At 33.8% G+C, this 261,317-nt stretch overlaps 23 protein-coding genes, 1 long non-coding RNA gene and 1 pseudogene across 53 annotated transcripts; 8 read left to right on the forward strand and 17 right to left on the reverse strand.

Moving 5' to 3' along the window:
* The first annotated feature begins 6,650 nt into the window (after window positions 1–6,650).
* LOC141659576 (histone-lysine N-methyltransferase ATX2-like) lies at window positions 6,651–35,570 on the forward strand. 6 transcript variants are annotated; one of them, XM_074466515.1, is made up of 29 exons: window positions 6,651–7,310; window positions 8,400–8,448; window positions 8,558–8,632; window positions 8,722–8,941; window positions 9,653–9,776; window positions 9,877–9,981; window positions 10,112–10,314; window positions 10,771–10,863; window positions 10,960–11,057; window positions 11,345–11,527; window positions 13,014–13,151; window positions 13,496–13,543; window positions 14,850–14,967; window positions 15,043–15,108; window positions 15,186–15,247; window positions 15,521–15,577; window positions 16,337–16,405; window positions 16,516–16,714; window positions 20,028–20,312; window positions 21,594–21,655; window positions 21,743–21,820; window positions 22,443–22,538; window positions 24,205–24,308; window positions 24,396–24,539; window positions 26,059–26,114; window positions 33,399–33,486; window positions 33,611–33,746; window positions 34,787–35,016; window positions 35,429–35,570. In XM_074466515.1, the coding sequence occupies exons 1-25, from the start codon at window positions 6,835–6,837 to the stop codon at window positions 26,060–26,062; spliced, it is 3,156 nt and encodes a 1,051-aa protein (XP_074322616.1). In that variant the 5' UTR covers window positions 6,651–6,834; the 3' UTR covers window positions 26,063–26,114; window positions 33,399–33,486; window positions 33,611–33,746; window positions 34,787–35,016; window positions 35,429–35,570. The 6 variants fall into 6 exon arrangements, with proteins under 6 accessions (XP_074322616.1, XP_074322614.1, XP_074322615.1 ...); XM_074466513.1 differs by having other exon boundaries at window positions 33,399–33,746; XM_074466514.1 differs by lacking the exon at window positions 35,429–35,570 and having other exon boundaries at window positions 33,399–33,746; window positions 34,787–35,018.
* Window positions 35,299–51,322, reverse strand: LOC141659577 (DNA topoisomerase 3-alpha-like). Its single transcript, XM_074466516.1, is given in 26 exon segments — window positions 35,299–35,767; window positions 36,993–37,107; window positions 38,592–38,753; window positions 40,102–40,185; window positions 40,401–40,472; window positions 40,602–40,680; window positions 41,094–41,132; window positions 42,364–42,463; window positions 42,539–42,591; window positions 43,713–43,842; window positions 43,947–43,981; window positions 45,113–45,220; window positions 45,358–45,447; window positions 45,654–45,728; window positions 46,732–46,860; window positions 47,045–47,173; window positions 47,175–47,235; window positions 48,116–48,204; window positions 48,804–48,920; window positions 49,015–49,087; window positions 49,181–49,302; window positions 49,403–49,465; window positions 49,467–49,553; window positions 49,758–49,830; window positions 49,911–50,089; window positions 51,032–51,322. Coding segments are annotated over 26 exon segments (2,826 nt in total). The 5' UTR covers window positions 51,317–51,322; the 3' UTR covers window positions 35,299–35,490.
* Window positions 51,323–59,741: 8,419 nt separating this feature from the next.
* LOC141723336 (uncharacterized) lies at window positions 59,742–61,639 on the reverse strand. 2 transcript variants are annotated; one of them, XM_074525131.1, is made up of 3 exons: window positions 61,526–61,639; window positions 61,348–61,424; window positions 59,742–61,219 (listed from the first exon to the last, which is right to left on the reverse strand). In XM_074525131.1, exons 1-3 carry the CDS (start codon window positions 61,586–61,588, stop codon window positions 59,938–59,940), a joined length of 1,422 nt encoding a protein of 473 aa, XP_074381232.1. In that variant the 5' UTR covers window positions 61,589–61,639; the 3' UTR covers window positions 59,742–59,937. The 2 variants fall into 2 exon arrangements, with proteins under 2 accessions (XP_074381232.1, XP_074381231.1); XM_074525130.1 differs by having other exon boundaries at window positions 59,742–61,225.
* Window positions 61,640–66,016: 4,377 nt separating this feature from the next.
* On the reverse strand, window positions 66,017–66,626 carry LOC141661330 (protein LIGHT-DEPENDENT SHORT HYPOCOTYLS 2-like). Its single transcript, XM_074468314.1, has one exon. The coding sequence runs from the start codon at window positions 66,506–66,508 to the stop codon at window positions 66,017–66,019; it is 492 nt and encodes a 163-aa protein (XP_074324415.1). The 5' UTR covers window positions 66,509–66,626.
* Window positions 66,627–69,340: 2,714 nt separating this feature from the next.
* On the forward strand, window positions 69,341–70,068 carry LOC141659579 (ethylene-responsive transcription factor 1B-like). Its single transcript, XM_074466518.1, has one exon. It carries the CDS (start codon window positions 69,457–69,459, stop codon window positions 70,024–70,026), a length of 570 nt encoding a protein of 189 aa, XP_074322619.1. The 5' UTR covers window positions 69,341–69,456; the 3' UTR covers window positions 70,027–70,068.
* Window positions 70,069–70,154: 86 nt separating this feature from the next.
* On the reverse strand, window positions 70,155–78,703 carry LOC141659578 (inositol phosphorylceramide glucuronosyltransferase 1). Its single transcript, XM_074466517.1, has 10 exons — window positions 78,339–78,703; window positions 77,092–77,212; window positions 76,437–76,622; window positions 75,276–75,439; window positions 73,969–74,076; window positions 73,665–73,802; window positions 73,478–73,585; window positions 72,979–73,264; window positions 72,778–72,898; window positions 70,155–70,459 (listed from the first exon to the last, which is right to left on the reverse strand). The coding sequence occupies exons 1-10, from the start codon at window positions 78,579–78,581 to the stop codon at window positions 70,315–70,317; spliced, it is 1,620 nt and encodes a 539-aa protein (XP_074322618.1). The 5' UTR covers window positions 78,582–78,703; the 3' UTR covers window positions 70,155–70,314.
* A 21,583-nt stretch (window positions 78,704–100,286) lies between these two features.
* On the forward strand, window positions 100,287–113,331 carry LOC141661331 (homeobox-DDT domain protein RLT3). Its single transcript, XM_074468316.1, has 17 exons — window positions 100,287–100,603; window positions 102,706–102,773; window positions 102,940–103,356; window positions 103,538–103,588; window positions 103,677–103,893; window positions 104,071–104,171; window positions 105,078–105,164; window positions 105,308–105,439; window positions 107,885–108,025; window positions 108,164–108,286; window positions 108,401–108,635; window positions 108,670–108,887; window positions 110,061–110,468; window positions 110,562–111,173; window positions 112,223–112,327; window positions 112,474–112,699; window positions 112,832–113,331. The coding sequence occupies exons 1-17, from the start codon at window positions 100,381–100,383 to the stop codon at window positions 112,855–112,857; spliced, it is 3,390 nt and encodes a 1,129-aa protein (XP_074324417.1). The 5' UTR covers window positions 100,287–100,380; the 3' UTR covers window positions 112,858–113,331.
* A 1,201-nt stretch (window positions 113,332–114,532) lies between these two features.
* On the reverse strand, window positions 114,533–118,548 carry LOC141659580 (protein ACCELERATED CELL DEATH 6-like). Of its 5 annotated transcripts, none has more exons than XM_074466524.1 (5): window positions 117,511–118,547; window positions 117,041–117,259; window positions 116,237–116,620; window positions 115,340–115,875; window positions 114,533–115,180 (listed from the first exon to the last, which is right to left on the reverse strand). In XM_074466524.1, the coding sequence occupies exons 1-5, from the start codon at window positions 117,734–117,736 to the stop codon at window positions 114,560–114,562; spliced, it is 1,986 nt and encodes a 661-aa protein (XP_074322625.1). In that variant the 5' UTR covers window positions 117,737–118,547; the 3' UTR covers window positions 114,533–114,559. The 5 variants fall into 5 exon arrangements, with proteins under 5 accessions (XP_074322625.1, XP_074322623.1, XP_074322622.1 ...); XM_074466522.1 differs by having other exon boundaries at window positions 117,041–117,406; XM_074466521.1 differs by having other exon boundaries at window positions 116,237–116,617; window positions 117,041–118,548.
* Window positions 118,549–119,842: 1,294 nt separating this feature from the next.
* LOC141659581 (myosin-11-like) lies at window positions 119,843–135,825 on the reverse strand. The gene is made up of 38 exons (XM_074466525.1): window positions 135,623–135,825; window positions 133,859–133,987; window positions 132,635–132,778; window positions 132,406–132,551; window positions 132,156–132,312; window positions 132,020–132,080; window positions 131,646–131,806; window positions 131,413–131,562; window positions 131,179–131,315; window positions 130,909–131,055; window positions 129,652–129,753; window positions 129,466–129,523; window positions 129,283–129,384; window positions 128,574–128,611; window positions 128,232–128,358; window positions 127,930–128,112; window positions 127,603–127,734; window positions 127,417–127,526; window positions 127,233–127,293; window positions 126,809–126,986; window positions 126,443–126,648; window positions 126,227–126,346; window positions 125,555–125,653; window positions 125,131–125,352; window positions 123,991–124,130; window positions 123,039–123,150; window positions 122,900–122,947; window positions 122,561–122,806; window positions 122,306–122,461; window positions 122,013–122,213; window positions 121,734–121,877; window positions 121,464–121,534; window positions 121,260–121,359; window positions 121,136–121,192; window positions 120,979–121,035; window positions 120,798–120,878; window positions 120,579–120,661; window positions 119,843–120,410 (listed from the first exon to the last, which is right to left on the reverse strand). The coding sequence occupies exons 1-38, from the start codon at window positions 135,623–135,625 to the stop codon at window positions 120,287–120,289; spliced, it is 4,593 nt and encodes a 1,530-aa protein (XP_074322626.1). The 5' UTR covers window positions 135,626–135,825; the 3' UTR covers window positions 119,843–120,286.
* A 1,492-nt stretch (window positions 135,826–137,317) lies between these two features.
* LOC141723337 (uncharacterized) lies at window positions 137,318–138,073 on the reverse strand. The gene has a single exon (XM_074525132.1). It carries the CDS (start codon window positions 137,809–137,811, stop codon window positions 137,545–137,547), a length of 267 nt encoding a protein of 88 aa, XP_074381233.1. The 5' UTR covers window positions 137,812–138,073; the 3' UTR covers window positions 137,318–137,544.
* A 5,999-nt stretch (window positions 138,074–144,072) lies between these two features.
* On the reverse strand, window positions 144,073–144,648 carry LOC141661332 (protein FAR1-RELATED SEQUENCE 5-like). The gene has a single exon (XM_074468317.1). It carries the CDS (start codon window positions 144,646–144,648, stop codon window positions 144,073–144,075), a length of 576 nt encoding a protein of 191 aa, XP_074324418.1.
* Window positions 144,649–149,983: 5,335 nt separating this feature from the next.
* Window positions 149,984–160,837, forward strand: LOC141659583 (uncharacterized). 9 transcript variants are annotated; one of them, XR_012549800.1, is made up of 11 exons: window positions 149,984–150,208; window positions 150,321–152,848; window positions 152,956–153,043; window positions 153,785–154,002; window positions 154,624–154,692; window positions 155,308–155,393; window positions 156,562–156,605; window positions 157,199–157,273; window positions 159,609–159,662; window positions 159,790–159,878; window positions 160,504–160,837. It is a non-coding gene; the product is annotated as an uncharacterized LOC141659583 (long non-coding RNA). The 9 variants fall into 9 exon arrangements; XR_012549801.1 differs by having other exon boundaries at window positions 157,202–157,273; XR_012549795.1 differs by lacking the exon at window positions 156,562–156,605 and adding an exon at window positions 159,942–160,041 and having other exon boundaries at window positions 159,790–159,854.
* Window positions 160,815–167,963, reverse strand: LOC141659582 (uncharacterized). Of its 2 annotated transcripts, none has more exons than XM_074466526.1 (14): window positions 167,529–167,922; window positions 167,138–167,178; window positions 166,681–166,773; window positions 165,846–165,920; window positions 164,804–164,853; window positions 164,313–164,402; window positions 163,714–163,770; window positions 163,227–163,296; window positions 162,900–163,001; window positions 162,755–162,807; window positions 162,313–162,463; window positions 162,120–162,204; window positions 161,915–162,043; window positions 160,815–161,233 (listed from the first exon to the last, which is right to left on the reverse strand). In XM_074466526.1, exons 1-14 carry the CDS (start codon window positions 167,824–167,826, stop codon window positions 161,052–161,054), a joined length of 1,476 nt encoding a protein of 491 aa, XP_074322627.1. In that variant the 5' UTR covers window positions 167,827–167,922; the 3' UTR covers window positions 160,815–161,051. The 2 variants fall into 2 exon arrangements, with proteins under 2 accessions (XP_074322627.1, XP_074322628.1); XM_074466527.1 differs by having other exon boundaries at window positions 161,095–161,233; window positions 161,915–162,035; window positions 167,529–167,963.
* Window positions 167,964–168,356: 393 nt separating this feature from the next.
* LOC141659584 (RCC1 domain-containing protein RUG3, mitochondrial) lies at window positions 168,357–176,051 on the reverse strand. Its single transcript, XM_074466529.1, has 6 exons — window positions 175,497–176,051; window positions 174,292–174,431; window positions 172,889–173,083; window positions 171,302–171,430; window positions 171,038–171,193; window positions 168,357–169,177 (listed from the first exon to the last, which is right to left on the reverse strand). The coding sequence occupies exons 1-6, from the start codon at window positions 175,991–175,993 to the stop codon at window positions 168,987–168,989; spliced, it is 1,308 nt and encodes a 435-aa protein (XP_074322630.1). The 5' UTR covers window positions 175,994–176,051; the 3' UTR covers window positions 168,357–168,986.
* Window positions 176,052–182,077: 6,026 nt separating this feature from the next.
* LOC141659585 (protein transport protein Sec61 subunit beta-like) lies at window positions 182,078–183,798 on the reverse strand. The gene is made up of 2 exons (XM_074466530.1): window positions 183,644–183,798; window positions 182,078–182,511 (listed from the first exon to the last, which is right to left on the reverse strand). The coding sequence occupies exon 2, from the start codon at window positions 182,507–182,509 to the stop codon at window positions 182,255–182,257; it is 255 nt and encodes an 84-aa protein (XP_074322631.1). The 5' UTR covers window positions 182,510–182,511; window positions 183,644–183,798; the 3' UTR covers window positions 182,078–182,254.
* A 1,086-nt stretch (window positions 183,799–184,884) lies between these two features.
* Window positions 184,885–190,492, forward strand: LOC141659586 (putative protein phosphatase 2C 33). Of its 4 annotated transcripts, XR_012549804.1 has the most exons (7): window positions 184,885–185,775; window positions 186,730–187,116; window positions 187,195–187,312; window positions 188,030–188,253; window positions 188,372–188,803; window positions 190,042–190,203; window positions 190,351–190,492. XR_012549804.1 is itself a non-coding variant. In XM_074466532.1 (6 exons), the coding sequence occupies exons 1-6, from the start codon at window positions 185,539–185,541 to the stop codon at window positions 188,576–188,578; spliced, it is 1,086 nt and encodes a 361-aa protein (XP_074322633.1). In that variant the 5' UTR covers window positions 184,886–185,538; the 3' UTR covers window positions 188,579–189,081. The 4 variants fall into 4 exon arrangements, 2 of the variants coding, with proteins under 2 accessions (XP_074322632.1, XP_074322633.1); XR_012549803.1 differs by having other exon boundaries at window positions 190,042–190,478; XM_074466532.1 differs by lacking the exons at window positions 190,042–190,203; window positions 190,351–190,492 and having other exon boundaries at window positions 184,886–185,775; window positions 186,730–186,904; window positions 186,992–187,116; window positions 188,372–189,081.
* Window positions 190,383–191,102, reverse strand: LOC141659588 (alpha-amylase 1-like; annotated as a pseudogene).
* Window positions 191,103–191,312: 210 nt separating this feature from the next.
* On the reverse strand, window positions 191,313–194,756 carry LOC141659587 (thioredoxin F2, chloroplastic-like). The gene is made up of 3 exons (XM_074466533.1): window positions 194,336–194,756; window positions 191,732–191,831; window positions 191,313–191,613 (listed from the first exon to the last, which is right to left on the reverse strand). The coding sequence occupies exons 1-3, from the start codon at window positions 194,656–194,658 to the stop codon at window positions 191,479–191,481; spliced, it is 558 nt and encodes a 185-aa protein (XP_074322634.1). The 5' UTR covers window positions 194,659–194,756; the 3' UTR covers window positions 191,313–191,478.
* A 916-nt stretch (window positions 194,757–195,672) lies between these two features.
* LOC141661333 (leucine-rich repeat receptor protein kinase HPCA1-like) lies at window positions 195,673–199,684 on the forward strand. Its single transcript, XM_074468318.1, has 8 exons — window positions 195,673–195,790; window positions 196,060–196,635; window positions 196,717–196,740; window positions 196,985–197,428; window positions 197,520–197,635; window positions 197,754–198,014; window positions 199,201–199,401; window positions 199,613–199,684. Exons 1-8 carry the CDS (start codon window positions 195,673–195,675, stop codon window positions 199,682–199,684), a joined length of 1,812 nt encoding a protein of 603 aa, XP_074324419.1.
* A 5,817-nt stretch (window positions 199,685–205,501) lies between these two features.
* On the forward strand, window positions 205,502–207,343 carry LOC141661335 (putative receptor-like protein kinase At1g11050). The gene is made up of 5 exons (XM_074468319.1): window positions 205,502–206,093; window positions 206,201–206,224; window positions 206,322–206,765; window positions 206,837–206,952; window positions 207,035–207,343. Exons 1-5 carry the CDS (start codon window positions 205,502–205,504, stop codon window positions 207,341–207,343), a joined length of 1,485 nt encoding a protein of 494 aa, XP_074324420.1.
* Window positions 207,344–209,103: 1,760 nt separating this feature from the next.
* On the reverse strand, window positions 209,104–224,215 carry LOC141659589 (protein DGS1, mitochondrial). 6 transcript variants are annotated; one of them, XR_012549806.1, is made up of 15 exons: window positions 223,943–224,215; window positions 220,441–220,555; window positions 220,137–220,340; window positions 219,712–219,849; window positions 219,360–219,521; window positions 217,017–217,211; window positions 216,352–216,452; window positions 212,888–212,977; window positions 211,667–211,739; window positions 211,556–211,584; window positions 211,324–211,447; window positions 210,291–210,401; window positions 209,891–209,991; window positions 209,359–209,808; window positions 209,104–209,270 (listed from the first exon to the last, which is right to left on the reverse strand). XR_012549806.1 is itself a non-coding variant. In XM_074466534.1 (14 exons), exons 1-14 carry the CDS (start codon window positions 224,161–224,163, stop codon window positions 209,688–209,690), a joined length of 1,785 nt encoding a protein of 594 aa, XP_074322635.1. In that variant the 5' UTR covers window positions 224,164–224,215; the 3' UTR covers window positions 209,104–209,687. The 6 variants fall into 6 exon arrangements, 5 of the variants coding, with proteins under 5 accessions (XP_074322635.1, XP_074322636.1, XP_074322639.1 ...); XM_074466534.1 differs by having other exon boundaries at window positions 209,104–209,808; XM_074466535.1 differs by having other exon boundaries at window positions 209,104–209,808; window positions 222,906–224,085.
* A 13,100-nt stretch (window positions 224,216–237,315) lies between these two features.
* Window positions 237,316–243,132, forward strand: LOC141659591 (chloroplastic group IIB intron splicing facilitator CRS2-B, chloroplastic-like). Of its 2 annotated transcripts, XM_074466541.1 has the most exons (10): window positions 237,316–237,487; window positions 239,446–239,499; window positions 239,624–239,834; window positions 239,927–240,011; window positions 240,109–240,176; window positions 241,510–241,560; window positions 241,667–241,740; window positions 242,257–242,315; window positions 242,420–242,496; window positions 242,815–243,132. In XM_074466541.1, exons 3-10 carry the CDS (start codon window positions 239,628–239,630, stop codon window positions 242,929–242,931), a joined length of 738 nt encoding a protein of 245 aa, XP_074322642.1. In that variant the 5' UTR covers window positions 237,316–237,487; window positions 239,446–239,499; window positions 239,624–239,627; the 3' UTR covers window positions 242,932–243,132. The 2 variants fall into 2 exon arrangements, with proteins under 2 accessions (XP_074322642.1, XP_074322641.1); XM_074466540.1 differs by lacking the exon at window positions 239,446–239,499 and having other exon boundaries at window positions 237,320–237,487.
* A 481-nt stretch (window positions 243,133–243,613) lies between these two features.
* On the reverse strand, window positions 243,614–247,351 carry LOC141659592 (protein LURP-one-related 7). The gene is made up of 3 exons (XM_074466542.1): window positions 246,991–247,351; window positions 245,014–245,226; window positions 243,614–243,888 (listed from the first exon to the last, which is right to left on the reverse strand). The coding sequence occupies exons 1-3, from the start codon at window positions 247,237–247,239 to the stop codon at window positions 243,748–243,750; spliced, it is 603 nt and encodes a 200-aa protein (XP_074322643.1). The 5' UTR covers window positions 247,240–247,351; the 3' UTR covers window positions 243,614–243,747.
* Window positions 247,352–251,229: 3,878 nt separating this feature from the next.
* LOC141659593 (uncharacterized) lies at window positions 251,230–257,265 on the reverse strand. 2 transcript variants are annotated; one of them, XM_074466543.1, is made up of 8 exons: window positions 256,994–257,265; window positions 256,792–256,815; window positions 254,190–254,295; window positions 253,946–254,014; window positions 253,233–253,726; window positions 252,566–252,827; window positions 251,724–251,932; window positions 251,230–251,476 (listed from the first exon to the last, which is right to left on the reverse strand). In XM_074466543.1, exons 1-8 carry the CDS (start codon window positions 256,996–256,998, stop codon window positions 251,410–251,412), a joined length of 1,236 nt encoding a protein of 411 aa, XP_074322644.1. In that variant the 5' UTR covers window positions 256,999–257,265; the 3' UTR covers window positions 251,230–251,409. The 2 variants fall into 2 exon arrangements, with proteins under 2 accessions (XP_074322644.1, XP_074322645.1); XM_074466544.1 differs by lacking the exons at window positions 251,230–251,476; window positions 251,724–251,932 and adding an exon at window positions 252,155–252,430.
* A 549-nt stretch (window positions 257,266–257,814) lies between these two features.
* LOC141661336 (putative germin-like protein 2-1) lies at window positions 257,815–258,657 on the reverse strand. The gene is made up of 2 exons (XM_074468321.1): window positions 258,537–258,657; window positions 257,815–258,416 (listed from the first exon to the last, which is right to left on the reverse strand). The coding sequence occupies exons 1-2, from the start codon at window positions 258,655–258,657 to the stop codon at window positions 257,815–257,817; spliced, it is 723 nt and encodes a 240-aa protein (XP_074324422.1).
* Window positions 258,658–261,317: the final 2,660 nt, after the last annotated feature.

A 261,317-nucleotide genomic window follows, 5' to 3' on the forward strand; every position in this document is an offset into this window, starting at 1 on the left:
ATCCTAACCGTTCCGTTACATATGAAGTTCTTTTAAACGATTCTAAAACAGAAAGAAATTAATAAATGTTAAGTACCTCAGTCCACGTGGAGCTACAACCTGACCCTCCCAGAAACGAGCATCAAACAAGATAGAAGAGGTGCTAATGGGAGCAAGAGTGGGCAATCTCTCCCACGCCCATAACTGCAACAATAGCAGACAACCAGCTACCTCATCAACGTTCTTCTTGCTTGTCTTGCATAACTCCCTATACAAATATGCAAGAACTGCAGCACCCCAAAAATAATCTCCGCATCTATCTAGATCACGAATGAAATGTAGAAACATGGGATGGAAGAGACCTCTCGAATGATCAGTGAAGAGTACACCACCAAATAGATGAACAAGATAACACAAGACCTGAAAGCGAATATCATATGTTGATGCATCCTGCGGTAAACATGTTGGAGCACATGAAGTAATAAAGGACAACCGAACTCTGGATCCATTCATGTCTCTCTTCGGATCGGGATCTCTACCAAAAATCTCAGCAACATAAGAACGCCAACTCATATCAGGGTCAGGGGTGATATCATAAATAACAACATCACCATCAACATGAAGCCCTAAAAGAACACTTACATCCTGTAGAGTAATAGTAACCTCTCCCATAGGCAAGTGAAAGGTATGAGTCTCTGGCCGCCATCTCTCAACAAGAGTTGATATGAGACTCCAATCCAACTGTAAAGATGCCACTCGAGCAACGCCATAGAAACCAGTAAACTGAAGTAATTAAAGGGACCATACGAAGATCTAGCGGTGGAAGATCAACTTCATTATTAGGGTTTTTTCGGTGACACTTCAATATATCACCACCACCTAACCTCCAAATATCTAAAGATCTATGTGTATGCTGAAGATGAAGAAGGCTAGGGTTAACAGGACCCTGATGCACATCCTGCAAACATATAGAAGTACAAGTTAAAAGATAAACAATAAAAAAATATGATGAAAACCTGTCACATAACATATCCAGAACAGCCACGTTAACATTATCATAAATAAAATTATGAAGGCCGATAAGAACAAAGACCTGTTAATTATATTCCTTACCATTATAAAATGTCTTCTTTAATGGCAACTCAAATTGCGGCGAATCATAGTAAATACTATATTTTAAATGAACAGTCAATCTATATCTAGGCAATTTGTATCTCTTTTACCACAAAATTTAGCTATTTTCTTTCAAAGTTCTTTCAATGTGCGAGTTTAACCCAACAAGAGATTTTATATCTAGGCAATTTATCATTCTCGACCCAATTAAACTCCCATGGTTCAAACGACACCTTAATTATTACAAAGTTATTTATAGAAGTACAATCAAGCCTATAAATATCGATAAGTATCTATCATAATTCACAAACATGCTCTTATATCAATATTGCACAAATCAGCCTGATTAGATAAGTATCAATAATTACCACAAGTATCTATAACTGAGGTACACACCGATATACATTTTAATAAATAAAACCATAATAATTACAAATAGGCGAATCAGAATCAACATTTACGAAACAAAAAATCATTTCATCAAGCAGAGCACGCAACTTATTAAACAACTAACATTGAGATTCATATTTAACATCAAACTAACAATCCATATAATACAAATTACAATAATTACAAACAGGCATATTAAATCAGTGTATTCAAAACAAAAGATCAGTTTACGAAAAATACAAACAGGTAGATCAATTAACTTACATCGAGAATCAAACAAATCATCAAACATTGAAGAAAATCAAAAATGGTATAGCTTTGTTGTTTAAAGTCCTCTTTTTACTTTCTACGTTTTTCGAACAAAATTAATTTGAAGTATAAATTTCATATATATTTTATGCAGGGACTCATGCCCACCGGTCAAGAAGTAGCTGTGAAAAATCTGTCACTTAGTTCGAGGCAAGGACTAAGAGAATTTATAAATGAAGTGAATCTATTACTGAAAGTTCAGCACAAGAATCTGGTCATGTTTCTTAGATGCTGTCTTGAAGGGCTTGAAAAGATTCTTGTGTATGGGTATCTTAAGAATAAAAGTCTAGACTATTTCCAGTTTGGTAAAATAGATCTCTCTGAATACATAATCTAAATTTCTGTAGAATCTGATATAATTACTAGTAGGACAGGTTTTGCAGATATTAAATTTGACAACAATTGCATGTTGGTTTTCCAGATAAAAGGAAGTCTTTATCATTGAAATGGATGATAGTAAAGACGCCCAATCTTTGACAATCCAGTCATTACTTATGTTCGATAATCGATCTCCAAAAATCCTGGACTAAAAAATATTTTTCCACTGTACAAGCATCCATTTCTATTTAATCTCAATAATATTCATATCACAGAAGCATCAAAAGTACATTTATATTTAATGTCAATAATATTTATATCATAGAAACATCAAAAGTACATTTCTATCTAAAACTTTAGATGTATATTATGCGAGTGAGCACAGTGATGCCTCTACATTCATGCTAAAGTCTCCAGAGAGCGAAAAATATTGCAAAGCTTTGATCATCACATAAAAACAATAAACTAGACTATATAAACGCAAATCAGAGTATATTTATCATATAATATGGGCTAGTTTCACATTCTTGATAACTTGTAATGCACTAGACTATATAAACGCAAATCAGAGTATATTCATCATTGGGTAATTTCATCAAACAACATGGACGCAATTCTGAAAATTACCTCAATATTCATGATTGATGCAGTAAAGTAACTTAATTTCAAAGCTCTGCTTGCACTGAAGATCGCACTAATCCCTCTCCAATCAACGACTTCAAAATTCACAGAAAATTCCCCAGACAATTTACAGCTATGTCGTGTTTTGTTGTTGTAATGTATCTATTTAATGTTTAACGGGTATTTTTTTTAAATATAAAAGAAACAAAATGGGGAACGATGTCCCGTTTTTGTGTTTTTTAAAAACGAGAGTTTATGTACCGTAATGTTTAACTGGTAGATTTTTTTAAAATATAAAAGAACAAAAACGGGGAACGATGTTCCGTTTAACTTTTTTTAAAAACGGAAGTTTGTGTTCCGTTATGAGATGAAATTTTGGGCCTTTTTTCCAGGAAGTGACATTCTGGGCATTATTTATTCAAATAGTGACATTTTGGTCCTTTGTTCACTTTTATAGGTGGTTGGAGAGGAGTTTTACACCAAAATAGTATAAAAGTGAATAATTAGAGTTAGGTTGGAGATATTCTAATAGTGTCAAAGTTACACCAGATAAATAGTGTGACACCAAATTTTTTGTCAAAAATATATTTTGTATAGTTTTTATACCAAATTTGCTGTAATTCGTAATTTCTAATATGCATTTGCTTTTATTAACAAAAACAAATTTATTCCCACCATATCCCATTTATATCCTATTATATCCAAACACGCTACTTGCTTTTGGAAAAGTAAGAATATCATATCCTTATTTAAATATTTGGGTCATGTTTGTTTCACGATATTTTAATCCCAGAATAATAATCTGGGTTTATTAATCCCACCAAAATTAGTCATATCGAATAAATAATATTTATTTGGAAGGATTAAGTGTAAGACTGGACTATAACCTTTTAAAATTTTATCCTGCGTTTATTTTGAGGAATAATACTTGGTATTGAAATATAGTTTTTTAAATTTTCCGATCCTATATGTTTGTTTCACATGGGATGACAATGAGGTTACTTAAAATCTTTTAAAAATGACTTGTAAGAGAGGATAAAATAATACCTCCTCCCACCAAGTATTGGAGATGATTATAGTCCTATCCTCCTCCAACAAAACAAATAAAACAAATATGAGATAAGATAATTTAAAGGATTATAATCCTTGAATAACCCTTCACTAATTTTTTACAAAACAAATATGAGATTCAAAATTTTAAAGAATTATAATCCTACGCACTACTTAATAACATGAAATAAACGTGGCCTAAGTGTAGGATATAATGTAAATAGATTATGTTAATTTTATAAACAGTGTAATTTTGACACTAAATAATGTCAAACTTACACTGTTTTAGTGTTATGGGTTGGAGATGGTCTTAGCATTTGTTCATGGCAACCCACTATAAAAAATCTTTTTATATTTGTCCCGGACTTCGTAATTTATAATAACTTACTTCGTTTCCCTCTTTCAATTTCATATGCTTCTTTTATTGTCCAGTTCAATTATATACTTTTAAAAAGTTGTCAGAATTAGTAAAATTTAATTATATAAAAAATAACTACATCCGCTAACTTTTTTCTACAATCACTTCATACATTAAGTATTTTTTGGTACCATCACTTTACCCACTTTTTCGTACTTTTTGCACACTAAATTACACTTTTTATTAAACTCTGTACCCAAATCAGCTCGTGGTATACAACAAGGGGAACCATTGGGACCTCTTCATTTTACACTGACTTTACATCCGTTAATTCTTGAAATACGTGACTATATACTCTTTCTTTTCAAGCGTGGTATTTGGATGATGGTACGTGAATCCAATTAAGGTCTCTAAAGCCTTGACTATTATATAATTGGAGGGGCCCGGATCAGGTTTAGAGCTTAATACAGGGAAAACATAAGTTTTTTGGTATGTTTCTAATCCACGTATCTCTCGAGATGGACTTTTTCCTCTTGATATTGGCAGGCCTCGAGTATGGATCAAACATCCTGGTGTGTCTATAAGCATGGACGTGGAGTTTGTAGATGACTTTGCTAAGAAGAAAGCGATAAAGTGTGTGGAGCTAATGGGTGATTTGGAGAAACTTAACGATCCTCAATCTGAGCTTGTATTACTTGGGTTTTGTATGGGATTAAGTAAACTCTGTTATGCTTTACGCACCTGCCCGCCACAATTTTTTGGAGAAGCTCCTGCTCAGTTTGATACCTTATTGAGGAAGACATTTGACAATATTGTAACGTCATAAGGGCCCAGATTTGGTGATATTTAATGAAGGTTGGCGACTGTGCCTATTCGTTCAGGTGGTATGAGTGTGTATACTGTAGGATACGCTAAATATTTTGCATTTGTGGCTTCTTGCATCCAATCTATTGATTTGTAGGATTATATTTTACGAGAATGTGGGACGATTCCAATCGGAGATTAATTTACCTTAACACAAAAATCGCTGCAAATTTTGATATTTGGTGTGTAGATTTGATTAAAGTATCTACTAAAAGGTCTGCCCCCCAAAACCAATACATTGTTTGGTAAAGCTTTACTATAGTGATATTTGCGAGAATCTACCTAATAAAATTATTTTTTCAGAAAGAAAAACTTCAGTTTTTCGGTGTTTGGGAGCCACACATACTTAGGATTTCCCACTAGCCAGGTCCATAAAGAGATTAGGACAACCTATGACGCATATGGAGTATTAGATGATATTGCGGTAAATGCTCATGATTCATTTTTAAACGGAGCTCAGTGTCCCTTATGCACATGTCAAATGGATGTATTTGGACAGCACACTGTTCATTGTTTAAAAATATCCAGAGTTCTAATATCGACATGACTTGGTAAGAGATGTCTATATGATGTATTATTGAGGGCCGATATTCCAGCTTAAAAGGGAAGCACCTACTAACTTTTTTACTCCTCTCGGGCGAAGTTATATCAACTCTAGACCAACTCACGTGTTAGTTTACCATTGGAATGGAGAAAAACATACTTATGTTGATTTAACGGGAGTTTCTCTTTTGAGTATATTTGGGAATACACTGTTTGTAGTTAGTAAGACGGCTACAAAAGCAGTTGAAACAAATGTGCGTAAACATGATCACACATGCAAAGATAATTAACACGTGTTCATACCTTTTACTTCACATCTGATACTGTTGAGTTTTTTACGAGAGTGCATAAGATCATGGATAAAATATCATGACTGCATGCTCGACTGAATATGTCTTTCGTAAGATATAATTTGCTATTCAACGAGACATTACAACGCGGTTTGGTACTCGTCTATCTCGCACACTTGTACATACTTTTTTTATCCCATTAATATTTAAAATTTTACTTCTAAAATCACAAGTAAAAAACGAATTTCAAAATAAAAAAATAAATTTTATAAATATTAAAAATAATTTACCAAAAGAATAATATCTCAAGATATACTAGAAAATTCACCTGGAAAATTACACAACATATTTGACTATTTTTGTCTGTGTTTATATAATCAGCAGCAGTTGATCCCATTCCCTCTCAATTCCCCCTCAAAAGATAAAGCGGATATTTCGTGCAATTTCGATCTCCCTCCAAAACACTCCCCCACTCTCCCGATTCTATAGACACGATTACAAACCCTATGTATATCCTCTTGTATCTATTCTTATTACATTTGTGCAATTAAAAAAACCCTAATTCAATTCTCCCTCTCTCTCTCTCTCTCTCAATTAGATTTGATAGTATATATTTAGCGCTCTCTCTCTCTCTCTCTCTCCTTCTCTCTCTCTCTCTCGTAATTAGATTTGATATATATATATATATTTAACTCCCTCTCTCTCTCTCTCCCTCAGTTTTCAATTCGACATATATTTGCTCTCTCTCTCTCTCTCTCTCTCTCTCTCTCTCTCTCTCTCTCTCTCTCAGTTTTCAATTCGACATCTACTAGCTCCCCCCCCCTCTCTCTCTCTCTCTCTCTCTCTCCCCCTCCCCCCTCTCTCTCTCTCTATCTCTCCGTGTCTTGCAATTAGATAGCTATTTAGTCTCTCCCCCCTGTCTCTATCTCTCCGTGTTTTGCAATTAGATAGCTATTTAGTCTCTCTCTCTCCCCTCCCTTCCTCCCTCTCTTCTCTTATATGGCGTCGGACGATGCGAAGACGCGTGTGAAGTACGTGGCGGTGACGGACCTGTACTCATCGACCACACCGTGCGTGACCGCGGCTGGATCGAAGAAAGTAAAGGCGCGGAAGCTTCCGGATGAAATCACCGACGATCGGAAGAAGCCTCCTGTAACGAGAATTTACTCGCGGCGGAACGAGAAAAACGAGGAGAATGTGTTTGAGAATTTGAATCATAAGGATGATTCGGTTGAGAATGATGTGGTTGAGAGTAAGGTTAAGAGGAGGAGAGTCGGTAATAGTGAGCTGAGTAGATTGGGAGTGGACTCGAGTGTTTTGAAGAGTTTGTGTTCGGACGGAGAAGAACGGAGTAGTCGGAGGAGGAGTTGTAATGGTGGCAGTAGTAATTGTGGCAATAGTGGTAAATTGCTGGCTAAGGGGGAGAATTCTAGTGGGAAGGTTGCAAGTTTAGTTGACAAGAAGAAATGGACTTGGTATGTATAATTGTGATTTTTAGTAAATTTAAAGTTTTTATGTTCTTGTAATTAACTGTGCTTTTTCTGCAAATTTGGGAGTTTTATGTACTTGTAATTCACATTGATTTAGTTTCTTCATTTGTTCTGCTTGCTTGTTTTGAAAAGTTTTAATCTTTTAATGCAACTTAATTACTTCTTACGGAATTGAGACTTTGTTAGTTTGCTGTGTTAGTATGGTGATATTACTTGTAAACTGTCCCACAGAATGTATTTGGGAGAAGAGGAAGTATCAACGTTTCTAGTAATTAAATACTAGTCGAATTTCTAGTAGTAGATAATTGTCTGATTATGTGAACCGATTAGGCAGAATCTAATTGGGATAAGCTGAAGTAATAATGTTTCTAGTAATTAAATACAAGTCGAATTTCTAGTAGTAGATAATTGTTTGATTATGTGAATCTAGGAAGCAGGGATTCTTCGGTCACCCAACGAATCCCCGTATCCTCACGCACCCCTGTACCGGATACTCAGATTCTCGGGAACACTCCGATGTTCAATATTCTTAAAAATTCTCAACTAAAATACATATTTTTTTAATATTTATACTACATATATAAGTAATTTTAGTTTAAATTCTTGTTTTATAGATGCTTATATCATGTATTTGATACAATTTGCATAAAACTATTAGTTTTGTTAATAGATTTCATCATTTCTAACATCAAATATATATTTATAATAAATATATGTGCCGTATCCCTCCGCACCCGAATCCTCATATTATTTTATTTACCGAATCCATGTATCCCCGCACTACGCACCTGCATCCCCGCACCCGTATCCTTGCTTCTTAGATGTGAATCGATTAGGCATGCTCATGTGTACCCTCTAATGAATGAACTTATGAACATCAAATTTTATTCTGTCATACACTTAGGGTCAGTAACCCTTTGAATATTATGTATTACTTGGCTATGGAAAAGATTAACAAGGAACAACTCCCACTGTGCGCTTTGCTTTCCAATTAAATAAATACAAACATAAGTCGATACTTGCAGATTGGACGGAAGTTATATTGTTTCTAAAAATTTGTGTTGATGAGTGCAGGTTGAGTTACAAGAGTGACCCTACAAGTTTTATTGGATTGCAATGCAAGGCAAGTTCTTTTAATCAGTTCATTTGTTTTTTTTCAAGAATTTCAATGTTATAAGGGTTCATATTTTTAATGTTATTAGATTTCTAATCTCGAAAATTGGTATGCACAGGTATACTGGCCTCTGGATGATGATTGGTACACTGGTTCTGTTGTTGGGTACAATGCGGAGTCTGAAAAGCACCATGTAATCACTATTGATAAACATATGTGCATACTTTACCATAATTAACACTATTTGGAACTACATAATAATATGTATATGGTGCATTGTAGGTTGAATACAAGGACGGTGATGAGGAAGACATTATTCTATCAAATGAGAGAATAAAATTTTTTGTATCTCCCGAGGAGATGCGACATTTGAACTTGAGTCATGGTATTAGTAATTTAAATTCAGACAAACTTGATATTAATGAGATGGTTGTTTTGGCTGCTAGTTTGGATAACTGCCATGAGCTTGATCCTGGGGAGATCATATGGGCCAAGCTAAGTGGTATGTGAATCTGCATATATTTGCTGACTACTTGAGTACATTATAATTAGTTGCATGCTGAGTTATCTGCTTGTAATTTCTTTTTTGTAGACAGATACTTGTATACACTTGGCTATTTGATGGATAATGCAAATCCTTAACTAGCTTTTCTATGTCAGTGTAGCAATGGTTATTAAGTTGACAAAAAATCCATGATACATCAGAGTTCATCATGGTTTTTACAAGATTACATGTATTACTTTCCACGAGTCCTTGTGCAGGCCCACACACATAAACATGTATTTTAGTGTAAATATGTATTTCATGTCAAGGCCTGAAGTAACCTTTAGTTCTACTGAACATAAATACTCTTATGTTAATTAAAATTGACTAGGTATAAGACATCTATAGGATATCCTAATCTTTCTTAGAAAAACTTGATAATATATATTTGAACAAATCAGAAATATGACCTATTTGGCTATTTGAGCTGCTTGATTATGCATAAAATTGAACATCTTAGTAGAATACTTGGATCTATATCCAAAATGGACATACAAAGAGCACATTTGCAAAGCCTGAAGAGATACAAAAGATAAAAAAACATATTTCTAACTTTGGTAGCGCTTGTGAGAGTTCCAGCTAAACACTGATCAACTCAGTACATGTTTTTTCCATTTCAATTGATTTTGCCAGTTGGTACTATCTTTAATTGACCCCTTTCAACTATAGGTCATGCTAATTGGCCAGCAATTGTTTTGGATGAATCTGTTATTGGCGGTCGTAAAGGTCTAAACAAAATTACAGACGAGAAGTCAATTTTGGTTCAATTCTTTGGTACACATGACTTTGCTAGGTCTGTGATATTTTCAATATTTCCAGCAATGTTTTCTCGGTCAAATTACTTTTTATTGGCGTGTATCACCTTAAGCATGTGTTGACGTTTTTTCATTCAGGGTGAGAATGGAACAAGCTATTCCATTTCTTAAAGGGCTTCTTTCTTCTTGTCACTTAAAGTGCAAGAAATCAGGATTTCTTCGAAGCTTGGATGAAGCTAAAATGTACGGTCATAGATTTTTTTCTTTATATATCGGCTTTTAGTAATAAGGTGGAAGGAATATCTATACCGGAGAATAACAAAAAAGGGTAGGCACTAAATTCAAAATAAATAATACTGTTTTCTGTTATCAGGTATCTTAGCACGCAAAAACTTCCAAAAAGGATGTTACGATTGCGAAAGAGCAACAACACCGATAATGGATGTACTAACGGAGAGGAAGAAGGGAGTACTGATTCAGACGACGAGGGTACCAGAGACACAGAATTAAAGAGAACCATGGAGAGGATCCAGAATTGTCCATTTGAAATTGAGGACCTGCAAGTACAAAGCTTTGGTATAGTTTTGCAAAATTCAAACTGATATTAGCCTAGAAAGCTTAATGCTTGCATACAGTCATCAGCTTATTTATTGTTTACTATTTTCTGAACTTCTCTTCTAATCCGTTTGGTATCTTCTGAAATGTTTTGGAGTTTATTACTTTAACTATGTAAATGGTTAAAGAATGTCATCTTGAGTACTTTTATTGATTTTACAGCATCAAATTGAAAAACGAATACCCTACCTTTGTATCCATGTCACCCTTTGATTTTAAATGAAATATCGTCTATTTTAGCTTATAAAACTTGTTTATAATGCAAGCATATTTTGAGATTACATGTCAGGATTTGGAGGATCTCCTGGCCGGGTTTCTGCCAGCCCGTGTCAGAGCGCCACAGTATGGTGGTCATATGAAATATCTTAAATTTAATGAGATGTTGCTTCACTCATGGCTTCATTTTATCTATTGTAGGAAATATTGTCTCAGTGTCTGACTGTTTCTTTGAAGATACATATATCTGTCCAGATGGATATACTGCTGTGAGAAAATTTCCTTCAATTTTAGGTGAATTATTTGGCAAAAATCTGTACTTGTTTCTAATGTTTAGGTGTACTTGCTTCTTGTCAATTAAATTACTTTTCTTTGTAAAATGAGTTTCAGATCCAAGTGTACACGTGTCATACAAGATGGAGGTGCTGCGAGATCCTGCTACAATAGGCTTGCCTCTATTTAGAGTTACATCTGAAAACGGAGAGAAGGTATAATTTAGTGTTGGGGAATTACATCATTACCAATTCCAAACATCTGTAACTTTTTTTTTTGATCCCATCACTATCTCATTGCAGCATAAATTGTGATCTTATGATTTCTTTTCACCGATTTGATTCGACCCTTTGTGGCCTCTGCTTTATCAAAAAATCTGAGTTAGATGACTTTTAAGATATCTCAGCCAGACAATCATTTCATTTATGAAAGATATAATTACCCATCTAATGATATGCTCTATTCTGCTAACAATGCATCATACATGCTTGTAATGTTTCAGTCTTTTTGTCAGTTTGAAGGTTCTACTTCAAGTTTCTGCTGGGATAAAATTTTTAGAAGAATAAGAAAGATGCATTCCCGTGGAAATAATGCCTTAAAAGTAGCTGGTGTATCGAAAAGTATTATTAGATCTGGTCCAGCGATGTTTGGCTTCTCTCATCCAGAAATCTTGAAAATTATGCAGGCATGTTAAAAATCTACTATTATTTAGATCTTATCTGTTATATGCTCCTTTCTGTTATGCAATTCACTGACAGTAATATGGGTAAATCCAATTTGTGGCAGCTACAAGTATTAACACACTTTTTTCACACGTTGTAACTGATAGTATGAGTGTACTGTTGTTCTTTTTGTTTCTTTTTATATTCCTTTTTAAAGCATGCAGTATTAGTCATCTGACTATGCCCTTGATCAATTATTATAACATGCATGTTAACACAATTTTCTTGCTCATTTCTGATAGAAAGTCAAATCCTTGACTTTGAAGGCGAGTTGCCTTTTCTGAGGTTATAACATTCTTTTTGCTCTGATAATTTCGGAATGACAAGGCCTTGCAAGTCTATATTTATAAATTCGGTCCTGGTTAATACCTTAATACAAAGAATTGTGAATTTAATTCGTTAGTAAATGTAGGAAGGAGAAAGAAACACAATTACATATTAGCTACAGTAAAATAACTTAACTATTTAGCAAAAAAAGGTAACTGAACTCCTGCTCTCACTTGTTATGGCATCGACCTTCATCATGTATTTTGGCATATTCAAAGCAGCCCAACATCATTCTTTATTTATATGGAAATAAAAGTAAAGTGAAACTGCATCATTGTATAGGGGATGATTGTAAGTTTTTAACATTTTCTCCAGTAATGATTTGCTCGAATCCTAGGGATTCACTATTATGAAATGGAGTATGAGGTTCCCATTTTTAAGCCAAGAAATCTTTTTTCCTTATTATGCCAAGGCTTTACCTTTTAATCATAGTTTACTTTGTTGGTTGATCTACATGGGGCTGGAGAGGGGCATCTTTTACAATGTTTCGCATAGCCGTGTTCTTATCTTTTCATGCTTATGTTTTCACAAGTCTTTACAAAATTTTTAGAATGAAGTAGACTGCTGATTGGATAGACTACATGGTCTTGTTAGGGATTGGAGATAGAAATAAACAGAGTAACAGACCTTACAATCTTAAGATGTGCAGTTTATTTGACAGAAATTAAATGTATGAGTTGGTCAGTTGTTATAATTGCGTGCGATATTGACAATGACACCCATTTTTGGATAGAGAAATTACTTAATTGTCATTGAAGAAATTTCATCGGAAACACACTATTTTGTGGGAAATTTGGAGGTGATCGGTTCATTATCTATCAGGCAGTTATATATTGATGTTCTCAGCTTATCTTTTAATATATATTCTTTAAGCAGATAGACACGATCCGGTATTTATTTTCAGGCCTAAATAATAGCTGTAGGTCAATCAAAAATGTGATAAACCTTCTTTCCTTGAGGTTTCAGAACAAATGATGTTCAAACGACCCAAGTTCTTATATTGATTATAGGAGATGCTCATGGCAGTTTCTTTGTGACGAAAGAAATTTGATACGTATTAATCTGCTTTGCATATAAGTTGCACATTTTGTAATATAAGTGTCCTGTTACTGTTATTTGCAGGTGGTATCATCTTCAAAGCTTCCCTCAAAAATCTTCCAGGTCCCGAACAAGAGAGATCACGACGTGCCGGCTGGTTTCAGACCTGTTCATGTTAATTGGAATGACCTCGACAGGTGCAATGTGTGCCATATGGATGAGGTATAGCAATTATTTATTGATTCATACTTTAACATCAGATGCATATTAATGTGCATTTAGTCCACTACATTGTTTAATCATTAATGTACTTGGTTGTGTTCTTGTTCTTTAGGCATTGTCTATAAAACAAATTAGTTATACATCTTCACCCAGATTTTCAGACTTACATTTGCATATAGTACACTATATAGCTATATACAATGTATGTTATAGGGGCTATAGTAGGCTATATAGCTATATAATATATAGTAACTTTTTTTACTGTATTTGTATGTGTATTTTTATATCCATTATATATTTATCTTTTTGAAACTAGTATACTGAACTTTGATACAATCTTTCAGGAGTACGAGAACAATCCGTTTCTGCAGTGTGACAAGTGCAGAATGATGGTAAGTTCACTGTTGTAATAATATGTTACTGTTTGTTATATGAATTCTGAAAATGTTGATGGTTGAAACTTTGGTTGATCAATCCATGTTTGTGGTATTATATCAATTTATATCTTATAGGTTAAACTGTAATCTTTCATGTGCAAAGTAAGATTTCCAATGTGATAAAAAGGTTTTCTTTATATGTAAAAGTAGAGATTCATAAAGTGATATAGGTAGCTCAATTAAAAGGTGCACACTGATCACCTTGAGGATCTAAGATTCTAAGCCAATCTCAAAGTTGCATCTTGCTGCAGCTTGGATCCAGCAGGTCCATATCTACATTATATTAAAACATAGAACTATATATGACATGTGGAACTCCCTCCTTTCAAATTGAACACATGTCATGCTCTCCTTTAAGGAAGCACACATGACATACTCTCCTTTCATAGTTTTCCTCTAAAATTGTCACTCATTTGCCATGTCATCTTCCACTCACTAATTGAAATATTCTTCCTCAGTCCCTCCCACGTTCCACTAATTCTCTCTCCTCCGCATTATCCTCCTTCCACTTATTATCTCTCCTTGTCAATTTTCAATTTCTTATCTTTAATCAAAACTTTTTACCAAAGTACTAAACAATCTATCTTAAATTTTATAACTAATAAATATGTATGTCTTCGTTATAGATTAGTGTTATACTATTTATTTTACTTATTACAATTTATTTTGCTTAAAAACTTATTTAACCTGGATGAGCAAAATATTAAATGTATCAATAAGTCAAAATCAATATATCGAACTGAAATAGTATTATTTAATACATAAATATTTGTAAATCCATTATGATAAAATATATACAACATGATATCCATCTTTGACAAATGTATTAAAGATAATTTGTGTTAAATTTATATGTATTTTATTACCTTTAAATAAAATAAATATAACATAAAAACAAAAATAAATATAACATAGCCGGGCATCTGCCCGGGTTAATTCTAGGAGATTTACTTTTTAGGAAATTAAAGTTTTAATTGATCTGATTTCTGAACATAGTTATTACAGCGTCACAATATTGTCGCCTCATGGACGATTTGGTCTATATGTATAATTTTTTGATTCAACATATAACACTCAAAAATGTAATCTGAAATTGTATAGATAAATGTAGTTATTTACGTAAGTCATATTGATGATTGCAATGTGACAAGCACCTGCAATTTTTTGTACTAAAGGTTTAATATAAACAATACCAGTAATGCTAAAATAGCCTATTAGTTCTGTAAAAATTTCTAATTCTTTTACTACTTTTTTTGGTCAGGTTCATGCTAGATGCTATGGAGAACTGGAACCCGTTGACGGGATACTCTGGTACTGTAACCTGTGTCGTGAAGGAACTCCTGAATCTCCCCCACCCTGCTGTCTCTGTCCGATTATAGGTATTCATTAACTTTCCATTACTTAGCTGTTAGAAGATTATAAATATCTATGTGATCCCATGTATCTTGCGTTAGGTGGTGCCATGAAGCAGACAGTGGATGGGCGGTGGGCTCATCTTGCATGTGCAATATGGATACCAGGTATTATGGTAGTATGTTGGTTCTTTACATCTCATTATCATTAAATTTGTCTCATTAACATATCTGCAATTTCTCAGAAACTTGCTTGTCCGATGTTAAGAAAATGGAACCCATTGATGGGCTGAGTAGAATTAATAAGGTATGTCTCATGCAATTTAATCGCCAAATCTATAACCCAGTTCATTAATTTCTGTAATTGTCCACCATGTCATTGTCAGCAGACAGCAAAGTATCTCATAATTATTTAGAAGTTGCACTTCGCAGGAGCGCTGTTTCTCTAACAGAAAAGTGAATCATAAATAATAGAATGAAGAAAGCACATGATTTGTACTAGTCATGCAAATTTTTCATTTGTAAAACTTGCATGAATATTTTTCTTTCAGTTTTGTTTATTTGTTCCCTCTATTTGTAGGACCGGTGGAAGCTTTTATGTAGCATCTGTGGGGTTTCATACGGAGCTTGTATCCAGGTAAACATATGACTTTCAGTGGCTAAGTTTTTGGATAAACACTACTACATCTGCTTTCATCTTTATTTGTCTGATATGACAGCACCTTAATCTCCTGTCTCATACGTAATGCGTATGATAAATCCCTATTAACGGTGCCCTATAAGAACATATGTCGTTTCTTTCTGATACACGTCATATATAATTAGATAAAAATCGTAAAAGAGGAAGAAACTTTCCCTAAATTTTTCCTTAGGAACTCTAAACAAGGTTTCAGATCTTACCAAATTTTAGTATATCAGAACACTGCTCGTACTCTATGCACAGTACCATGTCGGAGCAGTAAGAGTAGACATATTTTTGTTGTTTGAAAGAAACTGAAGGGTGGGTCAAGTATCTACAAATTACACATAAGGTGAGATGCTTAGAGATTAGCACTGTAGAAGATGCATATAGTCATATACTTTCAAAGGGAGGAACTGTATCTATCATTTATAGCTCTTTAAACTTTAAAGTCCTTTGCTACACTATATATAACCCAATTGTTGCAACATGGTCAAGTATCGTCCATCGTTGTTTACCGGTTCCACAAAATTTTATTATTGATGTATAATTAGAAGCCTCATGAAGGGGAGACTTTTACAGTAGATAACAAAATCACTTCATCAAGTACAGACTAAATAGATCCCAGAACCATAGTAATGTCCTATATTTATTTATCCTGTTTGCAAGTTTGTCTCGATTGGCTTAATTTACTAATTTTTGTCATTGGTAATACAGTGCTCAAACAGTAGTTGTTATGTAGCATATCATCCTCTGTGTGCACGGGCTGCTGGATTTTGTGTTGAGGTATATATATAATCGCTATTTTTTTTTAAATTTCCTCGCTTTCTCGTGTTGCTGTTCATGTGTTATAAGTTTACAAGTGCATAATACAGCTATCTCTTATATCAATATAGCCCGAGGATGAGGACAGATTACATATAATTCCTTTAGATGAGGATGAGGACAACCAGTGGATACGTCTGCTTTCCTTCTGCAAGAGGCATAGGCCATCATCTCAGGATCATTCGTTTGCTGGTGGCGGAATCAATAGAAGTGCCTGCCAACACACCGATTACACTCCTCCAGTGAATTCATCTGGTTGTGCTCGCAGTGGTTAGTGCGTCTGTAACCTGAATATTTAATTCAATAATCCACCATTTTTGTATAGTATTTTCTTATGTTTTACAAATGTTAGTGGTGCAAATAATATGTATAATTTGATTTTAAGAGTATTAATTTTGCAAATCACACTAGCGGAAGTGCAGGAACTAATAAGCGTAGTAATAGCTATAAGTTATCACTGGTTATGGCATATGAACCACCCATTATTAACTTTGTCGGAGAGAAATCGTAACAGGATAGCATTTTAACCCAAATCATTTCCCAATAGAAAATAAACGAGAGGAATGGAGAATCTTAGAAGTTACCTTCATTGCTAGTTGGCATGATTAGCAAAATACTGCTCCTGTCTCAAGTAGCTCATTATTTATTTTTTTATTAAATAGTTCATCTGCCTTTCCTACTCCATTGCACGATTGATTAAGATACTCATTTTGAAATGTGCCTTGTGTGCTGTACTCTGTCTTTAGTTCTAAGTATATAACACACACCGATATACCTCTCGTTGTTAGATAGACATAAATATTGTGGTAACTACTATTGCATAATGATCGATTCTGAGTTGCTATCTTAATTGAATTTTGTTAGATTGTACTTGTTGGGTTGAAATAAATTTGTATTTCTAATATTGGCATGATGAATTTTTATGTTGTATAGTAATCGTCTTACGTAATGTTTGACTTGTTGACTCACTGATGGCCTGCTATCAACTCAACTAGGAGTTGTTACAACCTTGATCAATATACAAAGTTGATAGTCATAACAATTCTCGGTTGTGAGCAGCTTAGCCCAGTGTTCACCAGTCACAAGTACTCAGGTCCCAACTCCAACCTTCAGTTGACTAGTTTAAATAGTTTCCTTTTTATCTAGTATTTTACTCATTTTCCCAGTTTTAGGATACCTATTAAACAGTTCTAGTCTTCAAAACTTGGAAGAGTTGAATATTAGGAATTAATGACTATTTAATAAATTTGAGGAATAATTTGTGACACTATCCGTTCTCTGCTGAGATATGTTATATCCCTCGTTTTTCAACCCTTTTCTTAACCTTGTCCAAGATCAGTGGGTTTAAGTTGGGAGCTAAAAATCCTGCAAGTTTTGATTTACCTCTCTTCTTTCTACCCTCACCCATTTATTGAAGTTCGTTAGAGAATTGATAGTCAATGTAGACGAAGTCACCGTCTGCTGAAGTTTTGTCACTGCTAACTAACAACTGTCAATCTACATTTTTTGTAAATAGGTCTTGTGGTTCATGTCTTTCAACTTGTGTACTTAAATCTTAAGGGTATCTCCAAATAGTCCTTGTCATTGTCCTGACTATTGGGAAGCTGTTGATAGATAAGAAGAACTGAAGGTAGAATGTGAACAGTTGTATAATGAGTATGAGAAATCAAAGATTAATCACACAAAAGTATTTAATGATCTGGGCACCAAGATTCTTAAAAGAAGTGAGATGTGCAAGTTGGGATGTAGACCTTTTCTCTTCAAACTGATATCATATTCTTCCAATACGTGAAGAGGTACAAGTTCATGATATGGAGATTATCAATATGTTGAGGTTCCTATTCGAGCCTTCAAAGCAATGTTATTAAAGGCGAGATGCGCACCGAGGCGCTAGGGATCCTTGGAGCCTAGGCGATGAGGCGCGAGGCGAGGCGCACGCCTCATCGAAATGAAATGAATTTACATAGAAAACGAATTATTTTTTTATAGAATTCTGCAAAAAACCACAAATAGGAATATGAAATTTAAAGGAACTTCCTTGTTAGATCAGTTTTCTTACTATCACTTTTTTCGGTAGCCATTGCTCCTTTACGGTTTAAATTCATACATATATATTACTCCCTCCGTCCCTCCCATTTGTTTACATTTGGGTTGGGCACGGAGGTTACAAAAAATGATAAAGTAGTCGAGGAAAGTTAAAAAAGTGAGTAAAGTAGCGAGACCGATTAATATTATATATATAAAGTGGGTATAGTGAAGAGAGGTAGTGGATGTAGTTACTTTTTATAATATAAAAATTTTACTATTTTTGGAAATTATTGAAATGTAAACAATTGGAAGGGACATCCCAAAAAGGAGGGTGTAAACAAATGAGAGGGGCAGAGGGAGTAGTATGTAACTGGAAACACAAAAGAACAAGCAAGTACATGGTATATTAATATGTATAAAACTATAACTGTAAGAATTTACACAATATATAAAAAATTGTATGCACACACGATATGTATATATATATATATTTACAACTATATATATACATGATACACACATAGCTTTACTGAGAAGAAAAGAAGTAGAATATACATGTATATGAAAGGGTATGCCTTCACATTTGTTAATATTGATAACATGGATTTCTAAACACTTGTGGGATTAAAAACAAGTTGGGTTTTAGGGCTTATTTTTGACTATTTTGACTGTTTTTGCGCCTCGCTTCACCTCTCGCCTCAGGGGTCTAGGCGCGCGCATCATTGAAGGCGCTGCGCCTCGGTAAGAACTATTCGCTAATAGTGCGCCTCGCTGCGCCTCGGCGCTCCTTTAACAACACTGCTCCAAAGGAGAGGGAGAATGATGTTGAGTAAGACATTATTAGATCAGTAGTTAATTGGTTTATATTTTGATTTAGATAAGAAAGTATAATTTACACACACACACACATATATATGTATATATATATATAATTTAGTTAGGAATTTAGATATATAGTAGTGAAAAAGTATTAGCTAGAAGTTACTAATTAGGATAGGTCCCATTTATTTTGTCTTTTAGTTTTATTTGAAGTTTAGGATATCTACTTAAGCAGTTGTAGTTTTCAATATTTGAGGGAGTTGAGTATTTTGAATCATGAATATTTGACATATCAGGAGTGAATTTGTGACTACCGATTGTTTATGGAGATAGGTTTTTCCCATGTTTTCAATACTTATATTAAACTTGTCGTTCATTCAATAAGATTAATTTTGGGAAGTTTATACATGATATAATATGACTTCAGATTTGTGATATAAATGAGAACGCATGTGCAACAGGTTGATCTTCAATATTCTGGTTATGGTTCAATCTTGTTGAAAGTTTGCCTGGTGTCTGACCGGGTTTGCTTCATCTGCAACACTGCAGGGTCATGTAGCCCTAATCAATTGATATTGTTGATATTTACCCCTCCCCCCTGAATGCTTGACCTGTTTAGACTAGAATCTTCCTTGTTAGACTGCATTGTAATTACAATGTTTGTACTCTGTAACATTAACATGAATTATTTTGCTAAAATTTATAAGTTGATCTCTTCCCATGTTCATCGTTACAGAGCCTTATAACTCTTTTGGGAGAAGAGGAAGGAAAGAACCAGAAGCTTTGGCTGCTGTGTCGTTAAAGCGCTTATATGTGGAGAACAGACCTTACTTGGTTAGGGGCTACAGCCAACATGAATCATTGAGCAATGTGAAATGTTCCAGAACTGTTGATAATTCTAAAATATTTCTCGAACTTCAAAAATTGAAGACTGGTGACAGTGATGCTACTAATAGCATCGTTTGTATGGCTGAGAAATACAGTCATATGAGGAATACCTTCAGGAAAAGACTGGCATTTGGTAAGGATGTTTTTAATGAGGATTAGTTATGTATTTATTATGGTCATCCTTTTTTTTGTTGGTTAAAACTTTCACCACATAAAATGTTTTAACTGTCATGCTTACAGTTAGAACAGTAACTTATGCTGTCTTTCAACTTATTTGATAAGAAACCTTTCTATAGTTCTTGTTTCCTCATATATATGTATATTTGTTTTTGTTCTTGTAGAAGTGATCATTACCCTGCTGATATTAACAAATTATGAAAAGACTGAGAGGCAAGGCCATCATGCTTTGTAGTTTTAAACCTCTCTTTCAGAGGGTTATATCAAAATCTGCTCAACACTGCCCAAAACATCGACTTCTTCACAGTCATTAGCATAAACCAGTCCCCTTTAGGTTGTCTTAAGTACAACTTTTGCACTGAGATTGCGGTAGAGAAGATTATTAAATAAATTTTAATTTCCTCTTCTGTGATAAACTTTTGTATAATATAAATGAAGCCCAAAAATTTATGACAAGCATATGACGTAATATGTTACCAACTTACATCCACTTAGTAGTGGACAAACCATTCTTTCTTGTGCCATTCTTGAGGTGTATTTTGATATATTTAATTTTGTACTTTCTGCCTTGTTATAAAACTAAGAATGAAAACAGAAGAATATTGACATGTAGGTTGCTAGTTGCTTCATTTTTTTATTATTAGGTTATACACTCATAAATTGTCATTTCATATGTTTTTTGGTTGTTGGATGCAATCATTATCTCCTCTATTGCATGATGTAAAGCAAGGAATGAAATGTGATGTTAATGAAGTTTCTTGAGCAATCAAGTTTAATCCTCTTTTAAGTTTTACATGTTAAATGGTCTTATTAAAGACGTGCATTATGTGGTGTTGGTCAGGTACTAGTTTTGTATTTTGAACTTCTAAAGCAAGAACTCTGTAATGATGGTTGACTTTTGGATATTTTCTTTTTCATCTAGTACATTCATGTCCTGTTTTTTTGTTAGCATGCGTCTTTTGAAGAACTTTTAATATATTTCATGCATTTTTTTAAAAACATTCTTTCTAATTGTTTCTGTTCTCCCTATATATGTAGATAGTCCATGGGCAAATGGTAGGAAGTTTCTGAACTACTTTGATTTCCCTTTTTTGTTTAACAAGTGGCCCTCTATCAGCCAGCCTGATTATAGTCTTATTCTTTTTGCCCACTTAATCCATTTTCTTGTTTTTGTATTTTATAACTTCAGTTTTGCATTATGTGCTTGTACATATTGCTAATCTTGTGTTGTGCTCAGGAAAATCTGGAATACATGGGTTCGGGATCTTTGCAAAACAGCCACATAGAGCAGGAGACATGGTATGACTGGTTTAGTTAAAACAGAGAGATTAGTCTTTTTCCCTCCATATTATTAAGACCTACAACTTTATGTTTTATTCACTGTAGGTAATCGAATATACTGGAGAAATTGTTCGTGCTCCAGTCGCTGACAGAAGAGAGCACTGTATATACAATTCAATTGTTGTAAGTCTGATCAACTAATTGCTCTGTCATTACTGAAAAGTTTTAATTTTAAAGACTGGATATATTTTTTAGTTACCACAATTCAGACTAGAGTTTCTTCTGAAAATCTTCAGAAATGGTTGTTTTTGTAATGTGAAATGGTAGTTACAAGTTTAACAAAAAGATGAAGATCTATTTAAAGATAAATATCCATCTAGTGGTTTTCTTTAACTCCTTATGTTTCTAGGAAGGTTTGTCATTTAAATTGTATTAGAGCTCTGGTATACTGAGTGCCAGTGGTCAGTGAGTTCAAGTTTCAGTACAGCGGTAACTCAGTATCTTTTAAAAAATATATTTTGGATGATAAGGTTGTGCTCATGGGTTCACAGTGATCCACTTGTCAATCCCATGATGAGTTCAAAATTTCAAGATGGGCTTTCAAGTGGGGGGGGGGGTGAATATATAAGATACGTTTGAAGCTTTCCCCACACCTTGAGATTTTATGATAATGGTGACTTAACAAATAAATATGAAGGGTGAAAAATCAATTTGTGTTACATAATTAAACATGTCATTCACTTTTTAAGTATCCTTTTACTTGGTGTTTTGCTAACAGTTTCTCTTGCAATTTATTTATGTACAGGGTGCCGGCACTTACATGTTTCGAATTGATGATGAATGTGTTATTGATGCAACAAGCGCAGGAAGCATAGCTCATTTAATTAATCACTCGTGTGAAGTATGTATTACGTTCTGCTCTTTACTTGTGGCGAAGTATTATTTAACTAGTGACCTGGAATTACATGATTAGCATCTTAGTGCATTTGGTGTGGATTTTATCCTGTGACCTACTATTATACTGATATACTACCGTCTATTATGTTTTGCTGCGAATTCCGGGGGGGGGGTAGAACGTGAATTTTGGACATTCTGTCAGAATCAAGAATTATCAGTAAGAGCCAAGATTGACATTGATACTTACGTGTTACAATTGAATACAAGACACAACATCCGTAGGATGCCTGCAATTGGCATCCAACATTTAAAGTTAAGATAATACATCGTGGCGGTGTATTAAATTTATAGTACTAGGTGAAACGGCATGTTTTTTTCCTTCATTCGGAAAAGATGAAGGAAAGAGGGAAAAAAAGTGGGTGAGGATAAGGTGCATTTGTGTTTGTTTAATTTTAATATTAATTTAGGTCTATAGAAAGGTTTGGAGTTATATATTTACGCAGATATATTTTAAAGATTCGAGGCATATTGAGCACTGCAAAGTTAAACCACCCCCGCCTCCAAGGTTATCACGGCGCCAAGTCGACCCTCAATGCCCGAGTACCTTCGTGAAGACTAGTCGATAAGTCGCCCGACTAGTCGTAAAAAGTCGACAAGATGTTCATTATACATATAATTACTTGATTTAATATATAATATAATTGAGCATGTTAGTTTTATAATTTAAATCAAAAGTAATAGAATAGCAAGTTCAAAATATGCACGGTACACCATAATTATTGTTATGAAGACCCCAAGTCGGGTTACGAGACTCTTGGGCGACCTTCACGTCAACTAGTCGACGACAAGTCGGGCTTCGAGACTCTCGGTGCTCGAGTACCTTCGCGTCGACTAGTCGCTGACTAGTCGTCGACTAGTCGTCTTCGTGATAACAATGCCCGCCTCCTCCCTCCCCCCTCCCTCCCTCCCTCCTCTCGCCCCCCCTCTCTCTCTCCAACTTTAGGAGGACAAGGGTGTAGTTGGAACATGTCATAGTTTGTTTTCCCTTGTCCTTTCACTATATTTATTTTCCCTCGTCCTTTCACTATATTTATCTTTTTGGTATTGATCACTTTGAAATTAAGATAAACAGACTATATGGGACTTGAAAGAGAAATAGGAGTAATAGAACAGGCTTAACAATGTAGTCACTGCAAACAGTTATGGGCATATAACTTTTGCTTGATTGGCCTGCAGTTGACAATATTATATACATTACACCACCTATGGATTGTGTCAAGTAACCAGCTCATCTAAAACCTTAAGGTGTTAGAGAATGACCCTTTTCAGGATCTTATATTATTCTAACACTCCCCCTCTCTCGAAAGCCCATTTATGGGTCGAAGAGTGGATCACGGGCGCCCATCTTTGGGGCATAACTTTGCCTTTCGTGTCCCTCATAAATTGTGAGAAATGTTGGGGGTGGCAGGGATCGAACCTGAGTACTCTGTCAGCATGAGCTCTGATACCATGTTAAGTAATCCTGCTCATCTAAAACCTTAAGGTGTTAGAGAATGACCCTTTTCAGGATCTTATATTATTCTAACAGATTGATATCCGTGTGTTTGTGGTGCTAATGACTAACATTCATTAATCTGTGTTGTGAATCTTTTTTCTGTGGTGTTATACAGCCAAATTGCTATTCAAGAGGTATTACTGTGAACGGTAATCAGCACGTAATAATTTTTGCAAAGCGAGATATAAAACAATGGGAAGAACTGACATATGATTACAGGTTGGCCTTAAAATGAATGGTACAATGAGCGTGCTTTTTAACCTTAGAAGAATCTTCTATAATAATCTTTCCGCTCTGAAATTGCAGATTTCTCTCTATCGATGAACAACTTGCTTGCTACTGTGGCTTCCCGAGATGTCGTGGTGTTGTTAATGATATCGATGCAGAGGAACAAAAGGCAAAGCTATATGTCCCACGCAGTCAATTGAAAGAATCGAATGAGACTGAGAGGTTAGCAAAATCATTGAACTTGAGCTGATGTAAATATTTGTTGTCATAGAAAGTTACGAATTTGTTTGTAAGATCTTTTTATGTCTGTCTTTTGTTGAACCCTGTTTTTTCTGGAGACATAATAGTATAACATAGTCACAGTCAGTACAATAGACTTGGTGGTTGTAAGTTGCGATCAATAATGGTTGATAGGTGCATAATTCATTATTAACAATTAAATATTTGTTGTTTGTATTCAAATTTCAAGTAGTTAATGAAATTACCTATTTTGTTTTGTAGAAAAAATGAAATAGACGGAGTTTTGAGTGAAAAAGGAGAAAAGTAGAAAGCAATTGCTGGAGCCAAAGCGAATTCTTGAAGCCAAAGAAATTCCTAGAGACAAAGTAAACTTGGAAAGAGAATAGCTGAAGCTCAATTTGTATCCTATAGATAGGGTTCTTAACTTGTATTGAAGGCGTCAGGAATTCTAATTAGTTAATTGGTAGGAGTAGAGATTATAATTCTATTTATTAGTTTGTTTTAGAGAGAGAGAAAGAGTTTATTAGTTATATTATTTCCGGTAGAGACTTGCGTCCGGTCAACTTCTATTTCAAGAGCTTTGTAGTTTGTTTAGTACATTTGTATATTTATAATATTAATTCTCCTTCCGTTTGTTCACATCTGTTTGAATATAATCAAATAGTACATTTAAGTTTATGGTTACCGTCATCACTTGTTATATATTAAGAGCATTTGGGGGGAGGATGTGTTTTAGTTTTTAGTTTGCCAGTTAATTAATTTATGCTTCTATTGCAATTAATTGTTTAAGTGTTAGCAGGTCTAGCTGTGTTTTATTACTAAGAAATTCTACTATCATTTAGACTATTGTGGTTATTTTCCTGATTTCGCTTCATGCTTAATTATAAAAAATAATTTAAGAGTGATATTGATATTATTAATGAAATTGGTGTCCGTAGCCAGTGCTTAGGTTTTTTTACATCTGTCCTTAAAATTAGATTGACTAATTTTGTGTATGTTTTTTTTGGGGGGGGGGTGATTATGTGTGTTAGTTTTCAATTTTCCAGTTAATTAATTAATTTGATATCGGTATATATTATTAATGAAATCATTTTTTGTAGACTATGCTTAGGTTTTTGTACATTTGTCCTTTAATTAATAATTAATATTTATAATTTTTTTTTGAAAAAAGAGGATAGTTTAGGTTAGATTGATTAATTTTGTTGGCGGGGATTTTTTTAATTGATTTATTAATTGGTATTATCACAGGGGCCTATAATATCAATCGCGATAGATTAATGGTTTTTAATTGTCACATCTTTTAATGCTAGTGTTTTTAGTGAAATAATTTTACTCTTAATCATTGGTGTAGTTCGCTTTAACTATATGTTAAATTTTGAAAATTGTTGAAATTTGTGAAGATTACAAATGAACACTTTTATGCGTTTGTTATTGAGTACTAACTATTTTTTGCCTTTTCATTTTTTGATAAGTTTATTATTTGTTTTTACACTCTTCTCAGGTAACAGAGAAATTGAAAAAGCTTGGATCACAAGAATAACTGGAAGCACTATTTAGGTACATGTATATCTTTTTCATTAGTTGAAAAACTTACATAATGCATCACATATTAACTCATTTAGTAGTAGATAAATTAAAATTTTGGTTCACACGATTTTTAGTCTTCCCTAAAAATATGCTAAAACTTACATGATTTCTCTTATTATATGCTAAAACTTGTAACTAACTTTTAGGTCGCCACCCAATTACCAGAGAAGGTTTTCGTCTGATCCATATCTCATTATAACTTTCTTAATGCATTCCTCTAGAGTAGATGCTTTCCCCATGAATGATGAAGGTATTCTTAAAGACATTCATCGTAACATCTTACATTGATAAAAATAAGAGTGTTTGGGGGGCCTTTACAAGGACAATCATCAACTAATATTACCAAATTGCTAGTTTTTTCGAAGGGATATGGGACTTCAGTTCAGTTTATAAAGCTATTGCATAAAAAAATCATGATATTTTAGGGGCATGTGGCGGGCTTGTGAATTACTTAAGTTGTCTGCATTTTGGCTAGCTGACTTACGCTTATTTAGGATGGAATTTTTTAAAAATGCTCGGGATTTGACCAGGGCTGTCACATATGGTATCAGAGCCGAAACTCGTAAACTTGATTCATGAGCTTATCGAGGTGGAAACATTAGTGATTAAAATTTATACCGATCCGATGGATATCTGATCTGTATCGACTCGATTGGGTTTGATTTTTTAACCTTACCTATTTTCAGGCCGAGTTTGGATTTTAGGCATATCATTTCGAACCTGGCCTGAAAACCGACACCCGTCACGAATCCACTCAAACCTACCCCTACCCGAAAACGCACATTAAAATATAAATAATATAATATATATTAATAATATGTGAATGTGTGCGTATATATATATGTAAATCTATTTATCTATACTATATTATAATAGTCGAAACATTGATAGTTTGAATGGCACGGTCACTCGTTTAATTACTTAATTACCCTTGCCTAATGATTACATTATTTTACTTAATTAGTATATAAAATAAATAATTATATATTTTTAAGTAAAATCCGTTCTCTTTTTTTTTTTTCTTATAAAGGATTACAAACACTTACCTGTCTACAACTACTGAATCATTGGGCACATGTAGCATAGAACTGAATCATTAGGTACGTGTAGTATAGAATGTTGATTTCCCCATCCGCCTACTTCTTTATAGAATTATATGAACCCCAAAACAAAATTCCATCCTAATTATATTCTTATAAGGATATAATTGCCCCTTTTTCTTTAAGATAACCTGTCCTGCTATCTGGTAGGGGCTCCTCATTCGGGAGACAGGGATGCGTCCGACATTAAGGGTGAACCGTGGTCCATGGATATACTTGCGTGCATAATCAAGGTAGACAGCTGGTACCGGAGTGTTATCCTTGGGCAGGAAGATGTATAGTAAATGAAGTCCTGCGATTACGTACGAGCCTTTGGCCTTTGCGATTGAGCCTCATAGTCGGACATTCCTAAAGGTAGTAGAATACGGTTTCCAGTAGGTTTCCTACTGGGCCTCGGGATGAGAAATTTAAGTTTATTAGGTTTCTTTTTCCCCAATAACTACGGTAGACTTGATCCCCAATAAATATTGGTACGTAGTCACATTGAAAGGGGTTGGAAGCGAGAGCCTTAAGGAGCCACCACTAACCCTAATTAGTCTCAGCCTCCTATTCATCATAAAGGTGTTGGCCCTAAATGACACTTTGTGGTGGGAAATAGTCCAAAATGACGTTGCTGAAAATTATGGCCCAAAATTGTGTTTAGCTATAACGCTATATCATGTTTTAAACTTTCTTTTTATTCTTTTTTCCACCTTACGTTGGATGAAGAAGCATTTTTGTCATTTAATTATTTTTTTTCCTTTTCCTTTTGTCATGCTAAATGTTAAATGTTTAAGTAGCGTTTTGCACCGTTTTTATTTTTTTTGTTTAATTGTTGTGTCTTTTATTCAATTTCTAATATTTTTAAAATCCAAATGTGGAATTTTTGAACCCTCAACTATTAGAAATTGTTAAATTAGGTTCTAAAATTTAAATTAGAGTTTGGTTACAATGGTTTAGGGCCTAACGACTCTAAACCCTAAATAAGTGTATATTTTATTAGTTTCGTTTTTTTAATATTTCTAAAACCCAAAAAAAGATTGGCGAACCCTAAAAAGTTAAAATTGTTAAGTTAGATGTGTTTTTTATTCAAATTTTTAATATTTATAAAACCCTAAGGGGATTATTAAAACCTAAAAATTTAAAAATTGTTAAATTAAGGTACACCCTTATATTTAAAAAATTAAAAATGATCGTTAAAACATAAGAGTAAGTGATATTTCCGACCCCAAAACGACAAACATTAAGAAGCTTAAAATAATAAAAAGTAAAAACAAACAAAAGAACGTTTAATTAACTAGCATTTTGGTCTAAAAAAGAAAAAAAAGGAGTTTAAACGCTACACGAAGTAGCATTTAGGCTGAATTTGTATACGCTACACGAAGTTCCATTCCGGAGTGCTATTTTGGGCCATTATTTTAGATTGTGCCATTTTTGACATTTTGTCTCCAAGTTGTGTCATTTAGGGTCTTTTCTCTCATCACAACCACCACACTCCGCTCACTTTTCCAGCCATAGATCTTGATTCCAGCGATGGACCTCAAACTATGCTGTTACTAGATTCCTCCGTCAACAGTCCACAAGCTCACCATAGGCCCCAAAAGGCCCCAAAAAATCATGACTTATTGGTGCACTTAGTAGTAGTACTTTGACTTATCTCTTCGATGCGGGACTCGAGTATTACAAACTCCCCCACTTCAAATCTTGACGTCCTCGTCGGGCCTAAACAAATAGCATATAGGACCCGGGGCGGACCAATGTATTCACATGGGCTAAATTGTTTTTTAACTCACTTTCTAAAAGCACGTAAATTCGTATACTTTTGTGTTATGATATCTCTAATATTGTATGTGTTAAATAATTTGAACAAACAAACTTTATAAATTATATAATTAATATAATTTTTTTTTAATAAAAACTTAGGTCTTTTATTATTAAAATATAAAATATAAAAAGTATATTAAAAACAATTGTGTCATGTATTATCAATTTATTATTTGTCAGTTCTAAAAAGATTAAAGTACAAATTAATAAATAGAAAATTAGACCGTTTAAATTAAGCGACGTGTCATTAAAAATAATACATTTTATATTACTATAGTTCATGAATCATAATTGTACTCCAGTTTTATTTTTAGCAACATTAAAATATTTAAAAAATTTGTAAAATAAATTTAAAAGATTATAAATTAAAAAAATAATAAATAAATAAATATAAGTAATAGCAACACTTGAAGTTTATTATAAAATACAAAAAAAAAAATTAGATACGGTCAGCTAGTGTTATACACGTTGTTTCCAAAAATATAACCAAATATTATACACAAACTCCACAATATCCGAACCTGTTAGGTTTTGACGGGTTGGTCGATACGAGTTTGGCAAAAACAAACCGAAACCTGATTATTTTTGCCTAACTGAACACGAACCAAGAAAAACCTGAATCGCTTGATCCAAACCCAAACTTGTCTCGTTTTGTTCGAGTTTAACCGAAACCCAAAATATAGATTTTACTCGGGAGTCGGCACAAGTTAAGAAATTAGTGGTTTAAATAAAATGATGGCATGATAAAATAAAGTTTTAGACCTCTCTGAAAGTCTGAAACCTAATGAGAATTTTTTATTCTCAAATCTCATTCAAAGTAACCAACAAATCTAAAAAACCTAGGGTTCAACAATACAAACACAATCGAAAAATAGAATAAAAGAACATATCAGAAATTGAATTTATTGTACTGTGTTGACGAATCAAAGATGGAGCATGGAGGTTTATGGAGGTGGGATGACGAATCGAAGAGGGACTCACAAATTTTTGACGCTCCGAGAATTGTGAGAACTGCGAGGTAGGACAGGGTCTTTGAGTCTGAATTTTCAATATAGTCAAAACTGCTAATATATTATGGGTAATGTTAACAATAGCCCCCTAATAAAACTAATTGGCCGCCCCATAAAAATACCTTAAATGTCAATTCAATGCAAATTATGGCCCTAAATGTTACTTTTAAAAATAATGGCCCGAAATGTCACTTCATAACGGCACTTCGTCTAGCATTTTGATTTTTTTTTCAAAAATGAAAACGCTACATCCTGTAGTGTTTTGGTACTTTTATTTTATTTTTTTTTAATGTGCAAAACGTTAGTTGAAGTAGCGTTTGGCTCCAAACGCTACATCATATAGCGTTTTGGCCCCAAAACACTATTTAAACTAGCGTTTTACACATAATTTTTGTAAAAAAAAAATTAACCTCAAATAAAAAAATTGTTAATCATAAAATACTAAAAACTATTTAAACTGTTTCTAAAACCCAAAAGGGGATTGGTGGACCCTAAAATGTTAAAAACTGTTAAATTATAGTATAATCATAAATTTTAAAAATATTAAATAAAAAGAAATATCGAAAACGTGACATTAAGTGATGTTTCCGGATCCTTAAACAATACACCAAAATGAGGTCAAAATAATAATAATAAAAAAAAGACATAAAACGTTACTTCAACTAACGTTATGCAATTAAAAATAAAAAAATAATAACAAAACGTTACATCGTGTAGCGTTTTGGATGGTTTTCCAAATGCTACATGATGTAACGTGATAAAGTGACATTTTGGGCCATTATTTTCAGAAGTGACATTTTGGACCATTTAACACCCAGAAGTGACTTTTTGGTCCATTTCTAAAAAAATGTGACCCTATAAAATAAAGACTTAATATGCATATTAAAGTACACATATTTTTATTAATTTATTAGACCAAATTCATATATAAAAATAAACAAAAATTTGCGTATATACAATTATACTATAATCAAAAAATTGTTGAATCTGGGTATGTTGGTCAACGTCAATGTTTATCGTTTTAAAAAACAAGATTCTCTTGACTCATACCTCACTTCTTCATTTTTGTACAACAGAACTAGTCATCTCATGTACTATCAGCTTTTAAATCAATTTTGGCTCACTCAGATCGTCAATTCAAATTTCATTATCTCGTAATATTTTACATATTCTTATATAACTTATTCTTTTCTAAACAAACAAAATATATAGAATTATCATGATGAGTTTTCTGATCATTGTATGCTTATTTATATTTAAACAGAAATATCATGATGGGTTGGCTTCGTCCCTAGCCCTAAGGCTAAGGGTTGTGGTTAAGCATTAACACTATTATTTTAATATTATTTATTAATTAGAATTGAATTCGTAATACGTTTTATTTGAAAAATATAATCAGTTGGTTATTAATAAATAATATTTTTAAATTTTATTAAATATAATTGTGCATATTATTTTTGCAAAATAAGGGGAGTTTGGTTATGATGAAATAAAAGTAACATATTTTAGTTAAAGAATTTAATTGGTTGATTATTAATGATTATAATATTATTATTCTATTTTAGTAAATAAACTTGCCCATAATTTTTTTTGCAAAAGGAGATGTTTTAGTTGGAACGAATTAAAAAATGTAACATGTTTTAGTAGAAAAATGTATTTTATATTTTAATTGAAATAGTTAATTAAGTTAGTTATTATTGCCCATGTTATTTTTGGAGAATGAGATGTTTTAGTTGAAAGAAATAGAAAATGTGACATGTTTTAATAGAGAAATGTAATTGATATTGTTGGATTTTTATAAATAAATTCTAACTGATAAAAGATATTCTAAAAGAGTAAACTAAAACAGAACTATTTTATTATCTGAAGCCATACTTCTATAAAAATACATTATAATTCACCTCTTTATATAGGTGTACATTTAACCAATACACCTAATAAATAGGTAACCCTAACCTTATCTATAATTCAAAAACTACATTATCTAATAAATATTTAAACTCTATTTCTAACAACCTAATCAAAATCAATCCAAAAAACAATTCAAATAATTTTGAATTATTATTTCCAACACTCCCTCTTAATTCAAAATTTTTAAAATTACTTGACCAGTGATGTACTTCCCATCACCTCTACTATTGTTGCAGAGCACTTCTCTCCACAATTTCATTCGGGAGCCCTTCTCTCCACAGTTTCTTTATGGTGCACATAATCACCAATAACTCGAAAAAAATATTTTTTTTGAAGCCCTGAGACACACATCTCATTCTTCATGAATCTCTAGCAATACTACCATCTGTTGTCTTCCATTTCTTCATTTGTTCGCAACAATTTTTTGACGCCCAGTTACTCAATCGAACATAGCTCGGATACCATGTTGGATTTTTATAAATAAATTCTAACTGATAAAAGATATTCTAAAAGAGTAAACTAAAACAAAACTATTTTATTATCTGAAGCCATACTTCTATAAAAATACATTATAATTCACCTCTTTATATAGGTGTACATTTAACCAATACACCTAATAAATAGGTAACCCTAACCTTATCTATAATTCAAAAACTACATTATCTAATAAATATTTAAACTCTATTTCTAACAACCTAATCAAAATCAATCCAAAAAACAATTCAAATAATTTTGAATTATTATTTCCAACAGATATTTAGTTTAAAAAGCTAATCGGTTAGTTATTACTAATAATAATATAGGGATGCGCTCAACTTAGAATCAATCATTAAAATAAAACCTTATAATCATTACAATATAACGTTCTGCTAACCCAAATTTTTAAATAGACTTTCAGGATCTAAATCTAAATGCATGTTTTTTGCATCTTTGTGTGTGTTTAAAATAATTTCAAAATAAAATACATAAACACAACATTTTGCATGTGCAATTTTGTAACGAGGACAACCATTGATAACAAGAACAGAGCTCCCAAAACACACATCAAGCATACCCCTAAAGGCCTTCGTGTTTCACGTACATCCCCTGACCGACTCAAGGAGGGAATTTTTCGAAATTTGCACCTAAATTGGGCTGCTTTTTTAAATTTGTCTCTTCTGAATTTGCACCTCTTGTTGAGTTGATTAGGCTTGGTAGGCTGACAAGTTACCAAGTTGGCTTGTGTTGATTCTTGCACAGATAAACTGCATTCAAAGGTTCGTATGTATTAGAGAGGCCATGGTTTCTGGCTACAAGCTGATGTCCCGTTACCTTTTGTCCGATTTTGATTTACGCTTTTCATCCGATTACTTTAATTAGCATTGTTCAGTTCAATAACTTTTTGCTCGAGTTCAATAGAAGGTCATTCATTTTCGGTTCATTTATAGCAGAACTTTTTGCTCGAGTTCGTTAAAGCTTCGTCCGAGTTTGATAAATTTACAGCTCCATTGTCAGATTGTGGATGGTAAAGGTTGTCAGGTGAAGGCTACTTCTCCTCTTTAGTCTGAGCTTCATGCAATTCATGAAGCTTGTTTGTTCAATCGTCATTTTGTGTCGCATATCCCATGCCATCATCGAATTATCTTGTAAAATTGCTACTCAGCTCTCACCAGAAGATACATCTCCTCCTCGGGCTTGCACAGTTCTTGTGGTGGATAATAAATCAATGATGGCTTCTTTAAACATCTATTTCTCCTGCGCTCCAGGACTTGCAAATGCAACAGCTCATTGTATTGCAAGTGAGTATTTCATAATGTTCTCCCTCTCAATTGGTTTTCTCATCCCCTATCATGTTACCCTCTTTGCTGATGAGTGATTTCTTGCCTAGTGTTGTGTTGAGTTAGTTTCTCCCAACTTTCCTGGTCAAAAAAAAAGAAAGAATCATTTTCACCTGATTTTTAAGGATATAATGTTAAATGGTAGAAAATCAAATGTATGGATAAAATGCCTTCAACTTGAATATGTTCAAGTCTAGGCTTATTCTTGAATGTTCTGTGCTTTCTCTGATTGTGTACATCTGCTGCCGTTGCTATACTGAGCAAGGCATTTAGGCATACAGGGTTGGAACAATGTGCACGAGTTTAAGGCCACATGATATAATTTAAAAGTGAAAGAAAAGTGGAGATACATATAGTCACATATATAAGCACCTTCAAAGAATTCAGGTTCTGTAATAGAGTATAAATTAATCGTAGATTTTAAAATTGTACTCGAATGTAAGAAAATTAAAATCTAGATTAGTGAAAAATCAGTTGTTTCTCTAGATGTTTAGAGTGACGGTGTAAAGATTTCAGTAATGGTGTTGAGATTTTTACAATTTTATTTACTGAAAATTATATGAAATATGGTAAAGACCTTGATGAAGTTGTCAAGACCGCCTTCTTTAAAATTAAGGACCTTTTAAAAAAAGGTTTTTAAATAAAAGATTAGTCAAGTAGGTAAAAATAATAAAAACATAAGATTTTATGACTTTGCAAAAGAAAAAAGAACTAGCTTCTATGATTTACTCCTTGTTGAGAAAAATCCCTTTTTACCCTATTATTCGAATTCACGAGACATGAAGCCTATTAAGTTTTATGAATAAAATGTTTAATGTTAGGAAGTCCGTTCACCGGTGAATGGTCAACATGCCTTGAACCTGTTCATATCATAGTTGTAGAAGTCTGGTCACCGGTGTATGGTCAACATGCCTTGAACTTGTTCATATCATAGTTGTAGCTTATTTCTTGAATGATTTTGCTCTCAATTGTACATCTAACATCTGCTAATTGCGCTGCAGATACTCTAGTGAAGATGCATTATGCTTCTGTACTGGTGCCATATGCTTTGTACTTGAACTGCTGAACTGCTACCTTGTGCAGTTATAGCAACTGAAACTGCAAATTTATCCCTAGTCTTGTAGCTGAGGGGAGACTTTCTTCTTGTCGGATCAAAGATGATTTGTGTACGAGTATTCAAATTTCTGCGATGGACCAGTCGGACAATGTATTTTCTATTACGCAAAAATAGGTTGGTAAAAACTACATAATCAACTCATCAAAAAGCTTATGAAGTAGACAGTAGTGGAGCTTTATTTCTAGCTAGTGTTTTTCTTATAGCAAGCAAAAATAGTTTGTACCTGCAAAAACATATTAGCAAGTTGAGGGGAAAACCGATGATATTACAAGATTAACCTAATATCAGAATCCCAACTTTTAGTTGCTAGCAAAAACAAATAATATCAGTTTTTTTTGCTACAAGAATAAATGACTTTCATTTAAGCTTAAGGCATAAGAGCTGATGTATCAAGTCTAAACAGATGAGTAAACTTGAGCCTAGCTCGTCAAATTTCTGAGTTACTGTATCATCTATACATTTGGGATTTGTAACGTTAAAAGTGTCAGAGAGGCCGTAACAAAAAGTTTGATTTATTTGTGTCTAGGAGCCAACAACATGCAATTGACTCAAGGATCAAGATAGATTATATAACAATTTGCATGTGACTCACATTCCCCTGCTTGGACAAACGTTGGCAAAGTGCGACGGGTCTTGACAGATGAAACACCTTCTATCGGTGATAGGTTCACCGGTGGCTGAAACAAAGTTGCCTCTATTTGAATTGCTTACGCTTCTTGCTGAAACAAAGTTGCCTCCATTTGTATTGCTTGCACTTCTGCCGCTCCTGCCGCTCCTGCCACGGCCACCCCTACTGGTTTGGGCAGATGCTCGGTTACTGTAGTTTGAAGACAGAGCGTTCCTTTCATTGTAAACATCCTCCCATCTATACAACAACAAAAAAGTTATTAGCAGAAGTTCTGTAGAGCTTGTTTATCTACACAGCTTAGTCGATCGTAGATACAACTTAACTGTAGCTCTGTCTAACTAATCTATACAAAAACTAAAATTTTCATTTTAACTTTTTGCCGTGTTCATTTCTACACCACATTTATCCACCAGTCAATTAAATAATGGAAAATTAAAAAGTATCAGAAACAGAAAGTCTCATTAGAACCTAAAATTCATATTCACTTGACACTCGTGATATTGATCCATTTAAATATAGATAATTCAAACTAGTATACAAGCAGGCTAATAGACCTGCAAGACATTCCTTGTCAATTTGACTTCACATGACACACACTGGTTTTGCATAAGCAGACAACCCCAGTATCAAGAGTGTCAGATTGCAATACCACAACTGATGTCAAAAGCAAACACTAAACTTTTTAAGTTTTATGTTATCTTATCGGCTTAATTATAATTTAGCCCTTAAAGTACAACCTGATATACACATGAACCCTTGAACAAAAAAATTGTACATTTTATCCCCTTAACTATATGTTATGTACACTTCAACCCTTTTACTGAATTTTTTTCCAATATTACCCTTAAAGTATACTTCAGCCCTTAAACTATGAATTTTGTACACATTAACCCTTTATTCATTTTTTTATATACTAGTTTTGATTCTTGCAAACAAATATTTAAAAATATTTAATATCTAATTTTTTAATAATATTATTTATCATATTAATTAGTTTATACAATCAAATAAATTTTAATTTATATCAATTATAATTGCATATATGCTAGATATTAATAGTATATTATAATTTTGCAAGTTTTTATTATAAGTAAAATTTATAATTCTAGTAAGATTCACCGAAAGTAAACAAAATATAATAATACGTAGTTAATTAGTATCTTATACATTTATATATAATTTTTATTATTTAATAAATAAAAAATGACAAGAAAAATGACGAACAATGTTGCCCTTGAAGTATCTGATTGGGGACATAATAACCCTTGAGGTTGAGGGCAGTATTGGAAGAAATTTTGACAAAAGGGTTAAAGTGAACAAATCTCATACTTCAAGGGTTAAAATATATGACTTTTTTCTTTAAGGGTTTATGTGTACAATGTGTCATATTTTAATGGTTAAGTTATAATTAAGCCTATCTTATTTGTCCCATATTTTACATATTAATATAACGCAGACATACATGAAGAAATTGCATCCTTGACATGAATAGAACTTTTTCCCCCTGTTACTTTCAGTGTTAGCAGTTCGCAACGTGCAAGGGTTACCACATGTACCACAAGGAATTGAAGGTTCTCCTGCAAAATGACAACAATATAGATCAGAAATTCAGAATACAAACATGGTGTTCAACAAAAAATCTAGTTGAATGAAAGTGAAGATCAGAGCATAACATGAAAAAGCACAGTGTACAGGTTGATTTTGGGATGGACTCTATCAATCAGAATTGAAATTACATTCTAATTTGCTCTTAAACAGAGAGTCGAGCAACTAAAGAAGTCTTCTAATCTCATGCATTGAAACTGAAATAACTGATCTCCTTCTAACTCTAGAATACTAAATTTACTGGAAGAATTGCAAGCACATACAAAAAACATATATATAATTGTGGTATATGAGGTGCCTCTTGCAGACGCCATTAAAGTTCTTATTGCTCTTAAACAGTTACTAATGCTTAAATCTTAGTGCTTGCCTTACTGCAGATAGTTCCTTTCCATACCCAATGTTAAAGTGTATAAGATCTTGTTCGGGCCTTATTTTGACACCTTAAGATTTTTAAGCGAATGGTTACTTGAAATGGTATCAGAGCTCAGGTAGTCGGGAGGACTCAGGTTCAAATATCTGCCACCCCCGATATTCTCACAATTTATCATGGAAACAAAAGGCAAAATTATGCCCTAAAGATGGGCGTCCGTGATCCACTTTTCGACCCATAAATGGCCTTTCGAGTGATGGGGAGTTTTAGAATATTAATATATGATCGTGGAAAGGGCCTTCCTCTAACACCATATATACGATTACAAATTTGGAGGCATATGATAAATTGAGGCTTAATGACACTGTCTCACTGGCCTTACGTAAACACCGCCGGAGTTGTGCTTGATACTATTTTTCTCTCTGAAAAGTTCTCATGGAGCACAAAATTAATCATTCAATGATTTTTTAATTTATATCCGTGCTTGATTGCAATCATGGTTGTCACGTCGTTGAGTCGAGGCGCGTCAACGGACCTCCCGCTAGTCGACTAGTCGATAAAAAAATAATATAAAATTAAAATTAAAAATACAATATATATACACACCCACACAAATATGTACATATATTGTGTATTTTAGATTTCCAAGTTCTAGGTTCTAAGTTCCAACTCCTTCCACAATATTTTATTTCACATTCTAAGGAATTAAGAATCCGACACTTGGAGAGAATGATGAAAACTCTAGAAGAGTTGACAAATAACAACAAAGAAAAGTACTTGCAATCATGTGAAATATGTAACAATTAATCAATAACAATTGTCTGATACAACTTTGATGTGATGTGGTAGTGTAGCATGCAACAAAATTTAGGCAGAAAAAATATATACATTCAGCAGCTCGACTAGTCGACTAGTCGACCGCTTAGTCGACCAGGCGACCGAAATATCGGCATTCAGCTAGTCGACATGTTGAGTCGACATCCTATCACCACTTAGTCGACTAGTCGCGCCGACTAGTCGCGACTAGTCGACCAACATGACAACCATGATTGCAATGACCAAGGAAGTTTATAGTGGTACATGTACCTTGTTGGTTTGTTCCTTGAGACCGAGCACTACGTGATCTGGATGCCTGTGAAGGGCAATTATTTGAAGTATGCCCAGTCTGCCTGCAATGTGTGCAAGTTCTCTGCCTGGGAATACTTTGCTGGACATTGCTGGAAGGTGTATTGGAACCTCGTCCTCTGCCTGTACATTATAGAAATAATTGACAACTGAACTAAACATGAAAAGTAGTTAAATTTTTGTTTATAGTTCCTAAGATTACACATTCTAATGTAAAGTAGTGCAGTAGTACCATCAATTTAAAGATGAGCTTATTGTAAATGACCTATTATAACTAAAAACAAAAATATGCTCGTCCAAGATGTTGGTCTTATATATAATGCTCTAACTTAAATAGCAGGTCACAGCTCAGTAATCTCTACAACATTCTTATTTTACTATATTAATTATGCGCAGTGTATACAAATGAGAGATTTATTGTATATAGTACTTGTGTGTTTCAAGAGGAGATAGTAGTCTTTTATATAGAGAAAACCTGTAGGCTAAACCTACTACTGCTCAACTACTAACACTGTTTTACTCTGAACCACGTCTTAGGGTAGATTCACCTTAACATTGAAATGTGAAATTTTGGGATACCAGGCTCGGCTTAATGACCACGCAGCATACTTAGTCTACGTCTGAACACAGGAGGTGTTGCTGTTAACAATATGCTGGATGACCACCCATCAATCCGTGAACCGATAATTGTTGAAGATACCGGAACTCAAACTTGCTACCTCTAGGGCAACAGCTGAACTTGGTACAAGTTGTTGATTCATCTCATGATTGAGTCCCAGAAAAAACCATGAAAAGATGCTTCATTTCCATAGATACATGCTAGAAGGCCTATTATTTGCTAATATCAAAGTGTCTTATATTTCAATAACGTTTCTGCTAAAATACCTATGATCCGCCATTACTGAAGTATATATATTATATCTGACTGACACTTACTATAATACTACAAGAAAAACAAATTCTCCATTTGATGATGACTTAAAAGCCAATTCATCATAGCTATCTCCCCAATAACAGAGAGCTTGATATCATAACAGAGAGTAACAGAGAGCTTGGCAACATAATGCCATTAAGTTGTAAAACAAAGTTATACACGTATTTTGCCTATGTTACTCCGACGCTTCTGTTTAGGTCACCGTACCCATGTCGGATACTTGGACACTCGGACACGACACGACACTTATTTCGTGTCGGATTCTTCGACTAAAATGTGGACACTTTGACTAATATAAAGATCATATATGAGTTAAAATAACGATTCAAAATAAAAAGATAGATGCAAGAATGAGAAAAAAGTAAAGAAAATTCCTAATTTTCAATGTCCTTTACGAAATCATGTTTAATGTGAGTTTTATCATGCAAGGGAGGTTATATTCTTTCTAAGATGAGGAAATTGATAAAAATTATGTCAATGATTCATGCTGAATTTGTAACTAAATGCAGAAAAAATGTATAAGAATCTGATACACACCAGAGACACCTAGAATATCACGGGACCCGGTGCCGCACATTTCAATAAGTTGCTTTAGAATATCATCACAGCCACCAATGCAACCTTATAAGAGAGAATGGAGAAAAATATTGAAAATTCAGAGGTACCCAAAAAAGAGAAGAGGGTAATAATTCTACGCAGATGAAGTTATTAAGTAGAAGTTTGGATGTCCAAATGATGAAAAGATATGAACACTGAAGGTGAACATTACTGTGCAAGTAACCGCACATATAGGTGAGTGTATTAAGTAACTTTTAATTCTTTGAAATAAATAATACCTAAATGTTCTGTACTGAAGTGCATAGGTATTTCCAGCCGACGAAACTTGAACTGGATCTTGAAAACAGGACCTATCTCACAATTTTGAGTTGTTAATACACACAAAAGATGTAATACAGGTAATATTTTGACATTCAACTATAAATTTCCATATGGGTTGGAAACAAACAATACGAAAAGCCAAGTTTGAAATCAATAACCTGGAGTGCAAGTACTGCAAACGGTTGTGGTCACAGATGCTTCTGAAATAGGTCCCGGCAGCCAAACAACATTTTTACACTAAAATTATAAGGCAAAAATTTAAAATTTCATACAAATTTTTTTTAACAAAATACTGAAATAAAAAACATAGAATAGATAAGGTGAACAGTATCATCATGAGTAGCAGAACACAATATGACTTATTCACCATGTACAAAAACTTAAAAAGCAGTCCATACCACATTCTTCGTACACTTAAATAAGTGCAGCAATTATATGCTATGCAGAAGAGATGGTCACATTAGGGAAAATATTATTATGATCTGCTCAACTAATTGTCACATCACAAAAAGCTTTTTTGCAAAAGCACTTTATAAACATTCATTTGAGACATGAAGTTGAACAAATGCAGAAATAACATTGTATGCAGAACAAATGTACACAACTTGTGAGGAATTTAAAACAAGTAAATTTTGGAAACAATCACCTACTTGTGGATAACCTAAGCATCCAACCATAAAGTTTCCATCCTGAAAATAAAAATACATAAGAAAGAATAAATATTACAAAATCCAGCATATCTATCAAAATCAATATGGCCTAGTAGATGAGTTTGATATAGTAGGTGTGTCATCTCCTTGTTTGAAGGTTAAATAAATAAAAAACTGTTTTGTTGTGGGTGTCACTTGTCAGTTACAGAATTTAAAACTGAACACACACCCATGTCTCCACAAAGACTTGATTCATTGACCTCTTTTCTCCAAGAGGGGTATCTACTAGAACAAATGCTAAGAATAGGTTTTCTTTTTCTTAGTATGAATAAAATAATGTTTGGTCAAGGTAAAAACTTTGACCACCACATACGAATACACAATGTCATAGAAAGTAAGCATAAATAACATTACAATGATTTCATCAATCTGCCAAGTATTAGAATGTACGTTGATGCTGCTGTCTTGTTAAACTATTATCACCATGAACAAATTTATTCAACTATATCATTATTAAAATCTTAAAGCACTAATACTACATCGATATATCACATATTATTTAATGTTAAACTATACTTCCTCCGTCCTATTTATTTCGTCACTTTGACCAAATTTTGATCAAGTTCTAATTTTTTATAATGAGAATTACTCATATTTTATGACAGTTATATTTTATTTAATTAACTATCACAAAATATACTTATCATATTATAATATTCAATTTTTAAGTTTATGAAAACTTGAAAATCTAAATAATTATTTGAGGTCAAAATTATACTCATTTTATTTAATTAACATAAAGCATGACATTTTTTAATTTAATATTTACCTTAAATAACATTATAGTTCTTTTAATTCATATACTCATTTTATAATTAATAGTATTATCTATAATTCCACATTTTTGTCATAATAATTTCAGAAATTTTTATCTACATTATTACTAAATTGAAATTGATAATTAAAATTTCATTTTATTTTTTTCAGAACTTCATAACTATGATTTATTTTTTTTTTTAAAATGCATTCAAAGTATATTTAATAACAATCATATTATCATCTAATGAGTTCAGCTAATGTATGATCAATTCTCTACACTCAAGAAGCTAGAGACCGCCAAAGTTTTAATACATATTTAGAATCACACAAAATATAAGTTGCCCTAGTAAACATATTCTAGCATTAAATATTTCCTATAGTCAAACTGATGAAATGAAACAGATACTATTGTTGGTTACTTTTGACAATATTATTTAGCATGGACAGATACCGGTTTCCGCTTCAGCACCATATCTGATTCCTGGCAACGATCACATCGTCTAACAACCTCTCCAAATGTATGTTGCTCATTCCCGACAGGCCTGTTGGCTCTGCGCATGTGATGAATATGATATTATTATAACATAATTACAAACTTATGGCCCTAAAGAGGGATAATGAGCTACCTCTCAAAGAAAACATCCATAGCCTCAAATAGCTTTGCTTTGTTCAACTTAGCCTGCAGAATTGAAATTACTAATTCTATTTATGATCTAACAAAAATTCAGTTCAAACTCTTGTGCAGATAGTATAACTTGTATTGTCAAACAAAAAGAAAATTCAACACTTGGCACATAATTGAATGTAGTTTTTTTTTTGCTAAATAATTGAATGTAGTTAATTTATGAACAACTCGTTTTCTTATAATTCTAATCCAGTTCAAACTCTTGTGCAGATAGTTCAACTTGTATTGTCGAACAAAAAGAAAATTCAACACTTGGCACATAATTCAATGAAGTTTATTTGTGACCAACACTTTTTTTTATGGTTCTAGTAAAACAATTATGTTCATCCACTTAAATTCTACTCTATTAATTTTTATTTTTATTTTCTCAGTCATATATCCGAATAATTCATTTGTTAGAGTTAATGGGATCTTATGATTTGGAAAGGAGGACTTAAGTGGAACTAGTATTATTTCTGTTTAATTTAGTATTAGTAATAAGGAGCTGAAGTTGGGAGTAAAATACATGAGAGCTTTTGTATATATAGGCATTGGGAAAAAATATTCCAGACTATATGTGGAGTCTTGGAGGCTGGGTTACTCTTCGAATATCACCTAGTTGTGTGGGTGTGCTTATGGGTTATCCGTCCGCATCCGTTCTTATGCAATTTTTTCTGCTTGAAGACATTGTACTGCGTGTAATGCTCCTCTTTGATTAACTACTTGATGAGTATAATTGAATATTTTGAGAATCGTTACATTTAGCAGCTTGTATTCCATACTGAAAGCAACGTAAATGCATAATAAGAAAAACATGTTTATTGGAAAAGACACTTTGGCGGAAGCTTGAGAGATAATGAGCACTTTGGTGGAAGCTCGAGAGATAATAAAGGGAGTACTTATACATGTACTTATCCTCTTCGTATAAAAGGAGGATAAGCTAAGAAAATAAGCCCTGTATAAGCACAATAAGAACTTGCTTCAGCTCTACCTTTGTAGTCTTGTACTATTGAACTTGAAATGACAAGTAGTTTTGGGCTTAATCGCTAAAATTTATTCATATACGTGAATGCATAATTACTAAAATATGTTAGTTCTTTGCATGTATTGCTATACAATGTTTAAGACTAACTTACATCTTGGAAACAAGCTTTCATCTGCTGCAAACAAGTAGCTAGAACCTCAGCTTTGTTCTTTGTCCCTATGCTAACCGCTTTCATGTCAGACTCCATCATAGCACGCAAATACGGTTTCCAGAGTTCATAACTGTATCATAAAACATATAATTCTAAAACATCATAATTTTCCAAAGGAAAAGAATATCTGGTGCTTACTGTAAAGACAACAAAAGATTGGAAGATGATACTTACCCCATGTCGTCATATCCCATAACTAGTGCTTCACCCTGAAACCAGACAACCATGTAAGCAGCCAAAAGCAAATGCATGTGACGCAATGATGTAGGGTTTCATGGCATAAAATATTAACCCTACATCATCTCTTCACTACTAGAATTAATGATTGAATAAGTGGTGGCAAGAATCTGTTTGTGAATTTCATAAAAGCCAAGATAGGAAGGTATGAGGGCAAAAGGATAAAGACAAGTTTTTTCATCAATTTGTCTGATTCAATATATACACCACCAAGCATACCTTAAAAGACTACTAGAAAATGAAAAGAAATTAAAAATAAGAACAAATTGTATATAAGCTATGCAAGTCCCAAGCAAAGAACATTGAAGTACTGTAGACGTTTTGTTACTTAGCAAACTCTTCAAGAAAAACGGTGGAAATATATCTGTAATCTTAAAAAGAAAAAAAAATTATGGGCACCGGAATATTTGAAGTAAAACAATCAAACTCTATGTTGAAGAAATGCATCATGAGCCATGAGGTAACACAACTATAAGTAGTTTACATAAAGAACTCCATACTTACCTGGTCTAAGAAAACTTGTGTGCCTGTCTAGCTTTTACAATAATTTATCAGCTATATGTAGCAAATGGCAGAGCATCAAATTGATGACATAAATACCTAAGATCCCTTTTGAAGATGGACATATATGTTGCATGCTTTGCAGTATGACAGAACAATGCAGACTGGGCACTTGGCTATTTAGCTCATCAAAAACAACGTTCAAGTTTCTCTATAGTTAACAAGCTCCTAGAAGTTTGAAATTTATATAACAATTAGCCCTGTAAGTGTATTGACACCACAGTACAATTTCCATCTTCTATTCTAAATTTCACAAGATAACTTCATTGATTCTAATCTTCTTTGTTTATTAATTAAAATGGAGCACATCAATGGTGAGCTATTCTAAATAATCATAAAACCAAAATGATAGGAGGTATAGGTTGAGACAAACAAATACATAATGTATGATATAATAATTTTTAAAAAAAACTAACAATAATCACCACAAAGCGGGATTTAAGAGTGCTTAAGTGAAAGATACATGAGACCATAATTAGAAGAAAGCCAACAATGAACATAGGAAATGGAATTCAATAGTACTTCTAGGTGAAGGGAATTACAAGATGTGTGGGTGTGAAACGAGTAGTGTTCGTGTCTTTAGTAGCATAATACCGATCGAGCAGTTTTTGTATGTGATCATGCATCGTTGCATCCGTACCGATCCCTGCCTACAAAACATAGAAGCGCAATACCAAAAATAAATTTAACTTCTTTGCAGACTGGCAAGTTGAACCAAATCCGTTATCAATTTGCTTAACTTCAAAAAAATTATGTACGGTGACGATGAGTAATTGAAATTTCTTACCTTGTCCATACATTCCATAAGATCAGCTTCACTTAAAAGGGGTGGTGGTCTAGTAACTCCAGAGTCAAGTGTCAGAGTTGTTGGTATAAACTGCATTATTAAATAAGAAATCACCTTAGATTAAGTATTCTACCAAAGGCTTTTACAAGAAAATGGTTTTGCCGATAACAAACTTAGACTGCAATGCATAATTTCATTTTCAAAGCTAGTTTTTGTTGCTAGATTAGAACTTACTCCATTTTCTACTTTTTTATGATTCGCAATAGATATCTTTTGTTTCAAAGGAAACAACAAACCTGCTGTCCTAGGGTATATGTTGGAATTATTGATCCTCCCCATGATTCAAATCGATAAACTTCCAAATAATTTTTCTGCAAGATGTGAAAGCAGATCAATGACCAGAGCACAACTAAAATTAGCACACTGCTTTCTATGTTATTATTTTTTCCCTAAACAACACGACACTACTTTTAGGGAGATAATATAACTTAAGATTAAGACTAAATTTGTGACAAGCAGCTATTTCAAAAACATGAAGTAGATGATTGCAAAGTTTATGCAGGATACTCCCCATAGCAATGTTTTGTAATAAGATTTACTCGAGCATATATTTGGTAACGGTAGGGTTACTACAAACAAGTACACAAATCATGCATCAATAAATTACTCCCTCCATCTAACATTCAGTGAATCAGCATGCAGCCTAAGAATTAATAATAAATAGGTTGATACTATTTTAAAATTTTTAAACTTGGATTAAAAACTTAAAAAACACGAGGAAATATTATGTGAGCTTTTATATTCCTATATCTCAAGGGAGCAACTTTTATCAACCAAGCTTTTCTATCTCCACATTCTTCTCAAGTCAATTATATCAACAAACAATCTGCAACGATAAAGATCGGAATCACATGAACCAAAACTTGGAGCTAACTTGGGATATAGTGATAAACTAAAAGGCCACATAAGAGGACATGTAGCCTCGGTGTTGAAGTGAAGATGTTTATTAATAAGAAAGTTCCAGATTCCGATAAAATAGGTTCAAGAAAAGACCACTGCTATCGTGCTAAGTCCATTACAAAATTAGGTTTAATTTTTGGTGCAGTATTTTATCTAATGCAATTGTTATTGATATGATGCATCCCCATGCCTAAGAACCATGCCTAAGGACAGGGCCTCATGACACCGAATTTTAAAAAGACTAGTGCAACACTCAGATCCGTGTTCTCCTCTGATCGTAGGCACCCGAGTCCGAGCAAAATAGAGCATGTTATAAATAATATGTTTTGATCAAGGTTAAATAGTAAAATGAGAAATAAATGCAAATGCCAATGAACACACACACACACACACATATATATATATATAACTCACAGCAAGTATGACTCTCCCAGTGGTGCAAAACAGTTCGCCTGCAATGTCAATATCAACTGTAGTCTCCGCCCCGACAGCTGGCTGGGAAACACAGGCCAAAAAATGGCGCACGACAAGTTCATACAATTTCTGTAACAATGAAAGCTATCCTTCAGGTGTAATTAATTACCATGTCAGAATTTACGTATTATAACACAGAAAGGTCACAGGCTTTGTCAGGTCTTAACTGAGAGGCTTATAAATCAGGTCTTTCAAGAGATACTAACTAACATATAATAAATATATCAACAAGATTACGTGGAAGTGGATTTACATGATGGTCAGGAGTCCAGCTAGATTCTCCTGCAGAAAACTTTGTCGGGTGAATGGGTGGATGGGCTTTGTCATCATGGCCACCATTGCTAGGATTTCTCCAAAGTCCTGCTCCAGGGTCTAAAAGCCTTCACGGCATAAGATCCCCACACAGGATGCTGTTGTTGATCTTGCACAATTGTCTGTGGAACACTAGAACAATTAAGGGTGTCCTCAAACAGGAAAAAAATGTTGATGTCTATTTATTAGGATTTCAGGTGGGAAAACTAATTTCAAGTGTCTCATCTTTAGTTGGATACTGGCAAATGCTAATACAGATAAAAGATAGCAATATATAGCAAACTTTTCAATAGTAAAGACTATTGGTTGTTTTCCGTTTTTATAGTGATTACAACAGTGCCATCCCTAGATGCAGAGAGCCTTCAGGTTCTTATAAATAGGTTTTATCTGTGCATCCATGGAAATTCTTGAAGAAATAGGCATACAAATTGATGCCCACTTCGGAGAGACCCCAGTTTATTTCAAATATTAAGGATACATGTGGACATCATACATTATTTCTTCATAAAGATGGAACACCACTAGATGGTGAGTTTGAGCATAATGTTGCTGAAGCACACAGTTATACATAATAATGAATTATGATTATGTAATGCACAATTCTAATTTATGATAACACATCTTTCTGTCTTAGAGATCTTAAGCTGATACTGACGGTGTGAGCTGAGTGCTGACACTGCCAATTTTTCTTTTCAGCCACTGCCAATAACAATGGAGTAATGAGATTGATTCGATCAGATGTACATGACATTTTAATATTATTAGACTAGCATGCATGTATTACTGGCACGGGGAATATATATTTTTGTATGGGCTGTCTACAGCGCTGACAGGGGACTATTTCATTAAGAGGGAATCTTCATAATATGTCCCCTTTACTCTTGAATTAAACTACTTCCCATTTAATTACTCGTCAAAGATACTAAATTCAGATTATGCAAGTGATGTTTCCTAAAGAACAAAAAATCAGAATAATTATCATGACTATTGGTAGCTTTATAGATAAAGTCACTCACAGTGCAAATCTGTCTCAGGTGAAAAGCTATCGGTTTCTGTACGAGGATAACTTATAAAACCAGATAGGTAAAGCTCTTCCGCAACCTGTTGTAAAAGGTAATTAAAACACTGATCAATATTAAAAATATCCTTGTAAGATAGTAATTTAAGAATCTGAAGCCAATAAGGAAAAGTAAGGACAAAGACTGTAACTACATATTCCTGCTATTCTGATCACATGTGGTTATTCTTAATAAGGATATACCTAAACAATTTAGGACTTCAATTTAACAAAAATTCCAGAATCTGATATCAGATGGCAGTTTATTTTGTAACTATTAGACCAGCAACTGATTGTGAAAATGAAGGCTTTACATAATTTATACAGATGATGAACTTGTAAGGAGTTCTACTAATGAAAATAAATTAACTTAGAGATACAAAGTTCTTCAAAATGACCCTAACTACAAGAAGGATTTTCCTTAAAGCTTGGTAAGGAATATGGTTGATGCATAAAGCACATAAGACCCAAGTAATCATGTTCGATATATTAACAGGCCTTGACTTATTCAGGAATCCTGTAGAAAGAGAGAGAGAGAATTTAATGGTATCACTTTAATAAATTGACAAAGCCTCAAATATACAAAATTATTAAAATTAAGCCTTCCTACATTTGGAAAAAAAAAATCCATCCATGAGCTAACCTTCATAGTTTGCTTGGCACCCATACGGAAGTATCGTGATGCACGCTTTTCGAGCTCAATAGTGCTTAGAGGATGAGGAGGTCTTTTTAGAGTCTCACGCTGTCTAACTTGTGTGACCTACACATGTTATAAAATATCAGAATGGGAAGTCAAAATGATATTGAATGTTTCTATAGTATTAGTTCAAAATCAATGATATAAGGTTACTAACAGTTGCAGTGGGTTCCTGAATGCACATTTCGTATATAATCACTGCACAAGTATGATCGAACAGATGCCCACGCCTGCAAATCAACGATGAAGAGATATATCACTAGTTGCCATAACTAAAGCATATTACTAAGTACTAACTAAAGCTGACAATTATTGCATATTACATCCAATTGAAAGAAGCAGTGCAATCATCTGCGTTGTGGGTGCAATTGATTGTCCAGAATTCTTCAGGTTCATGTGACTGAATCTCCCAATATCGCTCTACAACAAAGCCAAGCGTTGGAAACTGCAACAGTATTAGCAATCAATTATTTTTTACTCTGTCAATTTGTGTAACTGAAAGGATATGAAGTTAAACATGAATTCCATCAGAAATATAGGTCAACTTATAGTTCAGTTTTCTGACATATACCTGGCAAGGGACCATAACTAAGAACCACATTTCTGCCAGTCTGCTGCAAAATCTAGCACAAAAGCATCTCTTAAGAGCATGGTCTGAAATCTGGTAAAGGAAGCTCCAATTCTGAGATCTATTTCCTGCAGAAGAATGGGCACATAACATAAAGGAGATGCAGAAATAAGAGAAAAAAGAAAGAAAAGGATATACAGATGAACAGACATTCAACCCATTTGTAAAGAAATATTTCCTTCCTTCACTTCTAATTACAAATATAGAAAGAACAAGGACTAGAAATCATCGCAAATTTAATAAAACCTGACTGAAGTTATAACTGTACTCACTTGCCTAACATCCACAGCATCCGAAAATAGTTGATTAGGTCTACCAAGTCGCTGTATTGATTGATGAATCTCCCTGACATCCAAATAGTAGAGTGTCAGGATTAAAATATGTAATTATTATAAGCTAAGGATCTAAAATGAGTCAATTGTGACCTTTCGATTATCGAAGAGAAACGAGCTCTCCACACATTAAGCTGGCGATTAGCATTAGTGCACACCTCCACCACTTCAAATGCAATGTTTTCACCTTCTCTGTCACAATCAAGCCATAATATGAGCCACTGGCACTTTCTAGCTTCTTCCTCCAATGTCTGTTTGATATTCAACTTATCCTAAATGGCACCATATATTATAAAGGAATCAGCAAATTGACATTAGAATGTAGGACTGAGATATTGGAAAAAATATACCACAATATTCGGACTGCAATGAAACTTCAACAATCAACAGTCACATATACATACTTATTTCATTCATCAACACAAATCTGGAATATCTCGATAGAATGGTATCAGCCAACTCTTCATTATAAACCAGCTGATTGCAATTCCAAAAATTAGGATTATTTGGGGGGTTTTATGTTTATACCACAAATTACAAAGAATGTTATTTTAACTTTTTAATTTTTATTCAAGGTTCACCAATATCAAAACATAAAAAAAAAACATAAAGGTAAACATATATAAACACGTCTATTCTGTTCAAGAAAGAACTGTCCCTTGAACATTTCAAATTTAATTTGGCAACTATAATTCATCGTATTTATATAACACAGAAGATAAACGAAACATCCAGCTACCTCGGAACACAAAAGAAAAACATCAATTTCAATTACTCAATATTACAAATTGATACACATTTAATAAAACCAAAGGAGTATATCCTAAAAACATATACACTTAAAACTCGACATATATTAGTAGTCGGAGATTATTATTAATTATTGAGGTTAAAAGTACATTACACCGAGAGAGAGAGAGAGAGGAAGAAAACTAAACAGATATCTAATTGCAAATTATAGAGGGAAATGGAGGGGGCGAGAGAGAGAGAGGGGGAGGGGGAGGGAGGGAGAGAGAGAGAGAGAGAGAGAGAGAGAGAGAGGGGGGGGGAGGGAGAGGGGGAGAGAGCGGGGGGGAGGGAGGGAGGGGGAGAGAGAGAGGGGAGAGAGAGAGTGAGAGAGAGGGGGGATATACAGAGAGAGGGAGGAAGAGAGAGAGAGAGAGAGAGAGAGAGAGAGAGAGAGAGAGAGAGAGACTTCAACCACCACACACAACCTGAGGAACATGTTTCTTAACAGGAGCATGATAAAGATCAAGCGGATCACAAGAATGCCACTTCCGATACCGATCTTCAAACTCAAGCTCCATAAGATGACCATGAATTGAAGTGAAAATCATCTGACATTGCTGACCTTGAATCACATAATTGAACTCAAATATCTTGTTATAAACTGACCTCCCATCTCTACTTCTTAAACCCCCTTGATTTCTCGATAATATCGCCGACACATCTCTCGCCACCGAGTGCTTCTCCGCCACATTAAAAACCCTAATTACCATTTTCTATTTCCCCCCTTTTCACTCTCCACACTGCTCTCCTTTTTAGCATCTACTAAACTACTTCTCTTCAATTTTGGCGGGAAATGTTTTTAAATTTTTTTAAAAAATAAAAATTAATTGTGTCAACTATTGTGAGGGTGAGACTACACAAAGTATTATATATAAATATTAAATAGTATTTTATTTAAGAAAAATTATCAAAAATATGTTAATTTTTCTAAGTTTTTTTTGCGATTTTACTATTTTCCGAAAATAGTTGTAAAATACGGTGCAACCAAAATTAAGCAGCAATTCGTTGAATCGAATTTTTTAGTTGCATTTCAGATTACACGAGATTGCATGAAATTGTAGAAGCTGGTCGAATGTTGTATTCTAATAATTAATAAAGTTACGAAATTGTTTTTGATTTTGAACAACCCGAGTAAAAAAATATTTTTAGAACCTCAATAAATGAATTCTCGATAAACAAATAATCTCGATAGATGAATACTTTTTTCGATGCCAACATAATAAAAATAGTGTATTTTCATCCTCAATAAATGAATAATCTCAATTAATGAATAAAATATTTCGGTCCCAAAAATATTCATTTATCGAGGTTTAATTGTATGTTAAATATATTATGATTAAAATGTTAACAACTTAAATTTTATTTCCAAATATTTAGGAAGAGCGCTACGCAAATTTTTTAAATTATATTTGGGTGAAAATGTTTTTCTATAAGAAAGATTCAGTAAATTTTCATTTTATGCATAATCACCAACGTAATTTTGTCAAAACACATTCTTTAAAAATAAAAAATTATTTCTTATAATATGAAGTGAGAACACAATGTAATGTTTAGAACGGTAAGAACAATTATTCAGCACGTTTTTCGCAGTTACTGATGTTGTGAAATAATATTTCACACTATATTTTGCGCTAAAATGTGTTCTCGATAAACTTAAGCTTAGAGGTACAACTTATTACGGGAATTGATAATCTGCCTGTATTTTAGTGTGCATAAATCAGAGACAAACATAGTACATTGATAAGATTAAAACCATTGCATTTGCATGCTCTAACTCAGTATCATCTGAATATAATTGAAAGGAAAAATAAATGTTACAAAGAAATAGATTTTACAAGACCTCAAATGTAATACAAAAGGCAAATGACAGATACAGTGATTGCAGAGAAATGTATCAAAAACATCTAACTGATATGCAAGATAAACTGAATATCAAGGCTTAATAATGAACTTGTTTCTGTTGCTGCATCTGATGATCATATATCATGGGGCAGTTTTTTGTGATCAATAGGAACTTCCATAGCATTGCTTTGGCTTCTCGCGGTACTTCTCGATTTCTTCTTCAACTTCCGGTTCATGTGCTTATTGCTAATGTTACTAGATCCGCACATTATCGCAGTCGTGAAAAATGAAAGTAATCCTCCGCCATCTGAATGCCTCCTATGACGTGACCTCGCTTTCGAGCTTTTTGGTTCATGCCCTTTAATTAAATTTTTATCTGCCCTAGGCGGGATACCGTTATTTGTCTTCTCGTTGTTGTTCTCATCTCCGGCTTCACTCCGGTTGTCGAGTTCTGAGGTTTCTGAAGTTGCATTCTCTCTATATGAATTTAGGGAATATATCTCACCTTCCTTGAGATTTGGCGCACTGTCTTTGGAATTTAGCGAATACATGGCACTGTCCTTGGAATCTGGCGACGATATGTCACCGCCTTTAGAATCCGGCGAATAAAGATGTATGTCATCATCCTTGGAATTTGGCAAATGTATACCACTGTCCTTGGAATATGATGAATGTATGACACCGCCATTGGAATCCGGTGAATGTATTTCGTCGTCGTTCGAATTTGGCAAATCGCCATTTGAAATTGGCAAATTTGATAAATCACCCTTGGAATTTGGCGAAGATATGGCACCATCCTTGGGACCCGGTGAAGATATGCCACCGACCTTGGAATTTGGTGAATTTGTGCCACCGTCCTTGAAATCTGGCGAATGTATGCCATCCTCCTTGAAATTTGGCGAATCTCCCTTGGAATTTGGCGAATCACTCTTGGAATTTGGCGAATATACGGCACCGTCTTTGGATTTTAGCAAATCATCCTTGGAATTTGGCGAATAGATGTCGCCGTCCTTGAAATTTGGCGATCCACCCTTGGAATTTGGCGAAGATATGCCACCATTCTGGGAATTTGACAAATTGTCCTTGGAATTTGGCGAATATATGTCACCATTCTTGGAATTTGGCGAATCGCCCTTGAAATTTGGCGAGTTCTTGGAATTTGACGAATCGCCCTTGGAATTTGGAGAATATATGCTACCGTCTTTCGAATTTGGCGAATCCCCCTTGGAATTTGGCGAATATACGCCACCGTTCTTGGAATTTGACGAATCGCCTTTGGAATTTGGTGAATGTATGCCACCGCCTTTGCAATTTGGCGAATGCATGTCACTGTCCTTGGAATTTGGAGAATATATGCCACCACCCTTAAGCGTAGAAACGTCTAATGCTAAAGGTTTTATTTCTATATCAATAGATTCACATTCATGGTCACTCAATGTGGTAACATCATCAGATTCTTGTTCTTCTTCCTCATCTTCGTCGTACGTCACTCGCTTGGCACTTTCTGCATGACTCAAACGCTGGCTAAGTTGCCTGATCATTATTGTTCGTGGAGAATGCTCTGCCTCTTCATTCAAGTTTCTGATTCTAGTATTCACAAGATTAATAGTCACAATTAGATGCCCTCTTAAGTCACCTGAGGGACGGGCAATCGGTAGCTTCAGAGGCTTTTTCATAATCTCGGAATGAGGATTATTCAGCAAAATATCGACAGGCAGACAGGTGGTTCCAATGGGCCTATTGCTTAGTTTTGAAATATTGTAAATTTCCATCATAATAGCCGATGACTCCGAATTTAAGAACTTATCATCAACACCAAATACCATCCGAAAATTCCACTTAGGATTGGTGTTTCCCTTGTGATCCACGGGCGTTATCATTTTATTATCAGGGTGCACCCATGCCATGACATATGTGTGCAAATACCTCGAAACTGGTGGCAAATCATGAGCAGCAATGACCTTAAGTTCAAGAAGTTTGAATGGAATCTTGTTCAATGATGTTGTTAATGATGGACTTGTCATGGCAGGACTTGTCACGGCCCGTCTGAGCACCGACCTGGTAATCTTAGCAGGAGGGGCTGCATCCTTGTCGTCGCCCATGTTTGAGGACAGGAAAGAATGGAAGCTTCAGAGAAAGATAGATAGCTTCTGAAAGTTGGTTTTCAGGATGCAAGGTTGGTCAATTTGTTTCCTCTTATTTTGTTAAGTGTTTCTTTTGGTTAATTCACCTGTTACTTCTATTCTAAATTTGAGAAGTGAATTTGAGATTGTAGTTGAGTGATCATGTGTGTGGTCTAGAATGAAAATTCATTATCTGGTCAATCTTATTTAACCTTAATTTAGAAAACTCTGAAGACTAATACAGGCCATTATGATATCTATCTTTCAGTGTTCAAGACATATGGCTTGCTTATCCTCTGCAGTCTGCACTGAACTCACACTCAGGTTATTCACTCAATACATTATTATATGCTTTCATTTATATTTTATTTTCAAGGTTTTGAGAGGTGTATTGAAGATCAAAAGAGGTGCTAGTGAATATAATAGCTCAGAAATTGACAGATTCCACTAGTGCTCTTTCTGTCAGCTCAGCTCAGGGAAGACAAAACATACATCTTCATATATTCTTCATACAAAATACAAAACTCATAATTAAGACAATTGATTAATCTAACGCGGGTGTCACAATTAAGCAACGGGGCTCACAATTAGCAATATAACAGAACTGCATTATCACAAGTTAATGACTAAGTGTCATGCAAAACAGGTAGATAGGTAGTTATCATACCCTAAAACCTATTGTTATATTACACAACAATTTTTTTAAAATTTTAAAAATGTAAAGAAACAATTCTCAAATTATATCAACTATAAAGCACTTAAAGCTAACCTCAGTCCTGAAATAGTACTAACCTAAAAGATATTTTCATTTTTGTTTACTTGTTTGGTTCTCTTCAATATCTGATTTATATAATATACCTATCCAAATAAAAAGAGCACAATAATTACTTAAATTACCATGACAGACTGATAACAGCATATCTTTGATTTTGGTAGCAAACATCACACCTTTGAGAAGGTTTATGAAAATCATTAAAAAGCCATGCAACTAGGCACAAGTTTAAACTACATGATTTTGATCAATAAAATTTTGATATAATTTCACTGCAGTAATCACTTTTATTTTAGAACATATAAACTAAATTTCAATGAATGTTCTGAGTTATTCAAACCATTCTGAGCAGAGCTATAATTATTCCTTTTCTGCAACCTTTCCGAATCGAATGATGATCACAACCATAAGGACTCAAATTGACAGAAAACATATTGTAAAAACAAGTAATGAGAACCAACACTGAAATAAGTTTATGAACTATGTTGAAATTCTTCCACGAGACGAGCTCGAACCAGAAGAATTTATAATCTTTTATAACATCAGTAGCCTTAGCAGTAACTGAATGCTGCTTTAGATCTTCACAACTGAATGCTGCTGAAATGGTGCTCCTCTGAACTTCCACCATCAGGTTTCACTAACCAACTATAAAGGCTTGATCGTATTAACAGCAATTGGAGAGATTTCCAGACTTGGAATAACTTCATTTTTCTGTTTTGAAATCGCGTTGTTTAGTGTCTTTAAACTAGGCTCCTCTAAGCTAAAGGGTAGTATTAAATTGAGCCCTTGTACTGAACTCATATTTTCCTTCTCGTCTTCTTTTAGTTCTATGCAAGTATTGTCGGTTGTTACTTTGATTTCCTTCTTCAAGTTAGCAAGATTCTCAATAGAACCCTAGACCGAATTGAACATGGTGGGGCTTGGGGCTTGAATTAGGATATTTGCGGAAGTGCTTCAACCTGAATGCTATCGGCTATCATTTTTCTCTCAAAACTGTAAACAGTTATATTGTTTGACAGATACAGAAAATGACGAATCAGAGGACTCTTCTTGAACTAATCGATCCACATTCTCAGCAGCATTTGCTTTCTTTTGTGATCAAACAGACGAAGAGCGAATCATAAGACTTTTCTTTAACTAATTGATCCACATTATCTAAACCATTTAGATAAAATTACTTAAATTATTTTTTAATAAAATTGTAAAATGTTCACATGTCAGCTCATAAAACGTCTCCTCGTATAATCTAAAACATTACTTACAAAAAAGGAAACAATTCACATTGTGCATAGTTTTTATTTCCTTGTTCAGTTCTCTTCAATATCTTAGTAAATATGATCATCAAATTATGTTTGCACTTAAATCAGTTGACCAATACTAGGAGGAAATAATTGCTCAAACTGTTTTAGTGAATAATCAACTAGAAGCAAATAACAACATATATTTGTTTTTGTTAACAAACAACACACTTTAAGCAGTTAGTTCATGAAAATCATAATATGCTATTACAATGCAACATAAAAAACTCATGCAACTAGACAATTTTTTGCTAAAAACTCATGCAACTAGATTCATTTTTTTGCTAATTAAATTACACACATCAAGAGTAGAATCTTGAACTCGCCAAGGGAACAACAGCTCAAACACTGTACAAACCCTTTATATTTGTTGACAAATGAATTATATTTTAATGAGGTTAAAATTAACCTATTTACTATAATTTTGCCGGTGGCCTATAAAATTTAACGAAAATAAATCTCAAATTAAAATTCATAGAATTTGAGATGGTAGTTGAGTAATCAATTTCGTGGTTTAGAATGAAAATTCATTTTTTGGTCAATTCACTAACCTTAATATTAATTTTTTAAATAGTTGAATAAAAAACACATAGAGACCACTTTGAAGACTAGTACAGACCATTATTAAGGGTGCGTGACTATAGACGAGCTAGCTATAGACGAGCAAGACTTGTGCACAGGATCAATGATCTCAGGCAATGATCTCTGTATCTCAGGTATCTATCTTTCAAAATATGTTATGCATTTTCATATGCTTGCATTACTATATTTTCAATGAGAGGTTGGTGTAGATGAAGTTTTTTGCAGATGTATAAGGTTTTGAAAGGTGTAGTGAAAATCAGAAGAGTTGGTAGTGATGTATAACAAAACATGCAGCTTCACATAATTTTGATGCAAAACTCATAATTAAGCACATTTTTAACATAAGGCTGCTCAATTAGCAGCAATAAAAAGAGCATTATCACAGGTGATAAGCAAGTGAAGCTGTCATCTACTAAGAAAGGCGTGTGTTTATTATTGCTAATGATACTCTTAAGACTCTTAAACCCATTTTTTATTGGATTGATATTAATATATATGTGTAACAACTTTTTATTAATCTAAGGAAATTGAGCATTTTTTCGATAAATAGTATTGTGAAGTTTTTCGAAAAATAAGAATTTTACTTTATATTGCTAATTCTATTTGTTTTACAAAATAAGATATTATTTTAATTTTTTCTCTAAAATTACAACTTTAGAAATGGGAAGAGTGCAGCCATATATAAAATCAAATAAAAACGAAAAAAATGATTTCAATGATTTTTCGTGAAAATGTAAAAAAGAAGATCCGGAGTTGTAATTGCACTAACTTTACACATACATTACCTAAAACATCATTATTAAAATAAAATGATTTTAGCTCCCTTCTATTTACATTTTCCTTGTCTCCGTACTTTTCGTTTACTTGTTTTGTTCTCTTCAATATCTCAGTTAAATATATTTATCGAATTTATTTTAGATAAAAAAAAAAGCACAATAGTTACTTAGACTATAAATTTTACTGAACTTTGTCTTTGTTAGCAAACATCACACCATCAAGAAGGATCATGAAAAGCATAAAAAGTCATGCAACTAGAACCATGTTATAACTACATGATTTTGATCAATAGAAGAATTTTATTATTATTTTGTGTTTGTTAATTAATTTGATTTTACTATATATAAATTCTATTGAAAAAAATGATAAAAATACATTTTTTAAGAGTTTGTGATAATAATATCATTTTTAAAAAATTTGGCCAAATATATCCGTTTAATACGTATTTCAAAATTGGATATTACTAATACGCATTTTAAAAATGAGTAATTTGTGTATATAAAAAGAATAATTAAATTGAGATACGCATTCACATAATGCATATCACATCTTTGACTTTGCTCGTATCCTCCTTTTTTTGAAAAAATGACAAAAATAGCCAATTTTTGAAAAACTTTAACAAAAATAGTCGTTCTGAAAAAAGTGGCCAATTTTGGCCGATTGAATACTCCACTGTGAGTTGGGTATCCCAATTTTTATAGGATACTCCACTGGTAGTTGGGTATTTCATATATGGGATATTTCACTGCCAGTTGGGTATTTTGTATAAAGTGGATACTCCACTTACAGTTGGGTTATTCATCAGCTAAAGTTGGCCAACTTTTCACAAACTGGTTATTTTTGTTAATTTTGTGTAAAAATAGGCTAAATTTGTCTTTCACCCCCTTTTTTTCACGTAATACTTATTTTTCAAATGCGTAATAGATTTAATCATTTCTAAAATACGTATTAGGCCGATATTTTTTGCCATAAACTCCAAAAATAATATTCTTGTTACAATTTTTTTAAAAAGGTATTTTTGATATTTACAGCTGAATAGTGCTGAACCACATGTAATCTGACTGATTCTCATGATCACTGCATTTGTTTGCAAATTTTTTTATTCTGAATGGTCCATATTTAACTAAATCGCTCGTGCTTAAAATTTATGATGAATCATCCAGGAGACTTTATAACCGCTACCCTGCTACCCTGTATTTCATGCTCAAAATGTATGCTTGATTCACGTACTTGTACCATATTTGCCTAAAAAATCAACTATTATTATATATTTATTTTCAAATAAAATTTGAGTTTGGTTTGTTGTATTAATTTTTGAAAACAATCTCAATTATTTTTTATGTTTGTTGTATTTAAATTACAGTAGAACTTCGATTAAATAATAGCCGACAAAATAATAATTTTGTTAAAATAATTTTTTTCCCGGTCTTAATATAATGAAGACAGTATATATTTATTTTCGTTGAAATAATATATTTTTTTCTGTATCGAGACAATTACTCTCTATATAGTATTTAAGTTATAACTTTAATTTGATATAAATTTATACATAATTAGGACATAAAAGTTGTACAATAATTTATGGATGGTTCAGTAGTTTTACAAACAAAATTATTCATTCATATTCAGATTTATTCATCTTTCAGAAATACGAATTATTCAGATAAATTTGTTCAGATTTAACAAATAACCCGTACATTTCAATAACCTAATTTATATTGAAATATAAAGATAACAAATGGTATGAGTATTCTGAATAACTCCAACAGCTTAGGTTTGCAGTGCCATAACCATTCCTTTGTTCTACAAAACCACAACCATACTTCTAACAACTCACATTGACAGAAAACATGTTGTCAAAACAAGTAATGAGAACAAACAAAATCAAACTTGCAAAAACTTTATGAACAATGTCGAAATTCTAACCAGAAGGATTTTTAATCTTTACTGAATGCTGCTGAAATGTTGCATCCTCTGAACTTCCACCATAAGGTTTCACCAACCAACTCATCCTCTGAACTTCCACCATCAGGTTTCACCAACCAACTCGAAAGGCTCGAATCAACTGCAATTGGAGAGCTTCCAGCCTTGGAATGACTTCCCTTTTTCTGTTTTGAAACCGTGTTGTTCAACTTCTTTAAACTAGGCTCCTCTATGCTAAAGGGGGGTATGAAATTGAGCCCTTGTACCGAACACAAATTTTCCTTCTCGTCTTCTTTTAGTTCTATGCAAGTGTTGTCAGTTGTTACTTTGATTTCCTTCTTCAAGGTAGTAAAATTCTCAATAGGACCCAAGACCGAATCAGCCAAGGCAGGGCTCGGATTAGGAATTTTACTGATGTGCTTCAACCCGAATGTTATTGGGCTATTAACTTCATTTTCGTCTGTTTTAACTGCATTTACTTGCTTTCTCGATTCAAATGATACAGAAAATAGTGAATCAGATGACTCTTCTTGAACTAATCGATCCACATTTTCAGCAGCATTTGCTTTCTTCTGTGATCCAACAGACACTGAGAAGAGTGAGTCAGAAGACTCTTCTTGAACTAATTGATCCACATTATCTTGATCATTTAGTTGGTTTCTCGATTCAACTGGTACACGGAATCGCGAATTAGAAGACTCTTCTTGATCATCACCATTTTCAGCTACATTTACTTTCTTCTTTGATCCGACAGACACAGAAAATAGTGAATCAGGAGACTCTTCTTGAACTAACCGGTCCACATTACCTAAACCATTACACTGCTTTCTCGATTCAACTGACACAGAAAATAGCGAATCAGAAGACTCTTCACGAACAACATCATCACTGTCAGCTGCATTTACTTTCTTTTTCGATCCAACAGACACTGAAAATAACGAATCAGAAGACTCTTCTTGAACTAATTGATCGACATTTTCTACACCTTTTAGGTGCCCAACTGAAAGGGAATCTAATGAACCTGAAGACTCTTCTTGAGGTAATTTACCAACATTACATAAACCATTCACTTTCTTATCCGAAGACTCTTCTAGCAAATCACCAATTTTTGAAATTTTTCGTGATTCCAATGACTTGTCTTCGAGTTTTGACAAACTATAATCCAAAAACTTGTCAACACCAACAACATTCTCTTTTTTCGCGTTCCCCAAAATTGTACATTTTGGATTTCCAAGATTGTAAATCTCACTTTCCTTCTCCTTGTTATCGCGGCCTACCATAACATCATTCTCATTTCTACAACTACGACAAAAAAAGAGCTTACATTATCACGAAAGCACGAGAGTAAAATGTACGCAGACCTTTTATAACAGCCCGAAAACTATAACTTCACAAAAACAAACAGAATGGCAGAATGTTCTTACTTGAATTCGAAAACAACAGACTTTGATACATGCACTACTGGCTTACTGGACTTAAGGGGTTCAAATCTTACAAGCCTCTGATACAAATTGTACAAAAAATTACAAAATAAATAAATAATAATAAAAATAGTACTAATGAACTATTGAAAATGGAGTGATGAATAGCAAGATTTCTAACCTTATCTTTGGTGGGGACTTTTTGATTGTTGCAAGTACCAAAGCAAATCTTAAAGCAGCCCATGAGCTAAAGTTTTGAATGAACAAAGTGATTTTTGTTTTTATGAAGTTTTTTATACAGTGAGAGATTGGTATTAAAAGATTAGGAACTTTTGAAAAATATGACCGTTTGGCTCTCTTTGTCTGTCAGCTACTCACATTAATTAACTGAATTATCTTTGCCACTGACCAGATTTTTATATATTCCCGTCTTTTCTGCTGCTCGTGGGCATATTCTGAACACTAATATTTACAACGGTTTTTCTAATGTGTGTCAAGGGCACATAATAAGTACTAAATTTTATGAGTTTGATGCATTTTCATTAGGTGAAGTTGTTGTAAATGCAGGGTCCATCAATATTTATGATTAGAGGACCAATCAAAATGCACCAAATTCATGAGAGTTAATACTTATTATGTGCTCTTGGGCACACATTAGAAAACCCGTATTTAAAAATCTTTTATTAGTTCACTTATTTTTACTGTTGAATACTCCCTTTGTTCCAATTTATCTATCTTGTTTGATTTTTTATGGTCAAATTGACCCAACTTTGACCAAAAATTTCACATAGTATAATATCGAAAATACTTATAAAATTAATATCATTAGAAAGTATGTTTAATCTACTTTTATATGTATATTTTAATTTTTCAAAATGATGAAAGAATGAGTTTTTATTTACGGTCAAAGTTGAGTCAATTCGACCATCAAAAGTCAAACAAGACAGATAAATTGGGACATAGGGAAGTATTTTTGTGCATACAGAGGATCCATTATTATTAATGATGTGAAGATCACATTTAATACCTTATCGTGTGCCCATGAGCACATGATATAAAATTTCTTTATATTTTTTCTTTTAACTCGTACTCCCTCAGTTACATTCAGGGGCGGATCTACTAAGGGTCACGGGGGAGACGTGTCCCCCCTAAAACAAAATTTTATCTTTTTTTTACCATTAATTTTTTAAAAATATATGAAAGTGATCCCCGAAAATTCAAAAATATAATAGTGTATTCACAAAATATGGTCGGTGTCCCCCGGAATATAATTCCTGAATCCGCCCCTGATTACATTGTTTCATAATACACGTTTTAATTCATTTTTACACTCGATACCCATTCTAAAACACTTGGGCTGATTTATTGAGTTTATCACGAATTGGGCCACTCACCTAGTTTTGGAGGAATAAGCCCGCTTACAATTCCAATGAAGCCCAATTTTTTAATATTGAGCTTGTGGTAAAACAGTGGAGGAAATCAGATAATGTTTGTTTCACTGGGCTTGAGTTGCCTTGACACACTTGGGCTGATTAATTCAGCTTATTATGAATTGGGCCACTCACCTAGTTTTGGAGGAATAAGCCCGCTTACAATTCCAATGAAGCCCAATTTTTTTGTCATGACAATTTTCATTTTTGTTTCTTTTCTTCCATACTTTCCTCTTTGTAATCTTTTCTTCCAGATTTTTTAATCTAAACCGGTATTTAAATTGCTCTTAAAAATTGTTGTGCCGTCAGAAAAAATGATGGTGTAAAAATTAAATGATCGTTTGGATAGAGATGTCATAAAATTGCATTGCAGAGTCAAGCATTTTCATTTTCTTTTAATACCTTGCAAAATATTTTTAATATGTAAATGTTTAAATGAAAAATATAAAAAATAACATTTTCGATGACGTTTGATAGTAAAATTGATATTTACTTCCCAAAATACTGAATGTTATCTTCTTTAAGAAATTTTGATGGTGAAATCAGTGTATACTTATCGTAAAAAGTGAAAAGTATCTTTTTTCAATAATGTGAAATCGGCTTTCTCTAAAAATAACTTGTGGGTCAAAAGTATATTTTATATTCTACCAAACAATTTTTCACCTATTTTTGAATAAAAGGTTGTAGTTGCACAAAAATACACTCATTTAAGCTGCAACAAAAATACCAAATACACTCATTCGAGTTTACGCGCATATATGGCTATTGATGGCTATTGAATCAGTGTCGTAATCGCTTTATTGGATCTCTATCAAATCATAACTTCATATTAATATAATATTATTCGTTTTAGACAGAGTCCGCCTGAATTTGTTTTGATGCACATCTCAAAAAAACTCGTACTAACGAAGTTAAGTTACTGTTCTGTCTATATATAAGTATCTATTTTACTATGATTCAAAGATAGAGATCTGTAGATTGTAGATTGTACTATGGGTGCCCTTCCCCAACCATAGTTGGTTGGGATCTATTTCATAGCCAACCAATCTTTCTTTCCGCAATAAATCATTGCGGAGGTCTTTTTCTGTTGGCTGTCAGTCACGTGGAGTCAACCGTGACTGTGAAACTTTTGCCTTGTACTATATATCCACTATAACACATATACCTAAGCAACAAATTGAATGATAATAATATACATTATAACTTGTGTTTCTACGTGCAAATGAAAGTGGTCCAGAAGATAGTAAGCACATGAGAAATGCAAGCAACGATACATGCCCTGAGAGTTCCTAAGTTGTAAGGACCACAAACACAACACTTGCCCCAGATTCGTTAATTCCCCTATATGGACAACTTCCCTGCTAATCCTAACTAGGAAATTTCCTGCAGTTTTCGAGATTTTTGGTTAGCTTATCCGAAACATTCTTCTTAAATCTTGATCAGTTTCTGGTTCTTAGCTTGTACCTGGGTTGTGAATAGTAGACACTTGGGGATTTATCTTGATTTTAACATTATCGGCAATCTTTGAATTTGATTGTGTATAGTGTTAAAGTACATAAGTTACGTTACAGGAAAACACGTTATAACCGACCGGTTAAATTTGATGACAAGATAAGTGAAAAAATGACAAAAATAGCCATTTTTTATAAAATTTTAACAAAAATAGTCATTATGAAAAAATTGGTCAATTTTAGCCGATTGAATACTTCACTGTCAGTTGGGTATTTCAATTTGTATAACATACGACACTGGTAGTTGGGTATTTCATATATGGGATACTCCACTAGCAGTTGGATATCCCGTAGGCTAAAGTTGCTCAACTTTTTAGAAATTGGTCATTTTTGTAAATCACAAAAAGTCAGGCTAATAAAATCGACGGTTATGACGATTTCAGACAATAAAAAGGCATAGTTTTTTATGACGTGGCAATTGATAACTAACTGCTTGGATATGGTCAGTTTTAAGTTTTAAACTTTTTTCCTGTTGTGTTAGGCATGTTATATGAATAAATATTCGAAATTTAACACTTACATATATTAAATAAAAACATTTTACTAATATATGTCTATTTTTGCTCAAATGTATATATGTGAAACATGCATTCGTTCTCAAATTATCCTATTTAAAATTGTCCGACAAATCGACAACTATTGATCCACTGCAAGAAAGAGGGTCATTTACGACAGAATTTATTTTTTGTACTTAATTTATCGTAAATGATCTTGTATGGCGAAATTTTTTTCGCTTTTTAATCAAGTGTTCAAATAATTAGTTTTCATTTTGTTTTTTTTTTGCCTGAAATATTGAAAATTTCATTAAAACTTCAAATCACTTTTCAGAACAGGATAGAATTCCGGGGAGACATTTCCCCTATTCCACGTACGATCAGCTATGAAACTGTTTTGTCTCGCTAGAAAGTGAGCCAATTTGTTCGCTGAACGTTTTACAAAATACAACGTCACTTGACGAGCTTTTAATTCGGACACTAATGATTTTCACTTTTCTACCACTCGACCAAGGTAGGAAAGAGTAACAGAAGAACATCTGATCGCCTGAACAATGGCCAAGCAGTCTTTCTCGACCACAGTTGGTTGTGTGGAGTTTTCATTTTGTTTTAAGTTTGCCCTTATAAAATATTAATCTTCTTTATTGTTGATCAGGAGTGTAAAGTAGGTTTATATTTTCACTAAATTATACAAATGTGGAGTTAATCAGAGAAGCTCTCTCTTTCTTTTGTTTCCGGTTGATACGAGGAGTCTATTTTGTAACTGCTTTTTGAACCAGAACAAAAATCCTTAAAATTCATCAAATATGTACACTTGGATTAGCTATTCCTCGGCATAAGGAGTACATACACGATCATGAGTAAGAAAGTAACTTATTACAGATACAGGCTGTTACGTTCTAGACTTCCAGTAGACATTCGAAGTAATGATATGAGAGAGAGGGAGGGGAGAGAGAGAGAGTGGGGGGGGAGAGGGAGAGAGAGAGAGAGGGAGGGAGAGGGAGAGAGAGAGAGGGGGGGGGGAGAGAGAGAGAGAGAGAGAGAGTGAGTGAGTGAGTGAGAGAGAGAGAGAGAGAAAGAGGGAGGGAGAGGGAGAGGGAGAGGGAGAGAGAGAGCGGGGGGAGGGAGGGAGAGAGGGAGAGAGAGAGAGAGAGGGAGGGAGGTAGGAAGGGAGGGAGAGAGAGAGAGAGATTAAAAGTAAATGATAACATGCATGTTACAGCATCTGTTTGTTCATTTACACCTTTTTGTAACCAGAATTCCTCTTTCTTTTCTTATTGTCATAAGTAATCCCCCTGGACTTCCCTTGAAAACGCCTAACCTCACGCAAGAACACCCTAACAGCTCGTGATCCAAACGGATTCGACTCAGGAGCTCCACCATTCTCCTCGTAAGCAGCCCGAAGCCGCCCAACCAGAGCATCCAGACTACCCCATGCTTGCCGAAGAGGGCAAGGACAAGGCAAAGGCGGCTTCGTAACACCAAAATAAGGGCAACTCTGGTTATGAATCTTGGTCTTGCCAAACTGATCAAGGTACCTTAAAAATTCCAAAATACGAGAACTAGTCCATAAATGTTGATGAACATTCGACGAATACGGATCAGTTGGCGTGTGGTTTCGTATGTACTGACAGAACGTGTTCCAATCCCGACGCTTCTGCTTCTCGTACCTGCTCGGACCTTGTGACCATTGTACAGATGCTGCAGTTGATGAGATGGTACCGTCCATGAATGCGCGATAAAGATGTTAATAAGCAAGAATGGTCTGGTGTTTGCATGAATTGGTATAGAGAATGAGAATGCAGTTTATAATTCTCATGAGGGAGAGTGAAGTAGGAGATGTGATGAGTTTGGCAGAAGGGTGGTGTTTAAAAGATGGAAGGCATGGAGAATTGAGCGGTATTGTACTACCATGTATAGATATATTATTATAGATATGTGCATAACTACCGTCTACAGATATCTTATTATGTACGCCCTTTGTTATAGAAATCGACCGATTTTTTCAAAATCGTTGATAAATGGCTCAAAAGTCGGTAAAAAATATTTGTCCAATTTGATTGATTTCCGATAAATTCGCCGATAAATCATCCGATTTTTTAAAAATCGTTCGATAAATTGCAAATCGGTACCTCAATCGAATAATTCCGATTTCCGAAATTTGTAACACTGCTTACGCCTTGTATTGTATTCATTACATAAAAAATAGTCATTTACGATCGTAATATATTCGATCCACGTCGATCGCATGTCAAAATCGACAATTTTTAGATCGGCTCATATTAACTATATGATCTTATTGGGACTTTTCTCTAACACCTTAAGATTTTAGCTTAAGATTTTAGATGAACTGTTTACTCAACATGGTATCACGATTAAGGCTCGATAGATTTTTTTTTTATTTGCCAAATTTATAGCAGATTTCATTAATAACATGAAAAAACTCAATCGAGACAAACCCCCAATTGATCATGGCAATCCAGGTTGAAAAAATAAATAGACGAACTAAATAATTAGCCTCTTTGTTTCCGGATTGCTTAACTGACTGAATAAAAATACTCTGAAAATTAAAAATGAAGATAATGGTTTCTCGAGCGATCAAGTCTGCATATCCTACCGAAAACAGTAGTTTCACCATTGACCCTCACATTAATTCCATGGACACTACAATGTTCAGAGGACTCAGTTGCAAAAACTGAGAGGGCCCTCGAGTTATGAACAAAAATATTTTGTGAGAGGTGAGCACATGCGATTTTCACCACCGTTCCAAAAGCACCACAGCTATCTATCTGCCGGACACGAGCTATAAACATGTCGAAAGTGTTGTTGATGCGAGATATCCAGATCTCCCAATACACCGTAAAATCCATTTTCAACACATCGCATACAGCGAGATACATCGCACAAAATGAGACAATCAAACACATAAATAACAACTCAATTAAACGAAACGAAAAAGAACCGAATTTTTGAACAAAATCCGATATTTATTGAAAGAAAGTTAAAAACAAATGAAAAAAATGTTCTACGGATGAAGAGAGAGGATGGAGATAGAGATAAAGACGGGTAGAAAGGGTAAAGAAGGAAGGTGTGATGAATTAGGGTTAAAGAAGATGGGTCAGTCGACTTTACGAGAAAGAGAGAATTAGGGGTTTTTCACAAAAAAAATACAACTACACGCTTGATAGATTTTAAATGAGCTGATTCTTGTAGTGTTAGAGAACACACGACCCTTGTATAAATGACAATACTTTCCGATAACATTAAGCATGTTTGGGTTCACTCCACCAAAAATAAAGAAAATATACAAGGGTCATATCAACGATATCAATGACACTGACACGGGTTGTTCGCAAATAATTAACATTCGATAACCGAACTCATTAACCATAATTCGTCTCATAAAATGTTTATGTTAATACAAAAACAGAATGTCATTATCTCTCCTGATACAAGCATCTAGCAGTTTCAATATACACACCAAGTCTAACAATTTTTTTATTTTTTTTTAGAAACCAAGTCTAACAATTTGATTATTTAGGACTTGTTCTTGAGAATCATCCTCACTCGATAAAGTAACAACTATTCTTATCTAAAGGAAACTGTCTAAATATCTGATAACACATTCTGTCAAAAATCATGTCACCTCATTAATAATTTAAAGATATTGATAATAGATATATACGTCATGTTTTTAATTTTATTTGAATATTTTTTTATCAAAAATAATACTTTTACCATTACATGAAAACTATTATTTATGTGTATACTTGATCCTAATATCATTATTCAGATTCAATTGACGAGAACTCGTTAAAAATCAATCAACCGAATCACAATTATATTATTTTTGAATTTATATATTTAATATATATGTTCTAAAAATCACTGATTTACCCAATTAATCACCTGATTAATCGTTCCAACATGCTCCGCTGATTCGATTTTATAATACGATTAATTACTGCATTTTTTTTCTTAAATTAATATATTTAGTTTAATAAATTAATTATTTTATACTCCCTCGGTCCCTTCCAATTGTTTACATTTCTGAGGAAGTGTCCGGCACGCATTTTAAGGTGCATAAAAAGTATAGTTATGTAACTTATTTTTATAATTTTCTTTTTCAGAATAAAAGTTGAATGTTTTAATTTTTATTCAGAAAAATAAAATTATAAAAAAAAAATTACATAACTATACATTATATACACCTTAAAATGCGTGTCGGACACTCTCTAAAAAACGTAAACAATTGAAAGGGATGGAGGGAGTATTTTATTAAGCACATCCGATTAATGCACTGATTAATCGGACGTTACTTTACCGAACAATAACGATTTCCGCTTTTTAGAACAATGTTCTATATTCCTATCGAATTGTAGTTTAAATATTCTGAATTGTATAAGCACATTTTTAAGGACCGGGCCACCATGGTACAAAGTCTATTTGACTCCCTCATGTGCAATAAATTATGTGGGTCTTCTCATTACTGACCAAGATCAACTACACTGTTATTTCAAGGACCAAATCCTTAACTATACACTACACACATGACACAACACAAGTAAACAACACAAACTATGTGCATGTATATAAACTCCTCTCACTCCTTCAGCTTCTCAATAACTATCTTATAAGTTCATAGACAAACCAGAACTCTCTCATTTGGCATTTCTCATGGATTCATCTTCTTCTTCGTTTGTCGAATACAGTTCACTTCTTCCTTACAACGAGAATGACTCGGAAGAGAAACATAGCCTCCAAGCAGTGTCAGAAACGACACGTATAGAAGAGGTTTGTAATTCACACGAGGAAGTTTCCTATAGGGGTGTGCGCAAGCGTCCATGGGGTAAATTTGCTGCAGAGATAAGAGATTCTACGAGAAATGGAGTTCGAGTATGGTTAGGAACTTTCAATACTGCTGAGGGAGCTGCATTGGCGTATGATCAAGCGGCATTTGCCATGCGTGGTTCAATGGCAGTGCTTAATTATCCGGCTCACTTTGTTTATCAGTCCTTACTAGACATTAACTATGATTTTCAGGGTGAGCGTTCCCCGGTTTTGGCATTAAAGAAGATGCATGCTTCCAAGATGAAGATGAAAAAGATTCAAAAAGAAAAGAAAGAAAGAGATGATCACGAGTTCAAATTTAGGGTGCATGATTATGGTGATATGATAATTTTGGAGGATTTAGGTGTCGAGTACTTGGAACAACTCTTAACCTTGTCAGAGACTAACCTAATTTAGCTGCATGCATAGTTTCGTAGCTATAAATACAAATTAGCAGAATTCGATCAGTACAAGATTAGTTGTCAAACATCCTTGCTTTTGACATTTGAAGTGATCAATTCTTTTCTGAGAAAATACACAAAATCTATCATCTGCCAAATATAATTTATAGTATAGTAGTTCCTAAAAAGACGAAATCAGATTTTTACATGTCTGTAAATAAATCACGGGCCTTTTATGCCCAAAGAAATCAAATTTAGAAAAAGAAAAAAGTATAGCTTACAACTTTAGTCTACTAACCTCTACCTAGCATACCAAACATATGCTCCTTCCTGACCTAGAATTGTCCCGGTCCTCCAGACCCCTTATAAATGATCGTATGGCGAGGTGTTCTGAGGCGTAAGTCATGAAAGATGCCAATATTATAGCTCCTACTACCATCAAGCCTAGCCTGTTCGATAATAAACAAAGATGCAAAATATGTGAAGTACAAAAAAATAAATTTACATATATGCACTCTTGTACCAGAAATAAACAAAATAAGATTGCAAAGTTTTAAACGATATGAAAGCAATACACAAAGGAGATTATCAAATTCACTGATGACGATGTTACCCTTATTTATATAAATGTATATTGGCTAATGTGCTAGCTGGACCAGGTAGAAAAACAAACAGTGAATGATAGATTTTGTGGATATATTATCAACTACAAAAATGTAATGTACAAGAGGGCACTGCCCTTGAGCATCTGCAATGCCACAAAGAAACTATCTGAAAAGCATCAACAGATGTAGACGGCCTATATAACTGCAAGATTTAAAGCTGAAGCATTTGTTTCCCAAAATATCCCAGCATATATAACTCTATACAAACTAGAAACTGTATACTTGGTTACTAAAATATTCTATATAAAAATATCTGTGTGAGTGGCTATAATCCTAAATACACTATAATGTCTAGCAACTTCAATCAGAAAAAAAAATTACTTAGCTACACATACAAAGCTGAAGTATTTGTTTCTCAAAATATTCCAGCATATATAATTCTATACATACTCGAAGTCGAAGATATATACTTAGTTACTTACAAATACTCTTATTTCAATATCTGTGTGACTCTGTGCATGCATAATTTTTAATACGTTACAATGACTTGCAACTTCAAATGGCGAGAATATTGACTTGCTACACATGTATGCCTAAAAGCCTTGGGGTAAACCTTACTTTCATGCACTTTCAGTTCTCTCATGTTTTTCTAACTTTCAGAGCTTTATTTTTAAACTACGTTTTTAAATAATTCAATTGGGAAAAAAAATCAACTAATTAAGGTTTGGTTCACTTCTGGTCTATTTCTATTTTGCCAGCCTTGCTTGCAACCTTTTTGCAGTATATGTTCCTCTACAAGTTATCAGCATCAAAGCATTTACAAATACATTTCTTCACCTATAACCTCTTTGTTATCTTTTCTCCACCAACAGGTCTGATTAATAGAAGTCTGCTTCCATTTCTCCAACACTTCTCCAGCTAATCCTAGAAATATTATTCAATATAATACTGATTCTTTATGCAACTGCAATGGTCCATTCTTGCACGTCTCCAAGACCTTTACATTGATGTATTCCCGAAGGCACTTGCAGTCACCTTCTCTGCAGTTAGCTTCATGATCCACATGCTTCATCGCCATATTTCCTTGTTTGGTGGCGAGGTCATGTTTCTATTCTCCTAATACTATCCAAAATAATCTCCAAATGCAGCTATACGTTTCGTTACTGCATCCACTTTCTCACTTATTTTACAAGATCCATTCTAGACTCTTAAGTCTAAACTACATTTATATCTATAAGACTCCACTGACATATGCTCCCAAACTATGCATAGAATGTTCTAATATCTCCAACAACATCATGCATATGGCTTTGGCTACTTCATCCGTAATCACACACACCCAAACTCAATAAAAAGTTAGAGTAGCCACGAGCCTGTACTACTTCCGATCAACATCTAAGCACAATAATATAAATGTAGTATGTACATATGGTTTGGGTGGTTCTGCTGAAACTGACATGCTATTACAAATTTTCTATATTCTTCATTATGATCAACTTATATTAGCAAAAAGTGAGACAGAGAAAGGCCCAATTTAAGGATGGAATCTTCTGCTTATTATTTGAATGAAATGATTATTAAAGCGTCGCCACTATCCAGTAACTGTATTAGAGCTGCAGAAATCCAGAAAAAAAAACTAGCCGAACACTATCAAACTATCAAACTTCTGCCTACCTTTACCAACACAAACATTTCAGTACCCTCCAAAAAAACCACATAGTACCTTCTGATTGTGGGGCAACACATACTAGTCAATTGACTTGGTCAGAAAGCTATATTGCAGTTTTGATTAAGAAAAAAAATATGAAAAGAATAGTTCTCTTAGACTGGAGGATATGTATGACCAGTTCAATGCTAGACTGAATTTAGATTGCGGACACCTAAAAACTCAAAAGAGGGTATGTGTCATTAGAACCTATGACATCAATAATTCTATCTACATAAAAAAGAAGTGCTTTCTCGAAGAAGACAGTAGGCTCTAGGCTGCAATGTGTTTTGTTTAAAGTGTTTCTATAAAAGAGGCAGCATCTTAAATAGGTGTGCCGAATTTAATTAATTGCTACCAACTCGAGAGAGATGCCAATCAATTTTACAAGAAACAAAGGTATTAAGATTTCCACAAAGAGAATAAGTACAAAATAGAGATGGATCGATTAGCTTACCTTAGAAAAAGCGCTGTGATCCCAAAAACGCAAGGTAATGATGGAGCAGCAACAGCAAGAATTGCCATACCCAGCCCATAATACCACATAGCAACATCACAAGAAGTCTGGCGCTGATGGCCTACAATATCAATGCAAAAGTAAATAATTAAAGACCGGGTTTGGTACTAGATTTAGTTGTATACTTAATACTTAACTTACCTTTGCCAGTACCATAATCAGCAGATTCGGGACGAGAGGACGTAGACCCACCTCGATTGGCCACGACTTTTCCCCATTGATACACCAAATGCAAATAACCCCCAAATACTAGCAAGAAAATTGTAAATGTCCATTCGTACATGAGCAGCAAACCCGTCCATGGCGTAACCTGGCGAGGCACAATGGAAAGAGCGAGTGCAAGAGACACAACAGCAGCCATAAAACAGATGAATATTGAGATTCCTCCGAGGAAAATAGGAACCTTGGAATGTGCGCCATTTGAAAACTAATTCATTAAAACAAAAAACGTACTAATGTCAAAATTAAAATTAATAATTAATTTAAAATGACATCCGCAACTAATTTGTAAGAATGAGCAAATCTACAGCCATGAATGAATAATTACCAGATGTCTTTCCTCCCCCAAATAAAGTAAGATACCTATGTTCAAGAAGATACAAGATTTTCTATGCTAATAGAGGATTGATGGAAAGCTAACCTCTTTATTTGAAGTAGTGGTAGATGATGAAACCGTGGTATAGGCAAGAGCACCCCCAGACCTGACTTTAAAATACAGTTGCCTGAGGTGATCACATAATGAACGTGTCTGCACAAAAACTACAATACTCACAAACTCTTCTACAGAAACAGATAGCATTCGACATAAAAGCAAAGAAGAATAGTACCTGAAGAAAAGACTTATAGTATAAGAAAATCCAAGTCAGTACTGGGAGCAGGAAAAGGAACCGGACTAGAAGTGTTTCATTAGAATTTCTGCCCCCTCCAGTTCCAGGAAGAGATTCCTCAAGTTGTTCCCTTACATTCTGCAGCATGAATAAAACTTACCGAATAAGTCATCTGCTTGGGATTAAAAATTTTAGCTGAGACCTTTTACAAAATTGGAAATTCTTTAATCAGGACGACAATATCAATTATATGAGAACGAGAATACCATAGACCAGCCAACTTTATAGAGTTTGGAACTATTACCTGCCAGACATCAACAGGTTTCAGAAGCCATGAAGTCCACCAATCCCATGGTTTAAGGGGGCCTAGTGTATAATGAATAACACGAAGTTCTTTCTCATCTACCATCCACTGCATATGAGGGGAGCACAAGTTCAGAAAATCGACTATATCGACTAATATACATATAGCAACAGTTCCCCTATCCCCTTATATCTTACCAAGTATAGTTACCTTTACAGCTTCCCTAACAACTTTTACAAAAGTGCAAGTCATAAACTTTAAAATTATTAACTACTATTGGTTAAAAAAAACTCCACTAAGGGTTTCGGTATGGGAAATCAAGCTGAGACACCTACTGCTAAGCAATAAATTTTATGACATTTGTTGAATAGATAATTAATTAAGTTGCCTCTATATCTTACTGATGTCAAGAAAGGAAGTAAAAAATTAATTTGTACTAATTTTATATTATTAGTTACGATTAGATTTAATTGTATTAAATAATGCGGGGAAAGAAATAAGAATACTAATTTGTATTTTTTAATATTACTAGTTAAGATTAGATAAAATTGTATTGGTTAGCCTGAGCTCTGATATCACGTTGACATATAAGTAATCTATATTATGATTTAAAATCCCCCTCCAAGATTGTTCGGAGAATGGATTAATCCATATAGGTTGAGCCTAGGTGAATCGCTAGCACGCCTTTCAATTCATCTCATCTCCCTACAAAGACACGAGCTGTCGTTGCACCAAAAAGGTCCTATACCGGTTTCTCTACTTTTTAAGATTTGTTCTTTGCACCATAATATTTTACTTTTGCTTGTTTATTTGTACTTCCAGACTCGCAGTACAAAACTTTATAAGCGAAGGCATCTACATTCCTCTATGAGTGTCCCAACTTTTCACTCCACAGTCCACACCCTCCCCTTCAACCAAATAAAAAGTAGACAATAACTAAATTTTCATCAAAAGCATCACACAATCCGCAATTATGGTAGAAGAAAACCGCTATGTAACCCAAAATTATTGAAAAATTGGTAGAAACCAATTTTCACAAGTCATGTTGCACTTCCTTGTTAGCCAGATTGCACTACAACATATTGCTGATGTAGATATGTGATAATTAGTTAGCGGCTTACACAAGCAGAAGAATAATAGTTAGCATAACAAAGTAAAAATCATATGTAATTCTTAGAAACAATCAAAGCATGCTACATCAAAATAAATGGACAACAGTGACCACAAATCAGTATCATTTTAGATGGCACCAGCACTTCGTAGTTCATAGTACCCAAAATTATTTATACAGGCTCAAGGCGACGAACCTTGTTTGCGAGCATGTAAAGCCCAACATCTGCATTATATAGAGTAGAAAGCCTCTCCATTTCAGGAACTGGTCTAGACTTGATCACGTGATCAGGTAGTGATGGGTCGAAAACACGTGCACTTTCAAATCCAACATAATAGGAGTTGAGGAACCCCTGATCACCTGTTACCAAGTAAACAGGATATAAATTTGCAAACCATGCAGAGGAGAAGCTTTAAAGTCAAAATATTGAGGGTGTAAAATCAATTACAAAAATATTTGAGCATGAACCGTAGATGAACTAATTGCATGTGATAAATTCCATCTGTATAATTCCTTGTACAACCTCCCTCAATAAAGATTTTAATACGAAGTAAACCAATTTCATCTCAACACATGATGACTAGACATAATTTTAACAAACTTTGTGCTCCCTTGCAAGAATTAATTAGTTGGACAGGAATGAAGATAAAGTCCCATTCTACATGGCAACAATGAAATTCATGGCAAGAGGAAAATCTGTTAATATAAAAATTGAGAGGTATCACGTCTCTTTATCCCAGAAAAAAACATATCTCTTCATTCAGTTCAAATTTCAATTTATATGATGTTTCTTTCTTTGATCTGATAAAAATCGTTATATTAGAGAACCCACGTGTAGAAAGCCCTTTTTGTTCTAAAATCATCACTACTTCGGACAACCCATATGTAGAAAGCTCATTTGTTTTCTAGAATTTACCAATGGACGTAATCCTTCATTCCTTTTTTCTTCATCTATTGGAGATGGTCGTACATACTGACAAATAAATGCCATATTATTAAAAGCTTTTGGAAATAAACAATTCCATTCTAGCACTCAAAAGAAAATATTCAACGGCTTTCATATATTCTCCTTTACTTGTGTCAATAAGTCCTAAGTTAGAGTATATAACTTTGATCATAGGAATAAGTTTTCTAATCGCATAGCTGTGCAATAATTCTGTGCTTAGATGAGCAAATAGTAACTTTTGATTTATATTGCAACATATTATGTAATTTAAATAATAGCAAAACCACAACAGAAGTCATTAAAATTATTAATGAATGGATGGTTGGAGCAATACCAACTTCATTATTTGAACAGGTTAGAGGGAAAACATGTAAATTCTCAATGCATAAGTAATAAAATATACCACTATACCTCCAGTGTAAGACGCCAAAGTTTTCACCTTGCTCATCATATCATTGAAAACAGCTTCAGATGGTTCAACTACCATGACACCTGAATTTAGCCTTTCGGAATGCTTCAAATTAGCACAAAACTTTCCGCACTTAAATAGATCTTCAATACTCTGAACCACAATTGTATCAGCGTCAAGATAGACCACTGTCAAAAAAGAGATAAATAATGTCATCACCTGACACATACAACATAGCCATTAGGTGCCTAAAAACTGCAAAGCAGACATACCTCTTCATTGACGGCTATGAATAGAGTTTAAACCGTCAAAACTTATGAACTTCTTCTATTCACTTTTATAAGGTAAAACTTTAATAAGCATAGAGTTAATAACAACTTAAAAACAGTTATTTTGAGTAACTTAGGTGTTTTCATATTATATTAAGTTTTTAAAGCTAACTAGCCTAATACCATGCAGCCAAAGAAATAAGGTGCAGAGAATGTATTGTTTGTTTATTACTCGAATTTCAAAACAATATCTAGATGAACTAATCTAAAAAGAAGAGGTTATATGTCAATGTATAAATGGTTGGTCAGAATTCTGGTTAAAAGAGTAGGTAGTGTACGAAGGGAGTGAGACAGGACGGCAAAAATTGTAGATAGCAAAGTACTTTACCTTTCTTGTACTTTGTCATGTTAAATATCTTCAGCTTTGTGTATACACCCCAAAATCTTGTCGGCCGGACCTGATTAGGATTTGCCAATAAACTAATGTGGTCCACAATCCATCCATCCGCCTAAAAATATGATATCAAACATCAAAGACTATTTTGTAAACCTTTAATTAATGAGCAATAGTAGTTTCATATAAAATACCAAACAATATTAAAAAAAATGATCATAATCTAAATTAAGAGCTTACAGAGGACCATAACCACCAATAAATCCACAGATAGAGCGGAGCAACCCAACTGACTCCCCGCTCATACCCTCAATTAAGTGATAACATACAGTCAAAACCACTAATACTGCAAAAATATAGCAAAGGAGGAGATCAAACCACTCTTCTCTATCTTCAATCTTTATATATATAACTTTAGGGCTTCTGCATTTTTACCTACTTCACCAAATTACAGTATTGTTTTTCTTTAATATGATTTACCTTAAAAATGTAAACTGACACTATATCATTAATCTTAAAACTGCTATGAATTTTAGCCTCCTAGCAAACTCAACTGTCAACGATATCATATCAGTTTACATTCTCATTTAGTGATCATATCGGAACATTTCGTAATTCAGTGACAGAGAATTGAATTTGACTTTCCATAACATAACGAAACTGATAGAGAAAAAACAAAGTCAAAGAGGTATGCAAACACAATTATAGCTCAAAGTCATATCTTATTTATTCGATATCTATTCAGTTTGATATTCCAAACCATTAACAAGTAACCGAAACCTTTTATCTCATATAAAACAGAGTCAAAGAGGTATGCAAACATATTTATGGCTCAAATTTATAGATCTATACAAGTCGATATCTATAAGAATTTAAATTCCAATCACTTACCAAGCAACAGGAACATTTTCTCTCATATAAATTTACAATTTTTATTTCCAAAAGACATTAATAATGATCCAGAACTCTCATACCTAAAACGAACAAAAAAGGTTCATTTTTCTATTAAATTCAATCCCAAGAACTAAATTACTAGTCCTAAACATACCACACCATGATCCTACACATATCGAAAACTAAACAAACTAAAAATCGAAACAAAACATAAACCTCAACATAACAAACAAAGGGTTACTCCAACAAATTCAACCACTAGTACAAAACCTACCTCACCATATCAAAAAAACATCGAAAACCAACCAAACAAAAAATCGAAAAACTCGAAAAAAAAAACAACAAACCTGAAGCAGCTTCTTGGAATACTCAGACACACCATCAGAAACTAGAACAACCATATCTTTATTAGTAGATTTAGTATCCTTAATAGACTTGCCTAAAACTCTTACACCAAGAACAAACTCATCTCCATACAAAAGAGTCACATAAGCTTCATCAGATTCTCCAAACACACTTCCAAGATTACATACAAATGATATTACAAGACATAACACAAAAAACCCAGTTCTTGAAACATATAAATTCATGGTTTTGAGACAAGAAAACTGGGGATTATAGATACATGTGTGTTTGGGTTTTCTGGGGTTTGAAGTAGTTTGAATCTGAAGATTGTGAATCTGTGTGTGTTTGTGTTCGTGTGTTTATACGGAACAATGACCAAAATTTCGATGATTATTAAATGGTCTAAAATGTCACTTTAAATGTTACTCCATAACGGTACTTCGTCTTACGTTTTATTTTTTAATGCAAAACGGTACATAGTATGCTGTTTTGGTACTTTATTTTTAAAAAAAAAAAATTATAATGTGTAAAACGGTAGTTGAAGTAGCGTTTTGGCTCAAAACGGTACATGATATAGCGTTTTGTACCAAAACAATACTTTATCTACCGTTTTGCGCATACAAAAAATCAAAATGCCAAAATGTTACACGAATTACCGTTTTATATATTTTGCATAAACGTTACACGATATATCATTTTGAAGTGACATGTAGGGCCATTTTTAACCCTAAGTGACATTTAGGGCGATCACCCATTTTTCATTTTTATGTGTGTACTTTGTTATTGTCTTGGGTGTTGTCAGAATTTAATAATGTTTTGGTTTGGATTGTGTCAGCGGAAATGAGATGGGTGTGTTTGAAGGTGCTTGGCATTTGTGATATGTTGATTAATTAATTAACATATTTTGTAATATTAAGAAAAAATGACTAAAATACTTATTTTGAGGGGTACTTTTGCCCGAAATACTTACTCTGAAATAAGGTGATCTAAATATCTACCAAATCGAGTATAACTGTGATACACCACTTCCAGGGAGTATGAATAAAATAAGGTGATCTAAATATCTACCAGATCGAGTATAACGATGATACACCACTTCCAGAGGGAGTATTAGAGCGATACTCCTTTGTTAGAGGAATATCATGGTTGATACTCTCTATCAATCATGATGCATCCTTTTTCGGTGGAGTATCGGGTCTGATACTCCATCATCATTGGAGCATTATGTATTTTTTTTTTGAAAATTTAAATGTTTATTTAATAATTTTATAATTTAAACATGTACCATATTTTATAGTTTTTAATATTTTATATTTTAACAATTCCTTATTTGGGGTTTAGAAATATTTAAAAAAATGAACAAAAGTAAAATCGATTTAGAGTTTAGGGTGTCCTAGACCCTGAAGTCTAAACCTTAATTAAAATGTGGACCTTAATTTAATAATTTTAAAATTTTAGATGATACTCCACTGATAAATAAAGTAGTATCTAGCATGTTACTCCACTGATAAAAGAGTATATGAGCCCATACTCCACTTATAAAGGACTATCAGGCATGATACTCTACCTGCCACTGGAGTATCAAGTTGTTACTACACTGAAAATGGAGTATCTGGTAGGAATTTTGGATAATTTAAAATTTTGGTGGGTATTTTGGGCAATGGTTATTTAAATATGGTTATTTTGGGCTTTCACCCCAATATTAAAGGGGCACATTTCAAATATATATATATAATAATTTGGAGGACATTACTTATAAGCACGATGATATATCTCAAACGATAATATGATACTAATATAAATTGTATTTTTAATATTACTTACAAATTTTAAAATAATGCACTTATGAGTAGAATATGTCACGTGTTACATGTAAATTTTTTAACTTGACGGGGGGAATCTAGTAAAACTGTATTTTATATGTTTGCCGGAAGCATGGAGTAGTATGAAGTAAAATAGGTTAATTTTGGTAAGAATATGAATAACACGGGACGAAAAGTGATGAATAATATTTTAATCTTGTTTATTTTTTAAGGGAAAATGATTTCTTTAAGAAATATCAGCTAGCAAAATAGCTTTCAACTTTAATCAAATACTCCATCAAGGAAGAAGGTTGTGTTTTCCATTGTCAAAGTCAACATCCATTTTACATCTGTTGAAATTCCTCTCCAAAATGGTAATCAAGTTCAATGGGCGCAATAATAAGGAACTCATTTGTTGAAGTCTTATGATGTGCTAGAGGGCCTCTGCAATGCATGACTAAGATTTAAGCAACTCTTCAGGTTGCCCATGCCAGCATGATCCAAGCCCATGCGCTTGGTTTCAATCACTCCCATGTTGAAACTGAGAACAGAAAAGCCTTAGACGTCATTCACTTTCAAAAACATGCTCATGTCCCAGATGATCTCATTCATGTGATGTCTTAAATAAACTCTTTTCACTCCAATCACTTCGTGGAATATGAAACCCAAATGTTTGTATCTATTATTCCCTTGAGTATGAATCACACAACTCAGTATATTGCTACTTATGTTTGGAAAACCTCAACTTTTTCATGGTAGTACCTGGGATATTTAGGAATCTTCAATAATTTTTGGATGCATACATGGGAATATTGCTTCCTTTTCCCCTCATGGTCCATGACCATGTCTTGCTGAACCCTGTTCTCCAGCAAGGTGAAGTTATCGATCTTACTCCTCCAAACTCGCCTATATCTATTTTAGATATCAATGAAGCGGATCTAGACATGAACCTCTTTGAGGATGTTGTTGAATTGTTACCCAACCCCGACCTTGGTGATATGGGGATGCTCATTCATTATGAGGATGTTGGAACCCTTAACCTTGTGGCTGAAAATAAAAATCAAATATTGATACGCTCCAATGTGGTGAATGAAGTTGTTGGAAATCAGGCACTGGTGATTATCAATGTGTTTCTAAATGTGACCATTGAAAATTAAGCAAATATTTTCTCCAATGAAGAGACTCAAGTTTTTGCCAACAATATAAGTAATCTTGTTATCATTACTCAAGGGGACTTCGTTTTTTTTTAAAATCCTTCGAGCAAAAAATTAAAGGAAAAAGAGAAGATGTATCAAGTCTGTAATTTTGACAATTATGGGGCTCTAAATTATGAGGCGTTACGTATACGTATTTTGGAGGATGGTGTTTTGGGTAACATATCTAAAGTTTGTAAGGCTAACTCGGTATATCTCGAGAAGAAAGTTTTCGCTGGTGTTTATGTTAAGGATGTGTTTGGTGCTATTGTGTCTGGAAATCTGCAAAAACTCTTGAGCAACGTGAAGTCTATGAAAAAACAAGTGAACAATATTTGTATTGAGGAAGTGTTCGAACCAGAAATTCAAGCCCTCGGGGATCAGATTGAGCAACTTATGGATGTGTGTTAGCATATGTGATTAGTTGTCTGTTGTATTTTTAGTATGTAAATATTTTAGGTTGCTGTTATTGTCATTCAGAATATTAGTTAGGATATCAAGATCTCAGGATATCATTGAGCAGGATAATAGCACTGTAATTTAGTCAATTTAGCTATTGAATATATCAATCAGCTAAAGTGTAATTTGTATATAAATTATGTGAGAATGAATGAGAAAGGCAGGGGATTCAGTTTTATCTTCTATCATGGTATCAGTAGAGATCCTAGGTTAAATATATCTTAACTTTCTCTCGAATCTCCTATCTTTCTGTCTAATCTTGTCCCTCATACTCTAGCAGCCTAGCAAAATTACCACCTAACAATGTCTTCCGATTTATCAAAGAACTCTCTTCACCCTGCTCTAACTGTCAGTAACATCAAAAGTTCATTACCGTGACTCTTGAGGTGGCAAAGGTGCAATATACCACATGGGAATCCCTTTTCAATATCAAGTTCTGGATCATATTTTCCCCCGGTCAAACGACAAGTCAGTGTCTTCAACATCAAAAACTAAAACTTCTTCCTCTCTTAAAGAAACTGACCACGGCCTATAGGAACGCCTTGATGCTATTGTGCTTCAATGGATATATGCCACCATCTCTCACGATTTGGTTCATACTATTATTGAACCGGATTCAACGGCTGCATTAGCATGGAATCGTTTGAAAGATATATTCTCTGATAATAAAAAATCAAGGGATGTCTACCTTGAACAGGAATTTGCACGCACATAAATGGAGGATTTCCCTGATGCATCTTCTTACTGTCAACACCTCAAGTCTCTCTCTGATCAATTTACAACGTTGGTTCTCCGGTTATAAACCAGAGATTGGTTCTTCAACTAGTTTCTGAATTAACATAAAATTATTATGGGGTTGTTACTTTGATTCAACAGAGTGATCCTCTCCCACCCTTTGAAATAAGTATTCCTTCAAATGGCAATGTTCGATGAATTGCAAATTAAGCAGAATGAATCAGTTCGATATTTCGAGTTTCTAGTTGTTAAAAAGTATAAGATCATATTTGGGCCTTCATCTACCACCTTAAGGTTTTAGATGAACTAGTTACTTAACATGGTATCAGAGCTCGGTTTAGGGAGGGACTCAGGTTCGATTCCTCCCACCCCTATTTATTTAATTAAAATATTTGTTGTTGGTACTGGTATTAATATTGGTTGTATTTGTCGTTGTCAATCGTAGCGAAAGTATCGTACGATTGAGGGGGAGTGTTAAATAGTATAAAATTATGTTCGGGCCTCCCTCTACCACCTTAAGATTTTAGTGTGACTGGTTACTTAACACTAGTTATTCAGTCATAGTCATTATCTGTTGTTCGCTATCTTATCTCTTGTCCTTTAACTTAAAATCTCTAGTAGGTCCAGTATAGTAACAATATCTAGTTTTTGTTTATGGGGTGATGTTTTGGGTTTATATACCAATCTCAAGCTTAAAACTCTGTAATGGCCCTTTTGATTATATAATTTAATTTCGGCTTAGCAAAAAAAATATCTTTTGACTCAACAAAGGATATACCCCCTATTAAAGATACAACCAGGTGATAAATAAGAAAACCAAGCCAACCAATTGGTTTCTTTGTTCCCGGATTATTTTATAAATGAAATAAATACATTTGATAATGTTTGGAGTAATGTTTTATATTACCCAACAATTATTACCAAAAGGAGCAAGGAAATGTTATTAGCCACCACTTGCACACTGACGACGCCACAATATCTTCCAGGTTTTTATTTGATCCAACTCAGAAGGTTGATGACGTCTATTAATTTGTAGACGTCATACCTTTTACTACAAATTGTATCTCAATTGGAAATAAGGGTTCAACATAAACTTTTACAGAAGTTCAAGTCGATTGAGCTAGGGTTTTGTATGGTTTCACTATTAGTTTTGATACAAGATGAAGAGAGATATTATATTTGGTGGAAACTTATAATTTTATATATTATAATACTCAAATATATATAGTTATTACAAGACAAGATTGCTTGATTATTGCCATACATAAAGCGTAATCAATCACAAATTTTTGAAAATCAAGAAACATTAAAAATATAATAAACTAATTAATATTTTAGTTACAAGTTTGAATCATAATTCCAACACTCCTTTTTGATTCGAAATTGTAAAACTTATTTAGAAATTTAAAAACGACGATATACTTCTCATCATAAACATGTATCACTTTTCTGTTAGGGTTTATACTGAAATATTCGTTTGAAGTATATACTTTAATAATAAATTATTTGAGAATCTTGAATGCATGTTTTCATATAGTTTGTATATTATATATTGTAGACAATCTAGTATCAAATGGGATAGCAGAAGATTAGATTGTCAAACTTCTTATATAATATAATAAAGGTTCACAGTCTAAGTGGTATTAGACAAACCACTGGAACGGCTGAAGTATTATTTAGAAATAATTTATCTTGACTATTGAATAATACTTGTATACTTTGTGTATATTGAACGGGATCAAAATAGTAGAATAATTGTTTTTTTTATTCTGACAATAAAGAAGAACTAAGATTCTACGATATTATTATTGCTTAGGTTCTTAATCTGGATGTAGTAATTGACACTTGTATTTAATGCACATGCCTTGATTCATACATTAAGTAATTTATTTTAAATTACAAATTTATGTATTGGGCAATGACATTATATACAGAGTGGGATATTAACTATAAAAGGAAACTGTGTCCGAAAAATATATTCGGGTGATGATGTCCTCTTGAAAGCAAATAAAGATAATTATGATTTAGTCCCGCAGGCATATTTGTTCTTGTATAATTATAAGGTCGAGTGGATGATTACGGATAAAAGATATTGACTAAATTAAATATCAGAAATTAATTTAATTAATGGACATGCGATATCTTAAACATGGGGAATTTATAAGCAATTAATATGGGAGCCGAATTAAATAATTAATTTATGGAATTAGGAAAGGTAGTGCAAATATTAATTCTTTAGTGGATTGAATTAATATTTAATGACATTGGGCTTGACCCGGAATGTCATTAGAAGGTCTGACCTAATGGTCCATGATCCCTACTGTAGCCTATAAATATTCTCATTCTCCTAAAGCTAGGGTTAACACACAAAAACGAAATCACATCCTAGAATTTGAGAGAGGCAGCCGTTTTTCTCAAGGAGCCAGCCTAGGGTTTTGGAATTTCGGAGCTTTGGGAAAGGTACACCTTGGGAGATCGAAGCCCACACTTCGTCCAAGGAGAATCAGGGAATACAGTAGAAGACGTGGATTTGTATCGCTTGCGCCGTAGCGATTAAGGTTAATGTTCTATTCGTACTCTTTTAATTAATATCATAAAACAGAGGGCCAGGATTCGATAGATCCAACAAGTGGTATCAGAGCCTGGTTTTAGGTTCTGCGTTTTATGATATGTTGTCCATGTCATGATTATATATACATGTATATAGTGGTATGCTTGTATTGTTTCTGTGATGCAGGTTATTATTCACTATTATGGCCATGTTTTAAATTATGTTTTAAATTATGTGTTTGGATCCCACGTGGTTTAATCGTGGTTATTTTGTTTTGATTGGATTCCACGTGGTTTTGTTGTAATTCACGAGGGTTGATCATGATAGTTTTGTTTTTTCTTATTCTGATCTTGTAATATTGTAAATCAATTTGTAATTGTTTTAGATTATGATCTGATGTAAGAGAATAGGTTGGTTCATCTGTATTATTTTGTATGTAATTTTTTGATCAACGGAGCTGCAAGAAACAGAGATTTTCCGCTGCTGCATTATGTTTTCGGGGTGCCTCGCTGTTTTGGCTGCAGATTTTGCATACGATGTCCGATTTGGGCGTACAATACCAATTCGGAAACGGAAGAACGAGACGATCAGAGATCAAAATATTGAAAGACCATTGACCCAGTATTTTAAGGCGTTTTGAGGCTGTTTAGGCCTCCAACCGGGCTCTCGAAGATTTCCAAAATTTTTCGAAGGATAAATTCGAATCTATTTTTCTGGGGCCATAATAGTGGATGTGTTTTATTATGTTTTACATAATTTCTACTTCTCTTGATTATTGCTACTATGTGTTTCTTGTATGTGTTGTTATGCCATGTGATACTAACCCTTAGCATGCTAGAATGATATGGACATATGGATGTTTTTATTAATGCTTTAATCATGATAGTATGCTGCTATGTTATGTGTTAGTTGTGTTGTTATAAAACATTTGGACTTCGAAGAAATAACATAGGACGATGCATCTAGATTAAAATCCTCAAAGTAAATACTAAGTGGGAGAGGGAATTAATATGAAATTCAATCCCATGGTCTCCATTATTGTTTGTATGTAATTTAACATAAAGACGAATATAAATTATATATACGTCACCCATCGTGGCATGTAATTTATGGTGTCTAGAATGTTATAGAAATTACTAGAACAAACTTCTTAAATTAATAAGTTTTAAAAAAACAAGGAATAAATACGAATTTTTCTTTATTTCTGATATGGGGCGATTTTGTCAAAAACGGGTTCATCGAACTTTTAAGGCTGTGGGTATTAAGTGAGACCCATGTGACTCCTCCACTACCTGGAAATCAAATCATCAATGAATATTGAATTGAAGTATTCTATTCAAGGAAAAATTACGAATATTGGAAGGTATACACGTCGCCCATCGTGGCGTACCAAGTTCCATAGATTTCAGTTAATTTAAGATTTGATGATGGTATACCCTTAGATATGAAAAATAATATAGACCACCCCAACGTGGAATATTGTTTAGTAATAGGACTGAAGTAACATTTAAACAAATTTAGGTGGTATACATGTCACACATTATGGCGTACCAGAAACTTATGGTGTTTAGATGTTAGTGCATTTAATTTTAATAATTGTTAGAGGAATCAATATGTCTTAATATTTAATGCACCCTTATTTATGTGTAATGTGATGTTTTTTTATGCATGATTCTCAGGATAAAATGGGATTTAATCCACTATTCACCATACTTAAGGATAACAAACTTACCGGACCTAACTATATTGAATGGAAACGAAATTTGGGACATTGTGTTAACTGCTGAGGAGTACAAGTTTTGCACTTATGAACCCAAGCCTGATCAGCCTGCTGCTGATGCTCCTGAAGATGAGAAAGAGTATTATAAGCGGTGGATTAAGGCTGATGAGATGTCACTGATGTTACATTCTGGCCAGCAATGTCGGGTGTTTTGTAGCATCAGCATCAGTCTATGGTCACTGCTTCAGATATGCTCTTTAATCTAAAAGAACTTTTTGGAGATCAGAATAGGGCTGCTAGGCAAGGAGCCATGAAGTCTTTAATGAACACTCAAATGGATGAAGGAACACATATAAGGGATCATGTTCTCAAGATGATGTCACATCTGAATGAGATAGAGATCCTCGGTGCTGAACTTGACAGGGAAACCCAAATTGACATTATCCTTATGAGCTTGTCCAAGAGTTTTGAGCAGTTCCGCTTGAATTACAACATGAACAAGAGGCAGTATAGTCTCGCGAAACTGCTGACAGAACTTCAGGCAGCTGAAGGATTATTTCGGCAGAATGTTCAAGTGAATGTGGCTGAGAAATGTTCTTCCTCTAAGCCGAAAGGTATTATGAAGAAGAAAAAGGCTCAGACACAGAAAGTTGTGAAGGCAGTGGGAGTTCAAGGTGGTGTGAAAAAGCCTAAGGGAAAGTGCTTCAGGTGCAAACAGTCAGGTCATTGGAAACATGATTGTCCTTTTCCTAAGAAGACAAACAATATTGGTATGTCTCTTTCTCTAGTTACAGAAACATTTATAGCGGCTATATCTACGAGCACTTGGTGTGTAGATACAGGAGCCACTGATCATGTTTGTAATTCTATGCAGGGGTTCCAGCTATCCAGAATGCTTATAGATTGTGAGATATACGTGTTCATGGGAGATGCTACGAAAATAACAGTAGTTGCAGTAGGAGTTATTCATTTATCTTTTGGTTCTGATAGGACTTTGGTTTTGAATAATTGTCTTTATGTACCTTCTTTTAGAAGGAATTTAATTTCAGTTTCTAAACTTGCTTTGGATGGTTATAATGTTTGTTTGGATCGTAATGTTTCTATTATGATGAATAAACGAATTATATGTTCTGGTACATTGCAAGACAATTTATATATAATTAATCCCAGTCAACCTGCACTGCAACTGCAATATAGGGAATTGAATAACACATCTTCTAACTCTACTAAAATAAAGGAACTTTCTAGTTTGAACCAAACATATCTTTGGCACTTGAGATTAGGTCATATTAACTTGAGGAGGATTCAAAGACTGGTAGTAGACGGACCTTTAAGCTCATTGGAAGTGGAGCCATTTCCAGTTTGTGAATCCTGCTTGGAAGGTAAAATGACTAATAGGCCTTTCAAGGCAAAGGGGAATAGAGCCAAACAAGTGTTAGAATTGGTTCACTCTGATTTATGTGGACCCATGAATATCCAAGCAAGAGGTGGTTATTAGTATTTCGTCACTTTCATTGATGATTATTCTAGAAATGGGTACGTTTATTTGTTGCGCCGTAAGTCTGAGTACTTTGATAAGTTCAAAGAGTACAAAGTTAAAACGGAGAAGCGACTTAATAAAAGTATCAAGTCACTACGATCAGATCGTGGTGGCGAATACTTGCTGGGAGAATTTAGGGAATACTTATCAGAAAATGGGATAGAATCACAGTTAACTGCACCAGGCACACCCCAGCAGAACGGTGTAGCAGAGAGAAGGAATCAGACTCTTTTAGAGAGTGTTAGATCGATGATGAGTTATTCGGATTTACCCAAGTCATTTTGGGGACATGCCTTAGAGACAACAGCTTATCTTCTGAACTTAGTACCTTCTAAGTCGGTTCCCAAAACCCCCTTAGAATTGTGGACCGGGGATAAACCGAGTCTAAGACATATTCGGATATGGGGTTGTCCAGCACATGTGCTGAACAAGAACGCGACTAAGTTAGAATCTCGTACAGAAGTAAAGTTATTTGTAGGCTACCCCATGGAAATGAAAGGTTATTTATTTTATAGTCCGAAGAATCGGGATGTCATTGTTAGCACCAATGCAAGATTCTTAGAGGAGGACTATATAATGAATCACAAACCCATGAGTAGCGTCGTTTTAGAGGAACTAGTGGGAGGGACAGATAATACCCATGAAGCTGTAGTACAAGTAGAACAACCACAACAAAATGTACAACATGTCACTAATACCGCACTAGTGCCTCGTCGTAGTAAGAGGGTTGTTCAACAGCCTGATAGATTCATGTTTTTGGGAGAGTCGTCAGACCTGGTCTCTGGTGAACATGATGATGATCCCCGTACATACGAAGAGGCGGTACAAGACAAAGATGCAGATCTTTGGCAAAAGGCGATGGAATCTGAGATGGAATCAATGTATTCTAATCAGGTCTGGGAGCTCGTGGAACCACCCAAAGGTATAAAACTTATTGGATGTAAGTGGATCTACAAGAAAAAGAGGGGATTAGATAAAAAGGTGAAAGCTGGGAAAGCAAGACTTGTTGCGAAAGGGTATACTCAGAAAGAAGGTATCGATTATGAGGAAACCTTTTTGCCGGTAGTCATGCTTAAGTCAATTCGTATTCTTTTATCTATTGCAGCTCATCTCGATTATGAGATTTGCCAAATGGATGTCAAAACAGCTTTCCTTAATGGAAGTCTTGAAGAAACCATCTATATGTAGCAACCATATGGATTCATTAAAGAAGGCCAATAGCATCTTGTATGTAAGCTTAAGAGGTCTATTTATGGACTTAAACAAGCTTCTAGGTATTGGAACATTCGTTTTGATCAGGCAGTTCAGTCGTATGGATTTGATCAAAGTCCTAAGCGAAGCATGCGTGTATAAGAGATGTGAGGGAAATGCAGTGGTTTTTCTAGTACTATATATTGATGACATTTTACTCGTTGGAAATAATGTTAAGATGTTGTCTTCAATAAAGGCATGGTTGTTCAAACAATTTGAAATGAAGGACTTAGGTGAAGCAGCATAAATCATTGGGATCAAACTTATAAGGGATCGCAAGAAAAGGATGTTGGATTTATCTCAGGAGCCCTACATAGATAACGTATTAGCTCGTTTTAACATGCAGGACTCCAAGAAGGGTAATTTACCTTTCAGACATGGAATTTCTCTATCAAAGAGTCAGTGCCCTTCGACACCTAAGGAGATAGAGAACATGAAGGCAGTTCCTTATGCTTCGGCATGTGGAAGCCTAATATATGTTATGTTATGTACGAGGCATGATATCTGCTTTGTCGTGGGCATGGTTAGCCGATACCAGTCAAACCCAGGACATGAACATTGGAGTGCAGTATAAACAATACTCAAGTACCTGCGAAGGACTAAGGAGTATATGTTAGTTTACAAGTCCTCTGATTTATTGCCTCTAGGATATAATGATTCAGATTTCCAGACAGATAAGGATAAGAGAAAATCCACCTCGGGATGTGTTTTTACTTTGGGAGGTGGAGCCGTAATATGGAGGAGTGTGAAGCAGAAATGCATTGCAGACTCAACCATGGAAGTCGAATATGTGGCAGCCTCTAAGGCAGCCAAATAGGCTATATGGTTCTGAAACTTCCTGCTGGATTTGGATGTGGTTCCTAATTTGCCACAACAAATCACGATTTATTGTGATAATACTGGTGTTGTGGCAAATACCAAGGAACCACGGGCCCATAAGGCAGCAAAACTACATAGAGCGTAAGTATCACCTCATACGGCAGTTCATTAAGCGAGGAGATAACATTGTGGCTGATATAGCATCAAAGGATAACCAGGCAGATCCTTTCACGAAGAGCTTACCAGATAAGGCTTTTCAGGAGCACGTGGAAGCGATAAGAGTCAGATACTTGGTCACATAGTTATATAGTTGGTAGTGGATTGCTTGTAATAAACACTGATATACGCAAAGAATATCTTGAGTATAAGTGGGAGATTATTAGGGTTTATACTGAAATATTCGTTTGAAGTATATACTTTAATAATAAATTATTTGAGAATCTTGAATGCATATTTTCACATAGTCTGTATATTATATATTGTAGAGAATCTAGTATCAAATGGGATAGCAAAAGATTAGATTGTTAAACTCCATATATAATATAATAAAGGTTCACAGTCCAAGTGGCATTAGACAAACCACCGGGACGGCTGAAGTATTATTTAGAAATAATTTATCTTGACTATTGAATAATACTTGTATACTTTGTGTATATTGAACAGGATCAAAATAGTAGAATAATTGTTTCTTTTATTCTGACAATAAAGAAGAACTAAGATTCTACGATATTATTATTGCTTAGGTTCTTAATCCGGATGTAGCAATTGACACTTGTATTTAATGCACATGCCTTGATTCATACATTAAGTAATTTATTTTAAATTACAAATTTATGTATTGGGCAATGACATTATATACGGAGTGGGATATTAACTATAAAAGGAAACCGTGTCCGAAAAATATATTCGGGTGATGATGTCCTCTTGAAAGCTCATGAAGATAATTATGCTTTAGTCATGCATGAAGATTTGTTCTTGCATAATTATAAGGTTGAATGGATGATTAAGGATAAAATATATTGATTAAATTAATTGCCAGAAATTAATTTAATTAATGGACATGCGATATCTTAAATATGGGGAATTTATAAGCAATTAATATGGGAGCCGAATTAAATAATTAATTTACGGAATTAGGAAAGGTAGTGCAAATATTAATTCTTTAGTGGATTGAATTAATATTTAATGACATTGGGTTTGGCCCGAAATGTCATTAGAAGGCCTGACCTAATGGTCCATGATCCCTACTGTAGCCTATAAATATTCTCATTCTCCTAAAACTAGGGTTAACACACAAAAATGAAATCACATCCTAGGGTTTGAGAGAGGCAGCCGTTTTTCTCAAGGAGCCAGCTAGGGTTTTGGAATTTCGGAGCTTTGGGAGAGGTACACCTTGGGAGATCGAAACCCACACTTCGTCCAAGGAGAATCAGGGAAGACAGTAGAAGACGTGGATTTGAATCGCTTGCACCGTAGCGATTAAGGTTAATGTTCTATTCATACTCTTTTAATTAATATCATAAAACGCAGAGCCTAAGATTCGATAGATTCAACATTTTCATCATAAACATGTAGCGCTTATCTCCGTTTTCTCTCCGTAAACACGGTGCACTTCTCAACATAAATATGGTGCACTTCTCAATATAAACATGGTGCACTTCCATCAATAACCATGAAGCATTTCTCTCCATAAACATTTTTGTTGGTGCACTTCTCACCAAATTTCATATTTAATACACTTTTTTACTAAAATTAAAAAATTACTATTCCGAAACACTTCTCTCCATGGTGAAATTCTCACCAACAGATTTATAATGAATTATTTTTCATGACTACTTGTGTGATTTTTTCCTTCTCATCATTACGACACACTAAAATACGGTGCCTCTTATTATCGGATCATCTTGACCCTCCTTTATGTCGAAAACTTTTGATGACTCGTCTTCAAAAATCCTAATTTGATTTAGTGTTGGGTTGTTTCCAAAAGGTTCAATCTCCCTCTTATATTCAACCATCCACAAGGTTGAACCTCTCATGCGAGAAGGACTCGTGACTATGCACTCAAACTCAGAGATCCCTTAAGACCATTAAAGCCCCGATACCATGTTGTTATTTTTGATACAAGAGAAAGAGAGATATTATATTTGGTGGAAACTTATAATTTTATTCACTCTAATGCTCAAATATATAGAGTTATTACAAGATCAATTTGGAAAGAATGTTTAAAAAATCAATTTTGGGGGTAAATGGTTGAAAATACCCATTCTGGAAGCGGATGGATAAAAATACCGTTTGGGATACGCATTTGCCAATTGAGTATCCTTTTTTGTACTAGATACGCATTTGCCAAATGGGTATCCAAAAAATAATAATTATGATACGCATTTGGTAGTTGGGTATCTCAAATATAATACCCAAATTGTGAATGCATATCCTTTGTAATTTTCTGAGAAACCAAATTCAGAAATACGTATTATCATTACCCAATTAAGAAATGCGTAATTTAATGGGTATTTTCAGCCACATTCTTTCAAAATGGGTATTTTGATGTAATACATCCAAAAATGGGTATTTTTTTACCTTCACCCACAAATTTACTTGATTACTAGCTGCCACACATAAAATCTAATCAATTAAAAAAATTTAAAAATTAAGAAAAATTAAAAACAAAATAAACTAATTAATATTTCTGTTACAATTTTTAATCATAATTCCAACAGGTTCACGAAGGTCTAGGCCAAGAACAGTGGAGGTCGTCGATAAAAAATATACATACCTTTCATGGAGCTGCGAGCAGAGAGGAATTGTAAGGAGAGATTAAATATGTCCTAGAGGACTTAGCACGCTACTCGCGTGATCATGCCATATGATGTTGTTCTAAGATGAGCATGTGCGATTACAGAATGCATGACCATGAGTCTTTAAGCCATTAAAGAATAGAGTAATAGGTTGCGAGACTATCCATATGGGTTAGGATCGCATGTCTTCATTTCTTATTTTGAAAATTAAGATTGTTTTTACTTAAGTAATATAAGTGTGATGCAACCCCGGGTTGAGACAGGGTCGCGTGTTCTGTTTTCAACGATGCAAACCATATTTAGAATCGTGTCTCCTTTTTATTCTTAAGCATATGACCATAGTGACACATCCTTTATTTATTGGGTCTCATATCTTGGAGATAATTCTTGAGCAATTAAACCTAGGGGTGAGTATCGGGTGAAATGAGCGGGTTTAGAGCTCATAACCATCCAAACCAAATTTAGCGGCTTTTACATTTTACTTAACCATTACCGTAACCATAACTGTTACTGATATAACCAAACCACCCAAACTATAATGGTTCGGGTTGGGCGGTTTCCGTTTAAACCGTTAAGAAAAATATGTACATATATTTACTAGGTAAAAAATTTAATAAGTTAATAAATTATCAACTAAACAAATTCATTATGTAATAATTTGGATATTTTAACTTCAATATGTAACATTCAAGTGCACTTAACATATCATGGATTCAATTAATTATAAATATTAATAATTTATCTAATATATGTATCCTCAAAATATATATTTAAAATATTTTAATAGACTCGGGTGGTTTGGATATAACGGGCGGTATAAAAGATAAATCCAAACCAAACCGTTATTTTTCGGGTTTTGGAAAAATGAAACCATAACCGATCCAAACCGTTATAAACTATTAAATTTCGGTTTGGGCGGTTTGAAACGGTTGGTTTGGACGGTTATGAAATTTTTTGTTCACCCCTAATTAAACCCATTAGAATTATAGGTATGGTCGTGTCTATTGAACGTGTTTAAAACTCATGTTACAAGTAGAGATAACATAAGTAATATGCGATTATTTTACCCCTAGATTGTCAAATGGGTGGCCAATTTTTTTGAAAAAATTATGTAACTTAATAATTTTATGAGATATTCATACATAACTCAATAATTTTCCAAAATATATACAGTTCTTTTTCCTTTACTGGTAGCAACAAGTAATAAGACATAAACCAAAAAAGTTAAAACCTAAATTCTCTGACTTGAAAATAAATAAATTATATTTCAATTGGCAAAAATAATAACAATTTTTGCATATGATCATTAAAATTAAGCATTGTAAATTATTGTTAAGTACCTTAAACAGTGTTAATTATTTTTGTAAAACATTTTGCAAATAAGAGATTTATGTCATTACTCGTGTTTTTAACCTCACCGTGTCATTTTAGTGTATTGGTCCAATAAATCTATTTTTTAATAAAAAAATACCAAAATAACAACTAGCGCGTCATATGACCCAAATTCGCCATTGACAACAGTGTATCGCAAAAAAATTATTTGCAGAAGTGTACTTTAACCAACACATGAGTATCATAATCATGAACCAATGAATACATATGTATACCGTAGCAAAAAAACGTGCTACATACGACAACTTATAACCCACATACGTTACATTCAACATCTAAATCCAACCGTCGAAATTTTCATTTTCTTAACAGTGGATAATTCATCATTAATCATGATACTTTCATTTAAAAATGTCTAGCATTGATTTATATATTTTTAAATTTGAAAGTTTCGAAATATAATCTTCTCAAACCTATATGCGTGTGTGTATATATTGCGGTGTAGTGGTAACCAATGACCTAAATGATAAAAAAAGAGGACAGATTCAAGCAAGAAGGACATGAATACATATATATATGGAGATAAACAATGAGTGATTGTTAGGTATGAAATGTACACAAAGGGCTAATATATGATTCTTGAATTTTACTTAAAAACTTTGTGATTTGTTTTCAAGAAAATCAAGTTAGATGTTTTTGGCTTTCTAGAACTCAACAGGCTAAGTAATTTGTAGTGATAATCTATTCACTGTAAAAGACACAGAAGGTCAATTATTAAAACTTACTTGATTTGTTTAATTAAAAATCAAATATATTGTACTACAAATCTAAGTTCTTGATGTCTTAGAATTTAGCTTCAACTTCTTGAGAGAGTACAAGAAAATCTAGTATATTTTTGTTATAACTGAATAAAGGACCTGTGACCTGTTTTATAGACTAACATGCACAATTTACATAGATTGCACTGTCAATATAATCATCATTCTTGTATATTATAGGTGTTATTTACTAGCTGATTAGTATGTATATAGCTGTTATTTATTAGTTATAAATCTGTAACTTATATCAATTGTATTAGGCTTGATTCAGGCTGATATTATCGGATATGATAGAGCGATAATAGGGGATTCTGTAGACTGATTTCCAGGTGGATTTAGTGGGACCTGCTAACTGATTTGTAGTTCTAATGAGCTCAGTTGTACATGTAAATACAGAAGTTGTTGTATGACATTTTCATTGGGAAATATAAACATTTTCACACATCTTTGTCATGCACTAATATAGACTAACATAATTTCTAAAGCTATTTTGTCTATTTCTATTTCAAGTGCTGCATATCTGCATAAAATCTCCCCGGTCTGCTACACTCCTTTGTCCAGTTCATCTTGGCCCTTGATATTGCACTCTTCAAGCTGCATTTATAGACTTTCCATTTTGATGATAAAACGGTTTGTTGACTGACAACTTTAAATCTTCATAATAGTTATATTCTGTAATTGAAGTTATTATCGAGATCTTCAAAGTGTATAGAGATGTTTGTATCACGATATAGAATGACTTGTCGATATCTCCACTTCTCTACATGTGTAAATGACTTGTCGATATCTCCATTTCTCTACATGTGTAAATGACTTGTCGATATCTCCACTTCTCTATATGTGTTTTGACTTCTCGATAGGCAACGTGACTTCTCTATAAGTGAGATTACTTTTGTACAAGAAAAATGACTTATCTACAAGTTGAGTTGACTTCTTGATAAGTTTGAGTAGTTCTCGATATACTTCTCGACATTCATTGACCCGTGACTTCTTGACATTTGACTTAGAACATTTTTCAATCTACATCATTATTCTTCACCAAGCTATATATCTTCATTCTGAGGCATGATCAGACTTGATCTTATAGAGATTTATTCCTAGTTTGTTGGCTGTTTACTGAAAAATACTCTATTTTAGTAATCTTCAACATTCTAGCAGACTCAAGGAATGCCATTACAGATTACATAAAAATTACAAATCAACTAAATCTTAGAATTGTCAATATGACTTAGTCTTACGATATTAAGACATGTCATGCACAACAATGACATCTAGTAATATGTCATTGTTACACATGTAATAATAATTAAATCGATGAGTGATAAAACCTTTTGCAAATAATGTACAATGTAATATTCACTTAACCACATATTATAGATTAAACTAGAGGCATGTAATGTGTCATCCTCATCATAATATAATCCATGTTTTCCTGATCAATGAGTAGACTATCATATTAAATCAACATTTGAGCACCACGACGCATTTCATAGTCTACTTCACAAAAGAGCCTAATAATATCACTCCTCAAATAAAATGATTAAATTCTTTCTAGATCATTCAGATTTTCCATAAGAATTATAATATACTGGAAGCACCCTTTTATTATTACCCGGTCAAGGGTAACTTTTAATATGATCAAGGTAAATTAATTTTCGTATAAATATATAATAATGTTAAGACCAAGGATCATTACATCATTATCACTATGAGAATTACTTATGCCTACAAACATATAGTTACTTACATTGAGTCTATCCAGCACCATGTACATTTACACGTGTCTGTGTTTTTTTATAATACTAATATAAGATACCGGGAAGGTGTTTCCTCTAACACCTTGAGATTTTGGAGTGACTAGTTCATTAACATGATATCACATCTCAGGCCGGCAAATCACTCGGGTTCGATCCCTGCCATCCCCAATATTTTTCACAATTTATCATAGACACGAAAGACAAATACATGCACATTAGTCACAGTGCATTATTGTTATCCCTTAATAATAATACTCGATTAGGGAATAAGAATATAATAAATTATAAATGAATAATCGTTAGAACATAAAAATGAATAATACAAATGTCTTAATCTAAAACACAATAATGAGGTCTCTATGTCACAAATACTAAAATCTTCATCTTCTACATTAAAATGAAAAATGAACAGTTATAATAATACTGTACATATAATATAAAAATATATGACACGATCTATTATACAACGTGAGTATAATACTAATAATAATAATAACAACAATAATAATAATTATAATAATATTATTATTATTATTATTGCGCTTTTCAAGTCTCGATATATTATATCTCGCAAACTAAAACTACGCCCATTTCTCATTCTAATCTTTATTTTACAACAATGGGGGTTTGAGAAATTTAGATGTTAACATTCAGATTTTCAATTCAATAATCAAATATAATTAAATTTGAAGTTTAAAATTTGAACTCGTATTAACAAGCGAGAATATAACTTTTCATAATATTTGTATTTTGTTGAATGAAAGCAAAAATTATTTTATGTTGTTTTTCAATAAAGTTTTAAGTTTTGGTTTGATTTTGAAATATTGCCCAGAACACCTAATTTTAAAGTTTCATCCTCCCAAAATACCTGATTTTAAGTTTGGTGTCTGAAATACCCATCTAATGTTACAAGTGGCGTATCAATGTATATAGATTTCACATGAAAAGAATATTTAGGTCTGGTAAAGCACTTCACACCTCATAATTCTTATGTAGCTCCGTTCCCACACCTCATCAGTTATGGCATGATAGATTTTTGGAGTTCCATTTTGGCATATGTTATGCACATCAATTATTTGATACGGGTGGCTGATAATGGTATCGTGTATGTGCTGGGGATGATGTTGGTCTTCCATTTCCATTGCTCAAATTACTAGCTATAAAGATTGTATGTGTGTGAATGTCTCGAAGAGCATCCACTTGTTGCGCCTTGTATACTGAAATTCCTGGTAGATACACCTTTCTATTCCGCGTATTTGTGTCCCGGTTTGGTGTGCCTTTCTTGCGTATTTGGATAATACGCTTTATAATACAACGTGTCCGATTAATACTCCTATTACTGTGACGTAACTAATTGGTTTACTGTCGGCATATATAGTAATGAATAAGGGCACCGCTTTTTATTTGTAGGTATTACGGGTGATGCTGGCCAATAATGGGTAGTCCGGGCTTTCGCCTTTTGATTTTATTGTAAAAGAAACAAATAACATTTCTTGTTAATTTGTGCTTTTTTCTTTATGACAGTCTAGTTTATTTTATAACGATTTCTTTTATATATCCGTGTAGTCCGAAACTAGCAAATATTGATAATAATTATTAACGATATTGAACATTGATGATGGTTGATAATATAAAATATGAAATTTTAAACTATAATAAGTTGAGAAAAAATAAGTGTTCTGACGTGTTAGACCTAATTGTAAATCTATGATATTTCCCAAATAGTAAATAATTTTATGATATTAGTATTGCTCTCCTTCTTGTCCCTTTAATTTCTTCTATCCCCCTCTAGCAATTTTCTTTATCTTTTTCATCTTATACTTTCTCCATATATACATATTCACATATTTGTGCATGTTTCTCTCTCTCCGTGTGTGTATATATATATTTGTGGTTAATTTTCCGTCATCACGATGCAACCTTGGAGTTGAGAATTTCGATTTCGATCAAATGAATTGAATTATTTATGTTAAATGTGTGTTGATCCGGTGAGTTTGACGGGGATTTTGGTTGATTTAAATTATTAATGAATTTTTTTAGTTTGATTTTGTTGCTTGTTGTTTGAAATATAAAGATAATATAAGTATTCAGGAGTTTTGGATTATACATATAAGCCATTTAACATGATGCCATATAAAATTTGATCCGGGTCATTGTTAAAGTTGCTTGTTGTTTTCAAAGTTGCGTAAAATTCAATTGAGTTTAGTTTTGAAAAAATGTCAAAGTTGCATTTAGTTAATTATATGATTACATTTGCGCGACCCACATTTAATTTTAGAAACGCAACAGATATAACCCGAATCAACTTAAAAATCAACTTTTGAGAAAAAAAATTCAAAGTTACGTGTGCGATTATAAAGTTGCAAAACGTATTTTTACAATTATTTTAAAAAAACCGAGTTGTCGGCATGATTGCAAAGTTGCAAAACGCATCTTTGTTAATTTTGCAAAAATATTTTTAAACTTGTGTATATGTAAAAAAACCTATATTTTAACGTGTAATACTTAATTTTTCAGAAAATAAACATGCCATACTAGAATATAAATCCAAATGTGAATTTAACCAAAATATATAAGAAAACAAGAGATATCTCCTTTTGACGGGTACTGCTCTCCTTGTTTATACAACCATTTTGATCTTCATGATCAATTTGTTCCATACATTTTTCTTAAAATATATATCAGATTGTGTAAAGTATATCAACTAATCAAATAAAATCATCAATCATCATCGAATTCTTCGATCACAATCAAATATGTATTGATAAAAATATATTTATTTTTACGTATAAATTGGGTTTATGGTCGGATATCAAACCTAAAGAGATTCAAAGAAAATAGGCACGCATGTTGGTCAATCGATGACAGTTATGGGTTGAAGAAGAACAAAAAGAATTTGATAATTTTGAGAATTATATCAACTACAATGAAGAGATAAGAGATTTGAGATACTTTTATTATTTTAAACACCTTATTTTTTTTGAGAGCAACCGATTCTTTATTTAAAAATATTTAAAAATACAAAGCTAACCCCCTTTTATGGTGATTATTTTCCACGTGGCGTGGGGGTTTAAGATATTTTGAGCATACACAAATTACAAACCTGAAAAAATAAATAAAAAATAAATCCATTTTAAACACACACTCTACAACTAAAAATAAATACATACATATAGCCACAAAGTTAAAACCCTACTGCTAAAGCCCCTTCTCTCTCATCTCTCTCTCGCTCAATCTCTCTCTCGCTCAATCTCTCTCAATCTCTCTCGATGAAGAAGAAGAAAATTCGTGAAAATGAACACAACAATTACACAAGCACTCACACAATTACATCTAACGATGACGTCACGCGAGTTTTGAGAGGTGTTCAGAGTGTTTTTCACTCGTCTGATTACATTTTGAAGAAGATTTTTCGAAAAGACGGTCCTCCTCTTGGCTTAAGCTTCGATTCTCTCCCTGCGGATGCGTTTTCGGGACCGAAATGTCGGTCAGGTGTGTTGATTTTGCTGTTTTTTGGTTTTTGTTTCGTGTTTTTAGATGAAATGTTTTGGTGAATTAGTAGTTGGTGAAGTGATAGTATCGGTGAAATGATTTTGTAATTATACTCGGTAAAGTAATAATCTCGATAATAATATTTGATAAAGTAATAATCTCGATAATTGGTGAAGTTTATGTGTTTTGTGAACTCAGATAGATAAATACTGGATGAACTAATCATCTCGATGAAATGATTTGATAATGATAATAATACTCATAAAGTAATAGTCTCGATAATAGGTGACGCTTATGTGTTGTTTGAGCTCAGATAGGTTGATACTGGATGAACTAATAATCTCGATGAAATGATATGATAATGATAATGATAATTATACTCGAAATAAAGTAATAATCTTGATAATAGGTGATTTATATGTGAATTGATAGGTTAATACTGGATAAAGCAACACCTTGATAATAGAAGCGGTGTATGTTTTTTTCTTCACCTTGATAGATTAATACTGAATATTCGTAATAATCTCCATAATAGGTGAATTGGATGTGTATTTTGACCTCAATAGGTTAATAGTGGATAGAGCAATAACCTCGATAATAAAAGAAGTGTATGTGTATTTTGACCTCGATAGAGTAGTGCGAGTTTAAGTATTAACGTCGATAATAGATACAGTGTATGTTTTTTTATTAAACTGTATAAACTAATACTCGATTAAAGTGATAATCGCGATAATAGGCACAACGTGTGTGTATTTTGACCTCGGTGGATTAGTGCTGGATAAAGTAATAATCTTACTTACAGAAGCAGTGTATGTGTGTTTTGACCTCGACTAAATAGTACTTGATTAAGTAATAACGTCGATAATAGAAGCAGTGTACGTGTATTTTTACCTTAATAGATTGATTGATATGTATATCCAGTCCCGAGCTTTGTATTTTTATTGTATTTAACTAGTTATGGTATTTACCTGAATGAATGATCGAAATGGAGTTGCTACGAGGCTAAGTTTTGTCGTTGAGTTCTGTATTTTGTAGTGATATATGATGACTATTGACATATGAATTAGGAAGTTAGTTTTAGTTTTGGTGGTGATCTATTTTGTTTTATGCGGTTGGACCATACATTTTAGGTATTTAGTATGTATGATTATGAATTACCGGTTAAGATGGTTTTATTATTGAGAATTCCATGCAGTACGTCCATGTACGCGTGTTGTCATATGTATCACCGGTTAAAAATTGCGTGACTATTTTTAATGTTATTGGATGTGGGTCTTTAGAGAGAGGAGAATGTATTTGTTGTGGATCAGGTCCACCAGCAAAGCCGTGTACTATTCTTATCTTGCTAAGAATGTGCTTATTAACACGTAGGCTCGTGACTTGACTAATTAATTGTAACCATGTTTGCTGCTTTCAATAATTGTCGGGATGTTTCTAACAGGTAGCGGTAAGTCTTTGACATTAATTATAATACTTGAGTAATAGCAAATCAAGTCCTTTTATGGTTTAGTGGTGACCTGTGCCCACTCTATGATAATTTTCACTGTAGTGCAGTACATTTTTTGTTTAGTTTTGTTACAGTTGGAGTTTTTATTGAAGAGAAAATCTCTCTTCTACATCCTTCTGGTGCATCTTAGATGCAGATTGGAAGCAAATATTTTCATTGGATTTTCTGTCAGTCTTTCTTTTCATATTGTGTTGTCCATCACCCTACAGTGTATAACTCTATATTCATTTACGTTTTAAATGGAGGCTACATAGAATAGTAGGTTGGCGTATACGTTTTAAATGTAGTAAACTATTTCTGTAAATAGTAAGATAGTAGGTCAATAAATACTAGTATTTCAATATATCCTTAGCGTAGGGATCTGTGACTGGGTGACACCTAAGCAACAAATGTACCATTTCATTCTGTAAACTTGAACAATTTCGTAGTTGACCTTCCTGATTTATGGCGGCGGTGTTAGTATATAAGTGCATTCTCAATTAGTCTTTCCATATATCTCCCCTTTATTCTCTTTCCCTCTCTGTAAATTATTTATTACTACGTACGTTATACACATATATGCATGCTCTAAGTTAACTATTATCTTCTTTTGTAGCAAAAGCAACTTCGAAAAAGCGTTGTCATGCTTACCAAGAAAACCGAAATGAACTCAAAAGAAGGAAGGTAGAGAACATGATTCCATAAGGAGTTCCTTTTTAGTTATTTTAAATTTGTAATTGCTATTTGGTTGAAAAATTCCGTAACTTCTTTAGATGATTTTCAACAAATCATTTTTGTTGAAGGTTTGCGAGTCTACCACTTTGGAAAGCCAACTAGGTATTCAGAATAGTGCACACCAGTAAAGAAACATGGTAAAGGGAAAGGTCTGATGGCGGTTTTACAGGCAAAAAATGCTGCTTCCAGTGGCCGTCTTACTGATGTTAATTTTGGTGAAGGATATGTGGATCCGAAGACAGTTTCTATATCAAACAAACAACATGCTAAGAAGAAAAAACAAAGAGATCAGACAAAACGAAGTGGTATGAATAACGGAACAATGACACATAGTCATCATAGTGCTCCAAATAAGAAACAGGGGAAGGGTAAAGGTCTGATGGCTGTCTGGCAACTAACTCGTTATGGTCATAAAGACTTCCCGATGGAAGTTGATATTGTTGATAGACCTCTCTGTCCAGTGCCGATTTCTGTTTCAAAAGAGCTACCTCAAAGAGAAAAAAAGAAAAGAGTGCAGAGGAAATCTTTAGCGGTTAGTCTTGTGATTTAAATCTCGGAGTATATTTCTAGAGCTTATTGTTTATTACTTGAGCAAATATTCCGGGTGCAATATATCTACTTACTTCAAGGTTTATGTATTAGGTTACATAACTAGCGATTACGTATTATGTTTTTTTTGAATGGTAAACGTTTTATGTTATTTTAATATGCAGCAAAAGCTTAAAGAACAGCAGGACAAGAGGAAGCCTCTTTTAAAAAGGAAGGTACTAGTTTTATCCTTTAGTACTTTCTTTTTCCTGTAAATTTGGATAGATCTGGAATAACATAGGAATTTCCTGTTTTTATATTTAGCCGGAGAGTCTAAAACCAGGTGTAATGAAGCAGCAAAGGAAAGAGAAATGTCAATTTGTTATGGAAGGGGGAAGAAGCCAAGAACACCTGAATCAATTTTCTATGTTACCTGATGATGAGGAACTAGAGTTAAGGGAACTGCAAGCAGGACCACATCCACTAACATGCTCTGCTCATATTACCAGTGATCCAGTGCACGTTTGCTCCTTGTGCAAAGGTAAGTTAATAAAGCATTGAAGGTGGCTTGTCTCTACTCAAAAACAAATTATTTGCATTTTAAAAAGTATTATACAACACTACAACTGTGCTAAGTAAATTATGTCGTAGCTTGCCCATTGATGCAAATTATTGTAGTTATCAGTGCAATACCAGTTAAACTTTGGTTTTCCATCAGATCTGCTGGCCAAGTTTCCTCCAGAATCTGTTTCCATGAAGCAGCCCTTGCACATGCAACCTTGGAATTCTTCTCTAGAGCTTGTCAAGAAACTATTTAAGGTATTAATAAAAATTTATTCTGTATCTTTTTTTCTTTAAATTTTGTGTTGCTCTTAAGGAGTTGAACAGATTATTTTTAGAATAGATTATATTTAAAAAGTACAAGTTTAAATGCTGATATTTTGAAAAAGTGTCTCTTAATTCGTATACTCAAATTTTAATGTATTTGGAATTTGACATAAAAAGAAGCATATCTCTAGTGTCGTCTGGTAACTCAAATTCTCCTTCGACCCTCATTTGACCAAATGTGTATATAGGGGTCAGAGCAGAAGCAGATAGATACCTTGAAATGTTTATGTGTGTGTTGATCATTGTTACATACTTGTTGAACTTTAGGTGATGTGACATTTTTGAAATTGATTTATTAATATGAGCTCTTCTGTTAAACAGGTCTTAATTGTGATGTACCTAGGATTAGCACTCTTCTGCTATATTGCTATTTTCTAGACACATTACCTGCCCTAAAATAAGTATCAGATATCTTTCTTTTCTATTCTATTGCTCAAAAATTTATGGTGGCAGGTTTTTGTTCTCTCTCATCATTCTTATTCTTAATTAATTTTGTTTGCATGTATGCGTTTTAAATATAATATTATTACCAGTTTATTTAAAGTGACATATTTAGACAAAATGTATAATGATTTCTGTGGCCCATGGGAATAAAATGCAATAGTATAGTCACATTATGAGTAACTAATTAGCAAAAAAAGTTTTTTAAACACTAATAATTATAATGAATTTACAGTTTCTTAAGTTTTATCTGGAAAGTTAAAGTAATACCTTGACTGTGTGAGTCATGTATTTGTGTTCCTATATATTTGACGCAAGGAAGATTAGTTTGGATGTACGAATTATGATCTCATTATTTATGCTGCCTTGTTGATTGCGGACTAAATTCTCTTCCAGGTTTTCCATTTTCTTTGTACTTATGCTGCAAGACTTCATATATATTCCTTTACTATCGATGAGTTTGCTCAAGCATTTCAAGACAAGGTGAGTTCTTTCCTGAAGTGAATCTTTACAGTCATTAATTCTTGTTAACATGATTTTTTTTTCAAGTTTTTCTCCCACATTTCTCTACCCTAAAGATCTCTTGTCTCGGTTTGTCTGTTAATTTTTTTGTTTATGGCTTATAGGATTCTTTGTTACTTGGGAAAATAAATACTACTCTTCTTCGAGTTCTTCTATGTGATGTTGAAACGGAGCTAAGTAATGGATTCATTCCTCATTCTATGAAGAATTCCAAGTTTCTTGGGTTACTTCATTCGGTAAGAGTAGTTAATATGATTAATCATTTGTTATTTTTTTTATCATGTGATGTGCATCTTCAATCTCAGTTTAAAGCTCTCATCTATACTATTTCTACTGTAGGTCTTCGAAGTAATTGGCATTAAATATTAAGTATTACAACTTTTTTTAGAACTTCTTAATATTCCTGCCATAAAAAATAGTTCTATATGTGTTTGTTTGCTGTGAATTTCTGTTGTGTCATTCATGTTGAGCATCCGGCTATATATCCTAAAAACTTGTGTAGGTATAAACTTCCTTGTAGCTTGATAAATATACTTGGTCATGTATCATGGAATTACTTATTCATTTAATAAATAATTTGTGTTAAGGTAACTGTTTGTTTGCTCCTCTTTTAGACAATGTGCTACTGCGTATCTTAATAATATCCAAAAATAATAATGAACGTTACATTTTATCTTTGACAGCAACAAAATGCGTGCATAGTTAACAGTGCTTATCTTTATCTTTATCAACTTCTTTCTGCCTGTTTTCCCAGAAGCTAGTTGAGTGTGAATCATAGATCTTATTGTTGGAAAAAAATGGAATGAGATTTTTACTATTAAACAGGGGTTTTCCTTTTTAGTTTAAACCATTTCTACCTTCCATCTACAGAAGTACAAATTAATAATCCCACTAACAGGATGGTGAATGCTTATTTCTTCCTCTTATCCATTTTAACCACTAATGTTGTCACATAAGATCTGCATCTTCTCATTTATTCCGCATTCTTTGTTTTTTTGCCAAGTATCTTATTATATAATATATATGTATTGTAACTTCAATTATACTTAAAAATTTCTTTATCCCTTCTATTTCAACCAAACTCGTTGGAAAGTATGTACATCATAGCCAACATAGGCAATCTTTCTAGATATATAAAGTTCATGAATAGCTGGGAGTGCATAGCCAACAATTAAGATATTGAAGTATACATAGGGAGTGCACTGATCGTATAGCCAAAAAATTTAAACTATGTATTTTTTCACCCTAGCTGAGCAAACATTCCACCTAAATCAAGTTTAACTATTTAAAATAACTACAAAGTACTATGGCATTTTCCACAATATCAGAGCAAATTTTCCACCTTAATCAAGTTTAACTATTTCTAATAACTATAAAGTACTAACTATTGCAACTCTTTATCTATAAAATTTAACTATGAAGTTTTATAAGGTATTTTAAACTATGTATCTTTTCACCCTAGCTGAGCAAACATTCAACCTAAATCAAGTTTAAATATTTGAAATAATTACAAAGTACTATGGTAATTTACCACTCTATTAGAGCAAATATTCCACCCTAGTCAAGTTTAACTATTTCTAATAACTATAAAGTACTAAGTACTAACTAATATGACTCTTAATCTATAATGTTAACAATTGGGTGGGGCATGGAGATTAAGAAATGTAAAGCGAAGAGAAAGAAAAGCGGGTAAGTTGGCGAGACCTACTGAAATTAGTGAAGAAAAATATGCTATTTTAGAAAATGTTAACAATTGGATTGGACATCCCAAAAAGGAATTTCTGCTTATGGCTACCTAAATAGTTAGGAATTTCAGCACTCAAAATGGATAGACTGGCTGAGTATCCTAGTTGATCCATAAATTTAGCTTTTAAACTACTAGGTCCTACAATCATGTCAACTAAAAAGTATAGTTTCTAGTGCTTAATTATGTGTATCAGAAATGAACAACAATATTGCTTGGTGAATGTTGGACGACAGTAGCCAAGCTCAATTAAGGATTTAGACCTAGCCTAGCTCAACTGTATCTAATATCTAGCTAATACCTCACTGACAGTAGCATTACTATCTATCTGTATTTTTGTTTGTCCTTTAACTAGTTAATACTTCATCTTTTCCTATTTAAATGTCCTTTTTGATTAGAACTTAGTCAAATTGACCAAATTTTGGGTGTAATTTTGCAAACATTTCGATATTTTTAAAACTTGCACATGATAATTTATGAAATAAATTTTATGATGATAATATATATTAATTAATTATTATTTATTACAAAATAGAAGAAAGTTCTATGGTCAATATTTGGTCAATTCGACTAAGATTTAGTCAAAATGACATTTAAATAGGAACAGAGGATGTAGTTATTTTGACAATGACTTTTTCATATAAGTAATTTGTTCTTATCATATTTTTTGATCTCAAGTCTACTGTGTCCATAATGGGTGCTTCTGGTGACTAACTAGTAGTAGTATGGATGTTTGCAGTTACTTTTGTTAATTTTTTTATGTATTGAGCTCTAGTTTAAGATAATGTGTTGTCTGAGGTTTAAAACATGCTTGATGTGTTTACTTATCTTTCCATGCACAATGTATAAAATGTTTGTACCGGGTGATATCCTTTGTACCAGAAGTGAAATGAATATTCCTCTGGACATTCAATCCAAATGGCTTGTGCTTTTGCAGGTTGAAGGTCAAAATGTAATTTTGAATTTCTGGAAGCGATCCTTAAACCCCATGACATGGACAGAAATATTCCGTCAAGTGCTGATTGCTGCGGGATATGGTCTAAACCATGGTACTTCACCTAGTGGATCACTTGTCAAGGTATTCAAATGACTGAAAATTAGGACCTCTATCATTCACCTTGTAGCTGTGTTTATTTGGAGATCGATTCATTGTAGGTGATTTAAATTTATGCGAATTAGTTATAATGCTTCAACAAAAGAATTTTTTGCTTTGCAGGAAGTCAATCTCATGTCAAAGTATGGTCTGAGACCGGGTACTCTGAAAGGTGAATTATTCAATATTTTGTCATTGCAAGGAAATAACGGGTTGAAAGTTTCTGAATTGGCAAAGTCAATGTCGGTAAGTTAAGAGTAATATGCAGTCCATATTAGTTTATTCTCAGTAAGTCAGTGCTATCCTCATTTTCATAGAGTACGGACCCATGATACTGACACTGTTCTCTTTCGTATAAAGATTGTCAGATTGAATCATGCTTCAACAACTGATGAACTAGAGCTTTCGATAAGCTCAGTGCTGTCAAGTGACATTACTTTATTCGAAAAGATAGGAGCTTCTGCTTATCGTTTACGCATTAATTCAGTCACACATGGAAGGGAATCAGACCAATCAGATCTAGACGACTTCGGTAGTGTTGACGATTATTCTGAAAATGGTAGCAGATACAGTACTTCTGATAATTCTGAGGATGGTAGCAGTTCTGATGATTCTGAGTTTGAGTCGAGGAAATCAAAGTCCAAGTAAACTGAAGCATAGGAACCCACACCAGAGCAGAAGTGACATCATAGTGATAGACACTGATATTGATGAGAGCCTTCCGGGAGAAGTGTGGTTGCTTGGACTAACAGAAGGCGAATATTTTGATTTAAGCATTGATGAGAAGCTGAATGCATTAGTGGCTTTGATTGATCTTCTTAGTGCCGGATCCACTATAAGGTTGGAGGTAAGAAATTTGACTTTGCCAAGGTGCATTATATGCGACATTTACCGTGACATATATTAGGAGTTTTAAAGGGAAGATATCAAGATATGTTATTAAAAAATATATATTCTCGTGGTGTACTAGGCAAAAGGTCCATACCAATTTAGGCATTCCGTAATAATTTGTATTACTCACAGCATTTAATTTTTTTTTTTTTTGTAAAACTACATCTTACATAGCATGACATATCCTTTACGGCTCTGACCTGAATCTCCAACATCGCATGCAAGGGCCTGTTGTTATATTTTATAAAGCCATGTCTATGTACTTCGTTGTATTATATTTTGGTTTTAAACCAACTTTAGGGATTAAAGGAAAATTTTGGTTTCTGTGAACACAAAATTTAATATTATGACACTGATTTTGGGACATTCAAGAAAGAGAAGTTGATGCTTAGCATGGACAGTTATGTATAACTCTCTAGTAAGTAGCACCATAGCTTCTGGTTCCAGTCCTGATAGTTGTGTTTAGTGAACAGGAGAAAGTAGGGCTCTGTTTTACCTTTGTTGTTATTTTGTTATCTGAAATGTTTGCATCCATTTTAGTTACAAGTTAACCTGATCTGTTATCATAGCCGGCTGTGATTGTGAGCAAATTGTGATTCTGAGGATGGTAGAGTTGTGCTGGATTAGAATCGATTTTGTAGGTGTAAGTCGTAAGTAAGGTACAAAAGCAGGTTCAGATGGTATGTAAACCTAAGATGAATAGAAATATCATCGAGAACTCTGAAACAACATAAAAAGTGATATATTTCAAACATTTAAAGCTTGGGCTAGTAAGTCCTGTGCAGTTTTGGTTGCAACATTCAACCTAAATGGTTCCGATTTTTTGGTTGACATAATCATTAAACCTAAGTAAATATAATCAATGGTTTCATTGGTATACATGCAAATTGGTAGACAGTACACACTGTACCTGTATAAACTGTACACACCAAGATATGTAGTTTTTGCATCTATTTCTGATGTAGCTATGAGCCTATGTTTATGAATATGATATTAAGTTGAGAGTATCTGCAGATTGCAATCTTCAGGCAGAATAAGATTTTCATATTTTGATATTATTTGTTATAATTGATGCAATGTTCATGATATGTCTTAATGGGCACTTTTGAGAGAATAGTATTGTTTGCAGGATGCTTTATTGTCAGTCGTAAAATCTGCACCTGATCTCAATAGAGTAAGTTCTGGTGGAAAAATAAAGCGATCAATGACAAAGCAGCAAAATGTTCCAGGGACTGTTGGGGGTCACATTGAACAAACTTTGTGTATTATCGAATCAAATAAAGGATCATTAAGGGAACCTGTTGATAGCTTAGTTATTAATGGAAAGGATAAGCCTTCTAACAAAAATAACGATTCAAATGATGTAGAATTTGATGAGGATGTACATCCCATGCAATCTATCTATTTAGGTTCTGATCGTCGCTATAACAGATACTGGCTGTTTATGGGCCCTTGTATTGATTATGATCCTGGTCACAAGAGGATATATTTTGAATCTTCTGAAGATGGTCACTGGGAGGTTATTGATACGGCAGAGGTGATCTACTTTTCCTTATTCTGTTGTTTTACTTAAAATATAATGTGTCCTTCAATGCTGATGTATATTAAACTGTAAGCTTTGTGTTTGCAGTCTCTATGCACACTGTTCTCCACTTTGGACCGTAGGGGTTCACGAGAGGCTTACCTTCTATCATCTCTAGAGAAGCTGGAAACACCTCTTCATCAAGCAATGTCCAGTATTCCAAATAATGCTGAATGCAGTCAGCAGATTGTGTCTGATTGTTCCGACTTGTGTACACCAAGAGAAGAAAGCTCGTCAGCAGTGTCTGATTTAGACAACAATATCTGCCTGTCTGAGATAGGAAACGGTCATCCAGTTTTTACTGTTCCAAATGTCCTTGAAACTGAGAAGAGAAGAACACAAAAGCAAAAATGGTCTCGGCTTCAAGCATTTGACTCGTGGGTTTGGAAATCATTCTACTTGGAACTTAGTGCTGTTAAATTTGGTAAAAAATCATTTCTTGATTCACTAGCTAGGTGTGAACATTGCCATGATCTATACTGGAGAGACGAGAAGCACTGCAAGGTTTGCCACACGACGTTTGAGCTCGATTTTGATACAGAAGAAAGATACGCGGTTCACGCTGCTACGTGTAGGAAGAGTGACAGCAATGTGTTTGTGGAACATAAAGTTCTACCTTCACAATTGCAATCGCTCAAAGCTGCAATTTATGCAATTGAGGTGAGCTGTCTTCGGGTTCAAATTTTTTGTTATTTGAACAACACAAACATGTTACATTAATGTGTTGTTATTTTCCCATTCAGCATTTATAGTATCTATTTATACTATACCATCATAACTGAACATGAGATAATTTGTAGTCTGTCGGTGGTATGTAATATGACCAATAAAGGTCTAGGATTCGAACCCCATCAACTACAAATTAAGATATAACATTTATAGTACACTATTGGTTAGCTGTAAAGACAGAAGCAAAGGTCTAGGGTTGGAATCCCATCAATTACATAATAAGATTCAATATTTATATTGTTTGGTCTAAGCATACTTCCAAAAGTCTAGGGCTCAAAATCCATCAAAAGATTTAAGATTCGAATCTCGTCACTAACATGCTACCATTCAGTGAAGTTACCAGTTCTTCTAAAACCTCAAGGTATTAGGAGGGCTGACTGGGATCTTATATTCAAAATTCCTTGGCATTCGAAAGAATGGTCAAACAATCAACACACAAACATCTTTAAATACTGGGGCTGGGAGGATGAAAACCCGACATTTTTGCTTTATGGCCTGAGAGATTAGAGAATAGATGATTAATGTAAAGAGAATACTTTAATGTATCTGAATACATTAATGTATCTGAATTTTCATCGTTTATATTCATTTATTACAGTAAAATAGAAGTGATGCGTACTATATTGTTTTCAATAACTAGATCCTTTTATAAAACTTCTAAAGTTTTCGTACAATAATATAAAATGCCTAATCTGTATGTGCTTAAACAATGATTTTTTTTACTCATTCGTACTAATACTCCTATTGAATAAATTATTTAGATTATTACGTGTCCCCGTACATACCCGTATTTAAATTTGGACCGCACCCCCATGATCATAATTTTTAGAATGCTTAGTCTGGCACTTGGATTACCTGTCCTGTCTGGTACTCTGTAGAAATCTGAGCAACATAGCTTAAGTTGATTTAGTTTCTTAAAGTTTAATGGTATATCTATAAGCTGGAGTAATATATTTGGTTTGGTCTAATGTCTTGTACAGTCAGTTATGCCTGAAGATGCATTGGTGTCTACTTGGACTAAATCTGCTCATAATATATGGATCAAAAGGTTAAGGAGGACATCAACTTTTGTAGAGTTTTTTCAGGTAATAAGGTTCTTGATGCATTTTTTTGACTTTTTTTTTATAAAAAAATGGAAATTATGAATTTTTACATGCAAGCGATCTCTTGTAAAAGTTGTAGAATCCTCAAAATTGTGCATTATTTTACCCATCCTCTTCTTCTATAATAGGTTCTTGCTGATTTTGTTACATCTATCAATGAAGACTGGTTGCATCGATGCAACTCTGCGAATGGATCTGTTTCTCAAATAGAAGAAATCATAGCATGCTTTGCAACTATGCCTCAAACATTGTCTGCTGTAGCACTCTGGGTGGTCAAGTTGGATGATTTTATTGGAACTTATTTACAAAGTATTCACAAGGAGAAGGATAAACAACTCAGTACCATATCAAAAGGCACGAGTCAATTTACCTAAGACGCTTCTTTCAATTAATTTAGTACCATATTTACTGGCACAGTTTTTTTTATCACCTTGTACAAGATTTTACTTTTACTGTGTTTAACTCTAACCTTTGTTGACTTTTCAGGTAAAAATGCTCCTCCTGTTCAGTAGGATATCGGTTTGGTTTTGGAAGATATATATAAATGTAGCAGCTAAAAGTGGTCAGGGCATTATGATTTTTTGATAGCTTGTGCCAAGTAGCTTGGCGACACCTTTTCTGTAGGAGAAAAAGTTGTAGGAAAGATTAGGCCGGAAGATATTAACATTGCTTCTGGTAGATCACATTTTTGATCATTGTTGTACTTTTAAGTAGTCTTGACTCTTGTATGTTAAAGCATCAAGTAGCTGTGTAGGATCTTGTCCTTTCAGCTTCCTGCTGGTAATTGGTATCGGTTCACTCATAAAACGTACTGTAATGGCATATGTACATAGCATGTCTTCGGACTGTTGAGAAATAAGTACTATATACAGGTATGTAATTAGTAAAATCAGAATTGCGATTTAAGTTATTCCCAGTTATCCTGTACCTTTACTGTGATGATGCCAATTTTTTAGTTACTTATATGGAGTGTTATCTTATTAATATATCTGAACTGTAATTGTGCATCTCAAGTGCCCAAGTTTATATCTTCTGTAATTTTGGCTGGTCTCTAATTTTATTCCAGGTCTTACACATGCTGAACTCAGGTTGAAGACTTACATGACACTTATACAGTAAGTTGAGTAATCTTAACAAGATAGGTTCAAGATAGGTTGAAGTTTTGTTTTTCGGGGGTATCGCCACGAGTCTTTGCAAAAGATGGAAGGATATTTTAAATCTTACCCCCCCCCCTAAAGATGGATTCATGTCCTTCAACATGAAATAGCTCTCGAAGACTTGTGTATATAGTCCTTGGCTTTGAACATAACTTTTTTCATCTTCCTGAAAGTAAGCTTCTAATATAACTTTGATCCCAACGAAACTGCAAAATATTGGTAATCATGTCCAAGAAATGAGGATTACCTTTATGATCCTAATGTTTACTTTCATAAATCTAATACAATAATAGGCTTTTTTGAAATATAAACAAGTCTAAATTTTTTTTTGTAAAAATACTTTCATTTTTTTTAAAAATTTGCATGAATATTTTTTTTTTATAAAAATATTTTTTCAATTTTTTTTGCAAAAATACGTTTTTCTGCAACCGAAAAAGTTACGGTTTTGTCGAAAGCATTCGACAAGTTTCTACAACTACATGTAACCTTAAATTCAACCAAAAAAACTCGATTAAACTAGTTACATATCTGATTGATTTTTGTTGATTTCATATTTTTGCAAAAAATAAATAAATCAGAAGATAGTAAAATCGCAAAAAAACTTAGAAAAATCGTGTGAAAATAATTTGAAAGGAAATCTCATTGGTGAAATGGCAAGTTTCATGAACAATAATCAGAAAAATTGAGAATACATTAAATAGTTGGAAATAACGAAAAGCATATTCACACTTCAAAAGTTTCGACTTCCCTTGCAGTTGCAAATGACATTTTGGTCCATTGTTGAATGATACATCGTGTAACGTTTATGCAAAAGACATAAAACGGTACTTCGTGAAACGTTTTAGCATTTTGAATTTTTTTATACGCAAGACGGTAGATAAAGTAACGTTTTGATACAAAACGCTATATTATGTACCGTTTTGAGTCAAAACGCTACTTCAACTGACGTTTTGCACATTACAAAAAAAATTAAAAAATAAATAAAGTACCAAAACGGTACACTATGTACCGTTTTGCATTTTTGATAAAATGATATTTTGGAGCATTATTTGCAATGTCATTTTTTTTTGGGTCTTTTAACACTCAGAAATAACATTTTGGTCCATTGTTGGCCATCATATAACATCTTCAATGACAGAACAATGACGATAAGAAAGAAAATGCAACCAATGATGCAAACGGTGACGGCCAGGGCCGGTGAATTGGATAGCACGACATACGTTCCCGTAATAAAAGTCAACATCATTGCGATAACAGAAACAATGTTGAGTCCAGTCGAGGCAGCATTAAGTTTCGACACTTGGTGAGGATCTTGATACATAGATGAAGTGAAGTAGAGAAACAAAGAAGTTGTCGATAGTACCAGAGCTAATGCATCTGCTATCATAAATGCAGTAAATACCTTCTTTTTCGAAAGCACTACTAATCCTTCGCCCTTTTGTTCACTCTGAATGTATCCGCCAGGCATCGTAAAGCCTACGGTAAATGCCACCGTAGCTATGAGTGCAGTAACTACTATCTGAGTACTGGTCCTTTCCTTGTACAATTCAAGCCCTTGTTTCATTAACATTTCCTCCGTTTTCTTAAATTCTCGATCTTTTTTCGACAGTTTACTTGGGGGCACTAAACTCCGCCGCATACTTGATTTCCCAAGATCAAGCCATTTTCTGATTAGTAACTGTATGAAAAAAGATCTGGGAACAATTAGATACTTGTCAAGGAACCGGTCGCTCTAAAACCTCAAGGTGTTAGAGGAAGAACCAACCGGATCTATATTCTAACGATACTATCATTGTTATAAATTAAAAATTGTAGGAATGTTAGCATTAATACATACCTGGTCAGCTACGATGGTGTCTTCGAAATATAACATGTCTAAAGGAGTCCAATTCTTTTTGTTTTTCGCCTTTTTATCAACTCCCTGGTGCTTCATGAGTTCCGGAAAGAAGCATCCCTCGCGAATCAGTAGATGGAGAGGTGTATTACCATCGCAATCCTTGTAATTCAGGACCCTGTCAGTATAATTTGGTGGACAATAATTTAATATACAGTACATCATCTCCTTATTGCTCTTCATCGCCGCGAAATGCAGTATGTTTCGACCGTCATAATCAGCAGTGGCACATAACGATGGCAACAATATCATAAGTTGTATTAGTGTAGAAGTATGTTCTTCTTTAGCTGCTACACAGAGTGGTGTCGGTACCTTTTCTCTGTACACACATTGGTACCGAATAGATTCTTGCGCATTTACTATAGTATCAAGTACTGCATCAAATCTGTAATACGCGGCATGGTGAAGTGGTGTCCATCCATCGTCGTCAACATAGGTTACAAGACGCGGGGCTCTTCTCACGATGAAGTCTACACAATCTATATTAATGTATTACATTAAGTTAGCAGGCAGAAATTCACTGTAGGCCAGTTAATTGTTAAGACATGTTAGATCACTGCAGTACACAGTGCTAACACCGATCATAAACTTCGCATAGATCATAAACTAGTCCTGTTGTAGAATGTTAAAAGACTCTGTGAAGCAAGGATCATAAACTAGTCCTATTTAAAGATTCATTGTAGTGATATATAAAGTGATTATAGTAGCCAAAACGAGTCTCCGTCGAGATCGGGTAGCCATTTGATAGTTTTTGACAAGAACAGTGAGCACTTTGATATAAAACCCGTTTTAGTATAATAGCATAGGTATATAAAGAAAAGCATAGATGGACATACATACATTTATCAAGCCCTTTGACAGCAGCATGTAAAGCGGATTCACCTCGAGGATCATGGGTATATTCCAGACTGCAAGATTCACAAAGTAGTTGTAGGATTTCCTTATATCCCAGTTCAGCCGCAATGTAAATAGGACTCTTAGAGTCACGATTTGTATCTTCGAGTGGATATCCTGGATCTAATTGTAATAGCAGCTTAACCACATTCAAGTGATTTCCGCGCACTGCCATGTGTAAAGCCCTCTCCCAATCATCATCAGTTTTTTGTCGAACAAAATTCTCAAATCCGCTACTCATTGAATGTTTTCCAAATCCGTAGTTAACTGGAAGTGACCCTCTGGCTGCAAAAATGAGTACCTCAACTACATCACTGTCGTCTTTCTCTGCTGCAAGTGAGACTATTCATTATTAAATAATACAAAGCGAATAAATGTTAGTGAATAAGCACTAACTTTCATGTGTTTGGTGCATTTTTATTGGTGGAATTGTTGTGAATGCCAAGTGTCCGTCAATATTTATGATTAGAAGACCAATCAAAATGCATCAAACTCATGGGAGTTAGAGCTTATTGTGTGTCCTTGGGCACACATTAGAAAAACCGTTAAACTAACAGTATCCAACTATGGTAAAGATGAAGTAAATTTTAAACATATTGTAGTTAACAGGTTGCTATATAAGTTTTTGACTATATATTATGCACGTCTAAAATAAATTGCTATCGTCTAATGTAAATATACAGCACTTAAATTATGATTTCTCCAGACGCACGTATTGAAAAAATTGGTACACACATGTATACTGCATACCTTCATGGAGCCTTGTGATAACAGCATGCAAAGCAGTTCTGTTGTTAGGACCCCTAAAATTGGGAGCTCTGCAAGCTCTGCAAATTAACTTGACTATATCGTTGTACCCCCGTTTGGCTGCAAGGTAAACTGGAGAATCACCGTCCCTGTTTTGAATATGCGTATCAGTAGGATCTTCCTCCACTAACACCTTAACAATATCCACGTTATGATTGCTCACTGCGAGGTGCAAGGCAGTGTTAGCATACACATAATTAGCTAGCCTTATGAAAGTTGTCACGGGACTAATCGCGTCATCAGCTGAAGAAGGCAAACTTCTGGCAGCATTAATCAGGGCCTTGACCACTTCAGTGTGTCCATAATATGCTGCAAGGTGAAGTGCAGTTTCTCCATTTGAATCAACATTGAAAAGAAAAGAACGGTTAGCAAACTCTTTTAATATGAATAGCACGTTTTCTGTATTTCCATACATGGATTCAGTTTGAAGGATAGTTTTATTGCCTCGAGCTCTCTCCTGAGCCTTCTCTCGCAGTTTCTCAATGGCATTAGCATCTCCGGAAATAGCAGCCTCATACAAATTAACTTTCTCCATATCCATTTGTTACCCTGCCACTGCTGCCTTGCCAAAAAGATATATATTATAAGGCTCAGTATTGATATGATAAATTTATAGGCCAATTGTGTTACAGGAATCATATATATTGCATAGCTGGGAAAAGCAATAGCATCTAAAAAAGAAGAAAAAATCAGAATAAAGCAAGGAAGCTTACTATTCAATAAGAGAGGTACGAATAAAGCGAGAAGTGAGAATCAAGCAATTAAGAAAAAGAGTAGATTCCTTTTTCTTGGGTATAAATTTACACTCTCTTGTGTATTTTTTGTCATTTCGACCAAACACTAGTTTCTCTAAATGTTTAATGACCTTTCGGCCCCTAAAATATGGACCGTTATACCTATCAGCCCAATATGTCGTTTTATTACCAAAAATGGCTAAAACGAACTATACCTAATACTACAGGGTGAAAAGGTATGACTTCATACTTTTGGGGCTGATAAGTATAACGGCCCATACTTTAGGGGTCGAAAGATCATTAAGCCTTCTCTAAATTATAAACCAAACCAAACTTACTCCGTATATCCCGCATTATATTATCGCTATAATGTACGGAGCCTTACTTCTGGTTTATCTAAACCATATATAGGAGGATCTAATCAAAACCACACTAAAAATGATACTAAAACAACAATCAAACTATCGATTCAAGTGTCGGCAGAACATTGTAGTGGATAAAGGCATTTAAACAAGTTTTAAATAGCTAACATAAAAAGTTCAACTTAGATATACAAACAAATAAGTATAAAAACACTAGAAATGATAAAACTTATGCGGCGGCTCCTCAGCGTCTCCGATGACTTCTCCGGCACATGCGCCGTTACTTTATTGTCCTCCATCAGTCCATCTATGTGTGTCTGAAATTTTAAATAGTGACATTTGGGCCCTTTTTCCATATGATAAGGGGTGTAACAAGCTAAATGCTTAATGGAATAATGGACCAAAATGTCAGTTTTGAGTGTTAAATGGTCCAAAATGTCATTTTTGAAAATAATGACCCAAAATATCACTTTAAAACGGTACTTCGTCTTCCGTTTTGTATTTTTAGTGCAAAACGGTACATAGTGTTCCGTTTTGGCACTTTTTTTTTTAATTTTTTTATAATGTGCAAAACGGTGGTTAAAGTAGCGTTTTGCCTCAAAACGGTACATCATATAGCGTTTTGTAACAAAACGGTACATCATATAGCGTTTTGTACCAAAACGTAACTTCATCTATCGTTTTGCGCATAAAAAAATTTAAAATGCCAAAACGTTACACGAAGTTCCGTTTTAGGTGTTTTACATAAACGGTACACGATGTACTGTTTTGAAGTGACATTTTAGGGTCATTTTTAATCTTCAAATGACATTTAGGACCACCACCCCGCTAAATGCAACTACACAAACTAAGCTTGGCTCTTTATTTTTTTAATAAATCGGTGCTTTGGTTGAGTTCATGTCTCCCCTGCCCGAGGTCACCCCAAGTGCGTGTGTGATTTATCACAAGAAAAAGGATGATAGCTAATAATTTTCTTTTTCTTATGACCATATACCATATAATTCTTGACATAAATATTAAATAAAATTCGTGCATCTTTTTTAATGATTTAATTAAGTATGAAAATTTTAAAAAGCAAAATAATCCCACCAAATCCATCCGTGTATATCCGAGTTTGTATGGTTCAGATTTAAATGAATAAATTTTCTGCTCGTTTAAAATTATATTTCTAAATTCTAAATATTAAAGAAATTATGTATATTACACGAGGATTTAAGTCCGATATAAATTATATGTTGATTAGGAAAATACATTTATCGGTCAGAGATAAATTTTCAAAGTGTAATTTACCCCGGGTTCTAATTAGGAGAATGGAGGACATCTGTCCCCCTAAAATATAATTTTTTTCACCATTAATTTTTTAAAAAATATGAAGATGATGCACAAAAGGTCTGTCGGGCCTTAAAAAGCCTGGGTTTTGACCGGGCCGGACCGGACTTTCCGAAAATATCAGAATCCGTTTGGGCCTTCAAGACGAGTCTAACTGCGCTTTTTTCGGGTCGGATCGGATCGGGACAGACTTTTTCTAAAAAATAAATTCTTGGATCCGATTTTACCAATATACAAACAGCTATCACTCATGCACGTTCTTCTGATTCGTTCTTCTGATTCCGAAAATTAGAACCGAAACCGAAAAATACTTAATAATTAAAACTAAAAATGTCCCCTTCTACAAACCTAAAAATTAATGGGGAAAATGAAAAGCTAGTTGTACAAAACCATATATATAATAAAAGGGTAGATGATTTATCACACATCTTTGTGCCAGGTGAAACACTCCTGCTGCAGATAAGCATACACTGCCTTTCTACAGAACATCATGTTTTTCCCACTGCTAGGACATTGTAGTTTAGCTGGACATCAATGCAGGAATATACTCAAGTATCGTCGCAGGACTCTTCATTTTACCTCCGGGTACCTGTGTTGGACACTTGACACTCGGACATGCACACTCGGACTTGCACACTTGGACTTGGACACCTACTTTAAACAAACACATGTATATTTTTCAAAATGTTGCCGAGTCCGATACCTGGACACATGTCCATGTCGGACACTTCTAGCCGAGTCCGAGTAACATAATCCATGAGTACTTAGTCTGGTCGAGGAAGTAGAAAACTAAAGCTTGCATTCTTGCGGAGAAAATCTGGAGGTTCCATGTCTGCAATTTCTATTTGTTCCATTGATTTTGATAGTTCATCGACTGAAAACGGAATGCTGCATGATGGACCACTAGGTAACATCAGAACTGAGAACTGGTTTCGACAAGGTAAAATTTGTGAATAGCAAGTTGGCTCGTAGCACAAGAATCTAGGATCGGGAACTTAGTAGCAATGAAATAAAAGAAAGGAAGGCATATTAAGATAAAAAGATTTGAATAAGAACCTTGAATCATCATCCAACAGAAAGGAGTTGCTCACTGCGTTGTTTGCATCTTCAGTCATCAATACCCTCATGCTGCCTATTACCTGAAAGTTTGTTTCAGTATGTAGAGTACGAATGTATGTGTAATAACAAAATGCTGTCTCAAACAAAACTTCCAATTCAGAGAGTTGAATCATTAAAAAAACGGCAAAAAGGAACATAGAATACTATTAAACTTACCTCTTGCGACACACTTTGTGAGCCATACTTGTCGTCCCAGTACATTGTACTGATCCGATATATTTGTTGTATACTGAGAACCTGTGGAACAAAACAAAAGGCTGGTTGAGATCTAAGAATGATCTGAAGTTACAAATATTTAGCCTGCATCAATTTTAGGCCTAATATATATATTACTTACTGGGCACAAGTTACTGCTTATCTCATCCAATGTTTTCTTTGGCTTTTGATGCACAACCTGCATTTAAGTAAATTATTAGAAAGATTTCATATGGCGATAATGTTAAGTATGGTCAAGTTTCGACAAAACAATGGTATGCGGAAAACATATGACTTACCAGAAATGCTATTGCCTGTCTAATATGTTTTAGCTCATCCCAAGCTGAACCCGAGTACTGCATTAAATTTTTATGTTTAGTAAAATGAATTGGCACTAAATAAAGTAAAAATGATTTAGTGTACCTCCTCGGTTGCCTTGAAACACCAGTGTTCCAATTCGGCCATTCCAGCTTTCACATATTCACCATTACTAAATGAACAGCATTCCCTTCTTAGCAGAAGGCTGCAGCAAAATAAATTAATAGAAAATATAAAAAAATTAGATGAGACATCTCTCTTCTCTATTAAGACTGGAAGATGCACGTACAGATCGCAGAGGGTCAGAACCTATTAAAAAGCTGAACGTTGATGAAAGAAAATATTTGTGTAAATACTTTACGGACCAAAAAGGGGGGTACCTGAAAAAAATAAAGAGAAGGAGCCAGTCATTCAACAAAAAAGTAAAAAATTATAAGAAAGATCCAAATGATGCAAGCGTATGGGGACAGAAGTCTAGTATAATTCATAAAACTAGGAGGGATACCGTTAAATGTAAATACAATGGTAATGAGGGAAGTAACTTTTATAAACAAGCTGAAAAAAAGAAGTTCCGCTAACATGATTTTCTTGCAGAGTTCTTAAAAAAATCCCAAGGCTCTTCACAATTCCTTGCCAGTGAGCAATCAAAGCTAGCTGGGCAGCAGAAGTTGCAATTGACCGTGATGAGCCCTTAACCAAACTTGCTCTGGAGGTCCTTGGCGCCTTATGTCATGTCAACAAAAGTGTCATGCAAGCATCTCAGTAGAAGAAAAATTTAAAATAATTATCATTGCAGGAAGTTTCAAGGGTGTGTAGTAGACTGGAAAGAGTAGTCGAAAAATGTTTAACAAAAATTACCTGAATACACAATCCAAGCAATGGAGATATCTCTTTCTTTAAATTGTCTCGAATCATTCCATAGATTTTTTCGACATAAGCTGTAAGTTGTTGCTTGAAAAGCAAAGATGGATACTTGGCTTCTACTCGATGCAAAGTATCTACTCCACCAGTACCATTCACATAGGTAAGATTAGCTCCTGTAGGTGTTCCCCGAAAACTCTGGTGAACAAAAAAAAAATCAATAAACACCTGCGCAGAAAGAACAATGGAAACTCACAATTGAAATATAGTTTAATTTTAAACTGACATACTGAAGTCATTCTCCCAAACAGAGCAGCCGATGAGGATCGACGACGCAATGGAGATAGTCCAGGTGAGCCACTTGCTTTTAATGTGCGCTGAAGGAGCTGCAAGAGGGTTGAAGCATTGGACAACCAGTAGGCCAAGACATCATTGCTTTCCTGTGTCTTCAAGCCAACATGGCTAAGTGCAAGTTATGAACTAAACTTTTTAAATCAAAGACGGTGAGCTTAAATAATATAAATAAAATTCACCATTTCAAGTACCTCAATGGCGTGACCAATTGTATGAATGATACGCTCAAAAATACTAGTCCTCTCAACTTCGAAAGATCTCCACTGCACCAGGCACTTGTAAATTAAACAGGCTGCAACTGGTCTACTCCCTGCAAAGCCCAATGGTTTTGCAACACACTGTAGAAGCAACTCCTGATTCTCCTGTTGTTTCTCATTGAGTGACTTTTGTGGTTTGTCATCCATTTCTCTTTGCATCATCGAAGGGCTATGCATATCCTGATTTGTTTTGAGGTAAACAACAATCACGAGTTATGAAGGGTACACTATAATGTATATTCTACAAGACGATGGCGATGGAAGTAGAGATACCAAAGGATTCCTTGTATCCACATGTAGATGACCACTTTCACTACCCCTCTGAGAAAGATTTAGAGCAGAAACACCTATCAAACCTTCCATAGATTGAAAAAGTCACATTTTGACATTTCGGAATTTAATCCAAGGATACCTGAAGAATAGATTTTGAACGTCCAGAGAGGAACTTGTTGGGTGCAATGGAAACAGCCTGTTGACGAAGAACTTTATTCTCCGACTCTAGATTGTTTAGCTTCTCTTCTAACCTGGTTGCAAAGAATGATTTCAATAAGCTTAACCGACAATATAAAAATGCATGTTGAAAAGTACCCAATCTTAGTGATGTTGGTACTTTTAAAAGCTTTTCAGATAACTCTTTAAGAAAATATGTTGCCAAACTATCAACTCTATGCTTTATATGAAAAGATCGAAATCTGGCACTGGCCAGCAATCATGTTATGCATACCATTGACCACAAATTCGTAAGAGTATCTTGAAATGCATATTACTATGAAATTAGAAACACGGGTAACTAGGGACTAGAGAACGCTGTTATAGAGGGATATTTTGATGGTCATGAATAGATCAGTAATCGACAGACTAACATTTGTTTCTTCATACTAAATGGATTAAGATAGAGTTTACTTTCATAAGCTAAATGACCAAATAGTCAACTAACTTGCATGTTTACCTTCCACTTTAGCTGAATTTGTTTTTCTATTACATTTGATCTATGTTTTATGGTAAATCTGCTACACAAATTGGGGAAATGGGACCAGAAGAAACAATGTTAAGTTACCGGAACTGCTGATATCGTACATCAGCCCATTTTCATATTTTATCGTTCTGTTTGTGCTCCCAAGTTTTTACATCAGAGTTCTAGTATTTATTTGTCTCCAGACTAGTTTATTACTTGATTCATAAAATTCCAATCCTCATTTTGAGAGTCTGTTCTCCCAAGTTAAGTCTCTTAGTCATCATTTCATGAAGTTGACAGGGAAAGGATTGCATGCAAACAAATATCAGAGAGAAGCCAGTATACTGTAATTTCTTGATCCAAATGTTTTTAAAATGAAGTTTAAATATTTATGTTAATACTACATTACCCTTTTAATGATTCCTGGAGTTGATTAACTTTCTCGTCTGTTTCTTCTAATAATTTGCGCCTTTCTTCGCTGCGTTCTTCAGATTCAGAATACTTTTGTCCTAAATCTTCTGAATTTTGCTTCTCTGCCTGCAACAAGGCCTGAAGAGAAAACATGAATATGAAAGTAGCCTGAATAGTAATTAATGTTAAAATAACATTTGCAGCATAAAAACTTTCTATGCTGAAATAATTGTCAAATTATATCGTCATTAGGTTAATCTTGTCAATTGTCGCAGATATTTTCAATTACCTTATATTAGATATATTTAAGGGAAGAGGGGGTGAGGATGTGAACCTATGATCTTTGTCATGGGGAGGCTTCCTTTTACAGTGAGCCGAACCCCCGAACTTCACATATGATATTTTAAACTGACAGAGGATGCAAATAAACCAAGAGTAACAAAAGATGCTTGATATTAAGTTGAAGCTGTGTACTGCACTATGCACAGTGGGTTTAGTAATGAATCGATGCTTAAGGTTAAAAAATAAATCAGATCGTGTAGATTATTAAGCCGACCACTGGACTGGCAGTACTTCCCAATCAATTCCCATGCACAACGTCAAATGAAAATAAGTCGAAAGCCACCTCGACTAAGCAACTTATCATCAGCCAAATCCAGTAACGCTGGAAGTCGTACCAACTCCAAATTCCTAAGTAATTTCAACTTGAATCTAATCCTAAATAATTACATAAATTATATTCAGGTTAATATTTTAATTCACTGTTCCACATCGGTCATACTACAGTTGCTCTGTTGCCCTTTATCAGAAATGTTTTCGCAGAAGATCGGCTATATGAATACCTCCAATATAATTGAGACGGATACATCAACACTTCCCATAAAAGCTTAAGCAGGTCTTGTGAGACAGTCATATACAAACATATTTCGAGACTGAGTGGACAGCCCTAATCTTCATACAAACCTCGAGTAGAACTCAAAACATAGGCTTGCTAATGGAGTTATCGGCATAACAGTCATGTTTAAAATTCCACCTCTACATCAACAAAGAACTATACTATTTGCTTATCACAGTAGTTGTAATCTGTAATCTTCTCTAAATATGAATAATTTTACATATTGTAATGATACAGGGTTACCTTTAAATTGCCGACTTCTGCAGTTAAAGATTCAATCTGCTTGGTATCTTGAACAAATACTTCTTTTTCCTTAATAACAGGAGGAGCTTCTTCAATTGCCTTTTTAGCAGCTTCTTTTTCCTTGACAAGCAGTTCATTTGTTTCATCAACTTTCTTTCGCAAACTTTCAACAGTATTCTTCAACTTTGCTGTTTCTTGTGCTTTTGCTTCTTCCAAGTCGGTCTGCATACATGATATCACATTTTGGCATTAGGACTGGAACAAGGATATTTGTATTCTCCACTGTCAGGAGAGACGCATTAACTTAAGATCATGAATGTATGCATAATGAAATAAATTACTTGTAAAGCATATTTGATGTGAAATCATGATTTATTTATAAGATTGTACCAGAATAGAACTAATTATATGCCAGATTATTTACCCTCAAACGTTTTTCCAGCTGAAGACGCCATGTGAGTTCCTCCAATTGTTTTTCAAGCTTATCCTTTGCCTCTTTTAATAAACCAGTGTCCCTTGCAGCCTTCAAAGAGGTTAAACTCATAATAGTCAAAGAGCAGGACATGGATGTGAGAGTATTTTGTTCAAAAAGAAAACCTAATATATGCCAATATTATGTACCAGAGTTAGATGCACATCCATATCTTCCGTACACATGATGATATGGTATTTTTTAAGAGGCTAAAACATTGTATTTAAGGTTTCAAGATGTGCAATATATATGCCTATGCTGTTGGACAATGGACTCAATTATATATGTTATGAATGTCTTTAATTTGAGATTTCATGCATCAAAATTATAGAGAAAATACATGCACAACTGCAGCTACACTAAGCATCGGGAAACTATATGCCAGCTGAGCCAAAAAATCTATCTATAAATATATATTCTTGGTAGGTGTGATCTGTTGGACACAATTTGGACTCAAGACCTTGGAAATCTATTACACTCAACTATCTTCAATCAACAGATGCTCTAAACAGTTACACTGTTAAAGAATGTAACAAACAATGTCAGTTGCACTTTGTTAAGGTTATATGCTATATCCTGAATGTTCTTCTACTTCATGAATGCAGAAGAGTTAGCATGCTCTACCATTTTAAGCTTCCGTAGCTCTCTTTTGGCAAGTAGTCCCCTCCACCTGACTTGGGTAATTATTAATCCTCTCTTGAGACGTTTATAGCGCGAGGAAGCTTTATGGCAACGCCACTGAGCCTGAGTAACCAAATTGTTTCAGATCTCAAAACTGAATTTTTCAGTAGTTTAGTATTTATATATTTAGACTGTATAATAACTGATGAAACCTTGAACCTGAATTATAGTTGCAGCTTTGGCCTGCTTCTTGCTTTTAATTTGTTTACGAGCATCCATTGCCCGTAAACCTGTTTGCAGAACAAGCACAGAGATCCGGAGTTTGGTAAAAGCTTTCCACTTCTGATATTTACGAATAGCCTTCTGAACCTTTGTGGAAGCTGCCTCTAATTTCATCCCCTCGAATTGGTTTCCAGCCAATTTACCTAGCATTGGGTGGAAAACAATAAGATATTTTAAATACCAATATATAGGACTTGCATATACAATAAAAAAAACCATATAATATGCTGATACTTGATATTACTGAATTAATAATTTTAAAAAATGTAGTTTGTAGCAGTAAAACAGTTCAGATGTATTTACCTCTACAAAATGACTGTAAGCAAATGGCAGCTTCTCGCAAAGCTAAAAAATGTTTCCGAGTAATATGTGTTTTTGCTCTCCTTTGTATACGGTTGGCTGCATCACTAAGTACCTCTGTTCTTCGGGCATCTAACTCAGCCATCTGACCAGCTCTTAGAAATATCTTTGTTTTACCTATCTGTAAAGCCATCTTATGTTCAGGAAATTTAACAAATGTAGCCATTTATTGTTTACTTGTTAATTTTCACTTACTAATTATTAGTTCCTTCCCAAAACCAATCTTGAATCATGCAATCCTCATAATTTAATAATGTTTATAGTACCTACAGCATTTCTTGTGTCTTATATTAGCACTAGTGCAGAGTGTAGGCTTTTATCAGTGCCTGGATGATAACCCATGGAAGAAATATACTAGCGTTATTACCTGGAAGCCTTTTAGCCCTTTCTTCTCTAGGATGTTTCTGCATGCAACCTTTTCATCATAACTGCAACAAAATCATTAGTTCAAGAAAAATTCAGAATGATCAAAAATTGTTTTGGCTACGAAGTTATAGCTAAATATGTGCAAATAATTGACCTTCATCTGTAAATTAGGTTGAGTCACTTACTTTCCTTTCAAGAACTCAGGCGCAAGAATTCCAAATCTGTTTATGAACTCAAAAAAAGGACGACGAGTAGGATATCCGGCACAACTTATTCTTATTGCCTCTAAAACACCCTAAAAGGACAGCAGTTAGCAATACAACACAAACACGCGCATAGCAAAATAAAACTGGTAGTTTAAATGTACTTACGCCACAGCGCAATTGCTGCAGGATATTTGCATTTTCAAATGCACCAGGTTTAAGAAGATTATTTGGCTTTACACATCTAATGTAGTGAGGCTCTGTAGCATTTAATGTCTCCATCAATTGATGCAGTTGTAGCTGTAAAGTTAAATAATAAAGACATGAGCTAAAAACCTGGTATGCCAGTCTTATTTTTGAATTCTTGAATGCAGTGTGTACTGTGTACTCTATTTTCAAGATTGACATGTAGGTAAAAAGTATAGCTATGACATTAGTTATACCAGTTTTAAAGTTACCAAACTGTTTTAGCACAATCCTTGATGTAATATATACCTTAAAACGTGAACCAATTGAAGAAAATTTGGCAGACTTATTGGAAGCTTTAGTGTGCTCTTCAGGTTCTGGAGGAAAAAGCCCTTCTACAAAAGAACATTTGGAGGCACTCAAGAGATCTTGATGTTCAGGAACCACATAATCTTTATTTTTGTCCAGAAACTGCTCTGATTGGTATTGTACCTGAACAAAAATATTAATGAAGCTATATAGATTCTTAAAGAGCGTTATAATATTAATGAAGCTAAATAGATTCTAAAGGAGCTGATATATATATATAATGTTTTTGCAACAAAACATACCTCTCCAGCGTAATGCGCAATCGAGAAATCCGTGAGAGACAATTTTGGCTTGACAAAGCGCTTGTGATTCTTAAAAGTTGAATAGAGCTTGGTGGAAAATGTTTCATGAGTCGACTTGGGGAACATACTGGAAGCAGAAAAAAATAATTGAGATTCAAGAGAGCTTTGATTAGTAAACTCAGCACAAGTATCTCAGAATTCAAAATCTGTTAGGGAGCAAATGAAATTTCAATGGACAGGAAGACTCAAGTAGAAGATCTCAATAGCATTACTAAAACCCGTGTTCGCATTTTGAAATAGATAACCCAATAGAATTGACAGAAGTGGATGGAGGTACTATACCAGGCTTCATCAAGAAGAGCAATGATTCCTCCAGGTTTCTGCCAGGGAAAAAAGGTAAAGAGGAAAATGTAACAAACGGTAACATTTCTTATGAGAATGATCAGGAAGTATTAGATTACCAATTAGAAAACAAGTATACTCCTGTACTGTATTACAACAGAATAAAAGAACATCATTGCTCTTTCATTATATTTAAACAACCAGGGAAGACTTTGAGGGAGGCTTTTTCTTCTTTCACGCCAGAAATGTCTTGTCACTAGAAATTTAAATGAAGATACTTTCACTTGTTTTTCAGTGATGATGTTTTTGAAATATTTTTACTTTAAAACATTCAACTCAACTTCCTCTGGTACCCAACCAATTCCTAATTATAGCTTTCTCATCAAAACTTCAGCAGATCTTATAAATTTTTAATAGAACAGTATTTCAGTATCACAAGTAAAGTTCGGATATAATAAGTAATCAACTGTGATAACCATAAACTATGAAAAGGAGAACACCACTCTTTACTGAGTGCTGCAAAAGCACATTTCTAACTCCTTTCTGTTGGTATTTAGGTTAATTTGAGACGTACTTAAGTCCGAAACTAATAAAAAGTACATACCTTTTAGGCAGTATATAAGGATTTTGTCATACTGACTCACTCTAGGGTTACACAAACAACCTAGCGGTCATTGAAGCAGAAGCAATAAATTTTAGAGTAAATAACCTTTTCAATGAGATCCAAAACATCTTGGTTATCAACAAACTCAATGTAACTCCAGTCTATTGCCTCCTTTGTATATTCCTCCTGCTCCATCTTGAATACATGCTGTATTTATACATGAGATGATTAAGTATCATGGAAACAACCGTGATCTTGTGTACATTGTCAAAAATAATATTAGGCTACCTGGTTAAAGTGTTGCTGCAGCTTTTCATTTGTGAAGTTAATGCAAAACTGTTCAAAGCTGAAAACCATATAATGACATGAGAGATACTTAAACCCAAAAACAATTCTGCATATCTGGATAAGTTAAATACATCAGAGTATCATACACATTCTTCATATTATATATCATAAGTCTTAGTTTCCGACCTGTTATTCTTGAAGCTTTCAAACCCATAGATGTCAAGCACCCCTATCAAAGAAGATGATGTAGAATCTTGTCCGATTGAATCATTAATCTTATCCACCAACCTAGAGTGTATTTAGAAGATGTGTCCCCAAGTCAATCAAGACAAAACAGAAAGTATCAAATTATGAAGTACGGGAAAAGTATGAGAGAGAAAATAACGCGAACATGGCAGAGAGAAGATGCAATATATATGAGCTTGGCACAGGTTTACATTTATCTGCTACATCAGTTATAGTCACCCAGAATGGATAATAATAGCTGCACATTTCCAGTTAATCTTATCATAGGATAGATGACAGCTATCTACTTCAAAGATCGTGTTAAAAGTTATGTAAGGGCTGGTTATTATGCATAATCAAACGGATACTTCTGTGCCTTTCCTGGATCTAGAATAATGTTAGTACACAACTACATGAGATAGCCATTAAAATCTTTCAAAGGTGGCTGCACCCTTAAAGGAGAACTATGACTTCAAATATTTTATCTATATTGTGCACTGGTTTCTGTTTTACTTGGATGCGTTTTACTCAGGAGCTATTTTCGTTTGGAAGGATAACACTTGAGATTATACTAATAGTCCTGTAACTAACCCAATGTCACGCTTGTTTGCAGTATGCTATGGCCTATTTGTTTCATTAAAAAAACAAATGCTTAGATGAGACAAAGCATATTTCCAACATTGATGTAGTATAATCTCTTACAGGACCAACAATTTTTGACTAAAAAAGCATAACCTCTGTAAAGAGTAATAATTGAATCAATTTTTATAATTTATAGAAAATATAAACGTTCTGCAGGTGTAAAATAGAGATAAAAAGTGAGTTTCCACAAAGACAACAATATCAGAGAGAACTTCTTGAGACATCATGGAAAAATAGATCAGTGATCTGAGAAATAATAGTCTTGATTTGACACACTAGAATATTTACCAGAGCCTGAAGGTCTTTCTAGCATGTTTGCTTTATAATTCTATTTGTTCTACAGAGACTGTGTATTTGGTCTGATCCTTCTTTGACTTGCCATGTATTTCGCTAATGCGAGAGAGCAAAACTAACAATCATGGACTTCATATATACCACAGAGAACAAGAATCATATGACCCTACACCTATTTTAGATGATGAATGCAACACGGAGTGTCGTAAGAGCATACAATCTAATTTTATTGAGTGAACTGCAGAATATTAGTGACTGGTGAATATTAAAAGAGGGTGTTACCAGTCAAACAATCGAGAATATAGTGTCTTAGCTAAGCCATCCCTGCTAACAGCTGCACTAAGAGGATCAAGACTTCGTTTTATAACTTCTTCAGGAGTGATCATCACTCGTTTACACAATGCATCTTCTAGTCCTGCAGCTTCGCACCTAAAATATAGATAAAAAGTACTATTGTAACCATGTCCATAGGAAAATGATACCTAAATTGGTGTCTATCTCAAGGTGAATTCTCCATGACAATAACATAGGCGATTTCACCATTACACATACATTAGCAGTTCTGCAGTCATTTTAAGATGAAATTTGGATTTGTCATCTTTGAGAACTGATGAATCAGCTTCTTTTCCCTTGACAAATTCAATGTTACCAAGATGAAGTATTGCAGCAATAACCCTGAAAATTGCTTCCTGAAAATAGAGCAAAACAGAGAAAAAGATAGTCCTCCCAGTTAAATTCATAATTAAGTTTTAGTATGTGAAATGACGGAAATCAAAAAGGTCATACCTGATCCTTTTCACCTATTCCAACAATATCCATTGCTCTCCTAGTCGCTAGATAGTCACGGGCATCACTTACACCAACCAACTCATAGCATTTGGACTGGTTAAGATAGTGAAATGTTTTGGGGTGTCCCAGCTTATATTTATCAATTTCCTACATATTGGTCGCAGTTTATAAGATTGTATATTAATCATTTTGCACATAGTTGAAAGCAATTCAAAGCAGCAGGAATCAACCTCCTGTGGTGCAGAACAGAGAAGGTAAAAGCAATGGTAGTTGCGTTCAGGATCGCTAATTTGGCAAACACGGGATCTCTCCAAAAGATAAGTCCTGATGGCTGCTCCAGATATTCTACCATATGTATCAAACTGGATCTCAACAAATTTACCAAAAGCGGCTGCAGCATATAACAATAGCAAGTATGAAAGACATAAATTAACATAAGGACATAGTGCTTAATATAGATTATATACAACAGACTGAATGTGGTCTACTACTTTTTACCATTACTTATCTATTCATCTATAAAATAAGATCACTCAATTGGCAAGAAACGTGTGGAGATACATCTGAAACCAGACAATTTAAGTCAACAACTAACTAATGTCACACCTGGAGTTGTTATTTCTGACTGTCTTAGCATTACCAAATGCTTCAAGAACCGGATTGGACTGCATTAAGATTGAAAGTCATAAGTTTTCAGAAAAGAAATGAATATACTTGACTTCTAGAGTATCAAATTATACTTCAAGGACTTGTTGTTCAACTGTACGTCCTTCGGTAGCTGCCCGGCCACCCAAATAGGCAAGATACTGCATAAGCATTTTTGTAGTCTCAGTTTTTCCCGCTCCGCTTTCACCACTGACTAGTATAGAATTGCTTTTTTTCTCATTAATCATTGCCCTAATTCAGCAAGCAAATAATTAATTAGTATCAATAGAAAACTTAATATTTTTTAGAGTACCACCATACAACTATCTGTGGCATGCATATAACCTGTATGCGACATCAGCAACTGCAAAAACATGAGGATTTAATTCTCCAAATGGTGCTCCCTTATATTGTTGCATCATGTGCGCATCGTAGATATGAGGCAATCTTTGAAATGGATTAATTGCAATCAAAATATTTCCTGTGTAAGTCTGTCATATAATAAAAAATTAATAGATATATTACTGCAAGTTTGGGTAGATATGTTAAAATGTGTTAATGCTAAAAAGCTTACGTATATTTCATTGAGTTCATATCTGATTCTCAGATTCTGTAGGACTCCAGGTTCATGCAAATAAGAGAGCTTTGTCATGTCATCGACACCGCCAGCAGGTGCTTCCATATCCTTTGGATATAGTGTTGATAACTTGGCAACAATCTAAAAGAATAAAGCAAGATCAGCAGGGGCAGGACGCTATAAATATCAAGTATAAGTTTTAGTCATCGTTTTTATTAAAGGTCCCCTTTACTCTTCAGTTGAAAATACTTCTAAAATGAGAATTCTGGTCACCACACCCGATTATGCTTGCTAAAATTCAGAAGCTAGTGTTATTGGACTGGCTGGCACGTGACATTCAATAGATAATTCAGATTCGAGCTTAAAATTGAGGAGTTACTGTTATTAGACCGGCATGTGACTACTGATCAAGGATTCCAAAACAAACAGTACTTGAAGAAAATCCAGTTTTAACAAGAGTGTAACTTACCTTTTCTTGGGATGCTCATTCGATTTCTAAGCCAGCATTTCATGGGAAGATTTTATAAATTGAGTATACTTGGACTTGCAAGTTGAAAAACTGTATCTAACATGATAAAATTGTTGTTGAAAAAATCATGTAACCTCTAATTCTAAATTGTAATTGACAAGGAACACCTTAAATAAAGATTGGGAAACATGTGAAAATTTATCTGTTCACAACCTGGGTAGTGTGGGTAGATTGTATCTGCCTGCATAATAAGACTTGGTAACTTACGAACACCTCATAAGGTACAAAGTTAAGAGTCTCTGCACTCGATGCATGTCATAGGGACTAACTAACTGATGTAAGGACCATACAATATCTTTAGTGTTTAATAAACGTTCGCATACCATATATAGATATGTTAGGGATAACCTGGTATGTTTGGTTTATATAGGGTACATATGGACAATGAGGAGATAACAAGTACCCAAATATTATAAGTAAGAATTACAGATAATCTACAGATTTGAGGCTAGGTATGCCTTTAAGAATTAGAAATGGAGAAATAATCAAGAATCTATATAACGAAACAAGATCTATCCGTTAGATGTAAAACAGTTACAGTGAAAGATTGCACCAACCAATGTAGGAGAAAGGTAATGGTAGTTTTATCATTCCATTGTTTCGCGTTTTTTGAAAAACATTGATGCATATACAAACATACCAAAATCGACCATCAACATAAAATGAAACATAGCTAAGTTATAGCATTGTACCTGTTTCCCATTAGCACCCAGAATTTCAGCTTGATCCCCTTTAATCTTTGTTACCTGTCCATCAGTCCATGCTTCTGTTTGGTCTTCAACCCAAACATGTGTCCCAACAATAATGTTCACCACCGTGCCCTGTGGCATTTATTCATACATAAGCATATCAGATTGTGGCATCCCGATTCTAAAATGCACATAGAAGTAGAAAACTCTGAGCAAATAAATGTGAATAAATTTTTTCTTAAAAATACGATTATTTTCTTTTGCTAAGTCTTGAGTCCCTGCAAATTCATCTTGTGATCATGTAGTTTTATAGCATACTTCTAAAACTATCTACTACTGTCACAAACAGTCGCATGAAAAAAATTACCAAGAGAATTACAAACTACTATTGGAGAGTTGCATGTTTGGAATCCATCATTGCATCTTCTATTATTTGTAAGTTCTAGTGAAGATATATGCCAAAACAGTTATTTAACTAATGCACTACCTCATCATTTATCGATAAGTGATGTTAGTGTTATACGTGTCATAAACCTTTTTCTGGGTTCTGAACTATATCAATTTGTCAAGTTTGCTCTTTTCCTGTAAAACATTCTTCCCTACTTTAATTTCCAGGCATTCTGTGTTATACTTTCTTTGCTGGCAAAGCGATTTTTTTTCCTAGATATAGCCTAAAGCTGTTAATAAGTAATAATTGGAATCCCGGAAGTACAGCATTTCAAAACATGATTACAAAAAAAAAATGGAATACAGCCTTTCAGGTTATCAGGGAGAGAAAGTCTAGAAGGCACGCAGTTACTATAGAAAATCACAATTGAAAATTGAGTGTACTCGTTGCTGACTTTAGTGACTATCTTGATATCGTTTTCAGTTCAGTGACCAACTTGATACAGTAAGCTGACACAAATTATGCACTTCATATTCTTAGAAGTTCATGGACAGGAAAAATAAGGATTACCACTAAGCGTTTTCTCAAACTCTATCCACAAACTTTTTCCCGTGATTTGTTGTGAAACACATTTTTGTATATTCCCAATCAAAGTTAACATTCAATAGCTTCGACTAGGGAAATTTGAAATCTACTGCCATATCTTGAACTAAGAAAAAGGTACCCTCTTCCATTGTATGTGCAATTCTAATTAAGTAATTCCTATGATACTATGCAATACCCTGAACTTGTTCTTATCAGATTTTTAACATAATGCAATCGCACTTACAAGAGAACAACAAGCACGATACATTTCAATAACACTCCAAAACTCAAACAAGATTGGACCACCTTTTTTTGATAAGGTGTCCGGACTAGCTTACACACACCTCGACTAATCCTAGAAAGGGCTAGCACAACATCCCACCATAACCCCTACTTATATCCGAGCGTTCACTTGGAATCGAACCTAGGTACTGGATGATAAGCCTCTAAAGTCCCGGCCTCAACCAGTTGAGCTACCCGAGGGGACCACCTACTACACTCTGTTCGCACTAAATTTGCGAAAAAAGAACAAAAAATTAAACTAAAACATTTCTTGTGCCCTAATTCCAAAACTGATAAACTTTTACTTAATCGAGTAGTTCACAGTATCCACATTACAAATAACCACAAGAACACCAATTTCCATCAAATTTCATTAGCAGTAAAAACAAAGTAACTGCAGTCTGCAGCCCATACCAAAAGATTAAAAAAATTACATGCATGCATCTATATTGAACCTACAAACAGAGCAAGAAAATAAATTAGGGGCAAAAATTCAAGAAGATCCCACGTACCATTTTAACAAATCAATCAAGAAAACAAAAGGGGTTGTTGAAATCTTGGATGAATTTGCATAACTTGTACAGAGTGTGATGAATGTTTTTGGTTTTTCTCTCTCTTCTTTTGGTAAATGTTGGTATAGACATTGTTCAAAGCAGAGCAAGCTGTGAATTCGGATCCTCCTCCTCTCTCTCTCATAAACCAATTTCTAGGAGATTTTGTGGCTTCTATCTCTCTCAACACTTGCATTTCTTAATCTTTACTTAGATAAATCGAGGTCAAAAATCATTGTCTCAATTATGTTGAGATAGAAAAAAATATTCATTTGATGAAATTTGAGGTCAAAAATACATTGTCTCAATTAGATAAATCGAGGTCAAAAATACATTGTCTCAAAAATACAGTCAAAAATATACATTTGATTATTATTTTATCGAATATTTATTTATAGAGATTTTACTGTGTATTGCAAAATAATTATTTCACAATTTTTTAATATACCCTTTGTCCCGTTGAATTTTGTACAATATTGAGTAGAGTACTTGATACACATTTTAAAACTATTTTAAAATATAGTTTCATAAATTATTTTAATTTTTTCCATATATATAAAAATTTAATGTTCAAATTTTAAATATAAAAATATACTTTATATATTAAAATGCGAGTATAAGATTTAGGGGTAACAATTTTGTTTCGGGATTGCATATCATTTGTACAAAGCGTGCCTTTTTATTTGATAATTGCCCTTGTCGAGGAGTATATTATCTATCTATACTATTATATTAGAGACGAAATATTGAAAATTTGATTGTTCGTCATTTTATCACTCAATTCAGAGCATCGAATTATAAATTGATAAAACCTGTTAGATATAATTTTAAAATTTATTACCGGAGAGGTATAACGTTCGACTCCCACCAGTAACATATTACATTTATTATTTATGATATATATAATAAAAACAATCATTAATCATAGAAAAAATAGTCCAAAATACCTCATTCTTAGGATTAACTAATCAAAATGTCTAAAAACACATAGTTCCGTCCAAAATATTCACGAAACACACGTTAAAACATGTCTATTCAGTTTTTGATGAAAAAAGGAATACATCCTACACAACTTGCTCGGAGGCACATCCTAACAGGGATAAGAGAGGTAACTGATAAATTTTAAAAAAAAATTATCTATTTTAATATATATTCATAAAATGTATATTTTCGTACCGATCCATTTGGTCTTTATTTTTATAATAACAAATTTCAAACCAACGGCAAATTTATAATAAATATGGGAAAAAATATTAAGTGATGCACTTTTTCAGAGTTTTTCTGACATCAATAATCTATTTTTAATTCAATCTTGATGCGGGGCCTGTCACGATCTACTGAGTTATTCTCGTCGAAATTTAAGACGTATTATAAATCTCAATTATTTTCTTACCAAATTGTTCCATCAACTCTATTGAAAGAGAGAGAGATATCACAAAAAAAATATATGTCGATGAAGGGTTGATGCAGTGGTCGAGCTCTTGTCTCACTTGCAGGATATCAATAGTTCGACTCCTGGTGGGTGCACGTGTGTAATTAATTAGCAAAAAAAGAGATATCACAAAAAATATTCACTAATATATATGTAAATAAAAAGAAATCCTGATTATAAGAATGAGTCAATAAAAGAAAATTTCGATCAGGTCCACATGCAACCTTGGCTACAGTTAGTACTTACATTCAAGGTTGCTGATATGAGAAGTTACAAAATCATAACAAACTAGCTAAGTAAATAATCTGAGTACAACATAAGTCAATTACAATCACCTATTTGCATTTTTTTTGGCATAATCATAAATTCTCCTCCGATTCGAAGAGAGTATAGTTTTCTTCTCTTTAACCAATTGAGACAACCCCTTTGCGGGCCTGTATTTGCATCTTCATTAACTAGCCTTATATTCAGCAACTCCAGAATGAACTTCAGTGTCTCGATCAACGGCCAATGTGCATCTGCGGCTGTTCTTGGTTCCCGGAATATAAGTGCATGGATTCTTGCCAGACGATTTCACCGGCCCCCGAGGAAGAGATTGAATAACAATCTTATCATATTTCTCCAGGGGCCTCAGTGCCTGAACTTCAACAACACCAGCCAATACAATAACCAGTACCAGTACCACCATCATCTTAATTACCTGCAATTTTTTCGACATCTGGAGGATTGAAGTGTTCTAACAAATCTCGTGATGAGCGTAAATCGAACTCGAAACTTGATACGACAACTGATATGAACTGCTGTGATCTTTCTTTCTTTCTTTCAATAACAAGGCTTATATCATATACAAATAAGTATCCGTTCTAGCAAATCTCGTGACTGGCCTGAATCGAACGCAGAACTTGGTACGACAAACGGTACGAACCGCACAGAGATCTTTGAAATGTGTATGGACAGAAGTGTTGGAGGATGCAGAAATCAAGGTAGGGTTAGGGTGCATATATATATAGTTTTGAGTTGAGTATGGTGAGAAGTTGACTAGGAAGCCGCGGTTAGAAGTTTGACAAAGAAAGGTTTAAGAATCAAGACTACACGGAACCTTTGAATTTTTATTATTTTAATTTTGTGTAATACCGAGTCTAGGTAGCCACTATTTCACTATGATTTGTATTCTGCAAATGCATTTTTATAAATGTACGTAACTTTGTTTAATTAGCAGAATATTACACGAGTATTGTTGGTTTGGTAATGTGTTTATCATTTTGTGTAGCTGTGTTGACTTCAAACTTTCACTAATAATTATTGATAGATATTACACGTAATATTGTTATATAATTTGTAAAATTGTGTCTTGACATATAATAAAGGTTTATCTCTTCTTGGACATAAAATAAGAGTCGAGTTCTATCAAAACTATTATTTTATCGGAGATCTCGAAGACAATCCTTCGATCAAAACACTATAAAATATATTATTTTGTAAAGTATGTTATTCAAATATCGGTAATTCATTAAAATTGTTAAAGATTCTTAATTTGATAAGTAAAATGTGTATGTTCTGCAAGCTGAACAAATACCCTGCAAACTAGACATGTTTCGCAGAATAAAATATTTTGTAAGGTTCGACCTGCAATATATATATATATATATGTATATGTATATGTATATGATTTTCAAGATTTTAAAAAAAATATTGACTTTACAGAACATAATTTACAAAATAATAAGTTTTACAACATTTTTATGTAAAATTTTACTTGCAGAACATAGGTGGTCTCCAAGGTTTTAACAAAAATATGATCTTCATAGAAATGAACTCCATCAAATAAAGGTTTATCTCCCGGATTTATTAAAACATTTACTTATTTATTTGTGAGACTGTAAGTCTAATTATTGAGCATACATGGGTTGGTTAAAAAGAGGATAACTATCCTCTTAGTCACATGGTCGAATCCAACGGGAGGCGAATTTATGATTATGGCTCCTGAGTCAGAGTCTATCGCTTAAATACGGTTTATCTTGATTCACGTGGTTTGCAGGCTATTGTGTGAGCCCGTAGGGTTTATGGAGTGCGCACCCGAAGGGCAGCGGCTGCGTATTATCTATTGTTATGCTTATATTACATCTTCAATAATTAATAATATAAATTTATCCTATTATATTAAATACATTTTCTAAATAGCATTAAGATCATAAATACTATAATAGAAATTTTAATGTCAAATTCTACTCAACATAAAAAATTAAAAAGCACATAATATATGAAGTTTCTAAGAAAATTCAATATGAACTAATTCTAATTCTCACCCAATACTCTAGCTACATAAGTATGGTTTAATTTAATCACAAAAGAAAGTGTCTACGAGTTTGCATAAACAAATAAAAAAATACATAAAGTTTCAAATAACACTTGTGTAGTAGTAGAAGAAAAAGTCAGCTTAGTAGATGTGGCTATGTGGTGACATTTTCTTCCCCATTTGGTTTTATTCTAGGAAATTTCAAAGCAATATATGTTCATTTTGATCCCATAATTAATAAACATTAAATAATGCAAAATATTACTCCCTCTGTCTTTTTCATTTCTTTACACTTTCCTTTTTTTGATGTCTTATTCATTTCTTTACATTTCAAAACTTACTAAAAATAGTCAATAGGTTCCCTTATTTCCCCACTTTTTCTTCCTTTTCACACTACTTTTACTCCACTATCTGTCTTTTATACATTAAAAATCAACGGATCACGCCATTTCATACACTTTTCTTTCTCTTTTTCACTATTTTATACATATTTCTTAATCTCTGTGTCCAATCCTTTTGATAACAAATCAAAAGGACGGAGGGAATACTAGAAATATAAAAATTATGATTCTAATATATCCCCTCATCCCTATTTTCATAGCCTTCCCATCCATTTAACAATTTTGATCCAAAATATCATATATATATATATATATATATATATATTTCTTGTAATTTATCATGCTCGATTCAATGCCCTATGCAACACCTGAAAATACGCATCAGGCGTATTTTAAAAAAAAATAGAGATGCATAAGACGATTTGCACTTTTGGAAGGCCAAATATCTTGATAATGGGATTTTTTGATTATTGTCTTCCCTAATTACTTATCCAATTTTGATTTTTGATGAGTTTTGACTTTTAGTGATCAAATTTCATTGAAATTTGTATATTATATAATTAAAAATATTTTTAACAATTATATCATTATTAAATACTACATTTAAATCATTTGACATTGTAATTTTTAATTTTTTTTAAAATAATATACTTATAAATTCTAGTTCTGATTAAAAATTGATAAATTTAGCGGTGAAAAATCCAGGACAACTAAAAATAGGAGGGGGGTATTTTTGACTCAAGCAGCACGTCTTTTTAAGTTCAAACTTTTGTCTATCGTAAAATCACACAAGATCAATAAGTCAAAGTCAGAAATCATGTGAGTAATTATTAGAATAATTATAGGGTGTTATGTTAATAGCAAGTTCAGATTTACTCGGTTGGCGCCGTGGCACTCAAAATATCGCATTTCTGTGAAATTGTGTTAAATTCTCTGTCTCGTTCGGTTCTTTACGAATAAAATAGGCACGGAAATTAAGAATAAATGTAATTTAGTATGAAAAAAATAAGATAAGTAGATAAGCAATCATTATTTAACATAAAAAGTGGATGTAGTGGAATAAAATGATGGTTGTAGTTAATTTTTATATTATAAAATTTTACTACTTCTGATAAATTTTCATAGGGGGCCGTCTACAACAAACGTTTGTTGTAGACCGGTATACAACAAACACTCTTTCCACTGTTGGATGGCGGATCTAACGGGTGGAAATTAAATCTGCATAAGAGACCGCGGAAAATCAGCCACACAGCCGCAGCAATATATACAGCAGCAGCAACAACTCCAACAGAAGCAGAACACTCACAACAATCAGCAAAATATTCACATATTTTCTTAGTGTAGATCTGATTTTATGTATGTAATTCAAATTTTTAGGATTAATTAATGTATTAATCCTTGTAATGAATTTTCATATAAAATATAGTATGATTAAATTCGAATTTTTAAAATGTTTTGGAAAATATTTAGTTTTAATTTAAATTAGTGTTGATTTCGATTAGTTTAATTTAAATCATTTTTTAGGATTAATTTAATAGATTTTTAGGATAAATTAGTGTTGATTTCAATTAGTTTAATTCGTTTTTTAGGATTTATTTAATTTTAAATTTAATTTCGATTTATTTAATTCATTTTTTAGGATATATTTAATGAAAATTTAAATTCGAATTATATTTAGGATAAATTACTGGTTAAAATCGAATTTAATTAGTGAATTAACTTGGTGGATAAATTTGGTAAAATCGAATTTGCATAATTTGGTAAAATCGAAATATTTTTGAATTAATTTAGTTAATTTCGAATTTAATGAAAAAATAGTGTGAAATTCGAATTTAATGAAAAAATTGTGTGAAATTTGAACTGAATTAGTGTTAATTTCGAATTATTTAGTGTAAAAATAGAATTTATTGATAAAATTAGGTTAAATTCTAATTATATTAAGAATTTATAATTTATGAAATTAGGGTTAATTTAGGTGATTATATATGTGGTAATTGTTTAATTGTGTATGTGGTGTTTTTATTGTGGTGATTGATGAATTATGTTGACAATATTTTCAGGTATGGATAATTTTGGTGATTTCGGGAATATGTTGTCGGGTCCAAACGCGCATAATGTTATTTGGGATAATTGGTATCATGTTAGTGAGGATGTTTGGGATGGTGCAGGGAGAGATGAGTTGCAGAGTTATTCGGGGAACAAGTCATTGCACTTGTGGAAGTTAAGGAGACCACAGCGGGAATTGCTACACATGCTTGGGTTTGGGATTTTTGCAGACCCTGCTGTTGTCTTGGCTACTGACACTCGGTTGATATCTGCTTTGGTAGAGCGTTGGAAACCTGAGACCAACAATTTCTTCACGAGGCAGGGGAAGATGACTGTTACACTGGAGGATGTAGGGTTTATTCTAGGGTTGCCAGTTCAGGGGGATGCACTGACTTGTGGGGTGATAGAGAACAAGGCTGCGTATTTTGCTAATAACTGGTTTGAGCCTTTGACCGTGGAGGAGGTGAAGGAGGCTTTGTATCGGAATAACATCAAGCTAGGGTGGTTGTTTGAGAGATATGGTGCACAGAAGCCTGAGAAGAACAATATGAGGGCCATGGTTGTACATACCAAGGCGTATCTGCTATTCCTTATGGGTTGTATCCTCTTCCCCAGCATCAACCGGTCTTTTATTCATGTTCGGTATATGCACCCATTGATTAATGTGCGGGAGATTCCTTATTATGCTTGGGGTGTAGCTGTGTTAGCTCATATATACCGGCGTTTGGAGATTGTTGCAAGGAAGGGCAGCAAGAGCATTGCTTGTTGTGTCTGGGTGTTACAAGTTTGGTCTTACGAGAGATTTCCTCGTATTGGCGTGCCTTTACGATCTCCCGGTCAGGAGGATTATCCGGTTGCTGAGGGATGGGCCTATTCTAGTGATACTCATGTCGGGGTTTCGAAGAAGCGCAGGATGTCAGGTCATCACCACAACTTATCGTTCTATAGGGGTGAGTTTGATGGTGTTGCTGGTGATGAGGTGGTCTGGAGGCCGTATGTTAGGTTCGAGGATGTTATGGACAGTGAGATGATACAGGCACAGTTAGCTGGGTGCGGTCGAGTTCCCCTTATATGTTATGACGTGGTCGAGTGGCAGCATCCGGACAGGGTGTCGAGACAGTTTGGTTCTAGTCCCTAGATTTCACGGGCCCCGGTGAACATGGTCGGTTATAGGGGGCTAAGGATGCCACGTTTGCAGGGGAGGATTGGCTGGTGCGGTGGTTTATTGATATTGGCAAATGGGTCAGGTTCTGTTCAGATTTGGATAGACTTGTTGATGACTCGGTAGACATAGCTTCGGAGGCTGATTACATGGCGTGGTATGCTGATATATCTAGTATGCGCATAGGGAAGCCCGATCCACAACCTCAGCAGCAGTACAAGACGAGGGAGTTGTATGATAGCCTCGAGGGATATGAAGTTGTAAGTGTTTTATAAATATGCATATTTCACATTACACCACCACACACTACAAAATTTGCATTCACACGTATTTAATCTTGATGATATGATATCTTTGTGGAATTATGAAAAAATGTTTGCTTGTTTTTGTTTGCAGATGGTTGCCGGGATTAATATGTTCAAGCAGCTGGATGCTAGGGTTCCTCCTGAGTTTGTGGAGGAGTTTGGGAGGATTTCTGGTACCTTCCTCACACCACTCTCTCGGTTGATGAAGAAGATCAAAGGACCCGCCTACAGACCTCCCACATTTCAGAACATAAAATCAGATTTCATTGCACCTTTGGCTGACGACTTTGACATTCCAGCCATTCCTTCCCAGGATGTCGTTGACATGACACAGCCATCCCAGCATATGTCTCAGCCACCCCAGGCTATTGCCTCATCTAGTAGGCCCGCGAAGCTTGCATCCCGCAGGATGAAAGAGGACAAGTGGAGTATCACTAAGAGTCTCAGCATGACAAAGAAGAATGCTATATATTCAGATTGGGGATGGGGCTTTGGGATGGCGCCGAGGATTCCCGGTGGTCTTAGTGTTCAGGACTATCACGTCCATGCATCAACTATGCAGACTCTGGCTCCAGGAACATGGGTTGATGACAGGATCATATACACTTATATGGTATTGTTCGTTACTCATTGCTAATACATTTTAGTTATCTAATACATTTTAGTTGTTGCATTCATTTTACATGTTGCATTCATTTTACTTGTTGCATTCATATATATTTTCAGGGATTGCTAAGGAGTCGGGAGGAGGAGATTCACACTGGAGGTATATGGGAGAGGAAACCCGTCTATTATTTCATGAATCCCTACTTCATGGTTCTTCACCAGCTCATCGGTCTTTTCGAACAAAGTATTTTGAAGACTCAACTAATTCATCTTGAAATCTTCTAAACATTTCCTTAGTGTAGATACAAGAAGCATGATACTCCAATGTGGTATGCAATTTCATGGGACGTTTTAGATTAATGGTGACATAATCTTCTTCCTTCTCCCTCATGAATTGCCTTGCCAATACTTTTTGGGCATTTTCAATGAATTCCTTCAAACCCGTTGTCGAACTCACATACTTATCAAAGAAAGAATTCATTCCCTCACTCCTCGATGTACTATTTTGAAATGCCGAAAATTTGTTTCTAGTATATGCAGGAATCCACTTGTGCTTCAACTCATATAACCCATTTAACCATTTATGATCTTCTACGTGATACTTTTCCATAAACGACGCCCATCTAGCCTCAAAAACACATTCGGTGAGAGATTTATAAATGCAATGGTTGAAGTCCGTCTTGAATTCCGGAAAAGCCGAATAATAATGAGCTAATTTCTCGGGGAATTTTTGACTAATGTGCCAAGAACACAATAAATGGGTTGTATTCGGGAGTACAACCGCAATAGCGTTTGTCATGGCTTGATCTTGATCCGTGATTATAGTTAATGGAGGATTATTCCCCACACCTTCAAGCCAAGAAGAATCCACTCAAAAGTCGACGCGTGTTCATTCCGCATCAATGCAAACCCAAAAATTACCGATTGATAATGATGATTGACTCCGGTAAATGGGACAAATGGCATTGCATACCTATTTGTCCGATAAGTGGTATCAAAAGCCATAACATCGCCAAAATTTTGGTAAGCCATTATACATCTCAGATCAATCCATACTAGACACTTCAAGCGATTCTCTTCATCGACTTCGGTCCTAATAAAATATTTAGAACCACTTTCTTCATTCAACCTATGCAACAAGTCCAACCCCGCTTGGGCGTCACTAATCTAAAACATTTTCTTCCTCTCATCTCTTAACACATTCCTAACATGTTGAACATTGAAACCAACTTTATCATTACCTCCATGAATGTTACCAATCACATTGATCACTTGACAATTATGAACCCCCGAACCATAAAGCGTTTTAATCAAACTTCGGGTTGCGGTGTTGACATGTCTTTCTCGTTGTACCAAATTCATCTTATTAGGGGAAACAAGACCGTGGTTGTGTACCAATTCAAGGCTAGTTACCTCCCAGTGACGTTTTTTCTTTTGATAATTGACATACATCCTCACCTTGCACTCGCTTTTAGAAAGAACCTCTCTACGCCGTTTATTTTGACTACTCTCGGCGATGACACTTTTTCCATAAAGCCTACAAACATATAAACGACCATATATCTCGTTGTCTTTATTACGATGGCTAGCTTGAATTTTAATAGCAAATCCATTTCGTAAAGCATAAGCCCTAAAAAATTGACCGGCCTCATCCATGCTTTGAAAAATTTGATTCAAATATAGAACTCCCCCCATCAACATTTTCATACAAATTTGCATCCTCTACATTATCATCTTCATCCTCACCCTCAACATTATCACTATCATTTTCAACCTCGTTTTCAACCTCATTTTCATCTTCAACATCAACTAAATCGTCATCTAAATTAATAAATTCTTCATTTCTATCTAGAAAATCATCATCTTCAACATATACAGGGGTTTTGGGTTCTTCACTGGTATTTAAATCATCAAGATGTAAATTATGATCAATAGCCTCTTTCTTTCATTTTGACGTTTATGACGAAACATACGAGCAAATAATTTATCCGCCATGAAAATGTAAAATTTAAGACAAAAAATATACCTTGAGTTGACAAAACTACTTGAATTTCTTGATAAAAATGCCCAAAATTCGCCTAAATTGGTCACTCTCCAAGTAGAATTTTGTTGAGGATTTTTTGTTGGTTTGTGTGGTGGGGGAGGGTGTCGGGTTGCTGGGGATAAGGGAGCAACACCCCCAACCGCGGAAAATTTCCGCGGTCCGCCCCTAATCCCAGCCACTCAATCCCCATCCAATGGCTCAGAATGTGTTTGTTATCAACCGGTTTACAACAAACGATTGTTGTAGACCGTTCCCCATTTTCAAATATATAAAATTGAATGGGAAATCCAAAAAAAACTTGGAGAAATGAATGAGACAGATGGAATACTCTATATAAGAAGCATGAGATTATAAGGGATCTTGATGAGGTGAAGGATCAATCTCAGTCGATAAATATAGAAATAACCGAAGAGTCATGATTTGAAAATAGTTATATAAAATATCATTACTTTTGAATAGTGGACGGGATTTAAATATACTTTCCACTAATTTTGCTAGAATCACGAAGGATTTAAATAATCGTAACTAATCTTGTTCGTAACTGGTACTTTGTAACCCATTTTTGGACGTTATTTTGATTGAGGTCTATATTATATTTCCCTTCAAATTACACCTTTAACTTTGAAAGTCGCTTCGTTTTGCACCCCTGGATCGTTTTTGACTGTTATATTAGGGGTAAAATTGAAAAAATTCTGGTCTCCAAAAACAGCTCGTCGGATTCTTCGATTTATTTGTCTAAACCTACGTTTATATACATGAATCGATTGCAAATGACAAGCAAAAGCTATATATAATATCATTTTTTATTAAAAATGCCCGAAAATCAAAACCCCAATTCGAAGTAAGAACCCTATAATTAAATTTAATATTTTTTCTGACCTCTTTTAGTGATTTGGAGGCTAGAATCTATTAGGACTTGATGAGGGCTTTAATTTGGTTACTATAAGATATTCTAGCTCCATAACATCTTCAAAATCAGTTTTTGAAATTTGAAATTATGAGCTACATTCTGTTATAACATAAACTTGAATATTTATTTTTCCTGATTTTACCTCTGGAATTTTGTTCAGGGGGTTGCAAATGAAGGGAAAATCAAAGTTGAATGTGCAACTTGTAAGGAAACATAATATAGAACCGAGTCGAAAAAACACCCCAAGTAATGGGTTACAAAGTGCCAATTACTCAAATTCTAAAGGATTATAGTTAAATCATAAACTTAATACTTCAAAATAATCATGGGATATGATAATTTAAACCTCATGATTCATATTTTTAGCATTAGTTGTACCAGATTATTATCCGGAGATTATAATTTCCCGAAAAAACATGGCATTTGGAAAAATAGTATAAAAAAAATCATTAAGGTGTGCATTAGCTTAATTTTAGTTTTGAATTCCTAGCCCATCCCCTCCCGAATATGATAGGTCTAGTATTGGAATAACTAGTAATTAGGAATAGTAAAATAAAAATTGAAAGGTTGTATATATGCAAGGTCATTGTGTATTGATTACTAGTGTTTGTGTCATAGAGACAGCATTATAATATTTTAGTTTAAAACATTTGGATTATTAATGTTTATGTTCTATCATTATTCCCTTAATAATTTATTATGGTTTGATATAATTGTTAGATTAATAAATGTCCTTGGAATATGATATGAATTCTATATCTCTAAGTACGTGGCTTAGAAATGAGATTATGAGAATAGTATCAATAATCCTAAAGGTCCCTAGTCGAATATTATTATTAAAGGACAATAATAATGTATTAAGACTGATGTGTTTGTTGACTGATGATCACATCTCATTGATCATAGGTATAGTGATAGTTAAGTAAAAAACACGGGCATATTTAAATGTACATGGTGATGGATAGACGCAATGTGAGATTCTACATGTCTGTTGTGTCATAAGTAATTCTCACTGTGATAATGATGTAATGATTCTTAGACTTGAAATCATTATATTTTTATACGAGAATTAATGTACTTTGATTACATTAAAAGTTACATTTTACCGGGTAATGATAAAAGTGTATTTCGGTTATATTATGAATCGTATGAGAAATGTGAATGATCTAGAAATGATTTAACCCTCCTAATTTTAGGAGTGATATTATTGGTCTCTTGTGTGAGCTAGACTATGAAATGTGTGGCAACGCTCAAATGTTGATTTGATACGATAGTCTACTCATTGATTAAGAAAACCTGGATTATACAATGATGAGGATGACACATTACCTGTATCTAGTTTAATCTATAATATGTGGTTAACGGGATTATATTACATCGTACATTATTCACGGAAGGTTTAGTCGATCACCGATTTAATTATTATCAAGTCGCTTAAAGCGACCGGTAGTCTGCCTTTCAAGGCGTTCTTCATCATGTCGCTTAAAGTGATTGTTAGTTTGCCTTTCAAGGCATTCTTCATCATGTCGCTCAAAGCGACTGTCAGTTTTCCGTTCAAGGCGTTCTCCATCATGTCACTTAAAACGAATGTCAGTTTTCCATTCAAGGCGTTCTCCATCATATCGGCTAAAGCGACTGTTTCCATATTATTTGAAGCATCCATCTCCAAGTCGCTTGAAGCATCCATCTCCGTGCCGCTTGAAGCGTTCATATCCATGATGATCTTGCGTGTAGCGTCCATCTCCATGTTGATCCTTGTGTGTAGCGTCCATCTCCATGTTGATTGAAGCGTCCATATCCATGCTTGTAGCTGTTGTTGCGAGAGTTTACACCATTATTACACATATTTTCCTCCTAAGATTTGATTTGATTCAAGCCCCTCCTTCTAGCACCAATTTGTTAGCGGAGGAATTTGGTTAACAAAGATTCGAGGTTCGTGGCCGGAATCAAGATCTGTTGCGGTGGTCGGTGATCGGAGAAATCACCGGAGTGCGTTGATTTGTGCTTAAGAAATGACTGAGATTGCCAGGGTTTATGTTTGCCTTCTCAGAGTTCTCAAACACGTGCCCCATAATGTGCCTACGTACCTCCTTTTATAGAGGATCAAGCCATACGTAGTTCTCGGGGAACAAGAAACCTAGATGGACTTGGTTTCTCATTCTGTGGCCCAATAAGAGTTGTCGAACCAACTTCCTATTATAAATCGAACATTGATTTACTTTAGGAGTGCCCAATGATGCGGCCTAGTCACAAAGGCCTAAGGCTCAGTTTTGACTTCATGACTTCACGGACAAGGAAACTCCTTGGCCAAAAAATATCCCTATCCGCTATCGCCACTTCCGTCGATCGTAACCGCAGGTATAGTTATGACTCACCGCAAATGCCAAAGCGCGTCCTTACCCCCCGATGAGGATAACCCATCAGATTATAAGACAAGTGATCCCAAGCGTAGAAGTGCAAAGTGCGAGATAACCTCAAAGTCTCCCGTTGAGGAAAACTTGCTGAATACGAAGACAGGGCTCCCAAAGCACACACTAGATGTTTACGGCCGTTGCCCTACGAGGATAACGCGCAAGACTACAGAACGATGCTTTCGACATATTTTCCGGGATGAAGGGCTCCCGGAGGGCCCTTTTCCTTCACGAGGCGCGCCTTGTGAAGGGTTGGGGCCTTCCGGAGTGCTCCCTCATGCCTAGGGCGCGTCCTAAGCATGGAGAGGCCCTCGGGGGATCTTCTTCCTTCCTTGTATGATTCATATATTTTGTTCACTTCCTAGTTTAATTGTGGGAGCAACTTCCTCGCTAATTCTTCCTTGCCATCTTGCTTGTGTTGCGTAGAGGCCACCCCGTGAGGTAGGGCTGAGCAAAAGCCCGAATAAAAACCGAAACCGATCTGAAACCGGTAAAATCCGCAAAAAACCGATCCGCATAAACCCGAACCGCATAAACCGAAAAGTTGAAAAACCGATCTGATGATAATTTTTCGATTCCGATTTTAGGTCCAAACCGATCCGAGAAAAACCGAACCGATTATTTAAATATATATATATATTTAGAATTAACATATATATATATATATATATATATATATATATATATATAATATCAAATTAAATAACATTCTGGCTGGAACTCAGTAGCAGACTAGCTGTATCATATCTATTGGGCCTTACAAAATATTTATAAGTCCAATAATATTATAAAAATCCACTCAATTAATCCATAATTCTCCTCGATCCTTGCAGGTAATTCTCAATTTCCCACTCCACTCATAACAATAGATAGATTCGATACATACTGAAGCAAAAAACACATCTAAATCATGTATGGGCCATCAATTAATCGAATTTCTCAGCCAGAAGCTTCTCAAGAACCGCCTCAAGAGCGTCAACCTTGGATAAAAGAGGTACGACATTGATCTGTATTACTTACACTGTACTCTGAATATTTTTAGAAATGAGTTTAACATGGTTAGATTCTTGATTGTCTGCATTGAGTAATGTTTGTTTTGTTTGTAGATACATGTGATTGTGAACTTGGAAAATGAAGAAGTAAAGGGTGATAATAAAGAGCATGAAATTTTTGAGCAGACCGGGAAAAAGGTAGCTTCGGTAGCTTCGAAAATCAGGCCTTCCAGTTGGTAAGGAGAAAACCAAGTGCAAGTTTTGTGGTGTGATAATTGGATGCAATACACGAAATGGTACATCGACAATGATGAATATGTGCTAAATCACCCCTACGTGCCAATCTTGATAAATTACAAAGGACATTGCGATTTGAAAAGTTATCAAAGGATGATAAATTTCATATTGTTAAAGCTCATGAGTTTAATCAAGAGAGGTTAAGAAAAAAACTTGCTTTAATGTATATCAAAAATAGTCAACCCTTTAGGATTGTGGAACATGAAGGGTTTAAATAATTAATGAATGAGGCGGAACCAAGATGCCAAGTAGATGGACAATTGTAAGAGATTGTCTCAAAATATATAGTGAAGAGTTAGTAAAATTAAAAAAGTCTTTGTTATCTCAAAGAGTCACATTCACAACAGATACTTGGACCTCGGTTCAAAATATTAATTATATGTGCCTTACAGCTCATTGGATTAATGATGATTGGAAGATGTGTAAAAGAATTTTAAATTTTCCACAAATTGGAAGTCATAAAGGGGTTGCAATCGGAAAGATGCTACTTGATTTATTTGTAAAATGGGGGATATATCGTGTATTTACCATCACATTAGATAATGCATCCTCAAATGATAAAGCAATCTCACATTTAAAGAAATTTCTTAGAGGACCAGAGGCTATTTTAGAGAATAAATTTCTATACATGCGATGTTGTGCTTAAATATTAAATTTAGTGGTGAAGGATGGTTCGAAAGAGCAACATGATTCAATTGATAGAATCTGAAATGCCACTAGATACGTTAGGTCGTCGCCCGCGAGACTTGACAAGTTTAGAAAATGTGTAGAAAGAGAGAAAATAAAATGTGATAAGATTGTATGCCTTGATGTTGATACTAGGTGGAATTCAACGTACACCATGTTGGAGGTTGCAATTAAATATGAGGGAGCTTTTATAAGAATGATCCATGAAAATACCGACTATGATGTATTCTTTAAGGTGGATGATGTTGAGCTTATTAGTGCGGCCATATAGCACGGGGCGCGCCCAATGGGGGTCAGGGGACATTTCCCAGGGCCGGGTCATTCTTCATTTCTTGATCGCTTCACTTCTTCCATCATGGTCGTCGTAATCCTCCGTCGTAGTGATCATTGTAAACCTTTATGTACATCGTCACCCATCGTTGTTGTAACTTCTCATCATCAATAGTCGTCGTAAGCGACTCCCATATAGGAGCGCCCTAGGCTCCGGAGACGTGTTCTCCGGGGCTCGTCCGTCCTCTTTCTCGGTGGTGATCTGACCCATTTCCTTAAATATCCGATAAATACCCATAACGATTTTATGGTATAACAATAATAAATAAGTTCGATTGTTCGAGGAGTTGCTTATGTCTTTTGGTGCACAAGTTTACATACAAAACAAAATTTAAGTTCTTAAAAAACTATTCAAAAGTGACAAAGGATAAAGTTATGCAGCTACTAAGGTAAGGATGAATGTTAAATATGCGTTGAGTTTTTACTTAGGTGATTGTTGAATAATTGATCAGTGACATGTATATTAGATGTATAGTAAAATAGATGTAGTTTATATGTATTCTTATATATTACTTCTAGGAGCGGTTTATAAATAACTATGCTACATATCTGTGAGTTATCATTATTTTTCAGTTTGTATATCAGCTCTTTATAGAGAAATGGAGTGAATGAAACATATATAATGCTTCCAACAATCTTGAGTTTTTAAATCTGTAATACTTCTCCAGTTTTTTACATTAAGTATCAACAAGTTATCCTTAAAATTATGCTTATTAGTGAATAAACTAATGCTATAACCATTTACCTTGCTCAATATGGTGCGGCTAACTAGAATTTCATGTTATCTTTGCGACCCCTTTGAGATAATCTATGAAATCCGGTGTAATGATATTATATTATATCTTGTAGAGAAGTAGTTTTTGGGATTCTTAATGAAATTTGGATGAGGGGGTAGATAATGAAAATATAATTAATGGTTATGAGCATGGTGGAGTTTAGAAAAATAACATGACATAATCTAAGTTACCTATTCCCAATATGCATCGTTTATTACCCGTAATGGTTGACTCAGTTGTTTAAAGAGGGGATAACTCTTGATCACAGGTTCGGATCCCACCACTACAAGAAAACAGTCAATAGATATCAGCTCTTTAACATCGGTTGTGTTTGTGACTGATGTTAAATAACTTTTTTACATCAATTTTACTTGTGGTTGTGCAGATGAGGCTTTAGATGGGTGTGCAGGTTGCAAATGAGGCTTTTTCTATATCAAATCCCCTCAAATTAACAAGTATTTTCATAATTATAGTTTTAAAATTCAAATTTTGGTTTTTAATTGAACTTTTTTTTCCAGATTTGCTGATTCTTTAAGGTGGGTCATCTTCAAAGTAAGTGATTTTTCAGATTTAATATTATAGATGTATGCTTGTCGTTTTTGGTTTTTAATTAGGTTTCGTATCGTTTTGTAATTTTAATGTCTGCTTGTTGATTATAGCGCTCTGTTTGTGCTTGGTCTTGTTGCTGCTTCAATGGTTGCTCGTCTGTTCGAGTATTGTGATATTGTGACGAAGACAACCCATAAGGTATGACACGGTTTACAGTTATTATTGGAGATGATTTTACATGTGAATCCTTGTTAGCTAAATTATAGTTGTTACTTTAAACATATCACAGTCTACTAATTAGAAGAGGGGTCAATTTAATTCAATCTCCTTGTGGATTTTTCTATGTAGCTTGCTCATTGGTGAAAGGGTTATTTAGTCAGTTTCTAGTTGCTTTGGTACATCAAAACAAAAAACAATTAAACCAATTAAAATACATGTACATAAATTTTGTACCCTCTAATATATTATCTCACACCCTGGCGGTTTTTGGGTAAACAACCTCTCTACAACTAGGAGCGGGGATATGTTTTCGTTTGCGTACATCTCAACCTCCTAGAATTTGCTGCTTGGTTCTATCGAGTATGTTTGGTCTGGTCTGCTTTTTCCGTTTTGGTACTAGCATTGAGCATTAACCATTATGCATATACACCAATAAACCAAGTAAAAAGTGGTTACAGCGAGGTCAGGTGTCACATTAGTGGTGGGTATCTATCTATACAGATGTTGGAATGAGCATTGTACTTGCTATTCTCCTCCAAGTTGATTCTTGTTGTTCATTTGACATGCAGGTTCATTAATTAGGCTAAATTTAACACCATGAAAGTGATTGTTATGAAAATTATTTATGCCAACTTAATAAAGAATCATCTGAGAAGTAGGTTGTTAGATACATACCTTCCCAGGAATTCAATTTGATTTTATCTGTTTGATTTTAACCAGGAGCTTCTAGAGTTCGTGGACTGCCTCAAGAGCAGTTCTGTAGACAAGGTTTTGTACTGGGGAAAGCATCAGAGGCTGGATTTGGTAATGAAATGTACAAGATATTGACTGCTGCAGGACTGAGTATCATGTTTCCTTGACTGCTGCAGGACTGGTAATGAAATGTACAACATTTCCTTGCAGAAATGTTGAGTGCAATAAGTCCTGAGAACAAGGAGGTCAGTGTTATATTAGATGTTTCCTTCATGTTTTGTACTGTGAGAAAGAATCGAATATGATGAGTGACAATATGCAGAACTCTTTTGTTTACAGTTTTTTTTTTGCTTATAACACCATAAGTAATAATTGGATTTATAATCTGGCTTGAACTAATTGACTAGCTATTATACTACTATATATGGGTAAATGGTCAGGTTTTTTTTGCTTTAAGATGCAACATTTTTCCTGTTGGCCGTGACGCATAGTGATCTAATGCTACTCTGCTTTTTTTTTGTCCTTTGGCACTTTCATCTATATTAATTTATCTGATTGTTTGATGGAAGTGCTTATATTAGGTGATCAAAGGATTGTAGATAGAAGTATAACCAGAAAAAAGAATAAATGAGTAGATATTGGTTTATTATGTGAAGATTTTACCCCCTTGGTTTTTAAAAAAACCTTCCACATGATATGGAGAATTTAATGGAGTGCGCTTTACAAAATCAGCTTCTTTACTACGGTTTGGTTACGACCACAAATTTTACTGTCTGCAGACTGCTCGATACGTTTGGTTTGAAAATCGAGTAGTGCAGTTTAAAATATCTTCCTCTACTTCTTTTAATATTGTTTCCAAAGCGCAGGAATCAGATGATGGCTGAAGACCAATCAGTTGGTGGGAGGAGATGTATTTACTACGATCATATTATATGGTAAGCTTATGTAGGAACTAGTCTGAATTATATATAGTAAAATATATTGATTAGTATTTTTTGGCTGTGTGTTAATAAAATAGACAAAAAAGAAGCTTGTAATGCTCTAAACTATGCCTACACATGCATTTGATTGCCCTTCACCTTTATGTTATATTTTTAATATATGAGACACGTGAGAACAGGAAGGTAAAATAGTCATTGTTTTGGTGTGCTTCTGACCATAACATATCATTTGTAGAACAAACAGGAATACCATAATTGTAGAAAATCACCATAACTCTTAATACCGGAAGTAAATGGGATGTATAAAAAGAATTCTCATGAACTACTGTAATAGAATGAGTTCACAACATTGTTGATATGGGAACCAATTTCCAGGGAAATTTAGATTATGTTCTGTTGCATTGCACTCACTATGTTGTAATAATTTGCAGAATATAAATTTGCACCATACTTTTAATTGTTTTAACTGTGTAAAATGGAAGTGTCAGATAAGTTGACCAGGAAACTGTCCTGGTTTGCAATTTTAATGATCTCTGTTTACTTCGTGAACAATTTTCTGCATCCTAGGATGCTTTCTAAGCAATTTATATGTTTTGCTAAATATTATAGGACAATTGCTGAAGAACATGGACTAAGGTGAGCAAGTGCTGAATGTCTTGACACAATTCATTAGTGGAAGCTCTTCTGAAATTCTGGTACACCCAATAATGCACTGTACTAATGATGCTTTTAGTATGCCAAATTATGCTAGATATCGTCAATGTTGTATATTCGAATGCTTTGTAAGTTTGATAATGATAATCGAAGTTTTGATTTTTTATATGTGATTGATTCTGCTTGTTTTTCTTTGATATTTTTGGTGCATATATATGTGTATATATAATTATTAAATATATAATCACATACATCAGTTACTCACTGATGTCTTAGTACGTTTAATACATTGTTTCCATCTAGAGAAGCGTTGTTGCATATGTCAATTGACATCGTTTTTTTATTTTTTACATCGGTTACCAACTGATGTTTGAGTATGTGTTTAACACATCAGTTTCGGTTACCAACTGATGTTTGAGTATGTGTTTAACACATCAGTTACTAACTGATGTCTTAGTAAGCCTAATACATCGGTTATTTAAACGATGTGTTATGCGGTCTTTAACATCAATTTGAAACCGATGTGAAAAATATGGACTTTTCTCTACACCAACCTAGACATCGGTTTTTAAAATTTTTTACATCAACCCAAAACCGATGTCTATTGATGTTTTTCCACTAGTGCACGGGGGGAGAATTTATGATTATGCCTCATGAGCTGCATCCGAAGGTAGCGGCTGCGGGTTCTTTACGATAAAAAAAATATATGCATAGTTTATTGGAAATCAAACTAGTAGTCTTATTAGGAGTATTTAATATCTTATCACTATTATAGTTTTATATTTTTGGTGTATAATGCTGTTATCATTAGTCCAAGTAGCTAGTGAGTTAATTTTGGATTGTACGAGTTGATTAATGATTTTGGTGGATGTTATATCGTTCTGTTCCTATTGGGCCGGGCTATGTTCTCTTTTGGGCTGATATATGAAAGGTTATGTGTAATGTAGACTTCGACATGTTAATCTGAATATGTTAAAGTATGAATATTGGGCTCGTTTTTTGGGCTTTTCAAGAAATATGCACCAGAACCCTAATATATGTTTGTGCATATATAATCTCCTTCCCTACATTCGCCTCCACTACATATTTTTAGAGTACTTTATAAGACAATGTTGAACTAGATAAAATTTCAAGAAGAATTTCTTTAATAAGATGAGTTTTGATCCAGGTATGTATTTCTAATATTATTGTGTAATATCGAATTTTCAGATCTGATTGTGATAGTTTAACCACAATGATTTCAAGATAATTTGGTAAGATATCATAGATCTACCAATATGTCAATATATCATGCTTGAAGGGAAAAAAAAGCAATCATGTTATATGATATTATACAGTGTGATGTATATCAAATTATAGTTACCATGTACTACATGATATAACTGATGAGTCTTGTTGTTCTTGTTGCTATATGCTGGAAAGTATAATATTATTTTTTAGCTTGCTTGTAATATGTGATTTCTTCCTCTTTGTTTTTAGAAAAATCAAAACACTTGGATCTAATCTATTGTATCCTCTGTTATAGAAATCGGCCGATTTTTCAAAAATTGCCGATAAACGATAATCGCTCAAAAATATTTGTCCGATTTGACCGATTTCCGATAAATCGCCGACTAAATCATCCTGATTTTTTAAAAATCGTCAGATAAATTGTAAATCTGTAACACTGATGTACCTCAACCGAATAGTTCCGATTTCCGAAATCTGTAACACTGATTGTATCCAATTGAGTAATGGATTGAATAGTAAATTTAATTTTTTCAATTGTTTAAGATTCTTTCTGGTTATTATAATATTTTAAATTCATGTATACACATAAAAATCTTAATATTACTTACGTAAATAGCAGGATTTGTTTATGAAACAATGAAGAAGATGCTCCAAGTCCACTCTAGAATGAACATGAGAGATCAACATTTTGGTAAGGGCTACATTTTATTTATCTTTATTTAGAATTTGCATATAGTGTATTCATCTTTGATTTTTGCTTAAGGTAATCACACAAAGAGTAGTCAAAAGCCCGTTTGTAAAAAACCAAATCGAATTTAAAATCGTAAATTGAATTATATTAATTATTTATTGAATATTTCAAGGGAGGTCTAATAAAAACTTGATAGTCGAGGAAGCCTTTAGGGAATTGTTGAATTTTTATGCTTTTAGAAAACACACAAGGTTTGTTTTGTGATATTTCAATGTCATCATATCATATCTAATCAATTGGATACTTGAGTGAACTATTACTATCTGTAATTATTAGAATAATTGTTGGAGACTTAAACCTTTATTGGTGAAAATACAAAATATATATTATTGAATTTGAAGCGCTGTAATGAGTGTCCTAATTAAATACTCAATTGATGCGCCTCTCGCAAAAGCGTATCACGCGGTTCTGCCAAGAATTATCCCATACAATATATGAGTACATTTCAATATCTTACGAAAGAGGGATATGTCTTTAGTGTAGTCGTATGAATCAGTTGCGATGTAAGCTCCGACGAATTGAAAGGTTACGCGTGAAGGGACATCTTTACATGGTTACGCCTAACACACACTATATCATAGATGATCTATCGCAATCTCCTACGAACGAATGTTAGCCTAAAATGTTACCTTAGTTATGCTACTTATGACCTGTTACACCATTGTGTTTGTTGTGTTAACTTAGCCTAAGACCTGGTGTTACTTTAGCCAAAAAGTGTTAAAACTTGCAACAGGCATGAATAGGTGTTATCATAATAAATTTAAAATTTTAATTAAATTCCCACTATATTTATTTATAAAAAGTAAAAAATATTAAAAATCTGCACCCAATTTTAATAAAAGTGTTAATACAGAATTTCAAATAAAATATAATAAAAATGTCAATATATGATATATAAATTTATAAAAGTAAGATATTACATAAAAATTATTATTTATTTTCTAAGAGAAACCATTTAAAAATTATAATTTTCTAAATTTAAACATAAGATTGCATCCAAATTTTTAAACACATCCAGCACTAGCGGTAATTTTCCCTTTTTAGGGAAAAACACCCAAGTTTTCGTCTCTCCCTGTTGTGGAACCGGTCGCTCTAAAATTTTAAGTTAAAGGAAAAGCCCATTTATGGGTCGATGAGTGGATCACGGACGACCATTTTTGAGGCATTAATTTGTTTTTCGTGTCCACGATAAATTATGAGAAATATTGGGGGGCGAGGATCGAACCTGGGTCATCCGCCAATCTGAGCTCTGATACCATGTGTCAAGGAACCGATCGCTTTAAAATCTTAAGGGTTAGAGTAATGCACTCCTCTCACTCGTACGACACAAGTCGCAACAATTGACAACAAATATAATCAATACCAATACTCATATCAATAACAAATATTTAAATTAAATAAATGGGTGTGGGAGGACTCGAACCCGAGTCCCTCCCTAAATCGAGATCTGATACCATCTTGAGAGGTAATGTTATATTATTCTAACACTCACTCTCTTTCTTTCACGATACTCCCTCTCCCTCCGGCACTCTCAGTATCTCGCTTTATCACTTTCAATATCTCATAAAGTAATTATGGATTTGTATTTGAAAACTAGGTCTCAATTGATTTACATGTCAAATTATGGCTCAACTAATTTGATGGGCGCTGTTTTTGCATTTGTTATGTTTTTATTTCTCGGACTTTTGAATGGTGCTGTCATCCAAATTATATTCTTTGATTGTGATATCATTCAGATCAATTACTTGGATTTCACTATGATTGCCTTTACTGGCTACTCAAACTTGTTTATATTCGATTGACTGTTGTAATAGCAATGCCGGATAATATATTAAATGGATATACGTGTGTCCAATACATGCCGCTTAATGTATCACTAATTTATGTTATAAATGGATAGCTGTTATAAGAGCAATGCACGATAATTTATTAAATAGATATACGTTTGTCCATTGTCCAATACATGCCGCTTAATGCATCACTAGTTCATGTTATAAATGAATAGATGTTGCAAGAGCAATGCTGAATAATTTATTAAATAGATATACGTATGTCTAATACATACCGCTTAATGTATCACTAGCTCATGTTATAAATGGATAGCTGTTGTAATAGCAATGCTGGATAATATATTAAATGGATGATATGTATGTCCAATACATGTCGCTTATAATATATTAAATGGATGATATGTATGTCCAATACATGTCGCTTAATGTATCACTTGTTCATGTTAAAAATGGATAACCTGCTTATCTGTGTATTTTTGTTGCAGATACAACAATGTCTAGGACCCTCAGAAGCTTCTATAGTACAGCTTGAGGCACAGGTGCTTCTTTAGTTCTTTCATATGTGTATTTTAAAAGAAAGATAAACTGATAGGTTCTGTCGATTTCCTTCTAGTTGTACATGATCTCCGTATTTTATGCGACTTATACTTGTTCAATATGCTGTAGAAGAAGAGTTCTGATGATCTAGCTGTTCTGAAAGAGGAGGTTGCACAGCTTATGCAAAGGCAAACGTAAGTTTGTTCTTAGCTTTTCGGGTAATTTCTAAAAACTTTAGAGGTACCCTCTCATTTTTCGCAGATTTACTCTTGATGTTGTAGGATATTGCTGGGTAATGACCTGAATATGGATTAAGTGAGTTACAGCAGCTGGCTGCAACAGCTATTGAATGATGGCTTACTATCTATAAAGGATAGGAAGGTTGAATGTTCTCATATTTATGTTGCTAAAAGTAATCGCGAAGTACAAATATATACTATAAGAGCATCTCAAACGGTATCATTAAAACTGTTAGCTAAAATAATTTAAAATAGAGATTATCTAAAAATTTAATTGGACATGTAAGGTTATTTACACCGATGGAGTTAGCTATAATGATTGGCTATATTTTAAAAATAGTATTTTGTTATTATTTCAGTTTGTTATAAATAAAATGTATTATTTGAATATGATAACAGATTATGTGTAATTTAACTACAGGTTGTTAGAGGTTCGACAATTATAGTCAATATAAAGAAATTGGCTAATCTTTTTATATAATATCTAAAATATATATTTATGCTATGTTCGACACATTTTTAGGTAAAGGCTCTTCCCCGTTGGAGATACTATGTTACTTTGTATCCTCTGTGAAGGGTCTAACAAGCTACTTCTTCATTTCAGGATCAATTGTTAATAGCCCAGCTTTCAAACTTTGGCGGGTGAGCAACTTCCTATGTTTGACGGGAATTCATACTTTCCGGAAGTTGAACTTCCCTTATTTTTGTTATCGTACAGCCTCTTCAACCTCATTACCGAACTTCATGCTCAGATCCAACTTCCCCATATCTTTCGCAGCTCCACCTGGTCATTTTCTTGTAATAACAATTTCTGTTTTTTTATAGTTGAACACACGCACACGTCATGAATCGAATGACTGCTTTGTCTTCTCGTAATAACAATGTAATATATAAATTCATCATATATCACGAAGATACAATAAAGAATGAATGCTATTCACTGATCTGCAGGCGGAGTCTCTATACAATTCTGCACATTTTTGTATTCTGTAGACTGAATATTGTCCCTTTCTTGATTCTGCATAACTTATGAAGGACAGAATGTGCTTGTTAAGCTATGGGGTAGTCGAAGTGACCGTGAACACTTGACAGTGAAAATATTAGCGATCTCTTAAATGTGTTGATCATCATACTCTTGCACATCTTCGATCATTATACGTGTACGAAGTTCTCCAAAATTTCAGAAACAATAACGAATCCAGAAGCCGCAATCACAAAAGAAAGGGTGAGTTTTCCGCCAGGTACAAGTGTTGGGAGATTTTGGGATATAGACGACTCTGTCGACCTGTCTGACCAAGACATTGCTGCAGGAAGAATGCCAAAGAGCACTAGAACTACAAAATAACGTAGTAGAACAATTTAGCCCTGATGTTGGTGATATCATGTTCATAAAAAGAATTAAGAGATTATATCAACTGATAATGGCAATATCAATCTGTTAAAGAGTATAAGATCCTGTTCGGACCTTCCTCTACCACCTTAAAGTTTTAGACGGACCGGTTACTTAAAATGGTATCAGAGCTTGGTTTAGAGAGGGTTCGAGTTCTCCCACCCCCATTTATTTAATTTAAATATTTGTTGTTGGTATTGATATTGGTATTGGTTGTATATGTCGTTGTCAATCGTAGCGAAAAGTATCGTACGATTGAGGGGTCTTAAAGAGTATAAGATCCTGTTCGGGCCTTCTTCTACCACCTTAAGGTTTTAGACGGACTAGTTACTTAACACAATCAAAATAATTCTTGCAGCACCTTAAGGTTTAGACGGACTGGTTATTTAACACAATCAAAATAATTCTTGTAGCACCTTAAGGTTTTAGACGGACTGGGGACTGGTTACTTAACACAATCAAAATAATTCATGCAGTACTTGGCTAGCAGGACTGGTTACTTAACAAAATCAAAATAATTCTTGCAGCACCTTAAGATTTTAGACGGACTGGTTACTTAACACAATTAAAATAATTTTTGCAGTACTTGACTAGCAGTTAAACAATACCTCCAGTTAAACAATACCTCCATACGTTCCAGCAAAATCTAATGCTCGAAAGAAAATATCAGGATCCAGCAGCGATAGTATCAGTGGCGGAGTTAAAGTGAGGACGTAAGGCAAAGGTCTGTTCTGACCTGATGGAAGCTTCAACACTGAAAGTTAATAAAATCAGTAACACCAAGTTGATCATGGGAGATCATATAGTCATTATGCAGAGAATTCACTCACAATCTGTAAGGAAGTCCGCAAGGCCCAAAACAAATCCAATGTACGAAGTTCCAATGGCAAGAAGTGAGAAAACCTCGACTATCGTCTGTATGAATCATCACAAGAACTGTCATTGATCATCTTCAACTCCATCATGAAGGCTTTGCAAAGATGGATAAGAAAAACATTACAATAATCACAAATATCAACTAACCCCAACAGCTCCATTTGTTGATCGTAGTAACAGCAAAGGATCAGAAATTTTATCTGCGTTTGTTTCAAGACCTGTAATTGTACCCAAAATGACAGCATTCCAGACAAGAAACAGAGAGAGGGGAATAGCAGTGCCAAGAACAATCGAAGTCCTGCATTATAAGAGTTACTGATACTAGAGTTACGGGAATCATCACTGCTGACACGGGATGCACATGGGCGCAATGACAAGTGCAAAGAAAAACCTTCTATTTACACTGGAAGTGTCTCAGGTTGGGAAATAAACTAGAGGCTAATAAAGACATTCATCCATGGACTAAAGTTTAAAAGTAGTGTTAATCTGGGGTACATAAATACAATGCAGAGATAAAAGCAATGTTTTGATAACACATAAAGTTTCAAGATTGATATACTACTTCATGCTATAGGAGAAGGTCTGTTACCTTACTTTTTTCAGATTTCCTTCGAGATTTGTACAAACAACAGGCACTACATTCTGTGCAGAAGAAGCCATTATATAGCGGGAAGTTTACAGCGTCAAATTTAACAATGCATCATTGTTGGTTTAATTAAGGATGGTGATGCTACCTGATAGACAAATGATAACGCAATTATGGGAATACTTCTTGGAATGGCCTCCAGATTAGTTTTCAGAAGACCCTCCCAGTGCAAGTCTCCACTTGCAGCTACCTAAACAGCATAGACATTACACTGTCTTCAGGTTATAAGAAGTTGCAGAAGCAGGAAATGATTATAGAGTACTCCAAGAACTATCCGGAAAAAGAAGTTTTTTTTAACCATTCCCCACGGAAACAGTATTCTAGTAATGACCAGACAGAGTCGCTATGAGGTATCACTGAAATTCGAATTCAAAATATTTCACAAATGATTTAGTTCATGAAGAACGGAGTTTACCACAAGGGTTGTAAAAGAAGTGAGGATACCGAAAACTAGAGCTCCATTAACTGCTCCAATAACTTGCTGACTACATTGAAAACATTTCAAGATGAGGTCAAAGAGTACCATAAACCATAACTACAAAGCCCATGTAATAGCTTTTTAGGTGATGAAGTGACTTAAGGAATCAAAAATTAAATCAAATTTTATAATTTAATCAAGACTTCTAAATGTAGGAGGTGAGTAGGGGAAATATGGGTGTTGAGGAAGGTGATAAATCACATTTTGTAATTGGGATGGTTATCTAATGGGTCATTGAAATCTCACAAAACATATCAACTAGCTCACAAATTTATAACAAATCCTTCTGCTGAAGAAAGAACAAATGATGTAAATAGGTAAATATCTTCTTTCAACACAAAATTGCTACTTCTCATACTAAAACAAATTTAACATGCACTCTTAGAAATCAATAACAGGAAAAAATATTAATATAACAGCAAACCTTCCAAAGTAACATAGGCCACCAAAAAGAAGTGAAAAAAGGGTTGCACTTTCCCATCTGCAATTATAAGGCTGTCATTAGGACCTCTAAAGTACACATAATAATTGTGATAAGCTTGCATAAAGATGATGATTGAGAACTTATGACAGATAAATTTTTGATGTCTCAAATGGTTTTCATGTTAATGTAGTGCAGGTGACTGATGGAAGCCAACATAAACTTTGCAATGGACGCCAACATGTTTCAAACAAAATTTTGCAATCAAGATGTAGGCTTTAGATCTCGAACTAAGTTGTATGGGACTCCACAAGTACAAGAAACTGGCAGATCTATGTTAATATGCATTGCTATTGATATGTTGACGGAAATTGAAAGTTCAAGGCCAATAGAAACAGCACTGACGAGATCTGATATGTTATTGAAGTTTACCTTCTATTTCTTTACTTTTTAAATGTATCAAAGATATCATTTTCAACATAAAGAATAACTGCAGTGATGTTAATCCTCTGACTAGAGTACAAAATGTAAAAATGTCTAAAGCAGTGAACATCGCTGATGCTGATAAATGATAACGGAAATGATATAATTATATCACATACATAGGAATGCCAATGAAATGTGTCAAAATGTCTGAGGAACGAGCCACATAGGCAACGAGAAGGGCATAATGAATAAATATATAACACCAGCTGCAGTACAGAAGAAACAGTGTTAGATAAAAAAAAAACGCGATTATTCAGATATATTGAAAATAAAACATAATGGTGCTGTGTTTCTTCTTCCTATTAATATGAACTTACAAGAAATGTATCACACAGTAATTGGTGTACATGATTATTGACGTAATGGATTCATGTCTTAATTGTTATTATGTTCCTTACAAATGGTAGTACTATAAATTTACGAGCAACATATCACAAATTAATTAGTGTATATGATTATTTATCTACTAAAAGATTCAGGGGGCTAAAATACAAGTTAATAGAATAGAATGTTAAATAACAGAATTAGCTACAAACATATTGAAAGTAATACTGCACCATTTATATAGTACTTTCACTATTAAGTATTAACACCATTATGTGTTTACCAAGTAATTTGAACTCCAGAAACTCCAAGAGTTCTCATGGCCATTGATACCTGAAATTGTCAAGAAGATAGTCAATGGCCGTGAAGAAGGATTGAATTAAGACTAAGTTTCTCAGCCATAATATTCTACACAATTGGAGCATTTCCTTGAGCTATAACAGTAGCAATGCCATCATTCTAGCAATGCACTAACATAGACATCTGCCAAAATCTTTTTCTACACGCTTAATACAATATAAATGAACAATTATCAGTGAGAATGAGAGCTGTTAGTAAACCGAGTTTATTGTACGCTTTAGTCTGTCAGCTGCTCTACATAAAACACCACATAGTCTCACAGTAAATCATTAAAAAAACGCAATACAAGAGAAAAAGGCCAAAAAATGGAAGTTGGATGTCATGGTCAATAAGATCTCAAAATTACATAATTTAATCCATGTCCATAGTCGATACATAGTACAATACATGGAATTTCCATCAGGTTTGACCAGGTGCTAGCAATTTGAAGCTAGTTAAACTCTATATATGTCATGCTTTCTAGGTGAGTTGATGCAGGACACGTAGTTTGAAGGGCGGGATAAAGGAGAGCAACTTAAGTTCAAATTTCCCAAATGCATCTCATTATAGAAGTACAGGGAAACAATTGATACATTGCATCTCATACGAAGTACACAACCTAGAAGGTCTGCTTCTTCATGCTCACTACCTAGGATGGTAAGGGGCTTAACAATGAAAATTGAAGATGCCTCTGGTAACAAATAAAAAAGCCAAGATTCCTAAACTAACATCTCGTCGCGACTTTTTACTTTGTAAAAGTACATGTGGGCATAACATATGTTTGGCTCTGGGTACTAGATAGTCCAATATGGTGAGCAACAGCAGATTATTCTTTGAATTGGCAGACACGACACTTTTGCGAATAATTTTTAGGATTTATAATCCACATCACATTAAAAAATTCATTTAAAATTCTCTAATAAATAAAATGTAAGATTCTGCTATGTAAATCCAGGAACAGACTGATAAGTACATCAATATATTACCAGTGACACCCCACCAGTGCCTAGTTCACTCATTGTTTTCACATTTACTTCTGCAATTAGTAGCCCTGTTACAACCTGCAATTTTAATATTAATTGCATATATTTATGGACAGTACAAAAGATTATGATATCATGCAAAAAGAATATGTACATTGTTGTTTGCATGTGTGTGAGATTGAGGGGAGGGGAGGTGGGAGTCACAAAAGTATCAAACTATTCACTGTCTTAAAAGATAACTAAGATAGTCACAGATCTTTATCACTTTTAAACTTGTGTCTGTCAATTAAAACAGTTTTCTTATATCCCTTTAACCTCTTCTTTCCTGTTTCTTTCAAAGACTTCATTAACAAACATCAAAGTTTTCTACAGTTATCAGTTCCTTTTAATTTTCTTGAAGAAAAAAGAACTCTAGTGTAAAATTTTCCTGAAAATCATTATGCGACTTTGATCTCCACACTGTGAGCTGTTTGTTATTTTTTCAGTCAATTATTCGGTCCTGCAAATTAAGTTGGGGATTTGTTACTAATAAATTTTAATAACAACAGTGCAAATATTGTAACTCCAGTAATAGTCCATTCATACCTTCCCCTAAAAATAAACTTCGTACTCTTTTTAAAGTACAAAACGATGAATTCATTAAATCTTTGTTTCTGTACCTAAAATCATTGAAGTGTGTTCCCACACTCAGAGCTTCTAGTTTTATTGAACACAACCTTAGAAACTGACAGATGTAACAAAGTTTCTATTCAGTCTATCCTTATAGTTGCAGAACTAAATAATTACTTTTGACTAAATAAAGCATGTGTAGTTTGATGCATGGATAAGAATTATTTACCATATACATCCAGCAAAGAATGCACGTAACTGCAGAGGCCAAAAACCCAGAATCCTGTGTCACTGCAGGAATTGCTAAGATACCTGCACCTATCTATTTGTATAATTAAGTCGCACTCATGAAGTAATTTCAAAGATATTCTTAAAATAAAGAAATGAAATTCTGAACTATGAATATTTATTCCGAAATCATTGATTCTTATACACATAGATATTAATTTTCTCTTAGAGAGACATAAAAATGAGTACCTAAAACTTAAAATTCTTTGTATTAAACTTTTCTGTATCACTTTCCTTTGTACCAAAACAAAGTCAATTAAGTATTACAAATGACCTTTACTCATGACATGCTGGATGTAGATTCTTTTAAAGAATTTCCCTATTACACTGAAATACATCCCAACTGGCAAGGCAAAATTATAATTTTCTAGTTAAATAGAGAGTGTAATAGTACATACAGTGGTGCCAGCAACAAGAAGAGTTGACCCTGTAATGCTACCTGTGTAAAGTAGAGAAAGCATTACCAAGATTGTATTAGACAACATCACAATTTGAAACATTGAAAAATGTATGGGCATGGGAGATTAATACATAAGTCTAAAGCATTAGGTCTGTCAACAGGATGTTATGCAATTCAACTCTCCCTCTCAATAACGCTCCCTAAACCGAGCTCTGATACCCTGTTTAAACTAGTTCATCTAAAGCCTTAAGGTGTCTGAGGAAGAACCCGACATGAACTTATACTCTTCACCAAGGTCGTCTAACTAAGAAGAGACTAATAGTCAAGAAGAGACAAAAACAGCCACAGAAGCACACAGATTACACATCTAAGCAAATTCATTGATATACCTGGTTCCCTTTTGAAAGTAGATTGATTGAGATTAGAAAAGAGCCTGTAATCCATTTCGAAATCATCATCGACATCTTGTTTAACCGAAAAGCATTTGAACTCCATCATTTTGGACTTGGAGGTGCCCCCATGCAACCATATAACTCTGCCTCCACCTCCACTTCCACTATGGAATGATGAAACAATGTGTTTCCTAGTCGAAAATGTCGAAAATGACAACTTCTTCATCATAGTCATCTTGAAGTTACCACATGAAGATATAGCCAAACAAGAATGACAAGACATATTGGAAGCCATCAGTGTCAATGTTTGATTGTGGCTAGTTAGTTGGTTGTATCAGCATCTTGTAACTGACAATCAGCATGAGGCTTTTGAGTTTAAAGTCCTTAACTAGAAAGACGCGGGTGTACACGTGTTTAAATATGAGCTACTCATAAGATAAGGTTACAACTAGCAAGGCCCCTGTTTGGATGTCATCTTTCTCTTTTTCTTTTGATGGAAGTGTGTTTATGAAGTACTATGTCATTATGAATAGACAGGAGTTTTACAGATTTCGGAAATCGAAACTATTTGGTTGAGGTATCGATTTACGATTTATCGGACGATTTTTAAAAAATCGGATGACTAATCGGTGATTTATCAAAAATCGGTCAAAATCGGACAAATATTTTTGACCGATTTTTGAGCAATTTATCAGCGATTTTTGAAAAATCGGCCGATTTCTATAACAGAGATACATAGGCATGAAAAAAAATAGTTAATTTATATATTTTCACTTGAATCTTATTACACATAGAATGCATGTGTAGAATTTCTTACAAAAATTCACTAACAATTTTTACTTATACATTGATTACTGGCCAATAAACTATTGCTAAGCACTAATGGAAAATTTTAAAACAATCAATTTGAAATATATTACAGCTTTCTTTTTCAAGGTCTATTGATTTAGAACTATAACTCATACAGAATGTAACTTCTACATCAAACCACCATGACATAATTGCTGCTTTATATTTTGGGGCATTTCCTAAAGCTGTCCAACTGAATTATAATCCTGTCACTAAATATAATTCCCTCCAAAAAAAAAATCGAAATTGTAGTGATCAGTCATTTAGGTGGTCATGATGATGCCCTCCGGCCACCAGTGTGTCCCCTTATTTGTGTTTGTCGAAATCTGAAATTTCCACGGATTTAGATAATTCTCGACTTTAAACAAGAATCTGGTCCTATATCTCCAGTACACAGCTCGTAGATAGAAGGCGTGAAGGTAAAATTAGCTTGAAATTATGAGAATACGACCTTGTGGTGTATAGAAGCCAGCCACTTTGGACATTGTTGCACTAGGTAAAGGTAGTGATGGTCTTAAAGAATAATCTACAGTATAATTGCTCTGCTGTTGGTATCTTCTGCCATGCTTTCTGCTACTAACATGGTCCAAAGCCAGATGGACACAATTAAGCTGACCGTGATACCAAACTCATGGCATGGGAAGCACCTATAGCCACTGCGAGCACCTTGTGGTTCCCTAATTCATCGTCCTCCGAAAGAAACTTGACTTCAACCGGGGAGGTTTGTACATCTCTAAGCCCAGGAACCCCCAACTGGTGATCCTTCGAATTCCCCCACATGTATAATTTCCCTGTATCTGTCCATTACGAAGAAGAGATTTCTTAAACTAGTTTTATAGTATTACAAAGATTATTACACACAACAGAGATGATGCATATTATGCTGACCACATGGTGAACACTAGTAACTTGGCAAGTATAAATTATGCATGCAGATGTTAGATGTATAGACTCGTGGCAATCGAAGTAGTTGGGGGGGGGGGGAATGTATGCTGCATATAGTTTCTTCGGACTCCTGAAAAAGTATTTTTGCAAAACAATTGCAGTCACCATTGCCCAACATGTACAATATTTGATTGTTGAACCAGTGTTGCTCAATTTGCAAGTCGTTCAGATACACGGTATGCTAGTTCTCATGAATCGATTATGAGGATCCGCGAATCAGATACAAGTGTCTATGCAAAGAACAAGTTGACATATATTATATCTTCATAACAAAATAGCACAAGTGAATTACTAAGGTTTACCAACAAACTGAACCAAGAAAACTTAAATTCCCATATTTCATATTTTTTTGCAAGACAATGGTCATAATTAAATTGTCAACAAAAACAAGATTTCTAAACATTACTGAATTTCATTATTAAATTCTGGCTCTTATGTTAATGCCTCAATCCCAATTAAACATTCAAGCTCAACAGCAAAATAAAGATTTTCCTAGATTGATGTCCCACTTCCTGCATGATCTTTCTTATAACTTTCAGAAGAATGAACAAGACAAAGGCTTTTACAAGGAATAAAAACTAGTTCACAAACCCTTGCAAAAGTCAGCCGGTTTCTTTTAGTGCTATGACAAAATAAGTGAATATGACAATGAAGGAAATCTCAAAAGGGCAAAACTAGACCACATGCTCATATAACATAGGCTATGGCTCAAAAAGAACTAGGTCGAATCCTGATAGGGCCGATACAATAATTTTAATTCTTTCCAATATTTGTCTTCTATCTCGTCATAATAGTTACAAGAAAGCAGTAAAGCACCATGCAGGAAGTGGGACATTAATCTCGAAAATATTTTTTTGGAAAATTTTACTGTATGAGTTGAGAATTAAGATTTAGATTGACTGATAGAGGCATTAGCTTTAGCATATATGGGTGATGGTTCAGAATTTTATTTCAAAATTTCAATGTTGTGGATAATATCTTTTTTAGATATAAATTATTTCTTTGACATATCACTCTTTTACAACTTAATAATTTAGGATACAGATGAACGAGGTAAGCAGGCAACAAGTTGTGCGCAATTCATCGTTAAATTGCAAGTCCTATCATCCGAAAGACATATTTAGAGAAACCTGCAGTCAATACATTCTCGTTCATGATTTTCTATACTCTCCTACTCAACAGCGTCATAAGCTAAGATCCTGCATTTCTGTTAATTTCTATTTTCAAACATTTTATTGAACAATTATAAATAATGGGATTCAATTTTTTTGGTTTAGTTTGTTGGTAAATTTTTGGTAATTCAGTTCTGCTATTTATGAAATAACATCTAATATATATTAGAACCGTTAATGTATTGCTCGTATCAAATACTGTGCAATACTAGCACAAATATGTATATTCATATATTTGTTAAGCTACTAGAAATTGTATTAACAACTAACAAGAGTATGAACATACTGCTTGCTTACAGTTCAACCTGCACAAAATTTTACAAGAGCATGAATAGATTCAAGCATCTTTATGATTTGATGTTTTGTCTTAGTTTCTATCATCCATATATTTAATGACAGCTACCAATAACTACGCTTTGTGCAACTAATCATTTTATAGGTAAAGCGAATTGCAGAATTGGAATCTGGAATACATGAGAGATGTGAAGAAAGAGGTCATGGAAGGTAATCTCTTGCTAAATATATGATGACTAATCTCACCAGTTACAGCAGCTGATGATGAACCTCCACACGCAATATACACGACTCTCTGATCAGCCAGTAAATCAATGGCTAGAGGCGTTTTCTGATTTTGAATAGAAGAGTGTCCCAACTGGCCATGTCCACCATGACCCCAGGAAAAAACCTTACCTTCATCTGTAACTCATTAAAAATACATAAGTGAATTTCTATACAAGTGCACAATGTGTACAAGAAACATGAACAGTACTGCAAAGATTTAATAAATTGATGCAATCTCCATACCACTTAAGGCAAGAGAGTGATAACCCCCACTTGCTATCTGAATAATACGAATATCTTTGAGGCTAGCAATTGGTTGTGGTTTCCAGCCCCCAATCTTGTCACCTCTCCCAAGCTCGTGATTAGAATTGGCTGTGCTACATGCAGGTGAGTTATGCATAAGATATCAGATCAATCCATACAAAAGCCAACCAAATTAAACACGCCTCAAAAGAATCCATATTGACAGGACTAGAGGAAATATATACTACTACTATTTTGTTACAAGGGCAGTAATTGGATAGCTCTTTACAAAATTTAAAGGACAAGAAATAAACCTTTGAAAAAGAAATGTCTTTCAAGTCTAAATATCAGTAGACTTTTGATGGAGACCAAACGCTTAAAAGTGCTTCACTAAAATGACAGCATAATGCGGAAATCTTCGATAGAAGTGATAGAGTATCAAATTGAAATAATATGTTGAAGACACTAAATAAAGTAAACACCAACAAACAGAAACATGAATGATCCTCCTAAACTTGCTGAAAAATAAATAATTAATGAAGTGATGTAAAATGAAAACTAGATCTCAAGATGTGCTTCAACAATGACCGGGGATTACAGCTAAAAGATGACTTTTTATTTATAAATACAAGTACAAGAATTTAAATTGCCAATTTGAAGTACAAATGTTTCTAGCTACAGCCTTGAACAGACAGACAGCAAATTTTCAACACTTACGTTTGCAATTTTAGATGAATGCAGAGCTATTATTGGACTACTCGAGTCTCTACCTTGTTTCTTCTGTTTTATATGGAAACGCTTGCTTTCTTACATATGTTTAGCCGTCATCCTAATTTGATAATGGTTTTCCTTTTAGGATGCCATGTGTAGCCTCGATCTCTCTTTATTCACTCTCCAAACCCTATCCTTAGTAGAATTAGTATGACTGCTATGGAAGGTCCATCAGCCAACTCAATTCATTTTATAGATCTATTGGAGGATTTTTCGGGAAAGAGAACACCCTCCAATAAATCATGTTTTGCATGTATTATGCTTTATTTTCTACACCTATAATAAATAATGAATATCTTTTATCCATTATCTTAGGGACATTTTTCCTCAACACGAGAGATGGTTTTGCTTTATTGGGATTAATGAAATAGAATTCAGGTATTTCCATGATTTTTCACAACAGCCTAGTAATTGGTATCCTGTTGTGACACAGAAGTACTCTGTTTTTGTTTGCTACCGCCTTCCCAAATTGGCCTTTCTAGAACCAACCTCAACCCTTTATCACTAAACTTTACATCAAAAGAATCTTCTCGTTTAAAGTACCAATGTTGAAAAGATGTTGGAATACAAAAGGAACAAAACAATTTTGGTTGAGTACAGGGGTATATTTACGATTTTAAAAAGAAAATATCATGGCAAGATACTGCTACTTTTGAATTTAGGCTGGAACTGACTTTTACACCAAAATAGTGTAAAGTACAGTTTCGAAGTTGGGTTGAACAAGGTGCATTACCCATGTATCTAAAATATAGAATATGCTTTTAGACATTGGCTCAATTTCATAAGCTGTTGTAATAATAGTTAGCAATATTTTACCTCCCCAGTTCCAAATCTCCCCCTCTTCAGTCAACCCCATAGTGAAAAATCCACCACAAGATACAGCAGCCAGAGGCACGGGTAAAGCTTTTACTTTGGAAGGGATGCTAAGTCCACCTGCCTGATCTGGTCCTCGATTAGGACCTAGACCCAGTCTACCTTCTCCTTCGTCTCGACCCCATGTGTAAAGTTCACCTACATAGAATGAGGTAAAGAGGCAAGTAAGGCTCTAGTATAGCAATAAACCATCTGTCCCCAAAAAAAAGTCTTACAATAAATAATCCTACACGTGTAGAAATAATATAGCACAAGTACATTACTGGTCAAAGTTAAGAAGAGGGGAAACTGTATGCATAATAGTAAATGCATTTCTTATTATTTTAAGTTTTACTATTAGTTAAACTGAGACAACTAGAATCTCTCCACGTATTTGATTACCAACACAAGACCTTTTAGATGACGGAGGGAGGAATGTAACAACAAAGTGTTTAATTCCTTCCCAACATGCACAAAATTAGCACAATATCAAGCACGCAAAGCAACTCCATTACATCATTGAAGCATAATTATCAATGATAATTATGTATAAGGAAACTAATTAATGACTGTATTTCACATTAAAAAACTGAAGTAGTCATTAACCTTCATTAAGAACACAGTTATCTACTAATAATTTAAAAATGATCAAAATACCAATAACTATCTTTCATGTTTAGGCTGTGGAAGATCAGCCCTATCATCTAATATCAAGTACACAATAAAACACTTCAAAAAAAATTACTAAGCTTGGAAAATTACCCACTTAAAATTACCATCTCAGCTTTTTATACACATATGATTGGATTTTTAGAAAAGCGTTTAACCTTACAAATTGATTGTTCTATAGTGCAGAACTGCAGGTTAGCTATGGCTTGTCACAAATTGAAACCCATATACCTTAACAAAGTGATTAACCAGTGTATACACACTACATGAAACCTTAAACTTAACTACCAAGTACAAATAATGTACTGGAAATACTCTATTGTACTTGGCATGCTATAGATATACAACAATGTATATGTTTGTCAGCACACAAATGCTTGCTTAAATGATATCATATCATTTTTTGCTCCCACCCCAGCAATAAAACTCCTAATGCAGCAAGTAGATCTCGCCTCATTTACAAAAAAAATATTAAGGTCCGCTTCTTTCTTATAGATGGCTTTCCTGATGAAACTATAAAAGTTAAATTTTTCACTTAACCCATGAGAGGGTAAAATTAGAACGATTAGAGCAAACAGCACATTTAAAAGGTATACATTTCATAAGCTCAAATAATTGGTGGTCTAAATCAGAATCAAAATAATATAATCATATTCAAATAAATGAGTTTGTACATCTAGGCATCACAAAGTACCTACCTGATTCAGTGATCGCAGCGGTATGCGTTCCACTGGTAGAAACATGACATATAGGTTTGTCCCAAGGGCCTTCCACTAATCTAGGAATCAGTTCTCTTGTATAAACAGAGTGACCAAGAGCTCCAAAACCACCATAACCCCTGAAATTTTAAATTCCAAAACATCATGTAGTGCAAACCATACAAACATATCCACAAACCCGTTATGTGATATCGATAGTGCAACTGTTAGTTTTTCCATAAACATGCCAGAAATGGATAGATACATGGATAGCATTAACTTATTCTTATCATAACATAAACTGGCCACACTTCAATTAACATGATCATAAAGTTTTATTATGCAACAACATGATTGTGGGACAAGAAAAACAATAATGAACAACTTTCAAAATATAAGAGACAAGCTAACTATGTAACGTAAACATAAAAATTTGAACTTGACCAAATATCTTGATCCTGAGGGGACGCCTCACACTAAGCAGCATCTGAAGTGCATTAGAGAGATGCCTACCTACATGTTTAATTTTAAACATCAAATAAGGGACTAAAGACAAGTTCCATTTGCATTAAAACATTTTAAATCTCATAATCCAAACGTCACCTAAGAGGACTAAAGACAAGTTCCATTTGCATTAAAACATTTTAAATCTCATAATCCAAACGTCACCTAAGAGGCTAAGACGCATCTGGTGAAACAAGAAACTAACCAAGTAACATACCTAATGTATCCACTTGTACCTTATATTTACTAACTACTCAAATATACCTCAAGTATTCCACTAGTATCTTGCATATCATAATACCAATTATAACTACAAATTCATGAATTAGACATGAAAAACCGGGTCAAAAAAAATCTTGATAATTACCATCGTCTAAAGTGCATTAGACAATGTCTACTTCACTACTCATCCATCAATTATCTATATCCAAACCAAAAATACCTAGTGTATTCTTGCACGTCATAATACCAATTTCAACTACAAAATTCTTTTAAAAAAACTCGAATAGGTTAGGTTAAAGCAAGAATATTCAACCTCGACAATTAGGCCCTTCAAAAGTGCATTATACAATGTCTACATTACTACTCATATGTCGATTATCTACATACCTAGTGTAATCTTGCACATCACAATACCAATCTCAACTACAAAATTCATAAAATAAACTCGAAAAGGCCAAACACGAAAAATCGAAACTAACCAAGTAAAAACCTGACCAAGAGAATCAAGACAAACAGAATGAAGCCCACCAAGAGCAACACACTTAACATTCACCAACCCCGAATTCAGACACGGAACATAAACACAATCCTCATTCCCAAGTCCTAATCTTCCACCATCCCCTTTCCCCCAAATCCAACACTGACCCTCCACATAAACCGCCGAGTGAAACAACCCCAGTGAAATTCCGATCTCCGGCCGGTCGCCGCCGGCGCCGGAAATGGGCAAACGGCCGGAAATGGAGGAGGAGAGATGGGCAGAAGCGGGGAGAAAAAGGGTGTGTAGAGGTGATGGGTAGAGCTTGATTTGAGCTGTGTTTGATGTGCCGCAGCCGAGTTGGCCTGAGTCGCCTCGGCCCCATGTGAAGAGTTGAAGCTTTTGAGCATTTTGTTGAGTTGAAGATGATGAAGAAGGTGATGATGATGATGGTGATGAAGAGTAAAGGCGGCGAAATGGGAAGCGGGAGTATTTGTTCATAGCGTGTGGGTGTGGGTGCGAGGGTGAGTGAGATTCCGAATTAGTATCGGAGTATTTGTTTCGAAATGATACGTGTTATTTTTTAATTTACGGGATTTATTTTAATATACTAAGGCTCATTATAATTATGAGTGAATATTCAATGATATATAGACAACTTATTATTTAGAAATGATTTCGGAAACGAATTTTAGAACTCAAGCATTTCTCTTTTGTTTTTGTGAGATGATTAGATGCTATATATATTTTTCATAATTATTCAACAATAATTTTTATAATAATCGTCCATTGAAAATAAGGCATCATAAATCTTTTGAGAGATAATTAACAAAAGTTGTTAATTAAGCCGATACAATTATCATTTAACCTTTATATATATATATTTATGTAAATTTTACGAGAATATAACTAGATGATCTGATTATAAGGTGCCCGTTTGGGAAATATTAAAATAAGTAACTTATGATTTAAAATGATTAAGTGCGAAATAAGTGATAAGTTGATAAATACTTATAAGTTCTATGAGTGTTTGGATAAATTTACTTATAAGTCAAAAGTTTTTTTTACTTCAATTAATTAAAACAAATAATTATTAAATACAATTATCTTAGTTCATGAATCTTAAATTAGAAAATATTTAAAAATTTATATTTTAAAATCAAAACTTTAGAAAAATGTGAAAAAATGAAAATAAGTTGAAAAAAAGTACGTAACTGCCAACTTTCAACTTATCAGCTTATAAGTTGTAATTCAGCTTATAAGTTGGGTCGACAAACACTCGTCGATAAGATGTTACGGGCTTATAAATCATAAGTGGCTTATAAGTATATTGCCAAACAAGCCCAAGATGGTAAGCAAACCTAAGGAGAATATTGTTGAAGAGAAAAATCGAACCTTCATCTCTCTTACATGAGAGTGAAACAATTTTATAAATTACAAAGAATTATAAATATCTTTTATTATAATCATATTCTTCGTAATTGATAAGTTATAATGTAAACTTGGTATTATAAAATTTTTAAAATTTAGAAAGTGAAATTGTTTTAACGAAAAGTTAAAATTGTTCATGGAGCAAGAAAATAATTTTAGTGAAAAGTTAAAGGGGTTCCTGAAGCAATTAAGTATGGTTTTTAATGTAAATTTAAAGCAGTTCATATAGCAGAGATTCATGAAAGTGTATTTCCCCATATATATAATTAAACACCGAACAGTGTCACACACAACTTATCGTTGACAATATTCGAAGCACCTTATCGTTGACAATATTCGAAGCCTATAAATGTCGTAAGGGGGGCGGGGAGTGACAGTGGTACCAGTAGAGCTGGCCAAATGTGCGGGTTTGAACAGCACATTCGGGACCGGTTCGTACGGAAACCGTAAAAAATTCGGACCGAACCGGGCCGGTTCAAACCCGCCCAACTCGCTAAATTAGGTGAACCGAATACGAATTTTAATTTCAGAACCCGGAACCGCACGAGCCCGCACGAGCCGCATGGACCAGGCAACTCGCACAGCCAGCACGAGCCCGCACAGCCCGCCCGCGGTTGTGCCTCACGCGCCAACGTCTTTCTCGTCTGATCTGTTTTCTGCGATGTCTGTGATTCTGTGACTGTCTGTAATTGCAACGTTAACCTGCAAGTTAACGTTACACTCCTCCAGTCCACCTTAAACGACACTTTGATCTCCTTATAAATATATACATATAAACATCACTTTTATTCACAATTTCTTCGAACTCAATTTCTGTTTCTCTCAATCTCAATTTCTCCGACCTCCAACTTCTTTCCCCGACCTCCAACTTTTGTTTCTCCGACTTCTTTATCCGACTTCTTATAACCCAACTCTCAACAATTCACGTTTATAATTCAATCCCCATTCGCAATTTGTAATTCAACAACAAAAATTCGAATATAAAATAAAGGTAACAGAAAATGGAACAGGGAAGAGGGAATATTTCTTCTCAAGGTTCAACCCCGTCGGCTTCGATGCTCCCGCTTCGACTCGGATCCACGTTTAATACCGAAGAAGGTATGTTATTTTCATGTTTATTTCTTCTCAAGGTGTGTTTTTGATTGTATATATATGGCGACGGCTTATATATTTTGTGTGTTTTTGATTTTGTGTGTTTTTGACTGTATAAGATTTTGTGTTAACTATTTTTTGGTCAACTGAATTCAGCTACTTTTATAAATTGTTTATTCGTGTATTATAATATATTATTTATTCGTTTTGTAAATTCATTTTTTTAATTGATGATTGTAAATTCCTTTACTAATTTTATTCGTTTTTTAAATTTCTGTAGGTGCTACGAGTTCGAGACAATCATCGCACGTGTGGACATATTTTTCGAAAGAAGCTATGCCAGATAATCCGAATAGATTTAAAGTACATTGTTTGATTTGTGTACAAAATGGTAGACCACAGCCACCATTTAGTTATGCTCGAGGGACCGGCACGGGAACACTAAGCCGACATTTGGAGAATATTCACTCATTACGAAGGCGAGTCACGAAAGCGGAGAAGCACGAAGAGGTCCACAACAATCACAACTCGGTGGTTTTATGACATCAACGGGAGGTGGAGGTATGCCTTTTTCATATAGTAGAGATAGAATGATAGAAAGTTTTGCTACTTTTGTTACACTAGACGAGTTACCATTTTCTCACGGTGAGAATGATAATTTATAATATATGATGAAAACTACGATAAATCCGGCATTTAGAAAAAATCCTAGAAACACACTAAAACGGCACACAATAACACAATATCATTGCGCTAGAGCACAATTAATTGAATTTTTTCGAGAATTTGATGATATGGTTTCGTTAACTAGTGATTGTTGAAGTTCGAGTCAGGGTGAGCCTTATATATGTGTTACCGTTCATTGGATTGGTGTCGATTATATGTTACAAAAACGAATTATTGCATTTGATGTTATGGACGAATCATACACCGGTTATAATATTATGTCTAGAATTTTAGATACAATTAAAGAATTTAATTTGTTTAACAAGGTATTCAGAATTTCCTTAGATAATGCTGCTAATAACAACAAATGTATTAATTATATTAGGACCGAAATTCCTTTAGTTTTAGATGGAGTATTTTTACACATTAGATGTTGTGCTCACATAGTTAACTTAACGGCTCAAGTAGGAATTCAACAAATAACTAATTTATTATAACCTATTAGGAAGGTAATTAAGTATCTACGTTTGGCAGGTAAATATAGGTCTAGGTACAAGAAATTGTGTAAAGAAAATGGACTAAGGTCGAAAAAATGGGGTATCGATTGTCCTACAAGATGGAGTTCGACATATAAATTACTTGTTGAAGCAATTAAATATAAACCCATTATTACCATCTTATATAACGACGATCCAATTCACAAATACGAAGGAGGAATTATTACCGAGGAAGATTGGGAATTAGCATATACTGTACGTGACATACTTTATTATTTTGCGCATGCTACTAAAGTTTTTTTTTATGTTTATGAACCAAATGTACACCATTGTATCATTGAATGTGTTAGTATTGTTACTACTTTAAAGGAATACGAAGAAAATGATAATTTTAGTGATATTATTAAGGATATGAAAATTAAATGGATTGAATACTTTACCGAATTTCCGTATATTTATGGTATTGCATGTCTTCTTGATCCCGGTGTTAGGAAGGAAGGTTTAGAAAACATGTTAGAACATTATTATGCAGTGTTAGGAGTTTCATATAATCATGCTTTATATGTAAATAATTGTTTAAATTTGTTGTTTCGTCTTATAAATATGTATGCTCCAAAAACTCAAAGTACTATACCAGCGAAGAGTAGTAATACTTCTAATAGGTTTAGTAGTACCATTTCATCTATACTAACCAAAAAATAAAAATGTAGAATTTCCGAGTCATCAACCGTACCTTCTTCTGCCACTAGTATGATTCACGAATTTTTTTCATATAGTTATGAGTTAAATGATGATTTTGATATACTAATATGGTGGAAGAATCATGAGTTACAATTTCCGGTTTTAGCAAAAATTGCAAATGATATTTTAGTTGTCCCAGCTTCTACAATTGCGTCCGAGTCCGCTTTTAGTGCAGGCAGAAGAGTGTTAGATGAGAAGTGATCCAGTCTTGCGCCAGACGTCGTAAAGATTTTAGTTTGCAAAAAAGATTGGGATGAAGCTGATAAAAGACAACAACGAAGAAAAGAAGACCCCGACGATGACGACGAGCCGTGGATGACAATGGATACTTTATCCGAATCGGGAAACTCAACTAGCGAACAACTTTAGAACAAATATTTAATGTAATTTTTTTTAAAGTTGGAATATCATTTGATTTGTAATTTTTTAATGTTTGATGCGGTTTGTTCCGTTTTTTTTAGAGAGGAGTCCTCTCACATCATTTGTAATTTTTTTAAATTAATAAAATTTATAAGAGGTACCGTCCTCTTTTTAACCAAAAATCTAAAATAATAAAATTAATTGATTACAATTATTATTTTTCGAATAAATTATGTGACATAATAGAAAATAATGTTACATTTTATTAATAATTTTTTAATAAACATTGTTATACTAATTTCGACTTTTATATAGTAAAAAATATTTATTATACACACGAATTTTCTATTAAAATAATATAAATGATTAAACTCTATTTATATGCTTGACTGATTGCCGCTTGGACATCACATTCACATCACATGATGTGACATAGACATAGTAGACAGTAGAATGCACATGGATGGATGCACAGCCCGCACTCGACCCACTCAGTCCGCACTCAACCCGGTTCAGCCCGCATCGCTCACGAGTCCGTGTCGGTCAGTTCGAACCCGGCCCGACCCGATTCGTTCAACTTGCATGTCGGTTCAGTATTCATGCTTCACGAGCTCAACCGGCATTCAGCCCCGCCCGGCCCGGACCGCATGGACACGCCCAACTGGCCAGCTCTAGGTACCAGTGACCTCTCGGTCCCCCGGAACAAAATATATTTGGTTCACCCAGGGAGGGGGTTCTCCAGAACACAACAGAGATAATTTGCCCTTTCTAACACCAAGAACAGATAGAACTTGCTTCCGGGACTAGATAGAAACTATGCAACTGGTTCACAGGCCTTGAGTTCCGGTGATTAAAACGTCAATATCAAATGTCAGATTTTCTAACCGCAAATTAAAACACATTACTGGTATAAACTCCATTTTTGAATGCAGTTTCCGCAAATTACTAGTACATGGACAATTATTTGATGCATTCTGCAACAAATCCTATTTTGCTTCTCTGGACAAAGAAGGCTTAACCCTAAACTACTAGACAAACCATTTACGATTACACATCTTCAGACCACAACGATTGCAGCTGTACAAGGTTGTGGGTTTAAAGAGCATTATTTGTATATAAAGAGTTTAGGTACTGCAATTTTGCAGGAATAAGTTCTTTCATTGATTGTAAGCAATTAAACTGTACAACATTGGATCGCACTCCAGGAAAATTCCACATAGATTATGTTAAAATTTAATATCCAAAATCAGAAAATATATAATCACGCATAGCCAAGAACCTGAACAGAAATTGTCGGGTATTCTTTCATGTTCTCTTTTAAATTCGTATTTCTGTTGTGCAAAGTAGAGGAAATAGGGGGCAGCACATAGGGAATGAAATCTAAGGGCATGGGATGGGATAGGTCATAGGAGTATATGTCAATGAGAATGATTGAAATTCCAAGGGGCATCCGGAGAAGTAGAGTGTAGACAATGATTTACTAGGTTAATGGGAATAAAGTTCTCACTCCAATCAAATCAAGCTGCTCACCAAAAGAATTAAGGTTCTGAGTTTTGTTTTGCTGAACAGGTTTGTTTACCATGAACCAAACGCTACCCTAATACTCAATATTAATCATAAGGAATCCTCAACCCAGATGGTTTAAAAAGGATTAAAAGCAGACTTCAACCAAATTAAAATGTTGGTGTAAAAATACACACTACACTCTATCATATACGCTTGCGATGTGCCAAACATAACATTAAAATCCTAATTAACCTCTCAATAACAGCAATGCAGAACTGCACTTCTGATGAGATTTGGGTAAAATCTGGTATTTATATAAATGTTAAATATATAAAAAATATAAAAAGATTACCGTCTAATTGTCAAACCAAGAAAAATGGCTTCCAATGTTAGCCAATCGAAAAGTACAAGTTCACAACTCGACAAACAACCTACAAACCCAATGTCTACCTTTAACTTGGCAGAATCCTTAAGCCTCTCTGCGGTTTAAGTAAAGCTTACCCATGACATGGAGAACAGCAACAAAAGCAATGAAACCAATGCTCATGACAAGAACAACATTGGGTGAGATTTTCAGTCCCGGAGCATCATCGGTGTAAAACTGGAGCATGTTGCCACTTGTTCCTCCAGCAGAAGCACCACCTGCGCTTGCTGTCCTTCTCCTGCGCAGATTGGCAGCAGATGCTGCAGCAGTTCCTCTTTGGGGAGCTCCGCTTGAAGACATTTCTGTAACAAGCATTTCAACTGTTATATATAGATACTCTACACTATAATCGTACATATATGCAAGATAAAGAAGGAAGCTGGCATAATTTAATGGTGGCACGTAACCAGAAAACTGGATGAACTCGTCGAGTAATTCAACACATGACATTCACAAAATTATCCTATTAAAGAACTTCAGGTATATAGGCATAAATTGCATCATATATAATTTACATGACAAAAGCTGGTTAATATCTTAATTATCACTTTAAGTCAATAAAACAAAACGTATTAATAACCACCTCCTCAAAATCTCCATCGTTAAATAATATTTCATGTCCCTTTAGGATGTATACATTGGGAGACGGAGACTCGCCGCTCCTTTTTAACATAGTTCCATTAATTATTTTTTTCTTCTAAATAAAAATTTGATGTTTAAAGTTCAATTCAGAAAACGAAAATTTTAAAAATAGATAATGGAACTATATTTTATATTCACCTTAAAATGTGTGTCGAACATTGAAAAAAACTGTATAAAAATGAATTTGACGGAGGGAGCAACTATCTCCGACCTACAGGCTGTGTATGCTCGGAGGGAGCAACTATCTCCGACCTACAGGCTGTGTATGCTTAGAGCTTTACTGTGTAGGCTGAAGAATGAACAAGTAGCATCAAAGTTTAATCATAAACTACAACTCTCCATTCCTAATTTATTTACATTCCGAGATCCAAAATTCCACATCAAACTACACACAAGTTTATCCAAAAAAACATACGAAACTTCCAAGTCTCGCAAACTAAAATCCCGTAAACACAAAACAACACGAATCAATCCTACAATCACTCAATCACACCGATCGATAAAACTAAAGTCCAAACACATAAAACGTCAATTACACAGATCTCGTTAGGGTTTACATATCGATCTAAACCATAAATCCACCTCAATTAGACACGTCACAGATCAAAATAACAGTTGTTCAATCAGTTCACAATTCACTTTCTATTTTATTATTAAATTATTAATTAATAATTTCAATTCAACACACATCACAAATCTAAATTATAAACATAACAGATCTAAATAGAATTGAGTAAGTTAACAGATTGAATAATAAGACTATTAAAACACAATTGAGATTTGAGAATTGACCTAGTTTTGGATCGGGTCGTGATGGTGCTCCGATTTGATTTGAGTCTTCTTCGTAGTGAAAAAATATTTGTATGAAATGAGCCTTACTACGCGTTATTATATCAGGGAGGCCACATGTTCTAGCCAATAATATTGTGCCATGTCATTTTCTGCGTGTCACTGCTTTTCCACTTGTATAATTAGGTAAATATTTTTGAAAAATTGTCAAAAGTTGTTTACCTATTTCCAGCTTTTACGCTGTGTTCCCGAATTTAGGGTAGAAAAGAAAAGAATATTTTCTTTTCTTTAATCTTTCCAAAAATAGGAAGAAGATTTTGGAGACAAAAATAAAGAAAACTTCTTCCCAAATCTGCAACTTTCTTTTCATTTCTTTCATAAAAGTTGTTCGGGAACAAGTTGAAGAAATGTATTCTTTACATTTCTTTTCTTTTCTCTTAAAAAAAAATTCTGGAACAGAGCGTTAAGTGTTCAGAATATCTATCAGCGGGATGAACCGCCCAAAATATCCCTATACTACGTATTTGTAGTATGTGTATTCTAATTTTAAAAATTTGATAAAAATATATATTTTTAACACGCGTATTTATTGTTTACAATAGCAATAACACGAATATCCATGTTGAAGATGCGTATTCAGTTATTATATTGTGAATATGCATTTTCAGAGTGTATGTTTTTTACAAAATATTAAAAGGTCGAATACGTAAATTAAAAGGTCGAATACGTGTAGTTTGCGAGTATTTGCGTTCTGTCTCGTCAATCGACATTTTGGACAATTGACCCTCACTTTTGATGAATACTTTTTCTAATTTAATATTATTTCCTAGCTTTTTTGTTTATTTTAGAAAGTATAATAATGTAACATCATTCGTTATTTTGTTAAAAAAAATAGTTTTTATTTTTATTTTGCAAGGTACATTAAAATAAAGAAATAATATTATTAAATAAATCATCAACATTTGTATTAAAAATTGGAAACACCAATTAAAAGTCATAATTTTATCATCAACATGAATTAAGAATAACTTTTGCTAACATTTCTTTTCACTTGAATATCTATTTGTAAGAACATTTTTTTTGAAATATTTATAAGAAAAAATTTGTAGTTAAAAAAGTAGAATTTAAATAATAAAATATTAAATAGAAAAAGATTATGAAAATATTTTTGAAGATAAAATTCTTACAGAATGTGTGAAGTGTTACTATTTATTTATTCAGTGTCTTGTAATCTGTTATCCATGTACTTCGCACTGGATTGACTTTTGGTACAGTTCACTGAATCATCATCGTATTAATCACATTCTCATAACTTTTGGTATCTCTCCTTGAGTCTCTGAATCACAGTCTCTCTCTCTCTCTCTGAATCACAGTCTCTCTCTCTCTCTCTCTCTCTCTCTCTCTCTCTCTCTCTCTCTCCCTCCCTCCCTCGCTCTCTCTCTCTCTCTCGCTCCCTCCCTCCCTCCCTCCCTCCCTCTCTCTCTCTCTCTGTCTCTCTCTCTCTCTCTCTCTCTCTCGCTCTCGCTCCCTCCCTCCCTCTCTCCCTCCCCCTCTCTCTCTGAATCACAGTCTCTCTCTCTCCCTCCCTCTCCCCCTCCCCCCCCCTCTCTCTATCTCTCTCTCAGGCAGAATCACAGTCTCTCTCTCATATCTCTCTGACTTTCTCTGTCTCTTTCTCATATATGAGCTTCTAGGTTTACAAATCAAACATATATAGTATTACTTTGATATTTCATAAATCAAATCATATGTTTTCAGCTCATTGATTTGTAAATTCTAGTGATCACAACTGATTACTTAACAACAAGGCCTTCATTTACTTCTTCACACACTTTTCTTGAATTGCTTAGCCCACTAATAATAATAATAATAATAATATCATTAGCACCTTGACTAAAATGGGCTCCTGCTTATCAACTCAAAGCAGCAGCAAATCACTTCCAACATCAACTCATATAGAGAATACTAGCTATAAGACAAGTACTAGTCCCGAGTCTCGAAAACAAGAACATACATTGCAGCAGGTTCACAGGATTCGAGAACGCATGTTTTTAAATGGCTCTACAAAATGTGCTTCACTCTTTACTCAACAAGGCAATAAAGGGACTAATCAAGATGCCATGATTGTTTGGGAGGTTAGCTTGATTTTCTCACTCTTAAAGAGCATAAGATCATGTTGAAGGCCTTACTCTATTACCTTAAAGTTTTAGACGGACTGGTTACTCAATATGGTATCATAACTCGGTTTAGGGAGAGACTCGGGTTCGAGTCCTCCACCCCATTTATTTAATTTAAATATTTGTTGTTAGTATTGATATTGGTATTGGTTGTATTTGTTGTTGTCAATCGTAGCCCTTAAGGTTTTAGACGGAATGGTTACTCAACACTCACTATAATCATGTTACTTATCGTGTCAATACTCTAGTGTAGTAGTTCATTAAGTACCCGTTTGTGATGTCTGATAAGTAACTTATAAGTTAAAAATGTTTGTATTTTTGAAGTTTGAACTTATAAGTAGCTTATAAGAGATGACTAATGTGTACAACTTTTGCATTGACATGATTCTTGATGTTTATTTAGATATACTCTCTAATGTTCACCCTGACATCTGCGATATATTTTAAACTTGTGGAATGTTCTGAACTAAGCTCACATGCCACTCTTAGTCTCAATGCACGGAACATACTAAGCATCATGTTGCAAAGTGCCAACATTTAGGTGTCAAATTTCCCTGTTGAATTCAGATCATCGGAAAGATTAGCCTTGTATTACACTTGCTAATTACAGTTGAGGTTAATTGTTCACATCTATGGTACTCTGTATCATTGTTAACTTGACAGCTGGTTTTTTCAGAATATAAAATGTGTTAACTTTTAGTATTGGTATATGTTCTATAAATTTTGTTGTACCTATTTCCTATGCTGCCAGGATGAATGTAGCCTACTTTTATGCTCATACATAAGTTTCTCGCAATGACATTTATGCTGTATCATAGTAGCCTTTTCTTCCAGCACCTTTTCGTTTGTAATAGCCATTCCTCATTCTAAGTTTGTATAACTTGATATACTAAGTTTGACAATTATTTTCAGAGCTTTGGTTTGAAATCTGATGCGGTTTTTTGTGGTATCTTTGACGGCCATGGGCCTAGTGGTCACTTGGTTTCTAAAAGTGTAAGAGATTCTCTACCCTTGAAAATAAGTGCACAATGGCAAGATAATACAAAGAAAAATGACGTTGTCCGAGGGATTGGCCCTAATACTTCAGGTAGCTTGAAATATGAAAGTACCTCAATTTTAATTGCTGAACTACCTAAAGAATCTGCTGCTATTGATGAAACTGACAAGCATTTAGACATTGTCCATACCCTGAAGGACTCCTTTCTTAAGGCGTATAAAGACATGGACGAGGAACTTAAGATGTACACAAATATTGATTGTTTCTGCAGCGGAACAACGGCAGTTACCCTTGTCAAGCAGGTCAGTTTACGGAATTGATATATCAAATAGTAAGTGATTATCATTTCTACCACAAATCTTATGATATGATTCTTGCAGGGCAAAAATCTTGTAATTGGTAATGTTGGTGACTCGAGAGCTATAATGGGGACAAGAGCCAAAGATAACTCTATCACTGCAGTACAGCTGACGGTGGATCTGAAGCCAAATCTTCCTGGTATCACTCTCGTCGTGTGCGTGTGTGTGTGTGGAGTAGGATTAACTGCATAAAATCCACTACCCCAAGGGTTTCTAAACTGCAGAGTTTATAAGTTATGGATCACCACCCAAGAACGAAGAGAAGACCTAATTAGTCTTGTAAAAAAGAAATTCCAATAATCAAGTCTAATATTATGATATGTGGGGATTACAATACTTATATAGTGAATACAACCCTAATAACGACCAATTCCTGTTAACAATTGGGCTTATTAAAAATACCCTACTACCTATTCGATAAAGTACCAGCCTCACACATAAAACATATATTAAACTTGCTAATTTCCATACATTAATTAAGATTAAACTGTTTACTGATAAATACAAAAGTTCTCCTTTGTTACCACTTGCGTGCAGATGATGCTTGTATAGCTGTCGCGATAGTTTCTTCATATAATATCGGAAATCCAGGTCTGTTTTTGTCTAGAGGCTGTGCAATAGCTTATAATGATTTATGTAATGTACTTATAGGGTTTATTATTTGATAAGTTTGTATTCAGATTCTCATATATCAAACTGTTCAGAATTACTTCTGCTAAAATAATTAACTTCAGTGGGCTTCAGAACTTTGACCTGTTCTCGATTAGGCTAGGCTAGAACATAAAAGTTATGAATTTCTAAACATATATTTTTGGAACTACCGGCTCCTTAATTTTTGGTTGTGAAATGCTTACAGAGGAAGCAAAAAGGATTCACAGATGTAAAGGTCGAGTTTTTGCTCGTCCGGATGAACTGGAGGTTCTCAGAGTTTGGCTTCCTAACAATGATTTCCCTGGCCTCGCAATGTCCCGTGCATTGGGGGATTTCTGCCTTAAAACTTTTGGTCTAATCTCTGTGCCAGAAATATTTTATCGACGCCTGACAGAAAAAGATGAGTTTGTAGTCCTGGCTACAGACGGGGTATGGAATCTTCCAACTTTAGATTGTCTTATATCATCTTACTGTATATTGCTTGAACTCTCAGCTTTCCAGTTTTAAAATATGATTTCCAGTTCTGATAATCGTTTTTTTGTCATAGGTTTGGGATGTGCTTTCTAACGATGAAGTGGTAGATATCGTAGCTTCTGTTCCAGAGCACAGTCTAGCTGCTCGGGCACTTGTTGAGTCAGCTGTTCATGCATGGAGGTACAAGTATCCTACTTCAAAAGTCGATGATTGTGCAGTGGTCTGCCTCTTCTTTGACTCAGAAAATTTATTTTCTGCCTCTGCTACCAAACCACTTTAGAAGATAATGCAACAGAGTATGGCCACTAAAAAGGATCCTGTTGGTACCATCTAAAGTTCACTTTCTGGTACTTTTACAAGCATTGAAGAAACACTTCGAATGGAAAAGACTCAAGATGCCCTGTACGAAAGCAGTGAAGATGTTATCTTATGTGCCCAATTTTGTGCCAGGGAACAAAGATAACAAGGCTTTAAGAGGGGCAAAAACTCGCGATGAACGAGGAAGGTATTTCTTTGGTGTGGCGACTCTTCACTCATTTCATGGCTCTTATCCCTTTTATCCATCTCTTTCTTCGTTTTTTTCAATCTTCTTACACAGTTCTATTGTAGAGGAAATGATTGTTAGATTAGTTGATTTTTGTTCTGGACAGAGTACAGTAGAGGTGTAACTGGCCATAGTAGAGTGTCTGGAAGTCAGTCCTCTCTATCTGGTGTGTAGAATTGAGGTTTTGTACAGTTTGATACTCTGTATATATTATACTAATTATTGTATTGCAGTCTCTATCTGATTCTTCCTGCCCCCTCTCTCGCTCAATGTGTGGTTCTTTGTGTTTTTGTTGTCACGATTGTAATGGAAAACAAATCACAGCTTCGTGGTTTCCTTATAACTATGGACTATCCGAGTATCGAGTCTATGACTGTTATTAAGGAGTAGAAGCTAATAATATGAAAGGTTGAAACACTTACAAGAACATGGTTTAGAGGGGCCTTTACCAAAGTTTCATCACGTAGGAATCCTTTGCAGATCCTTTACAGACTCAAATGATATGTGATTATATAGCAAGTGTGACGAGTATATTTGTGAGAAGGCGAGATGTCGTAGAATTGATCTTTAAAAGAGTGTACAAGAATCTTGATTGTAGTGACTCTGGGTATTAGATTACATCACAACATGTCATAATATGAATATATTGCATCATTAAGCATTCATATTTGTTTAGGACTGTTATCTCTTTGTTTGTTTTATGTTATGTCTTATTATGTTGATGCTTTAAAGCCAAACCTTCTTATCTATCTTCTCATTGAAAACAGGAGAAGTAGGAACTAAAATTCATGCACAAAACACTTACTAAAGTTCACCAACAATGCTCTCACCTTTTTTAAAACTACCCTTATTCTACTTCCATGAAACTATCTGCATATGATTATAAGTCTGCTACAATGTCTTAGTATCAGAAGCAAAATGGCGGATGTTGGACCATCTCCACTGATTCCATTTCTGATTGTAATCACCTTATGGTATATCATCTACGGACATTCTGTCGTAAGCAGTGTCTCATTAGTCTCTCAGTTTGAGAAAATGAGTCTCGATTTCCTTGTGATCATACCGATTCTGGTTCTCCTCTTACTCGTCTTCTCTACTCAGTCGATTACAGTACCATTAATCTTGATTCTTGTGGTATACATGGCTTCTACGACACTCCTTGGTCCCCTTATTTTGATTTTACTTATTTATGTTTTTAGTGCTGGAAGGTTCGATAATGGTGGTGGAAGAGATAACGGATATGACAGAGACGACGATGACAGATACGAGAGAGATGGAGATAATGGAAATGTTGGGTTCGGTTCTATATTGTTCATTCTGATGTTCATGGTTTTGCTTGGGATGTTCAATCAAGGGGAAGGGTATGACTGGAGAACTGCATTGCTACTTATTGTGATCTTTATATTGTATAACTTATTCCAATTCTAGCTCCCTCGAGCCTGTAATTCTATCGTAATTCATACTACACTTGCCACCCTGTAATTTTTATTTGAGTTCTTTTCTAACAGACAATGGAGCTCCTGCACCAGTGCAATGGAGTTTATTCGATGAAGGTCACAGCATTACCTAGTTTGATTCCGATCAAACCTGGGGGCTTCCATTCGAGTCCTTCATTCTCCACAACTCTTTATCCTTCACAGCTCTTTGAAGGATCTCTTTAGCTGTGAAATCAAACACTGTGACAACACCGCCACTACCTTGAACCCACTGAGATATATTGTCGCGATGCTTGTCTTGTTCATTGTCTAGTAGTTCATCCCAGTACTCGCCAACAGCAAGATCTGGGGTTGTATTTTGCATATAAACCTTAGTATTACTCGAAGAATACCCTCTGGCAATAATCAAATCTGCCAACAAATCCTATTTCAGATTTGAGCCAATTCATCCACTCTGATAACTCTCTTTGTACTGTCAGATTGAGATGGTCTATATCCGGAGCTAAATCTAAGGGCGTGCCAGTATATGCGTTTCCTGTGCCACGCGGATATTCTTTATCGTTGCTGCAAACAGAAGAAGGGCCCCAGACAAGGCGATCATCAGCAGTTCCTCCTCCAAAAATGCAACTATCTTGTTTCTCTGAGCTTCTGTGGTTTGTTACTATGTCAGCAATGCATTTCAGTCCCTTGTCTTTGAAAGCCTTGATCAATGCCTTGAGTTCATCCTTATTTCCATATGCAGATGCATCGAGATCATAGAGCCAACAATTAGTATAGATTTTCTCACAGAGCAGAGGCTTATGACTGTTTGCTCTGTTCTGACATTATAGAGGTCTATGCAATGGCCATTGTTACGTGTATGACAGATTTGTGTTCAGTAATGTCGCGAGTGCTAAGCCACAACAATAATAGTGTTACCAAATTTTGAAATTTCGTACAGGGTGCCTCTGGAGAAAGTAGACGATTTGGTAGACCAAAACCAGATTAAATCAAGGAGCATCAAGCTCCATTCTTGAAGAGGAACAACATATACCTAGATCTGAAATACTAACTTTTAAACGAGTGTGTTGAGTAACGAGAGCATCAAGAGCACAAAATACAATGAAATATATCTGGAGACCAGTTTGATGAACACGCTAGCAATTACATTAGAAGAACTTTACATGATGACGATTATGTTCTGGAAAGAAGAGAATATTCTTAAGTTGATCGAACATCCTCAATTGCAGAGACTATTCTTTCAATTTTGGCACCTGTTACTTCGCTGACAATCTTACCGTCTTTAAGGATCTTAAAAGTAGGAACCACCTTAATTCCTAGCTCCTTCGCCAGTGCCTGCAAAAGTAAGATGCACAATTAGATACATGATTGAGTACGAACAGATCAGAAATAAAGAGGAAACGAGGTTATCCAGAAGCAGGATGTTAAAATATCGAAACTAATGACAACCAACCTTATTGTCTTTGTTGCAATCCAGCTTTAAAAAGACAACATCAGAATACTTCTGAGCCAGTTCCTTAAATTTGGGAGCAATAATCTTGCAAGGACCGCACCTGCAATTTTATCAGACAAATTTAGAATTAGGATGACCGTATGGCCCAAAAACCCGAAATTAGTATAATCATTATTTCAGGAACCTCTCTGGGTGAATCTGCCTAATTAGCCACATTCTATTCTAACTATGAGATATCTGAGTCTGGTATCGAGGTATTCTGATATCATGACTACGACATATCTGAGTCTGGTATCGAGGTATTCTGATACCATGACTATAACATATCTGAGTCTGGTATTCTGATATCAAATTTGTGTCCTCGTCGAAGTTACCTTTTCAGTGTCCAACCAACATTGAATATTCAGCTAAATCTGAAGAACAGATGTGTAATTTGAAGTGTATACTTTATGGTTTCACAAAATTGCACATCCCCCAATCTAATAGAAACCGTTGATAGTTTTATCAAGAACATTAGTTATATTATGCAATTTTAACAAGTTAACAACAAACACCCTTATAGAGGTATAATGTTTTTATCTATCTATGGCCTGACTATGACACATTAGACAGAAAGCTTACTGCACAGGAATTGCCAAACTTTATCTTCTGATCATCTTCATGATATTTTGGTTCTGATATGTTTAGTCATTCAGATTTAAAGACATTTCTATGCATATGACTTGCACACATTACATATTAAGCTCATCTTACGGGAATAGTCAAGCTTAATATTCTGATCATCTGCATATTATTTTGGGTGTGATTGTTTGGTCATTTAGATCCGAAGGGTGTACACAACATCAATACATATCTACGTGATATATGCAACTGCAGCCCATCACCTACAAGTAACAAACTTAAAAAGTATAAAGCAAAGACATTGTCAAGATAATTTGCATAATGACAAGATTAGCTGTAAATTAATGCAATGATAGAGAGGAACATCTGCTTTGTCATTATATATCATTTTTTCAGATAAAGCGTATATCTGTTTAACAAAAAGAAAGAAGGAAACCAGACACATTCTGGGAAAAAAATTCCATTAAAAAGTGTCTGTATGGCATCAAAATAATACAATTTCATAACTATGATATCTATATTCAAAAATACAGACAGAGAGGATATTTCTCTACGCAGAGACCTATCTTAGAGAACATGTAATTATACTCGTACGACTTTTGTATTTAGCAAGACTCTTGTTATATAATCACCAAGCTTTTTCAAAGCTAAGTAATGTTGTACAAATCAAACGAGTTCCCTTATGATACTAAATGATCTGATCAATTATCAAAAAGTTTTAACTTAAGTAATATACACATGGTTATTTAATAGTCCAAATTTGAGTACTTGGTTGAATTGGCGTTTTCCAGCATCTGCATTTAGGCATCTAGTGACCAGCAGATACTATAATGGCAATTAAAAGTGTACAAGCTATTAATTGTAAACTGCAACATGATTAAGTATGGTATGGTGAAAACTTCACTCTACACTTGTACATCTAATTATGTTGTGTTCAATGTGTAAAAATGACTACCTCTGAATTGGATCATGGAGCGAGAAAATTATGCAACTCTAGTTGAGCCAACTTAGATAGACAATAAGCTAAATGAATCTACTAAGCTAAAAACTGGATTCCAATATGTCGATTTATAACAAAGGAAGGGGAATACTCACCTTTTCTCTCTATAAAAAGAGGGAAGCATAATACCCTCATTACTAGACCCGAGATACCTAGAAAGGATCTTCCCTTCCGGTTACAATATTCATTACATTTACAAGGCAAGGGGTCACATTAACTGTCTGGCTAAGCAGACCAAGGCTCATAGTTACGGCCCTATTACTGACCACTGAAATGAAGTATGATCAATCGATCTCTGCATAATTATAGACTATATGTCCCCGTGTATGAGTTCACAAAGCACCCGTATATGGATATCCTTTTCCCTTTCTTTCTCCCTCCACTCAACCAGTATGCCAATTCATGAGTAACACAAGACCCGAATTCAACCTAAAATATATTTAATGCTATATAAAAGGATCAAAGGCTAATAATTCACAGTTCTTAGTCTCAAATTCTCACTCCAACTACAAATCATGTGATACATAAACATGAATTAGCTACATTCAAGCTTAAATAAAACTATAAATAGACACTTGCAAATTGTACAATACAATATGTTTCCAGCACCATTGTCAGTAACTTAAAATATTCGAAACACACAACTCCTATAAGTCCAGTTCCCTTTTAATATAACAATAGCAAATCAGCACAAGACTCCTGCAAGACTATTTTCAAGGATTCGAACTTGACTTGGCAGATAACAAGCAGACACTTGACCATCAATCTATCGTATAAAATAATATAGAAAAATTTATAGTAATTAAAAAACCCTGAATGGCTAGTTTGCACAATTGTAACAAAAGCAATTCCTCCTGCAATACTATTTTCAAGAATTCGAACCCGCCTTAGCCGATAACAAGCAGACACTCGACCATGCACACATAATCTACAAAAATACAGAAAAATACACAAAAGTCAAAATTAAAAAGAAAGAAAGATACCATTGAGTGTACATATCAAGAACAACAATCTTATCATCAGCAGCATTAACAAGTGGCCAAAAAGTATCCTTATCAACCTCAGTAACTTCACCAACTACAACCTCAACAGTTTCCACCTTAGAACACAACAACCTTTTCTTCTCATTTCCATCAATACCCTTCTTGTTCTTCTTCATTACAAGACCATTTTCTCTCCTTTCTTTTGGGATCATGAAAAAAACATCACTCTTTTTTGGACTCAAACATGATGATAAAGAAGTTGAACTCAAACTCATCATCCCATTTTGTTGGAATCTTGAAGAGATTTGAAGTTGTGTAGCCATTAGAGATTGGACAACAAGTAGTTGAAGTGCAGTTTGATGTGTAGAATGTAGATATATGTTTGTGTTTTGTGTGGAGGAGTGTGTTTTGTGGTTAGGACAAGAAGTATGGGAAAGTGAAACAGAAAGAGGGAGAGATTTTGCAAGTGTTTGGACGGTTTTGCCCCTGGGTATTCTTGATTTTGTGCGAATATTGGGGGTGGGATTGTAATTTTGGACCTGGTCAATCTAGTGATAGAGCTGAGAATGAAAATATTGTGTGACAAAAAAAATAAAAATATTGGAATGTGTAGTAGAAATCCGGAAAATTTTAAATTCATAGTAGGATTTTAATTTTTAGAGGAAAAGAGCTCATGAAAAAATTGAATTATCCCGAATTAATTTTCCTAGAATTATTGATGTACATCCCGAAAGGGTATTTTAGTCTTTACACATATTTTTTGCTCCGTAAACTTAAAAACTGTTCTGGATTTAGCTTTTTCCGAAAATCTTAGCCCCAAAAAAGTTGGTCAATTTGTCAATTTAGCAAAAAGCAAGGAAAAAAATGGTCATTCTGTTTTGATGAGGCCAAGATATGGGGTGTAATCGAGTCAAATCTGTAAGGCTTGAGTTCGGTCTTGTATCAAAAGTTCCAGCTCGAACTTGATCGAATTTTTAATATTAAGCTTAATACTTGAGTCGTAAAAAAATCAATTATTTAAAGTTCGGCTCGAAAACACGAACTGTTTGACACGTTTATGACACATGACATTGATATTGCATGATAAATTTTAATTTTACTAGTTTCTTAAATCTGTAAAATGGATATTAAATTCCCAACCATGCATCGATAACTACTAAGCAGGGAAAAAGAACTTAAAACAAGAACTTCTTAAATATTAAATCATTGTATCGATCTAAATGAGGAAGGAACCTTCATTTCCATCTTTTTTGTAGAGATGCAGTGACATGTTATTAGCACTAATTTGCTAGCTATAAATAGTAATATTATATTTTGTAAATCATCATTTTCACAAGATGAAGAATGTGTACAATGGTTTGTGTATCTGCAATGGCCTCATGTTATCTTCTATTGCAGCTTCCTTGTTCAGTTCTTCTGGAGCAGACTTCAAAGCTCCTTCACCTGAAGACACTGGTTAAGTTAATCTCTTCTTTCTATGAACTATTTAAAGGAGATGGGCGGGAGCAAATGATTGTTAGCAGCATATCATATCGAGGAAATTTTTGCAGATGGTCCTCTGTATGCACATCTAAAACTCAATTACACGACGGTACAGTATGTGGTATGATATGCTGCAACAATCGCTTGTTCCTGACAAGATCCTATTTATTTATATGCGAACTGCTAAATATATTCATTTTCCAACTTATAAGCTTCTTATTTCCGATTTTTAATACCTGCAGCCTGTGTGCTGAACTTAACCTTGTTTCCATACCAACCACAAGGTGAATGCATTGACAAGCCAAGACAGATCATTCAATGGAAAAGTGTTGCTACTACACTATGTTGTCGAAATGCACTAGCTGTCCTGGGAAAGTCACTGGCCTTAAGAGCGGTTCTTGATAAAAATGCACAAAACATCTTCATTCAAGATGAGCAATGGAGAAATTGCAGTGGTCCGTTCTTAAGACAATCATCTGTTTCGATTAAATCTTGTGCCTTTGGAAATTTATTCTACGGGGGTAGCAAATGTTCTAAACTATCATTATCTGATATGACAGATGATAGTGTTTACCGCGATGCTGCTAACAAATGTATGCACTCTGGATATTCATTTAATGCTGATTGCGCGAATTGCACAGCTGCAATATTATCCGCCAGAGATCATCTTCTGAAGAAGCTGGATGTCGTCGGGAACAATACAGAGAAAGCTATATGTGGAGTTGCAGTTGTCACTGCCATTGCTGCACAACGAATGAATCGATCCTTAGAACAGGTTGATGACCTTTATAGATGTGTGTCTGCTCTAGATGTGTATGGTAAGATCAGTTTAACTAGGCCAAATACAGTTGTGCAAGTGTTCAATAATTTTGATTTATGTTCGATTTATGTTTCTGCAGATCGAGGTTATATCAAACTAAAAGGTAAGCCCAACTCCGCGTAAATGTATTGCTTAGTTAGAAACGATGTGTTATGCAGTCTTTCACATCAGTCTGAAACCGATGTAAAAAACAGGGACTTTTCTCTACACCCACCTAGACATCGGTTTTTTAAAATTTTTTACATCAGCCCAGAACCGATGTCTATTGATGTTTTTCTAGTAGTGCAGATTTGAGTTTTATCCTGTTTTGTCTTTTTGACACACACTTAGAACTATATTTGCATCAGTTTCTTTGGTGAAAGTTCTATCAGCTATTTTCATAGCAACCATTGGCCTGATTGTGATTATCGTGCTGATACTATGCGTGAACAAGTACAAGAAAAGGAATGACAGATGTGTATTAGCCAAGGAAATCACAGAGTGGTCCGGGCTTTACAGATTCACCAAGAAGGAGATTGAGAACGCGATAAACATTAAGGACCTGAGTACTTGCTTAGGTCGCGGAAGTGCTGGAACAGTTTATAAGGGTATTCTACCCAGTGGACAAGTTGTAGCCATCAAGCATATATGCAAGGGCTACAATTTGGATACCTTTGCACGAGAAGTAGAAGGCCTTTCAGGAGTTCGGCATCCAAATCTTGTTTCTCTTTTTGGTTTCTGCACTGAAGATGAAGAACAATACTTGGTCTATGAACATTGTTCTAATGGAAATCTAGCTCAACGTCTTCTTAGTACGTCGTTTTTCTCCTTGATTAATGTATTTAACTTGTCGTCATGCTCTGCAATTTCGTCTATGTGACCTCAAGGATCAAATGTTTGCAGGGAAAGACACATTGCTGACATGGGAAAGAAGAGTGAAAATATTGAGGGATTGTGCACTTGGACTAAGGCATCTCCATCATCATATCGACGGAAGCATTGTTCATAGAAATATCAAGGTAAATAAATTACTTCTGTGTACCACAAGAAAATCTTAAAAGGGGTGTGGCTAAGGTTTACACGCATCCCTGTAATTTACTCTGAATAATGTAATTAGAAGGTCACTTCTCGATGCAGCTGACGAACATCTTACTGACTGAAAACTGGGAACCGAAGCTCTCTGATTTTGGGATCGCGAGAATGTTGGGACTGCAGGAAAGCAAAGTACTTACAGATGTCAGGGGAACAGTAGGTTACATGGATCCTGAATACATGAGCACTTCTAAATTAACTCGTTCAAGTGATATTTATAGCTTTGGCATTGTAATTCTCCAGCTTCTCTCTCCACAGAAAGTGATCGAGTTGGATCTTGATGCAAGAGACCAACTTACGCGAAAGGTATACATTTCAATTAAACCAACCTCTGGCTTATTTTGGAGCTCAGACCATATTAGTTCCTGACATTGTCAGGAGTTATCCTAATATCAAACAATTAATATTTGTTGGAATAATCTTAAATTTAGTTATTAATTATTTGTTTATTTAATTATTTGATATTTAGCAATAGATTAATTATTAGAGAAAAATATTATTTTAGAATTGTTTAGTAGTGGGCTAGTGGAGTTATGGAGTAAATTATGGACATGTAATTTACCCATTAATTAGTAGTGGTTAGTTTTAGTAGTAGTTAGTTTTAATATGTTTGTAAAGCCTATATAATGGCTAGTTTACCTTGAGTTTTACAGGAAGAAAAGAAAACAAGAAATATAGCAGTATAAGTTCTCTGCAAAAAAAATGTAGGTGTCTTTTTCTCTAAGTTTTTCCAACATGGTATCAGAGCTATATGTTCTAGGGCTTGTGAGACTCTTATAAAAATACATACATTTATATATATATATATTAAGTATTTATCTGAGATTTCAAATGGCATTAAAAATTTCTCCATATATATTTAGTGAAATATCAAGATGAAATGGTACGTGGAAAAAGAAAAGAGAAGCAAGAATAAAAATGAAGGAGGAACATGAGCGGTGGAAATAATGAGAAAGATATCATGACACAAGAGGCCATGAAAGAAATTTTATTTTAGAGTTGTGGAGAGAAAGTGCTCCAAAGTGTTTTTGGAGAGAAAGTGCTCCAAAGTGTTTTTGATGAGATAGTGCATCAAAATTGATAGTGGTGAGAAGTGCATCACAGGCGAAGAGAAAGTGCTTCGTAAATTTAAGATTATGGGGGTGAATGTTGGAATAATCTTAAATTTAGTTATTAATTATTTGTTTATTTAATTATTTGATATTTAGCAATAGATTAATTATTAGAGAAAAATATTATTTTAGAATTGTTTAGTAGTGGGCTAGTGGAGTTATGGAGTAAATTATGGACATGTAATTTACCCATTAATTAGTAGTGGTTAGTTTTAGTAGTAGTTAGTTTTAATATGTTTGTAAAGCCTATATAATGGCTAGTTTACCTTGAGTTTTACAGGAAGAAAAGAAAACAAGAAATATAGCAGTATAAGTTCTCTGCAAAAAAAATGTAGGTGTCTTTTTCTCTAAGTTTTTCCAACAATATTAACATTCTGCAGGCGAAAGATGTGATTAAGAAGGAGCGGCCATTGTCAGAATTTATCGATCACAGGCTACATGAGAATCTTAATATCGTCGCCTTTGAATCAATATTAGAAGTTGCAGTACTTTGTGTAGCTAAATCAGGGAAAGCTCGACCTAGTATTGATGTAATTTTTTCTGAACTGGATAAAGCTTGGAAAAACACTGTGCTTGAAAAGGTGCTCTTACTAAGCTCTTTATTATCAATACTGAATCATTCTTTTGTAGTAAAGGCTCGTTAAGGAACCAGTCGCTCTAAAAACTCAAGGCGTTAGAGGAAGGCTTGTTAAGGAACCCTTAACAGTCGATCTAAAAACTCAAGGTATTAGAGGAATGCCTTTTTGAGAATCTTATATCATTATTAACAAAGCTAAATCTTGTTGAACACAGGGTGGCAAATTGGGCTGCAGTTCATCAGCTGCACTAACACTGTCAAGCACACTAGAAGTACCACAGGTCTAAGCCTCCAGGTCGTGTTGAGAAGTTTCTAACAGCAATCTCTGAATTAGAAAATTATTATGGTAATTGACCGATGAGGTCCCAGACTCCAATTGACGAATGTTGAATTCCTGTTTACGATAGGTCACATATTCAATTACCCCTCCGTTTTGTAATTTGTACGGCCTTGTGGCTTATTGTATAGAAAGAAGTCATGGATACCATGCCGCCCATAATTTTAGCTGCTAGGAATGTCATCAACCCACTGCAATCTTTCATATCTGATGTTGTTGAATAATATAAGATCCAGTTGAAACTTTTTGAAAGAATGTTAAAAAAAAATTTGGTGTAAATGGCTGAAAATACCCATTCTGGAAGTGGATGGCTGAAAATACCGTTTTGGATACGCATTTGTCATTTGGGTATCGTGTTTTGTACTAGATACGCATTTGTGAAATGGGTATCCAATTTTTTTTTAAGATACGCATTTGTCAAATACGTATCCAAACTACAAATGCGTATCTTTAGTAATTTTCTTAGATACCCAATTCTCAAATGCGTATTACACTTACCCAATTACAAAATGCTTATCCAAAACGGTATTTTCAGCCATGTATTTTGAAAATAGGTATTTTCAGTCATTGCACCCCAAAAATGAGTATTTTTTAAACATACTTTCTCATAAACCTTAAAGGATGAGTATTTTCTCAAACGCCTTAATATTTTAAGATGAGTTATTTTTAACTTAATGTGATATCTGATCAAGACACATTGTATTGAACATAATATTCTTATTTTTTGTTATTATTTTTAACTATTTGATTACTTGAATTAAGAGTTAATCTATGCCTCTCTGACTCTCTCTTTATGTGGTATTTTATTGAATCAACGAATCTTGGATGCCTATTTCCCGGTATTACTTGTAATCGGTGTTCTATAAAATTAATATTCCGTCTTCCGGTAAATTTAAAGATTATTGATTCTTATCTATTGCCATCTTAACTTTCACTGTATCAATAGGAATTCGGTCTAGGAAGGATCATAGAATACCGAATAATAAAAAATTTAGTTTGAAAACTTTCTTTGATCATTTTATATTTTAGATAAATTAAAGACTTTGATCATTTTATATTTTAGATAAACTGGTTACTCAACACGTTACTCGGTGGATTACCATCTCACCGTGATTTATTTTTGGACCCAAAAATGGGCTTTCTTGCCACCCCACTATTCTCACAATTTACCCTTGATCTATTTTTCGACCCAAAATTGGGCTTTCGGGTGAGCAGGAGTGTTAACTCAGATTCGATCCCTGTCACTCCAATATTCTCATAATTTACTCGTGATCTATTTTTCGACGTAAAAATGGACTCTCGGGTGAGGAGAAGTGTTAGAATATAAATCTGATTGAGACTTCACGCCCAGAGGAGAGTGTTCCAAGTGTTCGACGGAACAGGGCTCTAGATACAAGTGTATATACATATATTTTATTTGTTTGAACAAATAAAAAAAATGCATACCTCTCTTTTCTAATAAAATAAATATAGAAGTAGAAGAAAGGTTAAAAATTAGTAAGTATTAATGTAATACCCCTTTTAATAATAGAAGGGAGATATTACTTAAAATCCAAAAACCTGCAAACAGAGCACTAACATATTTCTAACAATAATTTAACAGTCTAAAATCTCCAAAATAATATTAAATCTCTAAACTGTCTAAACCAATAATATAAATTTCGAATTCTCTAAATAAATAATTAAGTCTAATTAATGATAAACCTTTGAAATCCTAATCAACTAATTGGGGTAACTCTCCATCACACAATCTCAGATTCCCCTAAGCACCTGTCAGAAAAAAATACAGCATGAGCCAAATGCCCAGTACGGATTTGGATTACAGTTTATAAATCAAGAGATCAGAAATAAATAATCAGCAATTTATAATAAAACGACAATTTTAAAAATAAGTAAGGCTGGAACAACGAGTGGTTAGGATATTTCATACCGAGATCAGAACAGATACAAATACACACATCATAGGTTACCTAATGTGTGCAACAGAATGCATAACGTGTACGGCATATACAACGTCACCATAAATCAAATCACAAATCAAACTCTGGATGCACCCACGTATCCTGAAATAAATATCAAATGCGCAAAAGCTCTTCCCAAGAGCTAACAGAAGGATACGCTGTGACCAATCACAATGTCACGGAAGTGTAATGTCACTGGTGCCGCAATGACATGGCCGTAGTACTCCTACAGCTGGTTAACTCGGTATACCCTATATCACTCTAAGGGTTCAAAATAAAATATTCTTGCAAAATTTAAAATCACTTGATACAAGTAATTCAGATTTCCAAAGCAGAGGATGTCATAAATAATTTTTGAAAACTGCATAAAAAGATATTTAAGATTTTCAAATCATTTTTAAAATAATTTTCGCACGTCAAAATGATCAAATAATTTTAACTGAACAAACAAAATATGGAATTGAGCGAATCAGAGATATTTAATTTTGAGAAGAGTAGCACTGAATAAAAGGGGGATTCTACCTTAAAAAGTAAACTATATTACTAACGGAATCCGCAAACGCTCCCTCGCTAAATTTCCGAGCCTCAATCTAATAAAAAAAATTTATAATTTATTGTTAACATTCATTGTTTGTTAAATTAATTAACAATTAATTGAAAATAAATTTTATATCAATTTGAAACTACACATCTTCAACTTAGAAGTAATATAATCGCACTTGACACATGAAACCAGGCATAAATACCGACATTATATTTATGATTATATAAACCTTGTAGAAAACTAACGCATATGCTATGTACTTTAACTAATATAATAATACAATCACTAACTTGATTAGTCAGACAACAACTCTGACATAAAAAAAAATATTAAATAATTAAATATTTATTATGAAACTAGTACAAGACCAATTTTAATAGCAACTAATATATATAAATAAGTTTAAATTATAACAAATAAATAAGAGCATAAAATTAGTGAAAACCATCTCACGAAATACTCCGGTACAAATAGTTTGATTAACTTAAATTGGCTTGAACTTATTTTATTAAACTTGAATCATCCTAGTTATAATTAAGTAATAGTTTAAGAATATAGAATTTCATAATTCAAATAAATATAAAAATTGGCATTCAAGGATAGGATCGTCTAAACAGATAAACCAACATATGAATAAATAATTAATATGCTTGCTCTTTAGGGCCAAATAACACTTCCCTAATATGATATTTAAATACCATAATGCATAACAAAACTCAATGATAACAAACTGCACAAAGTCAGTATATGTTACCTTCACTAAGGTATGGTATCCATATTTTGGTTAGGATATGATTTTTAACTTTAATTTGACCAGTGTACTATCCATTTTTAGGTTTGGTATCCATATTAAGTTTATAAAAGATCCATGATGCATGTACTTATTATGACCCATTTTAATTATAGAAACTTTGCAATACAATTTTAAATATGAATTGTGTTACTTATGGTAAGTTTTTAATACAAATTTGAAGTAAAGTTTAAATTTTAATAGATCTATTTATAAAAATAATCTCATAAAATATATAACATAAAAGTAACATATGTAACGAAAGTATTTCTTAAATAAATTTATAGATGCAATACACTTATTATATAGATAATTTAATCTTTCATAATCATATTATTCAATTTGAATTATAAATTTATTTATTTATTTTATTAAATAATTTTTGAGATCCCCCGTGTGCGTGGCACGGGCTATAAACTAGTATAATATAATTGATACATCTAATTAACTCTTACTTGGCGCACTACAGGCAAATTCAAAGCGAAGTCTCTTTTTTTTAGATGTTTGTTATATTTTATACATAGTCTTGTATACATATACTAATAGGACTCCAATTTATTAATTCTATTCTATTTCAAATTGTAATTATATTATTTATTATTATTATTATTATTATTATAAAATAATTCACGTATATTACAATTAAATAATTATACATTATTATCTTGAGAAAAATTATAAAAAAATATTTTAATCCTCAATATTAAATAAGTTACAAAACAATTAGGAAAAAATATTAGGAGAATAAGAACATTAATTTTTATAATATATACTATAAACTACTAGTCTTAATAACAAAATACAAGGGAATAATATTTTTTCTTAAACAACTTGTGCCTTATATTATTTTTAAATAATACAGTTTTTAGATAATTAGTTTATTTTAAATTATTTTATTAATTTTTTTTCAAATTAATAAAAAAATTAATTTGAAATATTGATAAATTAGCTAATGTTTATATATAGATGTAATTAAGTTTAAATATGAATTAGGTTTTATGTGATTATCTTTTTATTTTTAATTATTTTATCTCACTGTTATGTATCTGTAATATTTTTTTAATTTTAAATTTATAATAATTATGTTAAAAATATAATTTTTCATTAATTTTAATTATTGTATTTATTTGCTATTGTTTTTTATTGTTAAAACTTGGAACACATTTTTTTTAATTTTTGTGTTGTTTGTAAAAAGATTGTATATTCAAACTGTGCATGTGACTGGTAAATGATCTAATTTTGTACTATCATGGTACATATAAAGTATAAACTAAAGTATAAACCATTGAAACCATCTAAACTATTTCAACTTGTTTGTCTCATTTTTCTTGTTTTCTTAAACACAAGTAGATTCTACAAGGCACACACTTAAACTATACATAAATCTACAGAACTATGAAGCAAATTGATCATTACAATGTACAAACTGTAATTTCACCAACAAAGACAGCATAAAACAAGAATATCCAACTTTAAAAATCTTTTTTTCGATCGAAATGAGGAAGTCATCGTTGTATAAATTGTCACTTCCACTGCTTAAAAGAAACTTCCTTAAACTAATTTGGTGGTAATTAAGTTAATCTCCTTGTTAGTTAGCTAGATTGAAGATCATGCATGAGGTTAACCTAGTTCAAATGATTCATTGATCATCACAAGAAGATGAGAAGAAGATTTAAGGACTTGTTTTTGTGCAATGGGATGTTGGTACTCTTTGTTGTTGCTGCATCCTTGTTTTGTTGTGTGGCTGATCCCGCGCTACCTTCACCCGAAGACAAAGGTAAATTTAATCACTTATTTAATGTTTGTTTCGGGAGATTATAATAAGGAGATTATCATCCAGGTGTAATTATAATTATCTCTGTATATCATCATTCTTAGCTTAGTATTTGAGTAGGCCTTAAAGTTTGCGCTCAGACGATTATTTTTGGAATATTTGATCAATGTTCGATACGTTTTTCTTAGTGTTAACACGTCTTCTCACTCGAAAACCTTTTTTGGATGAAGTCCTTGATTTATATACAGATTCAGCTAGATGACTGGACCTCGGGACCTTCGGTTCACTACAAAAAATTCGGCTAAATTCGACTGAATTTTTTTGGTCGAATTTAAAATAGCTATTTTCGACTAACCAGCTGTTGCTCGAACAAAGACTAGTCGAAAATAAGGGGTGCGGTCGAATTTAGCAAATTCGACCGTACTAAATTCGACCAAAATTGGTTGCAAAAACTCATTCCCAATTTTTTTTGACAAAATTTCAAATTTTCGTAAAAATTCAAAAATCGGGCCCACAAATACTAAATTCGACCAAATAGTGCATTCGACCAAATTCAAGTTCCCAACTTATTCTAGTATAGGAATGACCTTGCAAAATACAATTACTGATACCTGCTGAATTGCTACAGTTTATGCCTAGTTCTTGATTAAGTTTACAATTTGCACATATGGTTTCTTGCTAACATAATTGCATGTCTGATGACTAATGCAGCATGTGTGTTAAATCTAACCTCATCTCCGTATGAGCCACAAGGCGAATGCATAAACAACCCAAGGCAAATCGAAGAATGGAAAAGCATCAAAACTAGTCTTTGTTGTAGTAATGCATTGACAGTTCTTGGAAAGGCATTGGCCTTACAAGTATCCCTCGATAAAAATGCAGATAGCGTCTTCATTCAACAAGAAAAATGGGTGAATTGTAGCGGTCCATTCCTAAGACAATCCTCTGTCTCTATACAATCTTGTGGCTTTGGAAATCTGTACTTTGACAGTAGTGTATGTTCTGGATCTAGACTGTCGTTGTCCTCTATGAAAACTCAGAAGTCCTTTCTAAATGCTTCAGAAAGCTGTTCTCAGTTCGGATACTCATTTGATAGTGATTGCAGTACTTGCACAGCTGCTATTTCAAGAAGCAAAGTTCAATTTCTGAATGATTTGGATGTAGTTGGAAATGATACAGAGGAAGCCATATGTGGTGTGGCGATTGTTGTCGCCATTGCAGCACAGAGAATGAGTAATCCCTTGTACGTCGATGATCTATTTAGATGTGTATCTGCTCTAGATGTGTATGGTATGATCCCTTGAACATACTTAAACTTTCAAGTCATTTAGTTATGAATCAAGTTCCTCTATAAGGGTGAAACACATGTTAACTCGAGTTTAATTGTGTTTCCACAGATCCAGGTTATGTCAAACTCAAATGTAAGTCCAACTCTGATAATCTACTTAATCTTATATAAGTTTGTCATGTTTAATTAGTAACTAACACACTTCCTAATGAACTTTATGTGTGCCTCAGTTTCTTTGGTGAAAGCTGTCCTAGCTTTTTTAATTGCGACCATTGTTCTTGTTCTGGTTATCGTGCTGATAAAACACGTGATCAAGAACAAGAAACAGGATTACAAACATGTGAAAGCCAAGGAGATTGCAACATGGTCAGGACTTTACAGATTCTCAAAGGCAGAGATTGAGACTGCAATTAACTTCAGCAATGAAAAGAAATGCTTAGGACGCGGGAGTGCTGGAACAGTTTACAAGGGGATTCTACCAAGTGGACAGGTTGTTGCCATCAAGCATATCTACAAGAGCAACAATTCAGATACATTTACGCGAGAAGTAGAAGGTCTTTCCAGAGTTCGACATCCAAATCTTGTCTGTCTGTTTGGTTGCTGCACAGAGGACGGAGAGCAGTACTTAGTCTATGAATATTGTTCAAATGGAAATCTTGCTCAACACCTTCTCAGTAAGTCAGCTTACTCAGATGATTTTTTGTTTTCGCGACTAAATTTGGGTACTGATTAACTTCTGTTTCAGGGAAAGATACATTTCTGACATGGGAAAGAAGAGTGAAAATCTTGCGAGATTGTTCACTTGGACTAAGGTATCTTCATCACTACATTGATGGATGCATTGTTCATAGAGACATCAAGGTATGTAGACCTTTTCTATCGGTTTTACACATTTCTTGTAAACACGAGAATAAATTATGAGAATGCTGTTGGTCGATTGCAGCTGACAAACATCCTATTGACTGAAAACTTGGAACCAAAACTCTCAGATTTCGGGTTGGCAAAAATGTTGGGCATGGAGGAGAGCAAAGTATTCACAGATGTAAGAGGAACCATAGGATATATGGACCCTGAGTACATGAGCAATGCCAAATTAACTTGTGCTAGTGATATCTATAGTTTCGGCATTGTAGCCCTGCAACTTCTTTCTGGACAAAAAGTTATCGAGCTTGATCTTGATGCACGAGATCAGCTTACAAGAAAGGTAGTATACTTCAATCATCTTTTGCATACTAGAAATATGGCTATGTAAGGATGAAGTGTTAAGTAAATGCTTAAGGTTTTGATTAGAACGTCGTTTTGGCACGATGGTCAAGTGTCTATTCGTTATCATTTATCCATTAACAGGAAACATCTGTTAACTATATGATCCTATTGCGGCCTTCCTCTAACACCTTAAGCTGACGGGAGGACTAAGGTTCGATTCGCCCCAAAGATGGGGGCCGGTGTTCCACTCTTTGACCCATAAATGGGCTTTCAAGTAAGGGGGAGTGTTAACTGTTAACTATATAATTCTATTGGGTCATTCATCTAACACCTTAAGATTTTAGATAAGCTGGTTACTCAACAACATTCTTCGAGTTATGGGACCTTGACGATAAATTGCATGTGTTTCTGCAGGCGAAGGATGTGAGCATGGGGAAACGACCATTATCGGAGATCAAAGACCCGAGGTTGGCCGGGAATGTGAACAGTGTGGACTATGAATCGATTTTACAAGTTGCAGTCCTCTGTGTTGCTAGATCAAGCAAAGGTAGACCTACTATTGATGTCGTTTTCGATGAAATGGATAAAGCCTGGAAAAATACCATCGCCGAAAAGGTAGCTTTCTAAATCTCTTACATTTTGTGGTTACGCCCAACATCACAGTCCAAAATATACTTAACTCGTAAAAAGAAGTGTACTAACACGTATAAATAGTACATATCACACTTTGAAATGAACATGTAGTTACAAATTTACTTAACTCGTAAAAAGAAACGTACTACTGCTACATGTAACTTAGCTCGTAAAAAGAAATCACAGTTCAAAATGAACCTATAGATAAAAATGTGTTTAACTCGTAAAAGGAAACGTACTACTACAACACGTAAATCTTAAGTTGTTGAACCATTGCAGAGATCAAAGATGGATTTGAGTGCATCAGCGACATCCTTGTCAAGGTCACTCGACGTGATGCCGGCCTAAACATATCTATATGTCTTTTCGCTCGTAACAATATATACGTATACGGGATGACGCATATGACAGTTTTTGTACTAGTGAATCTGTATTTTATGAGAGTGATCTTGATGTTTTTGTTTTAGAAGTCTGTGTTGTGTTAGGATGCATATATTTGTCTGTGAAGTGTGATCCCTATGTGTTTATTAAGTTCTTCAGAGGAAATGTAACATACTTGCATCAATTTTATTTATTTACATCTGCAAACGAACGAATTGTTAAAGAAAGACATGTAGGGCCCGTTTGTAAAATTTTAAAATAAATAATTAATGACGTAAAATGAATAAATAATAATAAGTTAATTCTTATAATTATAAAAGTGTTTAAATAATTTTACTACGAGTCAGAATTTTTAACTTAAATGTACTAAAATAAATAGTTTTTATATTCAATTATCTTAATTCATGAATTTTACATTAGAAGCACATTTAAAAACATATATTTTAAAACTAAAATTATTAAAAAAACAAATAATCAAAATAAATTGAAAAAATATACTTTGTTACCAACATTCAACTTATCAACCTATAAGTTGAAATTCGACTTATAAATTAGGTTGACAAAATCGATAAGTGCTTACAAACTTATAAAAGTGAATAAGCCGCTTATAAATTGAAATTCGACTTATAAATTAGCTCGACAAAATCAATAAGCAGCCAAACTAGCCCGTCATTGTGTAAAGTGATTGACTATTGTGATTGATAAAGGGAGCACATCACATTTACAAATTGTGATTACTAGGTTTAGTCAAGCTAGTATACTTTTAGCTTAAACTTGTCTATTCATGAAAAATATTTATATGTTCAAACTCGAATACATTTACATACTTATCTAAGTAATTAATACGTTCACGGTAACCTCCTTCATATAAGTAATTTTCGAATCCCTGATCACAATTTTATTCAAAAATGCTGCCGATTTCTAAGCCTTTCCCCATGTAAATTTATAGTTAGGCGAACCTGGAACCAGAATCCACAGATTTTCTTCATATGAACCAAAGAATATGACAAATCTAATATAAAAATATATCAATGCAGTTCTATTTACCGGTTTTTGGATTGTGGTAGAATGATCACGATTGCGATTTTACTGCAATGACCGGGAAGTAGAATATGTCAGACTCCTTTCTAGAATGCGTTGCAGCTAGAAAAATGTATAATCCTTGAGCTTGGAGATGCAAGGAACAAAATTAAAAATATTCCATCACATGAATGCAACCAGTTCATATGACAGTCATTTGGCACAATGGACTTGATCCCAACACGTTTTGATTCCCATAGAAATGGATGTGGTGGTGTTTCAAAAAGCCTCTCCAGTTCTTGCCCTAGTGGAATACCCCAACTACGCAAACTTTTCAGGGGAAATTCGGTTTGGAATTAATAGCGTTTCAGTGAAGGGAGCAAGCAATCATATACTCGTTCCATGCGTGAAGTTATAGTGAGCTTATATGCAGTTTGGAGCCCTGGCCTACCCAGGTCGGTAATATCCTGCCTCAAACTGTTCAATGGAACCACCCATTAGCATACGTACAAAAGTAGGATACGTACATTAATTAAACAGTCTAACAAATTGAACTAACCATTGCCATTCCCCGGTTGCCTTTGCATGACTCTCAACAGCTCGGTATAGGCGATCTAGACTATACAAAACCAAGCCAAACGTACATTGAGCATCTCTTTCCTGCAAGATAAGGTTGAGCGATTTAAGTGCAAATAGGGACAAATAACTGCTAAAGGCACTAGTGCAAGAAAAAATATAACAAGTATTGTCATAGTTAGGCCTTCATATAGCAATTACAATGTGATGGGATCATAAATTTTAGGACGAACTTAATTTGCAGAAAAAAAGAGTAACCCAAAGTGCCACAAATAAGTTGCAACCAACCATAATATTTTCAATAGAGTAGTACATCATACATGGTAAACTTACTGCTACAATTGTCACATGCACATAATTAATAGTACGTGTGGTTTTCTCACCTGGCCTTTGTCGATGCAAGTTTGGAACTCTATAATCCTTTTCTCAACCTCTACAATTAGTAGTCTTCTTTGCAGTCGAGCGATTCTACCCCTGCCTTCTGCTCTAGTATCCTGACAACATGGAGCATGGTTGTTACGATGGTAAGTCAAGTCAAAGGGGTCCAGCTAGCGGACTAATCATCCGTTTAACCTTTTTCTCACTAAGCATCGGAACTGGGAGTTAACAAAATTCCTGGGTAAGTAGACTCAGTACCCAATGACAAGGAATTTATAATTCCAGAATATGCATATAAAACAATTCAAAAGCCTTTTCTTGTGGTGTAGCTTGCTATTCATAAGCACAACTTTCATGTTACATTCACTTTCTATACACTTCAAAATTTCACAGACATAATTACTTGAAATTATTCAGCTTTTACTAAAAAAATTACTAAATTAAATAAATAATAAGTGTCTGATTCTTTTAGTACAATGAGCAGCCAGAAGTCAGTTTGGTAAAACTTGAGTGAGACAAAATTTTGTAGTCAATTAGACTTCAACTTGTTAGCTTCTGATGTCCATATTAATTAAAATTCTCTCCTTTTATAAATCACTACATACCAAAACTTTCAGAAACTTACTTGTGTGTGCACGAATAATCATTCTTTCGATAAGTGCATAATACATACACAATTACCCATATACGTGTGTGCGTGTCATCCAAATCCCGACAAAATTATAACTTCTAATCTTTTCATGTTTTCTTGTTTTTTTCTCATGGTTGGAATGGATTTTATCCCCACATTTATCTTAACTTTTACTCTAATCTGTTACTTCATTAGTTCTTTTCTATACATACATCACTCCATCCCTGTAAACTTGTTTTACATTCAAGCAGGTTTTAGACACCAGACTGTATTAAATTTGTTTTTCATTTTAATTTATCTTGTTAATGCAGATCAAGAAATACATAAGCTAATTGTCCAAACTATTCATATAAATTTTTATGCTTGATATATTAGTTGATTCAAACTTTAAAAACATAGATTTTTACCTGTTTAAGCCACGCACGTATCAGAGCCAGGATACCAAGGGAGAGAAGAAAAGCTGGTAAAGCAGCTAGAACTGCAAAGTTGATCTCGTTAGCCCTAAGTATCTGGTCTAATTCTAGCAATGCCCTGTCCGGTATGCCAAGTTTTTACACAAAAAATGCATGGGTAAACATCAATCACAAATGTGAAATTATCAAAGAGAATAAATAAGGAGCAACAAATAGAGGTACTTACGTCTCAATATCCAGTTTTAGCTTTTGAATCTGTCAACACAAAAAAATATTGTCATTTGTTAGACTTAAATTTTAAAATAGTTACATAACAAAAAAACAATAACATACAAACCTGAATAAGTATAGCACGAACAAGCTCTCCTCCCAGAAGATTCTGAATGGGATGCATAAGTTCCTTTTCATATCTACACAAACGAAGAACAAAACTTGTTTCAATTATGGAAATGCAAAATCATTTTAGATCAAATAAAAAATACAAGGAGAGTCCAATTTACAAAGACAACAAGAAATATACTTAGGTTCCCACACGGGAGAAACATATACGAGGACAAATAATTGCAATTTGTTCTCCTGAGACCATAGAAAGGAAGAGTCATTCTAAATTGCATGTTCAAGATTTATAATTTTAAATAATGTTTGTCTTGAAATATTTTTGGTCGACAGAAAAATAAATTCCACATACCTACTACTACAAAAATTCTTTAAAGAAAATCTCCATGCAACAGAAAGAGTTATTTTGGATCACAATTCACATGTTTAAGACATGCTAAAACCATTAGCAATGCCTTTTGTCTAAAACTAGTAAGAAGTTATGGATTAAATTTTATAACAGTGAGAGAGAATGATAAAGAAAAACCACTGAAACCAAATAACAAGGGATGAACTATTTCCATGTTATAAGCCAAAAAAAGGGTAATCCGTATTGTAAACAAAAAAAGAGAGAAAAGAAATGGATACAGTACAATCTAGAATGAATGAAAAATATATTTACACATTTGACATGCATTATGTACTAATTATTGAGTTTACAATATTAATTATATTTTTTTTTTGAAAAAGATATTAATTATAGTTTAATTCACACTTTAAATTAATTATAATATGTTATTTTTATATTTCAAGTGAGAAAATAAATATATTAGATTAGTTGTTACTTCTTACCAATACTTTATATTAGAAATTGACATGATATTGTGTGAAATTATGAAATTAATGAATTAAAATTATAAAAATGTAAAAAAAATATTTTTTTAATTATTTCCGCCTAGACCGCCTAGGACCGATTTTTGACCGCCTAGCCCGCCTAATCTCGATTTTGACCCGATTTTTTGAAAAAACGCCTAAATCACCGCCTAGGTCCGAGTCAGGGCGTTTTACCACCGCCTAGCGCCTAGGCGGCCGCCTAGACCGATTTTTAGAACACTGTTAAAAATACACCACCAAAAGTGACACAAGAAAGTACTTTTAGCAAATAAAAAAAAATGCATGCTTATGCATATCAACATATATCTAAATCATATTACATACCAATATCACAGAAAAGACTTCTTACCTAGCCATCATAATTTCCAGCAATTCTTGGTCAGAAGCATTCTCTGGAAACTTTTGACCTTGAGTCTGCTCACTGAAAGCCAGTAACATTCTACAAACAGACAATGCATAAATGTAAAGGTCCTAACTCCTAATTACTTCAGAAAGTGCATATATTGCTGGAGAAAATGGATTGACATAGTACACAAAGCATATTAAAAGATAGGCACCAAAAGCTTTTCTTGCTCATGGCTCAAGTATACTCATCAGACAAGGCTTTTTATTCCCATTGTATGGCTTGGCCAAAGACTTGCCAAGAATCACATTGCATTTTGATGTGAACATTAAAATATATCAAAGGCTGATCCTATATGCAATTTGCAATATGTTGTTAATTAACACATTTTTTTTAAAAGCTGTTTTCAGCTATTTGGCGTGTGGGAGATTACAATATTAAGAAAGATATATTTAACCTAGTTTGAGAAGTTGAACTAGAAATCCTACAATATTCCTAGTAAAATAGATTTTAATATACACACATTGATATTCCCACATTCCTATTTAGGAATATTCTGGGGCATATTTAGTTTTTTTTTTACTTTTTAAACAGTCCTCAGTAGTCATTAATATATATGTTTATAACTAATCACAAATTGTCAATGACATATTCATATTATCACGCCCACGAGATTAATCAAAACGGGTCAAGGGTGCCCCAGAATGGTCGGTAGCTGTTTAGTCTCCTTGTACTGCTTTTCTCTTTAAAGAAAAGAAATCAGTGAAGAAGGGGGTTAATCAAACATCCTTCTTTCCACTGCATCACTGCACTAGCAGGAACTAACAGGCCCTCTGCCCCCATGCATCTAAACAGCTAGCGTAGTTCACCAATTTCACCGAAAACTCACATTTGTTCTTCGAAGGAGGGTTAATCCCTCGAAGGGAAAACTCACAGATATGGGAAAGATCGGTCTGGCACCGGTTATCCTGACAATCGACCTTTTCCAGGACGGTTCAAGACATATTATTCGGCCGTTTTGTCCATCTCTGAACCACTTTACTACTACTGTTGCGATGATGGTAGATCAAAAAGAATGTAAGATGTAATAAATATAAAATTATTAAAGAAGGGAGTTATATTTATGTATGCTTATAGAAAACAGGATTTTTTTTAAAAAAAAATCATATTATTATCATCTATTATATATATAATATAATACTGCAACATTGCTTTTTTGGGGAAACATTTAATTCGAAATTACTAATTTGCCCTCGTACTTGAATAAATATGGAAAAATATTGTTAGAATGGAGAATTGAACCCATGACATACTTATAACAAGCATATGACTTCAACCACTTGAGCTACATACTCATTTGTTTATATTTTGATAACATTAACTATTGAGTTAAGACTGGATAATTAGCTGATTATAATATAATAATTTTATATTCATGTGTAACATCGGGATTATAATTATTTTTTTAGTTTGATACATTAAATAAAATATTTTTTTTAATTGATACATTAAATAAATAACTTCTTGCTTTCGGGGGAAAATATTTAATTCGAAATTATTATTTTGCTCTCGTATTTGAATGAATATGAAAAAATATTGTTGGCGTGGAGAATTGAACCCATGACACAGTTATAACAAACATATGACTTCAACCAACCAACTGAGCTAGAGGCTCATTTGATTATATTTTGATAACATCAACTATTGAGTTGCATACTTCTTTCTTTATTTTGGGTGACTAAACCTATATAATTCAATATTTATACAGGATAAAACTATTCTAAGACTTGGCTAATTAGTTGGTTACAATATAATAACTTTATACTCATGTGCAATAATGAGATTATAATTATTTTTTAAATTTATAAATCAAATAAATAATTTCTTGCTGATAATATATTATCATATTAACTTGTTGATAATATCTTATCGTATAATAATAATTTATTAATTATCGGAATTTCGGTAATTAACTCGCTTCGAGATACTAACTTTATACTCGTATAACAACTAAGGGTATAATCAATTCGAGTCGAATCGAAAACTGTTAGGCTCGAACTCGATTAAAAATGTTCGGGTTCAAGCATGAACTCAAGTTCAACCGAACCTTAAATTTCAAACTCGAATCTCGGGTCATAAAAAGTTCGATAGACTCAAATTTTTTAGGAGAAACATATAATTTGAAGTTACTTTTTCGCGCCCGTACTTGAATAAATATGAAGAAATATTGTTGGCTTGTAGAATTGAACACGTGACACGTATGTCCAAACATGTGCCTTCAATCAATTGAGGTAGAGGTTAATATTATTATTGAATAAAATTATTCTAAGACTTGCGTAATTAGCTCACTACAATATACTAATTTATACTCATGTACAACAACGGGATTATAATTTTTTTATTTATAAAAAAATTTCAACCATTAAATAAATAACTTGTTGATATTATGTTACCACATTAACTTGTTGATAATATATTACCATATAATAATAATTTATTAATTATCGAGACTTGTGTAATTAACTCAATTCAAAATACTAACTTTATAGTTGTGTACAACAACTAAGGCTATAATCAAGCTGAGCCGAGCCGAAAACTTTCACGCTCGAACTCGATTAAAAATATTCGGGCTCGAGCTCGGTTACCGAATCTTAATCAAGCTTGAAACTCGGGTCGTAAATAGTCCGGTCGCCTCAAGTTCGGCTCGAAATCTTGAATCAATTTCACCAAATATTGACAAAAACTCGAAATATGATAGGTTATACTCGAAATTGCTTCTATTAAATATATAAAATATAAATGAAATATTAAATATATACATACAAATATATTTATATTAAAAAAAAGTATCGGCTCGATAAGAATCATGAGCCTTATGAGCCGAATAATTTGAAGTTCGAACTCGACCGTGTAAAAAAATTTACTATTTTGCCCCCATATTTTGATAAATACGATACATAAACATTATAGTATTTTTGGCATCTTCAATTGAAAAAATCATTGAAACTTGATGGAAAACCATTATTTTCAATGGTATTAGTGCATTATAAACTTTATAATCGTGGCATAATATAAATTTAGGGATATTCATCGTTACATTAGTCCTTGTAACATGAACCACGCAATATTGTATGAAATAACACAAATATCGTAAAAGTACATTAAAAAATAGCAATATTTTTTATAAATAAAGTTAAAGCTAGTTAACTTTCTTATAGTCCAATCGAGTTGATGGTGCAGCCTTAAGCAAAAGCATATCCAGTTCTGCCTGAAACTCATTCCATGCACACTAATTATTAAAACTGTTGTTGTATCTAAGGAGTCAAGGACGCGTAATATCAATGCGCAGCCAATATTGTGTTCTACAGGAAGACATTTTGCATTCTGCAGTAGCACAGTGTTTCTTTAAATCAAGGAGAAAAGTTTAATAGTGAAAAAGGAGGAAGTACTTCCTCTTAAACGCAACTTACCTGTGTAAAGAGTTAGTAGTTAGCTGTACCTCTTCGAGCTCCATAACACCTTTGTGTCTCTTTCTGAATGTGTCAAAAAGCTCATCTCTTATGGAAAGAAGCTGGTAAAGAGGTATCATTACAGTAAATTAATAGATATCAATGAATACATTCATCAACATATTTCATTGTGCCCGGAAAATAGTTAAGCATGCATGTGAGGACTAACCCCTTGCTCCGAGTTTTAAAATGGAAGGAAAGCAAATGGAGGTAAAGTAGTTTCACTTTTCCCCGTAATTGTGCTCCCGAGTTTTTAAAAGTAATAAAGCAAGTGGTGATGAATGCAAATTTGATGTTTTTATTCCAAAATTTTCACTCCAAAAATGAGATGAAAGTACTTTACCTCGCTATCACTTAGTTCCTTCCCTTTTAAAAACTCGGGAACAAGTAAGGATATCTCAGCAGAGGGGGGGGATATTTCATGTAGGTAAATTTTACAATTTTCCATCCATGTCAATAGAACCAACTTGCATACATTCCATCTTTAAAGATTACATGTATACTTCATCTACTTCTTTCAGTGAGGGACAGTTGGTGATTCTCAAAGTCGAGTATTTCATAAGTCATGACTGTATGTAGAAGTGTAGAAACAGACAAATATATAAAAAAGATGTAACAGATCTAACCGGCTTTTCAACATGGTCACTGAAAAAGCCAACAGTCGAATCCTTGGCCTCACGAATCCAATGCTCAATATCATGACTCCCCGTCAATTTGCTATGTCGTAGAAGCCAAACAGAACAGACTGAGATGCCTACAATGCCACATGCATATCTCATCCAGTACAGTGTTACTTTTCTAGGTTTTTTATTTTCCGCGACCTAGAAAGAAGTGACAATAGGATAGCTGTTACTTAAATTAAAAGATGCACAAATCTGTCACATTTACTGTTGCATGAATCTGTCACATTTAATGTTGCATGAAATGAATTGTTCAGTGATAAGTAGCTCTGTTACTACGTATTGAAAAAAAAGGCAAGTTAGCCTAGAAAAGAAAAAAAACTAGTTCAGATGTAAATAAAATGTCTGGAACTCGTTAACTTTATCGGACCAACATCAAACAAATAGGGAATACAAAGGATTTAAATGTCTCTGCATCTTTCTTTGGATAAGAAAGACTAGATTTTTGAGAGAATGGGAGAAGCCAACACGGTTTAACTTCATGAAGACACAAATAATTCATGACAGAAGTGAAAAAGTTGCTGTTTTTCTATATAGACAACTTACTTGAATTTACTGTTTCATATCCAGTCTTATTGCTAAACATTACTTTCATATTTTATCCACCAAATCGAACAGGATTCTGCGTACATAATTTTACGGCCACAAATAATAGGTGCAAAATTGTCGACCCATCACTAAGTATGTGGTGACCCATTTCTAACTAGTAACAGCAATCGCAAAAACTGAGATTGAAAAAGCCATATATAAATGAGTCATGGATAAAGTTAAGTATAATCTGAAAGCACTAAAGTAACATCCCTCCTGCTTCACTTTACAGAAGTAGCATGATTGTCTTGAGGCAAGAATGTAACGAAAAAAATGAGGAAAAAAAAAATCATCTTATTCTTATTATGGTAACTAGAAAGATAAGACAGCTTGTTAAATATAGTGTACATATTTATGTTAGTCGCATAATACACTAAAATCTTAACAAAAATTATTTCAAAAAAAAATAGAAAAATGAAGCTGCATGAGCATACACTGACTAGAATGTAATTTAGATTAAAGAAGTGACAATAATTCACAAGTAAAAAATGTAAAAGTAGAAATAGAGAAAACAAAGAATATCAGTAATTCTAAAAGCTATAGTAATGGAATCAATTATTTTTGATGGAATATGAAATCAAGTAACGTAATACAGGGTTATACAAGGACTCAAATGTTCCTTTTATGATGAAAAAAAGGGTAAGGTTGTAAACATTGGGACCTTCCCCAGACCTGCTGATGTGGTCTACTGCACTGGGTATGCTACTCTTATCAGAAAACGCAAGAAGGATATTCTATCCAATTTAGTGGACAAAACAATCTAGAACATGATGCAACAGAGTCTCCCCCCTCACCTTGGCGTTCAAACAGGAAAGCAGGTAGCTACCATTTGAGCAAAAAAATATCACAATACAACCGAAAAAGAAAGAGAAACATCCTCTGTGTTCTTAGTTACGCAAGTATAACCGAATCTAATTCCTTCCGCTATTATGCTTATATTATTATATTGACCCTCCTAATACATGAGGACAACCTTGTAAACTGTGTCACTGTAATATATTTTTAATAATGCCTGATGTCCACATGTCCAGTTGACAAAAGTGTGAGCTTTATGCTTTAAATTCTAATAATATAGTGTACCCATAAAGCTTTTCGATCTTCCAAAGGTAAACGCAGAACAGTGGAACTTGTTGCTGTTAGATTTAATCATTTTAATTGTCATATCTAATTTGCAGCATGGCCTAATAAAGCTTTCAGTCTTTCACTAGATATGGCCATATTAAATTGGGTCTCTTCATGGGTCGCTATCCATAACTTTTCCTCCCTTATGCGGTCAGGAAACCTGGGTAGTGGGTGTTCTGGGGTTCATCCACTCAAGTTCTATCTATTTTTGTTTTTGTTCCAAACATATTTGTTTCCTAAGTCATCCTAAATCTATCTGTGCATATATGGCGCATTTATTTGAAAATGTAGAAATCAGGTAATTTGCTTATGCTATTACATCCTTGTGTTATCTTGACAAGTATATTTGTTGTCAAATCTTATTCTTTGAGGGACCATCCGATGAGGCAGTAAGCATTGCCACCACTCACCAGACACCACACATGATTTAGATTCTATAATATCCCTAATAAATAGATTATTGTGCCGGGATTTCAGATTCTAGAATACTATGTTGTACTTCAGATAACATATTATATTTATAATACTATAAATATTCCAAATGCTAACAAACTTGAAAAGCTGACATAGGGCTCTTACAAGCATCGATAAGTATGAGTCCAATTTGTGCAGGTTTTGATAAGGCAAGTTAATGGCGTCTCTTATCTCACAGCCAGTCCACTGAGATCCTTCCAGCATGACTTCCGAAAGTTTCTCAAACCTTAGAGGAACTGATTCACTCTGATGAACAGAATACTCATTCTGCACATAAATTACATGTAACGAAGTTTGTTAATTTTACAATAATAAATAATTATTGACTAATTAAGTATAACTAATTAACGCATCTATTGATATTTCCCGTTCTTCAGACTTCAGAGTTAAAGTAAGAAATTGTGCAAAACAATAATGGGTGTGGAATGAACAAGGAAGCGTATCGTTTGCCCACTACCTGTGGTGGAGCATGAAGATGAGCTATTGAAGCCTCCAATTTTGAAAATAAACCATCAACAGTCAACAATAACAAAGGTAGAGACTTCTCTGCATCACTTGCTAACTCATCCCCGAATTTGTCAATTTCTATATAAATCTGCACTAAGTAGAAACCATGATCAGTTGTAGTCTAAAAATAATCATATTTTCCAAAAATACAAATTCAAGATTTCCAAATCTCAATAATACTCTAACCATTAAGAAAATATGGTGCAGACACCGTAACAATCTTTTTTTTGAAAAATTTAGGGACTAAATATAAAACAACCACACACAACCAAAAAGACCTCAGACAATCAGATTGTCAGATACTAAATTTTTTAGAGTTGAAATTTTTTAAATCAAAGTGGAATGGAACTACAATAAAAAAAAAAGATACTAAACCTGCGCCAAAAATGTTGCAAGGGCAAATCTTAAGCTTGTTAGGATATTTATCCTGTCATATATATGACTAGTGGCAGAACAGTAGAGATTCTGTATGCCAGAACCCTCTGAAATAGAATTACGTATCAACTGAACTATGCCATTAACAAATGCACGCGGCCCTCTCTCAAAAATCATAAAATACACTTTTTGTCCACGTGAACCCTGAAATAAATACAAAAGCACACTGCACATTATATATTCACATACTATATTGAACATAAATTCAACGCATCCTGCACTTCGGAGGAATAGTTTTACTCACCTCCGCTTTAGATTGCCAAAATTGTAAGTTCTTTTGGATGATATGCATGTTTACAAAGACATGCTCCAAAATGTCCTCCAAAACGTCAAAAATTCCAGATCCCTCAGAGAACTTCCTGCATATGTCAAATATAGTGAAGATCTTGATGTTAATAACTTAATATTAAGATATCTAAAATTAAATGCATCAGTAGTCTGTTCTAGAAGACTACCACTGGAAAATTGATATCTACTTATTACTTGTAATTTTATTTTTACTTCCACAAGTCATAGGGCCTGGACAATGTGGTCACTATCTATTTAAAGAGTTGAAAATCATAAATTGAGACCACAACTTTGAGCTTTTTTCAAGACTTCCTTCAGATCCATGCTCTGGAAAAATTTTAGTAAGCTACGCTTTGCACCTCACAAGTTCAAGGTTCATTCTAGAAAAACAACATTCCGTGGTCTCTAAATTTTGACACATCCCAACATGTATGTCTTTCTATTAAAAAATGACAACTTAAATATTGCAGCAGCATTTCAGCCAATGTTATTTTCTAAACAAAAAAATATTCTTTAAGGTATAAATACAAACAAATTCAATCCTCTACGAGCGGACATAGCATAATCCATCTAAAAATGTAAAAGAGTCAGAGAAAATAGGGAGAACATTTGGCACAGATTAGATTGTAAAAATGTCTCGCACACACCATCAGCCATTTCCACCAAAAGATAGAGTGCTAAGATGAGCAGGTACAAAATTATTCACGTACTACAGAAGATCAGTCCAAGGAACAGTCCTTTATGCTATTAAAGGAGCATAATCTAGCTGTAATGTAGCTTGAAGTGCACAAAGGGGCAGAAGGAATTTCATATTAATAGATGGGGAGAAGCACCCACAATATTTGGATAAAATGTAGCTAACTGATCAGCTGTAAGTTAGCAGAGACATCTCCCTTAAAGGTGCTAGTTGCGGATAGAAATTAATTGAACAGAAATTGTGCAAGCACTACTTTCACTTGGAAGGTTAAAATAGGGAACTCAACAATGATGTCAAGGAACTACTACCTACGGAAAATCATGATTCATGATCTGGTGTTGGAGTAGGTTTGTTAGACTCACTCAGACTGAGGTCTATAACATTTTAGTTTCCAAACATGAACAGTTCGAATATTGTTGTCATATTATAAGGAAACGCAAAATGTACCAAGCCAGCACTAAGGATGCTCAGTTGACAAAAGTTTTAAGAGCCAGGAAATGTTCGCAAAGAATTCCAAAAATCAAAGACGTGTTCCACAGGCCTAGGCCTACAACTGTCAACTGTTAAACACTTGTGAAAGTTGTTAGGGTTTTGTTAACTATTACAGTACGGAAGGCACATACTGATACTGCACCACACTACACTTGTTATTAATACAACCATGAGGTTACACCGCGTGAGCAGAGTGTGTTTATTTAGTTAAGTGAAATACTATAAAGTCAAAATCAGTTGAGTCAATGCTCTACAAATCCAAGCCTTATAGTCTATGTTTATTTTAAATACGATTCAATTACACAGATATATAACACATGTCCATTATAATAAGTCTCTCTGCAGATTGATATATTATAATGGTCCATTATAATTGATTTATAATAAACAAGCCAAACTACATTGCAACACAACAAGACATCATTTATTATATTATGTGTACCAACCAAATAATCACACACTCGACTGATCATGTTTTATAAAACCCGTTAAAAAATTCATCAGTGAAATTCAGCCTAATTAATATAAGAACACCTAGGAAAACTTAGCATCTACGATCTCACGAGGTTAAATGTCAGATGTATACCTCCTTAATCATCCAAACTATCTCTTTCATCTTCCTCAGGACGCACTCGAAGTGCATCCCCGTATTCAGCACCGCAATGACAAATGGCCGATATATTGTAACAATCTGTGCACTTAGCAAGTCCGCACTCAAAACACTTATAATAACAATGACCGAAATCATATACACACTCACAAACATCGCAAGGTAAAACCAACCCATGAACCGGGCCTTGATCCAGTGGGACTTGAAAATCATAATCGTCCATTTCTAAACCCTCAAAGTCCCTAAATCTATCCTCTTCGTCTATGGGTACATTCCTAGGTCATCTTACGTAGCTGAATTTTTAGTGATGAATATTTTAACAGGGTTTTATAAAACATGATCAGTTGAGTGTGTAATTATTTGTTTAGTCCACATAATATAATATATGATGTTTTATTGTGTTGCAATGTACTATGGGTTGTTTATAATATATCAATTTAAATCAATCTGCAGAGATACTTATTATAATGGACATGTGTTATGATTGACTTTGCAATGTACTGTGGCATGTTTACCAAATCACCATTAACGATGCTCAGTTGAAAACAAGTTTTAAATGACAAGAAAATGTTTGCAAAGAATTCATGATAGGTTCCAGTCATATTATAATAAAACAAACTACCTGAATAAGCTTTCTTTGGGTGAAAGTGAACGACAGTTTTGCTTTTGCATAAACCTCTTCCTGCCTTTCTTTCATTTACATAACTCTAATATATAGAACTTGAAACAAACTACCCACTACTGAACTACAATTCTCCATTACTGCAACTACTCCTACATTTTAGCAACTCAACCTCTCTAACAATCTGATACTAATAATAATAAGTAAATAACATAAAAGTAACTAATAATTATAATAGCACGTGGACAAGTATTTTCTTGACCTATCAATTCCAAAAATCAAAGACGTGTTCCACAGGCCTAGGCCTACAATTGTTAAGTGCTTAAACAAGTTGTTAGGGCTTTGTTCGTTATTACAGTGCGGTAGCCACATACTACACTACACTACACTTGTTATCAAGACTTACCACTAGGTTTTAGGTAAACAAAGGCAGAGAACAAAGACATTAAGTTAATAATAAGTCTCAATTCTACTCTAACTCTTAGAAAGCCACGACACGGCATGAGCAGTGAGCAGTGTGTGCTTAGTAAGTTAATTAGTTAAGTGAAATATTAGTAATGCTCTACAAATACCAAGCCTGATTGTCAATGTTGATTTTAGATATGATTCAGTTACACATATATATATAAACATCTAACAAACCAACCTAACATAATCAACCTGACATACTCAATTGGGCAGAGGAGAGAGAGAGGGAGGGAGGGAGGGAGGGAGCGAGAGAGAGAGGGAGGCAGAACGAGAGGATAGAGAGAGAAGAGAGAAGAGGAGGGAGAGCGAGAGGAGAGAGAGAGAGAGAGAGAGAGAGAGAGAGAGAGAGAGAGAGAGAGAAGAGAAGGGGGAGAGAGAGAGGGAAGGAGAGAGAGACAGAGAAGGGGGGAGAGAGAGGGGGGAGAGATCAAGAGAGAGAGGGGGGGAAGGAGGGAGAGGGAGGGAGAGAGAATAGAGAGAGGAGAGCGAGAGAGTGAGAGAGAGAGAAGAGGAGAGAGAGAGAGAGAGAGAGAGAGGGGGGGAGAGAAAACAGGAGAGAGAGTACATACAGACGATAATCAGTGGAATAAATAGAAGGCAGAGGAAGAGGAAGGCTAGTCCTTCTTCTTCTAGGTCTTAATGTAGTTGCAGACCTAGCTACTAATTCGTATAAACTGGACAATTTGTGCTTGAATTTGTAATCATCGTGTGTAAGTTTATGAACAAAATTGTTCCATAGAGATCTAGGGTTTGAAACTATCGCTCTCTCATTATCAGAATCTTTCTCCATTGCGACCTGCTTCAAAAAAAAAACTGAACAGTACACACTCGCAGCGAGAGTTGAAGAAAAGGGGTTTTGTTTATACAAATATTTTCTTAAATTAACTAATGAGGAAATTTAGAAAAAATGATAAAAATACCTCTTTTTTTAGAGTTTTAAGACAAAAATACATCTTTTTAAAATTTTGGTCAAAAATACCCGCCTAATACGTATTTTTCAGTTGTGTATTAATAATACCCATTTTAAAAATGGATAATTTGTATAAAAAAGTTGAAAAAAATTAAAAAAAAAAAAGAATTAAAAGAGAGATACGCATTCACATAATGTGTATCACCCATTTGATTCTGGTGATACGCATTTGTGACATGCGTATTGTGCTTTTTTTAATGTAATACCAATTTTTCAGATTCGTAATAAATTTACCAATTTCTAAAATGCGTATTAGGAATGTATTTTTGGCCATAAACTCCAAAAAGTGATATTCTTGTTACAACTTCTAAAAAAAAGGTATTTTTGGCCATCACCCGGAAATTTACTATTTATTTACTTGTAAGTGTTGGGCATTGTTCTAAAAAGCGGGATCGAATTTTAGTCGAATCGAACATTAATCGGAATGATTAATTGGGCCATTAATCGAAATTAATTTAATATTATTTTTATTTATGACTAATAATATATGTAATTATTTTACTATTTTAAGTATACATATATATGTTTTATAAATATTTATACAAATAAATTTAAAATATCGAATATTATTAAAATACATATAATTCTTAAGAGTTAACTTATGAATTGAGATTAATTTAAGATGAAAAAATTGAGAAAGTTTATTATTTAACCATTATAATAGTAAATATGTATATGCGATTATTATTTTTCTTAAAATTTTTACGAGTTTTTATTTTTGAAATATTTTTTCAAAATTTTACCAATAAGGTCGATTTTTGATAAATTAACTCCATTTATTACCAATTAATCTGATTTTTCCCGATTTTTAGACTGATTTTTCGTGAAAAACGATTTTTAACTTGATTTTCACTAAATCAATTCGATTTCCTATCGAACAACGATTAATTTCCGATTATTCCAAATTAATCGCCGACTTTTAGAACACTGGGTTACATCAATATTTTTTTAATGGGATAATCGATAATTAATCGGATTAATTAATCAGGTTATTAATTGAATATGTTTAATAAATTCAAAATTAATTAATTTATTAAACTAAGTATATTAATTTATGAAAAATGCATTAAGTAATCAAATTGATCGAGTACATTGAAATGATTAATCAGGTGTAAAATCGGTGATTAATCATGTGCCATCTCTTCTATATATAATAAGAGAACATGGTGATAATATTGATGAGATTAAAAAGTCTCATTGAAATGACTAATTTATCCATGTATTTTAAATTTATATAAAAGAGGCTGTTGGAAGGAATTGAACCCGGGTCTTTACATTCACAAACATATCATCTTACCACTACACCACACTGTTACTTAAGTCTTTTTATCATACACATAATATGCGAGTGTCGTAAATAACGACAATTTATTTAACTTTAAACATGATTGTTAAAATATTTGTAGAGTTAGTTTTGAACAATTGAATTTGAGATATAAAGTTAAGTATAACATATAAACGGATCATTTCCTTATTTATTAAACAATTTTTAATTTGAAAAATAAATTGTACATATAATTAATTTTTTATATGTTAAAAAGAGATACACTTATATAAATAATATATATGTGTACTACATATTTATATAAGTTATAATTAGCGCATTTCGATTTTTTTCGAATTCAAAATTAGAAACTGACCAATTTTTCAAAAAATATTCGAAATTTGACTATATGATCTGCCCGTAAATACCACGTCACTGTCTAGGTTTAATTTGAATTACGAGTTCGACTAAAAAATCTTACCAACAAATAAAAGTTTTGTGATATCTTATGTTGGTAAAAATTAATATCTTTGAGCTCTTTATAGAGTCAAGTCAATTGTTATTATGTATCAAAATTACTAGTTTCAAAATCAGAATTTTACCCATTTAAAAAAAATACTCGAAATTTGACTACATGACTCAATCGAAAATACATCATCACCATATAGGTTTAATAAATTTAAATTACGAGCTGGTTACAAAATGGAGACCAAAATACCAGATTTTTTCATAGATTTGCAACAGCTCGGAAGAAAAGTAATGGTTTTTAGCGAATAAAAAATGCAGAGGGTGAGTGGAAGGAGTCAGAGGAGGAGATTCAAGGTATTATCACTAATTATTTCTCTCAGCTGTTTCAGTTATCACAGCGTAACGGCAGATTGTCGAGTAGAGAATATGTGAATACGGTGACAGAGGAGGAGAACGTAGAGTTGGGAGCGGAAGTAACTCATGATGAAGTGAAGGATGCGGTTATGTCTATGTAACCGGAGAAATCCCCAGGAATAGATGGCTTCAACCCTGCGTTTTTTCAAACGTATTGGGGAATATTTGGGGATAATGTAGTCAAATTCTGCCAGCAGTATATGCTTATAGGGGAACTGCCAGATGGGGTCAATAAAACTCTTATTTGTTTGATTCCGAAAGTAAAGGTGCCGGCAACAATGTATGATTTACGCCTCATCTCACTTTGTAATGTTCTTATGCGAATCTTATCTAAAGTCTTATCTAATAGATTGAAACCTTGTTTAAAGCATTTAATTTCGGATAGGCAGAGTGCCTTCATAGAAGGAAGACTGATAAATGATAATGCTCTTATTGCTTTTGAAATAAACCATCATATGAAGAGATTGACTCAAGGTTCTAATGGTATTGCTGGCTTTAAAATTGATATTTCTAAAGCGTATGATAGGTTGGAGTGGGATTTTATTCGGATTGTGCTTCTCAAATTTGGTTTCTCAGAGTTGTGGATTTCCAGAATTATGGGCCTTATTACTTCAGTCACGTATAGCTTCATTCGAAATTGAAATGTTTTTGGAGAAGTCATTCCTTTTTGGGGTGTATGCCAAGGCGATCCAATATCGCCTTATATTTATATTTTGTGTGCGGAAGGACTTAGCTCCATTATTCGTTGGAATGAAGAGGTGGGATTAATTCATGGTTGTTCGATTGCACGAGGAGCTCCTGCTATTTCTCATTTGTTATTTGCGGATGACTGTTACTTCTTTTTTCGTGCGAATAAATCAGAAGCGGGAGTCATGAAAAGAATTATGGAAAGATATGAATGTATATCGGGTCAAATGATAAACTATGTCAAATCCTCAATCACTTTCTCGTCAAATACAGGGGAAGAAAGTAGGAAAGATGTGTGTAATCAGTTGGGAGTGGCAGCTGTACAAAACCCGTGTAAATATCTGGGGATACCAATGTTTGTTGGGAGAAAAAGGTCCCCACATTTTCTTTCTTAGTAGAGAAGGTTGAACAGAAGTTACAAACTTGGCAGAATCAAACGTTATCAAAGGGAGGAAATGTGACATTGTTAAAAACGGCAGCCCATGTGGTACCGAATTTTTGGATGAGTATGTTCTTACTTCCGCTGGAGATTTGTGATAGAATTGAAGTGAAAATGAATGTTTTTTGGTGGGGGAATGGAAAAACAGGAAAAGAAATCAAGTGGTTATCATGGAATAGATTATGCTCAGTAAAGGAAGATAGTGGGTTGGGATTTAAAAGTTTGAGAGATTTCAATATTGCAATGCTAGCAAAGCAAGCATGTCGTATTGTTAATGAGACAAATCCATTGGTTACGAGTATTATGCATTCTCGTTATTTTCCAAATTCGGATTTTTTAGATGCCCCTCTTGGTTCGAATTCGAGTTACGTGTGGAGAAGTTTGCTTGAAACTCAATATGTGATATGCCAAGGTTGTAGGCGAAGAATTGACAATGGTAAAACAACCATAATTTGGAAAGTGCCCTGGCTGCCATGCTCAGACAATGGGTATATGTCTACCGATATGCCAGATGAACTTCAAGAGGCGAAGGTTGAGGGATTGTTGGCTGAGAATCAAAGGGAATGGGATGATGACGTGCTGCAAGATATTTGCAATGAGAGAGACTATAATTTGATCAAACAAATTCCAATACCAAGATGTAATAAGGAGGACTCGTGGGTTTGGATGTTCGATGATAAAAGGGACTTCACGGTAAGGAGTTGTTATAGAAGATTAAGGGGAGAAGTAACATGTCCAGATAGAGGGTTTTGGAAACGTCTATGGGGATCAAGTAAGGTAGTTAATTTTCTGTGGAGGTCGTGTCGTCGAGTATTACCCACTGCTGTAGCCTTGGTAAATAAACATGTCAATGTGAACCCGGTCTGTTCTTGGTGCCAGATGCAAGTCGAGGATGCTCTACCTGTGTTGTTTAATTGATGTTTTGTGAATGAGGTGTGTTTGAGGATTGGAATTGCAGAAGCAGTGCAGGTTTACTCTAGTGACTCTGTAATGTCTGTGTTAAGCCGGGTTTTTCAACGAATAAGTAGAGAGAAATATGGTCTGGTGGGGATGATCTGTTGGGGTATATGGTCTAGGCGTAATAATTGGGTTTGGAATCATGTCAATACCTCCAATTTTGGTGTTCAATCTAGAGCCTACAGTATGCTGGCGGAGTGGAGTAAAACTAAGGACGACCAGGCTATGAGTTTACAACGACATCAAGCTAGTAACAGCAGGTGGTGCAAGCCTCCAGAGGGATGGGTGAAAATAAACTCGGATGCTGCGTGTCATTTGCAGACTAAAAAAACTGGTGCAGCTTGCATTACTCGGGATGATCAAGGCAGATTTATTCGAGCTCGTAGTACAGTAGTTCAAGGTCGTGCTCAGCCGAGGGAGATTGAAGCAATGGGACTGCGTGAAGCCTTATCGTGGACCAAAGAATGGAGGACTCACAAGTGTGTTTTTGAGTGTGATGCAAAACAGGTGGTGTAAGCGATTCATGCCGGGGGGGGGAGATCTTACTTTGATACAATAATTGATGATTGTTAGGAGTATCTTAAACACTTTTCTGAAGTGTTAGTGGTTCTTAATCCTAGGTCTGCGAATACTGTGGCGCACATGTTAGCAAAAGCCACGTATTCTATGTCAGGCTCTCAGGAGTGGTTAGTAACTGCTCTGGAGTTTATCATGTGTTATGTTGCTGCTGAGGCTAGTTAAGTTAATGCAAGTTCTTGGTTTTCAAAAAAAAAAAAATTACGAGTTCGACGAGAATATCTTACCAATAAGGATAAATTTTATAATATCTTATATTAATAAAAATTAATATTTTTGAGGTCTTTATACGATCATGTCAATTGATATTATGTATCAAAATTACTAACTGACCGGTTTTACATTATTACATTTGGAACTTGACCTAATATTTAAATATATTCAAAATTTGACATGCAATGTCGCAAGCTTCGTTAAAACTACGAAGATATACTAAATCGATTTATTTATTAATATTTCACTTTTAAAAAATTAGGTTTAAAATATTATTCATTGATGGTGAATTTATAAAGGGGTGCTTCTAAAGTTTTATTTTTTTCATTCTCTTTAGTAAAAATTAAACTACAACTATAAAGTAAAATTAATAATTTTCATTAACATGTTATTTAAAAAATGGTAAGACATTTGATGTTTTTTTCAAACAAATAGTTTATTTATTGCATTATTTAATTAAAGATATATTTATATTCAAATATTTGTAAGACAAATCCTAAATTTTATATTATTTAATTTGATATGGTTATTATAAGTAATCATATACATAAAGTCCCTATTTTTTGTGGAATTCTGGAGTCTAAAATCCTAACTTTATATTACAATTCAATCTCATGGTTCATGTTTTATGTTTCCAATAATTTAAAAACTAAAACAATAAACTACATGATATAAACGTGTGTTATGGTGTTATATCATTAATTTTGAGCAAGTTGAATATTTACGTGTTCTATAATGTGAATACGTATGTTTTTCAAACTGATTTTGTTCTATAAAATCATATGTTTTGCAATGTTCAACTTGTCAAATGTATGACATTTGCAAGATATTTATTAAAATAATGATATTTGCAGAACATGATTCACATTATAATACGTTTTACAATTTTTTTATACTAATTTACTTGCAGAAAATATATGGACTCCCGTATTGAACTAAAAACAAGGACTCAATATAATTTAACTTATATATATATATATGAAACTTGAAAAAGTATAGAATTCAATATTTTGAAGAAAAAAAATAAAATTAGCAATACTAAATTTACAAAAGAAATATTTAGTGTTAGAACGGTGACAGAGGAGGAGAACGTAGAGTTGGGAGCGGAAGTAACTCATGATGAAGTGAAGGATGCGGTTATGTCTATGTAACCGGAGAAATCCCCAGGAATAGATGGCTTCAACCCTGCGTTTTTTCAAACGTATTGGGGAATATTTGGGGATAATGTAGTCAAATTCTGCCAGCAGTATATGCTTATAGGGGAACTGCCAGATGGGGTCAATAAAACTCTTATTTGTTTGATTCCGAAAGTAAAGGTGCCGGCAACAATGTATGATTTACGCCTCATCTCACTTTGTAATGTTCTTATGCGAATCTTATCTAAAGTCTTATCTAATAGATTGAAACCTTGTTTAAAGCATTTAATTTCGGATAGGCAGAGTGCCTTCATAGAAGGAAGACTGATAAATGATAATGCTCTTATTGCTTTTGAAATAAACCATCATATGAAGAGATTGACTCAAGGTTCTAATGGTATTGCTGGCTTTAAAATTGATATTTCTAAAGCGTATGATAGGTTGGAGTGGGATTTTATTCGGATTGTGCTTCTCAAATTTGGTTTCTCAGAGTTGTGGATTTCCAGAATTATGGGCCTTATTACTTCAGTCACGTATAGCTTCATTCGAAATTGAAATGTTTTTGGAGAAGTCATTCCTTTTTGGGGTGTATGCCAAGGCGATCCAATATCGCCTTATATTTATATTTTGTGTGCGGAAGGACTTAGCTCCATTATTCGTTGGAATGAAGAGGTGGGATTAATTCATGGTTGTTCGATTGCACGAGGAGCTCCTGCTATTTCTCATTTGTTATTTGCGGATGACTGTTACTTCTTTTTTCGTGCGAATAAATCAGAAGCGGGAGTCATGAAAAGAATTATGGAAAGATATGAATGTATATCGGGTCAAATGATAAACTATGTCAAATCCTCAATCACTTTCTCGTCAAATACAGGGGAAGAAAGTAGGAAAGATGTGTGTAATCAGTTGGGAGTGGCAGCTGTACAAAACCCGGGTAAATATCTGGGGATACCAATGTTTGTTGGGAGAAAAAGGTCCCCACATTTTCTTTCTTAGTAGAGAAGGTTGAACAGAAGTTACAAACTTGGCAGAATCAAACGTTATCAAAGGGAGGAAATGTGACATTGTTAAAAACGGCAGCCCATGTGGTACCGAATTTTTGGATGAGTATGTTCTTACTTCCGCTGGAGATTTGTGATAGAATTGAAGTGAAAATGAATGTTTTTTGGTGGGGGAATGGAAAAACAGGAAAAGAAATCAAGTGGTTATCATGGAATAGATTATGCTCAGTAAAGGAAGATAGTGGGTTGGGATTTAAAAGTTTGAGAGATTTCAATATTGCAATGCTAGCAAAACAAGCATGTCGTATTGTTAATGAGACAAATCCATTGGTTACGAGTATTATGCATTCTCGTTATTTTCCAAATTCGGATTTTTTAGATGCCCCTCTTGGTTCGAATTCGAGTTACGTGTGGAGAAGTTTGCTTGAAACTCAATATGTGATATGCCAAGGTTGTAGGCGAAGAATTGACAATGGTAAAACAACCATAATTTGGAAAGTGCCCTGGCTGCCATGCTCAGACAATGGGTATATGTCTACCGATATGCCAGATGAACTTCAAGAGGCGAAGGTTGAGGGATTGTTGGCTGAGAATCAAAGGGAATGGGATGATGACGTGCTGCAAGATATTTGCAATGAGAGAGACTATAATTTGATCAAACAAATTCCAATACCAAGATGTAATAAGGAGGACTCGTGGGTTTGGATGTTCGATGATAAAAGGGACTTCACGGTAAGGAGTTGTTATAGAAGATTAAGGGGAGAAGTAACATGTCCAGATAGAGGGTTTTGGAAACGTCTATGGGGATCAAGTAAGGTAGTTAATTTTCTGTGGAGGTCGTGTCGTCGAGTATTACCCACTGCTGTAGCCTTGGTAAATAAACATGTCAATGTGAACCCGGTCTGTTCTTGGTGCCAGATGCAAGTCGAGGATGCTCTACCTGTGTTGTTTAATTGATGTTTTGTGAATGAGGTGTGTTTGAGGATTGGAATTGCAGAAGCAGTGCAGGTTTACTCTAGTGACTCTGTAATGTCTGTGTTAAGCCGGGTTTTTCAACGAATAAGTAGAGAGAAATATGGTCTGGTGGGGATGATCTGTTGGGGTATATGGTCTAGGCGTAATAATTGGGTTTGGAATCATGTCAATACCTCCAATTTTGGTGTTCAATCTAGAGCCTACAGTATGCTGGCGGAGTGGAGTAAAACTAAGGACGACCAGGCTATGAGTTTACAACGACATCAAGCTAGTAACAGCAGGTGGTGCAAGCCTCCAGAGGGATGGGTGAAAATAAACTCGGATGCTGCGTGTCATTTGCAGACTAAAAAAACTGGTGCAGCTTGCATTACTCGGGATGATCAAGGCAGATTTATCCGAGCTCGTAGTACAGTAGTTCAAGGTCGTGCTCAGCCGAGGGAGATTGAAGCAATGGGACTGCGTGAAGCCTTATCGTGGACCAAAGAATGGAGGACTCACAAGTGTGTTTTTGAGTGTGATGCAAAACAGGTGGTGTAAGCGATTCATGCCGGGGGGGGAGATCTTACTTTGATACAATAATTGATGATTGTTAGGAGTATCTTAAACACTTTTCTGAAGTGTTAGTGGTTCTTAATCCTAGGTCTGCGAATACTGTGGCGCACATGTTAGCAAAAGCCACGTATTCTATGTCAGGCTCTCAGGAGTGGTTAGTAACTGCTCTGGAGTTTATCATGTGTTATGTTGCTGCTGAGGCTAGTTAAGTTAATGCAAGTTCTTGGTTTTCAAAAAAAAAAAAATTACGAGCTCGACGAGAATATCTTACCAATAAGGATAAATTTTATAATATCTTATATTAATAAAAATTAATATTTTTGAGGTCTTTATACGATCATGTCAATTGATATTATGTATCAAAATTACTAACTGACCGGTTTTACATTATTACATTTGGAACTTGACCTAATATTTAAATATATTCAAAATTTGACATGCAATGTCGCAAGCTTCGTTAAAACTACGAAGATATACTAAATCGATTTATTTATTAATATTTCACTTTTAAAAAATTAGGTTTAAAATATTATTCATTGATGGTGAATTTATAAAGGGGTGCTTCTAAAGTTTTATTTTTTTCATTCTCTTTAGGAAAAATTAAACTACAACTATAAAGTAAAATTAATAATTTTCATTAACATGTTATTTAAAAAATGGTAAGACATTTGATGTTTTTTTCAAACAAATAGTTTATTTATTGCATTATTTAATTAAAGATATATTTATATTCAAATATTTGTAAGACAAATCCTAAATTTTATATTATTTAATTTGATATGGTTATTATAAGTAATCATATACATAAAGTCCCTATTTTTTGTGGAGTTCTGGAGTCTAAAATCCTAACTTTATATTACAATTCAATCTCATGGTTCATGTTTTATGTTTCCAATAATTTAAAAACTAAAACAATAAACTACATGATATAAACGTGTGTTATGGTGTTATATCATTAATTTTGAGCAAGTTGAATATTTACGTGTTCTATAATGTGAATACGTATGTTCTTCAATCTGATTTTGTTCTATAAAATCATATGTTTTGCAATGTTCAACTTGTCAAATGTATGACATTTGCAAGATATTTATTAAAATAATGATATTTGCAGAACATGATTCACATTATAATACGTTTTACAATTTTTTTATACTAATTTACTTGCAGAAAATATATGGACTCCCGTATTGAACTAAAAACAAGGACTCAATATAATTTAACTTATATATATATATATGAAACTTGAAAAAGTATAGAATTCAATATTTTGAAGAAAAAAAATAAAATTAGCAATACTAAATTTACAAAAGAAATATTTAGTGTTAGAAAATATTGTACAACTATTTTAAATTATTTGAAAATTGGTTAAAATTATAATGTATGTACTATTTTATTTAATCCATGTTATGCTATCTAAATAAAAAAATTAATATTAGCCGATATTTTGAAAGGATTAACAAATTCAACTAATATTTAAAAAAATTCATCAAATTGAAAATATTTAATTTTATAAAAATAATATACAATGTTATCAAATTACTATAAAAAGAAATATTATAATCATAAATGAAAGAAACTTTAAAATGATTTGAATGAAGATATTAGTACAAATTTATCTTCAGATTCTTGAAAAAAAACTTCTAAATATCAGTAGTTAGTCTTGACGATATATGAATTATATTTATGTCACATCCATGACTCATGCTCTGTTGAATAAAAATAGACATTGTTTAATTGTCAGTGCTACTACGACTACGATATATACATAATTGTAATTTATTTATGAGATAATTATAATTTTTGAATAATCATAAATACATGTTATTTGAGTAATTTACTGAATAACAATTAGATATATACATGAGCAAGATATCTAGCATATAAATAAATGAGACCAACATAATTTACTCAAAAATATAATAAATAATAATTTACATACACATACAAACATGTGATTTTATCTTTACCAATATTAAAAGATTCAATTTTGATGGTGTATTTCAAAGTTATTGATATATATATTAGAAAAAAAATAACAAAAGTATTTTATGTTCTGAAAATAAGAATGATCAATTATATTTAAGTTTTTTTTAATGTGTTATAAACTAAATAGATTATGTCAATTTTAATTTATGAAATTGACAATTATATGATTTCTTGTAAAATTAATTTTGTATAACAGAGATGATTAAAAGCTAAGTACACGGCCGAGATCAACTTTAGTTAATGAATTAAGACATTATCAATGATATTAATTCAACATAAATGTTGAATTAAAAAAATATCATTTTTCTTAAAAATAAATATATATTAATTGTAGTGTAAATTAATACTTTGGTGAATATTACGATTGCAAGTCTTACCCGTTTTAACTATGCATTACTAATCCTTTTAAATTAAGTAAGATAATTGTAAATTAGTAATGATTTTAGTAATAAAATATCTAACTATTCCAGGTTTATTTGACCAAAACCCAAAAAAATTACTCGACTCTGCAATATACATCTATGTTAATTTTTAGTTTATTTTTTATAAACATATTGACAATATTTGATGGATTAACTACAATCTTTTCCTTTTACACGTACAGTGACTGCCTTCTTGTATTTATTAAGTAAATACAAATTACACGACACAAATAAGAAAATATGTATTATTATTAATGAGATATATTAAAATCGTTATGAACGTTATTAATATTTTACATGAAAATCATACACATTGATTGATAGATACTCAACCTGTATTTAATATATTTTATACGTGATACAATACTAGCTTAAAACCCGTGACATGCATGGATCGCACAATTTTTTTTTAATATTATATATTAAAAAAAATTGAATTCAATTCTTAATTTTATTTATTTAAAAACTTTAAATGATATGACTTCATGATAATTATATTAGTAGACATATATGTTCATAACTTTTTAGAATATTTAAATTTATTTAAAGTGGTAGCATTGGTAAGGGGGAAATATTATTAAAACAAAATTATTATTATCATTTTTTTTTATCGTAAAAACCCGCAACCGCTACCCTTCGGGTAGGCTCTGGATAAACCCCACGGGCTCAGGTAAACCGCACTTAAGTTACATGCTCACATCTAGAAGGCATAATCATAAATTCTCCTCCCGTGAGATTCGAACTTGTGACCAAGAGAATAGTTATCTCCTCTTTAACCCCCAACTGAGTCAACCCACGCGGTCCGCAATTATTATTTTATTTAAGGTAAAAATATAGACCTTATAAAGTATTGTTTTAGCATGGTGATTACTTAATCGATTAACTATAACTCTGTAAAAGATTTTTGAAAAAGACAATATTACTAATTGAACGATATAGTTTTATTGATAATTATATGTGTATTTTTTTTAAAAAAAATTATGTTTTAATTAAAATTTAATTTTTTAGTTCACATCAATAGGATACGAATTATACATAGTCTAATATTAATTTGATTAATATCATATAAATGATTTACATTATTTTATTTAAAGTCTAGATCAATAAGATATTTTTGTTTTATACTGAATAATTAATATATATGATTTTATTTTTGTTGGTCGAATTGTATTTTTATTTTAGTTTTGTGTTAGTCTAAATCAATTGTATAATATTTTTTTCTGGATAACTGTATATAATATATTATTTTGTTTATCCAAGTTCATTAGTGTAACTTTTTCAAAAGAACTGATAGTATTTTTATTTTATCTTAACCCGAGTCACATTATATCAACAAAATCTAAATAATTATATTTAGTTTGATTAAATTTAATATAGCGCGAAGTAACAAATTATAGTAATATAGAACTTGATATGAATTAAAATTTAAATTTATAGAAGAAATTGAATTTAATGTAAATTATAATGATATAGAGTTCAATATAAAATAGAAATGAAATTTATAAAGTAAAAGAGGAAGTTGATTTCAATATTAATTAAAATTAGAATTAATCGACCTAATAATTAAAAATATAATAATTAAGTAAAGATAATTAAGTAATTTCAGCAAGTACCGACCGACCGACTACCAAACTTTTAATGTTTCGTCTATTATAATATAGTATAGATATAGATTTATCGATAAGAAAATGATCAAGAATTTAGATATAATTGTATGGTGTACCAAAAAAATCTAGAAAATGACGCGGGTTATTATGCTAGTTTTTATAAAATGACGGAAAGATTGATTGATCTATTTATGAGCCAGGCCCAGGATATGAACTGTGCTTCTATCCGTTGGGTCGAGAAAAAGTTGGGCCCAGTAAGATAATATGAATAGGGTCTTGTTTTTCGTTTTTGTACTCTTTATCTTCTTCTGCAACTCTGTTAAATATCTAATTAATTTCAGTTTTTTTTTAAAAAAATAGCTTAAGTTGTAAAGTGTAATACATCAGGAAGCAAGCTTGAAATCTTTGCGAACACATTACGAATTTTAATTAAATCGTTATCCCAAGGTATGTTATTACGAAAGTATTGATTATTATTCAACTTGTTATTACTCTGTAATGATTAATATGTGTTTGAGAAATATGTGTTTTAAGCATTGGTGATTGTAGTTGAGGTTAAAGTGATTAAGAGTTGATGTGATACTGAGAAATGAATTATTAGTTGTAGAGTCTTAGATTCAATGAAGACGATTTCGGGTGTGAGAAGAGTATGTAGTGTGTAGATACTAGTTAGTTATATGTGTGTACTGGGAGAGAGAGAGAGGGAGGGAGAGAGAGAGAGAGAGAGAGAGAGAGAGAGAGAGAGAGAGAGAGACGAGAGAGAGACGAGAGAGGGAGATGGTCCGGTGTGAGGCGAATATGTAGATAGTCATATGTGTGTACTTTGACAGTTCAGCTAAATTATAGAACTGTCCAAATAACTATAATGAATTTGAACAGAGAGAGAGAAGGAGAGAGAGAGGGAGGGAGAGAGAGAGAGGGGGGGAGAGAGAGAGAGAGAGAGAGAGAGAGGGTGAGAGAGAGGGGGGGGGGAGAGGGAGAGGGTCCGGTGTGAGGCGAATATGTTGATAGTCATTTGTGTATACTGTATGTTTATGAATTTGACAGGTCAGCCAAGTTCGAAATCTGTTAGTTTCGGTTTGAATTGATATTGAGTTGACGGATTTATCATTTAATGACCTTTTGGAGTTCGTTTATAAACAAATGACCTCTCTGATACGTTGAATGCCCAAATTTATATTTAACGCGTTGAAGTTCAAAGGTACTCTTTGCATTGTGTTGGACTAGTATTTAGGTGGGGTTTTTTGTTAAACAATCTATTGATGTTAAGTGGTAAATTACATCAACTGGGTACTAGTATTTAGGAAGTGTCACTTTTGCGTTTAGTTACTGCAACTCTACTATAAATTGAATAAAATGGGTGGGGATTTCGCTTAAGGGAACACATTCCATAAATGTGTTGAAACTTGAACTTCAAATATTTTATGTTAAGTTCTTACGCTCACGGGTATGCTATACTGCTATACTGCTATAATGCATAAAAAAGTTAACATGAGAGTCACATGTGTAGTGCAATATGATGTCCAGGACCTAAAGTGTGGACCCTTCGACCGTTGTACCCACTTCATATATTTTCATAGCCATTAACTAGATGCTTTGGCCCATGATACATGAGGCGAGTTGACATAATTTTATGGCCTCTGTCTCATAAAATTAATTAGGATGAGTACTCGCGTGGAACTTTTAGAAGTTGGTTATAAACTTGTACATAAAAGTAGGGACTAATACATAACATTTACCAAAAATCATTAATTAGAACTGTACATAAAAGTTGTTATTAGAAGCGCGCATATGCGAGATGCGAGGTGATACGCAGCCGAAGCGCTTCGCTTTTTGTATGCGATGCAACTTCACTAAAGAGATCGCTTCTTTCCATGCTGAGGGCTTAAGCACAGCGTGAGAAGCGCAAAAAAGACGCTCTTTTTATTATCTGTTGACTGGGGTGTTAACTGAGTCATTTTTAAAGAAATGGGTCATGAAAAAGCTGTAAATAGTGAAATCAGCCGACAACAGACATCTATAAAATAGATATATGTATATCATTAGTTCATTACTGTAGAAAATATGCCTCCCGTGGATCCTCAAAAGTCAACGAAAAAGGAAAAAACTACCTCTGAACCGTCATCTAATATTGTAATATGCAAAACCTCAAAATGAATATAAAAAGATTTCTCCACATTTCTAAATACTTTCTACCCTTTTATTTTGTGATTCCCCCACATCATTGTACTTCTATAAAAAGATTAATATTCAAAAGCTCAAAATGAAAAAAAACAATTGGAACGTACTGTTATTGTGTGAATTAATAATCACTACTAAATCTAAAAAACATATGAATAAAAAATCACTGAACTTCAACAAACAAATTTTCTTGTGCCTCATTGTCTCACTCTTTCATGTCTAAGGCAGCAAGAGGGTTGTTAACAAACAAATCCCAGTTCTTACTCACATTTCTCCTAGTAAGGATACTCTATCTTATTGTATTAGCTCTTAATTTTTTTTATTTTTTACTCGTTTTTTTGTATTTCAAATGTGGATTTCATAGCTATGATCATTATGGTACGTAATATGTTCTTGGTACAGGTCAATGTTGTGTGCAGTGTCTGCCCCTACCACTTGCATAACATTTCCAAGAAACATTTGTTTAAGTTCTAAGAATCTAGCTACCAGAAGGTTTAATGTGTCGGCTTCGATACCGGAACCTGATGGGCTTGCTGCAAAAGTTGAGTATACTCCATGGCTTATTGCTGGATTAGGGAATCCTGGGAATAAGTATCATGGAACTCGGCACAATGTAATTAATTTTTTTTCTGAATGTTGATAATGTGGTTTTCTTATGATTGTTTTTTACAGACTGTGTTTGACGCTTATTTTGTTGTTGATTAGGTTGGTTTTGAAATGATTGATAGAATTTCGCAAGAAGAAGGAATTGTGTTGAATACTATCCAGTCAAAGACTTTGTTTGGGATAGGTGCTTTATTAGTTTTATCATATTTTTAGCATCCCTTTTATGTTTTTGCGTTAGTAATTTGTTTGATTAATTTTACACAAATTGGTCCTCAGAGCAGGTTGTATTGGAGAGGTACCTGTTTTATTGGCAAAGCCTCAGACATATATGAATTTCAGTGGAGAATCGGTTTGTACTTTATATGACTCCCAATATTTTGCAATTTGCATTATAATTCAGTAGGCACTTGTTAAATTTTTTGGTTTGAGTTTGACTATAAATATAGAACTTGTTTATATGGGATTGTATTAGAGTTTTATTTATGTTTTCTATGTGATTTACGAGCCTGTTACTGAACTTGACAGATTTATGAATCGTGACCTTGGAAAGCTTCATAGCTGGAGATTAGACTAATAACTAATTATATTAGAATAAAGGGTGGTATGAAACTGGAATTGGAATAATGCATATCGTGAATGTTTTATAGTTACATCAGAAATTTATAATAATAGATATTTTTCCATCTTAAGATTGTCAGTACTCAATTCATATGACACACCATAAATAATCATCACCTCTGTTGAGATTAAAAAAACCTGAAGCTCATATAACATGGGGTTTCTGTTCTTGAATCTTGATTGCCTTGAATAGAATTGTTGAAGTTGATGGATATTTCTATGACAGAAAGCAACCAAATACATCATAATAGCCAACATCAACTTCAAGGTTTACATAACAAAAACATATTGAAGACTTACAGTTGTCTTGCTGAATAAGAAGATGATGAATTCAACTGCCAAATCGTACCCGCTGGACAAATTAGAAGTTCAATTAGTGAACTACATGGAAGGAGGAATAGTGAACAGAAAAGATATCACTGATATAATTCCCAGATAATGACACACTTCACCGACTCCATTTCTTTCTCCTAGTGTGTAGAAGGGTCCCCCGTTTTCTTATACTCTAATAGCACATAGGAGATTACTAGATACATTCTAATTTATTGTGAAACATAATTGAAAATTTTCAAATGTTTTTCACTTCTATTTTCTAAATATATTTAGAAAGCATAATATATACTAAATAAATAAAAATATGATTTTAAATATAAATATGTTATCAACTTCATCACATTTGAAAAAAGGTAAAATAATATATGGGTCATTTTACAAACATCAACTTCTTTCTATCCTCATTTCTGACATCAGCAGTTTTTACCTTAAATTTGCCACGCTTGCTATGCACAATGTTGATGTATAATGTCATATCCTTGTTAAAGTTGATTGTTGTTTTTCTGGTCTGAAGGCAACATCGTACACTATATTGTATGAATGAAAAAGTTCTTGTTGTTAGAGAAGCCTTCTACATGACAAGCATGTGGCAGGTTCTCAAACTCCAATATGTCCATCTCTAGTCTGCAGATTGTTCTTAAATTTGTTCTGCTAAATGTACTTTCTTCCTCTCTATAAGTGCATACAAATTTTATTACTTCTCTCTTATCTCTATTTTGTGCATTTACTAGGTTGGATCACTTGCTGCATATTATCAAGTACCATTGCGTCATATCCTTCTGGTATGCATTTCCATCCCATTGTATGGAGTAGCCAGATTATCCAGATTGCGTGTCTAAAGTAGTTACATGAGCTTTGCATTGCTTGTTTATGGCATTTCTTGGATAGGTCTATGATGAGATGAGCTTACCAAATGGTGTTTTGAGGCTTCAACCAAAAGGAGGACATGGCTACCATAACGGGTATGATTCCTCCAAAATCTTTATATTCTAGTCAGAAGGACCATTAAGGTGATTGTACGGATTTTATACTGGTGAAAGTGCACGTCCTAATACAGTTTCTGATGAACCATCAGGTATTTGAACCAGTTCTTAACTGGAACTTGAGTGATTCGATATGTAAATTGGAATCTGTCATAGACGTAGTGCTTTAGTGCTTGATGAATTGGCTTGTGGGGCTAATCCGATGCATATGTTGACATGCATTAGGGACAATATATTTCTTTAGAAGCTCGAAATGTAGTGCTAAACTAAAGCCAGAAAAACATTTTTTTTTATAAAATCTCTTCATATGCTGCGACAGTGTGATGTATTGGGTTTAGAAATCCTAATTGTTTGTATGTCCTAATTGTTTGTAAGTGATTGCAGCTTGGGAGTGAATTATTTGATTAACATAGAAGCAACTTGGTGAATTCAATTTCGTATCTCCACTAATTATAGTACAGTATATAGAGATATTACTAATTGATTCTGTTGCAGAGTTAAGAGCGTTATGGAACATTTGGATGGTCGCCGTGAATTTCCCAGGTTTTGCATAGGTATGATTTATCATCTTGCTGCTTTGTTTCATAGGTTAATCATTTATGCTGAAATGAACAATACATAAGTTTCTATAAAAAAAACACACTACATTATTTTGTAGGAATCGGAAATCCACCTGGTACTATGGACATGAAAGCATATCTTCTCCAGAAGTTTAGTTCGTTGGAGCGAAAGCAGGTGAAACTTATTTCTAATTCCATCCATCTCCCCCAGTCACGATAAATTCGTTGGTCAATAAGGTGTTAATCTTGTAATAGTTATTCTCTGTATCTTGGGGGATATTCAGCCTGTAAGGTTAAAAAAATTTACTGTTAAATATATGGATCAGTTCATGAGGTTGATGATTTAAGGATTTATACCTTACAATACATATATGAATTTTGTGCTTGTTTGGTTCCTCAATTGAAGAAGGCACTTGATTAGGACTATTTAATGGCTTTGCTTTGTTTATTACTCGGTTTTGTTTAGATTTTATAAGTTTGTTCCATTGGACAGGTGGATGCGGCATTGGAACAAGGGCCTGAGGCTGTGAGGACCTTGATACTGAACGGATTTAACAGTAAAGTTAATAGGTTTAATCTAGGGCAGAAGTACAAGTATCATAAAGTTTGAGCACAGACTTTAAAAGTAATTGGTATATATGTAGAAAATTTCTTGTAAGATCCATATTGTAGTTTACGTGTTTTCTTGCTATTTACATATGTAGATAACACATGTTTTACAATGTTGTATTTTTGAACATTTTTCAGTAGTACTAACTCAGCAGCATTTAAGATTTATATAATTATAAAATTATAAAGAATATTCCAGTATCGTGTTCGTTTATGTGGTATTCCACTTCATAACAGAAGCTGCCGCAGGCTCCTTTTGGTATTGTTGTTGCACAAGGAAACAATAGCTTTTTGCCGAAAAACAGGTGATAGACCGTTTGGTAAAAATTAAAATCTACAAATAGCTATTCTGAACAGGATTTTCGTCTCAATGCTGCCGGAGAATGAAAATTTCATTCTAATTCTTATCAACTCAATTAGTAGGAAAGAAAATTAGAATGCAAAGAAGAAATATTTTGAATTCTCATTCTAATTCTTATCAACCGGGTTGAAGACCCGTGATCCAAACGGCAAACGGTACATCTGCTACTACACTAAACAGGGTGAATGAAAAATGATTGTATAAATATCGAGTCCGAGTCTCTTGATAAAAAAGACATTACAAAAGAGCGATAGGGCGATCATTTAAATCGATGCATATATGTTTTGCAATGCATGCATATAATGTCAATCATTAGTAATCTGTAAGAAACCATGGTTTATAAAGATATTTGATCAATCAAATTCGAAACTTTACAAAGTTTAACACATCAGATCAATTAAGGTCAGCTAAACCAAAAGTAAAATCCATTAGAAATCAATTTGAAGACCTGGGTTATCATAACCAAATCTTGCGTCCATCAAAATATATTACAATTAAAGCCACAACCAAAGCACGATTAACTAATCCAGGAAATATTGTCAGTCGGAATTTATTCCTCGGAACGTATGCCTCCCAGAGCTTGTGCATAAGGCTAGTCTGTTTTCAAGTTTGAACAAAACAATAGAATTAGCAAAATATCAATTTAGAGGACACTCTGAAGAATAGTTCTAAACTTAAGACACTAATTTTAACCATGTACAACAGAAGCAAGACAAATAAAACCAGGCACATTGAAGATACGCTTAAAAAATTAAAAGGAACCATGATAAGAGCCACAATATGATAATGGACGCAACAGGGCATTGTACAAATATAAGGATAAACTTCTCAATTCAGATTAAATTCCTTTTCAGAAGCATAAAGATTTTGGTTGGTTAAATTTTTTCTACGTTTTTCAACGTAATTTTGTTCATTCACCAGCATATTACAGAAGAACGTTTATCTTCTCCTTCTATAGTAACAGTAAGTCTCCTCATTATTAATTATTTTATTTTAATAAATAAAGAAACTTATAAGATTGTTTTATAGGGCTCGACTGGTCAATAAGCAACACAACCTCTATAAGTACCTGGAAAGTTGCAGTAATATATATTTTAGCAGAATACTATGTCAAGCTATCTTGCATCACCTAGACATGTCAATTTACTACATCAGGCTGTCCATTAAAGATGACTATAATGTATATGTGTCCATTAAATTAGAGTTTTTTTTTTGAAATTTTACAAAGAGATAGAGTATGTCTATAAAAAAAGGAGTTCACTTCGGAGTGCCACTTTTATTTCCCCAATCCCAATACAATTGAATAACAAGTGCGCTATTAACTAAACTCGGCTTTGTGACGTCCTTATTAAAATCAAAAACCATGCACACATCTGCAAGGCCAATACATGTCGAGGGTTCAAAACTAGGTGAAGGCAAGTGTGTGTGAGTATTAGATTTCATTTATGTAATGTCCATATAGATTGGAAAAAAAACCTCTCGGGGTAACAAGGTTCCCCTGATATAAAAAATGGGAAAAAAACAAAGCAAATAATCTATCCGCTATCCACAAGAAAGGAATAGTGAGATACTATTATTTATGCTTCAACAGCTAAAAAATAATATTACCACTTCGCAGTGGAAAAGATATGATAATTTATATAGCCTGAACTGTTAGTTTCCGTCAAATCTACAAAACTTGAAGTAGAATCACCCATAACCATAAACATCTAAAAAATATACCTGCGCAACTATGGAATTGCCCTTGTAAATAGTGCATGCTCGGTTGAAGGGGCTCCCTTTAATCTTGAGTTCAGGGCTTGATTGTTCACAGTTGTCACAAACTAAAAATACGTCAAGCTCTGTTCTATTGAATGCATCCTGAATTCTCTCTGATCTGAAAATCAATTCCTCCACCCCATTAGCATCCCTCATAAACCCCTGCCAAGATCCACTCTACAGAAGAAAATATATTGATGTTTAATTTTATACTTAGACAAGTAATAGCACATACACAACCTGCACATCAAGTTATTTCAGATTTTCTGTCTCGTCCATATAGTCCTACGCCTACAAGATCAGTTCAACAATTGAAAGAAATGATGAATAAATTGCACATTTCAAGCCCATGTATACAAGATAATTGACAGGAGAACTTACCGAGTTAGAGAAACTATGTAGTGACATGGTTGTTACTTGTTAGGTTCTACATATAATCATATATATACAGCTACGAATTAAGGTTTCTATCTTTTTATCTGATCTGCCCATCTCAGCTAAAGTATTCAGCCATGTTTTCTAAGCTACTTGACTAATTTCACCTCTGTTCTTCGTCAACTTTGCTAGAAATTATAAGTCTTTTATATAACCTCTCAGATGAAGCTCAAATAAAATTAAGATTGCATTCCATCCAGATTGCAAAGGCGCGACTATCAAGAACAAGCTATTTCAACGAGCATCAAATCAGTATAACAAGAAAAAAATTGGTTTTCATGATTTTTTTTTTGCTAGGTAAAATATAGCAATTTTTTGGTTTTCATTCTTGGCTTTAATAAATTTGTTAAAAAAGCTTTACAAGTTAAACTCGGATTGCTCTAATATCGGTTAATCTAGACTCGAGCATAACCTTTCTGCTGTTCAAGTTACTTCGGAGTGAAAAGATTTCAAATTCTAAATCTATGTACTGCACCTCAAACAGATTAAAAAAATCCGTAATCATAGTTGATAGACAACCATTGATTTAGTGCAAAAGCCTAATTGACCCTATATAAGAGTTTTAAATCACATAGACACTAAATCGAGTCTACCAATTCAATTGCACTTAAAAAGCTCAACTATAGCCTTACTGGAATCTATTTCGCAACAATCACATTGCTTGCTTACGAAACAAATATGTAAACATCCGTTACCAACAACGACTATAATAACATAAAAGGTACTCCATCCGTCCCACTGGGATGTTTACTTTACTATTCGGCACGCATTTCGAGGCTTCTATAAGGTATAGTTTCATAATGTTTTTTCAAATTATTTTTTTTTTGAATAAAAGTTTAAACATAAAACTTTTATTCAAAAAAAAATTAAAAAAAATATTATGAAACTATACTTTAAATGAGCACTGAAAAGTGTGCCGAAAAGTAACGTAAACAATCCAGTGGGACGGAGGGAGTAGCATCATAACTGTGCTTTTACTCCAAACTAAAATTAATTCCAATTTAAGTTCCGTTAAATTGAAGTCTTCAACTACATAAAAATTCATGATCATCACTCCAAATAGCTCATTTGCCTCGCTTTGTTTTCCCCAAAAATATTTTTCCGTCATTTTAATGTTATTTAAAAAATTACGAAAAAGTTTAAGAAATTGTTCATTTTCCAAAATATATAGAAATCATTTGACATTTCTCAAATTCACTTTCATATTTCGGAAAATAATTCATTTTTACACGAAGCCAAACAAACATAATTTTTTCAAAAAAAAATAAGCCAGAAAGTCAAACTCAAAATATCCTCATAGAAAATATTTTTCGAAAACCCCCCAAAATCCGAAAAACATTTTCACCAAAACATGTATACAAAACAACCTATAATTATAACACAGAGTCACAAATGTAACTTAAAACGAGAGAGAGAGCGCGCTAGAGAGAGAGAGAGAGAGAGCTAAATGTATATAATTAAAATCTAGTTACAAAACTGAGAGAGAGAGAGAGAGGTGGGAATTACGTTAATACGATGAAGAGAGAAGAGGAGAGTTCCAGAAGCATCTAGAAGCAAGCGTGTGGATTTAACAGGCCCAGACGACGTCGTAAAGACAAGAGTTCCAGAAGCATCTACTAATCTCAGCTTGCGTTTACTAAACTTAACTGAACCTTGTTTGTTCTTTTTTTGTTTGGTCACGAAATAATCAATCGGTATTTTATCTTCCGCTTGTAAATCCCACTGCTTTATTTGCATTTCTGTATCGCCCATCATGAATTATAAGCTATACATACATCATGTGTGTATTGCAAAACACAATAGGAGAGAGTTAAAAGTCAGAACATAGAAGATGAAGTGAAACTGAATTTTAAGATTATTGTAAATCTTGTTTAACGTAACTTGTTGTATATTATTTATTATACGGGATGGGCTCTTATTATTGTTGGTTAAATAATAAATGTTAATGGCCTCCTGCATTTACATCAATTCCACCAATAAAAAGAGGTCATTTTTATTGGAGTTAGAGCACACATTAGAAAAACCGTTATTATATTTATTACTCCCCTGTCAATTTAAGTCAGGGTCGTAAACTGATTCGGGTATACGAGGACCGGATTCAAAACGAATATGAGTCGGTAACGTATTTTCATTTTCTAAGTTGTTAGTTTATGATCCACCGATACGAGTCAAATATGATCCACTAACATTAAGTATCATATTTGGATCCAAACCGAATATGAGTCATGGATCATATTTGGATATTCGGGTAGGATCATTTTATAGAAAATAATATGAGACATAATTTGAGCGGGTATATGAGTGCTCATATTTGGGATCATATTTTATCCGGGATTAATATTTTCGCTAGATTTGGATCGTTTATAAAATGGATATGAGATATGTATCATATTTTCGAGTCAGATATAAGGTGAGATACCGGATAATCCGGATCAATTTACGGCCTTATTTTAAGTGATATTTGACTTTTTAACACACATTTTAAGGCGACAATAAATATTACTTATACTTCATAAATAATTATAAATTTTATATCAAATTAAAGCTTAGATTCTAAAATTTATTTTGATATAAATATTAAAAATAACAAATATGTGTAGTTATGATTTTTTAACACCTCAATTTACGTGAAAAAATAAAAAATAAAAAGTAAAATTCGTTTCAGATTATTTTTTTCCCGGTTCTTTTTAGATCCGATCCGAAACCGAAAATATAAATACGGGGGAAGAAGAAATTAATACTTAAATAATAAATCCAACTAACATTGGGGTGATAGCGTAAAATAATTATTTTTAAATATTCATTGCATAAAATACTCATCAAAATTTTAATCTGCCCAAAATACCTATCAGATACTCCATTTTTCATTGAGTAAGAGCTTGATACTGCAGTAGAATAGAAGTATCGAGATGATATTTTTTTTTTGCCAGTGGATTATCGTGCCTCATACTCTTTTGTCAGTGGAGTATCTGCTCGGATACTCCTTTGTCACTAGAGTAACTAGAGTAACATGTGAGATACTTATTTGTCATAAATTTAATTAGCAAAAAAGAGATACTCATTTGTTAGTGGAGTATTGTGACAACTCGGGTCAAATTCCGAACCTTTTTCGAAAACAGGGTCAAGTCTCGATTACGATTCCGAAATTAGCCAAAGTATATTGTCCCGAGTGCAGACAACTTGGGTTACGACAAGCCCAACACAGGCCCCCAAAAGATCATGATTTGTTGGTGCACATAGTAGCAGTACCTTGCCTTGTAAACTGGCAGAAGTCCCAAATTTCCTCGATGTGGGACTGGGGTATTACCTACTCCCCCACTTAAACTCCTGACATCCTCGTCAGGCCCGAATAGATAGCCCATAGGACCAAGATCGTATCTCTTTAGCTATTGTGGGATAATACCGGCTGGCTTCGTGTCCCCACCTCCGAACCTCTTGCCATTGTGGCATAATACCACAACCTTCATATCTCTACCTCCGACAACTTAACATATCAAACTTTCGAGAGTTGGCTCTGATAACATATGTGACAATCCGGGTCAAATTCCGAGCCTTTTTGAAAACCTGGTCAAGTCCCGATTACGAGTCCGAAATAAGCCGAATCATACTGTCCCTAGTGCAATCAACTTTGGTTACGACAAGTCCACCACATGCTTCAAAAGATCATGATTTGTTGGCGCACCTAGTACTAGTACTTTGCCATATAAACTGAACAAAAGTCCCAAATTTCCTCGATGTGGGACTGGGGTGTTACAAGTATCATCTAAAATTTTAAAATTATTAAATTAAGATCCACACTTATTAGGTTTTAGGCTCAAGGGTTTAGGGCGCTCTAAACCTTAAATCAATTTTACTTTTATAAATTTTTTAAATATTTTTAAACCCAGATGAGAAATTATTAAACCATAAAATATTAAAAATTATAAAAATGGTACATGTTTAAATAAAAAAATATTAAAAAAATATTTAAATTTCAAAAAAAATACATAATACTCTACTGACTGTACTTCACTGAAAAGGAGTATCATGATCGATATTCCAGCGATAGATGAGTATCATTCATAATACTCCACTAACAAAGGGACTATCACCATGATACTCCACGTCTCCACTAGAAATGACCTGTCATCCTAATAATCCCAATGTCATCCTGATAAAATCATGATACTCCACTAATAGTGAAGTATTTAGTTGATATTTAGGGCACCTTATTTTAAAATATGGTATTTTGGCGAATAGAACCTCTGAAAATAGTTATTTTGGTCATTTTTTCATAATATTTTTTTAATTTAGTAAAAGAGTTTGAGAATAGCTATATGGATACGAATTAAAAGAATTTTTTAATATATTTAGTACCATTAAAATAAAATTTTAATATTAAGTACATCAAGAGAGGGTTTGAAAATTGGCAAAAAAAACGAAAAAATGATAAAAATAGTCAAAAAAAATTTAAAATTTAACCAAAATAGCGATTCTAAAAAAAGTAGTCAGGTTCAGCTGATTGAATACTACACTATCTACGCTGTCAGTTGAGTATTCCAATTTGTATAAAATACTATGCTAGTTGGATATTTCATATATGAATTACTTCACTTACAATTGGATATCTCATATATAGTGAATACTCCACTTAATGACATTTGAATATCTCATATATAGGGAATCCTCGACTTAGGGGTGAGCAGAAAACCGCAAAAATCGCCCGCACCGCACCAATCCGCACCGCAAAATGCGGTTTTTAATTTTTGTGATGCGGTTGCGGTTTGAATTTTTGATAAACCGCGCAGTGCGGTGCGGGTTGTGGTTTTAAATTTCTGAAATGCGGTTCAAACCGCACCGCACCGCAATATTTAATATGTTATAAATAAATATATATATATATAATATATATATAATACACTTATATTCCTATCGGGTCATCCCACTAAATATTTACAGCCCAATACTTAAGGTTATTGTTTGTTCTTCAATTGGCTGCACAAGCACTTCTCACAAGTACCAAGATTACATTACATCCTACTGTTTCTTATGTGATTAGAATAGTTAGCCTTGAACTCAATTCATATCATTGTTTACAAATTTATTTCTTCAAATTTAATAATAATTCATGATCAAAGTTTGGAGCTGCTATTTATGTGTTTTGCTTTGCACTTTTAAGTTATTTTTGTTTTGTAATTGAATTCCTAAAAAAGTTAAACTTTCCGGTGTGTAATTTCTAACTTGTATTATTGAAAAATATTGGCGAATTTGTGTAATAACATTCGGAAATTTGATTAAATTTAAATTTTGTATTGTATTTAAATCTTTCGAATTTTTAAAGTGTAAACCGCGGTGAACCGCACCACACCGCACCGCATTTTCGTGGTGTGGTTTATGCGGTTTTTAAGGGTACGCGGTGCGGGTACGGTTTGAAAATTTGATCAAACCGCATGTGCGGTTTGATTTGCGGTTTGAGGAAAAAACTGCACCGCCCGCACCGCGCTCACCTCTACCTCGACTATTAGTTGGGTATTCCATCCACTTGATAGTTTGATATTTCATATATGGTATATTCCCCAGCTGGATATCTCATATATAGAAAATACACGACTGCATAGTTGGGTATTCCCTGACCAACTTTTAAGACAACTGTCATTTTCGTTTTATATAAAAATAGGCTAAATTTGTGAAACCCAAAAAAACTATCAGCAATGTAAGCACCAAATTATAGACCCGTGATAAAAATTGCAGAATATAGAGGGTTGATTGTAAAATAATGCCAAGAAAAATTGAATATTATCAGAACTTAAAACATGGCGGCTCAACCACATGAGAACAAATAGTCAAATACAGTCTTGGGTAAGGAGTTCTCAGAAATACATTTCACAAAGGAGATACAGTACTTTATGCTCAAACACTTGGAATAATGTAGAACAATGGTCACATTTATTCCTCCTCTTCGGCCTCCTCTAGCCATTTCACGAAAGGCTCAACTGCCTTCACAAAGCTTTGCCTGTGTAGCAATTAAGAGAACCCGTCTAGAATAAGTACAATGCCTAACGAGTGATGAAATATGCAATTCGTTTCCTTTGGTACTAATGATTTTGTAAAGCATGTAATTATAGGTACATTATACCGAAAATAAACAGTTGGAGGATCTTAGGTTTTTGAGAGAAGTTTGCGAACTTAAAAAAACACTTGTTCCTCCAAAAACCTATAAAAACATATAAAACAGGGGGAAAATAAAACATATAGATTACCTGCCCTTGGGGTTTGATCCTTTACGAAACCAATGAAGAATGGTATCTTCGGCAAGAACGTCCTGGTCATATAAGGACCTCACAATTTCTGGAAATATCTTCATCAGTTTAGTGTCCTCATAGCACTGAACCTGGACTTTATACAGGAGTTCCAATTCAAGCTTACCACTGGTGCAGAAGGTATTCAATAATTCTGCCCATGTTTTCACCTATACATAACCCGTTCAAGTTAATGCATCAAACAACACTATTATCTAATTGGTTTTTTCTCGTTAAATCTTAATGACAGATATTTTTTAGTTCAGCTGCCAAAAACAATGAGGTGCATATACATATTAGTGTCCTTTCGTCTTTTCGTGTTCCGCATTTTGATAACTTGAAGAATTTAAGCAACATGTCCTTAATTATTTTATGCAGAAGAAACTGTCAGATGAATAATTAAGTATGAATTATACTCTAGTTTGTAATAAAAAGTAGATTCAAATTAACAAAGGCTACGTAAGCGTTGCAGGCCTGAACCACAATAAATACAATCAATCTAAATTCACACGAGAAAATGTACAAAGATGAGGGAATCTAAAACCTAGCACATGCCTAGTTGGTAATCTTCATATATATTCAACAGACTTGCAGTCCAATGTATTAAAATAATGATGGAAATGGTATAAATCCAAGGCTTGTATCATGTCTCCTGATGTCAGATATTCCTTGCAAAAAAACCAAAGATTGCACACGAGAGACACATTTTTCTTATTACTGAAATACTAATTTTCATGATTTAGTCTCAATGAAAAATCAAGGAAAAATCATGCAAGGTTTTGATATATATTATAAATTCATACCTGGCGAAGAGCTAGGTTGGCATTTTGCTGTTGATTTTTTCCGGACCACTGAACAGCATCCATCATAATATCCCACAAGATCCGCACAACTTCAATATCTGGTAATTTAGCATCTTTAATATGCTGCTTCACAGATTCTATGACTTCAGAAATTTCAGCTTCCTCAGCTATTTGGGTGGTTAGTGTAGATTTCATTTCCTTTAGCTTCACCTCAAATATTTTTTTCTCATTGTACTCGACCAAGGGAGCAATTCCAGCTTTCCTGTTAGGCAATATCTGTTACTCTTTAAATTATATAGACATAATTAAAGATAACAGCTACTCTTTAAATTTAACAAGACCATAGATAATTTTAAGTATTACTCCATTTTAAGACAACTTCATGTCAATTAAGTACATATACTCAAAGCTAAAAAGGAAATCAAAGCTTTTGTTGCAAGTAATAGGATATCTATCTTTTTTTTAAAAAGGTGATAGGCTCCTCTACTCTCTACCATGTTTGTATGAATGCAAAAAAGATGGTTCCCTATAACAGTTTCTGGGAAAAAATAATCTGACAAAGGTAAAGGAGGTGTAAGACTCTAAAGCAGTTATATGTGAGACTAAAAATTGGATGCATGCATATTGTTGGATCAACTTTTGTTTGACCTTGAATATAATAACTCACGTAAAATGCTCAGAGAAGGCTTCAGGAGAACGCTTCGCAGATGGGAAAAATTCAAGAAGATTATCCTCCATCTTGCCTCTCTTAAGAATTGCAATCAAATCATCAAGGCTATTGTCAATAAGATATTCCTGGAAGAAATCTGTAATAAACGACAGTACTAGCCCTTTGGCAACAAGATTATCCTTGAGCAGAGGCTGGAATACAGTCTCTGGCGGAAGTCCTGACAGCTTCTGTGAAAATGCAAGTGCTGTAAAAATTGCCAGCTTCTTTCTTTCATTTTCCTCAAAAAGCTCAAGGGACTGCAAAAATCTTCTTGTAACATTTTCAAGATTTTTTATGAGGAAAGGCCGTCGTCGCAAAATTTTCTGTATGTATATTACAGATGGCAAAATGAGTTCACGTTCAGGCTCGCAGTCAATTATAGAGTAAGGATGGCGCTCCCCCTCATCAGATTTTGTTGTGCCAGGTTGAGTCCGTCCTCCTGTAAAGACAACCTGTAGTTTCCAGAAAATTTTAGTATTAATGCAGTACACTGAAATAAAATATCACAGATAATTTTGATAACACATTACCCACTAAAACTGAATAAAACGAGGCAACAGAAAACCATCCATGAGTTTCAGATATCACACCTAAAAATTCTAACATCCCTGTACTAAAAAAGTTTTAGGTAGAAAATAAACAGTAACATGCTTAAAACTCAGCACACTTACCTCAAAAAAAGTGTCACCGTATCGGGAGAAGTTAAGGTCTGAAGATTCAAGGCTCTTGGCAACAAGTTCCTGAAAATAAACAGCAAAGATTATCCAAATATTTCCAAGTCGAACAACACAAAAGAAGTACATATGCAACCTTTGTTTTAAATAAATGTATATATGCAACTTTGCATGCATGAATAAAGTGTGCAGACTTAAACAGAATAAACTATAAAGAGCTACATCTGTATATTACTATTACCAGATCACCAGCATTATCCAGATAAATCTGGACCACTGCATCAGCAAAAGCTGCGGGGTCCAGAGGAGCAGAAATATTCCGTTTGCGGGTCTTAATCCGCGTACCACTATAACAGCAGAAATATATAAGCCAAAGTTATTTGTCAGGTTAAAATATTAAATACAAGTGCACAAGTAATGATTCCTATTATTTAATTTAAAATATGTACATATAACAAACACAGTCACAGAATAACAAGCATCCATAATCTAAGTTACTCAAAATTGGGGACGAAATCGATCCAACAGCTAGGCTTTTGAGAGTTGACCGCCAAAACTAGAGTTCTAGCCACCACTTCTCCATTCTTCAACCTTCATCCATCAATCGATCAAGCCCCCTTTCGCTCTCCCATCTCCTCTTTTATTTATCTATCATTTTTTTTAATAAAATCAAGATCTAATCCCTTTCGGGTGAGATCTTGTCGAGTACCTTGTCATCAAGGTTGTTAGTCGTGCCCATCTTTTTGGGATGTTAGTGTTTTATGTTGTGATGTTTTTCTGTCTTTTGTTGCCGGTTTCGATAGTCGCTCTAAGAAGGATTTCTATGATATTTTTGGAGATCTGTAGGCCTTGTATCGAATTTGAGACGGTGGTGGATATCGCAAAAACTCACATTTCGGTGGTGGATTACTCGAGATGTCATTGTAATATTTTTTAGATTAAAAAATTTGAATATTCTATGTGTTAAACAATCTGAAAACAAAACAGCTATTTGGTTAACTCGATTTTTGTTTCATAATCAGGTTGTAGTTGACAGTTCGGGAGTTTGTCCCGGCTGGGGTTCAATATTTTAATGAATTTTTCACTTTGTCAAAAAAAAATTGGGAACGAAGTATCAAGCACAACACATTGCAGAAATTTCTAAGAATCGAGGAAACAAGAACATATTCTATTTCTAGATACAGGGACCACGACAATCCATACTATATTAACTAAAAAAGTATATTAGACAAAATTTAATTTTTACATAGTAAGAATTTACTCGAGTAAAGCTAATTTCACACAATAAGAATTTTAAGAACTTTCTAAATATTTCCAGAATCTAATAAAAAAGATTACTACATCATTGCTAATTTCTTAAATATCGTCATTACATATATTAACAAGATAAAAAAAATTTAAATATAAGCATAACGCATAAGATTCCCTAATTTAAAGTGCATTCCCTATTACAGTATGTAAAAACTCTTGATTCTCCATTAAGTGACAATTCATGATGCGTAGCATGGACTAAAAAAATATAAGCTTATATTTCTTTTATTATTTAGGAATAGAGCTAGTTAAGTTATTTTAATTTTTAATTATATTGGACAGATACAATAATATTTGGATTTCTTCAACGCACTTTATTAAGGGGAGTCATCGACTCAACACTCTACTAAGCCTATCCTAAGGAAGTGGTAACAGGATGAAATGTCATTAACCATTAGGGAGACCTAAAAATACAGAAACGGGAGAAGCGAGAAAAAGGATAGAGAACTAACGTCGATCTAAATGCACTCACCTAAGTTTGTTCCCTTCTTTCTTTTGTTCTTGGTCTTAAGTCACTAAGCTAATCAAAGTTTACTGCAAAAATAATTTTGGGCTTCCATCTACCTAATTGTCGTTTTGAGATGTTTTCAAGCTAGACCAGCAGGCATTGTCTTGAAGATCTGGAGGCTTTAAAACATTAAGTCGTACAAAATGATTATTACAAAAACATCATAAGGAATTTGTTAAAGCCCCATTAATTTATTGTCTGTACTTCATTTCCACTGAAGATGTACCAGACATGATACTGATATCGTCATAGAATTAGGCAACTGGCCATTCATCAATATATGTAGCATTAAACTCATCTAGAGTCAGCACTCAGGTCCAAAATTGATATGTAGTACAAAAATTACAACATGACATTATCATGTGAAAACAACACGTCTATATTATTTATACATATACACACAGGTAGGGACAGAACCAAAGAGAGCCAGATTGTATTTTCGATATCTTTGCCTTTTACATATCCTACATTATTAAGACTAATAGTCTTGTTTATAATCACAGAGCTGCGTGTTTTCACTAGTTCTAATATCCTTTTAAATAACCCTCTCAATACTCCACAGAAAAACTAGCTCAAATAATTTAATATTTTTCACTGTTAGCAACAAATCCGTAGAACTAAATAGTAACTCATAATTATAAAATATTTTTGCCTAAACACACATTCACTAGAAGCCAAATATCTAAAACGTCATTTCGAGATTTATATCAATTATAATATTACTGAAACAATTGCATCACATCACTATAACATAACAAAATAATTAAAATCAACAAAGTCATATCAGACTATCAGTCAACAAATTCAATAACATTCGAAACTACGAAAAATATCTGCAACATTATTTTCATGATATATATCAACTATATCATATTACCAATACAATTGCATCACATCACTATAACATATACAAAATAATTAAAATCCACAAAGTCAGTCATATTTGTCAACGAATTCAATAACATTCGAAATTACGAAAACATCAGATTATGATCGAAACAAAAATGAAAACATAAATACGTACCCGAGAGTCGGCTTCTCCTTCGAGCTACAAGAAAACAGAGAAGAAAACTAATTAATAACTAAATTAAAAGATGATTCAATTCATAATTAAAACAACACAATACGATACGAATACATTCATATGTATACATATAAATCGAGATGAAATCGATAATAATTAGGCCTAAAACAGAATATAATTGAACATATAGATAGAAATGAACCTCATAAACCGAGACGTAGAAGAAATTAAAAGCGAGAAAGTCCGGTTTAATTCGATGGAGAAATCTATATATTCACAAAACGACAGTCGAGAGAGAGAAAGATCAATAGAGAGAGAGAGATTCTGAGAGAGATAGAGAGATATGTGATTGCTTTATAGAAATGAGAGAGAGAGATTCTGAGAGAGATTCTGAGAGAGAGGGAGAGAGATGTGATTGTTTTGTAGAAATGAGAGAGAGAGAGAGAGAAAGAGGAGGTGCTTTTGTGAATTGAAAGCAGTGCTCTCACACGTTTTACATGTGCTTTGAACCTAATATTTATAAAAAAAATTATAAAAAGACTTTCATTTTATTTATTTTTCCCAAATGAAATTCTTCTACTTATGTTTATTTATGAATAATTAAGCTTAGATTTATTTAGTTTTAAAGATTTATTAATTAGATTTATTTAAAAATGAATATCATAATCGTAAATTATATTCAAAAAAAATTTACGCATGTAGAACTGGCAAATAGTGCGTTTTTTAGTCCGTCCTTACGCCTTAAAATTTTGAGATTTGATTTAAAAGGATAAGAAAAAATAATAACTAAGCACCTTCCGTCACCGCCGTTAAATTTTTTATTTTAGCTTGATATTCCCAAGCATATTGTGACACAAATGAGCATGTCAATTTTTTTTTTTTTATCGTAGGTAACCCGCAGCCGCTACCTTTCGGGTGCGCACTGGTAAACCCTACGGTCTCCCGCAATAGTCTGCAAACAACGTGAACCAAGGTAAACCGCATTTAAGCGACATGCTCTGACTGAGGAGGCATAACAAGTAACTAATAAGCAATGCTTAGACAGCCATAACACAGCACATTGGCAAATTGCTGGTGAATCTGAAACCTTAACATCTGCTTAAATGGTGCCTGCAATTCATCGATTACGTTTCCGTTTACTCGGAAAGACTTGGCAAGAATATCAGCAGATATTTCAGGCTTGGCTCCAAACACAACATTTTTGAAGAAGTAAATTTCAGGGTTTTGGCCGCTAAAACCAGCAAATGCTACTGCATTACCATTTCCCAGATTCTTGCTGTAGTGCGCGAGACCTTCTGGGAACACAAACACATCACCTCTGTTGAGGACTTTACTAATACCACGATATTCTGGACCAGAAGTGACAAATCCTGCCAGCACTGTTCCTTCAGCGATTGTAATGATTTCACTACCGCGATGAGTGTGTGGAGCACCAACTCCCAAAGGAGCATAGTCGATACGAGCTAGAGAGATTCCAAGAGTGTTTTGCCCGGGAATCCTGGAAGCATCGATCATATTTACGTTTACTCCTAGTGCATTTGATGTGTTACCTGACATTTGCAATCCGGTAGTAAAGAAGTCGTTTTCATTTACAGTCTTGGGGTCCTTGCAAACTGCTCCACCAGCTAAAAATGATCAAAGAAGAAAATTTATCACAGTTGCTTGAAGTTTCTCAGGTAAATATTTATGGCGACAAAATAAATAATAACAAATTGAAGGGTTTGTATGTTAAGCATGGACAGTACCTGAGCCTTTTGCCTGAGAAACACAAAAGTCCTGAACAGGATTATTATCGGAAGCCAAAGCAACAAAGCAAGTTATAGTACTTACAAATCCTATCAAAAGAATGTTGGAGCCCAGTGCCATCTTTAGAGATTTAATGATTCTCGTGAGAGTTAATCAAGCTGAGAAAATATCGAATTGCTCACCCTTAGAGATGAATAAACATTACGCGATTAAAAAGAAACTTTAGGAGGCGAAGTGTGACAAATGGAATAAAAGACAGAAGAACAAGCCTAATTAATTGGATTATTCACTTAATCAAGACACTGGAAATAAAAGTTATCGAAGATAGATGACGTATAAACTTCTTCTTTCATCTGTGTTTTTTAGCATTCTATGAAGGATGTTCATGCTAGTTACCTGGAAAACTTGATTTTAACCATTCTTGTTTACAACTAACTAATCAATTAGGAAGGGAGAAAGTTTATAGTTCTTGTTCTCTATATGAAAGCTATTACAAGTAGGGGTGTACGCGGTTCGGATCGGATCAGTTTTGGGGTAAAAGTCGAACCAAACCGCGAAGAGCAGTTTTAAAAAATTGTCATCCACGCCCGCATTTGCGGTTGCGGTTAACCGCGATAATTGCGGTTGCAAATTTGCGGTTATTGCGGATCGGTTTGCGTTCAACCACTTATTTTAAAATAATTAATAATTTACAAAAAAAATAATTCGGAATATTAATAAATTAAAGTTTAAGTTACGTGATAAATTTACATCAAAAATAAAATAAAAACTAATGCTCCGTGTGGAGCAAGAATATTAAAAACATACAAAAATATGGAGGCTGGAGAAAAGAAAAAAAAAGGATAAAAAATATTACATGTCGATTACATTTTTCATTTGTTTGGTTATATATTTTATAATGATTGTGAATCTTATTAACAAAATCTTAACATTAACCTAAAATTAGTTAATAAATGTGTATACTTATTAATTTATATGATATCAACTATATTTTTGTAAATATATTTTATTATAAATATATGTTGCGAGTTGCGGTTGCGATTTTCAAGAATTTAAAACCGCATCCAAACCGCGAATGAGCGGTTTTTAAAATTTAAATCCACAACCAACCCGCGTTTCGCGATTATCCGCAAAATGCGAGCGGTTGAGCGGTTGGATGCGGTTGAGCGGTTCATTTGTACACCCATAACCCCTAATTACAAGTATAATGTCAAGACTTCACCAAACATCCAAACACAAAGAATTAGGCTTTCAAGTCACCTTACATTAATATATATGCATCATATTATGCCAGGTAGCTTCAGCAGATATCCTCGTCCTACTCGTGCATTCATGTAGGGGACCGAAACCAAAAATTAGCAGGTTTTTAAAAAAAGTAAGCTATAAATATTTATAATTTATGAAATGTTTTCACTAAAAAAGTTTAAGTATCCGTATAAATCTAGTATTCTTTTATAATTTAAGTCATATTCAGTTTTATTTATAATGATATGATCATATGGAGATTAAATGGTTGAAATACTAATTTTTAGCGCTTACATATAAAAATAATCAAAAAATCTAGTAAAAATGATCAAAAAATATTTGAATTTGAACCACTAACGCGTAACATATTCAATTAAGTAGATGGTGCCTCACAGAGGTCGGGTTATGGATGCACAAACAAATTAGGCGGGTTATGGATGCACAAACAAATTAGGACGTCTGCATATGTTAATGAACCAGACATATCATGCTAATGAACCGATCACTCTAAAATCTTTGGAGAAATACATTTTTCATGATTTTATATTAATATTTTAATAGCATTCAACAAAATTTGTCTTTACTTATACCATAAGTCTGAGCTGATTTGGGTTCTGTCCACTTATGATTATGCAATAAATCTCCTATAAAAAACCTAGCTATTAGTATATACTCCCTCCGTCCCACTCGATTGTTAGGTTAATTTTCGACACACTTTTCAATACTCGTTTAAAGTATAATTTTATAATATTTTTTTTAAAAAAAAAGTTCTGAAAAAAAAGTTTCATGTTTAAACTTTTATTCAAAAAAAACTATATATCTTACCTCTACCGGTTACTTAAACAGAGCGAGGAAGTCCGCTTTGTGTATTTAAACATATATTTATTGTTATGATTGATAATTTATATATTGTTGATTATGTATATTTATATTGTTATATGTTTGATGATTTTGCCTATTATGCAATCGTACGATTAAAGAGAAGTGTTGAAAAATATAAAATCCTAATTAATGTTATGGGTTGCGTAATCCTATTCTTCAAGGGAGTGTCGAAGAGTACGATAACATGTGTGGAGCCTTACTTCAACATCTATCTATTATCTATTATTATATTAATAATTAATAATAGCCCAACATGGGGCAATATTGATGAGACATTTTATTATCTCAAAAATCATGAGACATTTTATTCTTTATAAAATGTCTAATTTGCCCTTAGAAATTGGTGAGACATAAAATTCAACTTAAAATATCTAATTTACCTCTCTTTTCACAAATTGTATAAAACTTGTTATTAAAGGGAATCGAACCCAGGTTTTCAAGTTACAATAGCAATCAACTTACCACTCTGCCACTTATTCACATTAGTCTTTAACCATGCATATAATATAAGTACGTGTGATCGAGACTTATTGTTACCTCAAAATTTTGAGACATTTTGTTATTCGTAAAATGTCTAATTACTCTTAAAAGTTAGTGAGACATAAAATTCAATTTTTTGATCATAAACTCTTTATATTTGATAAAAATACAAT

The sequence above is a fragment of the Apium graveolens genome, chromosome 5 (assembly GCF_009905375.1).
Source record: "Apium graveolens cultivar Ventura chromosome 5, ASM990537v1, whole genome shotgun sequence".
Taxonomy (NCBI): domain Eukaryota; kingdom Viridiplantae; phylum Streptophyta; class Magnoliopsida; order Apiales; family Apiaceae; genus Apium; species Apium graveolens.

Bases quoted from the DNA above. Each gene is read 5' to 3' on its own strand.
- LOC141723336 (XM_074525130.1), bottom strand. From the start codon at position 61,588: ATGGGCTGCTTTAAGATTTGCTTTGGTACTTGCAACAATCAAAAAGTC. The intron at 61,425-61,525 runs GTTAGAAATCTT...AATTTGTATCAG, and splicing joins AAGTCCCCACCAAAGATAAG to AGGCTTGTAAGATTTGAACC. The intron at 61,226-61,347 runs GTAAGAACATTC...TTTTTGTCGTAG, and splicing joins TCTGTTGTTTTCGAATTCAA to TTGTAGAAATGAGAATGATG.
- LOC141659593 (XM_074466543.1), bottom strand. The intron at 254,296-256,791 runs GTACGTATTTAT...CTGCTGTTATAG, and splicing joins AAGGAGAAGCCGACTCTCGG to TGGTACGCGGATTAAGACCC. The intron at 252,828-253,232 runs GTGAGTTATTAT...ATTGCCTAACAG, and splicing joins GCCTTCTCTGAGCATTTTAC to GAAAGCTGGAATTGCTCCCT.
- LOC141659586 (XM_074466531.1), top strand. From the start codon at position 185,539: ATGGGCTCCTGCTTATCAACTCAAAGCAGCAGCAAATCACTTCCAACA. The intron at 185,776-186,729 runs GTTAGCTTGATT...AATTATTTTCAG, and splicing joins ATGCCATGATTGTTTGGGAG to AGCTTTGGTTTGAAATCTGA. The intron at 187,117-187,194 runs GTCAGTTTACGG...TGATTCTTGCAG, and splicing joins CAGTTACCCTTGTCAAGCAG to GGCAAAAATCTTGTAATTGG.
- LOC141659580 (XM_074466520.1), bottom strand. From the start codon at position 117,638: ATGGATATGGAGAAAGTTAATTTGTATGAGGCTGCTATTTCCGGAGAT. The intron at 115,876-116,236 runs GTATGTATGTCC...ACATTAATATAG, and splicing joins TGTCAAAGGGCTTGATAAAT to ATTGTGTAGACTTCATCGTG. The intron at 115,181-115,339 runs GTATGTATTAAT...TTTTTCATACAG, and splicing joins ACACCATCGTAGCTGACCAG to TTACTAATCAGAAAATGGCT.
- LOC141659585 (XM_074466530.1), bottom strand. From the start codon at position 182,509: ATGTCTTCAAGCGGAGCTCCCCAAAGAGGAACTGCTGCAGCATCTGCT.
- LOC141659584 (XM_074466529.1), bottom strand. From the start codon at position 175,993: ATGAACAAATACTCCCGCTTCCCATTTCGCCGCCTTTACTCTTCATCA. The intron at 171,431-172,888 runs GTAAAATATTGC...CATGTAGCACAG, and splicing joins GGAGATTTGGAACTGGGGAG to CCAATTCTAATCACGAGCTT. The intron at 169,178-171,037 runs GTGAGATTAGTC...CGTAATGGACAG, and splicing joins ATCATCAGCTGCTGTAACTG to ATACAGGGAAATTATACATG.
- LOC141659582 (XM_074466526.1), bottom strand. From the start codon at position 167,826: ATGGCTTCCAATATGTCTTGTCATTCTTGTTTGGCTATATCTTCATGT. The intron at 162,464-162,754 runs GTAACAGACCTT...CTTATAATGCAG, and splicing joins GGAAATCTGAAAAAAGTAAG to GACTTCGATTGTTCTTGGCA. The intron at 162,205-162,312 runs GTTAGTTGATAT...TGATTCATACAG, and splicing joins CAACAAATGGAGCTGTTGGG to ACGATAGTCGAGGTTTTCTC.
- LOC141661333 (XM_074468318.1), top strand. From the start codon at position 195,673: ATGAAGAATGTGTACAATGGTTTGTGTATCTGCAATGGCCTCATGTTA. The intron at 196,636-196,716 runs GTAAGATCAGTT...ATGTTTCTGCAG, and splicing joins GTCTGCTCTAGATGTGTATG to ATCGAGGTTATATCAAACTA. The intron at 197,429-197,519 runs GTACGTCGTTTT...AAATGTTTGCAG, and splicing joins TCTAGCTCAACGTCTTCTTA to GGAAAGACACATTGCTGACA.
- LOC141659589 (XM_074466534.1), bottom strand. From the start codon at position 224,163: ATGGAGAAAGATTCTGATAATGAGAGAGCGATAGTTTCAAACCCTAGA. The intron at 211,585-211,666 runs GTTTGTATGTTA...TTGTGTTGACAG, and splicing joins TTCGTGCTATACTTATTCAG to ATTCAAAAGCTAAAACTGGA. The intron at 209,809-209,890 runs GTTAGTTCAATT...TCCATTGAACAG, and splicing joins GCAACCGGGGAATGGCAATG to TTTGAGGCAGGATATTACCG.
- LOC141659576 (XM_074466509.1), top strand. From the start codon at position 6,835: ATGGCGTCGGACGATGCGAAGACGCGTGTGAAGTACGTGGCGGTGACG. The intron at 8,633-8,721 runs GTAATCACTATT...GGTGCATTGTAG, and splicing joins CGGAGTCTGAAAAGCACCAT to GTTGAATACAAGGACGGTGA. The intron at 20,313-21,593 runs GTAAGGATGTTT...TGTTGTGCTCAG, and splicing joins CAGGAAAAGACTGGCATTTG to GAAAATCTGGAATACATGGG.
- LOC141659587 (XM_074466533.1), bottom strand. From the start codon at position 194,658: ATGGCTACACAACTTCAAATCTCTTCAAGATTCCAACAAAATGGGATG. The intron at 191,832-194,335 runs GTATCTTTCTTT...ATAAAATTGCAG, and splicing joins CTTGATATGTACACTCAATG to GTGCGGTCCTTGCAAGATTA. The intron at 191,614-191,731 runs GTTGGTTGTCAT...TTACTTTTGCAG, and splicing joins ATTGCAACAAAGACAATAAG to GCACTGGCGAAGGAGCTAGG.
- LOC141661335 (XM_074468319.1), top strand. From the start codon at position 205,502: ATGACTAATGCAGCATGTGTGTTAAATCTAACCTCATCTCCGTATGAG. The intron at 206,766-206,836 runs GTAAGTCAGCTT...CTTCTGTTTCAG, and splicing joins TCTTGCTCAACACCTTCTCA to GGAAAGATACATTTCTGACA. The intron at 206,953-207,034 runs GTATGTAGACCT...GGTCGATTGCAG, and splicing joins TTGTTCATAGAGACATCAAG to CTGACAAACATCCTATTGAC.
- LOC141661332 (XM_074468317.1), bottom strand. From the start codon at position 144,648: ATGACAAACGCTATTGCGGTTGTACTCCCGAATACAACCCATTTATTG.
- LOC141659579 (XM_074466518.1), top strand. From the start codon at position 69,457: ATGGATTCATCTTCTTCTTCGTTTGTCGAATACAGTTCACTTCTTCCT.
- LOC141659578 (XM_074466517.1), bottom strand. From the start codon at position 78,581: ATGAATTTATATGTTTCAAGAACTGGGTTTTTTGTGTTATGTCTTGTA. The intron at 73,265-73,477 runs GTTAGCTTTCCA...TTAATGAATTAG, and splicing joins CCACTACTTCAAATAAAGAG to TTTTCAAATGGCGCACATTC. The intron at 70,460-72,777 runs GTAAGCTAATCG...ATTATCGAACAG, and splicing joins ATCACAGCGCTTTTTCTAAG to GCTAGGCTTGATGGTAGTAG.
- LOC141659592 (XM_074466542.1), bottom strand. From the start codon at position 247,239: ATGATGGGCGATACAGAAATGCAAATAAAGCAGTGGGATTTACAAGCG. The intron at 245,227-246,990 runs GTAATTCCCACC...TTTCTTCTGTAG, and splicing joins TCTCTCTTCATCGTATTAAC to AGTGGATCTTGGCAGGGGTT. The intron at 243,889-245,013 runs GTATATTTTTTA...ACTTGAAAACAG, and splicing joins GCAATTCCATAGTTGCGCAG to ACTAGCCTTATGCACAAGCT.
- LOC141659591 (XM_074466541.1), top strand. From the start codon at position 239,628: ATGTTGTGTGCAGTGTCTGCCCCTACCACTTGCATAACATTTCCAAGA. The intron at 240,177-241,509 runs GTTTGTACTTTA...TGCATTTACTAG, and splicing joins TGAATTTCAGTGGAGAATCG to GTTGGATCACTTGCTGCATA. The intron at 241,561-241,666 runs GTATGCATTTCC...TTTCTTGGATAG, and splicing joins CATTGCGTCATATCCTTCTG to GTCTATGATGAGATGAGCTT.
- LOC141661331 (XM_074468316.1), top strand. From the start codon at position 100,381: ATGAAGAAGAAGAAAATTCGTGAAAATGAACACAACAATTACACAAGC. The intron at 105,165-105,307 runs GTGAGTTCTTTC...TATGGCTTATAG, and splicing joins CTCAAGCATTTCAAGACAAG to GATTCTTTGTTACTTGGGAA. The intron at 108,888-110,060 runs GTAAGAAATTTG...TATTGTTTGCAG, and splicing joins GATCCACTATAAGGTTGGAG to GATGCTTTATTGTCAGTCGT.
- LOC141659581 (XM_074466525.1), bottom strand. The intron at 131,056-131,178 runs GTATGTGTAATG...TCTATATTTTAG, and splicing joins ATGACTGCAGAACTGCTAAT to GTGCGAAGCTGCAGGACTAG. The intron at 120,662-120,797 runs GTAAGTTTAATA...ACAAACTTTCAG, and splicing joins CACAAAGTGTGTCGCAAGAG to GTAATAGGCAGCATGAGGGT.
- LOC141661336 (XM_074468321.1), bottom strand. From the start codon at position 258,657: ATGGCACTGGGCTCCAACATTCTTTTGATAGGATTTGTAAGTACTATA. The intron at 258,417-258,536 runs GTACTGTCCATG...GATCATTTTTAG, and splicing joins TTCTCAGGCAAAAGGCTCAG to CTGGTGGAGCAGTTTGCAAG.
- LOC141723337 (XM_074525132.1), bottom strand. From the start codon at position 137,811: ATGTCGAAAAAATTGCAGGTAATTAAGATGATGGTGGTACTGGTACTG.
- LOC141661330 (XM_074468314.1), bottom strand. From the start codon at position 66,508: ATGGACGGTACCATCTCATCAACTGCAGCATCTGTACAATGGTCACAA.